We start from the raw sequence: 273,734 nt of genomic DNA, 5'->3' as shown, positions 1-273,734 counted from the left end.
GTCATCGCTGTCGCTAATCAGCACTAGTACTATATAGTATCTGTAAGTGATCAAGACTGATCGCAATCAGATCTATATCAGTACATTAGGGTCACCTTAGGCTCTACAAAAAACGCAGTGTTCGCCCGATCAGGCGTGATCTTGTGCGCACACTTACGTTCAGTCCGCCCCACCGCAGTGACAGAATATTTATTTTTCTGATCACTGCTAAAACACCGTAAAATCTTTTGAGCTTTTAGGATTTCACAGGGCATTTTTACGCATTTGGATTCCAAACTACTTCTCACACTTTAGGGCCCCTAAAATGCCAGGGCAGTATAAATACCCCACAAGTGACCCCATTTTAGAAAGAAGACACCCCAAGGTATTCCGTGAGGGGCATGGCGAGTTCATGTAAAATTGTATTTTTTGTCACAAGTTAGTGGAATATGAGACTTTGTAAGAAAAAAAAAATATCAATTTCCGCTAACTTGTGCCAAAAAAAAAAATCTTCTATGAACTTGCCATGCCCCTCACGGAATACCTTGGGGTGTCTTCTTTCCAAAATGGGGTCACTTGTGGGGTATTTATACTGCCCTGGCATTTTAGGGGCCCTAAAGCGTGAGAAGTAGTTTGGAATCCAAATGCGTAAAAATGCCCTGTGAAATCCTAAAGGTACTCATTGGAATTTGGGCCCCTTTGTGCACCTAGGCTGCAAAAAAGTGTCACTCATGTGGTATCGCCATATTCAGAAGAAGTAGGGCAATGTGTTTTGGGGTGTCTTTTTACATATACCCATGCTGGGTGAGAGAAATATCTCTGTAAATGACAACTTTTAAATTTCTTTTATACAAAGTTGTCAATTTACAGAGATATTTCTCTCACCCAGCATGGGTATATGTAAAAATACACCCCAAAACACATTTCCTTACTTCTTCTGAGTACGGCGATACCACATGTGTGACACTTTTTTGCAGCCTAGGTGCGTAAAGGGTCCGAAAGTCCAACGAGTACCTTTAGGCTTTACAAGGTTGCTCACAATTTAGCCCCGCCCAAAATGCCAGAACAGTAAACACACCCCACAAATGACCCCATTTCGGAAAGTAGACACCCCAAGGTATTCACTGAGGGGCATAGTGAGTCCATGGGAGATTTTTTATTTTTTTGCCAGAAGTTAGCAGAAATGGAAACTTAATTTTTTTATTTTTTCCTCAGAAAGTGTCATTTTCCGTTAACTTGTGAAAAAAAATTAAATCATACATAAACTCACCATGCCCCTCCGCGAATACTTTGGGGTGTCTTCTTTCTAAAATGGGGTCATTTGGGGGGTATTTATACTATCCTGGCATTCTAGCACCTCAAGAAACATGACAGGTGCTCAGAAAGTCAGAGCTGCTTCAAAATGCGGAAATTCACATTTTTGTACCATAGTTTGTAAACGCTATAACTTTTGCGCAAACCAATAAATATACACTTATTGGATTTTTTTTATCAAAGACATGTAGCACAATAAATTCTGACACAAACTTGTATAGAAATGTAATTATATTTGAACAATTTAACCAGAGAAAGTTAAAAATACACTTTATTTGAGAAAATTGCGGTCTATTTTGATTAATATCAGAAAAACGAAAAATCTCAGCAGCAATCAAATACCACCAAAAGAAAGCTGTATTTGTGAGAAGAAAAGGAGGTAAAATTCATTTGGGTGCCAAGTTGCATGACCGAGCAATAAACCGTTAAAGTTGTGAAGTGCCGATTTGTAAAAAAGGGCCTGGTCACTAGGGGGGTATAAACCTGTGGTCCTTAAGTGGTTAAAGGGGTTGTCCCACAAAAAATATTCTGCAGTTTTCAAACCAGCACCTGGATCTGAATACTTTTGTAACTGCATGTAATTAAAAATGTTGTATAGCTACTGAGTTATTCAGTAAAATGTATCTTTATAGTGCCACTTAATTTCTAATTTCTTTGACCTGCTCACTGACATGGACACACATGCTCAGTTTCATCCTTCAACTGCCTCCTGAGATGTGATAGGGAGAGCTGAGACACGCCTCCTGAGATGTGATAGGGAGAGCTGAGACACGCCTCCTGAGATGTGATAGGGAGAGCTGAGACACGCCTCCTGAGATGTGATAGGGAGAGCTGAGACACGCCTCCTGAGATGTGATAGGGAGAGCTGAGACACGCCTCCTGAGCTGTGATAGGGAGAGCTGAGACACGCCCCCTGAGCTGTGATAGGGAGAGCTGAGACACGCCTCCTGAGATGTGATAGGGAGAGCTGAGACACGCCCCCTGAGCTGTGATAGGGAGAGCTGAGACACGCCTCCTGAGATGTGATAGGGAGAGCATGGACACGCCCTGCGGAAAAGACACTCGTCTTCAGCTGCCAGCTGGATATAAATCTAGCAGAGCAATGAATGGGGAGATCTCTGGATCCATGTGAGGTCACTCTGCTCAGATTAGTGTAGGGAGAGGCTGCAGCTGCTGTGAGGGAGAGATCAGGGAGAAATCTTATCAAGAACTGTTTTTTTTACTCAGTAGTGATGCACCGGCGCTTGCACTTGGTTAAGCTGACGCAGCGGTACCGCAACGGTATCGCCACCGTTGGATATCAAATAAATGATGTATGCAATATATGTATAGGTACTGCGCGACTTGTACTCCCTATTACTTTCTCAATCAGGATGGCACCATGAAGATACGCAGTGGATATAACAGGAACTTACAGTTCAGTTGTGATGTCTTAATCCTAGATGTTCCTCTGTGGGCACTGTTCTTCTGCGTCTTTCCGGTTCTCTTCTTTTTTCTTTTTTCTTTTGTTTTTGGTGCCGTCCGGGATGAGGGAAGGTTGAGGGAGCTGGGCCCTAATAGTAACAAATGTTTTAAATAGAATTGTTTCTTGAGCTTGCCCCGGCCGGTGGCACAGCTCGTGGTTTTAAAAAAGCCGCTTATTCGCGCTCGCTCGGAGCGCTGCGTGACGTCACGGCAGTGGCTACGGTGGACCAGGAGGACCAAAGTTTTCTCCAACGCGTTTCGATTAGTTCGCTAATCTTGTTTTTTTTACTCAGTGATCTACAGCAAATGCGTTTTGTGGGTGCAGTGCACAATTTTTTTAAGCCTGCCCTGAGCCAACTACTGCTGAAAACAAACTTAGTTAGTCAATATCAATACATGATCGGCAGCCATTTTATGCAACGATAGTGCACCAGCACAGGATATCTGCATGTCTGCAAGTCCAGAAATACAGCTTTTTGCTTACTGGGGTTAAAAAAAAACTTTTTTTCATATACTGCACATCTGGGATTAGACGTGCATAAGTGACTGTCACATTTAGGCCAGAAATACATCTTTTTGGTTACTGGGGTGAAAAAACCCTCTAATATACTGCACATCTGGGATTAGACTTGCATAAGTGACTGTCACATTTAGGCCAGAAATACCGCTGTCATATAGAGTGCAATACCCTACATCAGGGTTTTTATTGGCGGTTAATTATTTTTAACAGACTTAACCACTTTTTACTTTGCTTTGTGAACGCTAACTATGAGGCAAACATCTAATAAGGGACGCGGTCGTGGTGGTGGTGTTGGTGGAGTCTCTGGTGCAGGGAGAGGACTAGTGTTGATCACAAATATTCGAATTTCGAATTTTTATCACGAATATATGTACTTTGAAAATTCGCGAATATTTTGAATATAGTGATATATATTCGTAATTTCGAATATTCGATTTTTTTTTTTTTTTTTATATTCGATTTTTATTTTTTTAATTAGTACACATGATCCCTCCCTGCTTCTAGCTTGTGGGCCAATAAGAAGGCTGCAATATACTTGACTTTAGGAGTAGTGTTGTTTGCGAATTTTGCTCTATATTCTTTTTTTTTTCGAATATTCGCTATATTGCTATATATTCTTGTTTTAGCAATATAGCGAATATTCGAAAAAAAACGAATATAGAGCAATTTAGTTAATATAGTGCTATAATATTCTTTGTCTAAAAGTTGAAAAATTTGCAATAAAAATTCGAAAATTTGAATACGCATATTACACGATCATTACCTTGCCGTTTTTTGTTGTAAAAAAGAATATAACGAATATTCGAATTTGCGAATATTCGACTAATATTCTACAAAATATTCGCGAAATATCGCGAATTCGAATATGACCCCTGCCGCTCATCACTAGAGAGGACGTGGCCGTTCTGCCACAGCTACGCGTCCTACTGAACCTACTACCTCAGGTCCCAGTAGCCGCCAGAATCTACAGAGATATTTGGTCGGGCCTAATGCCGTTCTAAGTATGGTAAGGCCTGAGCAAGTACAGGTGCGAGTCAATTGGGTGGCCGACAGTGGATCCAGCACATTCACATTATCTCCCACCCAGTCTTCTGCAGAAAGCGCACAGGTGGCGCCTGAAACCCATGCCCATCAGTCTGTCACATCACCCCCATGCATATCGGGGAACCTGTCTGAGCCTCAAGTCATGCGGCAGTCTCTTATGCTGTTTGAAGACTCTGCTGGCAGGGTTTCCCAAGGGCATCCACCTAGCCCTTCCCCAGGGGTGGAAGACATAGAATGCACTGACGCACAACCACTTATGGTTCCTGATGAGGACATGGGAATACCACCTCAGCACGTCTCTGATGATGACGAAACACAGGTGCCAACTGCTGCGTCTTCCTGCAGTGTGCAGACCGAAAAGGAGGTCAGGGAGGAAGACTGGGTGGAAGACGATGCAGGGGACGATGAGGTCCTAGACCCCACATGGAATGAAGGTAGTGCCACTGACTTTCAGAGTTCGGAGGAAGAGGCAGTGGTGAGACCGAGCCAACAGCGTAGTAAAAGCGGGAGCAGGGTGCAAAAGCAGAGCAGCCATTGCCAAAACAGTTCGCCTGCTACTGGCCACCGTCACCAGGGACCGAGCACACCAAAGGCAGCTTCAAGGAGTTCCCTGGCATGGCACTTCTTCACACAATGTGCTGACGACAAGACCCGAGTGGTTTGCACGCTGTGCCATCAGAGCCTGAAGCGAGGCATTAACCTTCTGAACCTTAGCACAACCTGCATGACCAGGCATCTACATGCGAGACACGGGCTGCAGTGGAGTAAGCACCTTCAAAACCAAGAAAGGGCTCAGGCCCCTCCTGCTCCCTCTTCTGCTGCTGCCTCGGCCTCTTCCTCCGCCTCTGGAGGAACCTTGGCACCTGCCGCCCAGCAAACAGAGGATGTGCCACCAACAACACCACCTCTGTCACCAAGCATCTCCACCATGTCACACGGAAGCGTTCAGCTCTCCATCTCACAAACCTTTGAGAGAAAGCGTAAATTCCCACCTAGCCACCCTCGATCCCTGGCCCTGAATGCCAGCATTTCTAAACTACTGGCCTTTGAAATGCTGTCATTCAGGCTGGTGGAGACGGACAGCTTCAAACAGCTGATGTCGCTTCCTGTCCCACAGTACGTCGTTCCCAGCCGCCACTACTTCTCCAGGAGAGCCGTGCCTTCCCTGCACAACCAAGTATCGGATAAAATCAAGTGTGCACTCCGCAACGCCATCTGTGGCAAGGTCCATCTAACCACAGATACGTGGACCAGTTAGCACGGCCAGGGACGCTATATCTCCCTAACTGCACACTGGGTAAATGTAGTGGCGGCTGGGCCCCAGGCGGAGAGCTGTTTGGCGCACTTCCTTCCGCCGCCAAGGATCGCAGGGCATCATTCTTTGCCTCCTGTTTCCTCCTCTTCCTACTCGGCTTCCTCCTCCTCTTCTACTACCTCCTCATCCGGTCAGCGACAGACGTTCACCACCAACTTCAGCACAGCCCGGGGTAAACGTCAGCAGGCCATTCTGAAACTGATGTGTTTGGGGGACAGGCCCCACACCGCGCAGGAAATGTGGCGGGGTATAGAACAACAGACCGACGAGTGGTTGCTGCCAGTTGGCCTCAAGCTCGGCCTGGTGGTGTGCGATAATGGGCGAAATCTCGTTGCAGCTCTGGGACTAGCCGGTTTGACGCACATCCCTTGCCTGGCGCATGTGCTGAATTTGGTGGTGCAGAAATTAATTCACAACTACCCCGACATGTCAGAGCTGCTGCGTAAAGTGCGGGCCGTCTGTGCAGGCTTCCGGCGTTCTCATCCTGCCGCCGCTGGGCTGTCTGCTCTACAGCGTAACCTCGGCCTTCCCGCTCACCGCCTCATATGCGACGTGCCCACCGGGTAGAACTTCACCTTGCACATGCTGGAGAGACTGTGCGAGCAGCAGCAGGCCATAGTGGAGTTTCAGCTGCAGCACGCACGGGTGAGTCGCACTGCGGAACAGCACCACTTCACCACCAATGACTAGGCCTCCATGCGAGACCTGTGTGCCCTGTTGCGCTGTTTCGAGTACTCCACCAACATGGCCAGTGGCGATGACGCCGTTTTCAGCGTTACAATATAACTTCTATGTCTCCTTGAGAAAACACTTAGGGCGATGATGGAAGAGGATGTGGCCCAGGAAGAGGAGGAGGAAGAGGGGTCATCTCTAACACTTTCAGGCCAGTCTTTTAGAAGTGGCTCAGAAAGAGTATTTTTGCAACAGCAGAGGCCAGGTACAAATTTGGCCAGCCAGGACGAGGAGGAGGATGGTGATGAAGCATGTTCACAGCGGGGTGGTATCAAACGCAGCTCGGGCCCATCACTGGTGCGTGGCTGGGGGGATACGGAGGACACAGATGATACGCCTCCCACAGAGGACATCTTGTCCTTACCTCTGGGCAGCCTGGCACACATGAGCGACTACATGCTGCAGTGCCTGCGCAACGACAGCAGAGTTGCCCACATTTTAACGTGTGCTGACTACTGGGTGGCCATACTGCTGGATCCCCGTTACAAAGACAATGTGCCGTCCTTAATTCCCTCACTGGAACGTGATCGGAAGATGCGCGACTACAGGCGCATGCTGGTAGATGCGCTCCTGAGAGCATTCCCGACTGACGCCGGGGGACAAGTGGAAGCACAAGGCGAAGGCAGAGAAGGAGGAAGAGGTCGCCAACGCAGCTGTGTCAGCGCCAGCACCTCAGAAGGCAGGGTTAGCATGGCCGACATGTGGAAAAGCTTTGTCACCTCGCTGCAACAACCGACCCCAACTGCTGATATGGAGCGTGTTAGCAGGAGGCAGCATTTGAACAACATGGTGGAATAGTACCTGTACACACGCCTACATGTACTGACTGATGGTTCTGCCCCATTCAACTTCTGGGTCTCCAATTTGTCCACATGGCCAGGGCTTGCCCTGTATGCCTTGGAGGTGCTGGCCTGCCCTGCAGCCAGTGTACTCTCTGAACGTGTATTTATCACGGCAGGAGGCGTCAATACAGACAGACGCAGCCGCCTGTCCACAGCCAACGTGGACAAGCTCACGTTCATTAAAATGAACCAGGCTTGGATCCCTCAGGACTTGTCTGTACCTTGTGCAGAATAGACAGTTCTAACAGCCTCAACCATCCATCCTTGTACTCAAGTGCACTTATTCCTTTTTTTTTTTTTTTTATATGTCCCAATATTTTGGGGGATACCCCTATGTAAAAATGCAAAATAACACACATCTGTGTTGGCTACCTATTCCTCCTTAGCCGCTGCTTCCACCTAGACCGCCACGTGAGCCTACACGGCCACATCCACCCATTCACCGCCTCCTCAACCTCTTCCTCCTACATCATTCCTAATTTTTATTTTTTTAAGGTCTTTTATGTTTTTTTTTATTCATTTCCCTATCCACATTTGTTTGCAGAGCATTTGCCATGCTCTTAAGCACATTTTGCTGCCTTTTGCAGCCCTCTAGCCCTTCCTATGACATTTTTACAGCCATTTTAGTGCTCAAAAGTTCGGGTCCCCATTGACTTCAATGGGGTTCGGGGTCAAGTTCGGGTCAAGTTCGGGTCCCGAACCCGAATTCTTTTTTCAAGTTCGGCCGAACCTGCCGAACCCGAACATCCAGGTGTCCGCTTAGGCTGGGTTCACACTAGGGATCGACCGATATTGAGGATTTTGACCGTTATCGGTATCGGCATCTATTTTGCCGATATTCCGATAACGTATTAGGAACACAGAACGCGCTGCTCTCAGCGCTCTCTGTGTTCCCTCCGCAGCACAGGGGAGAAGGAAGCAGTGTCTCCTCCCCCTGTGCTGCTGCTGCCGCTGCCGCCAATGAGAGGGGAGAAGACAAGAGAAGGGGAGGGGCTGTGGCCGCTGCGCCACCAATGAAGATGAGTCTTTCATTTATTCATATACAGGAGGCGGGAGCTGCAGAATCACATAGCCGGCTTCCCACCTCTATGAACTGTAGCTGCGGTCCGCGATAGTTTACCCCTTAGGTGCCGCGGATCGCAGCTACCGCTCATAGAGGTCGGGAGCCGGCTATGTGATTCTGCAGCCAGCTCCCGCCTCCTGTATATGAATGATTGAGAGACTTAACTTCATTGGTAGCGCAGTGCGCCCCCCCCCCCCCAATATGAATCATTGGTGGCGCAGTGCGCCCCCCACCCCCATCCCAATAGTAAAAACATTGGTGGCGCAGTGCGCCCCCCCCCCCCCCCAGTATTAATCATTGGTGGCAGTGGCCACAGGATCCCCTCTCCCCTCCTCCTCCGATCGGAGCCCCAGCAGTGTAAGCCTGGGGCTCCGATCGGTTACCATGGCAGCCAGGACGCTATTGAAGCCCTGGCTGCCATGATAAGCTCCATGCTGCTGTGTGCACAGAGCACAGAGCAGCAGGGACAGTGTGAGATCCTATTCACCCTGATAGAGATCTATCAGGGTGAATGGGACAAGGGTTCTAGTCCCTAAGGGGGCTAAAAGTTAGTAAAACAAAAACAAACAAAAAACACAAAAATATTAAGTATAAATGAAAAAGATTTACAAAAAAAAAATACACATTAACAATAAACATATTAATTTTCAGCAGATTTGTGTATGAAATTTTTTTTTTCTCAAAAATGAAAATTCCCAGAATATCGGTATAAATTATCGGTTATCGGCCTGAAAGTTCACAAATTATCGGTATCGGCCCTAAAAAATCAATATCGGTCGATCCCTAGTTCACACCTGAGCGTTCCTACGCGCTGTAAAACACTCAACAGGCAAAAACCAATGATCCCCTACGGGCATGGTTCTCACCTGAGCGTTTTACAGCATGTAGGAACGCGCTGTAAAACGCCCTATGCCCCAAGAAGTACAGGAGCTTCTTTGGGGCGTATTAGTCGCGCGTTCCCGCACATAGACTTCCGGGAACGCGCGACAATGGGCGTTTGCTTGTTTCCCTCCCGCGTATGTAAACGCCCGATAAAATCGCGCATACAGAGAGGATACAGAGTACGCTCAGGTGTGAACCCAGCGTCAACTCTAGTCATGACTCATGAGTCCTACTGCTCCATTCCAAAAGCGGGCTCATGTACCCCTCATTCTCAGGATCGCAGGATTCCCAGCAGTCACAACCCTCATCAGGGGTATATGTGATAAATACTTATCCTAATGCAGCATATGTATTTTAAATGGCCACTTAACCGATAAAGTTAGCTAAGACGTAAGACAAACCAACATTTGCCTGCGAAAGTCTGACATCAGTTTTAAGAAGATTACAGATGGAAAAATATTAGAATCAGGTCTGTCTCCATCAAATATCTACAGTTCTTATGGGTCCTCCTTTTCACGTGTTCCCAGCAGCGAGGTCTCGTTATAAGTCAGCTAATACTTTCGTGGCCATTGGGTCTGACAATAAGCAGAACGTACATTGCAGCCGCGTAAAGTGGGAAATCAGGATGGCGAGAGGTAGAAGTAAATTGTCATGTAAAGGTGAATAATGCATGAGGATCTGCACTTAGCAAACATGTGCATTGATGTGAAGCTTTCATTGCCTCGCCAGAATATCCATTATTGTTACATCCTGGCTTTATACACAGGGTTCACACATATACTGGAGCTACTGCCATAAAATGGGGTCCTTGAAGTGCTTGGAGACCAGCAACATAAAGCCTGCAGGGCTCAGCTCATTTAGCAGAGCGCACCATGCCTTTTTCAGCCACTAGGGGGCTGATTTGTATGCGGCTCTTATTTTTTTAATTAAGGAGCGTGCTTTCAACGCCTGTGCAACAAAATCGAGCAGCGTGCCACACAAAAAACGTGCACTAGGTACGGTCTATCGCAGGCCCCCTCCATAAGAGAAGGGCCCCCCATATACCATTCCCAATCCCTAGGGGCCAGAAGGCTCCTGCAAGAGACTGGGGCAAATGGCAACCCTCAGCCAAAGCCAAGGGTACGCCTGTCTGTGCTACCGGCTTTTGCCTAGGCTGCCACCCAGGGCGTCAGCCAGGAGCTTCAGCCAAGGTCTGGACTCTCCCCAGAGGGAGAGCCCAAGGGGTTTGGCAGGGGGGTGCGTAAACGGGATGGCCACACACACACACACCCCCCCCAGACCTCAAGGGGGGGTACCCATGAGGGCGATGTGCCCAAGAAATCCTAGTAAACAAGCAAAACGTGGAAAGTGAACACACGGTGAACAAGTGAAATAAGTGAATGTGTGCCATTACGGCCCGGTCTTTCGACCGGAATCATAAAAATTCCTCATCTTGTCAAGGCTGAAGTCGAGCAAAGAGAGGTGAGTGTGCTCAAAATGTGTGAAAGTGAAGTGCGTACAAATGTGCCATCACTCAGTGGTCACCGCTCCTGGGGCACTTCTGCACCTCGGGCTTTCAAACATTTCATCACCTAGCAAGGGTACCTTTAAACCCAAGCCGTGCACACTATGGACCCACCGTGTGGTTCTCTGCTCTCCTCCTTATCCATCGGACATCCCGCAGGTGCGCCCCTATGGACAGGAGTTCAAACCAGGAGCAAACTCGACCGGAACTGATAAGAACATATACTACACTTGATCTTAGCCAAGAGGGTGTATGCAGCTCTTATTAGTAACCCCTAAGGATATGTCCACATACAGTGCAGCAGAAAATCAGAAAATCTGCATGTTCACCCTTAGGTGAACATCTCAGATACATAACTACTAATCATCTGCTTTGATGCAGATTTAAAACATAAAGATCTGGTTGCTTGCAGCCACCACTAGAGGGAGCTTGTTGCATACTGGTTTAATATTGAGTTCAGAGGGTAACATCAGCTCCCCCTAGTGGTGGCTGCAGAAAATTATAAATTAATGTTTTTAAATCTAGGACTGTGTTGAGTATTTGGAGCTCTGAATCACAAACATGAAGATATAACTGATATGAAGATATATTGAAGGGGTTTTCCAGGATAGGTTATCAATATCTTATCAGTGGAGATTCGCCTCCCGGCACCCTCGCCAATCAGCTGTTTGAATAGGCCGTGGCAGATACATAGTGGTTGTCACTTGATACACTGAAAGGGTGAAACCCACGGTCAAAATCTGTTACTTTTCTGCAAGATTATAAACATGATGTGAATTTGATGCGTTCCTCATGTGCTAATTTTTTCCAGATCTCGTACAGATGTATTGTACAGAATATGACTGAGGATTTCCAAGTGCAAAAGTCACCATGCAAATATGCAGCCATTCCAGCATGTGTGAACGTGGCCTACTACCGTAGGAGGTGGAGGCTCCTGCCTGCAGCAGACATCATGGAGAGATGGTCATTTCTTGAAGAATGATACCAGACTAACGAGTAGACTGCTTTCTGGGGAAGTTTTATGCAAAATATGTAAGCGAGAAGAAGAAACAGATGCATAATTCACATAATTTATGATTACAGCTTCTTTGTCGTTTCAGCTTCAAACTGTAATTAGAACAGGCTGGAGTCCACTGAAATCTGTAATTAGTGCAAACTGTTCATGTGTAAATGCTACCTACGGACAGAACCAGCAATTACATCATTACCAGCCAATCTCTTCTTGCACAAAATTTAAAAAAAAAATAGTGCCCGCTCACTGCAGCAAGCTAAGCCTCATCAGGACTCATTTTGCGATATTCTGAACGCCATAACTATTTTATAGTTATGTCCGCGGAGATGTGTGAGGGCTAATTTTTTGCAGGACAATCTGTCGTTTTTGACAGTACCATTTGGGTTGTGTATGACTTGATCACTTTTTATTCAATTTTCTTGGGAGATGAAGTGATGAAAAAAACTCAAAACGGCCCTTTTTTAAAAAAGTTTCTGTTAGGCTATTCACCATATGGGCTAACTTTTTAAAAATATTTTAATAGTATGGGCGCTTTCGCATGCGGCGATGCCCATAATTCAAATTTATTTATTTTTTGTTTCTTTTTATTTTGGGGAATGGGGGTGATTTTAATTTTTATGTTTTTTTATATTTTCTAAACTTTTTTTTACATTTTTTTTTTCTTTTTGTTAAGTCCCCCAAGTGGACCACAACTTACAATTATCAGATGTAAATTGCTCCATTATTCTGTATAGAAATCACTTTATCACAGTTCAGTGCTGCCATCTAGTGGCCTGAACTGGGATATACTAACAATGAGCCTGGAAGCCTAGTACAGGCTGCAACTCATTTTTAGAACAGGGTGCTTTCTCTGATCTCCTCTGGTGGAAAGCGTGCCTGAAGTGGAATCCCGCGCTTCCGGTTTTTAACACTCTCAGATGCCGTGAGTAAGGGGAACTCATTGCTGTCAGGGGAGGGGGCATGTGGCATATTCTGGAGTTTTACGGGGTGTAAATCTGTGAGGGAGCGACGGAATCGAAAGAATGTAACTGTGTTGTTACATTAGTAGTACATTATTACAAGATTTGGGAGCCCCACTTTTTATTTTGCCCAGGGCCACATTTTGTCTAAAACCGGCCCTGCCACTATGGTAGTTGCGCCCCTGCTGACAATGTTTTAAGGGCACTGCAGCTGGCACCTATTGGATGTCTGTCACTCAGTTGCTGTATTTGAAGGCATTGTCCACTTTGCAGTTAAACACTTTTAGCTTCCATTTTGCTTGCAGAAATCAAGGCCATTTTTATGAGCAGGGTGGTGCAGAAGAAGGGAGTAATCATACTCAGTTCGGATGTTCCCTGGGACACCTTTTCTTCCCTTCAAGGCATACCCTGATCTTTGGGCTCCAGCCTGATGTTAGGTGAGGGTGCCCTTGGTGGTGTAGGGTTTTGAGTTGCAAGACAGGATTCCCTTAAGTGTTGCAGGTGTTGTTGCATGCAATGAGGATACCAAGTTGAGTGCAACGAATCCACTCTACTTTACTGAGGCTATTTTACAGATTGTTCAGACAAAGCCTATACACATTAAATGCAGTCTTTACAGCTGGCATGTCCCAGGGCTTTGTACAGTATGAAAGGTCGGTCTCTCTCTTTTCAGTCAGGCATACATGGTTTTAGAAAATTTTAATAAATGAAAATCTGAAAAATGTGGTGTGCATTTGTAATCAACCTCTCTGTACTCTGATACCCCTAAATAAAATCCAGTGTGACCAATCGTCTTCAGAAGTCACCTAATTAGTAAATAGAGTCCACCTGTGTGTAATGTATTCTCAGTATAACTACAGCTATTCTGTGAAGGCCTCAGAGGTTTATTAGTATATACAAGTGATCAAACAGCATCATGAAAACCAGGGAACACACCAGACAGGTCAGGGATACAGCTGTGGAGATGTGTAAAGCAAGGTTAGGTTATAAAAAAAAATATATCCCAAGCTCTGAACATCTCACAGAGCACTGTTCAATCCATCATTCGAAAATGGAAGTTGTATGGTGCAACTGCAAACCTACCAAGACATGGCTAACAGCCATGACAGCCCAAGCAAGGACAGCACCAATTAGAGAAGCAGCCATGCGGCCCATGGTCACTCTGGAGATGCTGCAGAGATTCACAGCTCTGGTAGGAGAATCTGTCCACAGGACAACTATTAGTCGTGTACTCCACAAATCTGGTCGTTATGGAAGAGTGCCCATTTTTGAAAGCAAGCCATAAGAAGTCGCATTTGCAGGACAAAGTCCTGTCCTGCATAACGGACACCAGATGAATCCGTTATGCTGCCCCTAGACTTCTATTATGATGGAATGCCAAGCGGAATGCCTCTTAAAGGCTTCCGTTTTGCTTTCCGTCATAGAATTATGTTATATTCCGTGCTAACAGAATCCATAACAGAATTCCTCCACCGCCCAAATGCCAAACCTGAATCAGAAATCGTCGGGTTCGCTCCCTCCTATTAATGAAGTTTCTCTAGGATATGCCATCAATGTGAGATAGGTGCAGGTCTCACCTCCTGGACAGAACGGAAATAAACAGAGAGAAGCCATGCATGCATGGCCACACTTTGTTCACTGCTATAGGAGAAGGCTCTCCATTCACCGCAATGGGACTTCTAAAAATAACCGAGAAAGCTCACTCTGCTATTTTCGGAACTTCCATAGTTATGGATGGAGAACATGATGCTCATGTGCAGTGTGCTCTCCTTCACTTCGGGGGCCCATTCTGGAGACAGAAGAGTCCCAGAGGTGGGCCCCTCACCTATCTGACATTAATGCTATAGCCTAGCGATATGCCATCAATGTCTGAGATGAGCCAACTCCTTTAACTAAAATTTGTCAACCGTGAAGAGTGGAGCCCACAGGGGACAAAGTGACCCAGCACCTTTCCTAGACCCACCACCAGTTTGTTCTAGTAATTAGTGGGGGGAAGGAGGGGTGCACACCCTGGCCCATTATATCCTAATGATTTGCCACCAATGCCTATCCTGAGACATGCCCTTTAAGATTTCCTTTTGACAGAAGATTACATCAGTCAACTTCAGCCCCGGACGCATGAGGGAGAAGGCAGCGGGAGTCATAAGCACAAAACATTTTAAGTAGTTCTGCAAGGTTTTAGCGTCTCTTAAATTACAAGAAAATGAAAACATCTTAATGGTGTAAACTGGTGACCAAGCATCTTTTTTTTCCAGTAATCTTTTCAGTTCCACCAAGACACAAGGAAATCATCACGTTAGAACTTTTTTTTTCACATCTGCCATCTTCCTTAGCAGAGATGTTTCATTCAATCATTACAAATAGGTGATGGAGAAAGGAAGCCATGCTACAGAATAAAAGTAACAAAGTCACATTGTAACAAAGCCGAGCACCATTGTCAATATCTAATCCAGAATGCTCCGCACACAATAGAGCTAGGCTGGATATTACTTTCCTCTTTCTTATTTGATTTTTATCCACAAGAGAGAACATCTACAATACGTGAAAATGTAGCTTCGCCTTTACCAGGGCAATAAACGAATGTTGTCTATACAGTCAAAGGTATCTAGATGTTAGGCTCTGTTCACATCTACATCATACGTTTATTATAAAAGAAAAGTATGATGTAGTGTCAGAGCCATCACACGACACCAACGACACCTTTCTCTGTTTTCTTTTTAAACCCTTGAATGCAAATGGCTCATATAGTTGGAATCTAGCATAGTATCAGGAGATCTGCTGAAAAGCCCTTTTCAGGTCAAAGAGTTAATGAGGACAACCGAACTGAGAAAGCCTGCCAAAAGCTAGATTATCGGACTTCAAAGGAGTTCTCTGATTTCATAATGAATTTGGGATATATGGGACTCCATATTTTTGTCCCATATACCTGTTTTTTTATGTCAGAATTTCCCTTTCTCTGTTCTCGGCATCACTGCATTGTGGCAGGATGTTTACATGCAGAACTTCCTGTTTTCCTCAGCTTCAAACCAAACCCAGCATGCTTTGCTTTGTAATATTTCTCAGAGCTTGCCCCACCTGCCACACTCTCTGTGGTAGTCTAACTGTCTACACCTCCTCTCTCCTTGTTATCTAGGTGGAGCAAGTCTTTGAAGCATTACAGAGCAAAGCATGCTGGAATTGGTAAGAAAACCCAACAGGACGTTGATGAAAGCAGAAAGTCCTGCATGTAAACATCCTGCCAGGATGCCGTGATGCCGAGAACAGGGGAAGAAAAATTCTGACAAGAAAAACAGATGTATGGGACAAACATTTGCAATGTTTGTCATTTTCCGGGGGTTGCATCACCCACCAGGTCCCGCTCTCTCCTATCTGGATGCCCAGACTCACTTCTTGTTCCTCTGCTGCTGATAGAAGGTGAGGGTGCTGTGGCTAGGGCATGTGTGTTCCAGCCTATAGCTGACCGCTCGTGTGTATTTAGGGCACCTTCCCCACATGGAAGGTGCCTGAGATTTAGGCTACTTTCACTCTAGCATTAATATTTTCCGGTATTGAGATCCGTAATAGGGTTTGTTTTTTTCCGGAAGCGTTTTTGTCAATGGGGACAAAACGTAACTGAACAGAACAGAATGCTCCAAAATGCATTCCGTTCCATTTGGTTGCGTTCTGATATCGGAGAGCAAATGACTGCATGCTGCGGTTTGCTTTCCGTCCTGGGATGCGGAGCACGATGGAACCGTCATGACCCGCAATGCAAGTCAATGGGGACGGATCAGTTTTCTCTGACACAATCTGACACAATAGAAAACGGATCCGTCCCCCACTGACTTTCAATGGAGTTCATGACGGATCTGTCTTGGCTTTGTTACAGATAATACAACCGGATCTGTTCATAACGGGTGCAGATGGTTGTATTATCAGGAAGCGTTTTTGCTGAGCCCTGCCGGATCCAGCAAAAACGCTACTGTGAAAGTAGCCTTAGGCATTCTTGTGTTTGCTAGTCCTAGTAAAAGTGCTGCCTGTCGTGACTACTGCCTGTTTATCATATTAAACCTTAGCTGCTGCCCTGACTTTGGACTTGTTTATTATATATTCACAAACAGGTCCTGAACCTGACCTGTTTCCTGGCTGCGAATATTGTCTGATCCCTTGGTGCTTTGCACAAGTTTTTCTGACCTCCATGGGTCAGCTGCCAACTACACCTGGACTGTTTCAAGAGGTAGCAATTTTGTGGCTCCCCCGCAGACAAGACCAGATTCCTGTGTAGGGGTTAAATGGGTAAAAACCAGGAGACAGCCAGGGAAATGCCCTCAGAAATAGCCAAAAATCAACAGGTTAGTTGGCAACTATTGTCCATTACAATATCACGAAAACTAACTTCCCTACAAAGTCGGTCTGGCACATACACAGCGAAGACCCTTTTGCTAAATTTTCATTTAACAAAACACAGTAAGGTATCTGTACCCCCATACAGAAGAGATAAGCGGCATGCACAAATTGCAAATGTACTTTTTTACAAGAAAAAAAACTCTTGGCGCTTTCAGCTGAGGTTCATAACAGCTGAACTAATTTGAGAGTCATGTGTTGAGGATTGAAACCAACACATTAGGTAGAAACATGATCTAAAAATTCTATTTGAAGTCAGCACCAATTAAAGCATTGCTTTTTTTTTTTCAGCACAAAAAAATCATCACCACCAAATGTAACGGCCTAAAAAGGACGTATTTCATGAAATGATTGCTGAAATGAACAGCTTTGATATGAAAAAGACTAGTGTGTAACGATAAATGAGAATGACTTGCAGGCTACAATTGGATACTAATTGGAAACAAGGCAATTTAACATGGCATGAAATTGAATCTAAAACAATGGAAATATGTGTTATATTTTAGCAAGACATATACCCACATGCAGTAGTTTATGGAGAAAGTGGTCTACCTAAGGCATTGGTGTACATTAAACAGCAAGGGACCAAAACAATGCCATGATCCTTGGGCCAATCACTTATTGGTTTGCAAACAATGCAGTTCCTCAGGGGAGGGGAGTCCTGTAGAAGTTCTCACCAACCAATAGGAAAGGGGATAGCTGCTGTGTGGCTTGCCACTAGGATACTCTCTTGGCATAGAGCACTAAACTTGCCAAAACACTTAATAAATTTGGCGCTTGTCATGTGCTCCATTTGTTTTGTTAAGTTACCAGGGTGATGGACTTTAGCACACCTGCTGGTTTGAGAGTCTAATCTCACCCGATCTTTATAAATGGTGGAGAGTGCAATCGATCTCTGTAACTATGAGTAACATGTAAAACATTGACTACAGGGGTGTCTCACACAAAACATTGGCATCATGGAGGAGAGTCCCTAGCACCGGATGCCTCTGTATTAGCTACAACAAAATACTGTGATCGGCTGATCACCGGGTTGGTTATAATTCAGAATTTAATTGGTTTCAATTCACATGTAGGTCCTGTGGGGCTAGTTTTTTTAAAATTGATTAAAACTTCATGAAATTTATGTGGTTTTTTTTATGAGCATTATTTGGGTGGTGTTTTTCGGTCACATAACAGCATGTTTTATCATTTCCTATTGATTTATAGCTAATATCTAGGTTCACAGATTATTATTTTATATTCTGGAAAAAAAAAAAAACGCCTCCGGTAAAAAATAGAGTCTATGGGGAGAATATATTAAGACTGGTGTTTCTTAGAGCAAACCCCATTGACGTACAATTCATCTTTGGAATTACTGTGCACCAAAAATTTGCGACATTTGTATGCCAGACAACTGGTGTTGATGGAAGATACATATGCAGGGTGACAGCAAAGGGTTAATTATTGCCAAAAGGGTTAATTTAATGTCACCAAGTTAAATGTTGTGCTTTATTGTTAACGCACTCACTTCTTTATGCACTGAGTGATCCTGAAGGCCATGTATGGGCAACAGATAGTTAATATTGGCAGGCTGTTTAAGTTACCAAGGTGATGGACTTTAGCCCACCCCCTAATCTGAGTCTAATCTGAGCAGAGCTAAAGGAAGGCTGTGTATAAGAGAGTTCTTGCACTCCAGGCCCAAGTCCAGAGAACCTATGAGACTAAAACTGTCAAAGCAGCAACTACTACCAGAGTACACTATAAGGAAAGAGACCATACTTGATAGAAGGGCCAGAACCGTTCAGGCCATGCAAGATAACATCAGTAAGGTATTCGCACATTTATGGCATGATACTTTACTGCTTTGGGAAAACCTCCCTGTCTATCTGTCTGTCTGTCTGTCTGCCTCCAGTACCCACCACACTTTGAGATTGACTAGCTATCCGTGTCTTAGATCTGCAACCCCCAGGCTGGGAATTGCAGAAGCAGCTAACAAGAACCTAATTGCACGCCTGTGGTTATTTTGGACAGACTGCAAAGTGTCCTTTAGAGCAGTGTTTCCCAACCAGTGTGCCTCCAGCTGTTGCAAAACTACAACTCCCAGCATGCCCGCACAGCCAAAGGCTGTCCGGGCATGCTGGGAGTTGTAGTTTTGCAACAGCTGGAGGCACACTGGTTGGGAAACACTGCTTTAGAGAGGGTGAGTCAGGGAGTACTACTACCTCCAACATTGTTACTGCCTATACACTACTATTGGGAGAAAGACTATACTGTCATATACTTTAAAACTGTGCCTTTTTCTGCTTTTTGTACTTCTACTGCTCCTTTCATTGATTCAGCAAAGAAAGATTTTATTCATTACAACCATCAGGCCTGGTTATTTACTCCACCATCCATCTACTGGCCATGGCACCTGCGCTCCTGCCTTGCACCATGCCAACTGTTCGCCATCAATGGCACTCCAACTACCACCAAGCAGGAACTCCAATACCAGGGAGTGCCCTCCAGTCACTGCTTGGCCCTAGGTAACACTAGTGTGGGAATAGCCACTGGGAACTGTGAGCACTACTACCCCTCTCAGGCCCACAAACACCACTCAAACTTTTCTAATCTGCAGCTCCTACAGTACATGCAAGGGTGCACCACCAATGAGGCCAGGTGAGGCGATCTCCTCAGGCAGCACCAGGTAGGGGCGAGAGAGGGGCAGCCAAAGGGCCATGGGCTAAAGGGAAGGGGTTAGGTTAAGAAGTTGGCATTGGGGAGGGAGGGGGCGCTGTTTCAGTTTTTCGCCTCAGGCAGCAGAAAGGCTAGGTGCGCCCATGAGTACATGGCCTTTTATCCTCAAGGATTTTGGCACATATTCTGTGCTAAACTCCACATTTAAAGGGGTTGTCCGGGTTCAGAGCTGAACCCGGACATACCTCCATTTTCACCCCAGCAGCCCCCCTAACTTGAGCATCGGAGCAGTTCATGCTCCGATGCTCTCCTTTGCCCTGCGCTAAATCTCAAAGGCATTTTCATCCTGAGGAGTGGGGAAAGCCAGGAGCTCATGAATATTCGGGACTCATCATTATGGGCTGGAGCTGTTCAATACAATATTTTGGCAAAACGACTGGGTCAATTAAAGAATGCCACCCAGCATTTTACTAAGGAGACCTGTCACTAGTTTATATTTCCCTTAGTTAGGACACCATAATACTGGTGACACATTCCCTTTAATCGTAGAGCAGCTTAGACTACAATATACAGTATATTCTACCCTCCCCCCATTATTTTTAACATTAGCTGTGTATTTTCTTTCTGTTCTCTTTTTGTGATGTGATTGGCACGGCACAAGAGAAGATCCATGCCAGCTGACATGAAGGGTGTGATATTACCTGCCTCATCGGGCTTTATCAGGGAAACGTACTGTACGTCCGCTGCGCGCTTTTCTTCCTTTGTGTTCACACAAAATTCTGATTATTTATGTCGAGTAATTCATTCGGCCTTCTTTCTGTCAGCGATCCAGACACCTAGGAATGACGAGCGTTACACTGGAATATCTCATGAATTATTAACATGACCCAGAAAACATTAGAATCAAATGCTAAAAAAGTAGTCACTTGACGGTATTTGTGCATATTTCATATGTCCTCTTCTCCAGATATTGTATACGGTATATCCAGAAAAGTCTAAAAAATCCATGTGTCAGGAGATTTAAACAGTGGATGAGATAGATAGATAGATAGATAGATAGATAGATAGATAGATAGATAGATAATGGATAGATAGATAGATAGATAGAGAAGAGGAGAACACAGCGGCCACAGCAGCACAATATATTACTGCCTGCCATGGACTGAGAGGAGCCTGATATACCATGGACACCCCACCCTGGATGTGTCCCCATCCCCCAAACTTCCCCTACACCCCCACCATGGACGTGTCCCCATCCCCCAACCCTACCCAATTATTTCCCACTAGCTTTGCCAATTCAAAAATGTATTTAGTCCTGCCAATAAAGCTTATTTGATTTGATTTGATAGGAGATAGATAGATAGATAGATAGATAGATAGATAGATAGATAGACATATGAGAGAGAGAGAGAGAGAGATTAGATTTTAGATAATAGATAGATAGATACATAGATACATAGATAGATAGGTAATAGATAGATAGATAGATAGATAGATAGATAATAGATAGATAGATAGATAGATAGATAGATAGATAGATAGATAGATAATAGATAGATAGATAGATAGATAGATAGATAGATAGATAGATAGATGTAGATAGATTAGATATGAGACAGATAGATAGATAGATAGATAGATAGATAGATAGATAGATAGATAGATAGATAGATAGATAGATAGATAGATATCAAACAACAAAAGAAGCAGCAGCACAGTCAGACCAAAAAGGAAGTTGGATGCAAAATCCTCCGGGATGTCCGGCATACACATCCACTGATGAATATCTCCAAAAAATGAGGCAGCACTCCAAAATGGTCAAAAATGGTGACCCAGTTTATTCCCAAAGTTTGACAAAGGCCTCATTGTGTGGGCTGAAGCGTTTCCTTGGGAATAAACTGGGTCACCATTTTTCACCATTTTGGAGTGTTGCCTAATTTTTTGGAGATATAGATAGACATCCAGTCTGACAACCCGCACCCTCAGTGACCGGCTGTGCTGCAGTACCTCTGGCACCAAGTTTCCACTCAGACAGTTCTGTCCATTTGGCAGTGGATGAAATGGTAGCAGAGCGGCGGTAACCTGCTCTGTCCTCTGCACAATGTGTAGTTCCGCACCCTGCAGAACAGCTGATCGGGAGGTTAGTAGGGTGTCAGATCAGATAGGGATGGTCTATCCCAAGGGTAAGACACCACTGGTGAAGGGTTAGAAAACCCCTTTAATCCTTACTACAACTTTCTAGTGATTCCTTCCTCTGATGCATCAGATTGAGCAGTAATTCTGAGCCAAGGGAACCCTGGTGCCCCTTTCTTATGGTGATATGGCCCACCCTTACCTATAGGTTCCCTGTCCACCAATGGAATGTCTACCCCTGGATTTCTCCATAAGGATGTCTATTCTTCCATAAGCCGTGGTTTCAGAAGGAGGTATTCTCCTTTAAGTATTGGATTTTCTCACTAGGTTCACACCTGGGACCTGGCGACATGTTATTACCATCAATAGGAAGACAAGAAAATCCATTCACATGAGTAACAACGTGTCTGATGTAGTTCGAAATAGGTAGCCAGTCTTACGAGATTACAAGTGACAGCAACTATAAATTTCTATCCAATCAGGTCTGAATTCTCGCTTTTAAATTCGAAAGTAAATTATGAATGGTCATATTTTATTAATCAGCCTTTCTGAAAACACCCTCCATTAAAACGGCAAATGATCTCCTTGGAGATTGAATATTTAAGCCATGAAAGCTTCTATCTCCATATGCGTTCCATAAGAAGAGCATGGCCTTGAAGACTCACGAGCCACATTTTACATAGAAACTTTTCAATGTCTTTGGTGCCCTAGAGGATAAGCAGCTTTGGTGAGCCAAGTAGAGTCTAGCCCGTCCCGGAGGTCATTTGAGGCTTAAGATCTAAAAGACCATCATGGGTAAAGAAGACCTCAAAGCAGCAACCATTTTGTATCTACCAGGCTTGTGTCCAATGTGGTTGGTTGAACAATCTGCTGTTCATCTACATTAAAGGGTTGTTTCACAAAAAAAAAATTAATTTTATTTCCATGGGTCCAACACCCACTCCCGTATCCAACCTCACCATGTATGGAAGACCTAGGTTCACCATATCAGTATATACACTTAAAGAATGACTTTCTGTTTTGGTTCGTAGGGTGGATTTCCAAGTGTGGAATGTTCCCCCCTAAGACATCTTCTATATGCCCATATGGGAAGGTTTTGTCTTTATGAGACATATTTCCAAGCATCTTTATGAGACATTGCCTTTAAGGTTCCACCTCTACTTCAGCTGAAGATCCCATATAAACATTCAGAGATTCTAAAAAAAATGTAAATAAATATTGGCTTCGGAGGACTTGGTGCGTCAGCTCATCGAAATCAGTGGGGACAATTTAATGTTTCATTTCCCCATTTGGTATGACTCTGTGGCATGCCCAGGGTATTTGGCAACCAGGGCGGATCCTTTCTATGGCATCCCCCCTCCCCACCAATACAAAAAAGATAAAAAATGTTTACATTTACATGTCCCCCTGTGGCCCCCACACGGTATAATGACTCCTAGTGTACCCAACACAGTATAATGATCCCCAGTGCTACCAATACAGTATAATGACCGCCAGTGGTCCCACACACAGTATAATGTCCCCCAGTGATCCCACACACAGTATAATGATCCCCAGTGCCCCCCATACAGTATAATGATCCCCAGTGGTCACACACACAGTATAATGACCCCCAGTGCCCCCCATACAGTATAATGACCCCCAGTGGTCCCACCCACAGTATAATGATCCCCAGTGGTCCCCCACACAGTATGACCCCCAGTGACCCCATACAGTATAATGACCCCCAGTGCCCCCATACAGTATAATGACCCCCCAGTGGTCCCACAGAAAGTATAATGATCCCCAGTGGTCCCACACACAGTATAATAAACCCCCTGTGCCCCCATACAGTATAATAGCCCTTAGTGCCCCCCATACAGTATAATAACCCTTAGTGCCTCCCATACAGTATAATGACCCCCTGTGTCCTCCTAACAAAGTACAATGACCCACAGGGGGTCATTATATTGAATGGGGGCACTGGGACACTCACACAGTATAATAACCACCCAGTGCCCCCCTTACACAGTATAATGACCTTCAGTGGTCCCACAGACAGTATAATCCCCCCCCCCCCCAGTGCCCCCATGCAGTATAATAGCCCTTAGTGCCTCCCATACAGTATAATGACCCCCTGTGCCCTCCTAACAAAGTACAATGACCCACAGGGTGTCATTATATTGAATGGGGGCACTGGGACACTCACACAGTATAATAACCACCCAGTGCCCCCCTTACACAGTATAATGACCTTCAGTGGTCCCACAGACAGTATAATCCCCCCCCCCCAGTGCCCCCATGCAGTATAATAGCCCTTAGTGCCTCCCATACAGTATAATGACCCCCTGTGCCCTCCTCACAAAGTACAATGACCCACAGGGGGGCATTATATTGAATGGGGGAACTGGCCCCCTCACACAGTGTAATGACCCCCCAGTGGCCCCCTCTCCTACCTATCATTGCTGGTGCACAGGGGAGTGGACGGTCCTTTCATTCACTAACACAGCTCATCTCCCCAGGCCTGGAGTAGAGAAGAAGCACAGGAAGATGAGCTGTCTCAGTGAATGAAAGGACCACCGGCTCCCCTGCCCTCCAGCAATGGAAGCATAGCAAGCGGCTCGACTTCCCTGACAGCTGGCTCCCGGGGCGGACTGCCCCTTCTTGGTACTCCACTAATGGCACTATATTGGGATGGACTATTGCTGATGGGTTCCCCATAGTTTACCATTAACCGCTGGAGGTTCCAGTATGAAAGCAGACAGCAAACATTTTATTTTTAAAGGGGTTTTCTGACATCCTCAGGTCAATATCAGATTAGTGGGGGGGGTCCAACTCTAGGCACCTCCTCAGATCAGCTGTTTGAAGCGGCTAGTGATGTCCCCTTCATTGGACACATGGACCTGGACTGCAAGCATGAGCGCAATCTGTGAGCAGGCCGTGGTGCTCAACGGAGCATGGCAGCCACTTCAAACTGCTCGGCGGGGGTGCCGAGCATCAAACTCTGCCAGTCAGATATTAATGAGGATAGGTCATCAGTAATAAACACTCAGACAACATCTTTAACCTACAGGAACCTTACTGGTATCTGAGGTCGGCAATGAATCATGGATTCGAACCCCTTGCGTCCATCCCTATTGTGGGCTTCATTACCTTCACAATTATGTCTCTAGGGTGAGTCATAAGTGTAATGTTCATTAGGCTAACGATTTCTGTCTAATCATATTGTTCTTAGATGTAACTGTGGAGACTTCCACCTACAAAGGACTTCTTTCATTTTGCTTATTAATAACCAATTAAATTAACTTTCTAACTAGGTCATCTCAGGAAGACACATGGGTGGCATAATGAATACAGTATGTTACTTGCAGTGCCCTTGACAGGGACTTGCTTGTTTTATTTATAAGAGCGGAAGAAGTCAATGAAGATGAAATATACATAGTCAAGTATATAGGAGAAGCATTTACCGGGGTTTAGTTATAGGGGCACAGAGGTAGCAGCCACCCCTGGGTTCTGGTGCCTGAGGGTGCCTTAAAGCCCCACTGATACGTGAGAACACAACAGTAATAGGCCTCATGCACACGACCGTTGTTTGGGTCCGCATCCGAGACGCCGTTTTGGCGGCTCAGATCGGACCCATTCACTTCAATACCGAAGTGTCCGCATCCGTTGCTCCGTTCCGCGGCCCCGTTAAAAAAATATAACATGTCCTATTCTTGTCTGCGCTTTGCGGACAAGAATAGGCATTTACATTGCCAGCGCCCGTTCCGTTCCGCAAATTGCGGAAGGCAACACGGGCGGCTTCCATTTTTTGCGGATCCGCGGTTTGCGGACCGCAAAAAACGGCACGGCCGTGTGCATGAGGCCTTAAAATGGCACATAGTAGCTAGGGGGGGGGGGGGGCTTTTATGGATTCTGATTTTGGGGTCTGAGAGTTAGAAATGTGGCCACCGTTGTATCATTGCATAGAAATGCAGCCACTACTGTATCCAGTAGGCACTTCCGTATGAGCAGTATACTGTATATCAGAAACATAGCCCTTGCAAAATTCTAAATTAGAAACTCCCCCATATTAAAGGGGTTGTACCATGATATTAACTTTTCCCCTGCCTAAAGGATAGGGGTGTTACATTAGTGGTCCATGCCCACCGTCCCCTAGGCAGGCACAAGTGCCGCTCCAAGTTCCAGTGCTCTGGCAGTGGGCTTGGGCACCTGTGTTCTGCGTATCTATTAGGGAAATTCTTTATTGAATCTCACCTCATTCTGCAGTTCTACAAGGGTTAAACCCTTATTTGGCTCTGTGTGTGCAGCTCCTAGGCTGTTTCTAATGTGCTAATCAGCCTCTGCTATATATGCTGTGCTGTTTGTCTCATTCATTGCCTCAGCAAAACGTTTCCTAGCTTGCTAGATCCTGCAAAGGTGCGCTATTTCAGTTCATCTGACCATGTACCAACTGCTGCCTGATTTCTGGATTCTGTCCCTCTTCCACCTGACCTGAACTGAGCCTAATCACTGTATTGACCCTTCACTGCCTGCCCCGATCTCGGACCAGTTTCACATATTCACACAAACTCTGCCTGCCCTGTCCTGACCCCTGCCTGTTTCTGACCACAAGTTTTAATCCCTTGATGCTACACATGCTATGACACCCATGGGTCAGCTGTCAACCACACAAGGATTACTTCAAGAGGTAGCAGCCTGGTGGCTCCCCTTCAGCAAAGTTTAGATCCCTGTATAGGGTTTAAAGGATGAATACAAGGGGACTGCCAGGATAACACCCAGGGGTGTAGCTATAGGGGGTGCAGAGTTAGCAGTTGCTACTGGGCCCAGGAGCCTGAGGGGGCCCAAAGAAACTTGTGCCACATAAGAAGACATCGGTATTATAAAAAGTGCATTTCCTGCAGCATCAAAATAAAACATGAATCAAGATCCTCTAAAAGGAGAAGCCAAAAATGTGCCAAACATGCAATTTTTTGGATATATTTTTCTAGCAACAAATATATTATGTCCCAGGCAAAATTGTGTAAAATTTATTGCAAGTTGCACCATTTTCAAAGCTCTTACGATGCTATTAATAACTCTCCTCCAATAGAAAAAGAGGGCCTGGCACTGAACTATTTTCCCTATTTCATGACTAGTGTTTTCCTCTGGCTGCCACTAGAGGGAACTCATTACATAAAGATATTTAGAACTCCAAGTAAGCTCAGTACTAGCTATATAACCAAATATACATTGAGCTCCCCCTACTGGTGGCTGCAGGTAGATCAAATTTATTCATTGAATTCCAGGGAAGCAGAGGATTTTAAAGTCTGTAAAAAAGCAATAAAGATACTGTAGATTAAATTATGGTGGATATTAGTTTTTATTAGATCTGCTTAGGACCCAACCCACTAGTATCCCTGCTGTAAAATGTTAATTCACGAAGAGCGCATAATATTATTGTAATGTGAGAAAGAAATCATCTCACACTTCATTTATGCTAGAACAGGTCAATGGCTTCTCCTCTGTCTGCATGGATGATATTCTTAAAATGCAATTTTATGTGTCTATTTCTACAGGAATAAACAGTTATTAATCTCTGCGTTCTGTATCTTTCTGGCAGACAGAGTGAAATAGGTCTGCCGGCAAATATAACAAGCTCCACGGGACTTGACGAGAAAGGACAATAAAGAAATACGGGTGGTGGTCACCTGTGGCTCTCAGCTGGTACTAGAACGTTGCATCCTAATATATGATGCAGAGATCTGCAGCTTTTATAACATTTCACAGCTTAAACCTAATCCATAAAAAGCTTGCATGACTTTGCTTTGCCCATTTAGTACCAATTCTGACTTATGTTTTCATCTCCAATCACCACCAAAGCTCAAACTCTGAAGGCTCCTGTTTTGACTATGACATGTTTGTGGATACCTCCCTGCCCCGCCATACAATACGCCAGGCTGCCGGTACTTCAGGCCTGTAGCCTACAAGTTGTCAGAAGGGATTGCCCCAGGTCAGAAATTGATGCCCTATCGCTAAGATATGCCATGAATGTCCCACCTCTGCGACCTGCTCCTGTATCTAGCGGTCACCTCTCCATTCACCGCTATGGGTGACAGTGAATGGAGGGTGGCCGCACTTGCACTGTGTGCTCGCTTTCATTTTGGGGGCTCCATTCTGGAGAAGTGGAACCGGCACCTACCACTAGGATATGCCATCAATGTCTGAAAGTGAATACCCCTTTAAGGCAGGTTGGGGTGATACAGTGAAGGTCTGACAGCAGACATACCACAGGCTGGAAGGGACCTTCTACTTAAGCAGCTCTGTTCATCGTGAAAATGGGGTTAGGCTAGTATTCAATTAAGGTCTTTTTCAGGAGCGAGGACTTTTACAATGTGGAGACATTAGAACAGCACTTTGACTCTGTGAGGGCGCCATACTATTTTGTTGGGGAGCACTATTACTGTGTGGGGACATAAGGGTGGGCCCTGACATCTCAGCGGACAACTCTGCAGAGGCAAGCCATGGCTGGAAGAACTCATCATGATGGTTTGGGTCAGATGGAGAAGGAATGGGAAACAGGACAATTCTAATCACAGAAGACATCAAAACCTTTTCCTTTAATCTGTCTATAAATGGGTCTAAATGAATAAAACATTTAAAAGGTTTGACATCTTTTGGGATGACTTTGGTTATTATTACAGATTTGCTCATGTAGTTTCTTACCTCATGTATGCCTTTTTCCATGTTTTTTTTCCAATTTAGACTCTCTTGACCCATTCACACCATGTAGCCCAATCCCTCGGATTTGTTTCCCTCCTGTATGTAGCACTTCCGGTTGCTGTATCCAACCAAACCCATGATGCCCTTCTCCTTCCTCTGCCACAGCTCCAGCACCGCCCCTAACAACAGCTAGTTTATAGCTCCTCCCACCCAGCTAGTTACATGGACACTCCCCTATCACTGCCCCTAACAATGACCAGCTAGTTTATAGCTCCTCCCACCCAGCTAGTTACATAGACACTCCCCTATCACTGCCCCTAACACCCAGATAGTTTATAGCTCCTCCCACCCAGCTAGTTACATAGACACTCCCCTATCACTGCCCCTAACACCCAGCTAGTTTATAGCTCCTCCCACCCAGCTAGTTACATAGACACTCCCCTATCACTGCCCCTAACACCCAGCTAGTTTATAGCTCCTCCCACCCAGCTAGTTACATAGACACTCCCCTATCACTGCCCCTAACACCCAGCTAGTTTATAGCTCCTCCCACCCAGCTAGTTACATAGACACTCCCCTATCACTGCCCCTAACACCCAGCTAGTTTATAGCTCCTCCCACCCAGCTAGTTACATAGACACTCCCCTATCACTGCCCCTAACACCCAGCTAGTTTATAGCTCCTCCCACCAGCTAGTTACATAGACACTCCCCTATCACTGCCCCTAACACCCAGCTAGTTTATAGCTCCTCCCACCCAGCTAGTTACATAGACACTCCCCCATCACTGCCCCTAACACCCAGCTAGTTTATAGCTCCTCCCACCCAGCTAGTTACATAGACACTCCCCTATCACTGCCCCTAACACCCAGCTAGTTTATAGCTCCTCCCACCCAGCTAGTTACATAGACACTCCCCTATCACTGCCTCTAACCACACCCAGCTAGTCTATAGCCCCTCCCACCCAGTTACATAGACACTCCCCTATTGCTGCCCCTAACAACCCCCAGCCAGTTTATAGCTCCTCCCACCCAGTTACATAGACACTCCCCCTATCACTGCCCCTAACAACCCCCAGCCAGTTTATAGCTCCTCCCACCCAGTTACATAGACACTCCCCTATCACTGCCCCGCCCATGGACATAACATCACAGGGAATAGGAAACAGCTGCATGGACATAGTCATGTGACCACAGCCCAAAACGGGAGACGGGAGCAAGAGAGGTAAAAGAAATACATTACAAAATGACAGCAACCTTCATAAATTTGTATTTTAGAGGGTGTCACTGTCACTGAGGGTAGCCCATTCATAAAACCTTTGCACTAGATCCTTTAATGTGTTGCAGGCATCCTCAAACTGCGGCCCTCCAGCTGTTGCAAAACTACAACTCCCAGCATACTCCCCGAACAGCCTACAGGTATCGGCCTACAGCAGGGCATTGTGGGAGTTGTAGTTTTACAACAGCTGGAGGGCCGCAGTTTGAGGATGCCTGTATAAAGCATCCCTGCCTCAGATAAATCCGTTCCCCCAGTGGGTTTTGCATCTGTCACACATACACGTTTCATAGACCAACTGTATAGGAAGCCCGTTAACCTATCGGGAAGTTTTTGGAGTGCGGGAGGAAACTGGAGAACTCATAGGAAACCTGTGAAAAGAACAGGGAGAACATATAAAGCGTCATGCCAACACTGACCTAAAGAGAAAGAGGGAAAAAAAGATGCCTTTCTATCACACAAAGGATCACGTTATTATTCTATCGGCCTGGAGATTGACCATTTTTTTTAACTGTACTTGGATTTCCGAATAGATCCAGTGAGAATTGGAGGTGATCGTAGGAGTGAGACATAATGTCATTTTATGAGCCTGACCTAAATTTACCCCGATCTAGACTTTATGTTTGGGTTGCAGATTGTAATGCACAGAGATATAAGTAAGAGCGATCTTCTGCCGACATCATCATTAAGCAGGATGATAAAAGCCCTCCGTAAATGACAGCAGCCTTGTTATCCTTTCATCTGTCTCGTATCGCTGTAGACCATTTGTCATTCTTAGGCCTGTCCTGTGGCGGGCCCTGCAGATAGGCCTCATATATTTCCCTTATAAGATACTTCCAGCTTATTGCACTCTCCTACTCCTGCCATGACGTCCGTACTTCATTAATTTATTTTCTTTCCTCAATGCATAAGATAATAAGACTCAGCCTAGACGTCATTTATTTCCTGCTTTTCACAATCGCCATCTGTTCTAATACCTCGTCTGTCATGAGCATCATTACATCTGCTTAAGAGCCCCACTGATATCTCAGACTAACGGGCACTATATAAAGCATAATAGAATGATGCAGCACTATATTGCAGAGTTTTCCGAGTTGTTCTTCAAAGGGATGTTCACTTTGGACAATGCTTACTTAGGCCGTAATGCACGCGGTCGTGGAACACGGACGTGAGCGGTCCGTGGTATCCCGGCCTGGCATCCCACTGACAGCAGGAGCGCACGGCGTCATTGGTTGCTATGACGCCGTGCGCTTCATGCCGCCGCTGCACTACAGTAATACACTTGTATAGATCATATACCAGTGTATTACTGTAGTGCAGCGGCGGCATGAAGCGCACGGCGTCATAGCAACCAATGACGCCGTGCGCTCCTGCTGTCAGCAGGATGCCAGGCCCGGGATATCACGGACTGCTCACGACCGTGTTCCACGGCCGTGTGCATTCGGCCTTATTAGAAGAGTGCTTGATGACATGGTCACCCATTGTAGGAACCTTCAGAAATCAGTTTTGTGAGGGATCCTAAGGCCTCCTGCACACGACCGTATGGTTTTGCGGTCCATTTTAAACTGATCCGTTTTTCTGTTTTTTTGTTTCAGTAGTGTTTCCGTTTCACTTACGTTCCGTTTTGCCGTTTGGTTTCCGTTGGATCCATCGGATCGCAAACGGAAACAGAAGCATACAATAATGTTTAAACAGTAAGTACATAAAAAAATTGGGCTGGGCATAAATTTTTCAATAGATGGTTCCACAAAAAACGGAACGGATATGGAAGACATACGGATGCATTCCATATGCATTCCGTTTTTTTTTGCGGAACTATTGACTTGGGCCTCTTGCACAATAACTTTTTTTTGTTCCGTTTCTTGAGTTCCATATACGGACCGTATACGGAACCATTCAATTCAATGGATCCGCAAAAAAAACTGAAGGTACTCCGTATGCGTTACGTTTCCGTATTTCCGTTCTGTTGAAACATAGAACATGTCCTATTATTGTCCGCATAACGGACAAGGATACCACTGTTCGATTAGGGGTCAGATGTTCCGTTTCGCAAAAAACTGAATGCACACAGGTGTCATCCGTATTTTTTGTGTATCCTTTTTTTGCGGACCGCAAAATACTGAAAAAGACATATGGTCATGTGCAAGAGGCCTTGAATGGAACGTGATTTGCAGCCAATAACAGTACATGTTCTATGTTTGAACGGAAATGCGGAAATACGGAAACGGAAGGCATACGGAAGGCATACAAGTTTTTTGCGGATCCATTGAAATGAATGGTTCCGTATACGGAACGCAAAAAAACAGAACGTAAACGGGGAAAAAAATGTTCGTGTGCAGGAGGCCTAAGTGTTCAGTAACCTATAGCTCCTCCACAGGTGAAATGAAGCATTACACAATTCCCATTGAAATCAGTTGTCTATGTTATGCTTCGGTGTGCCAGGTCCTCCAGAAAGAGGAACACCCTTTGAAGCTATTTTCCACTGTAGTTAATATTATGGAGAGGTCCCTCTCACATGTCCCACAACAATTAGCCAGCCATAGAGTGGTCTACTGCTGTGATACTCAGCAATCGGATGTAATCTGTGAGGGAACCTGGCAGTAAGTGTTCAGTAGCCTACAGCACCTCCGCAGGTAAAATGAAGCATTACACAATTCCCATTGAAATGAGTTGTCTATGTCATGGGTGTTTAAGGTCCTCCAGCAAGAGGTACACCCTTTGAAGCAGCTCTTTGCTGTAGTTAATTTTATGGAGGACCCTCTCATATGTCCCTCTAACAATTAGCCAACCACTAGGTGACCTGCTGCTGGGACCCTCAGCAATCTGCTGTTATCTGTGATGGCACATCTGTAGGTAAAATTAAGCATTACACAATTCCCACTGAATGGGTGTGTCAGGACCTCCACAAAGGCGGGCACCCTTTCAAGCTGCTCTCTGCTGTAGTTAATTTTATAAAAATCCCTCTCACATGTCCCACAACATGTAGCCAACCATAGGGTGACCTCCTGCTGGGACCCTCAGCAATCTGTTGTCATCTGTGATGGCACCTTTGCTGGTGAAATTAAGCACTACACAATTCCCACTGAAATCATTTGTCTATGCCATGCATGGGTGTGCCAGGTCTTCCTGAAAGAGGGACTCCCTTTCGAAGCTGCCCTCCGCTGTAGTTAATTTTATGAAAATCCCTCTCATATGTCCTACAACAGGGTAACCTGCTACTGGGACCCTGTGGCAATCTGTTGACATCTGTGACAGCACCTCCGCAGGTGAAATTAAGCATTACACAATTCCCACTCAAATTAGTGGTCTATGTCAGGGATGCTCAACCTCCAGTTTTTGCAAAACTACAACTGCCAGCATGCCCTAATAGCTGTAGGATGTCCAGACATACTGGTGTTGTAGTTTTGCAACAGCTGGAAAGCCGATGGTTGGGCATCCCTGGTCTATGTCATGCATAAGTGTGCCAGTTTCTCCAGAAAGAGGGACACCCTTTGAAGCTGTTCTCCACTGTAGTTAATTTTATGGAAGTCCCTCTCACATGTCCCACAACAATTAGGCAACCACAGGGTGACCTGCTGCTGGGGCCCTCAGCAATCTGCTGTCATCTGTGAGGGAACCTGTCAGTAAGTGCTCAGTTGCCTACAGCACCTCCGCAGGTGAAATGAGGCATTGCACAATTCTCTGTGAAATTAGTTGTCTGTCTATTTTATGCATAGGTGTGCCAGGTCCTCCAGAAAGAGGGACAGGCCCTTTTAAGCTGCTCTCTGCTGTAGTTTTTTTTTAATGGAGGTGCTGAACAAAGGGGCACCACTCTAGTAGCTGAGAATGCTCTAGCAATGTGTAAAGCATCAGTAGGCTTGAGCTGAGTCCTCAAAGGCGATTGTCTAGTTTTGACAACAGCTTTTTGTTTCAAGGGTCTCCTAAAAATAGGTCAACCACAAGGTCATCTGCTGCTGGGACCCTCATTGATCAGCTGTAGTCTGTATTGGCTGAGATTGGCTCCTGTGTTCTATTCTATTTTAGCGCCCCCACAGGAGAAATAAAATATTACATGAAGACCATAAAAATCGGTGGTGTAATGGACGGACCACCTGGCCAATTAATGGAGGCGATGAATGGGGGATTACCCTCTGTTTACTGGGAATAGTCCTAACAGGGTAGTTGAGATTGGGTTTACTAAATCAGACAATCCCTTTTTTGTAAAACTTTAATAATTCCGTCCATTGTCGCTCTTTTAAGCCATCACATTTAATTCATTTTATTTTCTCTTGCTAATTATGGAATTTAATTAGCATGAGATTAATTTTCTAAAAAAAAAAAATCTTTCATTCAGTATTCAGAACCGACTACCCTAATGCTAATTTCATTCTCTAGATGAATGCAGGCAAACAGAGGTGGAATCGAACAATGAATTTTTTGTGATAAATCTGGGTCAAGAGGAAATTTAGCCAGAATATTTATGGACTGTTGAAACCAATCCCTGCCAGCTATGCCCCTGGGCGGGTGGTTATACTTCTAGAGATATAGGCTTTTTCATTTTGCAGGTACAATATTTTGCAGGGTGCCTACTACTTTCCTCATCATCCCCATCAAATGGCCCTTACTATCTGAAAAATTGCTATTGGCTGCTTATTTCTCCTGTAGCGGCCACTACTGGGTAGACGCGGTATTGCATGTGGTCATTTAAAGGGGTATTCCACTTATTACAAGTTACCACTATCAGATCAGTGGGGACCCTGACTCATACGACTGGGAACCCCACTAATCACGAGAACGGGGGCCCCCCCTACCTTGTGGAGTGGTGGGTCAGAAATGCGCGTCGCTGCCCCATTCATTTTTTATGGGAGCGCTGGAGATGGAGCGCTGTACTCAGCTATTTCCGGCGATTACGGAATGGAGTGGCGGCACGCATTTCTGATCAGCCACTTCGTCCATTTCAGAGGGGCCCCCCCAGAAAGGGGTTGTTGAGACTTAAAGGAGTTTTTGACTGATCACCTTTAATCTGGATAGGTCATCAATATGGTGGGGTGGGTCCACCGCCGATCAGCTGTTTGAGAAGGCACTCGCAGCTTTCCCTAGGCCATGTGATGTCACGTTCATCGGTCACATGACCTAGGCGCAGCTCAGCCCCATAGAAGTGAACGGGGCTGAGCTGTAATACCAAGCACAGCCACTATACGATGGATGGCGCTGTGCTTGGTGAGCAGGGAGAAGGTCGCTGAGCTTACAGGAGGGCAGGTGCCTTCTCAAACAGCTGATCAGCAGAGGTCCCGGATGTCAGACCCCCACCGATCAGATACTGATGACCTACCACCGGTCGTTTCCACAACAGGAAGCAGTGACGCACCAGTCACCATTACAGTGGGTAAGACTGGCCTCTAATAGCACTGTATTTATTGGTATCCTAACTGGGTCTATATCCTAAGTGGGAACCATTCATTTCAATAGGTCCGCAAAAATGGAAGTTGTTCCATGTGCATTTTATTTCCGTATGTCCGCATGTCCGTTCCGCCAAAAAATAGAACATGTCCTATTATTGTCCGCATAACGGACGAGGATAGGACCGTTCTATTAGGGGCCGGCTGTTTCGTTCCGCAAACTATGGAATGCACACGGACGTCATCCGTATTTTTTACGGATCTGTGTTTTGCGGACTGCAAAATACATACGGTCGTGTGCATGAGCCCTTAGGCTGGGGCTACGCAGCAACTTTGGACAGCCCATGCATCTTGCAACCAAATATTGCAATGTAGCACATTCCGCGCTGCAAGTAACGACACTCGATAGGCTCGCTTTGCAAATGCGACCCTTCCTGGTTCAATGTCTTGTGACTGTCGGATTCTGGTGGCAGCAGCTTGCAGGTCACATCACAACCGTATTCACTTTCATTTCTCACGATCTAAACAGCGATACACTGCGACATTTGGTTGCGAGACACATGTAGCCACAGACAGTTGGATAAATTAGCAATTTAAGTCAGATTAGGAAATTCTACAATAAATTGCATTTTTTTTTTCCCTGTCCATCGATACTGAAACCTCCTCTAACCAGTGTTCCTAAGGATAAGCACATAATTACCCTGAACTTTTCTAATCATGAATTTAAATATTCATTTGCTTGGGGAAAGCAAAGTGTGTCTGGACTAGCAGATTGCTGGTTACATAAGGCTAACATTTGCAGGAAAGAAAAACGTGCAAAGCATTTTTCAGAGTCTTGCATGTGTGTCCTTAATCTCACATCAGCCTCCTGACTACTGCCCCATATAACGCACCCTCCGAGGATGAATAATACATGGCTGTAAGAACATGTGTAACGCTGCTCTACATTCATGGACTATGAGCCAGACATTTACAGGTGAAACTCGAGAAATTAGAATATCGTGCAAAAGTCCATTTATTTCAGTAATGCAGCTTAAAATTAGAATTTTGTGAAAAGGTTCAATATTCTAGGCTCAAAGTGTCGCACTCTAGTCAGATAATTAATCCATACCCCCTGAGCAAAGGGGACCTCAAAATTGTGACTTTGGGGTTTCATAAGCTGTAAGCCAAAATCATCCAAATTATACCAAATAAAGGCTTGAAATATCTCGCTTTGCCTGTAATGAGTCTCATATGTTAGTTTCACCTTTAAAGTTGCATTACTGAAATAAATGAACTTTGCACGATATTCAAATTTTTCGAGTTTCACCTGTACACATTCCTCCATATAGAAGCCAGAACTGAAAACATATAGAAATATAATAATATAAATAAATATAAAGTATAATCTTCCAAAAATGCCATATAACTCATAATCTGCTGCATTAACATGGATATTTATTACTATTCACCACAATCTATGCTGTTTGCATCAGGGGCGGACTGATCGGATTAGGCTATTTTCACATCAGCGTTTTTCCTTTCTGCTTATTGAGTTCCGTCATAGGATCTCAAAAGCGGAGGAAAAAGCTTCAGTTTTGTCCCCATTCATTGTCAATGGGGACAAAACTGAACGGAGCGGAGTGCACCAGAATGCATTTCGCTTTGTTGCGTTCCCATGAAGCACACAAAAGCGCTGCAAGCAGCGTTTTTGAGTGCATCATGGGTTTACTGATTAAGACACGCAAAAAAAACGTATCCGGCGCCCATTGACTTACAATGGATTTATTGACGTCTTGTTCATTTGGGATATAATACAACCGGATCAATTCTGAACAGATGCAGATGGTTGTATTATATACCAGATGCGTTTTTGCTGAACCCATGACGGATCCAGCAAAAACGCAGATGTGAAAGTAGCCTTAGTGACATTGCAGTGAGCCCCTGAGGCTGAGTTCACACGGGCGAGATTTCCGCGCGGGTGCAATGCGTGAGGTGAACGCATTGCACCCGCACTGAATCCGGACCCATTCATTTCTATGGGGCTGTGCACATGAGCAGTGATTTTCACGCTCGTGAAAATCGCAGCATGCTCTATATTGTGCGTTTATCACGCAACGCAGGCCCCATAGAAGTGAATGAGGCTGAGTGAAAATCGCAAGCATCCGCAAGCAAGTGCGGATACGGTGCGATTTTCACGCATGGTTGCTAAGATGACAGTCTATTCACTGTATTTATTTTCCCTTATAACATGGTTATAAGGGAAAATAATAGCATTCTTTAATACAGAATGCTTAGTAGGTGGTCAATTGAGGGTTAAAAAATAAAAAATAAATAACTCACCTCCTCCTCTTGATCACGTATCTGCTGGTCTCTTCCTACTTCTTTAATCATGAGCTGCCGGCTAAAGGACCTGTGGTGACGTCAGATCACATGGTCCAATCACATGGTCCATCACCAAGGAGACGATGCAGAGGATGGGAGTAGTAGTGGCCCTGATGAGGTGGTGTGGCACAGTGTATTCCCTCAGGCCGTTGGTCCCTGGAGATCGGTGCAGTGGAAAGAGAGTTTAAAGAATCAGGCCAGAAGTGAAAGAATAAAGATCTCTTTACACTCAATGCAAAATATAACTTGTGGTACATGCAGCAGTAATTGGTACAAAGTGCAATTTCTGTCCCCAGATGATGAGGTATGGTGGCTGGCAAAGTGGCAATGTAGGACACTTCAGGTAGGTTATCTTGCACATGTATCTCCCTTGCACTTCTGGCTAACAGCTGCGAGCTTCCACCTGGTGATATAGGTGTCCACTGTGTAAGGCTCCATTCACACGTCCACAATTTCGTTCCACATTTTGCGGAACGGAATTGCGGACCCATTCATTTCTATGGACCCACACTTCCGGGTCTGCATTTCCGTTCCCCAAAATAATAGAACATGTCCTATTCTTGTCCGCAATTGCAGACAAGAATAGGCATATTCTATTAGTGCCGGCAATGTGCGGTCCGCAAAATGCGGAACGCATATTGCCGCTGTCTGTGTTTTGCGGATCCGCGGATATGTGGATCCGCAAAACACGTTACGAACGTGTGAATGGAGTCTAATGCAGGATGTTATCTAGGTGATGGGTGTCTGAATCGTATTCCCTCATCTGCAGCAGGGTCTGTAAAACTGAGGCCTGCTGGTCACCCTGTTGACCAATGCTGTACATTTTTGGAAAGCTGTATCTTTTAAGGCTTACTGGTGTTCTTGCAGTCTCTCTGGAGTAGTGTTCTCGCAGTAGAATAGACTTAAGACTTGGAATAGGAGTAATTGGATATGCTTCCTTCCTCCTCCCTGTCCTAGCTAGAACTCCCCCTCCTGGCAGGAAGCAGGACCAGCCTACTCGTACCAGGAGGGGGGGTAACAAGGTGGTTAACCCTATCCCTGCCAACATGCATCATCTGCTGGTGTACATGACAATACAATACAACACCATACATATCATAACATTTGCAGACACCCCAAGGTCTGGCATGACGACATCACTTACCTGCTTGCTTTCATAAACAGTGCTATTCTTTCCTATAGTCTGTGTGTAGTATTGCATCTCATTCAATTTATGGGGACCAAGCTGCAATACCAGGAACAGACTCGTGATAAGAGGGGCACGGTTTCTAAAAGCAGCCATGTTTTTTCTGATTTCATAAAACTCCAAAGACCCCGCCCCAGGATTAAAACTGACCATGTGATTGAAACCGTCCACACGGTTCCATTTTTTGTAATAGGCAAGCAAAGTAGCTATCTTCCAGGAGGAAGGAAAACTGTCTCTCTAGAGGCACCATCTAGTAGCCTTTGTTAGCCCAGCAACTCATGGTCACTAGCTTGCCTAGTTCCAAGTGTGAAGGTGGTTTTTAAGTTCTGCTTTGCTGAGTACCGGACCTTGCTATTGGAATTATCGGATTTTGCCTGTTTACTGCCTGCCTCTGACCTCGGACTTTGTTTACGGACCTTGCTTGTTTGCCGCCTGCCTCTGACCTCGGACTTTGTTTACGGACCTTGCTTGTTTGCCGCCTGCCTCTTGACCTCGGACTTCGTTTACGGACCTTGCTTGTTTGCCGCCTGCCTCTTGACCTCGGACTTCATTTACGGACCTTGCTTGATTGCCGCCTGCCTCTTGACCTCGGACTTAGTTTACGGACCTTGCTTGTTTGCCGCCTGCCTCTTGACCTCGGACTTCGTTTACGGACATTGCTTGTTTGCCGCCTGCCTCTTGACGTCGGACTTCGTTTACGGACCTTGCTTGATTGCCGCCTGCCTCTTGACCTCGGACTTCGTTTACGGACCTTGCTTGTTTGCCGCTTGCCTCTGACCTCGGACTTCGTTTACGGACCTTGCTTGTTTGCCGCTTGCCTCTGAGCTCGGACTTCGTTTATGGACCTTGCTTGTTTGCCGCCTGCCTCTGACCTCGGACTTTGTTTACTGACCTTGCCTAATCTCTGCCTACCCTGACCACGTACTTCCCCTTGGTGCTTGCACCGGAATCTCTGACCCCCTGGTCAGCTGCCACTGACTCAGGGACTGCTCTGGAGTAGCACCTGGCAACTACCACCATCAGAGGCTCTAGTGAAGACCAGGTAGTTGCTTAGTCACGCCCCTCCAGAGTATAGCCGGTCAGTGGCGCAGTGGGTCCACACCCAATTGCATAACAGCCTTCCTATCAGTTTGTCTTGCATCCTCAGTCATGTTGCAAGGCCTGTGACACGGTCAACGGACACTGACTTATACGTAAGCTACAGCCAATAGGTGACACTAGAGAGCCAATTTTCCTATTTACTGGGGATCTAATTTGCATATCATTTTCCCAGGATGCATTGCCTGGCCTATAACACTCCCTATACTCACTTGGAGGTCTCCACAAGGGGAGCCATTACCGCCACAGACCATTGCAATAAGCACAAAAAGTCCTATAAGTTGAAAATTGGGGAACTGAAATAATAATAATATATTATTGACGCACTTCTAGCAATAAGCCATTGTCCAAAGCGGAGAACCCCTTTTTAAACACCACCAATAGCGCTGTGGAATATGTAGTTGCTATGAAAGCAAGGAGAAAAAGAAACACATCAGCCTTGATTTATGACAAGCGGTGACCATTGAGACCATCATTGCTTGAAGATACCAGAGGCTGAAAAATACACAAGGGGTAAGAAAGAAAATCCTACTTGTTAAACCCTACCATGCATAGAGGATCGATGCTCGCTGATGGCCGAGCAGGATGACTATCTCTGCGCTCATGCTGCGCCATTGACAAGCAGCGCTAATGAAGTTACAAAATAACAAGGCAGATCCACCATGCAATCCGATAAACTCCTGCAAACCTCTCCATCTGCTCGTTAGACACCTCTCCTGGCGCACAATGACAAATTGCTTATTGATTTACATTTTTAATTGACGGTATGGAAACATCAGACGTACATATGGAACGGCACAAGAGTGCAGCAACGGTTATATCTCGCCCTGGTGTGATTACCCCAAATAATGAGGCCCATCTCAATCATTGACGGCATATCCCTAGGAGACACCATCAATGTCAGATAGCTGCAGGTCCCACCTCTGGGATCCACTCCTATCTACAGAAAGGAGACCCTAAAGTGAAGGAGAGCACGCTGCGCAAGCGTGGCTTGCTCTTCATTTATCGCTAGGAGTTCTGAAAATAACCAAGCGAGGCTGTTTTCAGAAGTCCCATGGAGGTGAATGGAGAGCACACGGTGCAAGCGCAGCCATTGCTCCATTCACCGATATGGAAATGCTGGTGCGCGCCTATTTTTGGAACTTCTAATGACTGGTTTCCATTAATTTCAGGGACACTGTTCTGAATGTAGGAATAGTCCTAGACATGGGAACCGTTTCTATCTGGCATCTCCTGCTGATTTACCATCAGTGTATGAGAGAGGCCAACCCCTTTAAAGGGGTGGTCTGGGTTAGAAAACCCATTGTCCAATACCCTATTAGGGAATTCTGAGTTAGTAGAATGGTGTCCATCATTTAGGGCTTCCATGGATAAACTGGAGTCAATGGTCATCCCAATTGGGCATCTTGTAATGCAGTGTTTCCCATCATGGGTTTCCAAGACTCTTGAAGGCTATTATTATTTATTATTGAAGCGCCATTTATTCCATAGCGCTGTACATATGAAAAGGGGTATACATACATAATATAGACAATTTCACTAATCATAAACAAGACGAGTTACAAACTGGTACAGGAGGAGAGAGGGCCCTGCCCGTGAGGGCTTACAATCTACATGGTATGGGAGAAGGACACAGTAGGTGCGGGTGAAGTTTGTCATGGCGGTATAGAGGCAGCAGGGTCACTGGTTGTAGGCTTGTCTGAAGAGGTGGGTTTTCAGGTTTCTTTTGAAGGATTTATCACGGTCGGCGTGGCTATCACATACGTGACACAGAGGGAGGGAACGAGGAAGGCCCTGCCCAAGTGAGAGGGAAGATGGTGACCCCTGACTCACCTGGCGGCTGGCACCTGGCAGCCCTGACGTCCCTAGACGGGTTCCTCACCCGTACGCCGATCACGTGCCTAAAGCCCTGGCTTTCCCTGAGCTGAGCCCTAGGTAGTGAACAGGGCGATGGGAACACTAGTCCGCACCACTAACTCTAAGGGAAAACACCAAGGGGAGGACAGACAACACAGACTCAACATATATTCCCAGGTGGGCGACAACAGGAGACAACAATAAGCCCAACAGGGATCCGGAGGGTAGCACACAGGAAAAACAACCAGGATAAACCACTCCAGTGGGTCAGTATAGATGTCCAGGCAGGAAGTGCAGCGTACTCAAGTTGTGTGTAATGGTGTTCCTGGGTGTAGTAGTGCAATAGACACTAACCTGAGACGGCTGACTCTCTGCAAGGGCAGGTGATTGTAGAAAATGTTCGTGACGCCAGTGCCAAGTAAACGGTGGCACGCCGTTTGCGGATAGCAGGAATAAATGAGGAACCACGTGATGTTAAAACAGAACTCCAACTTTAGTAGTCATAAATATAGAGACATTCACGGAAGCGCAGTTCCTTTGCATACAGTCGATTTTTCAATACGGTTGATGCAGGCAATACAGATTGAGCAAGGTGACTACAGAGTGTTAAACACACAGGACTTGCAGTACAGGAGCTTGCACTCTATCTCTGACTGATCCTGGAATATAGCAAATCTTCTCTAAGGCCCAATAACCTAGCTCTGGCTTATATCCTTGGTTTTAGCTTTATAAAGTACCTCCTCTGTTATCTTGAGTACCTCTTGCTTTCTTGATCTTTGCCTCTGTCTCTCTCCCTCTTTCCTCAGACTCCAGAAGCTTCTGAACAGTGGTCTTCCTGCTTCTGCATATATATACATTCAGGAGGGGAACCTTCTCCTTGGATTTGGAACCCGGTTACAGGGACTGCAATACCCTCTCCTGGTCCGCAGGCTTCAGGCCTGGACTTGTCTCTGACATAGTCTAAGCTCCAACTTCAGACTGCAGGCTGCAGCTTTAGACAGACACTTAGACTAGACTCTCTTAGACTGACTTTCCTTTCCCTTCCCTGACTGGGCCTTATATAAACTAGGGCTCTCTAGCTCCCTCTAGTGACTAGAAGCTGGAATGACACCCCTAGCAGGCCTGTACATGCAAGTGTCATAGTAACAGGGAAATACATGCATTACATTATATGACAATTTATAAAACTGACATATACCAACTTCCCATGATTAAGGAGGGACGACAGCACACCAAGTGACACTTTTGTAGTGACGGGCATTACAGTCCCCGTACACTACATACCCCACTGCTTTAAGCTGAGTACGACCTCGTACTCCATCAGGGCTCTCCCAACTGGAATCTCTACCTGAAACAGAAAAAAGAGACATGCAGGCATACATACATGTAATTCATCTGCATTTACATTCATATCAGGTCCAATTGGCAAAAGTGAAGTGTGGTGACAAGGGGCGTCGTTCTCTTCTCTCAGGATAGTGAATGGAACTGGGGCGCTGACCTGGCACAGCGTAAAATTATAACCAGGATAGTCCATGACAATGAATAAGTCCATAATAGAACAGCAAAATAGATAAAACAGTATAAAAGTTCTTGGAGGCTCAAAGAACAAACATGAGTCCGTACCCAGGTTATTTTCCTATTAAATCACAGAGGCTCTCATGCGGTGGAGTCCATCTCTGGGCACATTTCCTTTAAAAGAGCAAAAATCTCAGAGGCTCAGGTTCTTTTGAGTCTGTCTCCGGGCACGGTTCCTTAGTATCAAGTTGCACAATAAAATTGTAGAATATAAAACAAGTGCTGTAATACCCCTGATCAACCTGAAAAGGGGGTGAAGGGTAAAAGGTGCAACTAAGGAACAGGCACAACTTGGCGTGGGGTAGCAAAAGCAGGCAGGAGGTCCTGGAAACAAACGTGGCCTTGTTGACTTTGTGATTTCAGTGGTCAACACCTACTGTACCACTGAGCCGTGGATGAACTGGCAGCCGCAACAAAGGACCAGGAAACATAGGACTCCTGTCCTGGAAGGGTTAACACCATATTTCTTCGGTGAAATAAATCAAAGGCCTAGCAGGCTGATTTACAGAGGCATATCATAATCACTTGACCCTGCTGGCAAATATGGCCTGTAGTAGTCCTCTACAGGAGGATGGGCCCACATAACGGTGTTAGGGGGCAGCTGCAGAGTAAAGGGGCCCCTAATAGGTATTGGCCCCATGGGCCTAGGGGTAAACCCTTGGGTGGACCGTACTGGTCCCGGCATGATAATTGTGGGATGTAAGGCATTTGGTACCGCCGCCGCAAGCGGTCCGGTGGGCTCGGTGCAGCAACTCACAGGAATAACAGGTCTTCCTTGGGTCCTTGACGGAGCAACATTAGCAGACGGTGGTTTACGGGTGGTGACAGGCACCCTTACCTCGTCCTTCTTTGGCGGCGTCTGGATCCTGGCGGTCGCGATCTTGCGCAGCTCCCGCAACTTCTCCTCCAGCCGGACAATCTGTTCATCGATGCTCCCTGTGTCGGAGTCGCTGTCCTCTGCTGGCGCCGCCGGCGCAGGTACAGTCAACGATGGCGCGGACTCGGCCTCTGCAGGTTCTGGTGATGCATCGGGTCTCCGACCCCTCCGGATGTTCTTAAAGGTATTTTGAAGTCCTTTTAAATTCTCCATCTCTTGTATGGTCTTCTCCCGACGAGGCAGCTCGGGGGAAGGGTAAGGGCTCACCCATTTTTCCAACACGGTTGGCTGCCAGAAGACGTTGGGCCCAATGAAGGAGCTCCGCTCCTGGAAGGCGTGATGGGCCGGCTCTGGAGAGCGTTCCGGTTCCCGCTCGCAGCCAGAGTAGTCTTCTTCTTCTGCCTCCCAGTCCTCAGGTACTCGCTTGGGACGGGTCACGACAGTGGCATAAGGGCCTCTCAGGCTCTCGGCAGGGGTGAACTCCACTTCCTCTCCCTCGCGGAGACTGTGCTGATAGGAAGGGAGGTAGTCTCTCTTGACAGACCTTCTATTAACGTATAGGTCTCTGCCAGTCAGATAGTCTTGGATGAACCCATAGCCACGGGTTTTGTCAAAGGACACCACCACTCCCTTTCTCCTTTCCAGGCGGGGTTGGGTGTCGGTGTGTCTTTCATGGATAGTCTTAGTCAACTCTTCATAGTAGATCTTGGTCTTGGTATTCCGCTTTATAGCGGCCTCCCGGGTCTCCGCCATTAGTGAGGACCATTTGAAAGAGGGCTGAAAGAAGTCTCTCCACGAGCCATAGCAGGGCTCTGGTTCTTTCTCCCTTGGGCGGCAGGCGGGTTTCTCCGGTCCCGGAGAGTAGGCCGGTGGAGCCTCCTCTGGCTCTACACCAATATCAGACATCTTTGTAATCTCAGGTGCGGACGTTGCAGCAACGCTCTGTTCACTTTCCAACATGCTCGATCCTTCTCTGGAGAGCGATAGGGTCGCGTCAATTAAAGCAGCCAGCTCCTCCCATTGCACTGGGAGGCCGCCCCCCCAGGTATTCCAGTATGGGGAAGGCGGAGTCTATGCTGGCCGACATGCAAATGTCCAGATAAGCAGTGGCGCCTGACCTTGAACTCCTTCCCACTTTTTCCTCAGAAAGGCGCCAATTTTTCCCGCCTTTTCGGGATGAAGATGACGCAGCAGCTATTTCAGCAGCCTCAGCGGCCATCTTTGGGTATAAACGCTGTCTATTCACTGACAGCAAGCAGGATCATAAAAAGTCCATAAAACCACACTCCAATGTGGCGATTTTCTTCCTCTTGGTAGCGCAATACTGCACAGCGCTTTTTAGAGGTTTTGGGTACACTTTGGGTAGGATTTTCAGTCCACAAAGTCCACTTTCAATAAACAGGTAATTTGTCACTTTGGTCACAGGGCAACTGTATAAGGCACAAAGTTCACGCTTCTTGCACTAGAAAGCGTGCGTATCCTGTTCGTGATGCCAAAAGAGAGGTGCAGCGTACTCAAGTTGTGTGTAATGGTGTTCCTGGGTGTAGTAGTGCAATAGACACTAACCTGAGACGGCTGACTCTCTGCAAGGGCAGGTGATTGTAGAAAATGTTCGTGACGCCAGTGCCAAGTAAACGGTGGCACGCCGTTTGCGGATAGCAGGAATAAATGAGGAACCACGTGATGTTAAAACAGAACTCCAACTTTAGTAGTCATAAATATAGAGACATTCACGGAAGCGCAGTTCCTTTGCATACAGTCGATTTTTCAATACGGTTGATGCAGGCAATACAGATTGAGCAAGGTGACTACAGAGTGTTAAACACACAGGACTTGCAGTACAGGAGCTTGCACTCTATTCCTGACTGATCCTGGAACATAGCAAATCTTCTCCAAGGCCCAATAACCTAGCTCTGGCTTATATCCTTGGTTTTAGCTTTATAAAGTACCTCCTCTGTTATCTTGAGTACCTCTTGCTTTCTTGATCTTTGCCTCTGTCTCTCTGTCTCTCTTTCCTCAGACTCCAGAAGCTTCTGAACAGTGGTCTTCCTGCTTCTGCATATATATATTCAGGAGGGAAACCTTCTCCTTGGATTTGGAACCCGGTTACAGGGACTGCAATACCCTCTCCTGGTCCGCAGGCTTCAGGCCTGGACTTGTCTCTGACATAGTCTAAGCTCCAGCTTCAGACTGCAGGCTGCAGCTTTAGACAGACACTTAGACTAGACTCTCTTAGACTGACTTTCCTTTCCCTTCCCTGACTGGGCCTTATATAAACTAGGGCTCTCTAGCTCCCTCTAGTGACTAGAAGCTGGAATGACACCCCTAGCAGGCCTGTACATGCAAGTGTCATAGTAACAGGGAAATACATAACATTACATTACATGACAATTTATAAAACTGACATATACCAACTTCCCATGATTAAGGAGGGACGACAGCACACCAAGTGACACTTTTGTAGTGACGGGTATTACAGTCCCCGTACACTACAGAAGCTCTATAACTGGCAACTAGAGAAGTGTGAGGGGAGAATATAAGGAGGTAGGGAGTGGCAGACACGAAACAGCTGAGGAGGAGAAGCTACGGATCCCTGAGAGAGACAAAAAGGATAGCAAGGCAAACACAGAAAACAATAACTAAGAAACACCATGATCTTTAGATATAGAGCGCGCAGCCACCCGCTGCGACTTCCTGACCCCGGGTATAACGGAGTCAGACGTGGCTCTTGATACCCTCGTGACAGGATTCCACTGTAGGTGAGAGTCTGATATGTTGGGGTAGCGAGTTACAGAGTGTGGGGGATGAGCGGGAGAAATCTTGGAGGCGATTGTGGGAAGAGGTGATAAGAGGAGAGGAGAGAAGGAGGTCTTGTGAGGATCGGAGAGTGCGTGTGGGGGTGTATTGGGAAAGTAGCTCAGAGATGTAGGGAGGGGACAGGTTATGGACAACCTTGTATGTATTTGTTAGTACTTTGAAGTGAATTCACTGGGCAATGGGGAGCCAGTGAAGGGATTGGCAGAGAGGAGAGACAGAGGAGTAATAGGGTGAGAGGTGAATTAGTCGGGCAGCAGAGTTGAGGATAGATTGAAGGGGTGCGAGAGTGCTAGATGGAAGGCCACAGAGGAGAGTGTTGCAGTAGTCTAGGCGGGAGATGATGAGGGCATGTACAAGCATTTTCGCAGATTCAAAGTTAAGGAAAGCACGGATGCAGTAGATGTTTTTGAGTTGGAGGCGGCAGGTGGTGGAAAGGGCTTGGATGTGCGGTCGGAAGGAAAGGGCAGAATCCAAGGTCACTCCAAGGCAGCGAACTTGGTTGACCGGGGATAGTGTGCAGCCATTGATCGTAATAGATAGGTCTGTTGGGGGGGTTGAGCAAGATGAGGGAAAGATGATGAATTCTGTTTTATCCATGTTAAGTTTTGGAAAGCGAAAGGCGAAGAAGGATGATATAGAAGATAGACATTGTGGGATTCTAGATAGTAAGGTGGTGATGTCTGGACCAGAGAGGTAGATCTGTGTGTCGTCAGCATAAGAGTGATACTGAAAGCCATGGGACCCTTTGAGATGACCCAGGCCAAAACCGTAGATAGAGAAGAGCAGGGGTCCTAGGACAGAGCCTTGCGGGATACCAACAGAGAGGGAATGAGACAAGGAGGTGGTGAGGGAGTGGGAGACACAAAATGTCCATTCTGTGAGGTATGATGTGATCCAGGAGACGGCCAGGTCAGTGATGCCAAGAGATAAGAGAGTTTGTAACAGAAGGGAGTGGTCAACAGTGTCGAAGGCAGAGGATAGGTCAAGGAGAAGGAGGACAGAGTATTGTTTCTTGGTTTTGGCTGTTAGTAGGTCATTGGTGACTTTGGTAAGGGCAGTCTCAGTCGAGTGGTGGGGTCGGAAGCCAGATTGTAGGCGGTCAAAGAGGGAGCAGGAGGAGAGGTGAGAGGACAGTTCTGAATGGACATGTTGTTCAAGTAGCTTTGAGGCATACGGAAGAAGTGATATGGGGCGATAATTGGACAAAGCAGATGGGTCAAGTGAAGGCTTTTTGAGGATGGGTGTAATGGTAGCATGTTTAAAAGCAGAGGGGAAGACACCAGAGGTTAGTGATAGGTTGAAGAGATGAGTTAGGGCTGGGATAAACACTGTGGTGAGGTTAGGGATGAGGTGGGATGGGATTGAGTCAAGTGCACAGGTGGTGAGATGAGATCTGGAGAGTAGAGTGGAGAGTTTTTCTTCTGTAATGGTGGAGAAGCGGGTTTTGGGAGAAGTTCAGGGTAGAGGACCGAGCAGTTGTGTAGAGGGTCCGTGGGGACTGTGTACTGAAGCTTTCTCTATGTATACTTTCAAAGGCAATTTTTGTTTATGATTGCATTTTACTAGTTTTTGGCTAAAAATCATATTTTCAATTGTCCTTTATTAAAAATATTTAGCCATTCTGTCACAAAGGGTTAACTGTTTTTCTAACTGTGTGACTGGTACGTTTACTTTGTGCCGGTCATCTAATAAACCTTATCTCTAAACGACTGAGAGGTCATAAACACTTATTTAAGCCACATTCTTATCAGAACTGAGTTATAATGGGTGTTTATAATGTCAGAGAGCAGAGATAAGGAGCCCGTCAGCTCCCCAACTGACGGAAAAGAGAGAAAATCCACAGGAAGCTACTACAGCATCTCGGCTCTGTACACAAAATAGGATTCCATAGTTTTTATAAAGAACAATTGAAAAAATTATTTTAGCTCAGAATAAGTACAATTCAATAATTAAAAAAAAAATTGCAAGAGAGATCTGATCAGGGATTTTTCAGTACACAGCATTTAATCATATCTGAGTCAAATTCTGGCACTGGACAAGAATAACTGAATGCCATATCTGCTTCTACGCCAAGCTTTTTTTTAAAGGGGTTGTCCGGGTTCAGAGCTGAACCTGGACATACCCTTATTAACACCCAGGCAGCCTCCCTGAGGCTATGCGCTCCCTTGCCCTGCGCTAAATTTTGTTTATCATAACACACTGCTGGGCAGAAGCTTCCGCCCGGTAGTGTGTTCGGTGACGTCATCGGCTCTGATGGGCGGGGTTTAGCTCTGTCCTAGCCGGTTCATTGGCTTGTGCAGTGCTAAATCCCGCCCATCAGTGCCGGTGACGTCACCGGGCTGCCTGGCAGCCCCATGGAGAGCCCAGTACGTCACTGAAATCCCGCGCAGGCGCAGTATCGCTAAGTGCTTGCGCCTGTACGATACTCCTGCTCCTGAGGGCAACAGCCTCAATAGTGTCACTGGGCATGCGCCGAGCCCAGTGACGTAATCAGAGCGCTGTTGCCCTCTGGAGCAGGAGTATCGTACAGGCGCAGGCACTCAGCGATACTGCGCCTGCGCAGGATTTCGGAGGCCAAGAGAGGAGGAAGCAAGGACGGTGCAGTGAATAAATTAAATGACGTAGTGGAGGGGGGCGGCGCCGTTCGGCTCCGATGTGGGAGTACATTTATTTCTTAGGAGGCGTGCTGGGCTTGGAAGAAAGGCGGGCTAGGCACTGCAGGGGGGGCGTTAGTGGGCACTAGAGCAGAGTTACAACGCCCTGCTGGGCACCTTCAGACTTAATTTGCATATCAGAAAAATCACTTTTTCATCTGAATGAAAAGTTGAATAAAAGAAAGAGGACACATACAGGAATGAAGGTACTTTATTGCACATTGCTATGTTAACAGTAGGTGACAGATTCCCTTTAAGGGAAGGAATGGCAGTAGGAATGGGAAAAATTTTCAGGGGTTCCCCTGCAGTAATAAGGTTGGGAATCACTATTGTAATTCTTCATTTCCCCTGCAGAGGCGCTGAAGGAGAACTGAATAGTTGCTCTAAGTATGGCATCCTCGTGCTTTCTATATTTCTTGCAAACCCATTCACTTCAGTAAATGACTCTTGCTTGTAAATCGGAGCTGGATGGTGCCTGCTGTGACATTGTGGGCACAGACCTATGATTCACGCGGAAAATCGCTTCTGTGAATTCAGCCATTATCTTTTATAGGTCACTGTTCAGTCCAGGTTATCTTTGTTCTACATTCGGCAGCGCCCAGACGTGAATCCCAAGCCGTCCAGTGCATCATTGACCCTATATTTTCATGCCACCAACACGGGAATATATCACTGTTTCATGGAATAGGAAGTTTATTTTGAAGGCTAATTCTATCCTGATGCTCTCCTGAAAACCAAGTGTAGAAAGAGCACACAGCCGAGGGACCACCTGCACCGCTGTCTACAATAGGCCACTTCCTTACCACAGAGTGGTTGTCTTCTCCACACACAGGCCGGAGACATGTTTTCTTTCTAATAAGCAGCTGCTTAATTAATAAGACATTCCTTGAGGAAAGTGCTACCTGCTTTGATAATCACTTTTTAAATCAAAAGTGTCTACTGAGAAAGAGCTCAGCTTCAGGGACAGCGACCTTCAAGTGTTCAATTTCCCTGCAGCACCTCCACTGGAGAAAGGGGGTATTACACTGTTCTCACTGCAGATACTAGCAGACTTACAGGAATGAGAAAAAGTCTCCAAACATATACACCGATGAACATGACTCATATGGTCATAATAACCATAAAAGTAACAATAAGTAACTGGGTTATCCCACAATTAATGTTCAGTATCCCTAAGGGTACCTGAATTATTTTTTTGTTATTTCATGTTGTCATTTTATGCCATGTGCATACCCATTATGGTTATGTATGGAAGTGACTGAGTTAACCAACTGTGACACAGCCCCTGCAGGAAGTTGGGTGTGGATCTGGGTCCGCCCCTATGTCAGTCTAGAGTGTAGTCAGTTCTAGTGAGTCTAGAGTTATCAGAGGAAGAGAGATGAAGATGAAGAGAGATGTTCTCCATTCCTCACAGGACTAGACCAAAGGTCCAGCAAATCATCTTCTCGGAGGACATAGGCATCGCTACAGGGGGGCAAGGGTGGGCAATTGTCCCCTCTAGGTTATTCCTTGCCCCCCCCCCCACCGACAGTGGCGTAGCGTGGGGGGGGGGGGCAGCGGGCAGTGTTCCCTGAAAGCTGTGCGGCCGCGCAGCTTACTTACTGCCTCCGCTCAGGGCCTCTGCAGACCCGCTCACCGCCGCAGCCCGGACATCATGTAATGGTGTGTGCCTGTTCCGTAAAGCCCATCCTGGAAATGCACACCATTTTCGCTGTGTGCATTGATGTGGTGGGCTCGGAACAGGCACCCACCATACTGCCCACAGCGTCCTGACGTTACCCAGTGTCAGGACGTTCCTGTGCGGCGCTCCCGTTGGCCCCTCCTCCTTCCTCATGCCGCGCTGCTACTGGAAGAGGAGAACATGTGCAGCGCGGCAAAAGAGGAGAAAAGAAGAGGGGAAGGCATCTTCTTGGACCTAGCCCCCCAGCCCCCTCCAAAGTGTTGAAGTGGCGTGTGAGATCCCCAAAGGCCAAGCCAAGTAATTGTAAGTTTTCATGGGGAGCATGTATATAGACTGTGCCGCACAATATACAGTATACCTCTACACTGTGCCGCACATTATACAGTATGCCTCTACACTGTGCCCCACAATATACAGTATACCACTACACTGTGCCGCACAATATACAGTATACCTCTACACTGTGCCCCACAATATACAGTATACCGCTACACTGTGCCGCACAATATACAGTATACCTCTACACTGTGCCACACAATATACAGTATACCGCTACACTGTGCCACACAATATACAGTATACCTCTACACTGTGCCCCACAATATACAGTATACCACTACACTGTGCCGCACAATATACAGTATACCTCTACACTGTGCCCCACAATATACAGTATACCGCTACACTGTGCCGCACAATATACAGTATACCTCTACACTGTGCCACACAATATACAGTATACCGCTACACTGTGCCACACAATATACAGTATACCTCTACACTGTGCCCCACAATATACAGTATACCGCTACACTGTGCCGCACAATATACAGTATACCTCTACACTGTGCCCCACAATATACAGTATACCGCTACACTGTGCCACACAATATACAGTATACCTCTACACTGTGCCGCACAATATACAGTATACCTCTACACTGTGTCGCACAATATACAGTATACCTCTACACTGTGCCACACAATATACAGTATACCGCTACACTGTGCCACACAATGTACAGTACACCTCTACACTGTGCCACACAATATACAGTATACCTCTACACTGTGCCCCACAATGCACAGTATACCGCTACACTGTGCCACACAATATACAGTATACCGCTACACTGTGCCCCACAATATACAGTATACCTCTACACTGTGCCCCACAATATACAGTATACCTCTACACTGTGCCCCACAATATACAGTATACCTCTACACTGTGCCCCACAATATACAGTATACCTCTACACTGTGCCCCACAATATACAGTATACCGCTACACTGTGCCACACAATATACAGTATACCTCTACACTGTGCCCCACAATATACAGTATACCTCTACACTGTGCCCCACAATATACAGTATACCGCTACACTGTGCCACACAATATACAGTATACCGCTACACTGTGCCCCACAATATACAGTATACCTCTACACTGTGTAGGGGTTATACTGTATATTGTACAGCATGGCACAGAGGTTATATTGTCTAGCATGGTATAACTTCCATGCATTTGCTGTACAATATTTATTATATTTCATACACCATGTCATACAATATACATTATAATCCCAGTACCATGCTGTACAGTATACATTATATTTCATGCACCATGCCGTACAATATACAGTATAACACCTACACCATGCTGTACAGTATACATTATAATCCCTGTACCATGCCGTACAATATATAGCATAACCCCACAGTGTATGAAATATAATGTACATTATATAGCATGGTGCAGGGATTATAATGTACATTATATAGCATGGTGCAGGGATTATAATGTACATTATATAGCATGGTGCAGGGATTATAATGTACATTATATAGCATGGTGCAGGGATTATAATGTACATTATATAGCATGGTGCAGGGATTATAATGTACATTATATAGCATGGTGCAGGGATTATAATGTACATTATTATAAAAGGAGGCAATCATATATGGAAAGGATGGGGGCCATGGACTGGGGGTACTATGGGGGTGGGGGACATTATACAAAGGAGGCAATCATATATGGAAAGGATGGGGTCCATTATTACAATAATAATACAGAGGGGCCATTATATATTAGAATAATACAGAGGGCATTATACATATGGGCACTACAGGGGGAGGTTAGGTCTTTTATCAAGTGACACTACAGAGGGTCATTGTAACTACATGGGGCACTGCAGCGGGTCTTTATAAATATTTGAACCACTATAGGATGTATTATAACTACTGCAGACAGTATAGGGGACTTTATTACTACTGCATGCTCTTATAGGGGTATTTTATAGAGGGGTCTTGTTACTTCTGGGGACATTATTATTGAGCACATATTAATGGGGATACTATTGGAGGTACTGTGGGGCAGTGTTCCTCAACTCCAGTCCTCAGGGCCTACCTGCCGGTCAGGATTTGAGAGTATCCCTCCCACAGAATGAAATCCTGGGGCAGAGCTATAGAAAGCAGCATTGACACTAGGGCTTCGGTGCCTGAAGAGACCCGTGGATCCATTTGGCACCTGAGGAGACACCAGTATTGGGGGGGGGGGGGGGGGGGGGGGGGGGGCACTGTTACAGATTTTGCATAGGGGCCAGCAGCTTCAGGTTACACCCCAAGATGATAGCATGGCTGAAATGTTAAAATACAGCTCTGAAATAGTTACTTATTCACCAGCATTAATCCAGATCACCAGGAAACTTTCGATTTCAATTTCTTCATTATACAGTAGTTACACTTACAACTATTATGCCTTTTTCCCTGTAATGAAACATGTGAAACTTATATAAGACATCTTATTAAGTACACAAAGTTATGTAGCTCTGGATGCATTGGCATTATTGTTCTTGTAATTTTCCCAGCTCCTCTTTAATATTTTAGTTTGCCCTAGTTTTCATTCCTTGACGCTCTCCAGGGAAATGTTAGGTATTAGTAGTTTGAATTTGCTGCCACCTGCTGGTGGCACAAGAAATTGCATGTAGAGTGTACAGCAAAAACTCTGCCAAAAGACCACCTCATTGAGATCAGCTCTTTATCCACACCAGATTCCCTGTGACAGATTTTAACCTCCAACATATATTATGCAAACTGTCATCTTTAAGTTGACCACTACTTTTCAGTGCAATTTTGGGTCTTAGTCTCAAAGATGTGTCTTGCCTTCGTGTGTTGGGGGTTTGTGGTTAAACCATGCATGCACAAATTGGTGCAAAATGAAGCATTACAAAAAAAATAAAAAATAAAGCTGACAGTACAGTATGCAGACGTAGCAGAGCTGAATTCGTCATTTGATTATTAGTTCCTACATTGCTTTTGAGTCATGGTAGCACACACTGAGATAAGAGGTGGGTGAATTTGCAGTGCTATGTAGAACCACAGATATGATGAGATGTGCCAAATCACACACTTAGCTCTGCTACATTCAGTACTTTATTTATTTATTTTAATTTATTTGTTTATTTTGGAGGTTCAGTAAACCACCAGCATGCCATTATGCAGCTGAGGGTTCCATCCTGCCCAAAACAAACTCCTCCCTCTCCCACCCCAAGAACAGTAAATATAAATTTAAGCTGCATTGACTCTATGGTTCACTGCCAAAGGGGTTAATGTAACTTGATTATGCACTTTGCATCCCAATGCAAAGGATAAATGACCAGCCCTTAGAGTCAGTTGCCAGAGGTGGGCAGGTTCCACCCCTCCTGTGGTGTGCTGGAGCTAAGTTGGTGTATGGTCTGTGTCCAGAGAAGTGAGAGTTGCAAGGAGAAGAAGCAGACAGGGATACACCAGCCCTGTGATCTGAGAGCAGCCCTACAAGTGTCTGTAACAAGTGCCAACCTCTGAGGGTGAGAAGAATTGGACCTAACAGAAGATTTAGTGGCCATTTCAAGGGACAAAAAAGCTAGTGAAGGTAAAACATGTATTTTGGCTATGGAGTTCACTGCATTTGGTTGGGGTTAGAAGATTCAGGTTCCCCTGCCATACTTAAGAGACAGATTGGTTGTGTGTTAAATAAGGACTGCACCCTCTAGCTGGGCACTGTAGAAATAATAAGCACAAGAGTGAGGACTGCCACCACGAGTACTACTACACCATCATTGCCACTACTGCCACTTTGGTCCTCCTGCTCTACCCTCTCGGGCTCGCTGCAAAGCTACTGAGAGAAGAGTCTAGGACTGTGCAGATGAAGCCGAGGACAGTACTCCTCTCTACATGAGCAGAGAAGCTAGGTGTACCACCCGCAGCTTCATTATAAGGGATTGGTGGTAGATTTCTAGGCACAGTTTACATCCTATCAATGGCATCCATTTGTGCGCACACTGGGAAAATCTCTCAACATACATATCCGACGCAGTCTGGTGACAAATGCTACACTGTAGTGTCCATCACCCATAGATCCCCTAATAAAAAGGCTTTTTGTGAAAAATCTCCTAAAATGTAGGTATGCTTTTGTATATATAAGCAATAATGTAATAATAATAATAATGTAGGTATACATTATGTATATATGTTGTGTTTTAGGCGCAGGTATGACTTGGTATCTGCACGAGGAGTGGAGTGATTGTGATATTAATAGCTGTTATGTAAGAGTTCTGTAAGCATGACTGATATTACATGGGAAAGACAGTGATGGATAGTGAAAGTGCCGTGGCCCGGGAGGACAGTGAACGGAGGATGGGAGTGGTAGTGGCTCTGGCTGCAATATTCATTCACAGTGACAAACTTCACACCGATGCTCCCTAGGGCCAGGGAAGTGGTAAGAGGGTGCACCCTTTCTTCCCTCATGGCACACCCTAATGTTGAGGCCCTTCCCCAGGGGCGCAGCTAAAGACTCATGGACCCTGGTGCAAGAGTTCAGCTTCCCTCAGTGCTTTGTGGACAGGGAAAGGGGTGCAGCCTGAGGTACAAAATTGAAACAACACCCCCCCCCCCCTATGCCAAATTCTCAATCTAACCCCTTCCCTACAGTCCAACTATTACATCCAATATACTTGGAAAACATTACATACAGCACTACAGAACATACAGAGTAATACAGCGCACATACTTCTTACATCCAGTGATGTCTCCTCTGATGTAGACGTTCACTTTCTTTATCTCCTCCATTCAGACCAGACCACCATGATGATTTCTTTCAGCCATGTCTCGTCTTTGCAGTTTGACAGATATCTTAGTTTCCTACTTTTCTATCATCCTTCCCACCTCATTCTGCCACCTCCAATACTGTGCCCGCTGTGCTCCCCAATACTATGCTGCAGAAACAGTACACCTGAAAATACTAATACCACACATGTAATTATTGGCACACAGTGCCCTACAAAATACATGCGCCCAGCAAATAGTGTCCCTGATACTAACAGTGTAAACATAATGTCACCCAAAAATAATAGTGCTAAGCTGATACTGTGCCAATGTCCCCCCCCCCCCCCCCCCGCAATAATAGTGGTCCGAAAAGTCAATAATAGAAATAATTTTGTCCCATAGTGTTAACAGTGTCCCCAACAATAATAATTTTTCCATTGTGCCCATACTAGTAATAATGTTCCTCATAGCCCCCCAGTACTAAGACTACAAAAAATAACCCCTTATAATGTGCTCTAGTACAGAAAATACCCCTTTATAATGTGCAGCACTACAAAAAAATACCCTCTTATATACCACCTTACCTTTCAGATCAGACCCCCGAATCCGACCTCAAATTAGACCTCCACACCAGATCCTCAGATCAAACCCCCATATCAGTTTAGACCCCAATATCAGATCCTCAGGTCAGACCCTCATATCACACCTCAAATTAGACCCCCATATCAGACCTCAGACCAGACCCCCATATCAGAACTCAAATTAAACCACCATATCAGACCCCAATATTAGACCCCAAATTAGACCCCATATCAGATCTTCAGATAAGACCCCCATATCAGACTTCAAATCAGAACCCTATATCAGACTTTAAATCAGACCCCCATATCAGATCCTCAGATCAGACCTCCATAACAGATCCTAGGATCAGGCCCCCATATCAAACCTCAGATGAGACCCCCATCAGACCTTCATGTTCATAACCGCCATATCAGACCTCATATCATATCCCCATTAGATCTCCATGTCAGACCCCTTCATATCATACCTCAGATCAGACCCCTTTTAGACCTTCATGTCAGACCCACCCCATATCAGAGCTCAGATCAGACCCCCATCAGACCTCCATGTTAGACCCAGATCTTCCAGACCTCAGATCAAACCTTAAAATAAATAAGTTAACTTACCTCTCCTGCTCGGCCACCACTCTCTAGGTCTAGCATTGGAATCGCTGGGCTTAGGGGCCCAGTTGTAATTGCGACTACTGCGACCCCTATAGCTACGTCACTGCTCTTACCTGATGGTAGTTGAGGTGCTCTTGGTGTCATGGTTGTTGTATAGGTGCAAGGCAGGAGATGTAGGTCCTGTAGCCGGCGAATGGTGCTGGAATCTGTAACCAGGCCCGTTGTAGAAAATTAACATGTCTCTCTTTACTAAAGTGCAGAATGGGAGTTGTAGTACTAACAGATACTAACAGTATCAAAAACACAGTTCTAAACAATTCACAGTGCAAATCTTTCCAGATATCGATGTGTGGACTGTGGTTGTAGTACTCCATTTCTCTATCTTTCCAAAGTCTCTCTCTCTCAGGACCATTGCCAAGTATGAAGGGTGTATTAGCAATGGCCCTCTCACCGCAATAAAGTCTCTATGAGCCTTAAACAATGAATACCTTCCAGTGCACAGCCATGCAAATTCTGGTTTTGGTTCTTTCCTTTCTCTTTCTTCCTGGAGTACTATGAAGTAGAGATGGTTTTCTCTCTGTGGATCTCTCAGAGATTGTGATCCTCTGGGATGTAGGCCCAGCCCTCTAAGGAGTGAGCACATGTAGCCTCCTTCACTTCCTCAGCTAACACACAACACACTGAACTAGGGGGTGGACTTAAGTTCATCTTCTAGCTACCTACAGGGGCAGAGTCAGGTTTGTTAACCCCAAGTGATCCATACAAAGTTATACAGTACATTAAATAGCATTAAATAACAATACCAACTTGCAAGTACCCTATTCTGGGTTATTGTTCAAGCGAGTGTGACTGTAAGAGACAACTATGTATAAGTGTGGTGGCTCAGAGGTTAATACTGTTGCACTGTGGCTTACATCTGACCAAGAACAGGATCTGCATGGAGTCTGTATTTTCTCCCACCCACGCTACAAAACATACTGGTAAGTTAATTGGCTTCCCATAAAGCTGGGCTCTGTGCATGTCTCAAATAGGGAAATGAGATTCAGAGCCCAATATAAAGGGGTTATCCCATGAGAAGCATCATTATGCAATGAGCATGGCATTTCAAATGAAGTATTATTGCAATATGAATACAATAAAAATATTGGTATATTTTTTTTAATGTACATTACATTTTCCTCTCTGCTGTTTCTCATGTGGCTGAAATTCTAATCCACCTACTCCTGCATTCAGTGGTGGACAGACATTTACAGTAGGTTCCCTGCTCCCTTCCTCCTCTCAATGCAGGTGTACTGATCTCATAGTGAAGCAGCCCAGACGCCTTTCACCTTTCATTTATTCATCCCTACTCTTAAAGTCACTGTATGGACATTGTATGGGGTTGTGTGTGAAAGATTCATTCTAATGCAGTGGAGGAAAAGGTTAGCAGGGACTCATGCAATGCACTCCTGGGAGATGCAGGTGCTTGATGGTCATAAGTGAGGAGTTGCAAAAAGAGAAGATGAGACCAGAGTTGCAGAGAGGTGAGTAAAGAAGATCATAAAAGTAAAACATGTTTCATATAATTAAAATAAAGTACGTTACTCCAGATATATTGATTTTCTTTTTTAATTTGGGGGATTGATACAGTATATAAAATTGGCTTTCCATGGAGCTGTCCAGATAAAATAGTGGTATCCGAACACTATCTTATCAGACATGCTTCATGGATTCTCACTTACACAGACTCCGGACTTACTTTCCTCCCTTTCACATCATCTTTGCTTACAAGGCTTGTTTGCCTGTTATTCTAAATAGAGCAGAAAGGAAGCCATTTTCATGGGGGATGTTATCATTGAGGGTTATTATCATGTTGACAAGTTAACCAGATGGAATAATGAAGTGGAAGTTTCTTTTCCTGCATGATGGAGCAGACGTGCTTCCAAGTATTTGCATTCTTCTAGGACGCGTAGCATTTTATGTCTAACAATACCCCCTGTCGTTCCTCTATAAAGTGCACTTAAATCCCATTTCTTCCCATTCAAATGCAAATCCCAAAACAGCTTATATAATGGATTAGGAGGCATGAGGTGTAGATTTTTTTCTATTGTTATTTCAAAGAAAAGTAAAGACAGTGGAGACAGAATCACTAAAGGTATTATCTTCCTTTTCGTTAAAAGTGTCCCCTAAATAATACGCTTAGAGCTCCAGCAATCAGCTGGAATCTGCAAGGGAGCCTGGAAGCAAGTGCTCAATGTCTCTACAGCGCCCCCACAGGGAAACTGAAATATTACACAAACGGGTGTCTGTTTGGAGATGCTGGCGCCTCTACAAAGAGACATGCTCTTTGTAACTGGCCACACTGGTCAAAGGTCCTTTTACACTGGCCGATAATCTGTTCGGAAATTAATGTTTTAATAATCTCTCGTTTGGCTGAGCATTGGCCTTTGTAAATAGGTCATTAGATAAAGGTCCTGAATGGAGGACCTCTCCCTTCTATTAAAAGGGTATTGTCACGGATGGTGTTGCAGATAGCTGGAACTTATAAATAAACATCCGACTGGCTTGATCCCAAACTAAGGAGCATATGGGTGAGCCCTATAAAACCCCTAGAGCTCTCCCTGACTGCTATGCCCATACAAAGGTCTTTATGGTAGACGATTGCATGCCCGTGTACCTCATACTGTCTGACACCTGAAAACCCTATAACAGTGAGGGGACACGACCACCGGCTCCCTGCACTTAATACGGACAGAGTCAGGGTCACCTAGAATCAAGCCAGCAAGGAAACACAAATAAAGGAAAAACACTTATCTGAGGAATCAGCAGTAGCAGCCTCCAACAGTGAACAACTCACCCAGGAAGAAGTATAAACCGCAAAGTGAGGCAGTATGGGAGGGAATATAAAGGGAGACAATTAGTGTAAATAGGTGACAGCTGGGAGAAGGAAAGGAGATGACAAAGTGAAACCAAAACAAAGAACGTCATGCAAGAGGTAGAGAAGAACGTCTAACAGACCTTCTCACAGGACTGGCGGTGACAGGTATTCCTATCACCAGCGTTTATGACATAACCATATATCCACCTCTGGGACCTGAACCTATGTCAAGAATAGGGTTCCCATGACTTTCCTGTCTGGTGAGTTGGCCACCGGGTGCAAGTGGCGAATGAATGAAGAGGTGACCACTCTCTAATCAATTCCATGGGAGGTACAGAAACATCTGAGCCCACTTGCCTGAAATACCCTATTTAACTCAGAATCCCCTAATATATTTGAAAGTGGGTTTTCCTGACCAAGACATCCCTAAAAGGGATGTCCTACAGAGGCAGGTTCCTCACTCTAGAACCCACCTCTCTCTCAATAATGGAGCCCCACTGGGAACGGCGAGCACAAAGCACATGCGCGACCACCCCTCCTTTCACTATTATGGGACTTCCAAAAAATAGAGCGTGCTCTGAAATTTTTAGAACTCCTATAAGGGTGGTCGCACATGCGTGGCTTTCTCTCCACTCACTTCGTGGCCCCAATTTTTGAGAAAGCTGCAGGTCCCAGAGTTGGGACCTACACCTATTAAACATTTATGGCACATCCTATCAATATGCCATATATGTCCTAGATGGAAATATCCCTTTAAGGTATTGCTCATTTGGGTCATTTATTAAATATTTTTAATATTTGACCTGAGCAGTTACTGCTTTACTTTGCAGAATCTGGAGCTGATTGACCATGTATGTTACTGCTCACAGTCTCACTGATATTAGATAATCACAGTGATATAAGAATATTATACATTATACATATAGTACATTCAGATTGCTTTTCCATGGAGCTGACCAGTTAAATGGTGGTTCCTGAAAAATATGTTATCACGAATTCTGTGTGGTACTATTTTGCCTTGTGGAGAGCACTTAGTAGGTGTAAGGAGTCTAAGGCCTATTTCACATGGGCACTGCGGGAAAAGATGCGGGTGCGTTGTGGGAAAATGCACGATTTTTCAGCGCGAATGCAAAGCGTTTTAATGCGTTTTGCACGCGCGTGAGAAAAATTGGCATGTTTTGTACCCAGACCCGAAACCGGACTTCTTCACAGAAGTTCGGGTTTGGGATCTGTGTTGTGTAGATTTTAGTATTTTCCCTTATAACATGATTATAAGGGAAAATAATAGTTTTCTTAATACAGAATGCTAAGTAAATTAGGGATGGAGGGGTTAAAAAAAAAAATTATAATAATTAAACTCACCTCATCCACTTGTTCGTGCAGCCCGGCTCGTCTTCTTTCTTCTTCTTTGAGGACCTGTGAGGAAAAGGACCTTTGGTGACATCACTGCGCTCATCACCATGGTGGACCATGTGATGGACCATGTGATGAGCGCAGTGACGTCACCAAAGGTCCTTTTCCTCCCAGGTCCTCGAAGAAGAAGAAAGAAGACGAGCCGGGCTGCACGAACAAGTGGATGAGGTGAGTTTAATTTTTAACCCCTCCATCCCTAATTTACCATGTTATAAGGGAAAATAATAATGATCAGGTCGCTATCCCGATCGTCACCTAGCAACCGTGCGTAAAAAATCTCACCGCATCCGCACTTGCTTGCGATTTTCACACATCCCCATTCACTTGCGTTGCATGAAAAAAACGCACAATATAGAGCATGCTGTGATTTTTCACCCAACGCACAAGTGATGCGCGAAAATCGCCGCTCGTCTGCACAGCCCCATTGAAGTGAATGGGTCTGAATTCAGTGCGTGTGCAATGCGTTCACCTCACGCCTTGCACCCGCGCAGAATTCTCGCCCCGTGTGAAAGGGGCCTAACAGATCCGAAAAAGGTATGCATACGAGGCCTCTTTCTGGCACCACCTGTTAGGAGGCAGCTATCCTATAACTCTTATATTCGATATCCTATCCTCCGGTAGTCCATACTCCGTGCATGCTGTCCTGCCCAGCTGTTCTCAGAACTCCCATAGAAATGAATGGAGCATGCTGGGAGTTGACCAGTCCCGTTCCTATTGCCAACCACTGCCAGCCGTACCCCATCTGCTAGTGTACAGTGCATACATGAACATGGAAAAAACATTACCTAACAATCCAAAAACTTCAGATACCCCCAGGTCTGGGGGTACTGCCATAGAGGCGTATATATAGATTGGGGCTGTCGAGATGAGACAACCCCTTCCATACTCATCCCACCTCCCTACAATGCACCCCAGATAGACACTGGAGATGCCTAGTCCTCTGGTCAAGCTTGGCCGAGTGCTCCTGTAACAGAACCCCCTTTGTTTAGTCCTTTCTCCACCAACAACGAGACACAGCACAACTTTCTTCCAGGTTGCAGATGTGAAGAACTTGACTCACGTTGGAACAGATGGATCTAATCACCGCATTTGGCCGCCCCTAGGAGAAAGAATTCGTATCAGACGTTGTTAGTGTTGGAGAAGAGGCCGCGAGAAGCTTTTGTGAATCCTGACGCCCCTCTTAAAGAGTCCATACATGAGACGAGAGCGCACCTCCTCGGCATCAGAGTCTTAAAGGACCTCGATATGGATTATTATTACGTGCAGATCCTATCTGTGCTCCTGCTCATCGCTCGCCCAGTCCCTCCATGTGCCGCCCAACATGAAACCGTGATACGATACATTGAGAAACGTATCTTAGCCCTTGAGGTGAGTGATATGATCATTTTCATCTAGGTCGCTTTTGTTACGTCTGGCAGGGACGCTTTAAGACTTAAAGGGCAACGTACGTATCCAGATTATGTATTGTATGGAAGTACTTGGCTTCACATAGGTCTTACAGTTAGTAAATGTAAAACCTGGCATCACTAATGAACCCTAGCATACTGCCTGGTAGGGCTGATCCTGCTGATTAAAATGATACCTGTCTTGTGAAAATCGGTTGTGGTGTTTTTTTTTAATTCGTTATGCAAATTAGAGCTTCAGTATAGCAAGGGGCATGGCCAGCGCTAGCCGGGGCGCACCACCAATGAGGCCAGGTGAGGCGATCGCCTCAGGCAGCACTAGGTAAGGGGCAAGAGCGGGGGGCATGTCCTTTCTGCTGTAGCTTTCTCCCTATCACAGCTTAGGAGGTGTCCTCTCTTCTGTAGCTCTTTTCCTGTAACTGACACAGTTTCTAACAGAATATAGGGCTGGTGACAGTTGAAGATTTAAACTGAGCGCGTGCGACCACCTCAGTGAAGTGGACAAGACATAAAGAAAAGAACAAACAGCAGGTGGCGCTATACAGATACATTTTATTGAACAGCTTAGTGGCGATACCAAATTTTTCATTACACGCAATTACCAAAATATTCAGATCCAGGTGCTGGTTTGAAAAATGTAAAATATGTTTTGTGGCACAACCCCCTTAGGGCTCATGCACACAAACGTTCTTTTTTTTGTTCTTGTCCGTTCCGTTTTTTTTGCAGGCCGTGTGCAGAACCCTCCATTTTAACCTGTATGCATTCCGTGTCCATTTGTCCGAATGTCTGTTCCACAAAAAAATTTCTTATTCTTGTCTGTTTTGCGGACAGGGACAGGCATTGTTACAATGGATCCGCAACAACAAAAAACGGATGCAAAAAGGACGTCACGCAGATGTCAATACATACGGTCGAGTGCATGAGCCCTTAACTTCAAGATGAGGATTGCTACCTCTGTATACTAGAGATTAGACTGTAAGACTCGGGGGGACTGATGAATAGTTTTAATATTAACCATAGAAACATTAAGAACATATTTTCCTATTTTCGATCTCATCCATGGACCCAGTTAAAGGGGTATTCCGCTAGGATATGCCCCCATTGTCTGATAGGTGCGGGTCCCACCTCTGGGACCTGCACCTACAACAAGAACAGAGCGAGAACAGCTGTGGCTGGAGGACACCAGATTTCCCGGGGTCCGTACACCACAAAGCGCTGCTCCCCGCTGCTCCCATAGAAGTGAATGGGAACGCACCACGCACGAGTGGCCCCTGCTCCCATTCATTTTTAAGGGACAGAGACGGAATTAGCTGAGCCAGCGCTTGCCCCATAGAAATTAAAGAAGGGCGGCTGTGCATGCGCATGCGCAGTGCGCCCTCCGTTCCTTTCCCCACTCCGTTCTCATTGTAGGTGTGGGTCCCAGAGGTGGGACCCGCACCTATCAGACAAGCGATATGTCCCCATTGTCTGTGATGGGAATACCCCTTTAAGTGATGGTTTATCCGCTGTTATGTTGTTTTTCATGCTCAGCTGGCGTTGAGAATCTGCTGAAGACAGCTCGTTGCTGCTGCTAAACCCAGGAGATTAATTAGACACGCTTTTAGCACTTTTACACTGTTCTATCCTAAAGTGTTTCCATCTAATATCACATATAAGGGAACGCACACAGACCGGGTCCGGGAAGAATTCATTTGAGACCTCAAGAGTTATTGTTTTATATTTTTTATTTTTTCGTTTTATTTTTTAACTCTGTTCAGACTGTATCTGATGCATACATACAGAGGTGTCATTCCATGTATATTATTACAGTATATTAGATGACAGATACAGTAGGTTGTACAGGATTAGAAAAACATGGCTGCTCACCTGCAAAATAAAAAGTGCCCCACTTGCCCACAGGTCTTGTCTGGTATTGCATTGCAGCCCAATTCACTTCAGTGGAGCTCAGCTACCAGACACAACTAGTGTTGGGGCGAACTTGCGATCTGCAAGTTCGGCGTTCAGGTTATCTAAGAATTCCGTAATGGACCATAACAGAATTCTATGATGGAAAGCACCACAAAAGCCTATAAGAGGCATTCCGATAGAGGTCTATGGCCAGCATAGACTTCTATTATGACGGAATGCGATACGGAATGCCTCTTATAGGCTGGTGCATTCCATCATAGAATTCCGTTATGGTCTGTGATAATGGAATCCAGTACGGAATTCTGAAATAACCCGAACGTCGAACTTGCAAATCGCAAGTTCGCTCAACACTAGACACAACCCATGGATAGGTGTGGGGCTATTACTCTACCAGTCTGTTGATAGTTTCTTGTTTATTGTATTTTTATATTTGTGTAACCCATCTAAAAGTACAGCTCTTTAAAATAAATAACAATAACAACAATAATAATAATAAAGAGATACTATAAAATATAGAAAACACACAAAATATCCTCCACTCCTATGGTTCCTTATGTGAGTGAAGCTTTGTTCACGTCACCGTTCAGCCTTTCCGTTCTCCGTCTCCGTTTAGGAGCAGGAGAACGGAAAGGACGGAGAAGGCACAGAACTGAGCCAAACTGAGCCCTTAGGACCCCATAGACTATAATGGGGTCCGTTATGTTTCCGCTCAGAAGATGATTTTGAAGCGGAAACAATAGTCAAAATTACTAGGGTCTCCGTCTTGTCTTTGTACTTGCAGGCTTACTCCACATTGTTTTCTACAGAAGCTGTCAGATTCCCGTATTAGACTCATAAAGTGTCTTCTAACATTTTACCCCGATGTCAGCTTCTGTAGAAAATGCTAGCTAACTCATTCCCCGTGTATATATTATGAAGGTTGAGTTTGGCTGATAACCACTCACATCTCAGACTACTAGGCTACAGATGTTCTAGATTGAATATGAATCTCTACACTGCGCATGCACTTATAGTGCAATTAAAATGATGCAAGGAATAAAAAAGTCTTGCTTCTATGTGTGCAACAACCAGGTCACAGGGGCTGGAAGGGTGTGGAAGCAGTTGTACGCTGTAGTAGTTATGGCGCTTCCTGGGCTCGCACAGTAATGGGAAGGGCACATCTTTCTTCACACTCCAGGTTCTCCTGCCTGGTGAAGGTGCCCTTGCTGTTGCAGGTTGGGAGGTGCAAGGCAGGGTCCCGGTTGTCGTGACGTCAGCACTTTGCAGTTTAGTAGTGCAGGAAGCAATGAGGAGGCAGCTGTGTGGCAGAACAGTTCTTTACTGAAGAATTCAAATGCCAACAGATCAGGACAGTTCTTATCATGCGATGGACCGGCAGTTGTTCACACAATGTACTTTCCCACAGAGGTTACACATCTCGCAGCTGGTAGATAATAGGCCAAGATGTCTCTTAAAAGTAATTTCCCTTACTCTGCACTTCACTAGCTGATTCTGACATAAGCATCCAAATTTGAGGTGTAGATTATGTTAGATAATACAATGCAACCACAGGGCAGTCCATTCATTGCATTCACAGCAGGCAAACTCTTCTGCACCATTGTTTGAACAGGTTGCTGTACTTACAGTACATTTCCACCTTGGGATGTGGAGATTCTCCCTGTGAGCCAAACTGTGCTTTGGTGTGCTCAGGTGCTGGAGGCAACTCCTGAACACGGGTGCTGTAGCGTCAATAAGTCCTTGTCAGATGGGTTATCTCTACTGGACTTTCTCTTTTACATCTGGTCTGCTTCTGTAGATCTTCTGGCTCAGCTCTGAACAGATCTGGGTCCAGGCTGGCTAAACTGTCAGCATTACATCTTTGCATGACTCAATGACTAGCTAGAATAAACTCTCTCTGTAATAACCTGACCCCTCTTCTACATATATAGATGGTGACACCAGCCCCATCTAGTGGTGGCTATGAATATGGCTTTTTATTAACATGTGCATACAAGAAATAAAATGTATGCGTACATTACACAGAAAGATATTTTCTTTGTAGTTTACAGTATCCTGAGCCTTTTTGAGCAGGATACTGCTTGTGTCCCAGAAGATTAGTCATCTCCCACTTCCTATGTCTGGCTGTAAGACAACTGGATGCAGAAGGAGCCTCCCCCACTGCTCTGTCTGCAATAGAATACCAAAAATGTTAGGTTCCACCAATTGGTTTTACACCACCCCATCAGTTGTTTTTTGGGCACAAAATGGAAGAGTTTGATAAGAAATTAAAGAGGTGTTCTGGGTTTATATATTTTTATATAGCCATTCTATCAATAAAAGGGATTGTCTGGCTGCATCAGTCATAGGACCAAGAACAAAGGACTTTTTAATTACAATAAGAGAACTTTTGAAATACAATCAACACAAAAATGTCCTTCCTCCCTTCCTATGGCGCCCACTGAACTGTAATCGTTGCAGTAGTGCTCAAGTCTGTACATAGCCCCCATGTTCATAACAGCTAGACCTCAGATGCATTTAGATTTTAACCTTTATTTCAATCAATAAAACCATTTCTTCCACCGTTTCAGGATAGACTCTACAAATGTGAACAAGATATTCAGCAATACGTACAAGAATTCAAAGAACTGGTACACAAGATGGTGTCACGGCTGGATAATCTCAGCAATCATAAAGCTGAAGTGAGGAATGAAATGGAGAATCTATGGGCAAGAGTAGAAAGAGCCGAATGGGACATTGACTACCTTGAGAGCACGGTGTCCTCAAACACCCATATAGAGGTTGATGAACATCTAGTAGAGAAGCAGGTGGTGGAAAAAGCAAAGGAGAAGAAAAAATTGCTGCTCAAATCAAGTACGAGTAAGTAGTAGCTTTACACAGGATTAATTGTAGTGGATATTTTAGGAGTACAGATGAGCAAATCTAATCGATTCATCTCATTGGCAACAGTTCTTTACCTGTAAGGGGCTGTCCCCACAGATGAAGAAGAAGCACCCACCTACCTGTTGATTGACAGGGCCAGGCAAGATGTCCGGGCAGTCTGGTGCCTGTACTGCTGCTCCAAGTAGCGGTCAAGGCACCGAGGCTCTGCTTTCGCTACTGGAGCTGCGACTGTGCACGTGCCACTATACTTCCAGATAGCAGCACATGAACAGATGTTGCCTGTGAAGCGGAGGCAGAGCCTCTGCCCTTGTGCTGCTCCTCAGAGCAATGGAGCAGGTGTCAGATTGTCAGGGCCAGGCGAGATGTCCGACCCTGTCTATCAATAGCCTGCCTAATTAGGAACCTTGTTTCTGAGGCCCTGATACAAAATCTATCCCTGGGTCACCAAGCATCAGACACTATTCATACTACTATCTTCTTCTGTGGTAGAGAGGCTTTTGATCACTCTCAGATACCAGGGCCCGGATATAACATTTCATCTACCATATGGGTGGGTGGGTCATTGGTGGTCTTGATAGCCAACAAAAGTTGAAGTTGCAAAAAGTTGCAGTCAACATCCAACATTGTTGAAGGACAAGGAAACATGGCACCATGACCAAAGGACTACACAGAACTGATGGAGCTTTGTTGTAAAAATCAAAATGGGGCCTCATTCAAACGATTGAACCCTACATCTTAGTCAAGAGGCAAAGAACTAGATGCTTCTAATTCCCACCTCTGTAGCATTTTGTTCGCTAATATTGAATGGTTGAGGTGTGGAGGCCCTGTACAGGTTCACAAAGGCCTAAGGAGAGGGGTATCGGGCTAACATGAGCTGGACACCCTTTTCTTATAGGCCGCATAGCAGTTTCACGGGCTCCCACAAGGTTATGTAATACTTGCCAACTCTTCCAGAACATCTGGGAGGATTCTGGAAAAAGGGGAGACCTCTCAGATTAGCTGTAGAGGAGGCAAATCTCCAGAGTGCTGCAGAAACTTCAGGAAGAACATCCCTGATTGTGTGGCGTCAGGATGTGACATCATCAGACACAACCCCAGCGCCCCCAAAACAGTCATTGAGGAAGATAAACTGCAACACTTAAAGGGACAGGGCATAACTGTGATGTGGTTTGCAAAAAAGGGGGCATACTGAAAACATTTCAGCAATGCACTTGGCACAGTGTAATATTCAATCTTCCAGAATCCTTCTCCTAAACGTCAGCAAATATGTGTTATGTACACCAATGACTCCAAAACAGCTGACCGCCCATGAGATACTGGCTTGGCTATAGTCCTAAGTTATGTCTCAAGGCCTGGTTAAAAGGTTGACTGTTTACTTGTAGGATAGCTGCCTTCCAACTGATGGCATCAGAGGCCCAATTTTCTGTTCGTTATTATACAGAGAGCTAATTTGGACACACCCTTGACCGTAACAGCCACCCAAGATTTCTACTGAGTTCAGTAAGGGACAAAATAAGTTGACACTCGAGACACGTCAAACTGTGGTAGACAGCATCATGCGGTACTATTTACTGTTTATATAGTAAATCAGCTGCAAGAAACCGAACAGGAGGTGTGTTGGTTTGTTGCAGCGCCACCAGCAGGAAATTCAACATTGCACAATGGGTAATCTGTATAGTGTAGGACATGACAGGTCCCCTTGAGTGAAATAAGCTATTGTAACTGCTCTCCACTCTGGTCAAGAGATGGGGATCCTGAACATGGGTCCCTACCCCAAAATTAATTGAGAATTTCCTACTAGGTCTTATGGAAACAACATTATTACGTTCCTCTATTTCAGGTTGCACAACAATGCTGGCTCAAATCAAATCTCAGAAGACGGTGAAGAAGGCTGGAGGTACCATTGGTGCTTGGATGAAGAATACTGGTGACAACGTGGACAATATCTATTTCTTTACTGATTCCATTAACAACGTACTTCTAGAATTTGCCAACACCGAAGAATTCACAAGTCGGGACTACCTGCAAAAAGCTGAGAATGTAGTCTTACCTTTCTTCTGGCAGGGAACAGGTCTCCAGGTCTACAACGACCATGTCTTTTTCCATAGAAATGGCACAGTCAATGAAATTATAAAATACAACATTCAAACCAATGTGACACAGTCCATGAATATAGAAGGAGCTGGAGACATCCCACCTTATGAGCTTCTACCATACACAAAAATCGATCTTGCCATGGACGAACAAGGTCTTTGGGCCATTCATGGAAATTCGACCAATGGTGGGAACATTGAGCTTACCAAGATAGACCACAACAAGATGGTGGCTGAACATATGTGGAGCACCACCTGTAACAGCCATAATGCAGAAGCTGCGTTTGTTATATGTGGAACGCTGTATGTCATGTATAATAGTCCAAGTGGGGGAAGATCCCACATTGACTGTATTTATGACACCTCAGATCTCATCGATAGTCATGAAATCCCTACACTGTACTTCCCAAAGAGATACAGCAGCCATTCTTCTGTACATTACAACCCAAGAGACCAAAACATCTATGCCTGGGATGATGGATACCAAATTGTGTATAAGTATGAATCTAGGAAAAAACTTGAACATATGTAAGGTACATAGAAAAATGAAAGAGTTATGAAAATAGCTTAGCTAAAAATAAATCAAAAATGTGCTGCTTGGGCTGCAGTACAATTTACGTCAGTTTTTATAAAGATCATCATCAAATAGAATTAGTTCACTTTACTGCACAGCCTAGCTTTATCTAAAAAATGTGTATTTTTAAATATCCTATTAGTGAATTTTGAGTTAATACAAGGTGGTCGCCAATCGGGACCTTTACTTACTAGCCAGAGTCAAGTGCAGCTACAGATAAGGTCTCTTGCTCTGGAGGACCCAACATGTACATTAGACCATTGATTACAAATAGAAGAATGTAATGCTTTATATCTACTGTGATGGCATTGCAGAGAAATTTAAAGAGCCTTTTGGACAGACCCCTCCCCGGCGTGATTGGACCTGCAGAGAGAATCATACTTACCTGATCCCCATTTGTGGGTTCCAGTTCCTTCGCTTTCTCTGCCGCAGATTTCCAGTCTCCCTGTATTAACATCTGGTTTGACCCGGGTCATAAGGCCACTGCAGTCAATAACTGGCTGCAGTGTGGAAATGTCCTGACATGTATCATATTACTAGGTCACATGATGCATTGGGAACACATTACCACTGTGGCCAGTCATTGGAATCAGTGGCCACATGACCTGGGTCAAACCAGATGTTGAAGCAGGAAGACCTGAGATCTACAGCAAAGGAGCTGGTAAGGTAGCAAAGGAGCCAGTACCCAGTGGCGGGGATCAGGTAAGTAAGATTCCCTCCGTGGGTCCAGCCACACTGGGAGGGAGTCTGCACGAAAGGCCCACGGAGGTCAGCAACCACTTTAATAAATTTTTTCCCATTGACATGCATTAATGCCGGATCCGGCCACGAGTGTTCCGGCAAAACGGATCCGGCATCATCGATGGTCAGCTTTCCAATCAAACAAGCTGCTTTAGGGTCTGTAAGTTGACACAGCTTCACTGTTAGGCCTCTTGCACACGAACGTTTTTTATTCTGTTTCCGTTCCGTTTTTTGCGTTCCGTATATGGACCGTATACGAAATCATGAATTTCAATGGATCCGCAAAAAAAACAAAAGGTACTCCTTATGCCTTCCGTTTCCGTATTTCCGTTCCGTTCAAAGATAGAACATGTCCTATTATTGTCCGCATAACGGACAAGGATAGTACTGTTCTATCAGCGGCCAGCTGTTCCATTCCGCAAAAAAACACAATGCACACGGACGTCATCCGTATTTTTTGCGGACCGCAAAATACTGAAAAAGCCATACGGTCATGTGCAAGAGGCCTTAGTGGTTAGTATGGTGAACAATTGCTGGAAACCTCCCAGCTGCTGGGGGTGGCCAAAACATGAAGAGGCTCCATTTCAAGTTTAACCCATTCATTCTGGACATGTGGCCAACTGACATGTCAGATTTCCAAGTTAGATGATCCGGTCATGTGTAGGACCTGTCAGCTATCTTAAAAGGTATGCTTTAGTAAATGCTGGTTTTCCCGTGAAATAACAATGTTCCGGTTATCCCTCCTGAAAATGCATGAATAAATGGACAACTGGGCACAGGCTCAGACTACACCACAGGGGAGCAGGTGGATTCCCTGGTGGGCCCCTGAGCAAGGGTGAGTCCCCCCCAGCACTCCATCCCTTGCACAAGTGGCACATGGCACAGTAGATTGGCGCACTACATATAAATAAGCAGTTTAAACAATCTCAACCAGCCTATGCATCCATATAAAAAAAACTGGGTAGATTATTTAAGAGACTACCCAGTTTATTAAAATAGATGCATTGGGTTGCAGAGAAGATATGTAGGCACATAGGAATGCCAGCCATAGGAATGCAGGGGCTCCATAATCAATCATCTTGGGCATCTTGCTGCTGTCTGCCTCTGTATGAGCAGGTAGCAATTGCTTGCAGCTATGCATTGGGCCACCAGACTGAATTTTACTGCCTCTGACTGGGTGTTACCATTCTTCTTGTTCCCACACCGTCTGATACTGTCATTGCTGAGTGTGCAGTGAAACAACCTACCGAAAAACGGAATGGTGAGTTGTCAATTTTTTCGTGCATTTCCAGGAATAACAACAGAAAGCAGAATTGTAAAAGCAAGAAATGCTCCAAAAATGTTATTTCATAGAGAATGCAAGCATTTAGTAAACAGAGATGTAAGGAAAGTTTGAGATGTTACAATGTATCTAATGTTGGTCAATGTGACAATACTCAAGTGATACAATGGATGGGAGAAGCAGAACCTTCAATACAGAACGTGGAAACTGTAATATACTGTAATTATAAACATAACTTTAACTCATTCTCGGTATGTCTCGGGTCTGATCAGTTCTTGCAGAATTTTGTTAGGATACTTTCACACTAGTGTTAAAGTTTTCCGGTATTGAGTTCCGTCCTAGGAGCTCAATACCGGAAAAAAATCCTTCCATTTTGTCCTAATGCATTCTGAATGGAGAGCAATCCGTTCAGTGTGCATCAGGATGTCTTCCGTTCAGTCACTTTTTCAGTATTTGGCCAGAGAAAATACCGCAGCATGCTGCTGTATTTTCTCCAGCCAACATTCTGGAACACTTGCCGGAATGCTGGATCCCACATTATTTTCCATAGAAATGTATTATTGCTGGATCCAGTACCAAGTGTTCTGGAAAAACAGATCCGGTTTTCCAGTCTGCACATGCGCAGACCCTTAAAAATGTAAAAAAAAATCTGGTATTTCAATGCATTTGTCAAACGGATCCACATCCGGATCCAGAAACAAATGCCATCCGTTTGCACATGGATTTCCGGATCCGACAGGCAGTTTCAGCAACGGAACTGCCTGCCGGATTCCTCTAACGCTAGTGTGAAAGTACCCTTACTTTGCTGTATATTTGCACCCATTAAAATACATAACATCAGCCACGGGAAATAGACTTCTATCAGATTTGATCAGATTAAAGCTGCTGTTGTTCATACTTTATTGTCAAAATGTAGAGGAAGAAATCTGTTGATGGATCCTACTCATTATTATTTCATTCCAGTGTTCACTTCGGCATCATCTAGTGCAGAATAAAAATGATCTATTAAGATTCATCTGTCAATAAGGTCAATGGAACATGGGTGACTTTTTGTGATTGTGTTCAGCTGGTCTATGGGCAAACTGCGGCTCTCCAGATTGTTGTAAAACTACAAAACCCAGTATGCCCAGTCTGCCTACAGCTATCAGCCTACAGCAGGGCATGATGGGATTTGTAGTTTTACAACAGCTGGAGAGCCGCAGTTTGCCCGTCACTGGGATAGCCCATCAATTTGTGACTGGCAGTGGACTGATGTGTGAGAGAAGCCAAATAATAAGTTGTAAACACCTTTTGTCAAATTTTGTAAGTTGCAATTCCAACATACACCACAAGGTGGCACAAAAGACCAAAACGATCACTGGATTTTCTACAATATTTATCACTAGTAGGTAAAGCATAAAGCAGCATAAATCATGACTTTATTACCCTCTATATTTAGTGTATTGCACACGGTCATCAGAAAAAGCTATGGCAACATAAGCGTTCACATTTCTTCGACCAGGACTGGGATACTTCCTATTATTTGCTTTGGCTGTAAGCAGCTGTGGATTTTAAAATGTAGTTTCCTTATGGATTTATACGTAGTACATTATAGAATTGCTGAAGTAGCAATCGCACAATATAACAATGGCAGTGTTACACTAGGTGCACGTCCAGGACTGACGATCTGATTACAGTAGATTACTGGCTGCTGTTTATGACAGCCTGTACTTTGCCCATGTGCTGCTCCCACCAGGCTGCCCTACAACAATCCATGTCTCTGCTGGATCTAAATAGCTATAGGGAGCTCTGAACGTCCTGTACATTATAACAAGGCGACAGCAGACTAGGATAGGTCATCAATGTCCAACTAGTGGGGCTAAGCCCCCTACTGATCACAGCAGTGCTAGGACAGCATCGAGCCAGGACAGTGTCAGCTGAGGACCCGGCGGTCAGACCACTACTGATTGAACATTGATGGCATGTCCCAATAATACCGTATGTTGTTAAAGGTGTCGTCTCAGTATCACAGCTTATCTGCTATTGACAGGATAGGGGATAAGTGTCTGATCCGTGGGGGTGTGATCATTGGGGCCCCTGCCAATGACTAGAACAGGGGCCCATGTTCCCTATTTGAATGGAGTGGCAGTACGCACGCATGACCGCTGCTCCATTCAAACAGGGGAACACAAGCAATAACCCCTTTAATGCTTTTAGTTAAATTACCCCTTTAAGAAATTCCCTTACATTCTTAAATTTGGATTCCATTTCCTTCCATTTAAGTGAGGAACCTGGCAATTTGCAGACATAATGCACTCTCCAAGACCCCGTTCACATAGAGTTTTTTGCCGGCGGAATTTGGCGCAGACTCTGTGCCATAAGGCCTCCGGGAGTCATGCTGAATCTGCCTCCCATTGTTTTCAATGGGCAGCCGTGCTGCAGTTCATGCGGCCTTAGACCTGTCCGTTGTAGGCGCGCGTGGTGTCCCGTCAGCGAACCGCAGAGGGGGTCTTCTCATGGTTTAGCCCCATTCTAGAGATGAGTGACGTAATCAAAAATTTGATTCCGCTGCTTCGAAAAATTTCCCCAAAAAAATTTGATCCGTAACGAATTAATTTGTCACAAATCGCATTCCATCGCCGCGGTCCCCCGTCATTGAACCCCTCAGACGCGCGTTCATTGCTGATTGTGGCATATGACAATAACGTTGAGGTCTTTCAGGGGTTAAAAAAAATAAAAAAATACATACTCACCTCATCCGTTTGCTGGGGGAGAGGTCGTCGCAGCCATCTTGTGATGACGTCACCGCGCACAGCCAGCGTGATGACGTGGCAATGTCATCACGTCACCGCCCGCAAGGTTTTGCGCAGTTTCTTCAATCAAGATAGCCACGACGGCCTCTCCACGAGCAAAGGAATTAAGTGAGCATGGTTTGATTGATTTGTTACCACGAAGCAGGTGGAAATTCGGCTTCGTAGCGAATCAAATTTTTCCTGAAATTCGGATCGAAGTCAATTCATTTATTTCACTTCAATTCGCTCAACACTTCTCCATTGGATGGGGCTAAAGCACAAGCAGGTCCACGGCGTTCACACTGGCGAAACCTACTGATTTTGGAGGGCCAGCCGACCATCGCATGTTCCAAATCCAATTCATCGCCAATGGCAGATGTTGGGGGATGAAAAAAGAATTTGGCTGTTGGATTTCAACATGTCTGATCTTCTGTGCTTACGCCAGTTGGCAGTGGCTTGATATCCTCTTCCAATCAAGAACGCGTGTATGCTCAGCCGAGACGATCATGCATGTGTATGGGAGGTCAGCAGAACGAGAGGTGTGCGACCGCCTAAAGATGCACTGAAGGAGGCTGCTGCTGACCCGGTAACAAGAACCAGCCGTACTCCGGGTTACTGGATACCGAATGACCTACTTGCGTTATCGTACAGTAAGTGCGTAGTCCTGTGTCTGACTCACTTCTAATGCAATGAGCAGTGAAGAGCGGCAGGGGCAATATTCGAATTTGCGATATTTCACGAATATTTGGGCGAATATTCGTCACATTCGCAAATTCGTGATCTCATCATTATTTTCTTGATTGCTAAAATCGTAAAATTTGCAATAAAAATTTGCGAGCAACACTAAAGATATTGCAGCCTTCATGTTGTCCCACAAGCAAGAAGCAGTGAGGGATCATGGGTACTGATGGAAAAAAAAAATCTAGAATATTCGCGATTCCGAAGATAGAGCACTATATTCTAGATATTCGCAAATTCTCCAAGTGCCAATATCCGCGCTAAAAATTCACGATTAGAATATTCGCGATCAACACTAGCAATGAGCTACATATAGCCTGTCCTGCACTGATATCTGTCCTAGAGGGTTCTGAAGGCACAGCATGTACTGTGGTTACGTTCTCAATGGGTTATGCCATCCCTAAAATGCATTTCCCACCAGGCCGGTATCACTGCCAGTGGATAGGTCAGTGGCATAGTTGGGGGGCTAGCAGGACATGCTAGCTGTAAGGGATGCTCTCTGTTAAGAATGATCACAAAACAATCCTTCCACAAAGGCACAAGCACTTGATGATTACAAGTCACTCTAAAGAGGTTATGCCATAATTGATGTGCAAAATAAAAATCAGAGATCATATAGTACATGACAACCTCTTTCTAACAAAGCTAGAACCAGCCCTGTACCTCACATGGATCCAGAGATCTCCACATTCATTGCTTCAATTACTCTACTAGATTATCCTGTGCAGACAGTGGTGTACCTTCAATAAAGACAGACCACGTAACTGCTACAGGGCCCAGGGGGACCCAGTAATGATCTCCCTCCCCTCCTTCCGCTTGAAGGTGAAAACACTGCAGTTTTATGCAGCTGCCAATAAAGGGAAGCTCAGTGCAAACATATTATTGTAGCTTCCATTGCACTGTATAAACTCCTATACACGGAGCTCCCCCTAGTGTTGGCTGCAGATATACATCTTTGTAATATGTGAAAAGGAAGCTGAGAATTCATCCGTGTATTTATGTCATTTGTCTGGTGTAAATACATTGAGAAATTTGCTGTTCAAGAAGAGCTCCATATTTTTGAGGCACCCAGGGTCACACGGGGGTTCCTTGGGCCCAAAATATTCTCAAGGCTCTACCCCCATATTATCAATAATATGAAATAGGTTTTGAATCAAAGAAATAGAGCAGAATAGTAAATGATTGGCTCCAAAGGCAGCCAAATGTTTGTTTATTTTTCCCTCCTGGACCTTCGGGGCCCACCGGAGGATCCTCTGATGGACCACTCCAACCCTGGACACACCACTCCACTATTTCCTACACAGAAGTCGAATAAAGTGGTTGAGGCCTAGGGAAACTTTTTTATTATATTTTTTTAAATTAAAATTTATTTTGCTTATTTAAAAAAACATTCATTTGTCAGGAATCTTGGGAGTTGTGCTTTGCTTTCTACATTGCCCGGGAGTGATTGCCACACACGTAATTGTGAATTGGTGGCAAATGCGGTCCCATATCAAGTTTTGCAATGGGGATTTATGAGATCTATGTACGCACCGGCTTGCAGGGCCGCACCAGCCACTTCAAATATATTGCTGCATGGTACCACCTCTGGATAGCCATCTCCACTTCATGTCCCAAAAACTAAAAATCTGTGCAGCTTCCACTCAGGCTCACTTGTTCACATTGACTTATGCTTTAAAGGCCTACTACACACTCAGGACAATGACAGTTCCTAAGGCACCTGATGAGGTTTCTCCACCCGCCCACCTTCTGCTGCCAACCCACTGCTGAATCTCATGGTGCCCACAATCAGGCCTCCCAACGAAGTTCACCTTCAGCAGACCCCTTAGGCCAGTGATGGCTAACCTCCGGCACTCCAGCTGTGGTGAAACTACGACTCCCAGCATCAGGGGCGCACCACCAATGAGGCCAGGTGAGGCGATCGCCTCAGGCAGCACCAGGAAGGGGCAAGAGGGGGGCAGCAGAAGGTCAATGGGCAAAAAGGGCTTTCATTGTGGCAAAGGGGTTAGGTTAAGAAATTGGCATGGGGGGGGGGCTAGGTGCACCCCTGCCCAGCATGCTCCATTCATTTCTATGGAGTTCTGAGAACAGCCAAGCAAGTGTGCATCTTGGGAGTCGTAGTTTTACCACAGCTGGAGAGCCGGAGGTTAGCCATCACAGCCTTAGGTGTTAAACACTGATACACCACATCTCCTATGGGAACGGGGTTTCCGAAGAAGAAATACTTGTTAACCCGCCATATGGCTAAAGTCTTTTGCAACCCGACTAATGAGGTGTAGCAGTCTGTCTGGCCTGATGTCGCCTCAGGCTCAGGTGTATCTCGCATGAGCTTTTCGGGGATCTGCTGCAACCAATTCCCTGGTTCCATGTCTAACAAACTCATCTCGGGTTCTCCTTTGGTCAAGCCCCTTCTATGAGGGATGCCCCAAGTTTTAGGCTTTCCTACCACATATCGGGGACACCACTGTCTCACACATGGCTTCAGTGTCGGACTGAAGTCTTTTGCGCCCTCCAGAGGAAATGATTCTGAGGGCCCACCCAATGTATATATAGGACCTTAAGGGCCCTGTTTTAATAGGGGTCCCTTATTGTCTGAGCTTGGACCCTTGATCCTCTGGTACTCTGGAGGACCAGTCCGACCATGCGTGGCTTGACGATATCAGATATTGATGACCTATCCTAGTTAAAATTACAACTGGATCGGAGAACCGTGTTACCGGCTGAGTCCCGATCCGGTGCTCTGGCGGCGGCAGGGCAGCTGGAGATGTTCGCTTTCATTGCTTTACACGCCGCTGATAGTTAGCTCCTTAGTTGGGTGGTATATGTGTATAGTGTATATATGGTGTACTTATGTATGTGTACCATGTATATGGTGTATTTATGTGCATGTGTGTTGCATATATATGGTGTATGTGTATGCAAACATGTGTTGTGACGCTGAATAGGAAACCTGTTGTTAAAAATGTAAATCCCACCCCTGGTCCCAGGTGCTGGGGGAGAGGGGTGCACTGGTGCCAGCAGTAAATGCCTCTATAATTCCCATAAACAGAACTGGGTTAGCCAACTTCAACTTTGAATTTAATGGGCTAAAGCGCCCAAACGGGCTCCTGATGGGCAAGTATCTCAAATAGGTGGCATATCCTTAGCTACTTTTGCATGGGATTTACATGCTGATTACCTGTGCATTTTGTGCTTCTTCCCACAGCCAGTGTCTCAGGTGGCAGTTTTCAAAGTAAGGCTACATGCATACGACCGTGCCGTTTTTTGCGGTCCGCAATCCGCGGATCCACAAAAAACGGAAGCTGCCCATGTGCCTTCCGCAATTTGTAGAACGGAACAAGCGGCCCATTGTAGAAATGCCTATTCTTGTCCGCAAAACGGACAAGAATAGGACATGCTATATATTTTTGGCGGGGCCTCGGAACGGAGCACACGGAGTGCTGTCTGCATCTTTTGCGGCCCCATTGAAGTGAATGGGTCCGCACCCGAGCTGAAAAAACTGCGGCTCGAATGCGGACCCGAAAAACGGTTGTGTGCATGAGGCCTAATACTAAAAATGCACAGTGTGTGCACCTGACCCTAATTTAATGGCTTACTTCAAAATTTACAGGGGACCCCTCTGTCTCCCCCAATGCCCACTTTAGCTTCACTAAACTTTCACACTAGCGTTTTTCTTTTCCGGCATTGAGTTCCGTCACAGGGGCTCTATACCAGAAAAGAACTGATCAGGCATATCCCCATGCATTCTGAATGGAGAGCAATCCGTTCAGGATGCATCAGGATGTCTTCAGTTCAGTCGTTTTGACTGATCAGGCAAAAGATAAAACCGCAGCATGCTACGGTTTTATCTCCGGCGGAAAAAACTGAAGACTTGCCTGAATGCCGGATCCGGCATTTTTCCCCATAGGAATGTATTAGTGCCAGATCTGGCATTCAAAATACCGGAATTCCGAATCCGTCCTTCGCAGACCGGTAAAAATATAAAAAAAAAAATCGAAACGGATTCGTTTGTCCATATGACAAACGGACAGATGGATCCGTTCCTGCAATGCATTTTTAAGACAGATCAGTATCCTGATCAGTCTTAAAATGCAATCAGTTTGCGTGCGTTGTGCCGGATTCCTCTGCCGCAAGTGTGAAAGTAGCCTAAGAAGAGGAAAGAGGATAGAACCCATTTGACCAGACACAAATGACAACAGCGCCCCTGCAGGCTGATCTATGTCAATGTCAACTGCCAAAAAAATAGCATGTGCCAGGACTGTGATACTGGAGAAGGGGAGGGAAGAGCCGGGCACTGAGGGGAGACGAGGTGAGGCACAGAGCAGCAGCCGCCTGGCACGACTGGTGACTTCAGGGGAAGCTGCAGAGGGAGGGCACCGGCCGGGCTCCAGTACCTGGCACCTGTAGAGCGGTGACGTCACTGGTAAGTTCATGGAACGCTGAGAAGCTGAACGTTCTATCCGGATGTCAGGTGACCTCAGTGATACATTGTAACGGATCTGCGGCTGAGGGAGCCTGAGGGCAATAGCCTGTCACTAGAGAGCAGCAGAGCGTTCTGTGACCATAGGTCGGGCATGAATAGGACATACCTTCACCTCTCTGAGATGTGTGTCAGCAACAGTATATATCTTATATATTAGGCTACTTTCACACTGGCGTTTTGGCTTTCCGTTTGTGAGATGCGTTCAGGGCGCGGTCCAAAACGGATCAGTTTTGCCCTAATGCATTTTGAATGGAAAAGGATCCGCTCAGAATGCATCAGTTTGCCTCCGTTCCGTCTCCCTTCCGCTTTGGAGACGGACACAAACGCTGCCCGCTTGATGAAACTGAGCCAAACGGATCCGTCCTGACACACAATGTAAGTCAATGAGGACGGATCCGTTTTCTCTGGCACAATAGAAAACCGATCCGTCTCCCATTGACTTTCAATGGTGTTCAAGACAGATCCGTCTTGGCTATGTTAAAGATAAGACAAACGGATCCGTTCTGAACGGATGCAGACGGTTGTATTATCTGAACGGATCCGTCTCTGAAGATCCATGACGGATCCGCACCAAACGCGAGTGTGAAAGTAGCCTAAACCAAACTTGTCAGGTCTGAGGAAAGAATGAATGTACTGAATAGAGGCTTATTCATTGTGGGCAGTTATGTATGTTGTAGAAAAAAAGTGTTATAAATGTTCCTGAAAGTTAAAAATAAATAAAAAAAAAAGTGATATAAATCCTTGTATGTATACAGATATGGTGCGACCACAGCACCTCTCCGGAAGAGAGTTCCCAAATGTTTCCAGGCTCTGCATTTGGTTGGGTTCACATGGGACTGAATAGCTGCGGATTTGCCATCAATGATTTTCATGCAGCAAATCGGCAGCGTTTTACAATAACCAGCAAAGTGGATAAGATTTTAAAGGGCATCTGTCAGCAGTTTTATACCTGTGACACTGGCTGACCTGTTACATGTGCGCTTGGCAGCTGAAGGCATCTGTGTTGGTCCCATGTTCCTATGTGCCCGCATTGCTGAGAAAAATGATGTTTGATTATATGCAAATGAGCCTCTAGGAGCAACGGGGGCGTTTCCCTTTACACTTAGGGGCTCTGCTCTCTCTGCAACTGCCTCGCCCTCTGCACTTTGATTGACAGGGCCAGGCAGGTGTGATGATGTTTACACTGCCTGGTCTTCTCAATCAAAGTGCAGAGAGAGCAGAGCCCCTAAGTGTAAAGGCAACGCCCCCGTTGCTCCTAAAGGCTCATTTGCATATATTAAAACATCATATTTCTCAGCAATGCGGGCACATAGGAACATGGAACCAACACAGATGTCTTCAGCTGCCAAGTGCACATGTAACAGGTCAGCCAGTGTCATAGGTACAAATCAATTCCCTCCTCTCCAGTACTGCTGTTCCAGTGTTCCCTGGTCCATGCACAGGTGACTGCTGCAGCCAATCGCTGCCCTCAGTGGTCCTGGGGCACATTCACAAGACAAAAACAACCATTAAAAACTGATATTTTTCATGGACACTTTGCATCCATTTTCTGTCCGTTTATCCCCTTTGAATGGTCGTTTTGCATCAGTATTTAACGGCCTCTTAAAAACGGATGAATTACATTGGCTTTTTTTTTATCCCAACTCCTTCAGTGCCCTCAGTATGCATAATGCCCCCCATAGTGCCCCCTGGACATCTAATGGCCCTTGTAGTGACCTTGTAGTGACCCCTGGGCATTCAGTGCACCCCAGTATAAAGAATGGCCCCCTTTGTGCCCCCAGTGCCCTCAATAATTATAGTGTTGACCCCAAACCCCAGTTGTGTCAACAGTAAAAAATAAATAAAAATACCTCATCCAGGGAACACTTGCTCCATACTGGAGGCAGCAGGACCTGACGCTGCCACGGTGATCATGTGACATCACCGCACTGGGAACGACAGGTCCTACTGCCTCCAGTGCGGAACTCTCGCTGTTGCAAGTGGATGAGACGAGTATTCTTTTTTTTTTTAACCCCTGAAAGGCTTTTTTTTTACAGTGTACCTGTTTTTAATGACCATTAGGCCTCCTGCACACGACCGTATGGCTTTTTCAGTATTTTGCGGTCCATTTGAAACGGATCCGTTGCTCCGTTTTTTGTTTCCGTTGTGTTTCCGTTTCCGTTCCGTTTTTCCGTATGCCATATACAGTATACAGTAATTACATAGAAAAAATTGGGCTGGGCGTAAAATTTTCAATAGATGGTTCCGCAAAAACAGAACAGATACGGAAGATGCGGACCCATTGACTCGAATGGAGCCACGGAACGTGATTTGCGGGCAATAATAGGACATGTTCTGTTGTGTGAATTAGCCCTTACACTGTACGTGGCGGTATCAATATACTGGGGATTGGCCTCCGTGGTACTGTGTGCACGTACGGTATTGCTGCAGGGGAGTAAACAGAGACCAGCAGGTGCTGGAGCAGCGGGGGATTGAACAAGTTTAATCTACTTTAATCTATCACATTCACTGCTCTCTGCCACCTGTTTATGTGTAAATACTGAAAACCCATTTTAATGTAAAAAAAAAAAAACTCCCTCCGTGTTTCTAGAGAGCTGAGAAATGCTACATTAAAGGGGTTGTTCAGGTTCAGAGCTGATCCCTGACATATCCCTGTTTTTACCCAGGCAGCCCCTCTGACATGAGCATTGGAGCATTTCATGCTCCGATGCTCTCCTTTTGCCCTGCGCTGAATCGCGCAGGACAAAGGCTTTTTTTGGAGATCCGAAGACTTCGCTAAAGCCGGCCTATCAGCGTCGGTGACATCACCAGGGGCAGTGCTGGGCAGAAGCCTCCTCCTAGCAGTGTTAAAAATGTAAACAAACAGCCCTTTACCTGCACGATACAGCACAGGGCAAGGGAGAGCATCGAAGCATGAAATGCTCATATCAGGGGGGCAGCCAAGGTGAAAATGGGGATATTAAGCAATGGTCTGTCCTCGTAATAGTCCATCACTAGGGATTAAGCACCCTGTACCCCAGCCAATCAGCTCTTACGGTCAGTGCCAAGACTACACAGCACCGTCAACTGCGTAGTGGAGGGAGCTCATTACCTTGAAGTCAGTGGGAGCAGCGAACTCTGTCCACCCTCTCCCTGAAAAACCTTTAACCACTTAAGGACCACAGGTTTATACCCCCCTAAAGACCAGGCCCTTTTTTACAAATCGGCACTACACAACTTTCACCGTTTATTGCTCGGTCATGCAACTTACCACCCAAATGAATTTTACCTCCTTTTCTTCTCACTAATAGAGCTTTCATTTGGTGGTATTTCATTGCTGCTGACATTTTTAATTTTTTTGTTATTAATCGAAATTTAACGATTTTTTTGCAAAAAAATGACATTTTTCACTTTCAGTTGTAAAATTTTGCAAAAAAAACGAGATCCATATAGAAATTTTGCTCTAAATTTATAGTTCTACATGTCTTTGATAAAAAAAAATGTTTGGGTAAAAAAAAAATGGTTTGGGTAAAAGTTATAGCGTTTACAAACTATGGTACAAAAATGTGAATTTCCGCTTTTTGAAGCAGCTCTGACTTTCTGAGCACCTGTCATGTTTCCTGAGGTTCTACAATGGCCAGACAGTACAAACACCCCACAAATGACCCCCTTTCGGAAAGTACACACCCTAAGGTATTCGCTGATGGGCATAGTGAGTTCATAGAACTTTTTATTTTTTGTCACAAGTTAGCGGAAAATTATGATTTTTTTTTTTTTTTTTTTCTTACAAAGTCTCATATTCCACTAACTTGTGACAAAAAATAAAAACTTCTATGAACTCACTATGCCCATCACGAAATACCTTGGGGTGTCTTCTTTCCAAAATGGGGTCACTTGTGGGGTAGTTATACTGCCCTGGCATTCTAGGGGCCCAAATGTGTGGTAAGGAGTTTGAAATCAAATTCTGTAAAAAATGACCTGTGAAATCCGAAAGGTGCTCTTTGGAATGTGGGCCCCTTTGCCCACCTAGGCTGCAAAAAAGTGTCACACATCTGGTATCTCCGTACTCAAGAGAAGTTGAGGAATGTGTTTTGGGGTGTCTTTTTACATATACCCATGCTGGGTGAGATAAATATCTTGGTCAAATGCCAACTTTGTATAAAAAAAATTAGAAAAGTTGTATTTTGCCAAGATATTTCTCTCACACAGCATGGGTATATGTAAAATGACACCCCAAAACACATTCCCCACCTTCTCCTGAGTACGGGGATACCAGATGTGTGACACTTTTTTGCAGCCGAGGTGGGCAAAGGGACCCATATTCCAAAGAGCACCTTTCGGATTTCACAGGTCATTTTTTACAGAATTTGATTTCAAACTCCTTACCACACATTTGGGCCCCTAGAATGCCAGGGCAGTATAACTACCCCACAAGTGACCCCATTTTGGAAAGAAGAGACCCCAAGGTATTCGCTGATGGGCATAGTGAGTTCATGGAAGTTTTTATTTTTTGTCTAAAGTTAGTGGAATATGAGACTTTGTATGAAAAAAAAAAAAAATCAGCATTTTCCACTAACTTGTGACAAAAAATAAAAAATTCTAGGAACTCGCCATGCCCCTCACGGAATACCTTGGGGTGTCTTCTTTCCAAAATGGGGTCACTTGTGGGGTAGTTATACTGCCCTGGCATTTTCCAGGGGCCCTAATGTGTGGTAAGTAGGTAAATGACCTGTGAAATCCTAAAGGTGCTCTTTGGAATATGGGCCCCTTTGCCCACCTAGGCTGCAAAAAAGTGTCACACATGTGGTATCGCCGTATTCAGGAGAAGTTGGGGAATGTGTTTTGGGGTGTCATTTTACATATACCCATGCTGGGTGAGAGAAATATCTTGGCAAAAGACAACTTTTCCCATTTTTTTATACAAAGTTGGCATTTGACCAAGATATTTCTCTCACCCAGCATGGGTATATGTAAAATGACACCCCAAAACACATTCCCCAACTTCTCCTGAGTACGGCGATACCAGATGTGTGACACTTTTTTGCAGCCTAGATGCGCAAAGGTGCCCAAATTCCTTTTAGGAGGGCATTTTTAGACATTTGGATACCAGACTTCTTCTCACGCTTTGGGGCCCCTAGAATGCCAGGGCAGTATAAATACCCCACATGTGACCCCATTTTGGAAAGAAGACACCCCAAGGTATTCAATGAGGGGCATGGCGAGTTCATAGAAAAATTTTTTTTTTGGCACAAGTTAGCGGAAATTGATATTTTTAATTTTTTTCTCACAAAGTCTCCCGTTCCGCTAACTTGGGACAAAAATTTCAATCTTTCATGGACTCAATATGCCCCTCACGGAATACCTGGGGGTGTCTTCTTTCCGAAATGGGGTCACATGTGGGGTATTTATACTGCCCTGGCATTCTAGGGGCCCTAAAGCGTGAGAAGAAGTCTGGAATCTAAATGTCTAAAAAATTTTACGCATTTGGTTTCCGTGAGGGGTATGGTGAGTTCATGTGAGATTTTATTTTTTGACACAAGTTAGTGGAATATGAGACTTTGTAAGAAAAAAATAATAATAATTCCGCTAACTTGGGCCAAAAAAATGTCTGAATGGAGCCTTACAGGGGTGTGATCAATGACAGGGGGGTGATCAATGACAGGGGGGGTGATCAATGACAGGGGGGGGTGATCAATGACAGGGGGGTGATCAGGGAGTCTATATGGGGTGATCACCACAGTCATTGATCATGCCCCTGTAAGGCTTCATTCAGACGTCCGTATGCGTTTTGCGGATCCGATCCATCTATCAGTGCATCCGTAAAAATCATGCGGACATCTGAATGGAGCTTTACAGGGGGGTAATCAATGACAGGGGGGTGATCAGGGAGTCTATATGGGGTGATCACCACAGTCATTGATCATGCCCCTGTAAGGCTTCATTCAGACGTCCGGATGCGTTTTGCGGATCCGATCCATCTATCAGTGCATCCGTAAAAATCATGCGGACATCTGAATGGAGCTTTACAGGGGGGTAATCAATGACAGGGGGGTGATCAGGGAGTCTATATGGGGTGATCACCACAGTCATTGATCATGCCCCTGTAAGGCTTCATTCAGACGTCCGGATGCGTTTTGCGGATCCGATCCATCTATCAGTGGATCCGTAAAAATCATGCGGACGTCTGAATGGAGCTTTACAGGGAGGTAATCAATGACAGGGGGGTGATCAGGGAGTCTATATGGGGTGATCACCACAGTCATTGATCACGCCCCTGTAAGGCTTCATTCAGACGTCCGGATGCGTTTTGCGGATCCGATCCATCTATCAGTGCATCCGTAAAAATCATGCGGACATCTGAATGGAGCTTTACAGGGGGGTGATCAGGGAGTCTATATGGGGTGATCACCACAGTCATTGATCATGCCCCTGTAAGGCTTCATTCAGACGTCCGGATGCGTTTTGCGGATCCGATCCATCTATCAGTGGATCTGTAAAAATCATGCGGACGTCTGAATGGAGCTTTACAGGGGGGTAATCAATGACAGGGGGGTAATCAATGACAGGGGGGTGATCAGGGAGTCTATATGGGGTGATCAGGGGTGATCAGGGGCTAATAAGGGGTTAATAAGTGACAGGGGGGGGGTGTAGTGTAGTGTGGTGCTTGGTGCTACTTTACTGAGCTACCTGTGTCCTCTGGTGGTCGATCCAAACAAAGGGGACCACCAGAGGACCAGGTAGCAGGTATATTAGACGCTGTTATCAAAACAGCGTCTAATATACCTGTTAGGGGTTAAAAAAAACACATCTCCAGCCTGCCAGTGAACGATCGCCGCAGGCAGGCTGGAGATCCACTCTCTTACCTTCCGTTCCTGTGAGCGCGTGCGCCTGTGTGCGCGCGTTCACAGGAAATCTCGGCTCACGCGAGATGACGCCTATTGGCGTTAGTGTGACCTGGGAGCGCCGCAGAAATGACGCCTTTCGGCGTTAGCGTGGCGGCAAGCGGTTAAAGGGAACCTGTCATCAACGTTATGCTGACCTCACTGACGGCGGCATAAAATAGTGACTGACATGTTGATCTCAGCGGTGTGTCACTCATGAGCTAAAAGTAAGCGGTTGCTGAGAACCAGCATCATAATCATTGCAGCCCAGGCCTGGAAAAGAGTCACATCTACCTGAGAAGAGTCCTGGTTATTATAATCTCCTGCTCTCCTCGCCCGTCTGCTGATGATTGGCAGTTCTCTCCTAGACAGAAAGGGAGAAAACTAGGTATTAGGCCTCTTTCACACGAGCGTGTCCGGATAAGGTGCGGATGCGTTGCGGCAAACCCGCGCGAGTAGGTACCCAATTGCAGTCAGTTTTGACTGCGATTGCGTTCCGTTGTTCAGTTTTTATCGCGCGGGTGCAATGTGTTTTGCACACGCGTGATAAAAAACTGAATGTGGTACCCAGACCCGAACTTCTTCACAGAAGTTCAGGTTTGGGTTCAAGGTTGTGTAGATTTTATTATTTCCCTTTATAACATGGTTATAAGGAAAATAATAGCATTCTGAATACAGAATGCATAGTACAATAGCGCTGGAGGGGTTAAAAAAATAATAAATATTTTAACTCACCTTAATCCACTTGTTTGCGAACAGCCCGCATCTCTTCTGTCTTCTTTGAGGAATAGGACCTTTGATGACGTCACTGCGCTCATCACATGGTCCATCACATGGTCTTTTACCATGGTGATGGATCATGTGAAGGACCATGTGATGATCGCAGTGACGTCATCAAAGGTCCTATTCCTCAAAGGAGACAGAAGAGATGCCGGCTGCGCGAACAAGTGGATTAAGGTGAGTTAAATTATTTTTGATTTTTTTAAACCCCTCCGGCGCTATTTTACTATGCATTCTGTATTCAGAATGCTATTATTTTCCCTTATAACCATGATCGGGTCCCCATCCCGATCGTCTCCTAGCAACCGTGCGTGAAAATCGCACCGCATCCGCACTTGCTTGTGGATGCTTGCGATTTTCACGCAGCCCCATTCACTTCTATGGGGCCTGCGTTGCGTGAAAAATGCAGAATATAGAGCATGCTGCGATTTTCACGCAACGCAGAAGTGATGCGTGAAGATCACCGCTCATGTGAACAGCCCCATAGAAATGAATGGGTCCTGATTCAGTGCGGGTGCAATGCGTTCAACTCACGCATCGCACCCGCGCGGAACATAGGCGTGCGCACGGGGTGTGCCGGGTGTGCCTGGGCACACCCTAATCACACCCCTGTGCTCCTGCACTGCCGCCTGCCGCAGCTGCCTAGCCTCTTGAGCCCCGGCTGCCGGCCCCAGCCGCACAGCTGCTCGACTGATGAGTACGGCTGCTCCTGTGCTCCGTGGCCCGGCGGCCGGTCGCGTAACGTCACTCACTCCGACGTCACGCGCCTGCTCCGCCTGCTTCATTAATAAAGTGGGAGGAGCAGGAGCGTGCGACGTGACGGAGTGGGTGACGTCACATTACGCTGCCGCCGGCCTGGTTTGAATGTTTGAGAGCCCGCCTGCCCGCCCGCCCAAGGCGCCCAGCGATTGTGTCTGTGAAAAAGAAAAAGTGTGAATACTAGCTGGAGTCCCAGTAAGTTAGTAATAGAGATAGTAGTACAACTTGGTAAAAGTTGTGGGTCACTCACTGTCAAGGACATTGTTATGGGGGGCTAGGGGGAATCTGTGGATGATGACACATATATAGCACAAGATGCTGCTATATATGTGTCATCCACAGATCCCCCCTAGCCCCCCATAACAGTGTCATCCACAGATCCCCCCGCATATGTGTTAGCTTCCACACAGATGCCCTTATAACAGTGCCATCCACAGATATCCCATTAATAGACTCTTAAGGGGATATCTGTGGATGACACTGTTATGGGGGGATCTGTGGATGACACTGTTATGGGGGGATCTGTGGATGACACTGTTATGGGGGGGGTCTGTGGATGATACTGTTATGGGGGGGTCTGTGGATGATACTGTTATGGGGGGGTCTGTGGATGATACTGTTATGGGGGGGTCTGTGGATGATACTGTTATGGGGGGTCTGTGGATGACACTGTTATGGGGGGGTCTGTGGATTATACTGTTATGGGGGGGGGATCTGTGGATAACGCACTGTTAATAACAGTGCGTCATCTACAGATGCCCCCATAACAGTATCATCCACAGATGCCCCTATAACAGTGTCATCCACTGATGCCCATAACAGTGTGTCATCCACAGATTCCCCCTTAACAGTGTCATCCACAGATCCCCCTTAACAGTGTCATCCACAGATCCCCCATAACAGTGCCACCCACAGATCCCCCATAACAGTGTCATCCACAGATCCCCCATAACAGTGTCTGTCATCCACAGATCCCCCATAACAGTGTCTGTCATCCACAGATCCCCCATAACAGTGTCTGTCATCCACAGATCCCCCATAACAGTGTCTGTCATCCACAGATCCCCCATAACAGTGCCTGTCATCCACAGATCCCCCATAACAGCGTGTCATCCACAGATCCCCCATAACAGTGTGTCATCCACAGATCCCCCATAACAGTGTGTCATCCACAGATCTCCCATAACAGTGTGTCATCCACAGATCTCCCATAACAGTGTGTCATCCACAGATCCCCCATAACACTGTGTCATCCACAGATCTCCCATAACAGTGCACCTGCGCACTATGGAGAGACTGAAAAGAGGGGAAGATCCGCGGAAGCAAGCAGAGGACAGCACAGCAGACGACTGAATAGCTTTTTTTGTAAGTAAATTATTTTATTATAGTGCTGAAACTGCTTTAAACTCTAAAGAAAAGTTTTGGAGAGTGTTTCTCTCTTTCTCAGGTCTAAAGCAATACCGAGGAAGAAAGGAAAACTCTTGAAAGCTTGTCTTTTAAGTATTAGGATAGTACAATAAAAAGGTATCCCTGCATACCGCAATACTCTCCTATTTTGTAATCTTCTTTATATATACTTATTTTGCTTTTTTCAGTGGTATAATTAAGTGGTGAAAATTATTAGTGCCCCCCATTTTCACTGTGATATCTTATGTGCCCCCCTATATATTGTTCCTAGAGTCGCCACTGCGCAGAGTCACGTCAACACTAGGGTTAGGCCCGGCCTGTGTGTGTATGTATATAATATATACAGATACAGATATATATATATATATATATATAGATACATACAGTGGCGGAAATAATTATTTGACCCCTCACTGATTTTGTAAGTTTGTCCAATGACAAAGAAATGAAAAGTCTCAGAACAGTATCATTTCAATGGTAGGTTTATTGTAACAGTGGCAGATAGCACATCAAAAGGAAAATCGAAAAAATAACTTTAAATAAAAGATAGCAACTGATTTGCATTTCATTGAGTGAAATAAGTATTTGAACCCTCTAACAAAAAAAGACTTAATACTTGGTGGAAAAACCCTTGTTTGCAAGCACAGAGGTCAAACGTTTCTTGTAATTGATGACCAAGTTTGCGCACATTTTAGGAGGAATGTTGGTCCACTCCTCTTTGCAGATCATCTCTAAATCCCTAAGGTTTCGAGGCTGTCTCTGTGCAACTCTGAGCTTGAGCTCCCTCCATAGGTTTTCGATTGGATTAAGGTCCGGAGACTGACTAGGCCACTCCATGACCTTAATGTGCTTCTTCTTGAGCCACTCCTTTGTTGCCTTTGCTGTATGTTTTGGGTCATTGTCGTGCTGGAACACCCATCCACGACCCATTTTCAGTTTCCTGGCAGAGGGAAGGAGGTTGTCGCTCAGGATTTCACGATACATGGCTCCGTCCATTTTCCCGTTTATGCGAATAAGTTGTCCTGTGCCCTTAGCAGAAAAACACCCCCAAAGCAAAATGTTTCCACCCCCATGCTTGACGGTGGGGACGGTGTTTTGGGGGTCATAGGCAGCATTTTTCTTCCTCCAAACACAGCGAGTTGAGTTAATGCCAAAGAGCTCTATTTTGGTCTCATCAGACCACAGCACCTTCTCCCAGTCACTCTCTGAATCATTCAGGTGTTCATTGGCAAACTTCAGACGGGCCTGCACATGTGCCTTCCTGAGCAGGGGGACCTTGCGAGCCCTGCAGGATTTTAATCCATTGCGGTGTAATGTGTTTCCAATGGTTTTCTTGGTGACTGTGGTCCCTGCTAATTTGAGGTCATTAACTAACTCCTCCCGTGTAGTTCTAGGATGCTTTTTCACCTTTCTCAGAACCATTGACACCCCACGAGGTGAGATCTTGCGTGGAGCCCCAGAGCGAGGTCGATTGATGGTCATTTTGTGCTCCTTCCATTTTCGAACAATCGCACCAACAGTTGTCACCTTCTCTCCCAGCTTCTTGCTAATGGTTTTGTAGCCCATTCCAGCCTTGTGCAGGTCTACAATTTTGTCTCTGACATCCTTGGACAGCTCTTTGGTCTTTCCCATGTTGGAGAGTTTGGAGTCTGCTTGATTGATTGATTCTGTGGACAGGTGTCTTTTATACAGGTGACTAGTTAAGACAGGTGTCCTTAATGAGGGTGACTAATTGAGTAGAAGTGTCTAACCACTCTGTGGGAGCCAGAACTCTTAATGGTTGGTAGGGGTTCAAATACTTATTTCACTCAATGAAATGCAAATCAGTTGCTATCTTTTATTTAAAGTTATTTTTTCGATTTTCCTTTTGATGTGCTATCTGCCACTGTTACAATAAACCTACCATTGAAATGATACTGTTCTGAGACTTTTCATTTCTTTGTCATTGGACAAACTTACAAAATCAGTGAGGGGTCAAATAATTATTTCCCCCACTGTACATACACAAGTGCGGGGGGCGTGTGTGTTTGTACTTTAGGGTGCACACCCTAATGCAATAGGCTGCGCACGCCTATGGCGCGGAATACTCGCCCGTGTGAAAGGGGCCTTAGACTGTCAGCCATCAGCAGGTGGGCAGGGAGAGCAGGAATCCATGAATAACCAGGACTCTTCTCAGGTGGCCATGACTCTTTTCCAGGCCCAGTCTGCAATGATTGTGATGCTGGTTCTTGGCAACCACTTACTTTTAACTTATAAATGACAGACCGCTGACATCATCTCACCTGTCTATACTTTATCCTGCCGTTAGTATGGGCAGCAGAAAGGTGATGACAGGTTCCCTTTAAACATTGTAGTTTCGCTCAGCCCCTACTTTGACCCCTTCCTCCGATTCAGCCTCATTCAGCCTATGTATTGTACAGGACACCCAGTCATCATACCAGAAATGGTGACCCCCGTGGTGGTCATTTAAAAAGGTTAGGATTCTTTTGCTTCCAGTCTGTGATATATCTTTCTATATATATAAAGAAGGACGTATATATGTCTGTCTGTATGTTCCGCGATCACTCAAAAACGCAACCATCGATTTCAACGAAACTTGGCCTACACATCCCTTGCTACCTGGAAAGACATCTTGTGGGGGTCATCCGCCCCTACACAGCAGCTGCATGCAGTTTGTATGCTCCGACTGTTTTTGCTGCACACATATTGCTCTGCAACTCAAAAACTCTATCAATTTCTACTAAACGTGGTGCACATATCACTTACTATCTGGCAGGGGCGTCGCTAGGTCAAAACATTCGGGGCCTGGGCCCCTGATGTTTTGTCCCCGGCCCCGAATGTCCTGCCTGCCATATAGATCCAACTGTATTGCCACTTGATGTCCATTGATGTCGCACCAATGTCTCGCAACAATTTTTGATAATGATAGTCTATGGTGTCGCACTGCGACATGTGACATGTAGCCCTAGCATTAAAAGGGCAGGGCGCTGTGGAGGTCACTGTTAAAGGGGCGGGCACTGTGGAGGTCACTGTTAAAGGGGCGGACACTGTGGAGGTCACTGTTAAGGGGGCAGGCCGCTGTGGAGGTCACTGTTAAAGGGGCGGATACTGTGGAGGTCACTGTTAAAGGGACGGGCACTGTGGAGGTCACTGTTAAAGGGGCGGACACTGTGGAGGTCACTGTTAAGGGGGCAGGGGCCACTATTAAAGGGGCAACTGCTGTGGAGGTCACTGTTAAGGCAGCAGGGTACTGTGAGGTCACTGTCAAGGGAGTGGGGTGCTGTGAAACTCGCTGTTAAAGGGGGGGCTGCTGTGATTTTAAAGTGGCGGGGCACTGTGGGGGGGGTCAGTGTTAAGGGGTGGGGGACTGTGGAGTTCACTGTTAAAGGGGCAGGGCGCTGTAGAGGTCACTGTTAAGGGGGGATACTGTCGATATCTTTTAACGACACACAAACATTAAATGAAATAGATTAAATATACCCGTGCGAAGCCGGGTCCTTCTGCTAGTGTTTATACTAAAGGAATTGTACAGGATTAGCATGGCATAGTCGCTTTCTTCCAGTAACAGCACCACGCCTGTCCATAGGCTGTGTCTGGTATTGCAGGTCAGATTCGGTGACATGAATGATGCTGGGTTGCAATACAGCAGGCAACCTGTGAACAGGTGTGGCACTATTTTAGAAGTAGGCAGTCATGTTTTATTCCTGGGCAACCTTTTTAAAGGGGTTGTGCACCTTTAGGGAAAGGTGTTGGCAACCCCCTCCCCCTTTTTGAGCACACCTGCGAAGAGACGTATACTTACCTGCTTCGTGGTGCTGGCTATCAGATCTTTCATTCCTCTGCTGCTCCATTCGGCTTCCTACTTGTAAAATTCATGTTTAACGCCGCCGTAGCCAATCGCTGGCCGCAGTAGTGACCTGTTCCCCTTGCATCACATGACCATTTAGATGGTTTACACAGGTATTGGTCATATATTTAAGGGGTTTTCCAGGACTTTTATACTGATGACCTATCCACCCAGGACCCCCGCCGATCAGCTGTTCGCAGTAGCGCCGCGGCCTTCTCTTACTTTAGCCTAGGCTGGTGATGTCACATTTATCAGTCACATGGCCTAGGCGCAGCTCAGCCCCATTGGGAATGGGGCTGGAGTGCGATACCAAGCACAGCCACTATACAGTGTACGGCGCTGTGCTTGGTGAGCTGAGAGAAGGCCTCGGCACTACTGCGAAAGTCAGTATCTTCTGAAATAGCTGACCGGCTGATGTCCTCGGTGTCGGACCTCCAACAATCAGATACTGATGACCTATCTTGGATAAAAGTCTCATAAAGCCCCTTTAAGCGCCGCGTTTGCAGATGGCATATGGAATTTCCCAAGGCTGTGTATGGGAGCCTGGTTTCTCTCTCTTTTCAGTCAGGATGTACAATCTTTCATTTTTTAGCGCACGGGGTACAACTTTCTCTAGCTACAGATGTCATAGTACACGGATAATGCCCACAGTGATGTCATAGTCCAGGGAAAATAAACACAGTGATGTCATAGTCCAGGGAAAATAAACACAGTGATGTCACAGTACAGAGATAATAAACGCAGTGATGTCACAGTACAGAGATAATAAACACAGTGATGTCACAGTACAGAGATAATAAACACAGTGATGTCACAGTACAGGGATAATAGACACAGTGATGTCACAGCACAGGGATAATAAACACAGTGATGTCACAGTACAGGGATAATACACACAGTGATGTCACAGTACAGGGATAATAAACACAGTGATGTCACAGTACAGAGATAATAAACGCAGTGATGTCACAGTACAGAGATAATAAACACAGTGATGTCACAGTACAGGGATAATAAACACAGTGATGTCACAGTACAGAGATAATAAACACAGTGATGTCACAGTACAGGGATAATAAACACAGTGATGTCACAGTACAGGGATAATAAACACAGTGATATTACAGTACAGGGATAATAAACACAGTGATGTCACAGTACAGAGATAATAAACACAGTGATGTCACAGTACAGGGATAATAAACACAGTGATGTCACAGTACAGGAATAATAAACACAGTGATGTCACAGTACAGGAATAATAAACACAGTGATGTCACAGTACAGAGATAATAAACACGGTGATGTCACAGTGCAGGGATAATAAACACAGTGATGTCACAGTACAGGGATAATAAACACAGTGATGTCACAGTACAGAGATAATAAACACAGCGATGTCACAGTACAGGGATAATAAACACAGTGATGTCACAGTACATAGATAATAAACACAGTGATGTCACAGTACAGGGATAATAAACACAGTGATGTCACAGTACAGGGATAATAAACACAGTGATGTCACAGTACAGGGATAATAAACACAGTGATGTCACAGTACAGAGATAATAAACACAGTGATGTCACAGTACAGGGATAGTGATTAATATGATGTCAAGACAATGCATATAGCGACATTCTTAAGAGCAGAACTGGGGTTCTTCAAAGGGAACAGCCTCTTTAGTTAATGCTATGGGCCCCCCTCTTCTGTTCCTCTGCAGTCAGTCCTATAAATAATCCCTGTGCGTCATGTGAGAATACAGTGATAGCCCACAAACTGAGATGTGCCGATAACATGGCCGTGTTGACAGACGTGCAGGTAATAACATATCAGAGACCTGATGACAGAGGCCGCTCCAGTGTATCACAGGGACATGCAGGGACAGGTCACAGGCTCGGTGGGACATACAGTGCCGCCATCTAGTTATACCATATGACAAACCTAGTGATAGCTCAGCCTAGGTGGAAACATTCACCGCCATCTGTTGAAACAGAATGCCGCCTGCCTCGTCACAATACCCTGTACTGCCCTGGACGGAGATAAGAGGAGGCTTGCAGTAGCCGATGAGTGACGGGCACCTCTGAATCTTGCTCATACTTTGCTAATTATGGATTGACTTCCAAGAGAAAATAATAATCATAAACCTGCTAATTGCTTTCATAGACTGGCTGATATTTTTGTATGTGTCCTAATACAATTCCATGTGCACAGTTTAAAGGGCATCTGTCAGCAGTTTTGTACCTATGACACTGGCTGACCTGTTACATGTGCGGTTGGCAGCTGAAGACATCTGTGTTGGTCCCATGTTCATATGTGCCCGCATTGCTGAGAAAAATGATGTTTTAAAATATACAAATGAGCCTCTAGGAGCAACGGGGGCGTTACCATTACACCTAGAGGCTCTGCTCTCTCTGCAACTGCCGTGCGCTCTGCACTTTGATTGATAGGACCAGGTGTGATGACGTTTACACTGCCTGGCCTGTCAATCAACTTGCAGAGGGCGCAGAAGTTGCAGAGAGAGCAGAGCCTCTAGGTGTAATGGCAACGCCCCGGTTGCTCCTAGAAGCTAATTTGCATATATTAAAACATAATTTTTCTCAGCAATGCGGGCACATATGAAGATGGGACCAACACAGACGCCTTCAGCTGCCAAGTGCACATGTAACAGGTCAGCCAGTGTCATAGGTGCAAAACTGCTGACAGGTGCCCTTTAAGGGATACCATTGTTAGGGTACTTTCACACTAGCGGTATTCCTTTCCGACATTGAGTTTCGTCCTAGGGGCTCTATACCGGAAAAGAACTGATCAGGTATATCCCATGCTTTCTGAATGGAGAGCAATCCGTTCAGGATGCATCAGGATGTCTTCAGTTCAGTCTTTTTGCCTTTTCAGGACAGAGATAATACCGCAGCATGCTGCGGTTTTATCTCTGTCCAAAATTCCGAAACACTTGCCGGATCCCTGGATCTGGCATTTTTTCCCATTGATATGCATTAATGCCAGATCCGGCCCTGAGTGTTCCGGCAAAACAGATCCGTTTTTGCGGTCTGCGCATGCTCAGACTGCAAAAAATGTGAAAAAAATTTATGCCGGATCTGTTTTTCCGGATGACACCGGAGAGACGGATCCGGCATTTCAATGCATTTGTGATCCGTATGACAAATGCCATCAGTTTGCATACGTTTTGACGGATCCAGCAGGCAATTCCGGCGACGCAAGTGTGAAAGTACCCTTATTCCTCATGTTTTTGTTTCATGAATGGAATGGTAGAGTTGAAGTAAAGACTGACACAAAGTTGGAGAAGAGGAGAAAGAGATTGTGAAGTGGAAAGTTAATGCATCTTTGTGCTTGACGACAGATTTATATGGCGCCCAGGGTGTGTGGAAAGATGGCCACTGTAATAGAGAGCCTTCGATGGTCATTATACAGTTTAGTTAGAGGTCAACATTTGGGCCAAAAAAGCTGAATAAAATATTAGATGATTTGACACTTTCTATTACATTGTTTATTATGACCAGAAGATCAGATTCTTCAATGGCCACATTTGTGTGTAATATATTCACAGGAGCCCTTTGCACTTGGCACTGCTTGGGTACTGCCCATATACACAGCAGTGCCCCGCCATCCCAGACAACACATAATTGTGTGACCGCTGTGGCCAGCGTGGGCAGCAGTCATAGTACTGATGAATGACAAGTGAAACATTATACATTCAGCAAGGACGGCTTCTTTTTCTGTCTGTCTCTCTCTAGGGGCCAACAATTAAGCCTTAATAGACAGCAGCTATGTTGATTGAAAAGTATGAGCAGTAATTCAAGAAAAGAATGATCTGGAGAGCGGCTCGGTCCCGGTCTAAACGGGTCGTCCCATCAGGAAAACCTCTGCTCATATGTGACAATATAGCATATGGACTTTGGAGAATCAAAGCTATTAGCAAAGGCCCCTGGTGGACACCATGAAATGCCAAGTTCCTCCTGTAGTGGCCGCTATTAGAGAAATGTACAACTTATCTGCAGTGATCAGATGATCGTCTGCTGCCTTCATTTAAGAAGTGGTTGTCCAGAAAAAAATGAGAGATACAAAATCCCATGTGTGCGAGAACTCAAGTCACTGTTTTTCTCAAGATGGAGGTCGTGCCCCTTGTCTTTTGAGGGGGTTGTCACATCACGAAAATCTCTGCCCATGTACGACAATAGGGCATATGGACTTTGGAGACTCAGGGCCCCCTTCTATTCGCAAAGAGCTCTGGAGGACACCATGAAATACCAAGTTTCTCCTGTAGTGGCCGCCTTAAGAGACATAAGAGAGCGATCTGCAGTGATCAGATGATTCCCAGCAGCCTTCATTTGAAAAGTGGTTGCCCAGAAATAAGTGAGAGATACATAAATCCACATGTGAGAAAACTAATGTCACCCTTTTTCTTCAGATGGAGGGAGTGCCCCCTTGTTATTTGAGGTTAGTTGTCACTTCAGGAAAATCTCTGCCCATATTCAACAATAGAGCATATGGAGTCAGGAGACTCAAGTGTCGCCTTCTATTAACAAAGAGTTCTGGTGGACACCATGCAATACCCTATTTTTCCTGTAGTGGCCGCTTTTAGAGATATGCATGACTTACAGTGACCTACAGCAGACCTGCAGTGATCAGGTGATCACCATCAGATGGAGGAAGTGCACATTGCCTCTTCAGGGTGGTCAAAGAAACAAGCCCTAGGGGCAAGGGATGAGCTCTGAATGTTTTTTAGTTTTTTTTTACTTTCACCTTTACGGCCAACTATGGCTTCAGAGACTGGGCCCAATGGAGGATCCTCCTATAATACATGATAATATCCTACTGGTTTTACGAGCAGCTGTGGTTACATAGCTTGAAGGGGTTCTCCAGGAATTAAGAAAATGAAAATAGTTAAATATTACTTTATGATAAATATATTCCCTAATATCTTTCATTAGTTGTAATGGCTCGTTTTCGCTAGGGAGCAATCAATAGGAGAAAGAAAATGGCCACAGTCCTGTTAGTACACACAAAGCCTTTCCTAATTACACAGCAGGACAAGTTACTTCAGAGCACTGAGCTAAAGAGCAGCCTCATCCTCCTCTCTGCTCTGCTTGTCAGGGATTATAATCCTAAATACAATTGATAACATCTTCAGTTGAATCTCTGTAGGAATGGAGCTCATGAGGAGACATAATATGCAGAGAGGAAGGACAGGACAGACTGTGGCAATGTGGGGCTGTGGTAAGGGAGACTGCCTACAAGTGCTGCTGCTCATCAGCCACATCCCCACCTCCTCTCTACTTCATGTCTCCTCATGAACTCCATTCCTACAGAGATTCAGCTGAAGATCTTATCAGCTGTATTCAGAATCATAATCCCTGACAAGCAGAGGGGAGGATGAGGCAGCTCTTTAGCTCAGTGTTGTGAAATAACTTGTCCTCCTGTGTGATTAGGACAGGTTTTGTGTGTACTAATAGGACGGCGGCCATTTTATTTCTCCTAATGATTTCTCCCCAGACAAAATGAGCAATTATCACTAATGAAAGGTTTTTGGGAATATATTTATAGTAAAGTAATACTTCATTAATATTATTTTTTTAATTCTCGGACAACTCCTTTTTAAAGGGGTTTTCCAAGATTTTAATATTGATGATCTATCATCAGGATCGGTCATCAATTTCAGCTCAGCAGCGGCTCGATACCCGGACCCCCACCGATCTGCTGTTTGAGGAGGCTGCAGCGCTCAGGGAAGCTTATGAAGCACACGGTGCCATCCATTGAATAGCGGCTGTGCTTTGTATAGCAGCTCAGCCCCATCACTTGAATGGCACTGAGCCGCACCTAGGCCACCTCGCAGCTCACCAAGCACAGTGCCGTACATTGTATAGCGGTTGTGCTTGGTATCACGCTCAGCTCCATTCACTGATATGCGGCTGAGCTGCTCCTAGGCTACGTGACCAATGTATGTGACGTCACTGGCCTAGGAAGAGCTGGCCGGGAGGGGGGGGGGGGTAGGATGGAGATGGACGTTGATCTCGGACGTTGATCCCTTTAAGGGTTAAATCTACAAGAGTAAATAAGCTATTTCCAGGTCTTCTATCTACCTTGGTTATGGTGCCAGTTATAGGTCATGCGTGGCCCCTAAGGGTTGGGATTGTGAAAGACCAAATACTGCCAGTGTATAACAATAGAGTCATGAATAAAAAATGTCACTGTGATAGATGAGTACAGGGCTTGACAAACTGCAATAATCCTACGCAGGGCAATGCCTAGTCGAGGCTGCCACCAAAAAGAACCGGCTGCTATTTACCTGTAGATAAAATCTGAAGGCAAATATTCCATTTATCTGGACAGCTTCAGGCCTCACAGACATTTCTTTCCAAAGAATCCCATCTCTTGTTTTGTTTGTAGATACAGTATATTTTTTACAAATTACATATCAAGGAACACAAATCTGTCCACAAGCCACAGTATCACTTAGGGGTAAGGAACTGTTATATGTGACAGTTGACGGAATGTTCTGCAGGACACCCGATGCTTCTTCGTTACACTCCTTAAATACACTGCATAAGGAATTTGTGGAAAGGAAATGCGGTGGGGCATTGCCAAAACCTGGGCTCTGTCAACAGTTTCTGTGAAGCAAAGTAAACCGCGCTCCTGCAAGAGAAATTTCTAATTATAACCACGGGACCGGTACAAATTTCGGACATAAATTAAAGGGCTTGTTCCATGATGACATCCGTATGCTCGAGTGGGTCATATGGATATTATTCAGGAAGCCCCCAGGACCCCATGAGCTAGAATAGAGTGCCTCTCTAGGAGGGTGCTTCCACACTGGTTGCTGCTGGTTTTTCTGCATTTTGGGGTATTGTTGTGATTTTTGAATTTTTCTTTTTCTTTACTGTATAGTTGTTGTTTTTTGCTCCTGCCGTTTTTGCTTATTAGGTCGCGTTTTTTGTCTTTCTGGCTTCTTTTAATATGCAAATAAATATCTCACAAGGAAAGAGAACCATCTCACTAGCGCATCTTGTGGAAGGGGCTCCCTATGAGTCAAAATCCGACTTTATAAGTGAGCCTTGGGATATGGCAAGGGAATATAGCCAGACCGGATATCCATCTGTAGACAACTGTTTCATGGTATAGGAGTGGGATTCTGATTGGCTGGCTGCGATGCCAAGGATGCATCTTAGGCAGGGTGCTGGTAGACTTACTGGAACTCCATGGTATGGAGATTTATTGGCAGAGCTCCATAGGAAAACTATATGCAAAGAGGTACCTCCCAAAGAAATAGAAACGTCTCTCTAGATATTTGGCTTGGCAATACTCTCGTGTCATATTCCAAGATTTACTGTAGTTTAAAAAGTAGAATTTTGACTCATAGGGAACCACTTACACAAGTTGGCGCTAGCGAGATGTTTCACTTACTTGGGAGATACCTCTTTGCATATTCGTTTCCCATGGCGCATTACCAGTAAGTCTCCATACTGTGGATTACTTCCAGTGAGTCTCCATACAGGACTGGTCTCTTTAAAGGGGTTCTTCAGGAATAAAAAAAAAATGAAAATACCTAAATAATATTTTATAATAAATATATTCACAAATGCCTTTCATTACTTAGAATGGTTTGTTTTGTCTAGGGAGCAAACATTAGGAGAAATAAAATGGCCGCCGTCCTATCAGTACACACAAAACCTGTCCTAATCACACAGGAGGACAAGTTACTTCACCACAATGAGCCATAGTGCTGCCTCATCCTCCTCTCTGCTCTGCCTGTCAGTAATCATGATCCTGAATACAGGTGAATCTCTGTGGGAATGGAGATGATGAGGAGACATGAGAGGAGGGTGAGGTGTGGCCAATGAGCAGCAGCACTTGTATGCAGTCTCCATTACCACAGCCTGTCCTGTCCGTTCTCTCTGTACTTCATGTCTCCTCATGAACTAAATTCCCCAGAGATTCAGGTAAAGTTCTTACCATCTGTATTCAGGATCATAATCTCTGACAAGTAGAGAGGAGGAGGAGGCAGCTCTTTACCTCAGTGTTGTAAAGTAACTTGTCCTCATGTGATCAGGACAGGTTTTGTGTAAACAATTGGGACAGCGGCCATTTTATTTCCCCTGATGTTTACTCCCCAGACAAAACAAGCCATTATAAATAATGAAAGGTATTTGAAAATATATTTATAATAAAGTAATATTTAAGTATTTTCATTTTCTTAATTCCCGGAGAACCCCTTTAAGGAGATTCAGCACCCTGCCTAAGATGGCTTCTTTTAAATAACACGCTGGAGCTCTTGACTTTTTCATGCATTTTCCTATCACCTTCTCTATATACACTGCTCAAAAAAATAAAGGGAACACAAAAATAACACATCCTAGATCTGAATTAATTAAATATTCTTCTGAAATACTTTGGTCTTTACATAGTTGAATGTGCTGACAACAAAATCACACAAAAATTAAAAAATGGAAATCAAATTTTTCAACCCATGGAGGTCTAGATTTGGAGTCACACTCAAAATTAAAGTGGAAAAACACACTACAGGCTGATCCAACTTTGATGTAATGTCCTTAAAACAAGTCAAAATGAGGCTCAGTAGTGTGTGTGGCCTCCACGTGCCTGTATGACCTCCCTACAATGCCTGTGCATGCTCCTGATGAGGTGGCGGACGGTCTCCTGAGGGATCTCCTCCCAGATCTGGACTAAAGCATCTGCCAACTCCTGGACAGTCTGTGGTGAAACGTGATGTTGGTGGATAGAGCGAGACATGATGTCCCAGATGTGCTCAATTGGATTCAGGTCTGGGGAACGGGCGGGCCAGTCCATAGCATCAATGCCTTTGTCTTGCAGGAACTGCTGACACACTTCAGCCACATGAGGTCTAGCATTGTCTTGCATTAGGAGGAACCCAGGGCCAACTGCACCAGCATATGGTCTCACAAGGGGTCTGAGGATCTCATCTCGGTACCTAATGGCAGTCAGGCTACCTCTGGCGAGCACATGGAGGGCTGTGCGGCCCTCCAAAGAAATGCCACCCCACACCATTACTGACCCAATGCAAAACCGGTCATGCTGTAGGATGTTGCAGGCAGCAGAACGTTCTCCACGGCGTCTCCAGACTCTGTCACGTCTGTCACATGTACTCAGTGTGAACCTGCTTTCATCTGTGAAGAGCACAGGGCGCCAGTGGCAAATTTGCCAATCTTGGTGGTCTCTGACAAATGCCAAACGTCCTGCACGGTGTTGGGCTGTAAGCCCAACCCCCACCTGTGGACGTCGGGCCCTCATATCACCCTCATGGAGTCTGTTTCTGACCGTTTGAGCAGACACATGCACATTTTTGGCCTGCTGGAGGTCATTTTGCAGGGCTCTGGCAGTGCTCCTCCTGTTCCTCCTTGCACAAAGGCGGAGGTAGCGGTCCTGCTGTTGGGTTGTTGCCCTCCTATGGCCTCCTCCACGTCTCCTGATGTACTGGCCTGTCTCCTGGTAGCGCCTCCATGCTCTGGACACTACGCTGACAGACACAGCAAACCTTCTTGCCACAGCTCGCATTGATGTGCCATCCTGGATAAGCTGCACTACCTGAGCCACTTGTGTGGGTTGTAGACTCCGTCTCATGCTACCACTAGAGTGAAAGCACCGCCAGCATTCAAAAGTGACCAAAACATCAGCCAGGAAGCATAGGAACTGAGAAGTGGTCTGTGGTCTCCACCTGCAGAACCACTCCTTTATTGGGGGTGTCTTGCTAATTGCCTATAATTTCCACCTGTTGTCTATCCCATTTGCACAACAGCATGTGAAAATTGATTGTCACTCAGTGTTGCTTCCTAAGTGGACAGTTTGATTTCACAGAAGTGTGATTGACTTGGAGTTACATTGTGTTGTTTAAGTGTTCCCTTTATTTTTTTGAGCAGTGTACTTTGCTATAGCAATGATGTGCCGTACACCCATGTGATTGCTGAAACCAGTCACTGGCCACAGCAGTCTTGTGCTATACATGCAGGCATTAACGGTGAGTCCAGTAATTGGCTTCAGTGGTCACGTGGGTTTTATAGCACATCATCGTAGAGTCCTACTGCAGAAAGGGCATAGCAGGGAAGCTCCTGCTCCTGCAAGTTGTCCTATAGCCATGACAATGAGGTGGAGAAGGAGAGGGGACCAGGGGTGCACCACCAATGAGGCCAGGTGAGGAGATAGCTGTGATTGTGGCAAAGGGGTTAAGTTAAGAAATTGGCATTCGGAAAGGAGGGGCGCCGTTTCAGTTTTCGCCTCAGGCAGCAGAAAGGCTAGGTGCACCCCTGGAGGGCACATGGCTGAGCTCCTGGGACACCTAGAAATTATTTCTCTTTTTAGTTTTAATACTAGGAAACAACATAGGAAAAGGTAATAGAAAGGTCCTATTTGGTCACTTTGTAAAGCATACCTTTAGGCAAAGATAAAGATTTCAGGGACCACTAGTGATCACGAGAACAGTGGGTCCACAAGTGCTGCCGAACTGCCCCATCAGAATGGAGCGGTGATGCGAATTCACATCCACCACACCATTCACTTTTATGGGACTTTCCGAGTACAGCGCTTGCAGCAGTCCCATAAAAGTGAATGGAGAGGAGGATGCACATGCACACCACCCTCCATTCTCATCGGGCAGTTGGGGCAGCACTTATGGACCCTCTGTTCTCATGATCAAAACAACCAAACAATTTATCCCTTATCCCATGGTAAGTGTCCTTAGTGGTACAACCCCTTTAAGATCAGAGGTGTCTCATAGATCGGTAGCCTGATCTCCTTTCTCATGCTACAAGCCAGTGTGATTACATCAGTTTAATACCTGAGCACTACATCCCAATCAGTGTTGAGCGAATCGAAGTCTAAGTGGACAAAGTGGACTTCGATCCGAATTTCAGGATATAAATTCAATTCACTGCAAATCTGGATTTCCTCGTGCTTCGTGGTAGCGAATCGATTTAACCTGAAATAATGTAAAAACGCAACAACAAAAAACATACTTGCCTGATGCATTGGCTCGCGATAGGCTGGCCGCTACCATCTTGCTTGAAGATCTCGCAAAAAAAAACCTGTGCGCGGTGATGTATGATGTCGCCACGCCGCCTGGCGTGACAGCGTCATCATGGGCCACACAAGATGGCGGTGGCCGGCCCGTCACCAGCAACTGGATCAGGTAAGTGTGTTTTTTTTATTTTTATTTTTTTTTATTTTACACTGTGTTATTTATATCAGTTGCCACGATCAGGAATGAATGCAGCATCTGAGAGGTACAATGACGGGGAGCAGCGTAATAGCCGCTCCTTGTTATTGCACTCTCTACTTCCAAAGAAATGCGCACGTGACAAAGTAATTGGTCACAAAGCGAATTTATTAGTAAAATTCGGCAAAGCAGACGAATTGAATTTTTGAATAATTCGCTCGTCTCTATTCCCAATTTCTGTTTCTGTCAGCCAGTGTTCTCCTGCGCCCCTGTGTAAGAATCTCTTGGCTCCGCACACCATGGAGTGCAGGAAACAGTCATTGAGTAGGAAGGTCCTGGCAGGGCCGTGCCTTGATGCCTCCTATTATAATGTCTGCAAACTCCACGGAGCAGACAGACAGGAACGAGTCCTTAAAAACACAGGTTAAATATTTTCTAAAACAACACAGCCCTCTTATTGTACGCCCTGTGACACATCATTTTATTTATTTAATTTTTTTTTTGTGTTCGATGATCGCTGGAAATCAGCTTTAATTATTAATAATGTATTCACATGGCGAAGAGACAGAAGAGACGCAGCTGCATGAAATAGATGTCCATTGTTGTGCTGCGCTGCGCTGTGACATTTAGGCTCTAAAAATAAACCAGTAACTGTAATCCCTTTTTTCTTACTGGTTTGGGACACTGCCCAAAGCCTTACAACATGATTGTTACTAGTGAACTACACACTGAGTACATGTTACAGGCAATGTATGAAATCAGGCATTTTATAAAATGTCTAAACTGTTCAGGCAAAGTATGAAACACTTAAAGAGGACCCGTCCCCGCTCCTGACAGGCCTGTTTTAATAGCTTCATGCATTCCCCATGTAACAACGATCTACATCTACTGGAACATCTATTCTTATCTCTGTGCCATGCCTTTATTATTTCTACTAGAAGTTATGAATGAATTGCTAGCAGTCTGCAGTAAGGGTACAGAGGGGAGGTAACCAGTTGGGGGTGTGTCCCTGCGCAGACTGGCTCTATCCAATCAGTGCTGCCATTTTCAGAATGTGCAGGGACACACCCCCAACTGGTTACCTCCCCTCTGTACCCTTACTGCAGACTGCTAGCAATTCATTCATGACTTCTAGTAGAAATAATAGAGGAATGGCAGAACATATAGTTATAAGAGTGTTCCAGAATTGTTACTACATGGAGAATGCATGAAGCTATTAAAACAGGCATGTTGGAAGAGGTGAAAGGTCCTCTTTTTAAGGCTATGACCACCTTTGGGGGCAATTTTGTATTATTGCATTGTACTCATTTTGAGCTAAAATCATTTTTAAATTGGTCTTTATTATAGATATGGAGCTCTTTTTTCCCTACAGGGCTGAGATTCTCCGATAGAGGGATCTGAATTTTCTCTCTGCTCCATAAGCCAGCTAATCTGATGGGCTCCTTATCTCTGCTCTCTGGCACTATAAATACTCATTATAGCTCAGTTCTTATCTTACTAATAAGAATGTGGCTTTAAATAGGTGTTTATGAACTCTTTGTCAATCAGAGATAAGGTTTATGAGATGACCAGCACAAAGTGAAAGTAAAGGGTATATTAGACACCCCGATGCTGCAAGCGATTGCTGGGAGGGAAGCGTCCTCTCCCAGCAATCGCCAAGATAGCTAGCAGAGGACACCGCAGCTATTACATGCAGCGTTGTCCTCCACAGCATAGGGAGGAATGATCGCTATGCCATCGCTCGTCCCCACGCAGGGCAGCGGTGTGCCGGGGGCAGATTGTAATTAGACAGCACGATATGCCGCCGACACATCCTGATCTCTCAACATGCTGAAAGATCTGAATTGCCCGATGCTCGTTCATCGGGCAATCGGAGGCAATATTAGTATTATCAGGCAGAAAATCAATTCACACATCTAGGTAAACAGTTAATCATTTGTGACAAAACGGCTCAACATTTTTAATAAAGACCAATAGAAAAAATTATTTTTGGCCCAAAATGAGTAAAATGCTATCAATTTGATAACGTTTCATACTTTGCCTACTCGTCATTCTATATATTGCCTATACATTATATACTGTACAATACCTAGGCCTGAATTACAGTAACGCAGACATTTCATGTTTTTTTCTAACATACTTTAGGTATTCTATAGAATGCCTAGGCATTTAATACAATGCCTTCATTTCATACATTTCCTGTATTATATATACTTTCTATATTACATAGGTTGGGGGTAGAGTATGTATATTATAGGTATTCTTCTCAGCACTGATGCACATTTATTGTATAAACAGAATCTTCTTTTTTATTTATTATGGCCGGGGGGTCCAAAAATAACCGCAAGGCCAAGTTCACATCACCGTTTAGCTTTCCATTGTTCTGATCCGTCAGAAGAACAGAAAAAAAATTGATCCGCTATTGTAAGCATCAATTATGATCATTTTGCATCAGTTTGTGTCACTTCCATAGAGATCCGTTATTTTTGAGGGGAGAAGAAGTACCTTTTGTAGGACTTTTTCTCCCATCAAAAATGGCTGATCATAACTGATGCTTGAAATAACGGATCCTTTTTTTCTTTTTCTTGTCCTTCTGACTGATCAGAAGAACGGAAAACTAAACAGTGATGTGAACTTGGCCTTAAAGCCTTTTTTTTTTAAAAAAAAGCCACTTCAGTATTTCTTGCTGTTTTCGAGCCAAAGCCAAGATTGGATCCAGTAGAAAGGAAAAGTAGAAGTCATTTCTTTATATTTTCCCCGCCATTCTGAATCTACTTCCACAACAAGTTGCAACTTTTTTTAAATTTATTTTTTACAAAAAAAAAAACATGTGTGAAACCAACCTGATTATGTATCTGTATAAGCATTAGGAAATACAATGTAACAGTTATGACATAAATACTAAGGGTGATATGGGTCACTTTAGACATAGAAAATAGAGGGGTCCCTGTATAAAATATTGCAATGGGTCCCCCTTATGGTGACGGTTTTGCCATCCAGGAGAAGAGGGACTGATGTTTCTTTCACCTCTGCGCCCTCTCCAGAAGGTAGTCCTGCCCATATTCTTGCCTCCGCTCTATGTGTTCCCTCTATGGTAGGGATGCTCAACCTGCGGCCCTCCAGCTGTTGCAAAACTACAACTCCCAGCATGCCCTAATAGCTGTAGGCTGTCCAGGCATGCTGGGAATTGTAGTTTTGCAACAGCTGGAGGGCCGCAGGTTGGGCATCCCTGCTCTATGGTATGTAAACCCTTGATGTGGGTCCTTGAGAAGAATTAAAAGGGTTTTCTAGGACTTAGATGTTGATGAATTGTCTTCAGGATAGGTCATCAATATCAGATCAGTGAGGATCTGGCACCACCACCAATCAGCTGTAGGCACTGGAAACTGTACAGTAGACATGTCCATGGATATCTGCAGTATTACAAACTGAAGGATTTAGAACATAGATTCCTTGACAAATGCACATCAAATTAAAACCGTATTTTAGCCATGTGAACATGGTCTACGTGTTCAATTTCCCTGCAGCTCCCCCAAAGGAGAATGGGAGCATTACACAGTTCCCATTGAAACCAATGGGCTTTCCATGTGATGTACAGAAATGCTGGGTCCTTCAGAGGTCTATCTAACCGATGAAGTTTGTGAATGAATTCAGGACCTGTATAAGGTGTTTAATATTAAATATTGCATACCCCGTCCCTACCACAAATAGATTGATTTCCTTCCAAAACGATTTTCTGAATTGTGAGCCCTCTCCAGTCTTGGCCACTTTCAACGTAAAGGATGAATGCTGAGCTGGACATTTACCATGAAAAGGGGAGGAATATTAGATTACTAGAAAATTATTGACCATTCTGCTTTTTCAATGGCTTTTATCTACACGCGGGTTTTAGAATTAGCGTTAATGCACTTATAAGTGGCTAATTAAATCTAAGTGGAGATCAGTCAGACCCCAGACTATACGGGGAAATATTCCTGCTGGTAATGAGATCGTGGAAGATGCTATGTGTTACGGTTCTTGAAAAAGTGCCAGCTTGTTTTATAATCTATGTATATGAAAGATGGGTTTTGACTTGCTGAATTATATAGTGTTCTATATATATATATAAAACTGATGTAAAAATAAAGGCTTCTTTTACTGTATATAAGGAGGTTGTTCACAATGGATAATTGTAGTGCCCTGGAGCAAGGGTGCTTTAGACATTTGTGGCCCTTATTGCTACTATGCAAAGCCATAGTGTTCCCCAGGTCGGTGCTGCCTCAATGCAGCAGCGGCGTCCAGCCGCCAGGGGAAACGACATTGTGATGCAGTCCTCTCAGCCTGGGGCCAATGAAGCAGCACGTCAGAGCATTAGGGCCTCAACTCGTTCAGCTCTGCCCAACATTTAGGGAAGCCAGCTGGAGATCATTCCCAGCTCTCTATATAAGTCTGGCTCCTGTGGGTGTAGGTGTCGGTGAATTTCTGTTCATCTGGCTCCCCCTGCTGTTCCTTGGTGGCATTGCGTTTACTTTGGCTGTGACTTCTGGATCTGGTATTGTGACTACAAGTTCTGGCAATCTAGTCTTGTATTGCTCTCCTAGTTTTTGGCTTCTGGCTTGTCTGGCTTTCTCGTTTGCATCCGGCGTTCTTGGCACTTCTTTGACCGACTGGCTTTAGATGCTGGCTGCTCTTATTGTGTCTGTTTATGTGTCGCTCCAACACATACGTAGTATAGAGACTGTCGACCAGCTGTGGGGTCACCACATAGGGTGACCATTCAAGTAGGCAGGAATAGTGGGTCTGCAACGTTTTAGGGCTACACTATCCCTGTGTGCGTGTGTGTGTGTGCTACATTTCCTTCATATTTTGACACCTACTTTATTGCACGTTGAAGGGTTAACTTGCACTGTGATATATGGTGTTGTGTGCTCTTATACTGTTTCATATTGTTGAACTGCATTTATCTTTATTGTAATATATCCTGTTCATTTGCACTGTTATTACACTATACCGGCTCAGCACTGTGGAAACAGTTAATGCACAGCCAGTGAACTTATGACTTTCTAACTATGCAAAGTACTATGCAAAACAGACACTGACCTTACATTCTGACTGTCTGGTTTAGCTCTGTTTATGTCTGGAAAAACTGCTTATTCAGTCCCATAGACTTGCATTGAAGCTTGTAACATTGTTTCTGTTTAGGCTGTGATTCTCCACTCCACCCCTCCAACTAGAAGGCTCTAAGTTCAGCTAGAAACTGTATAAGGCTACTTTAACACTCGTGTTTTGGCTTTCCATTTGGGAGATCCGTCTTGGGCTCTCACAAGCTGTCCAAAACGGATCAGTTTTGCCCTGATGCATTCTGAATGGAAAAGGATCCTCTCAGAATGCATCAGTTTGCCTCCGATCGGTCACCGTTCCGCTCTGGAGGCGGACACCAAAACGGTGCCTGCAGCGCTTTTCTGTCCCCCTGACAAAGCGGAGCCAAACGGATCCGTCCTGGCACACAATGTAAGTCAATGGGGACGGATCCGTTTTCTATGACACAATCTGGCACAATAGAAAACGGATCCGTCCCCCCATTTACTTTTAATGCTGTTCAAGACGGATCCCTCTTGGCTATTGTAAAGATAAAACAAACGGATCAGTTCATGACGGATGCATGCGGTTGTATTATTGTAACAAAACCGTTTTTGCAGTCATTGTTTTGCAATTGAGTTCCTCTAGTAAAGAAGCACACTGGTTTACTACAGACATTGACTCTCTTGACTTATTTCCCATTGAGGTGCACCACGCTTTACCAACCCTTATGGAGAGCAGCAACACGTGGTGACACCTGAACGGTGTCCGGAATAGTATTGGAGCCACCCCAAACTAGCCTGTAGGAAAAGCCAGCAGAAAATGTTCAATCTATCTGCACCACCACCACCACAGAAGAAATTAAGTATTGCACCTTTTCTATTGAAATCAATGGGCTGACCAAGTAGAGTATTGGCAAGCCAGGTCCTTCAGCCCAAGAAATGCTGTTGGTACCTGTACAAGAGAGTCCTAAATGGTTGACCCCCTCTATTAACTGAGATATCCCGTAGGATTAGGGAAAAGCCTGACGTAGAAGAGTACTATTTGAGGAACAGGAGAAAGGCGAAGTCCAGACCTCTAACCTATTTTAGTTTTTTTGCAAAAGCTTCTGATCCCCCTCCCCGTTTTTCCCCATGCAAAATCAGTAATTGGGCATCCCAGCTACTGTGTGCCATTTATACTGGTGTCTTCTTATGTACCAACCTTTGGGTCCTATCATGGAACGGAGGGGAAGGGGGGGGGGTTGTTGCCACCTCTTCATCCCCTTATATTTGCTAAAATAATTCTGAATGTACAGTGCATTACAGGATTAAATATCATATAAATCTGTTCCAGAGTGAGTAGACCTTGCTGTCTCCAAAAAGCCACCTCATGTTCTTGTCTTGATTTGCCCCTTGATCCTTATGCACTCTCTAAATGTCTTAAATAGGGTTTTCCACTTTTATGAAACAAATGTTGACTTTATAATTGGAAGAGTTGTCCTGAATTCTTCTCTTGAGAATGTGATTTGTAGAAGATCAAAGCCTAGTTAGATGTAAGGTGGAATTCCAGTTACTTCTGCCGTGTCTATAAACCTTGGTACATCTAAGTGCAACTCAGGATTTACCTTTGTCATCAGAAGATGGTTTCAGATGAGCTAAGATTAGATGTATCCAGATCCATGACGAAAATGTAAAGGCTATGGACACCTTCGTGCTTTTTACTCCTTGTGGGCTAAAATTGATTTTTTTTCAAATGGTCTTTGATAAAAAAACTAAGTTTGAGTCGTTTTTGTGATACGTCTAGTTAAAAATCTTTCTATTTGCAGACTGCCCCTCCCTCCTGAGTTCCATCAGCTGACAGCTCATGTGAAGCCTTAAACCATATTCTTTTCAGTTTGATAAGATTTTAGCCATAGTGAGTGTTTATGAGGTCAGGAGATCAGAGATTGTCTTTATGAGACAACCCTGTAGGAGAACCCGTAATGAGGTTCTCCTCAAAAATGTAGAATCTTAATACTGCAACATGAAATGGAGAATGCCATGATTGCCCCAAGTTTCCTTTACTGCGGTCAGCATGGTGCCTATTCAGCTGAAAAGCTGATTGATGTGAATCAGACTGGTTACTAGCGATACGCCTGACAACCCCATTACTTCAGTATGTCCATAGCATGTCCATAGCAGCCATTCTGCCTAGAATTTGCTACTGATCTAAGGACAGAGATGGGCCAGAGGCTTGGCTTTACTTACAATACCCTTTTCTCTGTCCATACTAAGATCTCACCCCCCACACCACCTAGGACATCCCCAACATACCCATATATGTCATATACAGTTGCAAGAAAAAGTATGTGAACCCTTTGGAATGATATGGATTTCTGCACAAATTGGTCATAAAATGTGATCTGATCTTCATCTAAGTCACAACAATAGACAATCACAGTCTGCTTAAACTAATAACACACAAAGAATTAAATGTTACCATGTTTTTATTGAACACACCATGTAAACATTCACAGTGTGCCATCCTCTATAGAGATGGCCCGAACTATCCGACGGCGAACAGTTCCCGGCGAACATAGCTTGTTCGCGTTCGCCTCTGCCGGGCGAACACATGCGATGTTCGGTCCGCCCCCTATACATCATCATTGAGCAAACTTTGACCCTGTACCTCACAGTCAGCAGACACATTCCAGCCAATCAGCAGCATACCCTCCCTCCCAGACCCTCCCACCTCCTGCACAGCATCCATTTTAGATTCATTCTGAAGCTGCAGTCTTAGTGAGAGGAGGGAGACTGTAACTGCTGCTGATTTAATTGGGAAATCGATAGCTAGGCTAGTGAATTCAGTGTCCACTCCAGTCCTGAAAGACTCATCTGATCTCTGCTGTAAGGACAGCGTCCTGACAGCACCCCAAAAAGCCCTTTTTAGGGCTGCAACATTAGTCTGCTTTTTTTTTTTCCTTTATATACATATTGCAGTTGCCTGGCCTGCCTGTGTGTGAGGAGCTGCAGGCCCACAGACTGTAGTGTGCCCACTGCCAGTGCTCACCCCTGTCATTCCGTGTGGCACAGGACTTTGCTTAAAAAAAGGCACTTAATTTTTACACTTTAATCTAAGGTTAGTTGCCTGCCAGTGTGTGTCAGGCTGACTTCCACTGACTGTAGTGTGCCCACTGCCAGTGCCCACCACTCATACCGGCTGGCACAGGACTTTGCATAAAAAAGGCATTTAATTTTTACACTTTAGTGTAATTTCAGCTGCTTGCCTGCTGCTAGTGTGTGTCAGGCCGACTTCAACTGACTGTAGTGTGCCCACTGCCAGTGCCCACCCCTGTCATCCCGTGTGGCACAGGACTTTGCTTAAAAAAAAGGCACTTCATTTTTACACTTTAATCTAAGGTTAGTTGCCTGCCAGTGTGTGTCAGGCCGACTTCAACTGACTGTAGTGTGCCCACTGCCAGTGCCCACCCCTGTCATCCCGAGTGGCACAGGACTTTGCTTAAAAAATAGGCACTTAATTTTTACACTTTAATCTAAGGTTAGTTGCCTGCCAGTGTGTGTCAGGCTGACTTCCACTGACTGTAGTGTGCCCACTGCCAGTGCCCACCACTCATACCGGCTGGCACAGGACTTTGCTTAAAAAAGGCATTTAATTTTTACACTTTAATGTAATTTCAGCTGCTTGCCTGCTGCTAGTGTGTGTCAGGCCGACTTCAACTGACTGTAGTGTGCCCACTGCCAGTGCCCACCCCTGTCATACCGAGTGGCACAGGACTTTGCTTAAAAAATAGGCACTTAATTTTTACACTTTAATCTAAGGTTAGTTGCCTGCCAGTGTGTGTCAGGCTGACTTCCACTGACTGTAGTGTGCCCACTGCCAGTGCCCACCACTCATACCGGCTGGCACAGGACTTTGCTTAAAAAAGGCATTTAATTTTTACACTTTAATGTAATTTCAGCTGCTTGCCTGCTGCTAGTGTGTGTCAGGCCGACTTCAACTGACTGTAGTGTGCCCACTGCCAGTGCCCACCCCTGTCATACCGAGTGGCACAGGACTTTGCTTAAAAAATAGGCACTTAATTTTTACACTTTAATCTAAGGTTAGTTGCCTGCCAGTGTGTGTCAGGCTGACTTCCACTGACTGTAGTGTGCCCACTGCCAGTGCCCACCACTCATACCGGCTGGCACAGGACTTTGCATAAAAAAGGCATTTAATTTTTACACTTTAGTGTAATTTCAGCTGCTTGCCTGCTGCTAGTGTGTGTCAGGCCGACTTCAACTGACTGTAGTGTGCCCACTGCCAGTGCCCACCCCTGTCATACCGAGTGGCACAGGACTTTGCTTAAAAAATAGGCACTTAATTTTTACACTTTAATCTAAGGTTAGTTGCCTGCCAGTGTGTGTCAGGCTGACTTCCACTGACTGTAGTGTGCCCACTGCCAGTGCCCACCACTCATACCGGCTGGCACAGGACTTTGCTTAAAAAAGGCATTTAATTTTTACACTTTAATGTAATTTCAGCTGCTTGCCTGCTGCTAGTGTGTGTCAGGCCGACTTCAACTGACTGTAGTGTGCCCACTGCCAGTGCCCACCCCTGTCATACCGAGTGGCACAGGACTTTGCTTAAAAAATAGGCACTTAATTTTTACACTTTAATCTAAGGTTAGTTGCCTGCCAGTGTGTGTCAGGCTGACTTCCACTGACTGTAGTGTGCCCACTGCCAGTGCCCACCACTCATACCGGCTGGCACAGGACTTTGCATAAAAAAGGCATTTAATTTTTACACTTTAGTGTAATTTCAGCTGCTTGCCTGCTGCTAGTGTGTGTCAGGCCGACTTCAACTGACTGTAGTGTGCCCACTGCCAGTGCCAACCACTGATACCGGGTGGCACAGTAGCTTGCCGATAAATAAGGCATTTAATTTTTAGACAGTAGTCTAAATTCAGTTGCTTGCCTGCTGCCAGTGTGTGTCAGGCCCGCTTCCACTGACTGTAGTGTGCCCACTGCCAGTGCCAACCACTGATACCGGGTGGCACAGTAGCTTGCCGATAAATAAGGCATTTAATTTTTACACTTTAGTGTAATTTCAGCTGCTTGCCTGCTGCTAGTGTGTGTCAGGCCGACTTCAACTGACTGTAGTGTGCCCACTGCCAGTGCCAACCACTGATACCGGGTGGCACAGTAGCTTGCCGATAAATAAGGCATTTAATTTTTACACTTTAGTGTAATTTCAGTTGCTTGCCTGCTGCCAGTGTGTGTCAGGCCCGCTTCCACTGACTGTAGTGTGCCCACTGCCAGTGCCAACCACTGATACCGGGTGGCACAGTAGCTTGCCGATAAATAAGGCATTTAATTTTTACACTTTAGTGTAATTTCAGTTGCTTGCCTGCTGCCAGTGTGTGTCAGGCCCGCTTCTACTGACTGTAGTGTGCCCACTGCCAGTGCCAACCACTCATACCGGGTGGCACAGTAGCTTGCCGATAAATAAGGCATTTAATTTTTACACTTTAGTGTAATTTCAGTTGCTTGCCTGCTGCCAGTGTGTGTCAGGCCCGCTTCTACTGACTGTAGTGTGCCCACTGCCAGTGCCAACCACTGATACCGGGTGGCACAGTAGCTTGCCGATAAATAAGGCATTTAATTTTTAGACAGTAGTCTAAATTCAGTTGCTTGCCTGCTGCCAGTGTGTGTCAGGCCCGCTTCCACTGACTGTAGTGTGCCCACTGCCAGTGCCAACCACTGATACCGGGTGGCACAGTAGCTTGTCGATAAATAAGGCATTTAATTTTTAGACAGTAGTCTAAATTCAGTTGCTTGCCTGCTGCCAGTCAGTGTGTCAGGCCCTCTTCCACTGACTGTAGTGTGCCCACTGCCAGTGCCAACCACTCATACCGGGTGGCACAGTAGCTTGCCGATAAATAAGGCATTTAATTTTTACACTTTAGTGTAATTTCAGTTGCTTGCCTGCTGCCAGTGTGTGTCAGGCCCGCTTCTACTGACTGTAGTGTGCCCACTGCCAGTGCCAACCACTGATACCGGGTGGCACAGTAGCTTGCCGATAAATAAGGCATTTAATTTTTACACTTTAGTGTAATTTCAGTTGCTTGCCTGCTGCCAGTGTGTGTCAGGCCCGCTTCCACTGACTGTAGTGTGCCCACTGCCAGTGCCAACCACTGATACCGGGTGGCACAGTAGCTTGCCGATAAATAAGGCATTTAATTTTTAGACAGTAGTCTAAATTCAGTTGCTTGCCTGCTGCCAGTCAGTGTGTCAGGCCCTCTTCCACTGACTGTAGTGTGCCCACTGCCAGTGCCAACCACTCATACCGGGTGGCACAGTAGCTTGCCGATAAATAAGGCATTTAATTTTTACACTTTAGTGTAATTTCAGTTGCTTGCCTGCTGCCAGTGTGTGTCAGGCCCGCTTCTACTGACTGTAGTGTGCCCACTGCCAGTGCCAACCACTCATACCGGGTGGCACAGTAGCTTGCCGATAAATAAGGCATTTAATTTTTACACTTTAGTGTAATTTCAGTTGCTTGCCTGCTGCCAGTGTGTGTCAGGCCCGCTTCTACTGACTGTAGTGTGCCCACTGCCAGTGCCAACCACTGATACCGGGTGGCACAGTAGCTTGCCGATAAATAAGGCATTTAATTTTTAGACAGTAGTCTAAATTCAGTTGCTTGCCTGCTGCCAGTGTGTGTCAGGCCCGCTTCCACTGACTGTAGTGTGCCCACTGCCAGTGCCAACCACTGATACCGGGTGGCACAGTAGCTTGTCGATAAATAAGGCATTTAATTTTTACACTTTAGTGTAATTTCAGTTGCTTGCCTGCTGCCAGTGTGTGTCAGGCCCGCTTCCACTGACTGTAGTGTGCCCACTGCCAGTGCCAACCACTGATACCGGGTGGCACAGTAGCTTGCCGATAAATAAGGCATTTAATTTTTAGACAGTAGTCTAAATTCAGTTGCTTGCCTGCTGCCAGTGTGTGTCAGGCCCTCTTCCACTGACTGTAGTGTGCCCACTGCCAGTGCCAACCATTCATACCGGGTGGCACAGTAGCTTGCCGATAAATAAGGCATTTAATTTTTACACTTTAGTGTAATTTCAGTTGCTTGCCTGCTGCCAGTGTGTGTCAGGCCCTCTTCCACTGACTGTAGTGTGCCCACTGCCAGTGCCAACCACTGATACCGGGTGGCACAGTAGCTTGCCGATAAATAAGGCATTTAATTTTTAGACAGTAGTCTAAATTCAGTTGCTTGCCTGCTGCCAGTGTGTGTCAGGCCCACTTCCACAGACTGTAGTGTGCCCACTGCCAGTGCCAACCACTCATACCGGGTGGCACAGTACCTAGCACGCGTAGTACCACTTATCTAAAAAAAAAATGACAGGCAGAGGCAGGCCACCCCGCAGGGGCCGTCGTGGTCGTGGTGCTGTGATTTCCACTGTCCCTGGAATAATGCCCAGTTTTCAGAGGCCACGTACCCTGAACCCGAAAAATTCAGAGGACGTAGTTGACTGGCTTAGACAGGACACCCAATCTTCAACAGCTTCCGCTAAGAACCTTGACGCACCATCCTCCTCCAACTCAGCTTCGGTCACCTGCTCTCAAGTTACCACGCACCCGCCCGTCGCCACTACCACCACAGCCACCACAGCCGCTTCACTTGATCCGTCAGAGGAGTTATTTACACATCAGTTGGATGCAATTAGTGATGCGCAACCATTATTGCCAGATGATGTAGATTACGGGGATATGTCTCAGTCAGGCAGGATTACACACATGGACGTACAGTGTGATGATGATGATGTTGTACCCGCTGCTGCTTCCTTTGCTGAGGTGTCAGATACAAGTGAAGCGGTTGATGATGACGATGTGTCCACGGATGCCACGTGGGTGCCTGCTCGAAGAGAAGAAGAGGGGGAAAGTTCTGAAGGGGAGACAGAGAGAATGAGGAGACGAGTTGGAAGCAGGGGGAGGTCGTCGCAAGGAGTTAGTGGCACAGTCAGACAGCATGTATCGGCACCTGGGGTCAGCCAGACAGCACGCCAGTCAACGCATGCTGTTGCCACCACTAGAATGCCGTCATTGCAAAGCTCAGCAGTGTGGCATTTTTTTTGTGTGTCTGCCTCTGATAAAAGCAATGCCATTTGCAACCTGTGCCAAAAGAAACTGAGTCGTGGGAAGTCCAACACCCACCTTGGTACAACTGCTTTGCGAAGGCACATGATCTCACATCACAAACGCCTATGGGATCAACACATGAGTACAAGCAGCACACAAACTCAAAGCCACCATGCTCCTCCTGGTCCTGCATCTTCAGCCACGTCAACCACTGCTGTCCTCCCTGCCCCCTCTCAACCACCCGCCACTCCATCTCTCACCTTCAGCAGTTCCTGCTCATCTGCCCACAGTCAGGTGTCTGTCAAGGACATGTTTGAGCATAAGAAGCCAATGTCACAAAGTCACCCCCTTGCCCGGCGACTGACAGCTGGCTTGACGGAACTCTTAGCCCGCCAGCTTTTACCATACCAGCTGGTAGAGTCTGAGGCCTTCAAAAAATTTGTCGCTATTGGGACACCACAGTGGAAGGTACCCGGACGAAATTTTTTTTCAAAAAAGGCAATCCCAAACCTCTACCATGTCATTGAAAAGGAAGTCATGGCATCTCTGGCATACAGTGTTGGGGCAAGGGTCCATCTGACCACTGATACCTGGTCTGCAAAGCACGGTCAGGGCAGGTATATCACGTATACTGCGCATTGGGTCAACCTGCTGACGGCTGACAAGCATGGAATGCGTGGCTCTGCAGCGGAGTTGGTGACACCACCACGACTTGCAGGCAGACCTACTGCCACCTCCTCTACTCCTACTCCATCCTCTTTAATTTCCTCCTCGGCTGAGTCCTCTTCTGCTGCGGCGTCTGGCTGCACATCAACTGATTCCCCCCAGCTCCCCAGGGGCTATTGCACATCCCGGATACGACAGTGTAACGCTATCTTGGGGTTGACTTGCCTGAAAGCAGAGAGCCACACAGGACCAGCACTCCTGTCCGCCCTGAACGCACAGGTGGATCAGTGGCTGACCCCGCACCAACTGGAGATCGGCAAAGTGGTGTGTGACAATGGAAGCAATCTGTTGGCGGCATTAAATTTGGGCAAGTTGTCACATGTGCCGTGCATGGCACATGTGTTGAATCTCATCGTACAACGTTTTGTGTCTAAGTACCCAGGCTTACAGGACGTCCTCAAGCAGGCCAGGAAGGTGTGTGGCCATTTCAGGCGTTCCTACACGGCCATGGCGCACTTTTCCGATATTCAGCGGCGAAACAACATGCCAGTGAGGCGCTTGATATGCGACAGCCCGACACGTTGGAATTCAACACTCCTAATGTTCGACCGCCTGCTCCAACAAGAAAAAGCCGTCAACGAGTATTTGTATGACCGGGGTGCTAGGACAGCCTCTGCGGAGCTGGGAATCTTTTTGCCACGTTACTGGACACTCATGCGCAATGCCTGTAGGCTTATGCGTCCTTTTGAGGAGGTGACAAACCTAGTCAGTCGCACCGAAGCCACCATCAGCGACCTCATCCCATTTGTTTTCTTCCTGGAGCGTGCCCTGCGAAGAGTTCTGGATCAGGCTGTAGATGAGCGTGAAGAGGAAGAGGAAGAGTTGTGGTCACCATCACCACCAGAAACAGCCTTGTCATCATCGCTTGCCGGACCTGCAGCAACGCTGGAAGAGGAGTATGAGGAAGAGGAGTCAGAGGAGGAATGTGGCGGCTTTGAGGAGGAGGAAGACCAACCACAGCAGGCACCCCAGGGTGCTCGTTGTTGTCACCTATCTGGGACCCATGGTGTTGTACGTGGCTGGGGGGAAGAACAGACCGTCAATGACATCAGTGAGGACGAGGAACGGGAAATGAGAAGCTCTGCATCCAACCTTGTTCAAATGGGGTCTTTCATGCTGTCATGTCTGTTGAGGGACCCACGTATAAAAAGGATAAAGGAGAACGATCTGTACTGGGTGACCACGCTACTAGACCCCCGGTATAAGCAGAAAGTGGCAGAAATGTTACAAAATTACCGAAAGTCGGAAAGGATGCAGCAGTTCAAAACCAAACTAAAAAATATGCTTTACACAGCTTATAAGGGAGATGTCACAGCACAACGGGAATCTAACAGGGGAAGAGGTGAGTGTAATCCTCCTCCTACCACGGCGGCAAGGACTGGACGATTTACAGATGTGTTGTTGATGGAGGACATGCGGAGCTTTTTCAGTCCTACTCATCGCCACAGCCCTTCGGGATCCAGCCTTAGAGAACGACTCGACCGACAGGTAGCAGACTACCTCGCCTTAACAGCAGATATCGACACTCTGAGGAGCAATGAACCCCTTCACTACTGGGTGTGCAGGCTTGACCTGTGGCCTGAGCTATCCCAGTTTGCGATAGAACTTCTGGCCTGCCCTGCTTCAAGTGTCCTGTCAGAAAGGAGCTTCAGTGCAGCAGGAGGCATTGTCACTGACAAGAGAAGTCGCCTCGGTCAAAAAAGTGTTGATTACCTCACCTTCATAAAGATGAATGAGGCATGGATCCCGAAGGGACTGACAGTGGGGGATACGTTTGACTAACAAAAGGCCTGATTACATGCCTTGGCCTCAAAATGGTCCCCACGCTGCTGTATTTAATGTCTGCATACCGGATGACTTTCGTGAATTCTCCACCACCAACTAGGGTTCAAGCCGTAATGTTTTAGTCACTTTTCTGCCTGGAAAACATAAATTTTTCCGGCCGCTGCTACAATAGCGTCTGCAACAGTGCCATTATTTTTCAGGCATGTGTACATGCCTAATTTTTCTGTCCTATGGTGCAGCACTGTGGCTGCAAAAACAAACCAAAAAAAAAAGGCACATACAAGTGTCAATTCCCCTTCGTGATCGTTACCTTGTTGTGGTGAAGGGGCTTGCGTATCACAATGAAGCAATCATCATCACCTCTATAAAAGTGTGTTGGCAATGTTGCCACACCCCAGATGATAAGGCCGTTGCTTCATTATGGTCAGACCAAAAGCGATCGGGTGGCCACGCTACTAGACCCCCGGTATAAGCAGAAAGTGGCAGAAATGTTACCAAATTACCAAAAGTCGGAAAGGATGCAGCAGTTCAAAACCAAACTAAAAAATATGCTTTACACAGCTTATAAGGGGGATGTCAATGGGGGATTCGACAATGGTTAATCAATTCGACCGGATAGGGTCCGTAACAGGGATTAAACTGATAGCAATAGTACTAGTTAAGACACCACTCATATAGGGTGTCACAGCACATTGCTCTGTGCACGCGCAGTGCCCCAATTTGGGAGTAAGAGGACCGACCAAGCTGCTTTTTCCATCTCCCGGTTCCTGAAATCAATTCAGTTTAGTGTATGAGAGTTTGGTCTGTCACTGTGAAGGCAGTCGAAGGTACCCGGCCTAAATTTTTTTTCATAAAAGGCAATTCCTGATATGGGACGTAACAGGGATTAAACTGATGAGAATAATACTACAGAAAATACCACTCATATCGGTGGAGGGAGCCAGCGTTTTTTTAACCATCTCCCCGTTCAAAAAATCTATTTAATAAATGGCCCCCAGATTGGGGATGTTAGAGGGATTAAACTGATGAGAATAGTACTACAGAAAATACCACTCATATCGGGTGTGACAGTAAATTGCACGGCGCAGATGCAGTCACCGTGGTTTAAAACAGAGTGGAGGGAGCCAGCGTTTTTTTAACCATCTCCCCGTTCGAAAAATCTATTCAATAAATGGCACCCAGATTGGGGACGTTAGAGGGATTAAACTGATGAGAATAGTACTACAGAAAATACCACTCATATCGGGTGTGACAGTAAATTGCACGGCGCAGACGCAGTCACCGTGGTTTAAAACAGAGTGGAGGGAGCCAGGTTTTTTTTAACCATCTCCCCGTTCGAAAAATCTATTCAATAAATGGCACCCAGATTGGGGACGTTAGAGGGATTAAACTGATGAGAATAGTACTACAGAAAATACCACTCATATCGGGTGTGACAGTAAATTGCACGGCGCAGACGCAGTCACCGTGGATTAAAACAGAGTGGAGGGAGCCAGCGTTTTTTTAACCATCTCCCCGTCCGAAAAATCTGTTTAATAAATGGCCCCCAGATTGGGGAGTCGGGGACGTTAGAGGGATTAAACTGATGAGAATAGTACTACAGAAAATACCACTCATATCGGGTGTGACAGTAAATTGCACGGCGCAGACGCAGTCACCGTGGATAAAAACAAAGGGGAGGGAGCCAGCGTTTTTTTAACCATCTCCCCGTTCGAAAAATCAATTCAATTGACCTTTCGGGGACCCTTGGTGTTGTACGTGGCTGGGTGGAGGAAGAAACCTTCAATGACATCACCGGGACGTGGCTAGCTTGGTATCCAACCTTGTGCAAATGGGGAGTTTGCGGTTGTGCAAATGAACTGTTTGCGGTGCATTAAAAGGGGAGTTTGGTCTGTCAATGTCTGTGATGCGGGCGTAACCCTTACACTACCTGATCGATACAACATCATACCTGATCGTATACACACACTGGATGTTTTAAAGCACGTTATTCCAAACAATTTAGGAATGTTAGTTGATTTATGCCCTTTATGGATTAAAACCCGACTCTGCGTCCACTACGTAATTTTCCATGGGAGTTTTGCCATAGATCCCCCTCCGGCATGCCACAGTCCAGGTGTTAGACCCCTTGAAACAACTTTCTCATCACTATTGTGGCCAGAAAGAGTCCCTGTGGGTTTTAAAATTCGCCTGTCTATTGAAGTCTATGGCGGTTCGCCCGGTTCGCCAGTTCGCGAACATTTGCGGAAGTTCGCGTTCGCTGTTCGCGAACTGAAAATTTTATGTTCGCGACATCACTAATCCTCTACTTCTTGCCAGCAAAGCCTCTGCCCCCCATAGGTCTTGCGCATGCTTCGTCCAGCTCTTAGACGGCCAAAGCTTGCTTACCAGAATCTTCACCAGCCAATGGCTGGCAACCCTGGGGTATTTCAGGCACCTTCCCCTGTGGAAGGTACCTGAGCAATAGGTAGTTTTGTTTGCTAGTATCCTGCATATGTGTGTTTCATTGTCTGCCTGTGTACTGATTCTTCCCGTTTCCTGGATTCTGACCCTCTGCTGCCTGCCCTGATCATGGACCATTTACCATATTGCTTGTATTCTGCCTGCCTTGACCTCAGCCTGTCCCTGACTACAATTTTGGCAGATCCCTTGTTACCCTGCACTGGTCTCTAAGACCACCTTGGGTCATCTGTAAATCACACAGAAACTACTCCAGGAGGTAACAGACTGGTGGTTTACCTGCAGCGAAGTCCAGATCCCTGTATTGGGGTTAATGGTTGAAAACCAGGGGAGTGCCAGGATAATGACTTTAGGATTAGCCCAATGTGAAATCTGTTGATTGACACAGTGGTTCCACACCCACTGCCATAACAGAAAGCCAGTGATTTGAGCCCTTCAATCCCAGGATCTGTAAGGTTATACCAGTCAGTAGTTGGTACATCTTTAGCCAAAGTGTCCAGCAATTCATCAGATTTATCACCCAGAAATAACCCCCTGCGATATATCTGACGCAGGTCTAGACAGTCTGTCTAAGTGTATGCCCTCTACAGGATTAGTAAATCTGCACCGTTGTCTAGACCTGAGAATGACATTGTCAGCAAAGAATAGAAGACATCTGTTTTACAGAAATACAAAGCTGCTGAGGTGTGTAACTGGAAATTATGGAGAATAATTGCCCAGTGCTGCTCAGACAACAATTATAGCCGAGCGCCTCGTAGCCGGGTTTTGGAATGCCATTGACCAGACAATAAAGCATCTTAGATGTCAGGGCCACATCTTGGAAGAGCAGTCAGACTTGAATTCCTTATCTGTTGCACTGATGAGAAGTTGTGCAGGACGTGATCTGCGACCTATCCAAGGAATAGAGATTTATGACATGTGACATGATGGGCGGATCTCGTAAATTATCTGCAACCGCTATGTCAGCTGGGTTCATCTTTGTCTATGAAGCCATAATACCAGAACACATGCAGCTCTTGAAATGCAAGCAGGCATAGAGACCATTTTATGTGCATTTCTTGGGATATCAAATAGAATTCCCGTAATCCATCGTCCTATCATCCAGAAAGTGTGATAATTTGGAAAAATGGAAGCCATTCTTTACATGCTTTTTTTTGTCTTTCCAAAAAGAAATCAGAAAGTCAGGCCAAGACTCTGGAAGGATTGAATGATTGCCTTGGAGGTGCTATTTGTGATGGTCTCCAGCTAGACGCACGCGGTGCCTCCACTGAATCACACATTACTTTATAGGCTGTCTCCTGTTTCTTTACACCTCTCATAAATAACTTTTCACGCTACCGTGAATAAAGGAAGTTCCTATCCGTCCCTCTAATAAACACATCAACAGTCTTATATAGAATATAACCACATAGTGCCAAGATAATACAGGATATATATATATATATATATATATATACACCAAAATAATACAGCCCACCTAATACCACCCTATAGTGTCCAAATAATATGCAGTAACCAAACACTCCCTTAAAGAGGACCTTTCACCTGTATAAACTATGGTAACTGAGTATGCTGCCATATAGAGCGGCACCCGAGGATCTCACTGCACTTACTATTATCCCCGGGCGCCGCTCCGTTCTCCCGTTATAGGCTCCTGTACCTTTGCTTTTTAAGTTATAGTAGGCGGGTCTTCCCTTGTCCTGTGGGCGTCTCCTTCTCCTAGGCTGTAGAGCTGGCCAATCGCAGCGCACAGCTCACAGCTCACAGCCTGGGAGGTTTTTTTCTCCCAGGCTGTGAGCTGTGAGCTGTGATTGGCCAGCGCTGCAGCCTAGGAGAAGGAGACGCCCACAGGACAAGGGAAGACCCGCCTACTATAACTTAAAAAGCAAAGGTACAGGAGCCTATAACGGGAGAACGGAGCGGCGCCCGGGGATAATAGTAAGTGCAGTGAGATCCTCGGGTGCCGCTCTCCATGTCAGCATACTCAGTTACCATAGTTTATACAGGTGAAAGGTCCTCTTTAAAGAGCCCATATAAAACTGCAATAGTTCCCAAATAATACACCTTTAAACAGTTCTAAAGTAATGTAGCCCACATAATACTTCTAAAGAGAACCAAGATAATACCTTCCATATGTAATACCATCATATAGTGCCAACATAATACAGGCCACATACAACTGTAAATAATATCAGGTAACCAAATAATACTTCCTTAAAGAAGCTGCATAATACCACAATTCAATACACCGTTAACTAGTATGATCATGCAGCTCACATAATACCAGTAAATAGCATCAAGGTAATAATATTGGGTGGTTGTATTTTGCTATTGGGACTTTTATTCTCTTGGGACCTCTACTTGTCACCACCCCAAAAATTGGACTTGAACTTCGCCTTTAGATTTCATTTGGGTGAGACGTTGAGAATTTCAAGGCACAAGCTTCACAGAAAATATTTTAATGCCTTGTAGACTCTGGGTCTGTCAGATGTTGAGATAATGCAAACTTCCGAAGTAGAAAAGAAATCAGCGAAGCGTTTCAGACAAGATCTGTAAAGATTTGATTGAAGAAGTAACATGGATTTGTTCTTGTCAGTCCCGGGGAGTCAGTGGCTGAAGGACCTCTATAGCCTGTGGTGTTCCCTTGTGCATTTACAAGGGGTCTCCATGATCCTATGTTAAAACTCAGTCCCAAGTAGTGATGAGCGGCAGGAGTCATATTTGAATTCGCGATATTTCGCGAATATTTTGTAGAATATTCGTAGAATATTCGTTATATTCTACATTCTCTTTTTTTTTTTTACTCGAAAATCAGCAAGGTAATGATTGCGTAATATGCAAATACTACACGATCAATACAGGCATGGGTCAAAAACGAATATATAGCACTGTAGAATATAGTGCTATATATTAGTTTTTTAGAATATTCGTCATTTTTTACCATCTGAAGTTATGATTCCTCCCTGCTTAAGTTGCTTGTCAAGCAACTTAAAGGGAACCTGTCACCAGGATTTTGTGTATAGAGCTGAGGACATGGGTTGCTAGATGGCCGCTAGTACATCCGCAATATCCAGTCCCCATAGCTCTGTGTGCTTTTATTGTGTCGAAAAAACGATTTGATACATGTGTTAAGGCTGGCCGCAGGCTAGCCTGGATTTGTGGGAGGGGCCGGTACCTGTCTTAAGCAGTCTGGCTCTCCCAGGCAGCCTGGATTTGTGGGAGGGGCCGGTACCTGTCTTAAGCAGTCTGGCTCTCCCAGGCAGCACGTCGGCATTCGGACGTCTGCTACTTCCGGGTGTGACGTCATCAGCAAGCGTCCTGCACGAGTCGGATCTCAGAGAAGCGGGTGTACCTTTCACTTCAGTCTGCAAGCTGTTCAGGTCGTTTTCCATGATAACTGCTTTGTTTGGGGAGCGTGGCAACGTGGAGGAGGGTAGGAGGGTGTGTAGAGAGGGGGAAGTGTGCCGGAGGATCGCTTCTCCTCACTGCGTTCAGGCACATGCAATTCAAGTTTTGGCGCCAATGGGCAGCATTGTTACATAGTCTCAGCATAACCTGTATCTAAGTTCATACAGGGGCTGCGAGTCATCTGGGCTCAGCAGGTTAAACTCTGGCAGCTGGGCTGGTGCCATTACTGAGTTGATTACTTACAAGGTTGCTGCTTGTGCACATGTTTGACACTCATCACATACACTACATACATACCTTAGACACATAGTTCGCACATCAGGCAGTTTGACGAAAAAAAAAAAAAAAAAAGGTACAAGTGGATTGTTAAATAAAGTAAAAAAAAAAAAAAAAAAGTGGGTTGTTCAAATAAAAAAAAAAAAAAAAACTTTATCCACCAAGCTGCATCCATACACCTCTAGCACAGGTTCATCCACCAATACAGCTACACGCTCGCACGACATACACACCCCGTTTCATCTCGTAGACTAGTGTCATACGTCATACGGTCTGTTTTCCACAAATCCTATACTTACATACATCACCTACCACGTCTGTAGGTTCTTTAGCCCGCAGTATTCGTTTTTAATTAATCTGCCACGTCACAGATTCACACAAACTCGGGCTCGCTTCATACGTCAGTGGAAACGACTATCATACTCCCTGTCAGCCTCGAAGGCTTTTCGTTCAATCGTTTCACGCTGCTGGGGGGGGGAAGGGGAGGGGCTTAGATTCCGTCATCTTGTTTGTCAGCTTACGGGCAGCAGGTCGTAGGGTTAACAGGTTGTTTTTTTTTTTCCCTTTTCTTTTTTCTTTCCCCTCTTCTTTCTTTCCACGTTTTTTTTTTATTTTATTTGTTGTTTGTTTGTTTGGTGTTTTCTTTCTTTTGTTGTGTCTTTAGTCATGGGCACACATTGACTTCACGTACATATACCACCTACTTACCCCATACAGGTAGTCTGCACATATGACAGCGGCGTAAAAAAAAAAAAAAAAAAAATGAAATGAAGGTTCTTCCTTTAGGGGGCGTGGTTACTATTAATTAAAGAAAAAAAAAAAAAAAAAAAAGAAGGGGGCTTTCTAAAGGAGGGATTTTCATGTTGTCCTGGTGGTAATCTTTCCACTAGCCTTTTGCATACACCACTAGCATAGATACATTCACCAACCACTGTCACACTCTCGCACGACAGTCAGAGACACTTCGTTTCATCTCGTAGTATAGTGTCATACGTCATACGGTCTGTTTTCCACGACTCCTATTCTTACATACATTCACCTACCACGTCTGTAGGTTCGTTAGCCCGCAGTATTCGTTTTTAATCAGTCTGCCACGCCACAGATTCAGTTAAACTCGGGCTCGCTTCATCCGTCAGTGGAAACGACTATCATACTTCACGTGAGCCTCATCGACCGCTCCTCATACGTTCATACTGTCGGGGGAGGGGGGTTGGCTTCTGTCAGTTGTCTGTCGGCTTAAACGGGCTGCCCTGTCACGGTCTGCACCGTGAAGCCGGCATGACTGAGCCGGGTGAATGTCGAGGTCCTTGACCGCCTGCTGCGGCTTCATCCCGTTCAGCCGTTCCGCGCTTTTCTGGTGGAAGGTTTCCTACGGGGATTCCACACTGGGCTCATAGCCTTGCCTCAGCAGACACACGAGTGCCCCAATCAAATCAGGTGTCCGTTCCTTGCTCATGTCTCAGGTTTGCACCAAGAGAGAATTGCAGTCTCTGTTGGGCATGTTATACTTTGCCATGAGGATCATTCCTCAGGGTAGATCATTCATTTCAAGATTGCTAGTCTTATTACAACAGACCAGTGATTTGGACGCATCAGTGCATCTTAATGCTAACGCCCGAGAAGATCTGTTCATGTGGGACAGATTTCTCAGTGGGTGGAACGGCATTTCCATGTTTATTCCGAGGGCCACTTCTGATTCTCCACACGTATTTTCAGACGCAGCTGCCTCGGTAGGTTTCGCGGCCATATCTGCTCACATTGGTTCGCCGGCTCATGGCCCACACACGTGCTACAGTTGCCAGGGTTTTCTCAGATGTCGGCATTGTTCGAGATCTATCCTATCGTGGCAGCTGCTATAGTCTGGGGGCATAGGTGGTCGGGTCACACGGTGGTTTCCACACTGACAACATGGCGACCGCAGAGACCATTAACAAGGGCAGATCTAAATCGTTACTTATCATGTCTTTCATGCGTAGATTGACCTGGATAGCTCTGGAACAGGGGTTTCATTTTCATGCCCGGTTTTTGGACGGGGTCAGCAACGTTGCAGCTGATGCTTTATCTCGTTTTGATTTTTTCTCGCTTTTTCTTACAGAACCCAGAAGCAGACTCAGTGGGCACCCCGGTACCGGACTGGCGGCTGCTGGTCTTGGATTAGACTCTCTGATGGTGGTCGCCAGTTCACTCATTACCAAGTCTTTGTCGGCCAGTACGTTGCGGTCGTACCGCCGAGCGTGGGTGTTTTTTTTTCGAACTTTAAGTTGGCATATCCTAGAGGTGACACAGGTCAGGTCAAGTATATGGTGGCTTTCGTGCCTTATTGTCATTCGGTATTGGCTTTATCCTACAACACCATTAGGCTATATTTGGCTGGGGTGCTGCATTTTTTGGCACTTCAAGAGCCAGACAGACCCTCTATATTTTCAGCTCACCCGATCAAGGCCATCCTCAGAGGCATTCAAAAGAGCCAGGTCACGGTCAAGTCGGTCCGTCGACCTATTAAGGGGGACACGTTTCTTAGCCTGTCGGAAGTTCTCACATTCTCACCGTTCAGAGTCCTTCCCAGCCTGGTGATCAAGGCGGCGATGTACTTGGCATTTTACGGGTTTTAAGACCAGGTGAAGTGACACAGGCCAGACAAGGGGCGGTGGCTCTCCGCAAGGGAGATTTAGTCAGGATGGGCAGTAACTCATTGCAGTTGCCTCACAACAAAACAAGGCAGGTAGGTCCCGGCCATGTAGTTAAGTTCTTCCAGACCACAAACGCATGGTGTCCAGTGACAGTCTTGGACAACCTCTTGCTGGCCCTTAGTCTTCACAGCCCCACCGACCCATTACTTCCATTCCCTGTTGGTCCACTGACGTCCAGCCAGTTCATCAAACATATTCGCATCCTGTTGACCAGTGTAGGATTGAATCTGGCTCAATTCTCGGGGCATTCTTTCCGCATCGGTGCGGCATCCGCAGCGTCCAAGCATGGAGTCCCTGTGCATATCATTAAACACTTGGGGCGCTGGCGCTCGGGGTGCTTTGTACGGTATATCCCGGAGCCACAAGCGGAGCTGGTCCAAGCATTCAGCACCTAGCACCTCAGGCCTATCCTTCCCTCACTGGTGGGTTTTGCCCCCTTTTTCAGGCATACCGACCTAGTGAGGCCAAGGCACACCTCAGGCCAATTAGGTAGGGGGGTGGTGGTTGGGCATCTTCCACTCGTTTAGGTCCTGACCACAAGTGTTAAGGCTGGCCGCAGGCTAGCCTGGATTTGTGGGAGGGGCCGGTACCTGTCTTAAGCAGTCTGGCTCTCCCAGGCAGCCTGGATTTGTGGGAGGGGCCGGTACCTGTCTTAAGCAGTCTGGCTCTCCCAGGCAGCACGTCGGCATTCGGACGTCCCCTGCCCACCCATTCCCATTCTTCATTCAGTCATTCAACCATCACATTCAGGGTATGCCCCCTTTTTCAGGCATACCGACCTAGTGAGGCCAAGGCACACCTCAGGCCAATTAGGTAGGGGGGTGGTGGTTGGGCATCTTCCACTCGTTTAGGTCCTGACCACAAATGCAAATTAACCATAGGTTAGTCCTGTACAGGAGATGAGTCAGGGACAGGACTCATCTCAGGTTAATTTGCATATGTATAAAATAAAAAAAATTACACAATAAAAGCACACAGAGCTATAGGGACTGGGTATTGCGGATGTGCTAGCGGCCATCTAGCAACCCATGTCCTCTCCTCAGCTCTATACACAAAATCCCGGTGACAGGTTCCCTTTAAGCAGGGAGGAATCATGACTTCAGATGGAAAAAAAATGACGAATATTCTAAAAAACAAATATATAGCGCTAAATTGAATATAGTGCTATATATTCTTTTTTTCAAATATTCGTAATTTTTTTCCATCTGAAGTCATGATTCCTCCCTGTTTAAGTTTCTTGTGGGCCAATGACTCATTGACCCACAACAAGAAGCAGGGAGGAATCATGTGTTCAGATGGAAAAAATGATAAATATTGTAAAAACGAATATATAGCACTATATTCGAAATATTCGCGAATTCTCGAAGTTGCGATATTCACAATAAATATTCGTAATTCGAATATTCCCGTTCAACACTAGTCCCAAGTTTCGATCCTAGGAGTACAGTATTTATGTCCTTCATATACCTTACCATTGACCAGCGCTCGGAGACCCTGCACATTTTAATCACCCCTTCTCTAAAGAAGGTCGCCCGCCGATTAGCCGATCACTGCCGTTCCAGACACAACGATCAGCTGACATTGCCAGGAGCAAATATGTAATCATTTATTTATTTTTTGAATGGCTAACCATGTAATATACCAGAGCAGGCTCCTCTCTCTTTATCTCTTTATTAATAGTTGGGGGGGGGGGGGGGGTCCTGAATGGCGTGGTACCCCCTCTATATCATCCATATGCCCTAACAGTTTATATAGACAGGTGTTTTTGTGAGACAACCCCTTTAATTCCCGAATATGGTTTCGATGTGAAATCCTGAGTGACAACCACTAGTGTTTTTATGACTGTGCCCATAACAGCTTTTCGCAGACTCATCACACCTTCTAGTACTCTATGTACAGGGTTGGACTGACCCACCAGAGTACCAAAGGATCCTTCGGTGGGCCCAGGCTCTAATGCCATAAGGGGCCCCAAATTTCCAGGGAATAAAAAACATTTGGCTGCCTTTGTAGCCAATCACTTGCCTCTAGAGCAGTGATGGTGAACCTTTTAGAGACCGAGTGCCCAAACTGCAACCAAATACCCACTTATTTATCGCAAAGTGCCAACACAGCAATTTAACCTGAATACCAACACAGTATATCTTCCATGTACTTTATCATTTAGCTATAATAGCTTAATAGCCTACATTCAGTGTGCTGCCTGTGCTGTTCATAGTACATCCTGTGCTGATGAATGGCAGGAAAAGTCTAAGCATATTAGTACGCCATAGACTTTTTCCAAGGCGCAGGTGCCCACAGAGAGGGCTCTGAGTGCCGCCTCTGGCACCCGTGCCATAGGTTCGCCATCACTGCTCTAGAGTCTATTTATTTGATTAAAAACCTTTATCGATGGAGGATATAGGGGATGGGCCTCAAGAATAATTTCCTCCGGTGGGCTCCAGGTACCCCAGTCCGACACTGTCTGTGTATGTTTATTGGCATTTACACATGAACTACTCATGAACCAGGAGGATCAGGGTGGACCTATTTCAGCAGGATAGATCAAAGAAGCCTTCACAATACACCTGAATCATCCATTACACAGATCAGATAAAAAGATGGATCCTGTATCAACCCGCAACATTTGTATTATTTCTTGAAACATTGCTGAGTGCTGATATATAAACCCTGTAAGCGGAGCCTGGCTGCTTCCATTAATGGAGAAAGCCAAGCACATGCATACACCTGTCTATTCAGTCTACCTCAGCATGCAATGGCCAGAGACCACCTCACCAGGCGAGATGGGATTCCCAGTTCTGGAGACGGGTGTGGGTCCCAGTGGGGAATAAATGTCTAAGATTTGCTTCCAGGAACGTACACATTGTGCCATAAATGTTCACTAGGTTCCACCTCTGGGACCAGCTCCTATCTCAAGGTGCGTACCAGCTAGAATGGAGTAGTGACCATGCATGCACCATTGTCTCCTTTCAGTTTAATAGGACTGCTGAAAATAGCCAACGAGCATGTGAGTCCCAGAGATGAGACCTGTACCTACTGGACATTTATGAGATATCCTTTGTATATGCCAGAAATGTCCAGGTCAGGGGTGCACCTAGCCTTTCTGCTGCCTGAGGCAAAAACCGAAGTGGTGCCCCAACCCCCCAATGCCAATTTCTTAACCTAACCCCCTACCTCCAGCCCTACTGTTAAAGACATACTTGGAAAACATTACATACAGAGCTACAAAACATACAGGGTAATGCAGCGACACATACTGTGCTCATTGTACTTCCCAGTACTATACTGTAGAAATAGATTATTCCCCTTCCACTGCCCCCTTCTTACCCCTACCTGGTGTTGCCTGCACCTCGCCTCATTGGTGGTGCACCCCTGGTCCAGGTGGCACAATTGCTTAAATAATATTCCATTAAAGGGGTTTTCCAGCAGTATGCTCTATCCTTAGGATAGGTCATCATTATCTAATAGGTGGTGGTCTGACTCCTGTCACCCCCACAATCAGCTCTTTGGAGATACTGCAGACAGAGCGCCACAACCTCTTCACATAGCTGATCGGTAGCGGTGCTGGGTGTCAGACCCCCACCGATCAGATATTGATGACCTATCCTGAGGATAAGTCATCAGCACTCTACTCCTGACAAACTATTTAATACCAGAATATCCATTTGCCCCTTAAATTTGAAGATTTTCAGAATAATGGATGCGAGCTGACTTGATGTGATGTATGTTGTCAGAACATTTTATAATCTGTGGTTATTCGTTTTTTGCAGCAGTTGAGCCGAACAGAATTTGTCCGCACGGTTGTGTACACTCAGTTTATCAGTGGCCTCCTAAGAATGTCATTAGCCTCTTTTGTAGCAGTGATAAGGCCTTGGTTTGCCTTTGTATGACACTGTCCAGCCTGCATTCCTGGACTAATCTACTCACAGTAACCTCACTGACTTTGATAGTCCTCTAGCTGGGGGGCAACTATGGACTCCTGGGATTGCTCAAATCAGGAAACCCAGAAACTCAGAAAAACATTTCTTTGTAATGAATACCCAAGCACCTATTGAAGATGTTCTGCATATTACTGGTCTATGTTTGGTGTAATTATTCCCCTTAAATTGAAATTTGGAGAACCCCCCCAAACAGGAGAACCAAATAATACAAGAATAGGCCTGTTTGGAAGTGACTTTGGAGTCATTCACTTCAAGGATCTCATGGTGGTGAGGCACCTACAGTAGTGGTAGATCCATCCTACGAGGGATACAGCGGCATCTGAGAGACCCTGTATTGATTCTGAAGGAGAGGATATCTCTTAGGCTGGTTTCAAACGCATTGAACTTGCTCGTGTGAAACCAGCCTTAAAGAATTTGCACCAATGTGGCAGAGCCTGACCCCCAGCATGACTTCATTCGGTTATGTAGGTCCATGGGCTCATCACATCTGAGTATTTCTTAATGTATACCCTGAACATATATATAAATAGCCATACAGTTGCATACATCGCTCATAGCCCCAATGGTAAAAAAAAACATATTCCATACACTTTTTTGTGGTGGCCGTCTACTGCGCTTTTCCATGCAGTTAGAAAAAGGATATGCCAATACATACCAACCTGATGAAGGCCAAAAAGACACCATAAATGGACGCCTACAAATACATTTGTCATACGCAGGTTTTATGGCACATACAGTGAAAGTAAGCCTAATATGTTGTCAGCACGTGTGCTGGATTCTCTTCTGGTGGGCTCAAGCTCAAATCTACTGGTGGTCCAGAGGTCTAGCAGTAGACAAGCCCTGCGGAATCCAATGCTCTTGTACAATCTTCTATACTTCTTCTTGCGTGCATTTGTGCTCTGATATGGACTCTTCATGTTCAAGGATGGATTTGTCAACATTGCTGGCATTCCTCAGTAGATCATCAAATGTATATGAAGGGAATGATTGGTGCAGCTCATCTAATAAACGTCATTAGAGACAATTTCAGATACTGAAGTTGGTAACATTTTGAATAACTAACTATAGCCAGGCTTAGGTGAAGCATCATCCAGGATGTAATGAAGAGGCTTTTATGTATTTATCTTCTAAATCTGACAGAATTAACCTGTTTAAGATGACATGTCCTTTGGGGAAGCTGAGTATAAAAATAAGAAGATTCCTAAGTGTCTACCTAAAACATTGGACACAGAGCCAAGGCCATAGATACTCCATGGGTACTCCAATTTCAGCAAACCAATTTTATTCTTTGTATAATGGAGACAGATACAACATTGTACTATGCTTTTTTTTGTATCTGTACGTTTTTTTATGCATGAAATCAGAAGTGTAATGATTAATATAATTGATTCTCATGTAATCTTCTAGGCTTCTAAGCTAATAGTTTTTTATACACATTTATATTAATAAATAATAATAATAATATAATATATTAATCTAATAATATTAATAAATGCCCCCCATTCATATAATGTGAATATAAGTTGTAATAAACTCCCACATCTCACCTTTCCAAATAGAAAACTGAATTTTCTACCATTACTTCTGATGTGATGTTGTGATGGGCAGTGGTCGTGGAACCACTGTATCAACCAAACGGCTTGACTTTGGTCTAATCCTAATGGCATTATCCTTGCAGTCCCCTGGCATTCCCCAGTTAACCTCTATATGAGGATCTGGCCTTTGCTTCAGGGGACCACCAGGCTGCTACCTCCTGGAGTAGTCCTGGTGTGGTTGACAGCTGACCCACAGTGGTCAGAGACAATGGTGTGGTGCATGGAGGGATCAGGCAAAACTCATAGTCAGTAATAGGCTGAGTTTAGGGCAGGCAGAGTTCAGGACAGGCAGCAAATGGTCAATAAGGTAGTCAGGCACAGGTCAAGCAATGGAAAGTCAGAGTCAGGAATCAGGCAGAAGTCAGTACACGGGCACACAAATGGAAAAGCACACTTTACGCAGGGACTAGCAAGCTAGATCAACCTATTACTCAGTCATCCTCCCATAGGGGAAGGTGCCTTTAATACCCTGGAGTAGCCAGCTATAGGCTGGGGAAGAATTAGAGTACACGCAGACTGGCCGTCTATAATATCACCCACTAAAGTTGTCTTGTTACCAAGATAAAGTATATATCAATCGTTGCTTAAAGGGGCATAGGTCTGAAGAAGCTTTGATTATTTTGCTGATCAAGTGAAGGAGGGAGGGGCGGTATTTATCAAAACTAGTTCAAGGGAAAAGTGGGGCAGTTTCCCACAGCAACCAATCAGATTCCAGTTCTTATTCTTATATAAAGGGCGACCTCCACTCTTTCATTGCGCTAGTTTTCCCCAATGAGTTAAATATCTTAAAAGGTAAAGGGCAATAAAAGCAATCTGTATTACAATTTAGCAAATATCATTTGTATGTCGATGTTCCCCAAAGTTCTAACACCAGCAGATATTCAAGATAAATTAGGGCCATGGAGCAGTCACAGTATTTTTTTTACTTCATGTCAGTATTCTCTTTGCCTAACGCCAAAGTCTATATATTACAACAAAAATGGGTGACCTTGTAAAAGTTTAACTTTTAATCAACACTAGATATAAAATAATAGCCCACAAGTACAATAATAGACAAGACTATGTGCCCAAATTACCAGTGCTCAGTAAAAGAGGAATAGTCTTACCCCAGTCTTTCAAAGTGGTGCCACCACTGGGGTCTCCATGATTCCAGTGCTGGGTCTCTGACCCTTATCTTACCCTACTGGACCTGGGCTTATACCTGTCAGAGGAGCACCACGATCACCCTATTGAGGGTGACCCCAGTGGATAAATAAAACTCTATCCAATACCCTACCAATTCCCCTATGCAGCCTAGTGACTGCCCAGCTTCGTCAATAGAGGTGTCGGACCTGTGCGTCCCTACGCGTTTCACTGGCCGTCGCCAGATCATCAGGGGAAAGCAAGTGGTATGCTGCCTGCATCTTTTGCAGGCTAATTGAAATGAATGGGTCACAGACCAAACATACGCTCATGTACATTTGCATATTTTTTTACCATTGCCTGTAAGTCTCCATACATCAACTGGATCTCTTCCATGAGACATCTAAGTATTAGGGCTAAAACAAAAAAAAAACAAAAAAAAACTTTCCTTCTCAAGGTGCCTATACACAATAGGTGAAAGTTGGTCAAACCACTAAAGTGTATGGGGGGGGGGGGGGGGTGTCCTGACCCCCCATCCCCCACAGCAGATGTTGTGGTGAAGCCGGGTCAAACATGCTGAATGGATATTGATAGGAGATAAGTTTTTTATCAGCAGGGGCCCGACTACTGTCGATCACGGGAATGGGGGTCTGTGCTCCCCCAATTAAAGGGAGGGGTGACGAATGGGGGTCAGTGCTCCCCCAGTTAAAGGGAGGTGTGACGAATGGGGGTCGGTGCTCCCCCAGTTGAACGGAACGGCGACCAAGCGTGCACGCTGACACTGGGGCACCCGAAGATAGTCAAGCGCTTGTACTTAGGCTACTTTCACAGTGACGTTTTGGTTTCCGTTTGTGAGATCCGTTCAGGGCTCTCACAAGCGGTCCAAAACAGATCAGTTTTGCCCTTAATGCATTCTGAATGGATAAGGATCCGCTCAGAATGGAATCAGTTTGCCTCCGTTTCGTCTCCATTCCGCTTTGGAGGCGGACACCAAAACGCTGCCTGCCTGACGAAGCGGAGCCAAACGGATCCGTCCTGGCACACAATGTAAGTCAATGGGGACGGATCCGTTTTCTCTGACACCATAGGGCACAATAGAAAAAGGATCCGTTTTAGGCATGTTAAAGATGATACGTAAACGGATCCGTTCTGAACGGATGCAGGCGGTTGTATTATCTGAACGGATGCGTTTGTGCAGATCCATGGCGGATCCGTGTGAAAGTAGCCTTATAGCTCTATCCAGCAGTCCCACAGAGTTGAATGGAGCAGCAGACATCCATGCATGGGCTCCTGATCTTGTGATTGGCAAATGCGCCATAGGTTGGAACCCCGCCAATCAGGCATATCCTGTGGATAGGCGATAAGTTGTTGCAATGGGACAACCCCTTTAATTTCCTCCTTGCGCGAATTGAGCATAGAGGAATATAATGAAGTCAAGAAGAAGTAGCGTACGGCCAGCTAAGGTTACTTTCACACTAGCGGGCAGGACGGATCCGACAGGCTGTTCACCCTGTCGGATCTGTACACGTCTATAGTCATTCGTCCACCCGTTCCGGTTTAGGTATACTGTTACATAATGTAGTCGATTCTTCATAAGGAACACCAACAACCTGCTCATGAAATACAATACGTCATCTCACCCCGCAAAGAAAAAAAAAAACAGCGCGCCCCCTTTAAAATAACTCTTTGAACTTGGAATTGCTGAAGATGGAGCTCAGCACAGGAGATGTCTCCCTGCACTTCCTTGTTAGTCAGCAGAGAAGAGAAGAGGCTGAACTTGAAAATTTGTAGTAATCAAATTGTGGACGTTCTTGTTTTTCCTGGGCAGTGTTCAGCATTATTGCCAGCATGTGCTTTTGGTGTGGTGTTCCCTCTTGCAAGGCTTGTCATTAGCTTCAAAGTAAAGCAGTGTGATGTGATTACAGGGGACGACTTTCACAGATTAAGGAGCCAAGGGGAGAGATCTGTAGCCCTCGGAATACAGAAAGAGCAGAAAAATAAGGTAGGTTGCCTGGATAACTTTTTAATGTTCTACGTAAGGATGTAGCAGAGCCGAACTTGTCATTTAACCCTTTGGTACTGCATTTATTCTGCCGGGGTATAGCCCTTACCCTAAAAGGTACGACGACCACAGTAAATGCCTCAACATGATATCACTGTAGACACCGTCAGCTCTGCTACATAATATGTGTTACCTTTAGGTTTACTCCTCCTAGGCATTCACATATCCCCCTCTACCACAGGTTGTAATCTACAGAATACACTGAACTTGTTACAAAGTATACACTTCAGAAGTTTCAGACATCATTTTGCAACATTGTTGCCAGAAGTTACTGGTGCAGGTTTTTAAATTGTTCCTTGGTTATAGCGCAGTCCCCAGCAGGTAGAAGAGGGTTCTTTGTATGTCTACCTATTAAATATGTGTTTAACCCATGTTTGCAAAATTGTGAGGTGTGCCAAAGAATTAAGCAGGGCTTAAACTGGTAGAACTGGTAGGACAAGGTGAGGAGTTGGGCCGGTACCACGTCTTGTAAGGAACGCTGTCAACTACACCCATGCTGTGCACAGTGAATCACTTATAATTTCTTCATATAGATTCATTAGCTGGAGGCATTATCTGATGATGAAAGCAAGGCTTACAGCGAGGATAACTTTTTCCACGATGGATTAGAGCCATGAGAGCACGTTGTGTTGTCTGCCCAACCTCAACGTGACATTATTTATGGGAACTAAATCACTCCTTGTGGTTGGATGTGAATAAGTTTTCCTATGGGGCGCCCCCTATATCAGCAGTCTGGATGTGTAGTCTGGAGAGCCCCCTATAACAGCAGTCTGGATGTGTAGTCTGGAGCGCCCCCTATAACAGCAGTCTGGATGTGTAGTGTGGAGCGCCCCCTATAACAGCAGTCTGGATGTGTAGTCTGGAGCGCCCCCTATAACAGCAGTCTGGATGTGTAGTCTGGAGCGCCCCCTATAACAGCAGTCTGGATGTGTAGTGTGGAGCGCCCCCTATAACAGCAGTCTAGATGTGGAGTCTGGAACCCCTTATAACAGCAGTCTGGATGTGTATTCTGGAGCGCCCCCTATAACAGCAGTCTGGATGTGGAGTCTGGAACCCCTTATAACAGCAGTTTGGAAGTGTATTCTGGAGCGCCCCCTATAACAGCATTCTGGAAGTGTAGTCTGGGGCGCCCCCTATAACAGCAGTTTAGATATGGAGTCTGGAGCGCCCCCTATATCAGCAGTCTGGAAGTGTAGTCTGGAGCGCCCCCTCTAACAGCAGTCTGGATGTGGAGTCTGGAGCGCCCCCTGTAACAGCGGTCTGGATGTGGAGTCTGGGGCGCCCCCTATAACAGCAGTTTAGATATGGAGTCTGGAGCGCCCCCTATAACAGCAGTCTGGAAGTGTAGTCTGGAGCGCCCCCTCTAACAGCAGTCTGGATGTGGAGTCTGGAGCCCCCTTTATAACAGCAGTTTGGAAGTGTATTCTGGAGCGCCCCCTATAACAGCATTCTGGAAGTGTAGTCTGGGGCGCCCCCTATAACAGCAGTTTAGATATGGAGTCTGGAGCGCCCCCTATAACAGCAGTCTGGAAGTGTAGTCTGGCGCGCCCCCTCTAACAGCAGTCTGGATGTGGAGTCTGGAGCCCCCCTATAACAGCAGTTTGGATATGAAGTCTGGAGTGCCCCCTAAAAGAGCAGTCTGGATGTGTAGTCTGGAGAGGTCCCTATATTAGCAGTCTGAATGTATAGTCTGGAGCGCCCCCTATAACAGCAGTCTGGATGTGTAGTCTTGAGCGCCCCCTATAACAGCAGTCTGGATGTGTAGTCTGCAGGGCCCCCTATAACAACAGTCTGGATGTGTAGTCTCGAGCGCCCCCTATAACAACAGTCTGAATGTGTAGGTGGAGTGCCCCCTATAACAGCAGTCTGGATGTGTAGTCTGGAGCGCCCCCTATAACAGCAGTCTGGATGATTAGTCTGGAGCGCCCCCTATAACAGCAGTCTGGATGATTAGTCTGGAGCACCCCCTATAACAGCTGTCTGGATGTGTAGTGTGGAGCGCCCCCTATAAAAGCAGTCTGGAAGTGTAGTCTGGAGCGCTCCCTATAACAGCAGTCTGGATGTGTAGTCTGCAGGGCCCCCTATAACAACAGTCTGAATGTGTAGGTGGAGCGCCCCCTATAACAGCAGTCTGGATGATTAGTCTGGAGCGCCCCCTATAACAACAGTCTGGAAGTGTAGTCTGGAGTGCCCCCTATAACAGCAGTCTGGATGATTAGTCTGGAGCGCCCCCTATAACAGCAGTCTGGATGTGTAGTCTGGAGCGCCCCCTATAACAGCAATCTGGATGATTCGTCTGGAGTGCCCCCCTATAACAGCAGTCTGGATGATTAGTCTGGAGTGCCCCCCTATAACAGCAGTCTGGATGATTAGTCTGGAGCGCCCCCTATAACAACAGTCTGGAAGTGAAGTTTGGAGCGCCCCCTCTAACAGCAGTCTGGCTGTGTAGTCTGGAGCGCCCCCTATAACAGCAGTCTGGATGTGTAGTCTGGAGCGCCCCTATAACAGCAGTCTGGATGATTAGTCTGGAGCTCCCCCTATAACAGCAGTCTGGATGTGTAGTCTGGAGCGCCCCTATAACAGCAGTCTGGATGTGTAGTCTGGAGCGCCCCTATAACAGCAGTCTGGATGATTCGTCTGGAGTGCCCCCCTATAACAGCAGTCTGGATGATTAGTCTGGAGTGCCCCCCTATAACAGCAGTCTGGATGATTAGTCTGGAGCGCCCCCTATAACAGCAGTCTGGATGTGTAGTCTGGAGCGCCCCCTATAACAACAGTCTGGAAGTGTAGTTTGGAGCGCTCCCTATAACAGCAGTCTGGATGTGTAGTCTGGAGCGCCCCCTATAACAACAGTCTGGAAGTGTAGTTTGGAGCGCTCCCTATAACAGCAGTCTGGCTGTGTAGTCTGGAATGCCGCCTTTAACAGTATTCTGGATGTGTAGTCTGGAGCGCCCCCTATAACAGCAGTCTGGATGTGTAGTTTGGAGCGCCCCCTATAACAGCAGTCTGGATGTGTAGTCTGGAGCGCCCCCTATAACAGCAGTCTGGATGTGTAGTCTGGAGCGCCCCCTATAACAGCAGTCTGGATGTGTAGTCTGGAGCGCCCCCTAAAATGAAAGAATGTTAAAGCATTAATACGCAATGGCTGAAAACCAAGACGCTAGAAGCCGGTCACATGTCCTGAATATTCCATGCAGTGTTACATTCTGATAATATTTACAGTATACAAAGGAGACAACAATGCATAGTAATAACACCTCCTTGTACATTCCTGCATACAAGGCTGCAGGCTGCAGGGCCGAAACACGTGTCAGACACTGCACCTGGTCTTATGACTCGGGTTTGTAACTACCTGCATAATGTGCAGATTTTTCTCCTGTGTTTACGCCACATCACTTACCTCTGATACCTAAGTAACCCCATGCTCAGATAGTGCACTGGAACTAGCTTTGGCTCTATGAGTAATAAATCATGGATTACTCTGTTACATGGGCCATTTGTAAGCTGTATAAAAGGCGCCAATGGAGATAGCCCTGCCGGCCTCCTCCAGCCTGAGGGCTCTAGACCCTTCTGTAGTTACGTGCTCGTTCTAGGTCACAGAGATCTGTGACATCATGGAGATGATATTCACCTAATTGTTTCCAACCTTAAAAGGGTTTTCCAAGGCTGATGATGAGCTTTCACCAACACCTATCTCTAGAACTGAGCTCCCAAAGTGGACAAAAGCACCCGCCCATGCGCAGCCGCCCTCCATTCATTTTGATGGAAGTGCTAAAAGTAGCCAAGCTGGCCTGGCTATTTCCAGCAGTCCCATAGAAGTAAATTGAGCGGTAGGCGCACTTGCACGGTGTGCTCTCCACCCTCAGTCCTCATGCACACGGCCGTTGTGCGGCTGTTCTGTGCATTGAGGACCGCAATTTACGGTCCCCAATGCATGGGCAACGTCCGTGCGGCGGCCGGGACGGATCGAAGCCCATTTGACTTGAATGGGTCCGTGATCCTTCCGCGGTGCGGAGGCACGGACAGAGACACCACGGAAGCACTCTGTAGTGCTACTGTGGGGTTTCGTGCCTCCGTTCCGCACCGCAGCTCCGGACTGCGGACCTATTCAAGTTAATGGGCCCCCATCCATGATGCGGGGAGCACGCGGCCGGTTCCCGCATATTGGCAATGGCTGTGTCCATGAGGCCTTAGGGGACTTCCAAAGATAGCCGAGCACGCCCCTTGGCTATTTTCAGAACTCCCATAGAAATGAATGGAGGGCGGCCACTCGTGCGCGGTGTGCTCTCCTTCACTTCGTTCTGTAGATAACTGCGGGGCAGAGTGTCCCTGCCACTGATGGGATAGTGTCAGATTGGGCAGGGACACACTCCCAACTGGTAACACCCGGTTGGACCTTTATTGCAGACTGCTGTCAGTTCGTTTATAAACTTATAATAGGAATAACAGAGGAATAGCACAACATAGAGTCATAAGAATAGATGCTCCAGAGTTGTTATTACATGGGGAAAGCAAGTGGTCACTAAAACGGACATGTCAGGAGAGGTGACAGCTAGGGGTGAGCGAATCGACTTCGAATGAAACATCCGAAGTCGAATCGCATAAAACTTCGTTCTAATACTGTACGAAGCAGGAGCTCCGTACAGTATTAGAATGTATTGGCTCCAATGAGCATAATAACTTCATAAATTAATTTGTACTGTAAAAAAACATTTGCCGAACTCGGGTTCGGTTCCAAGGTACCACTTGTGTGTTTCATCCGAAGTGTCGATTCTTTCATCCCCAGTGATAGCTCCTCTCTAAAATGGATCTCCCGATACCCTTTGGAGTCATTTACCTTATTTTCCCCCATAATCCTTTTCTCACTGCTGGACTGATTGCTTATCCATCTATCTATCCCTGGAGGACTCAGCGCAGCCATGTTTGACCCGATCTCCCATTCAGTTTAATGAGTGACATGTAATACCACATTTCTCCTGCAGTGGCCGCTGTGTAAAATCGTGCTCAGCTGCAAGCACTGTTGCAGTGCAGCATTGAGTTCCTGAGTTTGAATCCAACCTCCAAAAAAAACCAAAAAAACATTTCCATAGGTTAACTGACCTTGGTTCTTGTCAGTGTTCAGATTGTGAGCCCCAGAGGGAAGAGAAACCGCTGTGAAGCAGAGCAGAATATGTTGGCTCTATATCAAAAACACAAATCCGATTCTCAGAGCAGACGCAGGGAGTTTGACATTTCTGGTGCCCCCATTGGTTATTCCTAACACCACAACCCTCAAGAGTCGTTTTTAGGGCTCATACACACGACCGTATGTATTTTGCGGTCCGCAAAACACGGATCCGCAAAAAATACGGATGACGTCCGTGTTACACCTGTTGTTTTTTGCGGATCCATTGTAACAATGCCTGTCCTTTTATGCAAAACGGCCAATAATAGGACTATTTTTTTTGCGGAGCGGACTTGCAGACATAAGGAGCCATTTGCGTTTTTTTGCTGCCCCGTTGAAATGAATGGTTCTGCATACGAGCGGAACAGACATGGACAAAAAAAATACGTTCGCATGCATGAGCTTTTAGGTCGGAGGACTGATAAAGACGTCCTCGTGCTTCAGTAGTTCACGGTGTCCGTATCCATCATTAATCATCTAGAACCTTTCACCAAAGCATGGCGTATAATTACCGCCAACCACTAAGATCGCAGCTCGTCCCTTCTAATGACATAAGCTATATATAAAACCTTGCCACCTGTATCCTCATCAATGCTCAGAGCTAATTGTGCAGATGAGCTACGTTCTCTTGCCTGCGCGCTTACAATTAAAAGTCCATCTGCTTTGTGCTTTTTTTGGAGCAGGTTCATGTAAGGATCGGATCATCCAGGAGACAGGACTTAAGCCGGCAGGCCCCATTCATGATCTCACCGCCTTTCACTGACTGTCTTCATTTTATAATTACGGTTTCACTATTTTAGCATTAGCCTCATAATCACTGCTCTTAAAGGGGTTGTCCAAGAATCTTTTATTGATGACCTATCCTTAGGATAGGCCATCAGTGCCTGATTGATTGGGGTCCGACACCAATCAGCTGTTTGAGGAGACCATGGACTTCCGGTGAGTGCCGCGGCCTTCTCGCAGCTTGCCGACTACAGCTCCATCCATTGTATAGTGGCAGCGCTTGGTATTACAGCTCAGCTTCATTCACTTGAATAAGACTGAGGTGCGCAAAGGCCACGTGACCGATGAATGTTACATCGGACCCCCGCCAATCTGATATTGAAGACCTATCCTGACGATAGGCCATCATTCTGGACCACCCCTTTAAATGGTTTTGGCATGGGCCTGAGACAATACGCTCTATGTACAGATCTACCTTCTTGGCTTTTGGGGTCACTCTATAAATATCAGGCGATCTGTAGTAATGTACTGGCGAAATGGCCCGCAGCACTTACTACGATATTCCCATGACCACTTTGCATATGTCACACATTGCCTTTCAGCTGACACCCCGCTGTGAGGTCCAGGATACAGACATCCTGTTATAATATTAGTTGGGGGGTTAAAAATACCATGTTGCCCGGAGTTTCCCTTTAACAGGAGAACACAGTAATATTAACCTGGAAACACATGTCATTCCTGCTTAATGTCCGCATAGCAGTAAGAGTCCAGCGTGACATAATCGGGTTATGAAATCATATCTCTTGGCTTACGGGCTTAGGGCTAACTTCAGTAACGTCGATGGACATCACTAGAGCGCAACGTCTGATCATTTGCTGGGACCGTCTGTATGTGCTTTCATCACGTCCACGTAGAAACCGCATAGGGAAAGTATGAGACCTCCGAAAATAGTATGGTGGTCTCCAACCTATGCTATAGACTCCCAGTCTGTATGGTGTGCAGATTGTGCGCAGTGTATTTTGTGACACAACATGAATGTAGTGATCACAGAATTCTTTTTATCTTTACAGAAATCTTTTTTGTCGCACAGAATGTTATCTTGCGACACACAATTCATAATGTGACACAAAATCCATTCACATCATTTTGTCGCACGGAATGGTATTTTGTGACAGAACTGATTTTGTTACATGTAATTCATTCTGTGACACAGAATTCATTTTGTATCATAAAATTTATTTTGTGACACAACACTCATTTTGTCCCACAGGATGGATTTTGTCGCAAAGAATGTTACTTTGTAACACAGAATCACAGAATAAATCTGCACACAAAATTAAATGTTTTAACAATTTCCCATTGTGAACAGAAATCAATTTCTCCGAAGTTTATTTCAAAAATTTTTATTTTGTGACACAGAATTTTATTTTGTTGCACAGAATGTCACTGTGTCGCACAGGATTTCATTTTGTCACACAGAATGTCATTTTGTGACACAGAGAATTCATTTTGTCACACAGAACTCTACATAGAACTCTACAAAATGCATTTTCTGTCACAAAATGCACTGTGAGCAAATGGCTCCCCAGAAGTTCGAGGCTGCCAGGGCCAACTGCGAGGTGCAATTTCCAACAGCTCGGGAGCGCCAGAAGAACTATTGGCCAGTGTAAAGTGTGGGACCCGTTTATCGGGTGATCGTATCATTGATGTGGCACCCAAAATGAGTGTTTGTCGACAAGGCATCATCATTGTTCTGCAGACAGTATGCAGATTGAATGGGGGATGAATGATCGTAATAACGATCGTTTGTCCCCTTTTCACATTGCATTGTTGCCACTCATTATCATAGAGTAGGGCTAGAAAAAGGCATAACTGCTAACTGAGTTTTCTTTTCCATTCTGCAGGTGACAGACTACATCGAACATGGCTTCGGACGCCAGTCATATGCTTGAGGCGGCCTTAGAGCAAATGGATGACATCATAGCAGGTATTGTACTGCAGACTTTTACTAGCTAACCAGGCATTGTATTCCAAAGTGCAGGTCCCAGGCTCAGGACTGGAAGATCCTCCAGACAGTCCTGGCAAATTCAGCAGTCTTGGGCCAAAACGGGAGGGTCTTATATAAGCCCCACCAATAAGTGGGCCTTCCTGCCCTGGGAGGGACTTACATGCCACGAACTTATCAAAGTATGTATGTTCTATGTGTGCAGTGATGATCCCAAAGATCCTCAGGCAGCACCAGGTAGGGGCATAAGGCGGGCAGCAGGAGGGTCATGGGCAATGAGCGCTTTCATTGTTCATTGTCTCTACATATTCAACGGCATTGCTTTACTCAGGACAGCAATACAGTTGAATGCTATGACGGCAGTGATGTCTTCCTGGCCCACCGTTTCCTCTAATAGGCTTTAGTCCTAGTTCCTATAGCCTATCAGAGGCCAGTGTCATCATTATGGTGCTGCCCGAGCCGGGCGTTTCAGTTTTCGCCTCAAGCAGAATAAAGGCTAGGTGCACCCCTGGGTCCAACATTCGGAACCTTGAGGATTAAGCTATACAGTAGGTGAGATGTATCAGGACTAGTACAAAGGAAAAGTGGAGAAGTTTGAAATTCTTTTTTTTTTTTATTTTAGAGCGGCAGCTCGGCAATCTCCTGATCGGCAGGAGTTCAGTTCTAGAAAACCTCTGGCGATCAGCTGCATCTGGTCCGCCTGCAGGTGAAGTGTGGTATTACATGCCGGTTATTCAAAAGAACAGCTGACCATGTAATACATTTTTGGTTAGGGGCTGCCAACGCAAGTGTGCTTCTTGTAAGCTGTCTGGGGTGGGGTACTTCTGAGAGTAGAGCTCTATGATGTCCATAATGTCCTAAAGGGGTGGAACTCTATGGTGACTGTATGAAATTTTGCATTATAAAACCGTAGGCCTGAGCATGCCCTAACATTTACTGGAAGGACATGCAAAAACTTCGACAATGATGGGAGCAAAATGACTTCAAGAGTTTTTACCAAAAGTATCACGTTTTTCGAGATATTGTCACATTATTACTGGAAGCAGGAACCCTATTGAATTCGTCCCTTTTAGCCACTTTTCATATAACCTAATGAAGGGTTTTGTAGGATTTTGAAAAAGGTCTTTTCAGGATTTTTTTTGCGTTTGAACCCTTTTTTAATAGGCCCCCTAGCGCGTGGTATACTTAAAGGGCATCTGTCATCAGATTTGTACCTATGACACTGGCTGACCTGTTACATGTGTGCTTGGCAGCTGACAGCATCTGTGTTGGTCCCATGTTCATATGTGTCCGTATTGCTGCGAAAAATTATGTTTTATATGCAAATGAGCCTCTAGGAGCAACGGGGGGCGTTGTCGTTACACCTAGAGGCTCTGCTCTCTCTGCAACTGCTGCACCCTCTGCACTTTAATTGACAGGGCCAGGCGGTATAATCGTCATCACTCCTGGCCCTGTCAATCAAAAGAGTGGAGGACGCGGCATTTGCAGAGAGAGCAGAGCCTCTAGGTGTAACGGCAACGCCCCCGTTGCTCCTAGAGGCTAATTTGCATATATTAAAACATCATTTTTCTGAGCAATGCGGGCACATAGGGACATGGGACCAACACAGATGCCTTCAGCTGCCAAACGCACATGTAACAGGTCAGCCAGTATCATAGGCACAAAACTGCTGACAGATGCCTTTAATAAAATATTTCCAACTGTTTGCTGTAAGCAGTAGCTTTTTCAGATAAGGAAAGAATCCTGGCTACACTCAACGATCTTCCGGTCCCCAGCTTGTTTATTTCCAGTGGGGGAGTAGAGGGAGTATTTTACACCGCTGTAGCCAATGACTGGTCTCAGCAGTCACATTTCCTCAAGTGGCACGTGACCCAGCAGCGTCGTCACTACAAGCCCAGTTATTGGCTGCAGCGGCGCACGTGAACCCTTCCATAGCCTGTCCCGAAGTAAAGAGACCAGGGACCAAAAGATCACAGAATATAGCCAGGGGACCGGACCGCAGCAGTGGGGATCAGAAGAGTTTGATTCTCTTCTTGAGTACTTCTTGTTAGAGGGCCTACTTAAAAAGAGTGCAAACCCTGGAAAAACCTTATAATAGGTCATATCTTAGCAAGAAATTTCGTAGTGTCAGATATCAATGTGACAATATCTCCATTCACACTTCCGCAATTTTGCGGAACAGGTGCGGACCCATTCATTTTCAATGGGGCCGGAATGTGCTGTCCGCATCCGCAAAAAAATAGAACATGTCCTATTCTTGTCCGCAATTGCATTTTCTATGAGAGTGCCGGCGATGTGCGGTCCGCAAAGTGCCAGTGTCCGTGTTTTTTGGATCTGCAAAACACATACGGACGTGTGAATGGACCCTAGGAGAACATGCTACTATTGGAAATCCCCTTGAAGTCTTATGTTGCCCCACCATTGCAGGTTTTTGCATGTCCTTCCAGTAAATGTTAGGACATGTTCAGGCCCACGGTTTTATAATGCAGAATTTCGATTACCCAGGGATCACATACAAAAGAACATTGCTAAGCCCTGTTTTTTTAAGGACCCGCGGCGTGCAGCTTCATTTGCTGTGGAATTTTACAGGACGCCAGCATGAGGTTAACTAATCGTGACTGGAAGCTCGTTAGGCAGTATTACTTCTACTACATATTAACAAAAATCCAACCTGTCCTGGAAAAGAAACAAAATGTAACCAATCATTATTCCTTTAAACCCGTAACCTTCAAAATCGCCCTGTGCCCCGTGTGATCCCTGGATAAACATTGACACTACTGTGAGCAAACAAGGAGGATAGAAAGTTCTTGTACCTCTTCCCCGGTCGCTGCGTCATCTGACAGAACCGCGCTAGCAGAGAAGAATCGAATTAGACGGAAATTATCATTTAAAGAGATTGTGTCACCCAAGGTCAGGACATCACAGGGACAGGTCCATTCTCCTTCCGGCCCGAACAGCACAAAAATATTACAGGGGAGATTGACTAAGTAAAAGGCATCAGAAGTCTGACACAATTTGCGCCACGGGTCTCTTCCAACAAAGTTATTATGTTTTTAGCCACTTTTGGCACCTCTAGGGAGTGGCTTATAAGAAGGAGGAGTGGTTTAGCAGGAAGGGGCGTTACTTAAAGGGGTTATGCAGGAAATGATAATGAAGCTACGGCACTCACCTAAGTTTCACTGAGCCCGGCGGGCTCACGGAAGCTCGCCAGGCACAGGCCGTACATTGTGTAGTGGCTGTACTCACAGTACAGTTCAGCCCCATTGACTTAAATGGGGCTGAGCTGCACTTAGGCCACATGACCGAGGTATGGTGATGTCACTGGCCTAGAAAGAGGCCACTTCTAACAGCTGATGGGCGGGGGTGTGAGGAGTTGGACCCCCGCCGATCTGATATTGATGACTAGGCTTGAGCGAAGCGGGTTCGGACTGCTCCATCCAAAACCCGATCCGTTTGAAAACTTTGTTTAGAATATGAGTTCCCTACCGCAATAAAATGTATTGGCTCTGCTGAGGCCTTGTTCTTCCCCCCACAAGTAACGTGCCTATGACGGTGCAGTTTGGTTCAGCGCATAAATTACTGTTTCAAGATCTGAAACCAAACTCGGGTTTGTGCCTAAGTTAAGCTTTGAAACTGCTGATCGGAAGGGGTGTTGTTGCCGGACCCCCACTGATTAGATATTGATGGTTTATACATCAAAAATAGATATAAAAAATATATTTAATACATACTAGGGGAAAAAAATATTTAATAAAAAAATGGCAAAAAATGGCATTTTCCTAGATATAGCCATGACTGTTTCCTGGTAACGGAACATCAAAAGAGGAAATATCTAAAAATGTTTCAATGTAACACTGGCAATCAGATCGATTTATAAAGTATCCTACAGAAAAGCAAACAAGTATGTATATTACAAAGTAACAGGCTCCTCTAAGAGCTGCTTTCCTGGACCCAATACACCTAGATACTTGGATTCCCCTTCATTAGAAACCATCTAAATTACAGGGTCTTCAGATCCATCTGACAAATCTTTGCCTGTCCGTTTGGCTTCTTCGCTTTCCCGTTTAAAGTGGTTCCTTCAAGTCAAGACGTATAATTCAAATAATTTGAGTCGTGCAGAGAAGCTGAGCGGATGTGACAGCCCCGGCGTCGCCTGCAGCGCCTTTCATGCTCCTGTTAAAGGCTCCAACTTCCCCCATTAGTAAGAGCCAAGGTGCCGACTTGTCACCTGTCATCCTCTCGCTTGTTAATTGGTACAAAATATTAATCAGCGCTATTTTAATAACTTGATTTTCGGCACATATACATCTTCCAGTCACCACTACCCAGCCGACCGCAGGGAACATAAACCGCCAGATAGTACAACTGCCGCTCATGCCTCCAGCGCTAATAAAAACCCAGAACGCTGTACATTTCTTACTCGGATGGGGGCTGGCTATAGCTTTAATTTAAACGTGTTTTCCAGTTGTAAGGGGGGAATATTAATTACCAATATTTATGCAAATATCAATAATTTAAATTCATAAATAGGAGTCGTCTAGTGATGACTCCGCCTATTTATACCTTAAGTAAAGAATAATACTTTCACCTTGCCTTACGCTAATCACGAAACTAGCTGCAAGCGCCTAACTGAGCTAGCTACCGCTAATAACCACACGTTACACAGTAGGTATAATACAAATAATACAAGATATTTATTATCAACCTACAGTGCACAATACACACAATACAGTACCATAAATACAGCACTAAATACACTATTCAATCCCAAGTTCCACCCACCAAACTATCTATACCATACACTTACACACACACATTAGCAGCCCACCCAACCTGGACTAAAAACTATCCCTACAGGGCAATGAAGGGTTAAATGCAACAGTAGCAGTGGATAGGGGTATATAGCAGAGGGATAATAGGGGTTAATGGTAGGACCGAGCAGGGGTTCAGGTGGCAGGGTTCGGGGTTTATAACAGGGGTTCAGGTGGCAGGGATTGGGGTTTATAACAGGGGTTCAGGTGGCAGGGATAGGGGTATATAGGGGTTAGGCAGGACAGCAGGGATAGGGGTGTATAGGAGCAGGGAATAGCAGGGAGTAATGGTGGGATGGCAGGGCAGGGGTTAATGGAAAGCGTTGGTGGGATAGTGGATACTCAGCACTCCAGGGGTTAACAGCTCGTCGTCCAGGGGATGATTCCCTCTTCTTATGCTCGTTTTGCAGGGGATGATTCTCGAGGGCAGGCTGCTGGCTCCGCTCTTCCAGGGTAGGTGGTTCAGCTCTCTCTTTCTCTAGTGCAGGGGCCGCCGGATATTTATGTCTGGCGGCCCGCACTGCTGCACCGCCCACACTGTGGCACGCGGGCGCTCGCCACCATCAGGGACACGTGGGCCGGCGCAGTGAGAGGACGTCACTGCGCCAGCCCGCGCGTCCCTGCACGAGCGCGTCGGGGCCGCACCACTTCCTGACAGGCGGGAGAAGCCTTTGATCTCCCGCCTGTAACACTTTGCATTCCGGGCAGCGCGATAGTAATCGCGCTGCCGGAATGCACATAATAGAAGGAGGGGAGGGCACATATTCCCCACAGGGGCCACAATGAGCCCCTTGTGGAATACTAAGGGCAGATGTGCGCAGATGTTGGGCATATCTGCGCACATCACCCTATAATGTGCCTATTTATGTATGCATATATATTATACATACACGCACGTGTTCACATGCATATATATATATATGCATATATTTCAACCCTTCCTCAACACCAGTACTAGGATATGGACGGCCTGTCCTCAGGATACGTCATCAATGTCAGATCGTTGTGGGTGCGACTCCCAGCAGCCCCACCGATCAGCACTGGAAACTGTACAGTGGATAGAGCCAGAAGCAGACAGCGCCATACACTGTGTAGTGGCCGTCCCTGGGTACTGCAGCTGTATTCAAAATTCAGATGAATGGGATCTCATCTGAAGTACGCCAATGAGGGAAACTACAGCGTGAACTGAGCCTTTCCTCCACTGTATAGTTCCTGGCTGCTCAAAACAACTGATCAGTGGTAGTGACCGGTATCGGACCCCCACCGATCCAATATTGATGACCGCTCCTGAGGATAGCCCATTAACAGCTAAGTACAGAAAAAAAGGCTTTACGTGTACGTCCACACATTGTATGTTGTTGCGGAAAATCCTCTGTGGATCTGCCAAGGATTTCACTTTTTGCTTTGCTCATCCACACCTCAGGTCCAGTTATGTGCAGATGCCATGAAATCAGTTGACATATATAACTTTAAAGGGGTTGTCCAGGTTTTACTAAGTGATTGCCTATCCACCAGTTGATCAGTGGGGGTGCGACAACCTGCAACCCCGCCGATCAGCTTGTGATGGCCTATCCTGACAACAGGCCATCAGTCATAAAAGCCTGGACAACCCCTTTAAACTGTCCAAGGACCACCAGGTGTTAATTTAAAACATTTTAACAATTTCCTCTGCAGTCTCCGCACCTTTTCACCTGCACCGCAGTCTGCTCTGCCTCCATCAGTGGAGCTGGCAGGTTGCTCTTATCTCTCCATTCCTGGGAGCTTGTAAATACTCATTTAAGCTGAATTTGTTACAAATGAATAAAGCCTCATTCACACATCAGTGTTTTAGCACGGTTCGTGGGTCCGTGTTTTCAGCATGTCCTATCTTGGTCCGTGTTCCCGGATCCCTCACGCCCATTATAGTCTATGGGTCCGTGAAAAACACAGATGCAACACGGATGCCATCCGTGTTGCATCCGTATTTAACGGATCATTAGGAAGAGATGCCTTGAAAATTATTTTTCAGCTGTTCAGTGTCAGTGAAACACGGATGCAACACGGACAGCAAAAAACCGACCCAACACGTATCTGTCACGGGAGAAAACACGGATTGAACACGGTCCGTGTTACCACTGATCCAAAACTGACACGGATGTCTGCATGAGGCATAAGAATTCAGCTTCTATAAGTATTGATGAGCTATTAGGAGTGCAGAGATAAGGGCTACAGACCAAGATGTCTGATGAGCTTCAATGTGAAGGAGGAAAAGAAGCCTGTAGTGTATCTGAAAAAGCTACTGCTTACAGCAAACAGTTGGAAATTTTTAATTAAAGGGCATCTGTCAGCAGTTTTGTACCTATGACACCGGCTGACCTGTTACATGTGCACTTGGCAGCTGAAGGCATCTGTGTTGGTCCCATGTTCATATAAGCCTGTATTGCTGTGAAAAATTATGTTTTAATATATGCAAATGAGCCTCTAGGAGCAACGGGGGCGTTACCATTACACCTAGAGGCTCTGCTCTCTGCAACTGCTGCACTTTCATTGACAGGAACAGGTGTGATCACATTTACACTGCCTGGCCCTGTCAATCAAAGTGGAGAAGGCGCGGCAGTTGCAGAGAGAGCAGAGCCTCTAGGTGTAATGGTAACGCCCCTGTTGCTCCTAGAGGCTCATTTGCATATATTAAAACTTCATTTTTCTCAGCAATGCGGGCACATATGAACATGGGACCAACACAGATGCCTTCAGCTGCCAAGCGCACATGTAACAGGTCAGCTGGTGTCATAGGTACAAAACTGCTGACAGATGCCCTTTAAAGGCTGAGTGGAAACTAGTTTTTTTTTTAGCCCTAAATAAGCACAATATAGTAATAAAAAGTATTACATTCAAAGATGTCCATTAGCCTTTAAGGTCTTCCTTAGCACCTCCCCTGAGGATCATCACCTCTCTATTTTGGGCATTAAAAAAATTCTAATTAGGAAGTGTTCCCTGCCCAAAATCCAGACCAAACCATTTGTTCATAGGACACTTGGAAGTCCTAATAATATACTATATGTATCATAACACCATAGTGTATCTATAAAGTACTGTTCACAAAGCATCAAACCATGTCAGCAAATTTTATGAGCAGCTTTAATATAAAATGTAGTTTCTTTTTTAAACATATCTTTCGTCTCTTAGTGTCCATACTGGCATCCAGCCGTGTTCAGATTCACCTGTAGGACATGCACATTATTTTCCCACAGATCTCAGTGCATATTTGCACTTATTATTTGCAGATTATCTGTCCAATGTTGTGGCGACACCCAGTGGTGAAGAGAGGAAACTAGAAAAATTCCTCATTAAAAAAAACGTCATGTTGTGCAAGGAAGTCATAAAGCAGGGAAGATCTGTAGGTTGTGTCTTCTCTTGGGCAATTTACCATGACAGGCCTAGTCCCAAGAAACCTGGCAGCAATACGTATGACTCACAAAGTATTTCAGCCATGTGACTTATTATGTGAAACTATTGCAACAATGTTACGATTATCCTCTACAAAAGTAACTGTGAGGAATCAAATTGCTACTTTTTTTCACCATTGGCTGAGGTTCAAAATGGAGTTGTCTGCATAGACCATCAGAACCACTTGATGATAACCAGAAGCGTGTACTGAAGCTTCTGGGCCGCAGTCGGAAAATCAGTCCGCCAGCTTCATGTATAATTTATAGTACAGCTGTCCCTTGGGCCCAATCAGGGTCCTGAGGCTGGGTGTGAGTGCAACTTCTGTGCCCCCCAAAACTTTGTCACGGCAAATAATAACTTTTTACTTTAATATCAGTTCTGGATTGATTCTAGACAGAGGACAACGATATATACATGATCTGCAGTTAACCCCTTGAAGACCTGCCCATTTTGCAAAATATACATCCAATATTATTATTATTATTTATTATTAATGCGCCATTCATTCCATAGCGCTGTACATATGAGTACAGCATATATATATATATATACACAATGCAAAAGATGGCAGCACTAGAAAAAAAGAAAAATTGAAAAAAATTGAAAAAAATTTGGGTGCAAAGCCCAATGGGAATAAGCTTACCCAATGTATAGAGTCCAAAAAACGGGCAGCACTCCAAACTTGTAATGAAAAATGTAAAACTTTATTCCCCCATGTGACAAGGCAACGTTTCAAGCTTGAGAAAGGCTCACATTGAGCCGAAACGTTGCCTTGTCACATGGGGGAATAAAGTTTTACATTTTTCATTACAAGTCTGGAGTGCTGCCCGTTTTTTAGACTCTCTCTCTCTCTATATAGATACACATCCAAAAGATACAAAAATCCTGCACGATATGATAGTAAATATGCAGATGTCCATGGCTACATTTATGAAATCACGGAAAATAATGCAGTAAAACAATAGATGCAAGCATAACATATGGGCTAAGCCCTCACTCTAATGATAAAATCTGAGACTCTCATCCAATATATTTTGATCAAAACACATCTGTGCCCGCCTTCTTTTTCTGTAATTTTTCAAGCCAAAAAAGGTGTCCCGTGGCCTGAAATTGGTTAAAAAATAAAATAGTTTATACTCACCTCACCATTTCCCCTGCAGCTTCTGTTCTGACAGTGCCCGACATGACAGAAAATGACTGTGAATGGCGCCCAGTCAGCCGCCATTCCCAGTTATTTCCTGCTGTTTCGGGACATCAGTAGGAAGTGGAGCATAGCAGCGCCCCGGCTCCATAGAAACGAGGTGGTGGAGGACCGGTAAGGTGAGTAATGAACTATTTTTTATTTATTTTTTGACCATTTGAAGGCCATGGAACATGGATGGAATACCCCTTTAAGGATCCAACTTTTTTGTTGTTGTTGTCATTGTTGCTTTACAAGAGCCATAACTTTTTAGTTTTTTTTGTTGATGTAGCTGTTTTCGTTCCTGTGCGCGCACCAAATGATCAGGCATTTACATGGTTACTCGGGCCTCTTTCACACGTCAGTGAATCATAGACAGCACACATACCCATTGATTTTAATGTCTGTATTCACACATCAGTGGTTTTCCATGGACCGCGGGTAGGTGGTGACACCACGGAAGCACACCCTATTTATATCCGTCATTACGGATCCCTCACGCACATTAGTCTATGGGTCCATGAAAACCACGGGCACATCACAGATGCCATCCATGTTTGGTCCGTGGTGTTCACAGATCGTTGCAAGGAGGAGCTCTGTAAACTAATGTTCAGCCTAGTGGTGTCCGTGGAGACATGGAGAGCAAAAAACGGACACATAGATCCTTCTCAGACATCTTCACGGATGAGCCACTAATCGTCTTGTTACTGATGTTATCATAGGCATGTGAACAAGGCCTTCGCCAAAATCAAGTAGAGACCATTGTTCTTTCTATTGCTGATGAGAAGAAGATAAGCTGCACTGAAATCTTCTTTGCAGTTGATATTAAAGGGGTTTTCCAAGAGTTTTTACTGATGATCTATCCTCTGGATAGGTCATAAGTATCTGACCGGTGGGGGTCCGACACCCGGGGCCCCTGCTGATCATCTGTTTGAGAAGGCACCAGCGCTCGCAGTAGCCCTACGCCTTCTCTCTGCTCACCAAGCACAGCGCCGTACATTGTCTAGCGGCTGCGCTTGGTATTGTGCTCGGCTCCATTCACTTCTATGGGGCTGAGCTGCGCCTCGGTCATGTGACCGACGAACGTGTCGTCACTGGCCTAGGGAAAGCTGGATAGGTCGTAGCACTACTGCGAGCGCCGGTGCCTTCTCAGACAGCTGATCGGAAAGGGTCCCGGGTGTCAGACGTCCACCGATTGGATACTAATGATCTATCCAGAGGACAGGTCATTAGTATAAAAATCTCGGAAAACCCCTTTAAGGAATGTAGCAGAGATCTAGTGTTTAATGCTGCTTCTGTTTTTTTTTTTTGGCATTAGGCACCAAGGCAGTCACAGAATTTGCCAACAGAGCCTTTGACGTGGGATCCCCGGTGCCGTCGGAATATTTTGGAACTATAACAATTTTGCATCTAATAGAGGAGTTAAAAATGTCCCTGGAAATGGTGGAAAACCCCGAAGAACGAGAAGCATTGCGGAACCAGATCCCCAACGCGACGGCGTCCTATGTCATCGCGTGGCTAGAGAGTAACCTGGTGAGTCAGTTACCTGTGCGGCGATGATCTCTATGACGTACGCTATTCTATCATGGCCGATAGGAGCACTTTCCTTCTAATGACACATCATGATGATGGGTATTAATGGATGCCCGTATGGACAAGGCCTGGCTTCTCTTTCTGATGCAACGTTCAATCGCTTCCAAATTGTGATATATGAGGCGCTGTTAAGCACAATCAGAAGGAATGGGTCCTTATTTGGCAGGTGGGGGTTAAAAAGCAACCCCAGGAGCCACAGAAAACAGCTGATTTGGGGAAATTTGCCATTAGCTAATCATTTCCACCACCACAGTGGTCATTGCAAGGGCGCCCATTCAGATAAGCCAAGCCTGCTAGTGGCCCTCAGCTCTGGCTCCTAGATGCAGATCCCAAGTAGATGACCCCCTCATAGGACATATAGACAGGTGTTGTCCTACTGGCTATAAACATTACATCAATAGCGACCAACTTGAGGACTTCAGTAGTGTTGATCGGAAAGCTACAGTCTGACAGTTGCCCGACACCTTGAAGGATCTGACATGTTGTATTTCAGTGGACCCATTCCTTCATCCCCCCTTGGGGATAAGCCAGAAGTGTCTGGAAGTGATCTATTATACTCCACTATTGAAACAGAAATGGTGACGTGCACTCCAGCGATGGAGATTTCCGTATCAGCAAGCTGCTTACCAACCACAGACAAAGCAGCTCTTTTCCGTAAATCTCTTTTCCTCAAAAAAATGGCCTCATACTAAAGACAAAAGTGGTCTGATCGAGGGTAAAATCTGTGAAGGCAAAGCCCTGAATGTTCACTTTATGTTACTGGAGGAAACTGGCGGCAAAGGGAGTTCTTCAGCATGAGGAACATGTCTCCTATGTCCCCAAATCTCAGCTTCCTGGACCTTTGTGACTGTGAAATTAAAGGGGAAAGGTAATTTGACTGTAAAGGGGTGTCTGGCCATAAATGATATGTTATAAAATGTCTGATAGGTGGGGAGAAAATATCAAGAACATGGCCAGGGGCGGACACAGACAGCAGAGGTCCCCTGTGCAAAGAATGTGCCTGCCCCCCCCCCCCCCCCCCCCCCCCCTCAAGACAAATTCGCAACCTACCCTATTCCGTCCTAACATTACTTATAGCAATACAAAACATACAGGGTCAGGCTACTTTCACACCTGCTGCACTACGCTCCGGCCACCTGATCCGGCAGAGAATGCAAGGAGTCGGCCGGCCGTGTCCCGCTGATTCTCTGCATTTTTGCCAGATTGTGGCCGGATCTCTGCAGACCCCATTATAGTCAACGGGGCCGGCGGGCATTCTGTCTGCATCCAGCAGAGCTCGAGCAATCCGGCAGGTTGTTCTCTGCTGGAAGAGCCTGCCAGAACCACTAACGCAGATGTGAAGGTAGCCCTAATACAGGTCCACATACCTCGTACATCCAGTGACGTCTCCTTTGATGTATACGTTTTCTGTCCTCATCTTCTCCTTTCAGACCAGACCACCATGATGATTCCTTTCAGCCATCTCTTCTCTCTGCAGAGTTTGACAGACATCTTTGTTTCCTACTTTTCCATCATCCTCCCACCTTCTGAACACCCCATCCTGCCACCCTAAATACTGTGCCCGCTGTGCTCCCTATACAGGTTACACACAGATAGTTTCCACAGTGTCCTAAAAAATATCTGCGCCCAGGAAACAGTGTCCCTGACACTAATAGTGTGAACATAATGTTCCCCAAAACTAATTGTGCTAAGCTGATACCGTGCCAGGGTTCCCCCACAGTAACAGTGCTCCCCAAAGTCCCACCAATAGAAATAATTATCTACCAGACAACACGCAGTAGTAATAATGACCCCACTGTGTCCCAGAAGTAATAATGCTCCCATAGTCCTAATACTAGTATTCATGTTCCTTATAGTCCCTCAACTGTAATAAAGCCCACCATAATGCCCCCGGTAGTAATAATTCTCTTTATAATGTGTTACAGTAAAAATAAAAGTGCCCTGTTGTGTGGCAGTATAAAAAAATACCTCCTCCTAGTGCCCCCTATAGAGCCAATGTCCACATAGTACCCTCATAGTGTGTGACAATGCCTCCTACTGTGTGCCCAAAAAACCTCTTAGTGCCCCCAGTTGAGACAAGGTCCCCATAGTGCCCTATAATTTGCGCCAGTATGAAATACTCCTATATCGTGCCCCAATAGTGCGCCTCCCCTTATCCCCATGGTGCCTGACAATGTGCCAGAATAAAATGCCCCCATAATGTGAGCCAGTATAATTTCCCTATATAATGACCCCAATAGTGCTCCTCTCCTCCCCCATAGTGCCCCCCATGTGTGCCAGTATATAAGATAGGGTCCCCATATTGCTCCCTCCCTTCATAGTGCCCCCCATGTGTGCCAGTATATAAGATAGGGTCCCCAGTAGATGCCCCCATAGTGCTCCCACCTTCTCCATAGTGTCCCCCATGTGTGCTAGTATATAAGATAGGGCCCCAGAAGATGCCCCCAAAGTGCTCATTTCCCGCTTCTCCACAGTGCCCCCCATGTGTGCCAGTATATAAGGTAGGGTCCCCATATTGCTCCCTCCCTTCATAGTGCCCCCCATGTGTGCCAGTATACAAGATAGGGCCTCCCATATTGCTCCTCCCCCTCCATAGTGACCCCCATGTCTGCCAGTATATAAGATAGGGTCCCCATATTGCCCCCCCCATTCATAGTGCCCCCCATGTGTGCCAGTATACAAGATAGGGCCCCCCATAGTGCTCCTCCCCTCCATAGTGACCCCCATGTGTGCCAGTATATAAAACAGTTATTTTGCATATTACAGTATATAAAATAGGCAGGCCCCCCATATTTCACTTGCTCAGATAGGCCCCCCATATCTGTTGCTCAGGACCCCCCCCCCCATCAGATGCCCATTCACGCCCCCATATCAGTTGCTCAGACCCCCCCCCCATATGCCAGTTGCCCAGAACCCCCCATATCAGTTACTCAGGAGGAACCCCCCCAATATTAGTTGTTTATTTATTCAGCCCCCCCCCCCCCATTATCTCAGTTGCCCCCCATATCGATGTGAGAGACCCCCAGGGCCCCATCAGACATCAGATCAGACTAAAAATAAATAATTAAGACTTACCTCTCCTGCTCCGCTGCTCTCCGTGTCCTGATGTGAGTGCCTGCCCTGCTGGTTTTCAACAGCCCGCGCTGCACAGTCACATGACCTGACTGCGTACAGCGTCAGGTCATAGTGCGCGCTGTACGCAGTCAGGCCGGAGGAGTAAGTAATCGCCGATCTCTTGCATACTAGTGAGCGCTTCTGGATGCGCTTACTAGTATGATACTAGTGAGCGCTTCCAGGAGTGCTCACTAGTATGAATGGGCCCCCTCACACGCCGGGCCCCTGTGCAGCTGAACCGGCTTATGTCCGCCCCTGAACATGGCCCGTTTCACACATTGGTGGTATATCGCTAGGATATGTCACCAATGTCAATAGGTGCGGGTCCCACCTCTGAAACCACCAGTCTATTTCTAAAATGGGGTCTCCAAAGTGAAGGAGAGCGCGGCGTCCTCTGCATTCACTTCTATAGGAGTTCGGAAAAGAGCCAAGCAAACGTTGGTCAGCTATTTCGGGTACTTCCATAGAAATAAATGAAGCGCACGCTGTGCAAGCGCGCCCACTGCTCTATCCACCTCTATAGGAGTTCTGGAAATAGCGGAGCCAACGCTCAGCTATTTATGGTACTCTCATAAAAGTGAATGGAGGGTGGGGTGGTCGTTCGCTTTAGGGGCCCCGTTCTAGAAATAGGTGCAGGTCCCAGAGGTGTCATATCCTAGTGACATGCCACTAATGGGTGAGATGGGCCAACCCCTTTAAAAGTGATTCCAGTTAAAGGGGTATTTCTGGCATATCTGTAGTATAAGGCATATGAATGAGTCCGCATCCGTTCCACAATTTTGCGAAATGGGGGTGGACCCATTCATTTTAAAAGATGCGGACAGGACACCGTCTGCTATCCGTATCCGTAGTTCTGTCCCGCGGGCCCACAAAAAAAAGATAGAGCATGTCCTATCCTTGTCCGGACAAAAATAGGCATTTTCTATGGTAGTGGCGCCATGTGCGCTCCACAAATTGCAGAACACAAACGGGCCGGTATCCGTGTTTTGTGGATCCGCAAAACACTACGGTCGTGTGGATGTAGCCTTAGTCCTAAGTGTCTAGTAAATGCAGAATAGATCCCATGGAGAAACGAAGCCCTGACACCATTGTTCAGCAATATTTATACACTGCTCAAAAAAATAAAGGGAACACTTAAACAACACAATGTAACTCCAAGTCAATCACACTTCTGTGAAATCAAACTGTCCACTTAGGCCTCCTGAACACGGCCGTTTTTTTTTTCCGTTTACTGGCCCTTTTTTGTGTTCCGTATACGGAACCATTCATTTCAATGGTCCCGCAAAAAAATACGGAATGTACTCCGTATGCATTCAGTTTCCGTATTTCCGTTTTTCCGTTCCGTTTTAACATAGAACATGTCCTATTATTGCCCGCAAATCACGTTCAGTGGCTCAATTCAAGTCAATGGGTCCGCAAAAAAAAACGGAACACATACGGAAATGCATCCGTTTCCCTTCCGTTTTTTGCTGAACCATCTATTGAAAATGTTATGCCCAGCCCAATTTTATCTATGTAATTACTGTATACTGTATATGCCATACGGAAAAACGGAACGGAAAAACGGAACAGAAACGGAAACACAACGGAAACAAAAAACGGAACAACGGATCTGTGGAAAACGGACCGCAAAACACTGAAAAAGCCATACGGCCGTGTGCAATAGGCCTTAGGAAGCAACACTGAGTGACAATTAATTTCACATGCTGTTGTGCAAATGGGATAGACAACAGGTGGAAATTATAGGCAATTAGCAAGACACCCCCAATAAAGGAGTGGTTCTGCAGGTGGTGACCACAGACCACTTCTCAGTTCCTATGCTTCCTGGCTGATGTTTTGGTCACTTTTGAATGCTGGCGGTGCTTTCACTCTAGTGGTAGCATGAGACGGAGTCTACAACCCACACAAGTGGCTCAGGTAGTGCAGCTTATCCAGGATGGCACATCAATGCGAGCTGTGGCAAGAAGGTTTGCTGTGTCTGTCAGCGTAGTGTCCAGAGCATGGAGGCGCTACCAGGAGACAGGCCAGTCCTTCTGGAGATGTGGAGCAGGCCGTACGAGGGCAACAACCCAGCAGCAGGACCGCTACCTCCGCCTTTGTGCAAGGAGGAACAGGAGGAGCACTGCCAGAGCCTTGCAAAATGACCTCCAGCAGGCCACAAATGTGCATGTGTCTGCTCAAACGGTCAGAAACAGACTCCATGAGGGTGATATGAGGGCCCGACGTCCACAGGTGGGGGTTGTGCTTACAGCCCAACACCGTGCAGGACGTTTGGCATTTGCCAGAGAACACCAAGATTGGCAAATTCGCCACTGGCGCCCTGTGCTCTTCACAGATGAAAGCAGGTTCAGACTGAGCACATGTGACAGACGTGACAGAAGTGACAGAGTCTGGAGACGCCATGGAGAACGTTCTGTTGCCTGCAACATCCTCCAGCATGACCGGTTTGGCATTGGGTCAGTAATGGTGTGTGGTGGCATTTCTTTGGAGGGCCGCACAGCCCTCCATGTGCTCGCCAGAGGTAGCCTGACTGCCATTAGGTACCGAGATGAGATCCTCAGACCCCTTGTGAGACCATATGCTGGTGCGGTTGGCCCTGGGTTCCTCCTAATGCAAGACAATGCTAGACTTCATGTGGCTGGAGTGTGTCAGCAGTTCCTGCAAGACGAAGGCATTGATGCTATGGACTGGCCCGCCCGTTCCCCAGACCTGAATCCAATTGAGCACATCTGGGACATCATGTCTCGCTCTATCCACCAACGTCACGTTGCACCACAGATTGTCCAGGAGTTGGCAGATGCTTTAGTCCAGGTCTGGGAGGAGATCCCTCAGGAGACCGTCCGCCACCTCATCAGGAGCATGCACAGGCGTTGTAGGGAGGTCATACAGGCACGTGGAGGCCACACACACTACTGAGCCTCATTTTGACTTGTTTTAAGGACATTACATCAAAGTTGGATCAGCCTGTAGTGTGTTTTTCCACTTTAATTTTGAGTGTGACTCCAAATCCAGACCTCCATGGGTTGAAAAATTTGATTTCCATTTTTTAATTTTTGTGTGATTTTGTTGTCAGCACATTCAACTATGTAAAGAACAAAGTATTTCAGAAGAATATTTAATTAACTCAGATCTAGGATGTGTTATTTTTGTGTTCCCTTTATTTTTTTTAAAGTGTATATATATATATATATATATATATATATATATATACTGTATACACATGGCAGGTTCTGCTCCTCACAGCGTCACTCAGGTGTTGGCGACAAATAAACCCGGTCTACCTTAGTTCCTCCTTTTGAGATATTTGTGGTCAATGTTCAACAGAACAGACAACAGAAAGGCAGCGGGGGATAGGCTGGAAGGGAGCACATGGCCGGTAAGAATGCCAATGCTCCTGCATGCTGGGTGATAGGACGCTGACTCAGTGCTAGATAGCAGCCACAGGCTTTGCTTGCCTTCTGTTTGCCCGGAGGAATGTCAGTGCTGGGACGCCGTATGCAGAGCAGGAAGTTACCCACATAGTTCACTGCAATTTAAAGAAGATACTAAAAGGTAATAATACAATAATAATAATCTAATACATCCTTTTGGCGAAGGCTACTTTCATCCTAGCATTTTTGCTGGATCCGGCAGGGCTCAGCAAAAACGCTTCAGTTAGGGTGCGTTCACACTAGCGTTAGGGATTCCGTTATGGCTTTCGGAAGCCATAAGACGGAAGGACGGATCCGTTCTTCTGCCCATAGACGTGCATTATGACGGAATGCAAAACGAAAACCTTTAAAAGGCATTCCGTCCTAATAGAAGTCTATGGGAATCAAAACGGATCCGCCTGGGTCCCGTTATGCAAGACGGAAAACAAAGTCCCCTACTTTGTTTTCCGTCTTGCATAACGGGACCTAGACGGATCCGTTATGCTTTCCCATGGACTTCTATTAGGACGGAAAGCCTTTTAAAGGCTTCCGTTTTTGCGTTCTGTCTGGGCTTTCCGTTATAACATAACGGAATCCCTAACGCTGATGTGAGCCCACCCTTGCTGATAATACAACCGTCTGCATCCGTCATGAACGGGTCCGGTTGTATTATCTTTAACATGGCCAGGACGGATCCGTCATGAACTCACTATGACGGATCTCAATACCGGAAAGTATTAACGCTAGTGTGAAAGTAGCCTAAAGCGTGAAGCATTATACTATGTAACTCCTGAAACTACGGTAATGAAAGGGTCTCAAATGTATTGCAACATTCGGCTTTCACATGATTCCAAGACAAACCCCTGTTACAGCTCCTTACTGTCTCCTTCCAAATTAATACTGTGATTATTAGAACTGCGTTGTATATGGATGGTTTATTATACAGTATATATATATATGTGTGTGTATATGTATATATATGTATATATAGATGTGAGGCTCATGCACATGGCTGTATTACTTATCTGTGTAGTATGGATCTGTAACACCAGGATACCTGTAGTTTCCTATGGACTCTTAGGCCTCTTTCACACGACCATTTTTTTCCCCGTTTTTTTTTAGGTCCGTATACGGTACCTTTCATTTCAATAGTTCCGCAAAAAAAAAACTGAATGTACTCCGTATGCATTCCATTTCCGTATTTCCGTTTTTCCGTTCCGTTTAGGCCTCATGCACACGACCGTTGTTTTATTCCGTGTCCGTTGTGCCGTTTTTCGTGATTTTCTGCGGATCTTTTTTTTTACTTTCCTTCATGTCTGGTAATCTTCCAAAAATAAAGGAAGACACACGGAACCAAAAACGGAAACGGATCACGGAACAACGGAACCCCATTTTGCGGAACGGTCGTGTGCATGAGGCCTTAAAGATAGAACATGTCCTATTATTGCCCGCAAATCACGTACCGTGGCTCCATTCAAGTCAATGGGTCCGCAAAAAAAAAAACGGAACACGTACGGAAATGCATACGTATGTCTTCCGTATCGGTTCCGTTTTTGCGGAAACATCTATTGAAAAATTTTATGTTTTTTTCTATGTAATTACTGTATACTGTATATGTCATATGGAAAAACGGAACGGAAAAACGGAACATAAACGGAAACACAAGGGAAACAAAAAACGGAACAATAGATCCGTGAAAAATGGACCGCAAAACACTGAAAAATCCATACGGTCGTGTGAAAGAGGCCAAACTGTCTCTCCACTACATGCTGCGTTCTACAGGTGTGAAGAGAATATAGTGACTTACAGAAGTGCCATATGGCGGTACACTGAGTGCCTACAGGACTGTAATGCTGACGGGTAGGGACTCCATTCTTGCTGTGTGCGTTAACCCTTACACTGGCCATACACACTACACAACTGCTGATTTTGGTGTGGCCGGCCAACCATCTAATATGTATGGGAGTCTGGCAGCAGATGTCAGGGGAAATATGGATTGGGCAGTTCGATGTCAACATGTCCAATCCTTTTTTTTTTGCTCACGGAGGTAGACCACCACCAGAGGTTACTGGCAGCAGCAGCTTACTCCTTTCTCCCCATTCAGAACACATGCAAACTCAGCTAAGCCAAGAATGCATGTCTATGGAAGATCCGAAGAAATGGCTATAGACCAAAGGAGCCCAAAATCTATACTCAGTATATTAGCAGTTACATGTAGTAGTAACCAGAGGGAGTGCATTCATAGCAGAGAGGTAAAACTAGACCCCTGTTTATGTCGCAGCCCGGAACAGGCTGATGTCTATTTCCCTTTGGCCCCCTGCACACGAACGTGTGCTTCCCGTTGCCGTATTGCGGATCGCATTGGCGGATTCCGCAATACACGGGCGCCGTTCTGTGGCCATTCCGTATCACGGACCTATTAAAGTGAATGGGTCCGCGATCCGCTGCGGCTGCCCTACGGACGGCGTTCGTGCAAAATGCGGCTCGCAGCATGACCACGGGGCGCACACGTTCGTGTGCAGGAGGCCTTTCCATGACCCAATTTCCCCACAAGGCAGACATTTTTTTTAAATATATATATTCTTCTTTTTTTTTTTTTTTTGAGAGGTGAGTCCAACACATGTACTTGCCCCTGCAAAAGGGATTAACCAGGACTAAGTAGCCTCGTACACAGAGTCCCATCACTGGTCGTCTGAGAAATCCAAAAGTCACTTAAAATCGTTTGGATAAATTATTTAGAAAACAGAAATCATAGTTAAAGGAGTTTTCCGGGCTTTTTCTATTGATGACCTGTCCTCAGGATAGGCAATCAATATCAGATCGGTCCTGAGGATAGGTCATCAATAGAAAAAGCCCGGACAACCCCCCTTAAGAATTAGCAGTGGGATATATCTTATGCCAGAAGGGGATAAATAGTTTTGTGTTATTTTTTACTTGTTTTTGTGGTTTCGTTTTTTTCTGTAGATCAAAGAATGTTTCGTCACAATGTTACAATTTCCTTGTTCTTCTTTTCTTTTGGAAAATAAGTAACATACTTACCATAAAACTAATCCCCTCCTCAGTCTCTGTACCTGTTTACCAGTCATAAATCCTTTGGAATGCGGGTGAACGACCACCCTGCTTGTGACCTCCTGGTCACCCCCAATGGTCAGCATGTCTGTCAGTCTTGTAGATACTGGGGTGATTTACAACAGCAAATATTTATTGATGAAGGGCAGAGGTGTCTCCCCCACCCCTCCCTATATATACACTGCCCGTCCCCCAAAAATTTGCCACCAAAAAATTTGCCACCAAAAATATTTCGTTGGACCGCCTTTAGCTTTGATTACGGCACGCATTCGCTGTGGCATTGTTTCGATAACCTTCTGCAATGTCACAAGATTTATTTCCATCCAGTGTTGCATTCATTTTTCACCAAGATCTTGCATTGATGATGGTAGAGTCTGACCGCTGCGCAAAGCCTTCTCCAGCACATCCCAAAGATTCTCAATGGGGTTAAGGTCTGGACTCTGTGGTGGCCAATCCATGTGTGACAATGATGTCTCCCTGAACCACTCCTTCACAATTTGAGCCCGATGAATCCTGGCATTGTCATCTTGGAATAAGCCCGTGCCATCAGGGAAGAACAGATCCATTGATGGAATAACCTGGTCCTTCAGTATGTTCAGGTAGTCGGCTGACCTCATTCTTGGAGAACATACTGTTGCTGAACCTAGACCTGACCAACTGCAGCAACCCCAGATCATAGCACTGCCCCCACAGGCTTGTACAGGAGGCACTAGGCATGATGGGTCCTTCATCTGCCTCTCTTCTTACCCTGATGCGCCCATCACTCTGGAACAGGGTAAATCTGGACTCATCAGACCACACAACCTTCCTCCATTGCTCCAGAGTCCAATCTTTATGCTCCCTAGCAAATTGAAGCCTTTTTTTCTGGTTTGCCTCACTGATTAGTGGTTTTCTTACGGCTACGCAGCTGTTCAGTCCCAATCCCTTGAGTTCCCTTCGCATTGTGCGTGTGGAAATGCTCTTACTTTCACTATTAAACATAGCCCTGAGTTCTACTGTTGTTTTTATTCGATTTGATTTCACCAAACGTTTAAGTGATCGCCGATCACGATCATTCAGGATTTTTTTCCTGCCACATTTCTTCCTCCAATACGATGGGTCCCCACTATCCTTCCAGTTTTTAATAATGCGTTGGACAGTTCTTAACCCAATTTTAGTAGCTTCTGCAATCTCCTTAGATGTTTTCTCTGCTTGATGCATGCCAATGATTTGACCCTTCTCAAACAGACTAACATCTTTTCCACGACCACGAGATGTGTCTTTCGACAGGGTTGTTTAAGAAACGAGAAGCAACTCATTGCACCAGTTGAGGTTAAAAAACGTATTGCAGGCTGAAAGATAATTAATTCAAGATCAATGCACCACAAATATTTATTGATGAGGAGTAGAGGTCTCTCTTTCAATATAATATATAGATGGATATATATATATATATATATATATATATATATATAGCGAAGTCTTCGGATTAATACTGTACATCTACAATGTATGGGCTCCAATGATCCGAAGTTAGTTATTCGCGAAGTCGCGCATGACTTCATTGAGCAACTTTGCTAGTTGATTTTTAAAGGGGAAAACCACTTTAAAACTTGAAAGTGAACTCGGCTTCGGTTTCGAAGGTACCAGACGCATCTCTGTACAGTATTAATCCGAAGTTTTGAATGGAGCGACCTCAGATGTAACACCCGAAGCTCGCTTCGCTCATCACAAATCACTGGAAGTTTACATAGTACAATAGGAGCATCGACAATGGCTTCTTGTTCTGCTGCCTGCATTAGCAGATCTGACATCCCATGGAGAAGTGGCTTCTGGTAGCGTTTTACAGAGAGTCTGGCTAATATGTGTCTTTTGTAACAACAAATAGGTCAAAAGAAAACCATTACCGGCTACAAACAGTACTTGCAAAGAATTAGGGTACTTTCACACTTGCGGCAGAGGATTCCGGCAATCCGGACGCAAACGGATGGCATTTGTCAGCCGAACACTTAATGCCGGATCCGGCACTAATACACTTCACTGTAAGTTAATGCCGGATCCGGCATTCCGGCAAGTGTTCAGTATTTTTGGCCCGGAGAGAAAACTGCAGCATGCTGCGGTATTTTCTCCGTCCAAAAAACATAAGAAGGGACTGATCTGATGCATCCTGAACGGATTGCTCTCCATTCAGAATGCATTAGGATAAAAATCAGTTTTTTTCTGGTATTGATCACCTGTGACGGAACTCAACACCGGAAAACAAAAAAACGCTAGTGTGAAAGTCCCCCTTACAGAATTGTATTTTATTCATCATAGTCACCTTAAAGGGGTTGTCGAGGATTTTTATATTGATGGCCTATCCTCGGGATAGGTCATCCGTATGAGATTGGCGGGGGTCTGACTCTAGCTGTATGAGCCTCTTCACGTTCATCGGTCACCTGGCCTAGGCTCAGCTCAGCCCCGTTTGAGTGAATGGGTCTGAGCTGCAGGACGGCGCTGTGTTTGCGGAGCTGCGAGGAGGCTCCAATGCTCACCGACGCTCCGCTGAGTGCCGCAGCTTCCTCAAACAGTCGTTGGGCAGGAGTTCTAGGAGTTGAACCTCCGCAGATCTCATATTGATGACCTGTCCTGAGGACAGGCCATTAATATGAAAATCCAATAAAACCCCTTTAAAGAGGTTTTCCAGGACTTGGTCTATCATCATGATCGGTGGGGGTCGGGTCGGTGGGGGGAAACTAACACTGACCAATAAATGCTGCCAGTGTCAGACAGTGCAGGGACACCCTCCCCCCCCCCCCCCCCCCAACTGGTATCATCCTGTTATATCTTTATTCCTATACTGCTAGAAGGAATAATAGAGGAATGGCACAACAAAGAGTTATAAGAATAGATGTTCCAGAATTGTTATTACATGGGGAATGCAAGTAATTACTGAACGAGACATTCAGGGGAGGGGACGGGTCCTTCTTTCAGCACACCAGAGGAATACTTTAAAGGAGTTTTTTCAACTGAGACATTGGTGGCATATCCCATCAGATAGGTCCAGGTCCCACTTCTGTGACCCACACATCTCCAGAACAGGACCCCCAAAGTGATCGGAGAGCAGCCACATGTGCGCAGCCTCCCTCCATTCATTTTTATTCCGAAAAAAAGCCAAGTGGGCTCACTTGCTCTTTTTGTCGAAATTCCCATACAAATGAACGGAGAGCGCGCTGTTCGTGTGCAGTATCATCCCCTCCATTTTCTGGGGCCCATTTTGGACATAGGTGTGGATCTCAGAGTTAGGACCCACAGATATCTGATTTTGATGGCACCAAAGTCACAGATGCCACAACCCCTTTACTATATTCAGATGATAGATAATAAATTGTTCCAATGAAAAAACAATACTACACACAATAAAGAAAGTTGGGCCGCGCTCGATAGCAAGGAATAGAGAGGATATGCGTTTCGGAGCCTGATTGGATCTTTCATCATGTATAAATAGAGATGACATCATGTTTGTTTATACAACTAAGCTGTGATGTCACCGAGCTTCACCGCCCATGAGGTTCTCGGCATCTGACTTATCATAAAATAGACAAAATAGTGTAAGCTTGCAACAGAAATCTACCGACAATATATACAGAGACGTCCGACATTTCTGTAGATCCGAGATATCAGTGTGGCAGAATAAATCTGAAGACTGGTGAGCATAATTGATGTAACAGAGTTACCAGCATAGCAGGGCAGGTGTAGCAAAGTTATTATGGCGACTGCTGTAGCAGAGTTGATGGAGCAGATTTCCGAAGACTGCTATAGAAGAATTGATGTAGCGGAGTTCTGGAGAATGGTATGGCAGAGTTGATGTGGTGGAGTAATGAAGACCGGAACAGCAGAGTTGGGCAGCTAATGGTATAAAAACCTGGGGGGATTACATCATTATTGAGTGGCGGGTTGTCCTAACCACCTAAAGCACAGGAGAAGACACTGAGCCAGCCAGAAGAGGGCAGCACAGCGGTGCTCAGAGCTGAATCCAGTAGTTGCTCACCAGGCTAGTCGATGCTCTCTAGTCCAGGGATGGCCAACCTGCGGCTCTCCAGCTGTTGTAAAACTACAATTCCCACCATGCCCTGCCATAGGCTGATAGTTGTAGGCTGTCTGGGCATGCTGGGAGTTGTAGTTTTGCAACAGCCCTGCAGTCTAGTGTCTAGTCTATTCCCTGCACAGTGGGGACCGGGAGTATTTTATGTAGGGCAATACTGCACTGCAGCCCTTTGATTCCCAGGGACAATGGGTATCATGGCAGCCTGTCCCCCATCGATCAGTAACTCTTGGCCCATCACTCACAATAATGCGATAATCTCTTTAACGTGGCTCCAAGGTGGAGCTTCCCTTTAAGCTTCTCTTGTTATACTCCACATACATCACGCCAATAATGCAATCACTCAGCGGTGACTTTGGCGGGGTAAACCTCAAACTACTTTACGTACAATGGATCATCAGCCTTAATTATCAGGTCTTGTCTTGTAAAATCCCCATCTGTCTGTTTAAACGTCGATTTACCAGGGCAGGTGATTAAATTTCCGCGTAAGTGACACTTCCCGCAGAAATTAGTATAAATACCCCGGCTGACAGCCGTCCAATGTGACGATGGGAGGAGGTGGAAGCCCGGCGGTTTACGTTACAGGCTGAGCTATCAGACTTCTGTATATAAATGGTCATGAGATGCGGCGGCACAGCTGTGCTGGAAATGTGTGTGTACGAGCTGCGAATCTTTTTCCATCGCTCTATGAGGAAGTATATCATTTACAGCGGATGTAGTGGGGGTCATTTATGGAAAGGTCAGAGTACAGAATGGCACACGTGAGGTTAAAATGGTACTGTGGACATGCTTCCTAGGCTTTGTCCACTTAAGGGCTCATGCACACTGAGATGAGGAGGCTCGTCTCCTCAGCACTCCCTCAGTGCGCCTGCGCCGATGACGTCTTCTCTTTCTGTGATGTCATGACATCACCGAAAGAGAAGACGTCATCGGCGCAGGCGCACTGAGGGAGTTCTGAGGAGACGAGCCTCCTCATCTCAGAGCGCCTGCGCCGAATGACCAGAGGCGCGCGATTTTTGAAATACTGACAGGGCCGGCCGGAGGAGGAGATCATGGCTGGCCCTGTCAATCAACACGGCGAGGGGGCGGTTTTCTGCTGCGGCTACCAGCAAGTAGACGCCCTACTTGCTGGTAGAGACCGGATTTACATATTATAAAACTTCGTTTTCTAAAGAATCGGCCGCATGAAAGTAAGTAAGACCATTATATTTTCCTATATCGCGCTATAAGGAATATAACTATCCAAAAAAAAAAAAAAGAGTTTTGTGGGGTGACAGAAACCCTTTAAGTACCTTCTGTAGGTGCTGGGTGAAGAACAGGAGGGCTGCACCTGAGAGGGGTAGTAGTTAGAGCAAGGTATTCCCACCTGGAACCTGGACCTGCAGCCCGGACCCGGACACTTGTTTGGTCATCAACTCTGTTATTATGACCCTTTGGCCAGTATCCTGATCCATCCTTTGCAATGCCTGTGGAAAAGGGGGCTGTATGCAAATTCTCACAACCCATTAGAAAACAGATTGCAGTTTAGCAGGGCTAGACCCCCTCGTCAGGTGCACCGTGCCCGTGGTGGTGTAACTTGAAGCTCCTGGAGCACAATGGCTTAGAGTAAGGATACATGGATACTTGGTTATGCTTTGCCCTTGCTGAAAGTATGACAGGCTAAAACTTCCTAACAATGGTGCAGGGCATTCCCACCTTTAAGCTGGACCTCAATCTGGGACTCGGGACACTTGAATCTGGACCTGGACACTTTTTCTCTCGCCTGCTCCCTTACTATGACTCTTAGCCCAATATCCTACTCATTTGCGGGGCTTCTGGGATTAGAGGTTCTGTGTAAATTCTCACAACCCATTAGAAAAAAGAATGAGGCCAACAAGGACTAGACCACCTGCTCCAGGAGCCACAGGTATAACTTGAGGCTCCCAATGGCTTAGAGTAGGGATACATGGATACTTGGTTATGCTTTGCCCTTCCTGAAAGTATGACAGGCTAAAACTTCCTAACAATGGTGCAGGGCATTCCCACCTGGAAGCTGGACCTCAATCTGGGACCCGGACACTTGTTTGCTCTCCTATTCCCTGACTATGCACCTTTGGCCAATATCCTACTTCCTTGTTTGAAGTACATTCCCACCAGGAACCTGGACCTGAATCTTGGACCTGGACACTTTTTCTCTCGCCTGCTCCCTTACTATGACTCTTAGCCCAATATCCTACTCGTTTGCGGGGCTTCTGGGATTAGAGGTTCTGTGTAAATTCTCACAACCCATTAGAAAAAAGAATGAGGCCAACAAGGACTAGACCACCTGCTCCAGGAGCCACAGGTATAACTTGAGGCTCCCAATGGCCTGGAGTAAGGATACATGGATACTTTGCCTCACCTGAAAGCATGGCAAGCTGAAACTTCCTAAAATGGTGGCATTTTGATGGTTGGTATTGAAGAAGTCTATTCCCACCCGGAATCTGGACCTGAATTCCAGACCCAGACACTTTTTCTCTTGCCTACTCCCTTTCTCTGACTCTTGGGCCAATATCCTACTCGTTTGCAGTGCTTCTGGGAATGGGTAAATCTGTGCAAATTCTCACAACCCAGTAGAAAGAATAATGAGGCCAACAATGGCTAGCCCCCCTTCTCCGGGAGCCATAGGTGTAACTTGAAGCTCCCTATGGCCTGGAGTAAGGATACATGGATACTTTGTTATACCGTGCCCCACCTGAAAGCATGACAAGCTGAAACTTCCTAACAATGGTGGCATTTTTCCTGGATTTATGTCACACCCTCTAAAGAGGATCTGTCAATGCAGCTGATCCACCTTGTCATCCATGTGAGGAGTCTCAGCCATTATTTAATATTTAATATCTGGCTCAGTGGTTGACATTGGGGTACTGGGATCGAATCCAACTAGGAGCAATCTTTCAGGGGAAATGTAGTATAAGGCCTCATGCACACGACCGTTGGTGTCCCGTTCCCGTATTGCGGATCCGCAATACACGGGCACCGTTCCGTTGTCATTTCGCATCACGGATGCGGACCCATTCATTTCAATGGGTCCGCAAATCCGGAGATGCGGAACGGAAACACGGAACGGAACACTACGGAAGCACTACGGAAAGCTTTCTGGGGTTCCGTTCCGTGCCTCCGCACCGCAAAAAGATAGAACATGCTCTATCTTTTTGCGAAACGGAAGGATCGCGGACCCATTCAAGTGAATGGGTCTGCGATCCCCATGCGCCTGCCCCACGGAAGGTGCCCGCGCATTGCGGACCACAATTTGCGGTTCACGGGCACGGGACACCAACGGTCGTGTGCATGAGCCCTTAGGGTTATAAGCAGACAAAGACAACAGCAGCAGACTGGACCCTAGTAAGGCATGATTATACAAAAATAGCAGAGCTGAGTATGTCAGGTGTCATAGACCTGAATGTATCTAATGTAGCAGAGCTGTTTTTGTTCCATGTAGCAGTGCTGAGTTTATCATTTGGCACATTGTATTGCCTTTTTGTTCTCACTGTGCATTTGCAGCTGAAATGGGCAAAATGGCACAGTTCCATCATTCTTGGTTGAAAAATGCCCACAAAGACGATTTTTTTAAAAACTGAATTGAGAAGTTGTCAGAAAATGAGCATACCCTGTAAAGGGGTTCTCTCTTTCAGACAATGCCATTTGTAAGCCCCCATATGATAAACTGTAAACTGGGGGGCAATCTGGCAGCAAATGTTTAATTCCTTTACAGCGCCACCACTGGAGATATGAAGCATTACACTGTTTTCTAGTTTTTTAGTTCACACGACCGAATGTCTTTTTCAGTGTTTTGCGGTCCGTTTTTCACTGATCCGTTGTTCCGTTTTTGAGTTCCGTTGTGTTTCCGTTTCTGTTCCATTTTTCCGTTCCGTTTTTCCGTATGGCATATACAGTATACAGAAATTACATAGAAAAAATGGGGCTGGGCATAACATTTTCAATAGATGGTTCCACAAAAAACGGAACGGATACGGAAGACATACGGATGCATTTCCGTATGTGTTCCGTTTTTTTTGCGGACCCATTGACTTGAATGGAGCCACGGAACGTGATTTGCGGGCAATAATAGGACATGTTCTATCTTTCAACGGAACGGAAAAAACGGAAATACGGAAAACGGAATGCATACGGAACACATTCCGTTTTTAATGCGGAACCATTGAAATGAATGGTTCCGTATACCGACCGTATACGGAACACAAAAAAACAGCCCGTACACTCGCCCGTACACCGTTTTTTTTTCCGTTAACGGGCCGTTTTTTGCATTCCGTATACGGTCCGTATACGGAACCATTAATTTCAATGGTTCCACAAAAAAAAACGGAATGTACTCCATATGCATTCCGTTTCCGTATTTCCGTTTTTCCGTTCTGTTGAAAGATAGAACAAGTCCTGCTAGGCTCCATTCACACGTCCACAATGTGTTTTGCGGATCCACGGATCCGCAAAACACGGACAGCGGCAATGTGCGTTCCGCATTTTGCGGACCGCACATTGCCGGTACTGATAGAATATGCCTGTTCTTGTCCGCAATTGCGGACAAGAATAAGACATGTTCTATTTTTTGGCGGAACAGAAGTGCGGACCCGGAAGTGCGGGTCCGCAATTCCGTGTCCGGGCAGCACGATGTGCTTCCCCATAGAAATTAATGGGTCCGCAATTCGGACGAAATTGCGGTCGTGTGAATGGAGCCTTATTGGCCGCAAATCACGTTCCGTGGCTCCATTTAAGTCAATGGGTCCGCAAAAAAATGGAACACATACGGAAATGCATCCGTATGTCTTCCGTATCCGTTCCGTTTTTTGCGGAACCATCTATTGAAAATGTTATGCCCAGCCCAATTTTTTCTATGTAATTTCTGTATACTGTATATGCCATACGGAAAAACAGAACCGGAACGGAAACACAACGGAAGCAAAAAACGGAACAACGGATCCAGAAAAAACGGCCCGCAAAACACTGAAAAAGCCATACGGTCGTGTGAAAGTGGCCTTAAAGGGAAGCTGTCACCCCTATTTTGCACTATTATCTACAGTACATACATGAACAGTCCTGCAGATAAGGAGTCCAGAATGCAAAATCGGGGTGACATTTCCTTTAAGGCTGCATACACACGGCACTCAGAAATGGATGCGATTTTCAAAATGTCATGTACACAGTGTGGCCATTTTCCAGAGAGAAATTGACCTGTGGATTTTAAAATCTGCCGAAGGTCAATTGTTTGGGCAGATTTTCAGTGCAAATTTCACCCTTTGCAATGCAAAGAGTGAGATCTGGGGCAATTCCGAGAAAAAAATGTGCAGCCGCCCTCAATTCGATTCTATGGGGCCACCGGCTATTTCCATTAGGCCCATAGAAGTGAATGGGAGCGGTGGCCGGTCATGCGCGGTGCTCTTCCATTCACTTCTTTAGGGAGAGCGCTTGGTGGTGGCCGTACCCGGGGAAACCCGGGGTCCTCCGGACACCAACTTCAGCGCTCCGTTCCCGATATCAGACAATGGGGACAAATCCTACCAATATTCCCCCATTGTCTCAGATGGGAATACCCCTTTAAGATTGTTTAATTTGTCTAAGGGCTCATGCACACGGCCGTTGGTCGGTCGTTCGTGCATTGGAGACCGCAACTTGAATGGGTCCGTGACCCGTCCTCACCGCAAAAAAAATAGAACATGTTCAGAGGCACGGAAAAAAGACTCCGTGATGCTTCCGTGGGGTTCCGTGCCTCCGTTCCACATCGGCCTTCTGGATTGCGGACCCATTCAAGTGATGCGGGGTGCACGCGACCGGTGCCTGTATATTGCTGTTCACTGTCAGGATTGTACACCATGTTTTATACCGCCTTGGAGATGGTATCATTTTTGTCCAAAACATGTGCCAAAAACTAAGACATGTCACGATGAAGGACCTATATTGAGAGTGGTCCGAAACGCGTAACAAGTATATCCGTGTATTGGAAGTTTTGAAACCGCTGGAATAAAGTTTATTTTACCTTGCACACTGAAGCTGGACTTGCAAAGTTTTTTTTTCCGAAAAAACCAAGACAAGGTGCAAAATGGGACTAGATAAAAAGTTGGTGCAGAAGTTAAGTATAAAAAGTTGATGTCTAGCACGTCGTAAAGGAAACAAAATTTTGGCGCGCGTATTTGGAGTCAAAAGCGTGCGCGCTTTCCAGGCGCAGTGACATTGATCTATTTACCCCATTGTGTTTGTAGGGCATTTTATCATTTCCTATCGGTCAACATGTAATCTCTGGTCGCTGCCTTTCTTTTTGTTCTAGAAAGCGCAAATTCAGCTCTGCTACATCTTTTCACACTGTATAATCATGCCCGTTTTAAGAAAAAAAGAAAACTGGTGTAGGTATCAAATATTTTAGACCCATTTCCACCTTGATACATCAACCCTGTTTGGGTTTTTGTTTTTTTTTTGTTTGTTTTTTTACAAGCAAGACCTACAAAATCTTGAGATGTCCAGGTTGATGACCTGGTTTTCTTAGCAGTTTCGGAGAGAGGTGTTTACTCAAACCTCTCTTTGTCCCTGCGCTCGCCCTAGTCTCACACACACTACAACAGGAGGACAGAGGGATCACATTGCAGTATCTGGCAGGAGAGCAGGGCGAGGAGAAGTGACTTTCTAGGCAGCAGGAGAAGCACAGACAGGAAATAGGGGGTCTTGAAGTAATGAGTTCCAGTCACCCACCACTCTGAAACCCAGAGACGGGGCAGGCATCCTTGGAAAATACTTTTCTCCTGACTCCTTGGCAATATTTAGCTTCGGTGCTGGAGGTAACAGGCGGCTCCTCCTTGTCGTCCAACCGGTCGTATGATATTTGCTAGGATTTAATATACACAGCCTTAATGCAGATCATGCAATAGGCACAAGTTAATTTGCTTTGTGAGTAGCGCTCCATAGACAGCCCCAGGGAAGGGGGTCGCAGCCAAAAGACGTCGTAGAATGTGATCTGATTTTTCCAAGTTTGGAAAAAAAGAAAAAAAAAAGGAACGCACGAGACATTGTCATCCCAGAACAAAGGCTATGTCTCCAGCCGACAGAGCGACGAACTTTCCGAAGGGAATTTGATGTGCGAAATGGACGCAGAGAATGGAAGTTGAAATCGATATTTACAAGCACTTCACGTGGCTCCGAAGGGTAAGTGTATTCCACATGCCGAGACCTAGAAGGAGACGGGTCTCCTTAAGTTTTTTTTTTCTTTGTTTTTCTGTTTTCTTTACCAAATCCAGGAGATTTAAGTTCTAAGCGTGCGTCACGCACTTCGCTTTGTTTCTATAGCAGCAGAAGTGTCGATGAAGAGTTAACCCCGAAGAACGCGCGTTACACTCATGTGACCCTAATCACGACTTAGTTCACTGTATTTTGCAATTGGCAAATGCAACGGGTTGTCTTAAAGGGGCTTCATTAAGTAAAGTTCATTGAAACAAGTACGTGAGGTGCTCACGGCGTCTGATAGTTCTTCTGGAAGCAGATCTTGGGGACCACGGCTGCCATGTAGTACCATGTTCATTGTGAATTCAATTTACTGGCATGGGAACTTTTTGCCCTGACACGAGAATTTTATGCACTACTGCTCTCCGCACTGATTTAGGAAAGATCTTGGGGGCCGCGGTTACATTTACCACGCTGTGTGCTGTCAATAAAATTCATTAATACAAGAATTTTATGCACTACTATTCTGCACACTGATTTAGGAAAGATCTTGGGCACAGTGGTTACATGTACCACGCTGGGTGTTGTTAATAAAGTTTGTTGACACAAAAAATTTTTTGCGCTACTGTTTTTGACACTGATTTAGTAAAGATCTTGGGAGCCGTGGTTAGGGTACTTTCACACTTGCGTTGTTTGATTCCGGCAGGCAGTTCCGTTGCCTGAACTGAAACAGTATGCAAACGCATGTCATTTTTTCTGACTGATCAGGCATTTTTCAGACTGATCAGGCATTTTTCAGACTGATCGGGATTGTGATCAGTCAGAAAAATGCCTGACCAGTCAGAAAAATGCATTGCAATACCGGATCTATTTTTCCGGTGTCATCAGGCAAAACGGATCCGGTATTTATTTTTTTCTCATTTTTAAAGGTCTGCGCATGTGCAGACTGGAAGGACGGATCCGGCATTCCGGTATTTTGAATGGCATGATACATTCCTATGGAAAAAAAGGCATTCAGGCAAGTCTTCCGTTTTTTTTCGCCGGAGATAAAACCGTAGCATGCTACGGTGTTTTCTCTTTTGCCTGATCAGTCAAAATGACTGAACTGAAGACATCCTGAACGGATTAGGCTACTTTCACACTTGCGTTGTTCTTTTCCGGCATAGAGTTCCGTCACAGGGGCTCTATACCGGAAAAGAACTGATCGGTTTTATCCCCATGCGTCCTGAATGGAGTCAATCCGTTCAGTTTGCATCAGGATGACTTCAGTTCAGTCGTTTTGACTGATCAGTCAAAAGAGAAAACCGCAGCATGCTACGGTTTTCTCTCCGGCGAAAAAAACGGAAGACTTGCCTGAACGCCGGATCCGGCATTTTTTCCCATTCAGAATACCGGAATGCCGGATCCGTCGTTCCGGAATGCGCATGCGCAGATCGGTAAAAATGTGAAAAAATGTACAAGACGGATCCGTCGGTCCGCATGACAAGCGAAGAGACGGATCCGTCCTTGCAATGCATTTGTGAGACGGATCCGCACCCGGATCCGTCTCACAAATGCTTTCAGTCAGCGGCAGATCGGTGGATCCGGAGGGCATTTCCGACGACGGAACTGCCGGCCGGATCACACTGCCGCAAGTGTGAAAGTAGCCTTACTCTCCATTCAGAATGCATGGGGATATGCCTGATCAGTTCTTTTCCGGTATAGAGCCCCTGTGACGGAACTCTATGCCGGAAAAGAAAAACGCTAATGTGAAAGTAGCCTTACATGTACCACGCAGCCTGTGTGTTGTAAACAGATGCAGACGTTTGTATTATTTGAACGGATCCGTCTGTGCAGATCCATGACAGATCCGCACCAAACGCGAGTGTGAAAGTAGCCTTATGCACTGCGCTACTTTCCACACCGATTTAATAAAGATCTTGGGGACTGTGGTTACATGTACTGTGCTGTGTGTTATAAATAAAGTTTGTTAACACGAGAACTTTATGCACTACTAGTTCTGACACTGATTTAGGAAAGATCTTGGGGACCGTGGTTACATGTACCACGCTGTGTTGTAAATAAAGTTTGTTGACACAAAAATGTTATGCACTACTACTCTCCGCATTGATTTAGGAAAAATCTTGGGGACCGTGGTTACATGTAACACACAGTGGGGGAGATTTATCAAACTGGTGTAAAGTAGAACTGGCTGCGTTCCCCATAGCAACCAATCAGATTCCACCTTCCATTTTCCAAAGGAGCTGTAAAAAATGAAAGGTGGAATCTGATTGGTTGCCATGGGGAACTAAGACAGTTCTACTTTACACCAGTTTGATAAATCTCCCCCTGTGTGTTCTAAATAAAGTTTACGTGAGAATTTTATACGCTACTGCTCTCCCCACTGATTTAGGAAAGATCGTGGGGACCGTGGTTACATGTACCACGCTGTGTGTTGTAATTAAAGTGTGTCGACGTGGGAATTTTGTGCCCTACTAGCTTTGACAATTATTTAGGAAAGATCTTGGGGACCGTGGTTACATCATGTACTCCACTATAAATTGTAAATAAAGTTTGTTGAATCAAGAATTTTATGCACTACTACTCCACACCAATTTAGGAAACACCTTGGGGAATGTGGTTGCAAGTAGTGTGCTGTTTGTTGTAAATAAAGTTTGTTGACAAGAGAATTTTATACGCTGCTACTCACCACACTTTTGTTTAGTTTAGAAGAATTTAATTAGGGCTCATTCACACAACCGTGGTTTGGTTCCGCATCCAAACCGCATTTTTTGCGGCTCGGGTGCGGACCCATTCACTTCAATGCTGTCCGCATCCGTTGCTCCGTTCCGTGGACCCACAAAAATGATAGGTCATGTCCTATTCTTGTCCGTTTTGCGGAAGGCACACAGGCGGCATCCGTGTTTTGTGGATCCGCAATTTGCGGAACGCAAAACACGGCACGTTTGTGTGAACAAGCCCTTACTAGGAGACCATGACTGGGTGTAGTAAATAAAGTTCATTGACAGGAAGTGTCTGCGCTCACTTCGTCAATCTGATGGAATATGGCCACATGTATGAGCAGTCAGAGGGCGGTGTATGCAGTGATTTATGAAGACCTCACCCATCATGGGTGTTTGGTCCTTAACCCCTTCCCGACTGCAATCCGTTTATATACGTGATATTTGCACATGCCCCGTGCAGCTACCACGTGTATAAACGTCAAGCCGGCTCTTTAATCCAAGTGCTGCAAAGCGCTTGGATTAAAGCTTCTGCCCCTGTCCTGCTGCTGTCACGGACAGCATACAGTTCGGTAATGCCTGGTAGGGGGGATCCTGCTGATTAAAATAATACCTGTCTTGTGAAAATCTGTTGTGTCGTTCCTGAGAAAAAAGTATTTTTATTATTTATGCAAATGAGGGTTTCAGTGCACCAAGGGGTGTGGCCTGCACTGGAAAGTGCACTGAATCCGCCATTTGCATAGAGAATAAAAGCCTATCTTCCTCGTGAACCCCACAACTGATTTTTACAAGACAGGTATCATTTTAATCAGCACGATCAACCCTACAAGGGAGTATGCCTGGTTTTACAGGGTTGATCTTGCTGCTAAACCTATAAGGTTTTAATACCCCTTGCACTGGCGGTGGATCGCCAAAGTTATGTAGAAGCGTCGGCCTCTACATAACCAGGGCCGGTGCAAGGATTTTCGCAGGGCAAGATAAAAAAGGCAAGATAAAAAAAGTTAATCCAGCTTCTTGTAGCCATCTCCCTGACAGCCGCTAGAGGCGCTTCCGCGATTCTCACTGTGAAAATTACAGTGGGAAGACGCGCATTCGCAGCTGAGAGGAGGAACGGGGAGAAGAATTCCCAGTGCCGGCGCTGGAGAAAGATAAGTGGCTGAGGGGGTTTTAACCCCTTCAGCCCAGTGGAAGGGGGACACGAGGGTGCCCCACTCCTAACAACTATATAGTGCCTGGCACTATAGTGCTCCTTTACCACCAGTACCGCACAGTGTCTTTTCTCTGCAGGAACAGCCTATAGACACCAGTACCACTACATTAAACTGTACTGGTTCTGGGACTATGGTGTCCTTTTAATGTGAGGTAAATTAGTTTCCAATGTAGTATTAATAACTAAACAATTAAATAATAAGCATATTGCATTGTCTACTTACCACCAGGACAATAAGATGATCTGGTCTCTGGCTGCAGTCTGGCTCTTGGTCTGGCTCTGGGGACTCTGGGGACTGGAGACAAACACCAATGTCGCCCTGGGGAAGAAGAAAGCAGCTGCACTCCAATCCAGGAGCCCACTTCTGTCCCAGAAGGCACTGGGAGGCAGGAAATTGCTGGTGGCTGGCTGCTCAGTGGCCTTCCCTTCCTTCTTCGCTCCACCCCCTCTCTGCGTGCTCAAGGGTGGGAGAGGTCGGGGGGGGGGTAAACGTAGAGATCAGGGCGCGCAGTGCGCGGCTGTGCGCCCTTGAGCTACCCAGCCTTCCATCCAAGTCGGCAGAGCTCCGCCTCCACCCTCAGCCTGAAGGTAAGCTCAGTCAGACAGCGGTGTCGGTCTCTCTGGTCTGCTGCGCCCCCACGGCTTCACTGAGGCTCTGGACTATCTGTACATCATCTCCGGCCGCGGGCTCAGTGCTGTACCGCCTGAGGGATTCTTACTAGAGCGCTCAGGCGGCGCAGCCTGAGGGGCGCCGCCGGCCGCCACTTAACCAACGTTTTTGTTTTTTTTTAACCGCACGGTTCCGGTGCCCCCTGCTAAATTTTTTAGACCTGGCGTGAGCGGGAAAGAAGTCGCTGATTCTGCCGCAACATGGCGTGCGACAGAATCTGCACCAGATATACGCGAACCTCCATAGTTCCTACGACCAAAATTCCTTATATCTACATTGTAGACGGGCAGGATATAGGCAAACAGTGCGGTCAGGAAAGCTGCTGTCCCAGAGATCTGATCTTGAGGACCAGAATAATGCATTTATATATTATACATTATATAATATCATCACACGCTGTACTATAACTTTATCACGAATCACCTGAAAAATGCCTTTCATGTATATGGGTCACGAATGGTTAATTTCTGGCCTTTCAAGGACATAAATAGGGAACAGGGTGGCATTGTGTCTTCTCAATGAAATTATTTTTTTTTCTGCCCAACCTGTTTTCTATTTATACCGCTCCCTATCCATAGCACTCAAGGCCTTATCGTAAAGGGACACCTGGGTCTGCTGCAACTGCACAGCTCATTATCCCCGGAGAAGGCAAGCGTGAAGTCCTAAAGTCGCCTTCTAAAGATTTCTTAGATCTTTATCTTCCTGGGCGTCACCAAACTTTTTGAACACTTGAGGGTGTATTCCAGTGTATCTGGGCGCAGTGCCTATCTGGGTCATCTAGGACTTGAGGAAAACGGGTGACAACCTCAGATGTAATGACGCCCATATTTAGAGGGCGTTATTTAGAGGGGCTGAGAGCGCTCGCGCTCGCGCACAGTCTGTTCTGTCCAAAAAGTTAATCTTGGAAAAGGAAATGACACGTCTGTCACCCGGGAAAGTTTTCTTTAGCATGACCGGGTGCCAAGATGTAACCGGATGATTGAGATTCACTGCAGGTGGTGGTGACCCCTTAGTGAGGATCGCGTAAGCCAAGACTTGGCAGGAAGTCCGGGTCTGGACTGACTTTTTATGTCCGTTTCTATTTACCGATATATAGAATGAAAAGAGATCCTGTTAAATTATGTTATTTAGGACTTTGTTTGAACCCCTGATTGTAAAGCGATGCGGAATATGTTGGTGCTACATAAAGAAAAAGATTGTTATTAGTAAATCCAATGGGATTCTGAATTTAAGAAAAATTGTCTCCAGTAGCTTTCAATATCGTCATAGGGGTAGTTGGCAACAGACTGGAGAACCGTGCAGCCTCTGTGAATTTTTTTTATTTTTTAGATTGAAATCAACAGGGTGGTGGGTGGACAAAAACCTTTAGGGCTTTTTCACACGAGTGGATCCCGTGTGCGTAATCCACTGCGTGAAAGAGAGAAGAGAGCCAAGCCCCGTTCCGGACAGCAGAGACACAGAGCATTAAAGGGGTTATCCAAGTTATATTTATTGATGACCTATCCTCAGAATAGGTCATCAATATCAGATCGGCTGGGGTCCGACACCCGGCACCCCCGCCGATCAGCTGTTTGAGGAGAAGGCGCGCGCCATGCCAGCGCAGCCTCCTCTTCACTGTTTACCTTCTCGCCGTTGCATCTGCAGCAGTGAGCAGGTGTAATTACACCCAAGCCGTCCCATTAATTTCAATGGTACGGATCGCTCCTATACAAGTGTATGGGAACGATCCATACCATTGAAATGAATGGGACGGTAATTACACCTCCTCACTGCTGCAGATGCAAGCGGCGAGAAGGTAAACAGTAAAAAGGAGGCGGCGCTGGCAGGGCGCTCGCCTTCTCTTCAAACAGCTGATCGGCGGGGGTGCCGGGTGTCAGACCCCAGCCGATCTGATATTGATGACCTATCGGTCATCAATAAATATAACTTGGACAACCCCTTTAACATGATTGATAATGCTCCGTGCTTCTCTGTGACCTTTTTGCTACAAAATCACAGTGACAACTTTATCTCACTATACAAAAAACAAATTGACGTCAGCATCTCCAGAAGTGAATTTTATTCACAGTGGGTCCATGAAAAAATGTGCAAATAATGCCAAAAAGTGCAACGTTTCGACTACATAGTAGTCTTTATCAGGCATAATCTGAAGTGAGCTTAATACGCTTATATATCCTACATAGTATCTTCTTTCATTAGCATATACTAATAACAATTCAATATTGCTCTCAATGACACCTGTTCATTAAAACTCCCCAATATGGTGTACTTCTCATATACGTGTCAAAGTGATCAACCAATCTAAAATCAAATGGGATAGCGGCATATGGAGCGGCCACACCATGCACATGTTAATCAGCATCTCATTAGTTCCATTGCTCATGCCCGAACCACAATCCTATTCGCATAGTAGTGCGCAATACTCACGTGACTTAAAGGGGTTGTCCGGGTTCAGAGCTGAACCCGGACATCCCTCTATTTTCACCCCGGCAGCCCCCCTGACTTGAGCATCGGAGCAGTTCATGCTCCGATGCTCTCCTTTGCCCTGCGCTAAATCGCTGCATTTTTTGGAGATCCGGTGATGTACCGGGCTTATCATGGGGATGCCAGGAAGCCCGGCGACGTCACCGGCACTCATGGGCGGGCTTTAGCGCTGCCCTAGCCAGTAAAACAGCCGGTGATGTCACCGAACACACTGCCGGGCGGAAGCTTCCGCCGAGCAGTCTTTGATTGTAAACAAAAGAGCCCTTGCCCTGCGCGATCTAGCGCAGGCAAAGGAGAGCATCGGAGCATGAACTGCTCCGATGCTCAAGTCAGGGGGGCTGCGGGAGTGAAATTATGGGTATATGTCCGTGTTCAACTTGATATAACTGGAATACCCTTTTTAAGTGGTTGTCCCCTATTTAAAAATAGAACTGCTTTTTTCCCCAGAAACAGCGCCACACTTGTCCTCAGGTTGTGTCTGGTATTGCAGCTCATCCCCATTCAAGAAAATGGAGGCTACAATACCAGACACAAACTTCGGACAAGAGTGGCACTGTTTCTGGAAGAAAAAAGGGAGATTCAAAGTCCATGTTTTGGCTTACTGTACCGTAATACACCACCCATAGGAGTCTACAGGACCATACTATACTGCCATATGCTGCTCATTTCATGGGAGTTTTTGGGTTGGATTCATATGGTATTGCTTCTTAAAAAACTTTTAAAACTTTTAAGCCTTAGTATCTCGTCAGAGATAGTTCAGATCTGCAGCTCGCACCTCGTTATGTCATCGAGGGGAGGGCATCTTGAGACAGGGACAATGTCGTATTGTAAGCAAAGGAATGAAGATGAGCAAGATGCTGAAAGCCGAGACGTAAGGTGGAGCAGGACCTGATGTTGGAAGAACTGTTGCATGAAATAGAAGGATCATGGTATTTGTAAGGTCCATCGCACTTGGGCGTATAATAAAGGACTGAGAATGGCCTTCTCATTTCATGTATACAGCCTTCAGGACGAGGGTGATGGATGCAACAACCTATGGTGGTCATGGAAGGTAGAGGAGATGGAGAGCAGATAAGGTGAAGATGGCTGGTGTCAGGTTAACTGCACATTCATACCATCCTATAGGGGGTCCCACAATTGGGACCCCTATTTATAAACCGATGCTGAAGGCCACGTGTAGAACAACCCTCAGCTCTAGGCCTCCATTGCAAACACTTCCCATGCAGATACCAAATAAAAGCAGCAAGTTCTCCTGGATCAGTTGGGTTTCTGTGGGGTCCTAATCGAGAGCCCCTTTAGATAATCAAATATCAAACCGGCTGTTGGGGGAGGGTTTGTCTCAAAGTGGACAACCACAATAGTGTTGGCACCAGGTCTTGGAGGATCCATAAGCGGTAGCCCCGGATTCTATATGTCCCTCGATAGAGATGCTTAACCTGCAGCCCTAAAGCTGTTGCAAAACTACAACTCCCAGCATGCCCGGACAGCCTACAGCAGGGCATGGAGGGAGTTGTAGTTTTACAACAGCTGGAGGGCCACGGGTTGAGCATCCCTGATCTAGGTACTGCAGAAGAGAGTTAGGCCTCATGCACACGGCCGTTCCGTGCATTGGGGACCTCAATTGTGGTCCACAATGCACAGGCAACATCCGTGCAGCGGGCCGGACCCATTCAACTTGAATGGGTCCGTGGTCAGTCCGCACCGCCAAAAAATATGACATGTCATATTTTTTTGCGGTGCGGAACAACGGAAAGAATCACCACGGAAGCACTCGTGTGCATGAGGCCTTACTGTTTATAATCCTCTATTTGAATGCAGTTTCTGGGGCTGATTATCCTAATGCTCTTTGCTGATGAATAGAATGCCAGAATGTCAGTGACTACTGACACACGAGCAAAGCAGTACTAGAAAAGGAAGAAATATAGCAAGCAAATTTACAGTATATGCCATGTACATTGTTGAAGGGCTGCTCATAATGGTTGTCACCCAGGAATTTGTCAATAGACAGTAAAAAGGTTCAGATTTACAATCCAAAAAGTGTGATGTTGTGAGTGGCAGGATTGGCCACAAGGTGGAGCTGTGCTACACGTAGATTGTATAATCCACAGGTAGAGCAGGATTCAGTGCAGCTTGTATTTACTTAGAGAAATTCTTCTACCCAAACTCTGGTTTGATAATATTTCTCACGTCCATTGACCACACATTTCTCCTCACAGGATTCACATGTAGTGCGACCAGTTGCCCATTTAGTTGACCAAGTAATGGTGCCCCATTGGGTCCATAGTAAGCTCCCAGCAGTAAATAATGTGGTGAGGATCAGATACTCATGTACCTGGGCAGCGACCGCACATGCCCTCCTTAATTCAACTGCTGTGGCCCGTACCTCACCTACTAAGGAGGACAGAAAATGGCACTATTGATGGCCGCCGCAGAGGGACAGCTTTTTGGGCAATATGGTGTGCTGCTTTGTGGTATATGGTTATGCTGGGATGGAATTTTGTGCTATGGTATTGCTGACCCGGCCTATTTGTGCTGCCCCGCCTTTGTCAATTTGGACCCCCCACAACATGGGACCAATTTTAGTTTTTTTTCCCAGGGCCACTTTAAATTCCCAGTCCGCCCCTGCACATGCCTACAGGCTGCTGTTCATGCAGTAACGCAGTTGATGTAGTAGTCTCCATGCTTCCTTGCCCCTCTTTTGTTTATCATAACACACTGCCGGCCGGAAGATTCCGCCCTGCAGTATGTTCGGTGACGTCACCAGCTCTGATGGGCGGGCTTTAGCGCTGCCCTAGCCGTTTTACTGGCTAGGGCAGCGCTAAAGCCCGCCCATCAGTGCCGATGACATCACCGGGCTTCCTGGCAGCCCCATGGAGAGCCCGGTACGTAAATGCCTTTGCCCTGCGCGATATAGCGCATGAACTGCTCCGATGCTTAAGTCAGGGGGGCTGCCGGGGGGAAAATGGGGATATGTCCGGGTTCAGCTCTGAACGCGGACAACCCCTTTAAACCTAGGAATGCCTCCCAAATTTGAATAAAAATTGCAATATTCTGCTGGTGCAGTCACTGTGTACATACATTACTTATCCTGTACTGATCCTGAGTTACATCCTGCATTATACTCCAGAGCTGCACTCACTATTCTGCTGGTGCAGTCACTGTGTACATACATTACTTATCCTGTACTGATCCTGAGTTACATCCTGCATTATACTCCAGAGCTGCACTCACTATTCTGCTGGTGCAGTCAATGTGTACATACATTACTTATCCTGTACTGATCCTGAGTTACATCCTGCATTATACTCCAGAGCTGCACTCACTATTCTGCTGGTGCAGTCACTGTGTACATACATTACATTACTTATCCTGTACTGATCCTGAGTTACATCCTGTATTATACTCCAGAGCTGCACTCACTATTCTGCTGGTGCAGTCACTGTGTACATACATTACATTATTTATTCTGTACTGATCCTGAGTTACATCCTGTATTATCCCTCAGAGCTGCACTCACTATTCTGCTGGTGGCTTCACTGTGTGACTGATAGTTTGTTCTTCATCATGCTACTATACATTTGGTGTCAACGTGAAACTTGCCAGAATGCAAATCACCAGAGCAAACTTTGTACAAAAAATTGAACCAACCCAGAATGTTGGCAGATTGCAGCTCTGAAGCTACATACTTGTGAATGCAGCTCTGATTTCTACTACAGCCTGTAACACAAGTTCAGTACATGTTAAGAAAGTTACTTTGTAACCATTGTAGGTTAATTCTATATGTAATCTGTAACAAGGGTGGATTTACTCAGTAAATTCCAGATCCCAGATTGCCCCCAGTGTTGATCTAAACGTACTATCTTTACCTATTCCTGACTGTTCCCTACTGACGTATACAGTATACAGAGTTCTCCTTCCTCCCCTTATAAGGCATCTTGAAAGAAGGCGATCTTAGGAGAGCGAGGTCTGTGATTAGAAGCAGATGACTTATTGTCTTTGTTCTTGTAGTTTTATTAGAATAGTTAACATTTGTCAAAAATGCACAAAAAATTAGATATAAAAAGAAGCGTACTCTGCAAACTTGTGTTTTTATGGTGCAGCTGCTCTTCCTGCGCATGTGAAACCTAAAGACGTAGGGATGTTAGGTTAACCTGCAGTCCTCTGGTATCCACCGCGCAGAAGGAATCTGTCCCTGGCTCTGATTTCAAGGGAGCATATATATGGGAGAGGATGCATTGCAGGTGAGGAGATTGCAGGAGAATGTTCACATTTACCTTTTAGGCCTCTTTCACACGACAGTATGTCTTTTTCAGCGTTTTGCGGTCCGTTTTTCACTGATCCGTTGTTCCGTTTTTTGTTTCCGTTGTGTTTCCGTTTCCGTTCCGTTTTTCCGTTCCGTTTTTCCGTATGGCATATACAGTATACAGTAATTTCATAGAAAAAATTGGGCTGGGCATAACATTTTCAATAGATGGTTCCGCAAAAAACGGAACGGATACGGAAGACATACGGATGCATTTCCGTATGCATTCAGTTTTTTTGCGGCCCCTTTTAGACTTTAATGGAGCCACGGAACGTGATTTGCGGCCAAATATAGGACATGTTCTATCTTTCAACGGAACGGAAATACGGAAACGGAATGCATACGGAGTACATTCCGTTTTTTTTTGCGGAACCATTGAAATGAATGGTTCCGTATACGGACCGTATACGGAACGCAAAAAACGGCCCGCAAAACGGAAAAAAAAAACGGTCGTGTGAAAGAGGCCTTAGTGTCACAAGGCCAGTTTTCTAGGAAATGGTACCCCCTGGACAACAAGCAAATTACATACTTTCTCATTTATACCCAAACATTGCCATACAATGCCAAAAAATACCAACATATAATATCTAAATCATACCGCCATACAAGGCCTAAATGTTTTCTCTATATACTATCCAAATAAAACTACCATATAGTGCTCATATAACACTGCTGTATATTGGCCACATAATGCTTCCATGTAATGCCCAAATACAACTGTTATACAATATCTATATAATTCCGACATAGAATGCCTAAATACTACCACTGTACAGTATCCAAATAAAGCTACCATATAGTGCTCACATAACACTGCTATGTACTGCCCACACAATAATGCCATATAATGGCTAAATAAAACAATTGTTCATCGACATAATATCGCCATACAATGCCTAAATGCAACCACTATGCAGTATCCAAATAAAACTACCATATGGTGCTCACTTAACAATGCTGCCATTTAATGCTCAAATAAAACTATTGTTCAGTGTCTACGTAATACCGCCATACAAAGTCTGAATGCAACCATGATATAGTATCCAAATAAAACTACCATACAGTGCTCTCATAACACTGCTATATATTGTCCATACAATACTGTCATGCAATGCAAAAATAAAACTTCAATGTCTAAATATTACCACCATACTGTGCCCCAAATGCTAGCTCTATACAGTATCTGAATAAAACTATAATATAGTGGACACATAATACCGCTATTCAGTATATTGCCCAACCAATACTGGTGTATAATGTCCAAATACAATGATTGTTCAGTGTCTAAATAACACCGCCAGTACAGTATCCAAATAAAACTACCATATAGTACTCACATAGCACTGCTATACGTTGCCCGCACAAACCTGTCATGTAATGCCCAAATAAAATTGCTATTCATCGTCTAAGTAATACCACCCTACATCCCATGTAGCGTTCAGGTAATACTGCATGTACAGCGCGGATAATGCTACCTTTTAATACTGCCATATACAGTACATCCCAAATAATACAGTTGCTAAATTATATACAGTATCCAAATAATATTTTCTTAAAAAGCCCAAAAACACTTAGGGAAGGAAGGACCAAGCAGGGGGCATCCTCAAATTCAATGCCGCCATGTCTATTATAACAAAAAGGGAGAACTACAGATGAGATCAGATTAAGGAACGGCTCCATATGGCGCCTACAGGGTTATCTGTATATAGCGGTGTTATAAGACAGGTTAAGAGCGCCTTTAAATTCCTCATTTCTAAACTGGCAGTCATGGAAGCAAGTCGACATCCAATAACTCCAGACTATCCATCATGAGTGACCACGCTGGGCGTCCTTTCATCTGCAGATACCATTCATGGCTTTACGGACGGCGGTCACATTTCTGCTCAGCCCGTCACCAGCTATCTTGTCGGATGTTTGTTCGGATTATCTTGTTGATTCAGTTCAATGTGAAATTACTGCGTTTATTTCTTGAGAGATTTAGGGGGGAAACAATAGTTTAATTCAACCATGACAGACAAGATACACTCACCTAAAGAATTATTAGGAACACCTGTTCTATTTCTCATTAATGCAATTATCTAGTCAACCAATCACATGGCAGTTGCTTCAATGCATTTAGGGGGGTGCTCCTGGTCAAGACAATCTCCTGAACTCCAAACTGAATGTCAGAATGGGAAAGAAAGGTGATTTAAGCAATTTTGAGCGTGGCATGGTTGTTGGTGCCAGACGGGCCGGTCTGAGTATTTCACAATCTGCTCAGTTACTGGGATTTTCACGCACAACCATTTCTAGGGTTTACAAAGAATGGTGTGAAAAGGGAAAAACATCCAGTATGCGGCAGTCCTGTGGGCAAAAATGCCTTGTGGATGCTGGAGGTCAGAGGAGAATGGGCCGACTGATTCAAGCTGATAGAAGAGCAACGTTGACTGAAATAACCACTCGTTACAACCGAGGTATGCAGCAAAGCATTTGTGAAGCCACAACACGCACAACCTTGAGGCGGATGGGCTACAACAGCAGAAGACCCCACCGGGTACCACTCATCTCCACTACAAATAGGAAAAAGAGGCTACAATTTGCACGAGCTCACCAAAATTGGACTGTTGAAGACTGGAAAAATGTTGTCTGGTCTGATGAGTCTCGATTTCTGTTGAGACATTCAAATGGTAGAGTCCGAATTTGGCGTAAACAGAATGAGAACATGTATCCATCCTCTGATGGCTACTTCCAGCAGGATAATGCACCATGTCACAAAGCTCGAATCATTTCAAATTGGTTTCTTAAACATGACAATAAGTTCACTGTACTAAAATGGCCCCCACAGTCACCAGATCTCAACCCAATAGAGCATCTTTGGGATGTGGTGGAACGGGAGCTTCGTGCCCTGGATGTGCATCCCTCAAATCTCCATCAACTGCAAGATGCTATCCTATCAATATGGGCCAACATTTCTAAAGAATGCTATCAGCACCTTGTGGAATCAATGCCACGTAGAATTAAGGCAGTTCTGAAGGCAAAAGGGGGTCCAACACCGTATTAGTATGGTGTTCCTAATAATTCTTTAGGTGAGTGTAGTTTAGAGAACTTTGATCCGGCTGCTTTGCCGAATTTCACAAGGAAATGCGCTTTGTGGCGAGTTACTTCATCGTGAAGTGCATTTGCCGATTGCGCCGCTCCCCGTCATTGAACCCCTCAGATGCCGCGTTCATCGCTGATCACGGCATCTGAGATAAAAAATTATGGCTTTTCAGGGCTCAATCAATAATAAAAAAAAAAATACTTACCTTATCCATTTGAGCGCGAAGAGGCCGCTGCGGCCATCCTGATTGAAGATCCCGCGGGAAATCTCGTGTGGCACGTGATGACCTCATCATGCTGGCCGGAGTGGTGATGTCATACGTCACCGCACACGAGATTTTGCGCGGGATCTTCAATCAAGATGGCCGCGTTCGCCTCCTCGCGCCCCCAAATTCGACTTTTCGGCGAATCAAATTTTCTCTGAAATTCGTATTGAAGTCCACTTTGGATACTTCGATTCGCTCATCAATAACCACCACCATCGAGAAAGACCATGGTGCTATGTTATGGGGCTCCTGGAGAGGAAGGCTGCATCCCTTATATTAATGGATGGTGAGAACCTGAGCAGGATCCCCTCTCCACAGGTCCTACAAACGAGGGTCTATAGGAAGGAGAAGTAAGAGCCAAGTCCATTTGCCCCAGGACTTGTCAACCAGCACCATAAAGAAGTACTATTTTAATCTTTGCTATGGGGCCCATTACCTCTCTGTAAATCCCTTCCTGCACCAACGGACTTCAATAAAGCTAGCATTTACTCCAAAAAGGGGTTGTCCCACCATAACAACTTCTCAACTGTCCACAGTATAGGCGACAAGAGTCTTATCGATGGAGATCTAGTGGCTGGAGAGGCATATTGCATGCTTTGTCACCACTCCATTCACTCCGAGGACCTCCATTCTTATCATCGGTGGAGGTCCTCCAAGTGAGTGGAACCGCGACCAAGCATGCAATATGCCTCTCTATTCAAGTCTATGTGAGCGGCTGTAGAGAAGACTAGAACAGCACTCGAATATCTCTGGAAGTCCCATAGAGATGGATATAAAGGTAGCCCACATTTGTAGCAAGCAACTTCTAAAGTGCTGAGTATGGATCACAAGGCTGACTCCACTCTTCCAGTGATCCCTGTCTCTTGATCCAGTTGCATTCAGCTGGTCCTTAGCAACAGGCGACTCACTTCTCCCTACACGCCATTGCAGAACCAAGTGCCCTACACATATCGCCCCATACTTCTATGGTGGCCTAAAGCTATTGCCTTAGAAATGGCCTCTCCAAATACAGTGGCCTCTTTGGTAGGTTACAGGCCCCAAATGCAAAATCTGTAACAGGACTCCATCACCTGCCATGTCCCATTTGTAATACTGGTGCCTTTAGGTCACATCAGGTGCCAGGGCTTGGGTGTGGCTGCTGCCTCTGTACTCGTTGGATGGTGTTGGATCACCGACAACTACGGTATATAGACACTGCTTTGTATTGATGTATAGACTGTTGATTTCTGGAATGTCTCTGTAACTTGATTCCTCAGTGACTGGCCTAAACTATCCTACTATAAATCAACTTCTGCTGTGCCCGAAGACACTTCTTTCATAACTGCTGGGAGGTGCGAAAACCAAAACACGTGGAATTGTCCGCCAACAATTTAATAGATGATAGCCATGTAATGCAAATATCTCAGAAATGTGGTGACATGTGTGTCCATTCTGGGCTAGCCATTACAGGGGCCGAAGGCTACTCCCCTACCCCCTATGAGCAATACTTGAGCTCTTTTGTAGATCCTAGAGAAGACTTTACTCTGAAACATATGTCATGGAAAAATCTCTCAGCAGTCACCAATCTAACATCCCGACCCTTGGAATGCCTTACGGAAATATGAAAACATTAGTCAAGCGCATTTTTTGGTTTCTAAAAAAAGAATTTGCTCCCATGATAGCGTGCATTTTATTTGTGTTGAGATCTTTCCAAGAGCCAAGATTGTTGAATCTGGTTGACGTGTTTCCTGGCTTTGAGGTCATTGGCCTCTGGAGACCAAATCTGAGGAACAGTAGAACAGATCTTCAGATTCGGGACTGATAAGACAGTAGCCCAGCTGGGTCATGGGTCAAAAATAAATTGTTTTGACCATATATGGATGATTAGGGCACATTATAGGCAATCACAGGGGCAGATCAGGTATTTCTACAGTGTGAGAATCCAACCAAACATCTCCCCATATTTCGGCTTCCAAGATTTATGTGAGAGTATCATGGGCATGGGCAGGATGGACAACATAATAAAAAAAAATATTTTTGAATAGAGCGAGATATTGTGAACAAGAGAAAGCCATGAACTTGGAGCCTGTAGGCATATGGAGTCCCTATGGTTGTGTGTAGCAGTATGGTTCCTCTGTGTGGTACCATATACTCCCTAGAGGCACAGTAGAATATGACTCTGATATAGCATGCTGTGGATCATCGGTACAATGGGGGCCCATAGAATTCTATGGTTTATTGAGGGGGCACATATTTCTAATATATTGCTTGAGATGACATTTAACAATATGGTCTCTGTAAGGATATGGCCACACAGAGTTTTTTGGAGGAGGTTTTGAGGCAGATTTGCAGAAGTAGATGTGAAAGGAATCAGAAATATAAAGGAAGGATCCTGGTGGATCCACTTCTGGTTTTGGCTGAAAATCCGCCAGGCAGATCTTCTGCCTCAAAACCTCTTCGAAAAACTCTATGTGAGGCCTGTTCACACAGACAGCCGCGCCAGAATTTTGCCAAAATCCCACCAGCAGCTGCGTCCTTTCTGCTTCCCATTCTCTTCAATGGGAGGCAGAACTGAGGACCGCAGAGCGGAGGTTATAAATCCGCAGCCGCGGAGAACGGACACGTCCCTTCTCGCTGCAGCTATAAGCCGACACTCTGCAATCCACAACGCTGCCTCCCCCATTGAGATGTATGGGAGGCAGAAAGGACACAGGTGCGGACTGGTTTCTGGCGAAATTTCAGGGATGTCCACGCCAAAATTACATTGTGAACCCCACTTGCGTGAACGGGACCTTAGGTTGGCTGCACACAGTGTGGAAAAAACGCAGCGCAAATGATTACCAGCAAAGTGCATGAGATTACACAAATCTCATGTACACTTTGCCTTTTTCCTTTGGTGCAGAAATTGACCTGTTGTGCGGATTTTAAAATCCCCCTGTCAACTGTTGAAAACCGCTCCAAAAACCATATGAAAGACGCACCAAAACCGCAATAAACAGTGTGGATTTATGTACGTTTTTTTCCATATGTTATGTAAGTTTTTTTTCCATATTTTTCGCAATCCGAGCAATTTTGCATGGGAAATATGTGCTTGTGTGCGACCATTTAGCAATAAGGGGAAGATGTTTTTGTCTAAAGCGAAAGTTGCCGATCTCATTTCCTATTGCTTTTCTAGTGAATAAGGCCTGTTTAACATTTTTTCAGGCTGTTCCGGCCGGATCCGTGAATACTGTGCGCTACCGTGATCTGCCGAGATACTGTCCGGCCCCATTCCCTACAATGGGGACCAGTGGAGTTTTGGGCTCTACCCAGCAAATATGGCGAGAAACGGCTGGAGGAAAACTGCTGCATGCAGTAGTATTTGTCCAGCCGTTCCTTGGCATATTTGCTGGGTTGCGGCCATATCTCTGCCGGACGACATAATAGTGAATGGGGCAGGACAGTATCTCGGCAGCGCATGGTAGCTCCTGGTACTCACAGACCCGGCAGGCCAAAAATGTGAAACAGGCCTAACTGTGTCAAAGGAATTTCTCTTTATCGCCCTCTATGTAATGACTGAAAGGGCACTAGAGAAGAAGCTGGACAGGCCTTCATCTTTACTGTATGATAATCAATCAGCATGTTGTACGTTACACGCCATTTCCTGCTATTGAGTGATACGTTTTTTTGCCTTTCTCCAAGGTTAACCATACAGTCGTCAATAATGAGACGTATCAAGAGCGACTGACGCGTCTGGAAGGCGACAAGGAATCTCTTATTTTACAGGTAAGTAGATACTGGAGAGAACATTATAAGGTTTCATGGGTATATTGAGAATTCACGTGTGTAACAGCATTAAAGGGACACTGACAGGCCCTATAAACATATTTAGTTATTCCTATGCAGTCATAGATCTATTAAAGTGGGCATCGGCCTCAAACGAACCATCTGCGCATGCGCCGGAACCCTCCCAAGCCTGTAATTGAATCCAGCGCTCTTCTCTCGGGCGCTGGATTCAATTACAGGCTTGGGAGGCTGCCGGCGCATGCGCAGATGGTCCGATTGAGGCCGATGCCCATAAGTATCTATCGGGCATGCGCGGCAACTGACAGGATCAGGGAATGTAAGAGCCGCCCAGCGCAGTGAATAATAATGAGCTGGGCGGCGCTAGGAAGCGACAGTTGAGGCGCGGCTGGGCACGAAGGTAGGAGAAAAAACGCCCCTTGGGCATAAAGAAATGTGATTGACAGATGAATATAAAGTTGTTTTTACATGGTTTACAATGCGGGCGGGGGGTACTCTTATATCATTGGAATACACTTTTATAGATCTATGACTGCATAGGAATTACTAAATATGTCTATAGGGCCTGTCAGTGTCCCTTTAAAGGGGTTTTCCAGGATTCATATATTGATAACCTATCCTCAGCTTAGGTCAACAACATCAGATCGTCGGGGATCTGACGTGAGCGCTGCGGCCTCCTCTTTGGCCAGCGACGTCATGTTCATCGGTTACACGGCCTAGGTGCCCCTGAGACTCATTCAAGTGAATGGGCCTGGGTTGCAAAAACCAAGCGCAGCCACTGTACAATGTACGGCGCTGTGCTTGGTGAGCTGTGAGGAGGCTGCAGCGCTCACAGGAGGACCACAGCCTCTTCAAACAGCGGATCGTCAGGGATGCGGGGAGAAGAACTCCCCCACAATCAGACAGGGATGACCTATGCTGAGGATAGTTCATCAATATAGGAGTACCAGAAAACCCCTTTAAATTCAATGGCGAACACAGCCAAAAATCCCCTTGAAAGAAGTAAAAACACAACCAGGGGTATGTGCAGGGGTGCACCACCAACGAGGCCAGGTGAGGCTCAGACAGCACCAGGTAGGGGCAAGAGGGGGGGGGGGGCAGCAGAAGGGCCATGGGCAATGAGCACTTTCATTGTGGTAAAGGGGTTAGGTTAAGAAATTGGCATGGGGGGGCGCAGTTTCAGTTTTCGCCTCAGGCAGCAGAAAGGCTTGGTGCACCCCTGGGTATGTGGTTGTGTTTTTATGGGGGTTTTTTTCACCTTGAAGTCATTGGACGGCTCTTCATGGAGGTTAGGTTAGTTTCACACCTGCGGTAAAGCTATCACCGGATTCACCAGATCCGGACTAGCGGGTTAGGGCCGCGCACCACCAGAGCCCATTGACTATAATGGGATCTGGCAGGATTTCAGCCGGTTTCCAGCGTGAGCGCTGGGTTTCACTCAAACAAAAAACCGGTGCGTGCATCAGTTTTTATCCAGCCGAAACCCGGCGCTCATGATGAAAACACTCCAGATCCCATTATAGTCAATGGGATCTGGCGATGAACGGCAGTATATGGCTAGGCTGGTTACGGTAAACTCGGTCAGGCTGTTATTCTGCCAGAAAGGCCTGCCGGATAGCTTTACCGCAGGTAGAACAGAATACAACCAGAGAGATAAGATATTGGGGTACTGTCTGGAAGCCCTCAGAGATGGTCAGATTGCCGGTGGTTCTTGCTGATGTCTCTGGCCAGATTATTGCCGAGTAAAAATAGCCTGAAATAAGAAGAGGATCTCATGTCTCCTCCTACAACCAGGAGGCATCAGAGGAACGTCTCTGGGAAGGCTCCAAATAGTTAATCACCGGCTTAGTCACTGGAGGCCGGACTCCGTGAAGCCGTAGCTCCAGGCTCAGCTGTCAAGTAGGCCTGACTGAGTTTGGCCATGGATCAACTCACATAAAGATGAAATCACTGGAATACCTGTCATGCCGTTCCTTCACGAATTGTTTTAAAGGGGAATCATTGTTATCTGGATATCCTTCACCGCTCGCGGTGGTGCACACTATAGCTTGGTCACAACACTGATGAAATTGCAATGTGCCTGATCCTGTAGTGCGCTAGCAAACCGTCACACGAAGTGAACCTCATGGGAGGGCGACTATGCAAAAGTACCCAAAAATGTTTTTTTCTGGTAGAATTTGTGGCCATTTCTTGGCATATTATGGGGGGTGGTAGGACTCTCAATGTCCCATAAATGAGGATTTTAAAATTTTCGGAATTATGCTTGTAGTAATTATCCTTGACTATGGGCAAATCGATTTGCAGATGCCGACTGTCCATGCACCGCTCACATCTAAATACATCCAAAAGTGCACCTGTTCTGTGTTATTCCGTATTGGTTGAGCCACTGAATACAATTAATATACATTAAAAGTATAGAGGAGCCTGCGCAGTCGCCATCTGATTTGTTCAGGTAGTAGCAGCAGAGCCTTTGCACTTCCTCCACTACTCAGGGCAACGGCGCAGGCGCAAGATTGACAGGGTCAGGCATGATGTCTGGCCCTCTCAATTGAGGGAGAGGGGGAGTCTTTTGAGCAGCAGAGCCAGTTCCTCACTGCTCAAGGAGGCTGATCATTATTTTTTTTTTTACGAGTTCGATTTGTATGCATCAATTAGTTAAACTCTAGTCTGAATGTATTGGACATCAGTGTCCTCAACTAGTAGATGGGGAGCCATATGTGAAGTCCAGGCCCCCCGCATGTGGTTCTCTACTAGGTGGCAACTCTAGATACTGTTGAGCATTAAAGAGGAACTGGCATGTCTGTTTTAGTAAGTACTTGTGAAGCGAGCTCCTGAGGAGCCCATGCAGAGGATGGGAGTGGTAGTAGCCCCGATGTGGTGTTGTGTCACGGTGAACTCCCTCAGGCTGTTGCTCCCAGGGGATCAGTGCAGTGGAAAGGTAGTTTGAAGGATCAGGCCAGAGGTGAAAGTATAAAAGTCTCACTTTACGTGAAAAATATAACTTGTAGTACATCCAACAGTATTAAGTACACGGTGCGGTTCCTGGCACCAGATGAGGAGGTATGGCGGCTGGATACGTGGCAATTAAATGGCACTTGCAAGCATTTGTGGATATAGGTGTCCACTGTGTTATACAGGCCTGGTATGGCCTAGTTGTTCTTCTAGGTAATGGGTGTCTAACCTGTTTTCTCTCACCAGCAGCAGGGTCTGTAATGCTGAGTCTTGCTGGTCACTCTGCTGACTATATAACGCTGTAGCTTCAATGATGGTTCAAGGAAGCTATCTGAAGTTGTGGGTCAGTTTCTGTCCTACAAAAGGTTGTAGATCACACAGTTCTATTGGTTGCTAGGGGGAGTTGACAAATGGAGGTGATGGAAGACGCCAGCCATCTAATGCACTAAGTAGGCAAGTCCATTTACACCATAGCATAGGTTTTCTTTGGTGTGAAGGTGGCCATATACCTTAGATAGCTAGCAGTCTGCAAACAGTTTTTCCTTCCGTTCCTGGCACACTTGGCAGAGCATGCACATGTTCTCAACAGGGAGGAGAGGAAATTGCTTCCAAACACCTCTGGCAGCAGCTTCTCGCATGTGAGAACAAAGGATTAGGCATGTTGAAATCTAACAGATCCTTCTCTCCCCTCACATCTACTCTTGGGTAAAGTCAGAGCATCCACATACACATTAGATTGTTTGCAGGTTTGGCCAATGTTCATTCAGTGTGTATGGGCGCAATACTTGAACATTAAAGGGGTTGTCCGACCCCCCGAGCTAAAATCAATTAAGGCCTGGAAAGCATTTAAAATAAGGGTAAGCAAGCCACTAACCAACACTCCGTTCCAGCACTGAAGGACCCATGTGGACCAGAAGCATGACGTCCCATCCATGATAACGTTCACTGTTGAAGTCATTCACTTGACTTAGTGGTGACTTTTTAGCATGGCCACTGATCCTCTGCGGTCACGTGCCACTCGAGGACCTCACTGCTGAAGCCAGTGAATGGCTGCAGTGGTGACCATGACCACGGATAAAAGATCACATTTCCGGTTCAGGACAAGAACGGGGCACTGGTGAACAGCTGAGGGGCTTTCACGCATTTCAGGCCTTCTTGAAAGGGGTCGGACAAACCCTTTCATTCCAAGAGAACAATAATCTTGTGGACAATCAGAGACAGGGCTCAAACCATCTGCTTTGCCAGTCACTAGAAGGAGCCTATGGTATTTCGAAGCACTAGATGTGCCGAAAGGTTTCTCCAGAACAGCTGTGCCACCCAATACAACCTGTCTCTACGCATAGAGGGGTATCTGTCAAAACAGCATTCCTGCTCTAGTACGGTGATAGTACTACCAAGTGTAACACACCGGAAGCACGATCGAGAATTGCGGTATATCAGCCGATACAACTGCTATGGCTTATTAGCGGCCTCTTGGCCTTGATGTGCAGACTTGTTGCTTCGAAGCCTTTATCTATTTAGTTGACTATTTCATTTGCCTCGGTGAATCTTTTTACTCCCCTCTTGGGTTTTCTTTACGCTCGTGTAGTAACTTGCTAAGTTAGGAAACGTCTCCGGCTTCGCTCAGTAAGTGCTTAAACATGCCCTGCACACACATGACGCGCGCTGCCACCGGGGCTGTTTATGGATAGGTAAGGCTCTCCGCTCCCACTTGTCAGAAGTAAAACAATTTGCTCCGCTCCGAGAAGAAAGATTTTATCGTTTTTCCACATAAAGCGGAGAGTCGAACGAGCCCAAGCCATTATTTCTCTCGCCCCCGAGATTGCTTCAGCGTTGCAAGAAACTGAGTTGTGAAACCGAAGGCAGCAGAAGGAAGCTGCGCCTCGTCTTCTTCTTCTTGCACACGAAATCTCAGAATCAGGAGGTAAGAGCGACCTCGCTGCTAGTTTACGATATGTCTGCTTAGAAGGGGAAGTGTCTTGTCTTCTGCTTTTGCTTTCAACGGTTTGACGAGGATTGAGTCTCACATTGTTTTCCTTCGTGTCCTTGCTCTTGTAGGTGAGCGTCCTCACCGATCAGGTGGAGGCCCAAGGCGACAAGATCCGGGATCTGGAATCCTGCGTAGAGGAGCATCATTTAAAACTTAATGCTACCGAGGAAATGCTCCAGCAGGTAAGATTGCACCTAGTCAATGCTGTTTGCCTGGAGTCTTCTGTCCCTAAAGGAGTTGTTACCCCATGAAAAATGTAAAAATGGAACAAAAATGGAAATCAGGCATCATATAGTATGTGATACTTTTTTTTTTAAACAAAGCTAGAACCAGCTCTGTACCTCACATGAATCCAGAGCAGTGGCGTAGCGTGGGTTGCCAGCACCCGGGGCAAGCCAAGTATGGCGTGCCCACCCCTACCTGTGGTCAAGCCCCTTTTTTACAGATAATGTAGTAGATATCACCTGCAGTCCTATGTAACACCACAGATTACACGGTGATAACTCTCTGTGTACAGATAATGTAGTAGATATCACCTGCAGTCCTATGTAACACCACAGATTACACGGTGATAACTCTCTGTGTACAGATAATGTAGTAGATGGGTGTGAGGCCCCAGATTTCAGAACACGCACAGTGTGACCTGAAATCTGGGGCCGGGCTGCTACAGTGTGGGCCAAATTCTATATACCCCCTCCCATCACTACAGAACACACAGGGTAATACAGCGCCCCATACCTCTTACATCCAGTGACGTCTACTTTGATGTAGATGTTCTCTTTCCTCATCTTCTCCTTTCAGACCTTCAGACCAGACCAACATTTTTCAGCCATTTCTCATCTCTGCAGTTTGACAAAAAAAAAATCTTAGTTTACTACTTTTCCATCATCCTCCCATCTTCTGGACAAATCATCCTACCACCCCCAATACTGTGCCACTGTGCCGCTGTGTTCCCCAATACTATACTGCAGAAACAGATAAACCCCCTGATAATACTAGTACCACACAGATAATGCCCCCTTCAATAATTATTAGCACACAGTGCCCTAAAATAACTGTGCCCAGCAAAGTGCCCCTGGCACTAATAGTGTAACCATAACGTCCCCCAAAAATAATTGTGGTAAGCTGATACTGTGCCAAGGTGCCCCCACAGTAATAGTGCTCCCAAAAGTCCCACCAATAGTAATAATTCTCTGCTTGAGCACACATGGTAGTAATAGTGGTCCTACAGTGCCCCCAACATGTCCCCACTGTGCCCCAGAAGTAATAATACCCCCATAGTGCCCATACTAGTAATCATGTTCTCCATAGACCCCCAGTAGTAATAAAGCCCATCATAATGCCCCCAGTTGTAATAATTCTCCTTATAATGTGCCGGTGCAATAAATACCCCCTTTTAATGCCCCCAGTTGAGCTAATGTCCCCATAGTGCCCCCATAATGTGCCAGTATAAAATACCCTTATATAGTGCCCACAGTAAATGCCCCCATAGTGCTCCTCTGCCCCCTTCCTCCTATCGCCCCCATAATGTACCAGTATAAAATGCCCCATGTATAGTGCTCCAGTAGATGCCCTCAGTGTCCCCCATAATTTGCAAGTATAAAATGCTCCTTGTTAGTGCCCCCTGTAGATGACCCCATAGTACTCCTCTTCCCCCTTCCCAATAGTCCCCACCATAATGTGTCCCAGTATAAAATTCCCCTATACAGAGCCCCCCGTATAAAATACCCCTTCTTTGTGGCCTCAGTAGATGCCCCAATAGTGCCCCCAATAATGTGCCAGTAAGAAGTGTCCCCATAGATGCCCCCCAATAATGTACCAGTAAGAAGTGCCCCCCATAGATGCCCCCCCAATCATGTGCCAGTAAGAAGTGCCCCCCTATATATGCCCCCCCAATCATGTGACAGTAACAAGTGCCCCCACAGCGCTCCTCTTCTGTATTGTACCATATAAAAAAAATAAACTTGCATACTTACCTCCATCAGGCTGGCAGCGATGCAGGCCTCTTGGCCTGGGTCCCGCCCTGTACGGCTCAGGCGGCGCGATGATGTCACCAGCATCTAGTGCCTGCAACCTATCAGAGGAACGTGGAAGGGAGACGCCTCTCCCCCGCCTCCCCCTCCCCTGCCCCGCAGCATCCATCTGTATCGCTGTCCTGAGGACGGTGATACAGATGACTATGGAGATGAGCTCTTCCACAATAGAAGCTCACCTCCCTGTGCCCTACCGCGGCCCCCCACTTGTCACCAGGGCCACGCCGCCTGCGGCGATTGCCTGACTTCGCCTAATAGGCCGTGCGGCCCTGCTGGCGCCCACTGCAATTTTGCCGCCATGGGCAATGGCCCCCACGCTATGCCACTGATCACGAGATCTCCCCATTCATTACTCCAGTTGCTCTGCTAGAACTGGCAGCTCAGGGGCGTGTCCTTTCTCAGGGAGACGTGTCCTTTCTGCTGCAGCTCTCTCCCTATCACAGCTCAGAGGCAGTTTTTTCTGCTGCAGCTCCCTTATTGTCACTATCACAGCTTTTAACAGTAGGTATAGCTGGTGGCAGTGGATGGATGGAACTCAGCGTGTGCCACCACCTCAGCAAGGTGGACAGAGAAATAAGGAAAAGAACAAACAGACATATAATATTGAATAGCTCAGTGGCTATGCTACATTTTTAGTTTTGTGCAATTACAAAAGTTTAGGTCCAGGTGCTGGTTTGAAAATGTAAAATATTTTTATAGGACAACCCCTTTAAAGGGACACTTCCTTGAGAAAAGGGAATTTTTTTTAAAAAACAACAACAATATTTTTAGAATTTTTGGGTTGTTTTTCTGTTTCATTTCACCACTGAAAATGAAATGCTAAATCTTCTCCTGTATGAGTCAGCACAGAGAGATAAATCTCCCAGGTAGACAGGTAATCCATTGTCACATTACTGCTGCTGTGAAGGGAAGATGTTATCTGCAAGGCAATCCTCATAATAGTAGGTGTAGAATTGGGATGACAGTATGACAGCTCTGTTGTTCTCTTGATAGGCCCAGATAAAGATGCCCACAGAAGAGCATTGCATTAATTAGAGAAATGTGTGAGTCTCTAGGGGAGTCTCTACAGGGGGACTTTCTCTGGCCTCAGTGATGGTCTGACAAGACTGTCTGCCGTTCTAAAAGTCCATAAAAAGAGGATGTTAAAGAGACAGGACAGGAATACATGGAGTGACCTTACAATATTATATCCGGAAGACCATCCACCTATTTGTTATTTAAAAGAATAAATGCATAGAATATTCACATACAGGCTGTTAATATGTAATTTTTTTTATTTTATCTTTTTGCTGGAAGTGGTAGACGTTCATTAGAATTGTCATCATTGTGACCAATGTGTTGCACACTACAGGTCTTGTTCTCATACGCTGCACTGGTGTCTCATGACCCCTATGGGTCAGCTGTCACTTAAACAGAGACTACTCCAAGAGGTAGCAGCCTGGTGGTTCTCCTGCAGCGGAGTCAAGATCCCAGTAGAGGTGTTAAAGTGTGAATACCAGGGGGGCCACTTAGATGACACCCGTAGGAGTAGCCCCAAGCCAAATCTGTTCACGTTACACAGCAGATTCATATCTACTTTGTAACAATTAATATACTCTGTGTTATAATTGAGAACCAAAACAACAATTCGAGTGACTATAGAGAAGCAATCCCTAAAAGAAGTATGTGTGCAGGTCTTTCATTGATTGTGCACTTATGCACCAGAGCCTGAGAATAAGCTATGACTAGAGCCTCCAGGGTCTTACCGGCAGCAGAGATCTGGGTTGCTGTTTGCAGCATCCTTGCACTTGCGCAGGATTCCAGCAGTCCGTACCATAGTTATGAGGACTCCTTTGGAGTCTGCTGGAGAAAGGGTGTTATCCCAACAAGTTATCCAATTGGAAAATCACTATAGACCTGTTAGGACAAGATGCACTGCAGGGTCTTACCGGCAGCAGAGATCTGGGTTGCTGTTTGCAGCATCCTTGCACTTGCGCAGGATTCCAGCAGTCCGTCCCATAGTTATGAGGACTCCATTGGAGTCTGCTGGAGAAAGGGTGTTATCCCAACAAGTTATCCAATTGGAAAATCACTATAGACCTGTTAGGACAAGATGCTTAGCACCCTAGGGAAAGGTTGCAGTCAGCTTTTACCTGTCTAGACCATCACGTATAAAGCTTATTTCTGGCCCATGTAATTACAGCATCTAGGAACAGAATGTATTAGATTGGAGGTGCTGACCTAAGCTGCATCTCAGTCATTTTCCTTCCAGCCAAGTCTATGGTCCAGCCCTGCAGAGTATGACTGTACATAACTGATACAAGCAGATGACAGTATTACACAACCGGTGGTTGGTATTACATTGGCTTGACTTGTTAGCTTGTATGGAGCTGCTTAACCCTTGTGGTTAACATAAATGACAGCAGTGCCGGATCTATAAACCCTACTGACCTATAGCGGGGTGCATCAGGTTCCACTGCAGAAAACCTCATTTTGACAAAAAGGAATTGAGCTTCACTGTATACTGTACATCTGCACAGCACACATCAGGATCCATCTGGAAAAAAAAAGACAAAATATTCTTCTCCTCCCCTACAAGTCCTTGCAGATCTGTGTTATTTGGAGCAAAAATGTGGCACTGATAGAAACCTATGGGCCCTACTGCACCTACACTTCCAAATGGCGCCATTTCCCATCACTTGGTGCATTGCAGAGGTATTCTCTCCTAGCTTATATGAGCAGAGCTGTAACCCACTTAAAGGGGTTGTCCAGCATGGAAGAATTGGGCTCATTGTGGGCTAAAATAAAAGAAGCGACACTCACCTCACTGATCCTCGGCCGCTTCTGTTCTAGCACTTACCTTGTCCCCATTGGTCTCTCCTTCCTGATCCCATCTCGATACACAAGAAATGCCAGAAAATACCCTCTCAGCCAATAGCTTTTATTCACATTGTGGTGTATCATACGACGGACCACCTGGGGTGGGGTCCTGATGAGGTGTGTGCCGTTTTGCTGGAAAATCTGTACTTTTTGCAGCGCCAATTTTTTTTCAGCACTATTGTAGTTACTTTACTCGGGACAAAAAATAATATTGCTGCCCTGGTCAAAGAAGAGTGACCCAGGGTATATGACCCACCAGCCCTCCTCAGCTACACCCCTGTGTATAGAGGCTCCATATCCATACAGAACAGGATACCATGTCCTGCGGTACAGGCTCCTCGGGCTCATGAAGCTTTAAAGAGGACCCGTCCCCTCTCCTGACATGTCTGGTTTGGTAACTACTTGCATGCCTCACGTAATAACTCTTCTGGAGCATCTATTCGTATAACTCTGTGGTGTGCTATTCCTTTATTATTCCTTCTAGAAGTTATGAATGAATTGCTAGTGCAGTGCCGGGGTATCTGCAATTGTTTATTGCTTTATATGTATTGTTATGTAGTTTGTGTTCTGGCCATAAGTTCCAGTAAGAGGAGGAGTGGATGGCAAAGGGATAGCAGGAACAAGGCTAACCACCCTGTTCTTCCCCTCTTGGTAGGAGTGGGTTGGCCCTCCTTCCTGCCAGGAGGGGGAGTTGCTGTGTAGATTTGCAAGGGAGAGGAAGCACATGGTGGAACTCCTGTCCTTGTAAAGTTTCTCCAGAGAGTCCAACTTAATCCCGCCTCAAGAAAACAATTGAGAGAAAAAACAGCAGTGTGATCAAAAAAATCCTGTATTTCGGACACTGCTGCAAGGTGATGGACTATAGCTCAGACACCCATCACCCATAACCACCACTAATCCAGTTAAACTTCAAGTCTGAACTTGACAGTGGGCACCTATGCCCACAAGGTGCCATTTGAAGCTGTCCACTTGGCTGCAAATTGGACTTGGAATCTGCTGCTATTGGACCCTAAGTTATACTTTGCAGCCTTATTCTTTAAACTGCATTTCCACTGCGCCGATCTCCAGCGAACAACAGCCTGAGAGAGTACACCGTGATTAGGGATGAGCAAATTGACTTCGGATGCTTCACCTGAAGTCGATTCGCATAAAACTTTTTAATACTGTACGGAGCGGGAGTTCCGTACAGTATTAGAATGTATTGGCTCCGATGAGCCAAAGTTTGACTTTGTGTAATAATTAATTTCTACTGTAAAAACCCTTGATACAAGACTCAGGTTCGGTTCCAAAGTGGTACCTTGGACAGTGTATTGGATAGTGTCAGACTGTGGAGAAATACCGTACAACCCCAACTGGTAACGCCCATCTGAACCTTTATTCCAGACTGCTAGCAACCTATTTATCTTCAACTTCTAGTAAAAATAATAGAGGAATTGTACAATCTAGAGTTATAGGAGAAGATGCTCCAGAACTGTTAGGACATGGGGAATGCAAGTAGGTGCTAAAACAGACGTTTCAGGAGAGGCGACGGGTCCTCTCGAAACAAACACCTCAATCAATACTTGGGATGGACTTGCTCAACAGGTTACACATGCTCCAGGTCTTTCTTCATATCCAAAAAGCTCTCACAGATGAGTGCAGACAGTGTCTATGCTCATCCAAGCCTAACCAGACAGCTATTTTGTACATTTCCTCATATGCATAATGCAAGGAGTCCCATCTTCCACATTTTTCTACCCTATGGTCCCAATTGTACTTCTCGGATCTTTTCAGAAAAAAAAATAAAAATAAAGCTTAGGAAAACATGTTGCTTTCTCAGTAATTATCATGGCTGCCTCGGGCAACCAGTGAATTGTGGTTGTTGCTCCCTTTTGAAAGGATTCCATTGTACACCATGTAAAAGGATGATTGAACTCGCTGTCATTGTACGCGCCAGAAAATGAGTCTTTTAACGTAATCCCTTGGAGAATTATTTATGCGTTTATTGCTGCCGGTCTGTTTTGAGCGTGTAAGTCTTTTAAGCGTGACAATGACGGGCTTTGTTACAGAGTCGTTGGACGGCGCTGACTGTTTGATACTTACAGCTCCATCAAGTCTGATCGCTGTTCTTCCAGAAAGCGCCGAAATCCTTAACGAATATGACAGGATTTGTGGTTGTAAAAGCCGTAAGCAGAAGATGGTTAGTAAAAACCTAAGCGACGCTTATAGGCTTGGAACAAGATGGTTAAAGTTGCAGTGTTCAACATTTTACAGCTCTTCTAATGCCTCGTAGATAACGATAAGAGACTATAAATACGTAGGAAAGCGGAAAAACCCAAAAGACGTTCTTGTGGTGGAACCGACTCTAAGTGAACGCTATAAACTCACATGGGATCAGGAGTGGGAGATGATGAAGGCAATATGGCTCCCATCAATGAAGTGCATGGAACCACTAGATGACCCAATAGTGGAGAAGAACTCAAGCTTGATAGCTTCCAACAAGATACATTATGCCCAACTTGTACCACCAGGGTGAGAGTGGTCCACCAGAGCGGAGGCATAAGAAATAACCATGGGGCCCCATAGCAAGACCCAGTAAGGGCCCCCTTTTACCAAGATCGCCTTTAGCGGAAAGTTCAGAACAATAATAGGACATGTTCTATCTTTGAACGGAACGGAAAAACGGAAATATGGAAACGGAAGACATACCGAGTACCTTCCGTTTTTTTTCTGCGGATCCATTGAAATGAATGGTTCCGTATATGGAACGCAAAAAAACGGAATGTAAACGGAAAAAAAAAAAACGTTCGTGTGTAAGAGGCCTGAACGGAACGGAAATACGGAAAGGCATACGGAATACCTTCCTGTTTTTTTTGCGGATCTATTGAAATGAATGGAAACAGAAGTAAACGGAAAAATAAAAGTTTGTGTGCAAGAGGCCTAAGGGCTTGTTCACATGACCGTTTGCTGCCCGTGCTGTGGACCGCAAATTGCGGTCCACAATGCACGGGCTCCGACCGTGGGGCAGCCACATGCGGATCACGGACCCATTAACTTGAATGCGTCCGCGATCCGTCCGTTCCACAAAAAGATAGAGCGATGCGGAGGCACGGAACGGAACCCAAGAAAGAATTCCATAGGGTTCCGTTCTGTGGTTCCGTTCTGCACCGCATCTCCGGATTTGCGGACCCATTCAAGTGCCCCGCAAAAAAATAGAACATGTCCTATTCTTGTCCGTTTTGCAGACAAGGACAGGACAGTTCTACAGAAGTATAAAAAAAAAAAATGGCGGCATACACTTAGCCGGGATCTATGCTTTGAAGATCCGCGGTTTGCGGACCGCAAAACACTTATGGCCGTGCGCATGAGCCCTAATAGGGAGGAAAGTCGAGAAAGCCAAAAGGTTGCAAATTTTGACTCGAAACTGGACACGCAAGCTTAAAGGGCTTCTGTCAGCCCACTAAACCGTTTTTTTTTTTTTTTTTTACTAATAATCCCTATACTGCGATCTCTGCATACATAAGTTAAATAATCATTTTGGTTCAGTAGAATTTGATAAAAAGCCATTTTTAAAATATGCTGTTAGCAGCCGCATCCTCCGATCCTAATGACGCCCCCTCCGCTTTGTGATTGACAGAGCCAGGGAACGGAATCGTTCTCTGCTGGCCCTGCCTGTTAGCATTTAAAATCTGGCGCCTGCGCCGCGGCCGTACCTATCTTCAATCTGCGCAGGCGCACTGAGAGGCGGCCGCTCGCTTGGCCGCTCCATCCTCAATGTGCCTGCGCCGATGACGTCACATCTACACCCGGCGCAGGCGCATTGAGGAGCGAGCGGCCGCCTCTCAGTGCGCCTGCGCAGATTGAAGATAGGTACGGCCGCGGCGCAGGCGCCAGATTTTTTCTTGCGGACCCATTGAAATGAATGGTTCCGTATACGGTCCGCAAAAAAAAAAACGGTAACGGAATGAAAATACGTTCGTGTGCAAGAGGCCTTATTACACCTCATCTCTGTGTAGGCTTCACTACTGGTTTTTTAGCTCACAATCACTGATAGAAATAACTGATCCAGATAACTGAAGTGTGAACTAGGCCTAATGCATTACACCATCGTTTATTTGTTTGTTTGTTTGTTTTTTGCAGGGGAAAAAAAACTTTTTTATTTCTTTAATTTTTTGTTTGTGTCTTTTTGTGTGTTCGTAGCTTTTTTTTTTTTTTTAATTCAGCATGTTCTTGCAATGTTGTTTTAACCAAGTGGTTTTCAATACCCTTCTCTATAGTAAAAAAAAAAAATGAATTTTTTTTTTTTTTTTTAAAAGCACGTGACAATGCAAAACAATGCGGCCGGGTGATGGCTGTATGATACGTGTATGGAGCAGTCTGACTGCAGGCACTGCATACACCGCGGGCACATGGGTTAGAGGGATATACACTGCTCAAAAAAATAAAGGGAACACAAAAATAACACATCCTAGATCTGAATTAATTAAATATTCTTCTGAAATACTTTGTTCTTTACATAGTTGAATGTGCTGACAACAAAATCACACCAAAAAAAAAATGGAAATCAAATTTTTTAACCCATGGAGGTCTGGATTTGGAGTCACCCTCAAAATTAAAGTGGAAAAACACACTACAGGCTGATCCAACTTTGATGTAATGTCCTTAAAACAAGTCAAAATGAGGCTCAGTAGTGTGTGTGGCCTCCACGTGCCTGTGTGACCTCCTTACAACACCTGTGCATGCTCCTGATGAGGTGGCGGACGGTCTCCTGAGGGATCTCCTCCCAGACCTGGACTAAAGCATCTGCCAACTCCTGGACAGTCTGTGGTGCAACGTGACGTTGGGGGATAGAGCGAGACGTGATGTCCCAGATGTGCTCAATTGGATTCAGGTCTGGGGAACGGGCGGGCCAGTCCATAGCATCAATGCCTTCGTCTTGCAGGAACTGCTGACACACTCCAGCCACATGAGGTCTAGCATTGTCTTGCATTAGGAGGAACCTAGGGCCAACCGCACCAGCATATGGTCTCACAAGGGGTCTGAGGATCTTATCTCGGTACCTAATGGCAGTCAGGCTACCTCTGGCGAGCACATGGAGGGCTGTGCGGCCCTCCAAAGAAATGCCACCCCACACCATTACTGACCTAATGCCAAACCGGTCATGCTGGAGGATGTTGCAGGCAGCAGAACGTTCTCCACGGCGTCTCCAGACTCTGTCACGTCTGTCACATGTGCTCAGTGTGAACCTGCTTTCATCTGTGAAGAGCACAGGGCGCCAGTGGCGAATTTGCCAATCTTGGTGTTTTCTGGCAAATGCCAAATGTCCTGCACGGTGTTGGGCTGTAAGCACAACCCCCACCTGTGGACGTCGGGCCCTTATATCACCCTCATGGAGTCTGTTTCTGACTGTTTGAGCAGACACATGCACATTTGTGGCCTGCTGGAGGTCATTTTGCAGGGCTCTGGCAGTGCTCCTCCTGTTCCTCCTTGCACAAAGGCGGAGGTAGCGGTCCTGCTGCTGGGTTGTTGCCCTCCTACGGCCTCCTCCACGTCTCCTGATGTACTGGCCTGTCTCCTGGTAGCGCCTCCATGCTCTGGACACTACGCTGACAGACACAGCAAACCTTCTTGCCACAGCTCACATTGATGTGCCATCCTGGATAAGCTGCACTACCTGAGCCACTTGTGTGGGTTGTAGACTCCGTCTCATGCTACCACTAGAGTGAAAGCACCGCCAGCATTCAAAAGTGACCAAAAAATCAGCCAGGAAGCATAGGAACTGAGAAGTGGTCTGTGGTCACCACCTGCAGAACCACTCCTTTATTGGGGGTGTCTTGCTAATTGCCTATAATTTCCACCTGTTTTCTATCCCATTTGCACAACAGCATGTGAAATTGATTGTCACTCAGTGTTGCTTACTAAGTGGACAGTTTGATTTCACAGAAGTGTGATAGACTTGGAGTTACATTGTGTTGTTTAAGTGTTCCCTTAATTTTTTTGAGCAGTGTATATATATCTAGAGTGTGTGTGTGTATATATATATATATATATATAGGCATTTCTCTTTGATGAGAGGGGTTGTTTTTGCAATATTTCTCCACCGTTGTGTCCTGTGATGTGGTGTGAACTTCACCCTATAAATACATCTGGAATTAATTAGGAAAGGACTGAGACAATTGGACATGTGAAGAACACATTGGGAGCGTCTTTGATCTCAGGAGAATGAATTCGTTATTGGATCAAGTGCTGCCTACGCCGGGGGTCAGCAACCTGCCGCACTCCGGCTGCTGTGAAACCACAACTCTCAGCATACTTGCCCTGCTGTTCTCGGAACTGGAACATAATGGGAGTTGTAGTTTCACACGACCGTTGTTGTGTTCCGTTCCGCAAAATGGGGTTCCGTTGTTCCGTGATCCGTTTCCGTTTCCGTGTGTCTGCCTTTTTTTTTTTGGAGGACCACCAGACATAAAGGAATGTAAAAAAAAAAGTCTAAGACAGGTTTGCCATGCAAATGATAGGAATAAAACGGACGCAGATGACAATCTTGTGTGCCTCCGTGTTTTTTAGCGGTCCCATTGACTTGAATTGGTCCGCGAACCGTTTTCCGCGGAAATAATAGGACAGGTTATATTTTTTGGACGGACTGGAACCACGGATCACGGACGCGGATGGCAGACGGTGCACTATCCGCATTTTCAACGGCTCCATAGAAATGAATGGGTCGGCACCTGAAACGCTAGAATCGGCGGAACGGACGCGGAAGCAAACAACGGTCTTGTGCATGAGGCCTTACTAACCCCTAACCCCCTGCTGTTCTAAGAGCTGGAGCACGATAGGAGTTGTAGTTTCACAAGAGCGGGAGTGCTGCATATTACTGACCCCCGGCCTATGCGGTCATACTGACTGGAGAAAAAGCTGCAAAATAAAAATAATTTTTTTTTTTCGGAAGCATGTTTTCTTACAACTCTGTATTGTACCTTTCCTCTGTTAGGCTCCATTCACACATCCGTCACTTAATAAAAAATGCGGACAAGAATAGGACATGTTCTATTTTTTTCGGGATTGGAATTGCGGACCCGGAAGTGCGGGACCGCATTTCCGGATCCGGGCAGCACATCGTGCGGCCCCATAGAAATGAATGGGTCCGCAATTCCGTTCCGCAAAATGCGGAACAGAATTGTGGACTTGTGAATGAAGCCTTAGGCCTCTTGCACACGACCGTATGGCTTTTTTAGTATTTTGCGGTCCGCAAAAAATACGGATGACGTCCGTGTGCATTCCGTTTTTTACGGAACAGCTGGCCCCTGATAGAACAGTACTATCCTTGTCCGTTATGTAGACAAATAGGACATGTTCTATCTTTGAACGGAACAGAAAAACAGAAATACGGAAACAGAAGGCATACGGAGTACCTTCAGTTTTTTTTCGCGGATCCATTGAAATTAATGGGTCCGTATACAGAACGCAAAAAAACTGAAACGAAGGCCTCTTTCACACGAACGTGTGTGCTCCGTGGCATTTGCGGATCCGCAAAACACGGGCACCGTTCCGTGGGCATTCCCATTCACTTGAATGGGTCCGCAAATCCGGAGATGCGGAACGGAAGCACAGAACAGAACCTTACGGAAGCACTACGGAGTGCTTCTGTGGGGTTTCGTCCTGTACTTCTGTTCCGCAAAAAGATAGAAGATGTTCTATCTTTTTGCGGAATGGCCGGATCGCGGACCCATTTAAGTGAATGGGTCCACGATCCGCTGCGTCTGCCCCACGGTTGGTGTTCGTGCATTGCGGCCCGCAGCACGGCCACGGGGCGCACACGTTCGTGTGCAGGAGGCCTTATTCCTGCTCGAATAGACAACTAGGGTGGTATCTCCCTACACACTCTCAGGCCTCTTGCACGGGCACCGACCGTGGGGCAGCCACAAGCGGGTCGCGACCCCATTCACTTGAATGGGGTCCGCGATCTATCCGTCCCGCAAAAAGATAGGACAAGTTCTATCTTTTTGCGGAACGGAACCACACGAAAGCACTCCGTAGTGCTTCCGTAGGGTTCTGTTCCGTGCTTCCATTCCGCATCTCCGGATTTACGGACCCATTCAAGTAAATGGGTCTGCATCCGTGATGCGGAATGCACACGGCCGGTGCCCCGTGTATTGAGGACCCGCCGTATGCGGCCACGGTCGCGTGCAAGAGGCCTCACACTGACTAATCGGTGCTGATGGTGTCAGATTCTGTAAGGGCACAACCATTCAACAGCAGTGCCAGTTGTTTCATTTATGTGTCCAGGAGGAATAACAGAGGAACGGTACACAGAGTTCTAAGAAACAATGCTATTTCAAGTGGAATGCAAGTATGGAGTCGTGACCGGTCTTTGCTACACTTGTAGGAGCGGAAAACCACTTCTGGGGAGGAGCAAAGGCACTACTGTTTCTCATGTTTCAAGAATATAATGCCAGAACTGTAGTAAAGACTGACACAAAGGGAGAGCAGTAAAAAAAAAAAAAAGAAGGAGAAGAGTGGCATATAATAATCCTAATTTATTTGCCTGGATGCTGGGGAGTGAAGTGGCGCCCCCTAGGGGGTGCTGTTTTTGCTTCGGTTACAGTCATGGCAGAGAATAGAACAATCGTGCACCATGTAATCTCTCCTGTCACTCGGACGTCTATACTTGGCTCCCGACGATACAACTGTTCACAGGGAATGTTAATCCCACCCGGTATTCTTTGATTGCAGCCGTTGAGCCCCCCTCTCTATGTACAGGAGATTTGAGGCCTCCTTTTATTATCTTGGGTTCAAATACATTTTGGGTCCCTTTTCTTTATTGCTAGCGGATCCTGTTACCTGAGCTGACATCAGGACGCGGTGAGCGGCATAGTAGCGCTGTACTTTGATGTTGGCGCTGCGTCCCCGCATGTGCCCCGTCGGTGTTAGGGCTCATGCACACGGACATATTTTCTTTCTGTGTCCGTTCCGTTTTTTTGCAGACTGACCGTATATGGGTCCGCAAAAAAAACTGAAGTTACTCTGTGTGCATTCCGTTTCCGTATGTCCGTATTTCCGTTCCACCCAAAAAATAGAACATGTCCTATTATTGTCAGCATTACGGACAAGGATAGGACTGTTCTATTAGGGGCCGGCTGTTCCGTTCCGCAAAATACGAAATGCACGCGGACGTCATCCGTATTTTTTGCGGATCCTTTTTTTTTTGCAGACCGCTAAATACATACGGTCGTGTGCATGAGAACTTTTATAAGGCAGGGATCAGCAACCCTCTGGCACTCCAGCTGTTGTCAAACTACAATTCCCAGCATGCTCCATTCATTTCTATGTGAGTTCTTAGAAGAGCAGAGCCAGTATGCATGCTGGGAGTTGTAGTTTCGCAACTACTTCGGTAGCTGATTCTTAAAGTGGAAAACCAGTTTAAAACTTGAAAACGCACTCGGCTTCGGTTCCAAGGTACCAGTCGGAACTTACTTCGGCTCATCGGAGCCCATACATTCTAATACTGTACGGAGACGAATCTCCGTACAGTGCGCATCCGAAGCTTGCTTCGCTCATCACTAGTTGTCATCTGCGCTCTATTACTAATGAGCGCTTCCATTGAGGAGCGCTCATTAGTACAGTCTTTGCCCCTCCCCCTCATCTATTTAATCGCGCAGAGGTGAACTCTCCCGCGCTCCCCGGCTGCGCAAGCGCTGATGACGTTTCGCAGCATTGAGTGGAAGGAGCAGGACCTGCGAAACGTCATCACGATAGAGCGCAGGTCTTGTCTTGCGCATTTGGGGAGCAGCGAGTGTTCGCCGCTGCGTGATCGAATGGATGAGGTGAGTTTTATTAATTTTTTTGCACAATATCTGGATAGGTCATCATCGGTATCTGGTCGGTGAGAGTCTGACTGCTGGGAACCCCCGCCGATCAGCTGTTTGAGAAGGCAGCGGCGCTCGCAGTAGCGCCGCGGCCTTCTCTCTGCTTTTCCTAGGCGGTGTGACTTCCTATTCATTGGTCACGTGTAGTGTTGAGCGAACTTCTGTTTTAAGTTCGGCGTCTAAAGTTCGGCATTCGGAATCCATATCGGGATTCTCCGCTAACCGGAAGCCGAACTTTAGACGCCGAACTTAAAACAAAAGTTCGCTCAACACTAGTCACGTGGTCTAGGTGCAGCTCAGCCCCATAGAAGTGAATGAGGCTGAGCTGCAATACCAAGCACAACCACTATGTAATGTGTGGCGCTGTACTTGCTCACAGGAACGTCGTTGCCTTCTCAAACAACTGATCTGCGGGGCCCCAGGTGTCGGACCCGCACCGATCAGATACTGATGACGTCATCGGTAGTAAAAAAAAAATAAAAAAAATCTTGGAAAACTCTTTTAAAGCTTTGGGTCCCACACACCACGGGAGCGCCTTCATCTTATATTTCTCCATGACAGATGAAGGCGGTCCTGCATGTAAACTGCCGCTTATCACACACCCAGGGCCCACACAATCAGTGCAGCCCAACTAGTAACCTGGATCCACCTGTGAGCCCCAGAGAAGACACATGCTGCCGACTAAAAAAAAAAAAAATACCCCTGCCTCATGTCAGTGAATTGCAACCTGTGTGCGTTCCATCTGGCAGGCTGAAAAGGGTTACATGTGCAGGCAGCGTTCCCATTGTTCCCGGCTCCACATTTGTTTCTCATTTGCTGAGCAGCTCCGCGCTGCCTGTGTTATCCCCTCTGTCTTCTCCTATGGTCGGGAAGGCAAACCTAAGATTAGCCTCAGATCCTGGCTTCTAATTATCTCCTGAGGGCCGTCCACGGCCGGCGCTCTCCACATTGCTGGCAGCCTCCGAGCGTAGCAGTTGCTATAAAAGTTTTTCGAAGCTCCACGTGGAAGTTTCCGTCACTGTCTGGAGGGTTTTCCCAGCTGCAGCATTTCTCTTCGTCCTCTGGCCGGGGGTTGACCGTCTCTACCTGCGGCAGGTGGTGTCTGTAGACCTAGGCCGGACGCAGATGGAGTAGACTTTAGGAGGAGACGGATGGACGTCCGCAGAATGTGAGTTCCTTATTTTGTCGATTTATCTGTTTTAGTCATAGACCTCATGGATTGAAAACTGTCAACCTTATTCTGAGTCGATGGGTGGCTGCTTGTTATTTCTGGCACCGCTTATCTTGAGGGAAACCATAGGCTCTGTGAGGAGAAAATCCAACTCGGTGGATGGGGACCTGAGGTTGTCTGGTTACCGTGTATAATGGACCACATACATAAGGCGGTCTGGGGGACTTATCAAAACTGGTGTAAGGGAAAACTGGCTTAGTTGCCCATAGCAACCAACCAGATCCCACCTTATATCTTCCAAAGGAGCTCTGAAAAATGAAAGGTGAAATCTGATTGGTTGCTATGGGCAGTTTTGATAAATCTCCCCCCAGTGGGGCCCATTTACTACAGCGTCTGTGCCTGTTTTCATGAGTAAAAAGTCTTATTCTTTATTACGTCTCATTTACCAACTGTTTTTGCGCCTGTTGTGCCTATTTTGAGTATTCAGACATTGAGAATTTTTTTTTTTTTTTTTTTACTTTTTGCACCTAATTTCCGTCCTATTTATGTAGGTCCGCCTTATTTTATGCCAGATTTTGTTGTAAAGACAGTCTAATTTCTACGCCACCCCAGGGCTGGGGTACTTTTCTGTCTCTGTTTTGAGTGGTGAGTTGCCACAATTTGCCTATTTTCACGGAGATGAGCGCCAAAATTCCGCACGCTTCCGCCACATATTCATGTGCATACTAATTACACCAGTTTAGTGAATTTGAACCTGTCGTACAAGAAAACGACCACTAGAGGTCAGACTGGAGCTAAAAAAGAAAAACCTGATTTATTAAGGGATAATAAATGAGGCGCAAATTGAAGACAGACTTCGCCTGTTTTTTTTTGTTTTTGGTTTTTTTTACCGCAAAAGAAGACCAGCTTAGTAAACGTGCCCAAGTGTTGACTGCCTATTTACCACATGGGAAGCTGCAATGGCATATCTGCAGGATACCCGCCCCATGTGGGCTTACCCTTAGGTCACCATTCGTGTTGAGCGAACTTGTGTTTTAAGTTCGGTGTACAAAGTTTGTGTTATGGAAGAATCCCGTTATGGATTCCGCTACCACGGACCAGAATTCTATGACGACATGCACCACGGAAACCTGTAAGAGGCATTCCCTCCTAATAAAAGTCTATGCTGCCCATAGATTTCTATTATGATGGAATGCAATACAGAATTCCTCTTCTAGGCTTCTGTGGTGCATGTTGTCATAGAACTCTGGTCCGTGGTAGCGGAATCCATAACTGGATTCTTCGATAACCCGACTTCAAACTTAAAACGCAGGTTCGCCCAACACTAGTCCCCATACTTGCCAATGTTTTTGTTGGTAAAATTGGGACCTTTTAAGCTCCTCCCCCTGGGACTGTCCACTTTTGGGCAGAGTTTACGGCAGCCTCACCCATTTTCAGTCCTGTACAGCGGAAATTTGCTGGGACTGTCTCTGAGAAACGGGGACAGTTAACAATTATGGGCCACATGCACATGGTGCGTGTTAAGCTAGGTTCACACATGGAACTGGTAGAGAACAGCCTGTTCTCTGGATCCGGTATTATGCGAGTACAATTCAGTACAGTCCAGGTCGGGCAGTAATTCACACATCATAATGATGCTGTGGGCTTATTTTACAGGAGCAGCTTTCAGTCCGGGAAATGCTGCCCTCGCACGGAGCGTATTTCCCGCATTGAATGCGTTCTAGTGAAATTGCCCGTTGGCATTGTTCAGCGTCCGGCCTGTATTCAGGGAGCACCTACTGAATTATATACCAAGGTGTCCATAGACCAGCATATGCCAAAAAAGCAACCAATTGGCATTACCTTAGCGCAGTCATGCTCAACCTGCGGCCCTCTAGCTGTTGCAAAACTACAACTCCCAGCATGCCCGAACAGCCTACAGCTATCAGCCTACAGCAGGGCATTGTGGGAGTTGTAGTTTTGCAACAGCTGGAGGGCCGCAGGTTGAGCATGCCTGCCTTAGCATGTACCGTATGAAACCGTATAGCTGTAGAGTTGCATACATTCAAACGGCCATACGAAGCGCATGTCCCACCATCCTAGGAGTAGAACAGATGTTGGCTATCTTCTCCAAGTTGGCCATCTATATACAGTTGCAAGAAAAAGTATGTGAACCCTTTGGAATGATATGGATTTCTGCACAAATTGGTCATAAAATGTGATCTGATCTTCATCTAAGTCACAACAATAGACAATCACAGTCTGCTTAAACTAATAACACACAAAGAATTAAATGTTACCATGTTTTTATTCAACACACCATGTAAACATTCACAGTGCAGGTGGAAAAAGTATGTGAACCCTGTGATTTAATAACTGGTTGAACCTCCTTTGGCAGCAATAACTTCAACCAAACGTTTTCTGTAGTTCCAGATCAGACGTGCACAACGGTCAGGAGTAATTCTTGACCATTCCTCTTTACAGAACTGTTTCAGTTCAGCAATATTCTTGGGATGTCTGGTGTGAATTGCTTTCTTGAGGTCATGCCACAGCATCTCAATCGGGTTGAGGCCAGGACTCTGACTGGGCCACTCCAGAAGGCGTATTTTCTTCTGTTTAAGCCATTCTGTGGTTGATTTACTTCTATGCTTTGGGTCGTTGTCCTGTTGCAACACCCATCTTCAGTTGAGCTTCAGCTGGTGGACGGATGGCCTTAAGTTCTCCTGCAAAATGTCTTGATAAACTTGGGAATTCATTTTTCCTTTGATGATAGCAATCCGTCCAGGCCGTGACGCAGCAAAGCAGCCCCAAACCATGATGCCCCCACCACCATACTTCACAGTTGGGATGAGGTTTTGATGTTGGTGTGCTGTGCCTCTTTTTCTCCACACATAGTGTTGTGTGTTTCTTCCAAACAACTCACCTTTGGTTTCTTCTGTCCACAGAATATTTTGCCAGTACTGCTGTGGAACATCCAGGTGCTCTTGTGCAAACTGTAAATGTGCAGCAATGTTTTTTTTGGACAGCAGCGGCTTCCTCTGTGATATCCTCCCATGAAATCCATTCTTGTTTAGTGTTTTACGTATCGTAGATTCACTAACAGGGATGTTAGCATATGCCAGAGACTTTTGTAAGTCTTTAGCTGACACTCTAGGATTCTTCTTCACCTCATTGAGCAGTCTGCACTGTGCTCCTGCAGTCATCTTTACAGGACGGCCACTCCTAGGGAGAGTAGCAGCAGTGCTGAACTTTCTCCATCTATAGACAATTTGTCTTACCGTGGACTGATGAACAGCAAGGCTTTTGGAGATACTTTTATAACCCTTTCCAGCTTTATGCAAGTCAACAATTCTTAATCGTAGGTCTTCTGAGAGCTCTTTTGTGCGAGGCATCATTCACATCAGGCAATGGTTCTTGTGAAAAGCAAACCCAGAACTGGTGTGTGTTTTTTATAGGGCAGGGCAGCTGTAACCAACACCTCCAATCTCATCTCATTGATTGGACTACAGTTGGCTGACGCCTCACTCCAATTAGCTCTTGCAGATGTCATTAGTCTAGGGGTTCACATACTTTTTTCCACCTGCACTGTGAGTGTTTACATGGTGTGTTCAATAAAAACATGGTAACATTTAATTCTTTGTTATTAGTTTAAGCAGACTGTGATTGTCTATTGTTGCGACTTAGATGAAGATCAGATCACATTTTATGACCAATTTGTGCAGAAATCCATATCATTCCAAAGGGTTCACATACTTTTTCTTGCTACTGTAACTGTACAAGCTGTCATTTCCATATGAGCAGGCGATCAGCGGCCAACAGTCAGTGACACCACTTTTCTTGTGGAGAAAAAAATAATCAGATGGATTAAAATCCAACAAATCTGACCCTGGGAGAGATCCGGAAACAGTCGGGCTGTTTTTATATGCATTAGACTGTCAGCAGATGCCATCAAAACAGTTGCTGACATTGGGGCACATTTATCGCGCTCCCCTGTTTTTATGTGTAAGGGTCCATTCACACGTCCGCAACGTGTTTTGCAGATCCGCAAAACACGGACGGCGGCAATGTGCGTTCTGCATTTTGCAGACCGCACGTTGCCGGCACTAATAGAATAGGACATGTTCTATTTTGTTCGGGAACGGAATTGCGGACCCGGAAGTGGGGGTCCGCAGTTCCGTGTCCGGGCAACACATTGTGCTGCCTCATAGAAATTAATGGGTCCGCAATTCCGTTCCGGAAAATGCGGAACGAAATTGCGGATGTGTGAATGGACCCTAACATTAGACTGGCGTATTTGCTTTGCATTGTCTTTTGCCGACTATTTTATTATAGGTCACACAGCAGTTGATGAATTAGGCGTATTGCTAAGTCTGGCCTCTGGTGGTTCTTTTTCACTACAACAGGTTCATATTTACTGAGACTGGTCTAATTAATGTGCATGAAAAAAGGCACAAATGAGCTGTGAAAAGTTGCACATCTCCCTGAACGTGTGACATTTAATGCAAAAAAACTCACACTTCACCACTCAAAACTGACAAAGAAAAGCACGCCAGCCCGGTGGAGTTGATATAGGATTGTTTTTGTGATAAATCCAGGCGTAAAAAGGCGCACCTACATATAGGTTAAAAACAAGTCATAAAAGTAAAAAAAAAACTTCTGAATTAGTCAAAAACGTCAAAATAGACAAACAAGACACAAAAGCCTCCAAAACAATTTCAGTAGTAAATGCGACAAAAAAAAATTAGACTTAAAACTAGTCTAAAACAGCATTTTTATGCCTAAAGAAAAAAAAATAAGAGCAAACATTATAGTAAATGTGTCCCACTAACTTTAATTAGAAACGTAGAAACATAGAATGTGTCGGCAGATAAGAACCATTTGGCCCATCTAGTCTGCCCAATATACTAAATACTATGGATAGCCCTTGACATTGGGGTAATTGGGGTTTTTGATGACGAGAACCGTTCTGCACACACCCTTACCATCTAATATACCAGGAATGTTGACCAGAACCCTCAAAACAAAGATGTGGAGAGTTGTCACAGGTGACGCAGGTTGTACATGGCGCTAGAGCTGAAGAATCTGCCCATCATGTAAAAATTGGCCCGGTCCACGGTCGTTTCCTCTCTCCGGCTTCTGGAGAAAGTATTATACTAAAGTTTCGGAATAAATGAAGCCTGATTTATGGATGTTCTCAGTTCATGAAACCTAATCCTCATTGACTTCTACATCACCTAGAACACAACATGCCCCGCTGACTCCAAAACCTCAAGCAATTCCTGCTCTAGTAGATGTAGGTCAGAGTCTGATGGAATTGACGTATAAGAGCAAGTTGTTAACTGTATAAACAGAAAAACAGGGCGCACCATAGGGTAAAAACGTTTAGGAATTTTGAGTAAACTCCAATTTTGGAGGCTCACCTTTATAGGGTTGTGCAAATGTAGGCACAAGGCTATTGAAGACGTGTCGGAGATATATTCAATCCCCAATTTGAGAGGTAGGTATGCAGCCACGGATGCAGGTGTCCTCAGATGAGCGTGCCAAGGCCCACATAGAGGATTTGTATAAAGTAGAAGAGAGGAGCATCCCTCAGGCGCAAGGAACCAACCAGATGCGGATGTTGAATCTTCAGATATATTTATTGCAACCACACAACGCGTTTCGGGGATAGAGTCCCCTTCATCAGGTGAAGTATTGCAATACTTTTCACCTGATGAAGGGGACTCTATCCCCGAAACGCGTTGTGTGGTTGCAATAAATATATCTAAAGATTCAACATCCAGAGTCTGATGGAATGACTTTTATATTCCTTCCCCCTGTACGTCCGGAATAGTGGAAATTCCTATATAGTGTATATACAATATAATACTGTAGAATCGGGATTGCTGCAGGAGCCGGACGCCTGTACAGATGGTACAGTCAGATTAGAAAATGCACATTTTTAAAGCCTCCTAAATTGGGTCCCACGTCTCCTATACTCCATCTTGTAGTCCATAATATAAACTTATAGGCCATGGCAGAGCTTCCGGATAGTACACTGCTGGCCATGGGTTTTCCAAGTTCATGCACATGAACGTATTTTCTTTCCGTGTCCGTTCCATTTTTTTGCGGACTGTAAGCGTAACCATTCATTTCAATGGGTTCGCTAAAAAAAAACGGAAGTTACACCGTGTGCATTCCATTTCCGTATGTCCGTTCCGCATAAGAATAGAACATGTCCTGTTATTGTCCGCATTAAGGACAAGGATAGGACTGTTCTATTAGGGGCCTGCTACAATACGGAATGCACACTGGCGTCATCCGTATTTTTTGCGGATCCGTGTTTTGCGAAACGCAAAATACATACGGTCGTGGGCAGAACCCTTATTGTAACATAACAAATTTTTAAAAATGACCTTACCTCCCCATCCAGTGTCACTCTCTGTCTCTTCCCCTGGCCGCAGCTGTGACATCCCATACACTGCTGCAGCCAATCGCTGGCCTCAGCGATGAATGACCCCAGACCACTGAGGCTAGCGATTGGCTACAGCAGTATTCAGGACGTCAGCGCAGCAACCAAAACAATACATCATGACTGTAGCCTGGGGGAAAAGGACATAGTGGTGGTGCTAGATCGGAAAAGTAATGTGTTGTGTGTTTTTTTTTTTTGTTTTTTTTTGTTTTTTTTTATATTATTATTATTATTAATAATAATAATAAAAATAATAATTTTATTATTATTATTTTCATAAACCCTTTAGGGATTTAGGCCCCTGATCAGGACGGTGACTACTTCACAATGATGTCCTTATATATTATTATACAGTTTATGCGGCCGAGGATTTTTGTTACAGGGTCTTCCAGACTGCTGCAAAAATGTACAAGTCCATTTTTGGCATGGTTACCGCACGGACCCCTCGCAAAGCCAGAGCCTGGTCATGGTTTAGCTCTATTCAGTGGAGCTAAACTAAGGGGTTAATTTATGAAATCAGATATGTCAGTTTTGTGGCGTAAAAAAGTCACAAGTAATGGCAACTGCGAAAATCTTTGCGGCATTTTGTGATCCTCACCACTACTCGCATCATTTCTGTTTAAGAACTAAGTGAGATTAGACCTGGATTAGGGCTCATTTACTATGTGCAACTTTTGCAAAAGTCGCAACCCATGCCAGGCAACCCCCTGGTCCACTTTTACATCTAAGGGCTCATGCACACAGCCGTAGCCATTTTTGCGGCTTAAAAACTGCAGAACCGCAAAACACCTTGTATGGTGGTACTTGCACTACTACTTGGGTACTGTGAAGTATATAATTTCTGCAGTGTGTGATGGTGGCACATTGTTACCCAGGGATTGTATGGATGTAATAGGTGTCCAGTGTACGGCGCTGTGCACACTATGTTTTAGGGATCTATTCACCCAACAGAAGCCGAAAGAGTATTTGGCCTCATTTTGGGTGGTGTGAATCTGCATACCTTTTAGTCAACTGTATAGAAAGGCATTGCCGTTTTTTAGGAGCCAATGCAAAAAAAAAAAAAGTATACCGTGTGGTATTGTCTCTTCATATTAGGACCTTGTGGGCAACGTAGGCCACCTGAGCACCTGTATAAGCAGTGTCAGACTGGGTTTCCTTGAGCCCTTCAGAGGGCATTATTCATGAGGCCCAACTCCTATATCATCAATAAAGCCTGGTAGATTGTGATTCAAGAAAACAGACCCTAATGGCTGCAAAGACAGTCCAGACAAATGTTTTTTTTTTTTCCCCTGGACCTTTGGGGCTCACTCTTGTATCAGAGGCTGGGCCCACCGGAGAATTCTTTAGTACTCTGGTGGGCCAGTCCAACCCTGTGTATGTGTCGCATAGCTACTTAAACACACCATATCGAGAAAGGGATGCCAAAACGATCTACAGCCCAGGGCTCCACGTGAGGCCATCTAACGCTCAAACCTTTGTCTGTATCTTATCTTTGTAGGAGCTTCTGAGCCGGACCTCTCTAGAAACCCAAAAGTTGGACCTAATGGATGACATTTCGAACCTAAAGATCAAGCTGGTCGGTTTGGAAAAAGAGAAGAACGACTGCGAAGACTCTCACAACAAGGCAGAGGTTAGTCAGCCTCCTAATGTTATCATTCATTGATGTATAGTTTTTTTTATATAATATATCTCCACATCTGCTGGACTTCAGATGATTAGAGCTTTCAGAGATTGACATCCAACTTCTGCTGCACTTCATCCTGTCCGGTGCTGCCTCTTTCATGAGTGCCCGATCATATCTATTCTCCGAATTTTCCCTCAGCTACATTAACTACATTCTGCCTTTTATATCTGACCTCTTTTTATTAGATATTTGATTTTGCTTTCCCTCCAAATCCCTAAAGGGTGACACAAATATAGAAATACAGTATTAGAGGCCTGACAACCTTCTGGGTTATCCACAAGATGGTTTCCTTTTATACACGATAAAACATTTCTCTAGCATATACGTGTGATCTTTTTTACAGTGTTGTTTTTTTGTTTTGTTTTGTTTTTTTATATTCTTCTTACTGATCATATTTACAATGAACTGTGGTATCCATGCTTGGAAACTGTCAACAAGCAGACCTGCTGCTGTTTACAGATCTGATTTTGGTTTTCCTTTTTATTTATGACAATTTGCTTGTAAACAATTGTATTTGTATTGAGAAGGGCTACAAGCCATTTATACTAGGAGACTATTATCCATTTAGATCAGTCAACAGTAGCTTGTTGATATTTTTCATATTATCCCAGACGATGCGTATACGGAACGCAAAATATGGAACGCAAAAAACGTAAGCGAAATGCGGGCCGCAATGCACGAACACTGTCTGTGGGGCAGCCGCAGGGGATTGCAGACCCATTCACTTTAATGGGTCTGCGATCCGGCCGTTCCGCAAAAAGATAGGACATGTTTTATCTTTTTGTGGAACGGAAGTACGGGACGAAACCCCCTACCTCCGTAGTGCTTCCGTAGGGTTCCGTTCCGTGCTTCCGTTCCTCATCTCTGGATTTGTGGACCCATTGAAGTGCATGGGTCCGCATACGTGATGCAGAATGCATACGGAACAGTGCCCGTGTATTGCAGATCCGCAAATTCGGTCCGCAATACGGCAAAGGGACACCTACGTTTGTGTGCAGGAGGCCTAAGGCAGAGGGGAAACCTTCCCTAAGAAATTGTATGTACGTGTCTCCTATTGAGTCATGATCTAATCCTCTTTTGGTCAGAAAAGATTTACTGGAGAGGAAATCTGAAAGGTGGAAGGACCTTTACCTGGACCCTGTTGGGTTGGGGGTCTCCTGTGGAAGGATAGTCCAGGATCAGAAAAACAAAGCTGCTTTCTCCCTCATCGTGCCACTGGGATGTGTGGATCTCTCCATTCACTGCTATGGGACTGGTCAAAATCGCCAAGAATGGAAGTCCCATAGTGAATGGATAATGCTGCGCCCCATACTCCCCTTTCCCCGCACCACACTGGGTCCCGTTCTTGAGATAGGAGCAGGTCCCAGAGGTTGGACCCATACCTATTGTACAATTACTGTATATGGTATATCCTGTGGCTATGTCCTAAACAACCAGATAAGAATAACCCTGCAATACAGCAAACAACCTGTGGATATGTAGAGCACTGTTGTTGGAAACCCTTAAGGGCATCTGTCAGCAGATTTGTACCTATGACACTGGCTGACCTGTTACATGTGCACTTGGCAGCTGAAGGGATCTGTGTTGGTCCCATGTTCATATGTTCCCTTCATTGCTGGGAAAAATGAGGTTATAATATATGCAACTGAGCCTCTAGGAGCAACGGGGGCGTTGTAACAGGTCAGCCAGTTTCATAGGTGCAAATCTGCTGACAGATGCCCCTTAAGATACGCCCACACCAAGGGATATGCTGCAGATTTTTGGACTGAATTTTGTGGGCGCAAAATCTCTGCAGCCTAGTGCACAAGATTTTACCAAATCTCATCCACATCTTGAAGAAAGTATTGGTATGAAATCCATGTGCAAATTGTACTGCAGTTCAGATTTCAAATCTCTGGCTTGAAAAATTTATGGTGCGTATTTTCTAATTTCCTGCATTGCTGTATGTAATTCATGCAAATTTTGCTGCAAAATTGTTTTCACTTATTTGACGTCCCACGTAAATAGGACCCTTAAAGGAGCGGTGGTCACACATGTGCACTAGAACTCCATTCTCATAGGGGACTTTGCGGCCTCCTTTAATGGCTGGGATTGCAAGCAAGGTTGTCCCATGAAGATAACATATTATCTGTCCACAGGATAGGAAGTAAGTGTCTGATCGTCGGGGGTCTGAATGCTGGACCACAAGAATGGGGGCTTGTTCTCCCCATCTGAATGGAGTAGCTGACACGTGAGTGATTCCACTCCATTCAGCGCTATGTCGCCGCCGGAGCCAAAAGTCCCATAGATTTGAATGGAACGGAAGACGTGTCTGTGTGTCTCACTCCATTCAAACTGGGAGCATGGGCCCCAATTCTCGTGATCGTCAGGGGCCCCAGAAGTCAGACCTCCTGTGCATAGGTGATAAGCTATTTCATGGGACAACCCCTTTAACCATTCACATGGTATGATGTGCAGTAAATTTCAGGAATTCCAGACCATTAGGAAAGCATTCACCAAAACAAGGAGGTCTCCAACCTGCGACTCGCCAGCAGAACTATAACTCCCAGTATGCTATCAGGATATGCTCAGAATCTTAGTTTGCAACAGCTGAAGAGTTGCAGGTTGGCGTCTCATGCCCTAGAAGTTTTACTGCCCTCTTGCCAATGGCCATCATCTCGTTGAGCAGTCTGTTGTGTTTCCATCTGATTCCTCTCCGTAGACTTTGGCTTCTCCAGGCACGCCAACCACTTAGCAGCTGTTATAGGTCTTATATGTGCTAGCAACAAACACTCGAGTCTATAAAATCTCCAAGATATTGATTTCACTTCCACTTGTCATCAGCACGCCACAAGTGGAAATGATATCCTTCACCGCTCTTCTGACACCTGTATAACGTGGGATTAGATCATATCTTTAAGGAAAGGTATCAGAACGACTTTGGTTATTGGTATGTTTTTTTATTTTTTGTTAATTGAGGAGTTTTCGGACCTAGTTAAACCTTCTGGGTTTTTTAGATTCTTATGAATATATTCTGCCAATTTTGTTAGCGTACGTGATGATTTTAATGTGTACCCCAAATGGAGGGGGAAGCCTGGGGACATTGCTCTGTGACAGGTGGGTGACTGAAGGCGGTGTGGTTTTGACAACTGCTGGGCGACTTTAGAACTGTTTTTTTCAGGGTCTGTCTGTATTCTGGGATAAAACCTCTAGGAAACAAGTATTCTGCATCATCTAAGTGCCAAGTGGAGATCCAATCCTTCAAGAGGGGGATAAAACATGTCTGAGTCAAAAATTCTTCATAGGTCCCCCTTAGCCCTTTGGAGGCTAATAGCGTGTACTCTTGGCCTCCCTAAGACTGGAAAGCGTCAGCATACAGTTTTTTTTAAAAATTGTATATCTGCTATGCTTTCCTATTCAACGGACCAATTGCAATGGGCGCCTCCCCCCCAGGCCCTTTTAAGAGGGGGGAAAAAAGTACTTGTTTTTGTGACTCCAGTTGCAGTGAAGCAATAAGGGCACAGGGCCCCTTTTAATGATACTGTGGATGGTACCCAGGTGTAGGAATTCCAGAGTGGTGTAGGGTGGCCTAAATGTCCCTTAATGTTGGTGCACGTGTCACGGTGCTCCTACCTGGATACGCTGGACCCTAGGTGTTGGCTCCGAAGCAATGAAAAGGGGGGGTTGTTGATGAAGGGGATGAAGAAATAAATTGAGTCCAGACCTTGTGATGAAGTTGATAACAGTTTTACTTTCATTAAACATTTCTCCAAACAGTCTCAGGCTTTGTCTTGGTTCCCAGCAGGCTTTAGCATGAACAAAACTGTGGCAGGCAAACTTCTTTCTGCTACATCTGTCGCTCTCTGGCTCTGCTGTGCTAACAGGCTTAAATAGAATCTCTCTGCTTCTGCAGGATGCTGAAACTTCTCTCTTGTAGTCCGACTCTAGGTTTGTCCAGGGAACTATACTTCCTGGCTTCAGAGGCTTCAAGCTGTGGCCTCCACATCCAGCAGAGCTGAAGGTGCTCTAAGCCATCTAGAGCACCTTCAGCTCTGCTGGATGTGGAGGCCACAGCTTGAAGCCTCTGAAGCCAGGAAGTATAGTTCCCTGGACAAACCTAGAGTCGGACTACAAGAGAGAAGTTTCAGCATCCTGCAGAAGCAGAGATTCTATTTAAGCCTGTTAGCACAGCAGAGCCAGAGAGCTGCTCTAGCTGGCTTAGACAAGGCTTGGCATGGGCACATGAAACGGCGACGTGCCCAGCCCTTGCTTCCTTCCCCTAGCAGGGGGTAAGCTGGACCTTCCCCCCAGCAGGGGGTAAGCTGAACTGACTGACTGGTCCCCACCCTTCCTGTAGGAAATGGGACTCTCCCACTCATCCGCAGAGGGGGGTTAGAATGGAATGGAAAGCTCCATTCTAACTAACTGTAGCTCTGCCGTGTTTGCTGCCATCTGCTGTTGAACCAGGCACATTACATGTTAACAAACAGTTTTAAACACAGGAATGCACATTGTTTGGACCTGCAATAATTACACAAGATGACACTAGGTTAACCATAGAAGACAATAGCAGGGTGCATAAGTGGTAATGGCACTTTGGGTCATTACACAATACAAAATGCATTATTTTAACATCGGGGACTCTGAGTGAAGTATGGCATACGTCAGGCATTTACATTCGTATGCCATACGTTAGGAAACACAATGCAAACATAGTTGGCCGTACATTTTAGATGCTAATTTTGTTTGTATTCCTCCCAACTTCCACCACCTTCACCAACCCAATATGCATTTATGTTCAGTTGGGACGAGTGCGCATATGTTCTGAAAAGGAAGAGGGACATAAGTTGCTGCCAGACACCCATGACGATAGTATATCTTCCAAGAGAACTAAAGGAGCAGGCATGTTGAAATCCAACAGCCCAATCTTTCTTTCCTCCAACATCTGCCAAAGGAGAGTCAGGAGACCCTATGCCCATTAGATGGTCAGCCAGGTACCTTTTCTGTTTATTGCTCCCCTTGACTCTCCCCGTTAAGTGCCGCACGCCCGGTTTGTTTATGTCCTTGACTTCCGGCTCAGGCAGTTTTTTTGCTTCCAAGGTCCTTCAGGGGTACAGTGGAGAGATGCTCCTGTTCATGCACTAGAGCTCAATGAACACTTTCCATCAGGTTAGTCCGTTCCCCTCCGGCGACAATAGCTATGATGTGACGTTCTCTGTGCTGCTTAGAAGTGAAGGGTTCAGCGCCACAACCATATGTCACAGGAACTTGAGAAACTCCTGTTCCGCGGGTGAGAATCTAGATTGCGGACATGGTGCACTTTCAGGGAAAGGTATATTTTGAAATAAGTCAATTAGAGAGTACTTAGGTATTTGGAGTATAGAACTGTAGCCCTGGAAAAACCCTTTAAAGTAGAACTCCCACAAAAATGTGCTTTTTCTGACCTGTTAGAACGGTACATGATGTAAACTGTAGTAAAGTTAATCTTCTTACCAGTGACTGTATGTTAGTTATAACCTCCCTTCTGATCCTCAACTGTGTCACGTGACCAACACTCTGACTTTCCAAATAACACAGCATCTTATCTGTGGACAGGAAGTCAGTTTCTCTATATATTCGTATGGGAGCCTCAATGTCAGTCTCATCGAAATGAATGGAGAAGTAACTAACTTCCTGTCCTGTGTCAGTTGGAGATCAGAGTGTTGGTCACATGACACAGCTGAGGATCAGAAGGGAGGTTATAACAGTCACCAGCAACTACAGTGTACATCATGTACCTTTCTAACAGGTCAGAGAATAAAACATTTTGTGGGTGCACTTTTTTAATCTAATGAGTGTGGCTACCTTGACATCTAAAAAAACTTACAGTATTTGGAGCTAGCTATACTTTTCCTTCGATGGCTCTTGATACCTCAAACTGTTGAGCATTAGCTCAGTGTTTGGCTGCTGCTGATAATATAGCTTTTCCAAACAAAAAATAAATCTAATATAAAAACCAGGAAAATTTTAAACCGCAGAACACCTCTGACCCCAAAAAGTTAACTCTGAAATCACAGTCCTCAACCAGGCTATATTCCCAGAGATCCATGAAGCTGAGCTATGAGGAGGAGTTTGATGGAGTCTTCACACAGTTGCTTTAGCTTTTCCTTGTGCTTGGTGAACTGACAACAAGCAAACAAAGAGGTCAATGGAAAATTTCAATCCCAGCCTAACTAAATAAAGGCTCTGCAGGGGTCTGAAACCTTTGCATTTATAAACCCTTTTCCTACATGTTAGAGAGGAAATTCTGTAGTGGCCACTTTTGTTTTCTGTCACTCATGGAGATCTACAGCAGCTCTATAGTGTTAGGACCCCTCTAGACAACTCCCCGTCCCTCAGCTCTTCCATGCTCTTTGATTACATGTAGGTTTACTGCAGAATTTCCTATTGTGTAGGAAAATACAAGGTCATATGGTTACCAGGACCACAAGTTGGCATGTCAAGGTGAACTATAGGACCCTAGGAAGCATGCAAAGTAGGACTTGTCCTCAAGAATACCCAAGGAATTTCTGGTGTGTATAGGCTTTGACATTCTCCTGGGCCCAAAGGTTCAACAGAAGATCACATTTGAGGTTGATTTTTGGCACCAAACATTTACCACAAAGTTTTATCACAGATAACCTACCATATCCTGTATGTTCCGTGATTTTAATGTAGCTGAAAGTGGATGTACAGAATTGGCCTTCTGGTGGGCCCAAGAATCCCCAACCCAACACTGGAAGCATGAAAAACTATCATTGTTTTTAATTTATTTCATTTTTTATTTTTAACATTTGTATTTCTGTGATTTAGTTCTATTGGTTTCAGGTCTTTTTTCTTTTCTTTTTTTTTCTTTTCTTGCCTTTTTGCAGTCTGTAGTCAATCTGATCAATGAGCTCCAAGAGCAGATGTGCAAATTTCAGCTGGAGATCAATACTAAAATCCAAGAGAGGGAGACCAAGGCTAGCATAACTGACCTAATCGAGTCTGTCCACAACACCACAGCTTGTGACCCCCCACAACCGGTGAAGTGCTCTGGTTGTGAGGGGAAGGATGTATGAGAAGTATTCTGAACATTGCATGGGGTATGGTTGGGTGATGTACTAAAGCGATTCTTCCATGGTCCTGCATTGGCACATGTTGCACGCAATTAATGTGTACCAGGTTTTAGTTACTAGCATATTTATAGGCATCCGTGGCAGCTATGCAAGAAAATCCCAATTTCTGCAAAGTGTATTGTTGAGTAATACTTTGAAGAAATTTAAAAATGTTAGAGCTTTTTGGTAACTTTTGAAAATTACTGCAAAGAGGCATTGTGGAGTCAACAGGAAATTCATGGATATCCATGCGCAATGTGTTGTAGGGCTAGCTCGGCTGAATGTATTGATATCTTTCACTTCTTGATCCCTTGCTTCATTCTGGAGAAAGAAAGTACTTTTAAGGCATATGCAAATAATCACATCCGTGCACCAAGGGTGGGCCCAACCTTGCTGCTCCTGTTTCCTCTACCAGTTCCTCCTTGATTGTCAAGGTCAGATGAGATGACTATGCAGGAACCTGACCCTTTCAATCAAGGAGAGGTGGGCAGAGGAAGTAGGAGGAGCAAGGGTGCACAGAGTGGCTTGGGACCACCCAGGTGTGCACTTAACTGCTCATTTGCATATGGATTGAAAGTACTTTTCCTCCAGAATGAAGCAACCGATCCCTAAGTGAAAGTGATCATTTACATTGAGCTGAGCTAGCCCTACAAGGCACCATGCCTGGTTTATAAGTGAATTTTTGGTGACAGATACTCTCTCTTATTATTATTATTATTATTATTATTATTATTATTATTTTATTTTTTTTAACATTATATTTTGCCACTTGGGAGTGTAGACCATAATGATGGAGCCCCTTAACAAAAATTTAAAATTCTTTACTGTATCCTGTTCCACAATTGTCCTTGTCTACTTGGTTGTAATGCTAGTAGAGAATGACAATTGGAGGTTTATGTTCCTAGTGCTGTGTGTGCGCTATTGCTTGCGGTGAGATGTTTCAGATCTTCAGACTTGCGCCTTGTTGTTTTTTGCTGTGACTTTACAATTTTTATTTTTATTTACTTGACTATTGATTTGAGTATTTGCATGGTTGTAGACATTGATGGAAATTCTAACAAATCGTAAGGGAGCCGTATTTCCTATCACAAACTCCACATTGCTCATCTAGGGCATGTGTCCTCTAAATGTCAGTATGAAGGGGATTAACTAGTCTGGGAATTGGGGCGCTTTTACACAGGCCGATAAAGACCCCTCGTTCCAAATGATTGCCCACGGTAAAAATGCCGTCAATCGCCCAACAAATCCATTCCATGCGTGTAAATGGAGTTGTGTCTATAAGCATGGGCCAGTTGTGGCAGACTTGCTGTATACATTTCTTCATCTGAACGTTCCCATGTTCATAGTCTGTAAGCCTGACCCATCAATTTTGAATAGAGGGAAGACCATTAATGGTCAGAGCTGAACCCATAGATGCAACTTTGCAAGGCAACCATGTTTCCTTTCGTGCCATCGACTTGCTGTAAGTTGTGAAGGAGTAAGTATTCAGTAAAAATATTCAGGTTTGCCCTTCAAGGTGAAATTTTTACTACTTTGGAAGCGGCAAATAAAATGTTAGTTGCCTGGAGCTACACAAGGACTTGCTGAGACACTTAGTTTCCACAACTGGTTCACGTGCTTTCATGACACAGGTGGGAGGGTTACTAATCGCTGAAGAACATCAGACTCAAGTGTGGACAGGCCAGGGGAGTGATTACGTCTTCCCTGCTGACTTGGTGTGGATTGCATGATCTGTCCGTTTTGTCAGTGAGGAGTTTGGATATTCTGCCTGAACCGTGTAGACGTGCGCCTCTCACCTGGTGCTCATGGAGTATGTTTCTTGGTCTCATTCACAGATGCTAATACAAGAACTTAAAAGCCTCAAAATTAAAGTGGAGGAACTGGAAAATGAGAGAGTGCAGTATGAGTGGATACTCAAGGCAACAAAGGTGAGCTACCGTTCAGATTACCCTTCTCCAGCAGTACCTAATCTGGCTTGTATCTGCTGTGTGATGCCTTAATACAGATCTGCACAGCCTCCGTGTGCTGCCGCACAGCCTATGTCTTGTGCAGAGCTTTTCTTCCCTGGAAGCAACGCTTGTAGGGGACAGTATCACCATGCACGGGCATAGTTAAAGGCTCTGGGTCCTGGTGCAAGAGTTTAGCTTGGGCTCCCCTTCCCTTAGTACATTGTAGCCTTTCTGCTGCCTGAGGCAAAAATTGAAACGGCACCAACCCATGCCAAATTCTCAACCTAACCCCTTCCCTCCAGCCCTACTGTTAAAAACCTACTTGGAAAACATTACATACAGCGTTACAAAACATACAGGGTAATACAGCACCTCTTTCCTCATCTTCTTTCAGACCTTCGTCTATGCAGAGTGTGACAAAAAGACACCTTCGTTTCCTACTTTTCCATCATCTCCCACCTTCTCAACATCCCAATACTGTGGCCACTGTGCTCCCCAATACTATACTGCAGAAACAGATAACCCATCTGAAAATACTAGTACCATGCAAAAAGTGCCCTCTTCAATAATTAACACACTGTGCCCAGAAAAATAACTGTGCCCAGCAAACGGTGTCCCTGACACTAATAGTGTAAACATAATGTCCCCCAAAAATACTTATGCTAAGCTGAGTCAGTGTGCCCCCCCCCCCACAGTAATAGTGCTCCCCAAAGTCCTAGAAATAATCTTCCAGAGTGCACTTAGTGTTAAGTGACCCCAATAGTAATAATGCCCCATTGTGCCCATACTAGTAATCATGTTCCTCATAGTCCCCTAGTAGTAATAATTCTCCTTATAATGTGTGCAAGTAAAAAAAAAAAAAAAAAAAAATTATAATGTGCACCAGTACGAAAAATACCACCTTATACAAAAATCTTATTTTTCGGCTCAGGCGCCCATATCAGATCCTCGGCTCAGGCGCCCATATCAGATCCTCGGCTCAGGCGCCCATATCAGATCCTCGGCTCAGGCGCCCATATCAGATCCTCGGCTCAGGCGCCCATATCAGATCCTCGGCTCAGGCGCCCATATCAGATCCTCGGCTCAGGCGCCCATATCAGATCCTCGGCTCAGGCGCCCATATCAGATCCTCGGCTTTGACCCTATCCTGCTTCTCTGCTGCTCTCCACGTCTAGCATCCTCTCCTACAGTCACGCTCCTTTGTCTTCTCCGGGCCTGCACTGCACTGTGACCTGTCTGGGTGCAGAGTCAGGTCATAGTGCGTGCCTACGTCAGGACAGTGCAGCACAGGCCTGGAGATGACCAGGGAGGAGGGGTGAGTACAGCGCTTCATTCCCTTCCTCCTGCAGACTAGTGAGCGTCTCCAAAATGGCGCACTGTGCCTTATAAAGGAAACAATACTGTAATTGGCAGTGCGCCACTGGCGAGGAGGGCCCTATTGGCCCCCCTGGCTTATGGGCCTGGTCGCAATTGGGACCGCTGCAACCCCTGTAGCTATGCCACTGCCACCCTGCATATGGCATCCTGTGTAGTATACAACGATTATGCTGTCAGATTCATACGGTATCAGAAGGCTCTGTATGAAATCGGAGGCATACAGGGATACAGTAGATGTTCAATGCAAGTTTCATAGCAAACAGAGCGTAATACAATTGTGTTCATGAGGCCTAGAGATGGGCTGTCCCTGGCTGAATGGATGGGGCTTATGTAAGCCCTGCCAATAAATGGGTGGCCCAGCCTGATTCGTGGGCTTTCGCAGGGCGGGTTTTATTTGTCCCAGATTTACCAACTGCAATGTTGGTAAGTATGTTAGAATATGTACCTAGGGTGGCATTTGGAGGAAGAATGGAGAGATATATAAAAGATAAGCTTTGCTGGGAGACATTGGGCATTATTTATTAAAACTAGTGGAGACCTTGCACATGAAGACCAGTTGTATCCCAGATGTAATTTTTCAAAGGGTCTCTAAAAAATTGCAGCTGAAACTTTTATTGATTTGTTATGGTAAATATTTGTATTTCTTCCTATTCCTTCTGGAATGTATGAATACAATGACAACTGGATGATACCGACCCTCTTGTCAATAGCGTCAGGAGAAAGAACAGATCCTGCTTCTGCCAAAGAAATCGCGCTTAAAAGGCACTTGAAGCTCCACAAGTAAAATGTCCTCTAGGGTTACCAACCAATGCTCTTTCCCTAGAATTACCCTGTAGATTTTAACTTTTTTCTGCATTTTCTTTTCTTTCTATTATTTTAAGGCTGAAATTGCTCAACTCCAGGAGCAGCTGGCACTGAAAGATGCAGAAATTGAGCGCTTACAGAGCCAGATATCTTCAAGGACAGTTGCACAAAATGAATCTTCGGAAAGAGGTAAATAGGGATATTCTTTGCCTAATCCAAAGTAATATCAAAAAGTCAAAGACCAAGAAATACAAAAACTCTTGAATATGAATCCAATTGTTTTGTGTATGCATCTCCATTCTCCATGGTTACAGACTACAAACAAACCACATGTAGTCTGATCTTGAAGACATGCTCCCAACTTCTTGGTAACCTATGGAATGTACAGTACAGACCAAAAGTTTGGACACACCTTCTCATTCAAAGAGTTTTCTTTATTTTCATGACTATGAAAATTGTAGATTCACACTGAAGGCATCAAAACTATGAATTAACACATGTGGAATTATATACATAACAAACAAGTGTGAAACAACTGAAAATATGTCACATTCTAGGTTCTTCAAAGTAGCCACCTTTTGCTTTGATTACTGCTTTGCACACTCTTGGCATTCTCTTGATGAGCTTCAAGAGGCAGTCCCCTGAAATGGTTTTCACTTCACAGGTGTGCCCTGTCAGGTTTAATAAGTGGGATTTCTTGCCTTATAAATGGGGTTGGGACCATCAGTTGCGTTGAGGAGACGTCAGGTGGATACACAGCTGATAGTCCTACTGAATAGACTGTTAGAATTTGTATTATGGCAAGAAAAAAGCAGCTAAGTAAAGAAAAACGAGTGGCCATCTTTACTTTAAGAAATAAAGGTCAGTCAGTCAGCTGAAAAATTGGGAAAACTTTGAAAGTAAGGGCTATTTGACCATGAAGGAGAGTGATGGGGTGCTGCGCCAGATGACCTGGCCTCCACAGTCACCGGACCTGAACCCAATCGAGATGGTTTGGGGTGAGCTGGACCGAGTGAAGGCAAAAGGGCCAACAAGTGCTAAGCATCTCTGGGAACTCCTTCAAGACTGTTGGAAGACCATTTCAGGGGACTACCTCTTGAAGCTCATCAAGAGAATGCCAAGAGTGTGCAAAGCAGTAATCAAAGCAAAAGGTGGCTACTTTGAAGAACCTAGAATATGAAATATTTTCAGTTGTTTCACACTTGTTTGTTATGTATATAATTACACATGTGTTAATTCATAGTTTTGATGCCTTCATAGTCCTGAAAATAAAGAAAACTCTTTGAATGAGAAGGTGTGTCCAAACTTTTGGTCTGTACTGTATATATACAAAAAGTTGGAGGAAAAAGGAAGGGATTTAGACTGTTGGGTTCAGTCTAGACAGAGTTTACTTAGCAAACACCTAGATCTGCACGGGAGCTGTAGACTCAAAATGATAGAAGTTTACTCTAGATTATATTCGTAGCTGCTTCATTTTCTATTTTAGATGCATTGAAGAAATAATGCTGGTTGCTGTAGTGCACACACCCTTTCATACAGTGCAATCTTAGCATGAAACTCTCCATTTGGCAAGAATTAGCAATGCATATCTTACATGCAATGTAACTTTTTGCATTATTTTGCTTTTTTTTTTTTTTTTTACTTCTTCCCATCCAATAGAAGAAGTATTTAAGAGGAGGATAAAAGAGAAACGTAAGCCATTGTTCCTTTGTCGTTCTTGTCCACCACTGTTGTCTATAATGCTACATTGTTGCAATAATCTTTGTGCCACATCACAGCAAACAGACAGCTAACATTGTGTCAGCGCTTCCTCCACTTTAGCTTCTCCCTGAATCTGTGAAATCACTTTAATTGTTGGTCACGGTAACATCACAGGCTCCAAAATCCAGAATGGGCAGGCTGTCTGGTTGCTCTATGTGTTGCCTGCAGTGTTGGTGAAATCTGAGTTAATCGACTTCTGCTATTTTTATTGTATTTGATTTGCCATATAAAAAATACAAAATGGAGGGATTGGGGGGGGGTTAAAAAATTGTGTGTTGTGATTCCACCCTCCCACTGTACAGAACAGGCATACGTCCATTTTTAATTGCATCGTAGACTTTCTTGCTATCGTTGCACACATTGAACTTTTATTATGACCTAATAGGTTATTTGTAAGCCATCCAATAAGAAATAGATGCTATTGACAAGAGATGGGTTCCAAACTGGGGTTGTCTTCTCCTGGACCATTGAGTTCCATTATTGTATCAGAGCCTGGGACCACTAAAGCATCCTGACCTATAGTACTGTGGTAGGCCAGTCTGACCTTCATTATTACTTTTTGGCCACATATCAAGTAATATAATCTAAAAACGAGCGTAGGGTTGGCTACGTGATCCATATCAAGCTGGTAAGCTATGGGTAGTGTTGGGATCTGTACACATGGACAGGGTTGGCTATAACACACTGCACAGGCTTCAAGCTTAAAATCCAAAGTCCAAATCGGGTTTTATTTCTCCCCAACAAATATAACAGAAGGCAAATTTAAGTCTTCACTTTGAGCAGATCATAAACCTAAAGAAAATACCTGCCCGTCTGGGCACTAACTAAACAGCAGTTTTCTCATCTATAATCAGCATTAGAGCAGGCTTTGTAGCTCCCAGGCTCTGACATTGAAGGCGTTTCTGAGCTCTGTATTTATTCCTTCCAGTAATAAGCCCAGCAGCTACACCTAGCTTGCCTCAGGCTAGTGGAAAGTGTAGTACTGGAGTGGGGAAGGAATGGCAAGTCCCACTATCAACCTATCTGCCATTTCATAAAAATCCAGGTCATTAAACACATTTGAACAAGTACCTCAGCAAACTACACTTTGCTGAAGTAACCCAGCTGTCCTGGATTTTTTTTACCTCACCCACCTAAGCAATCTGGGTGAGATATATAGATATATATATATATATATATATATATATATATATATATATATATATAATATACCCCCTTCAGTTTTTTAAAAGACACTGTTACAGTAGTTCAGATCAATTCCTACATGCTTCGCTCATGATTTCAGTTTACTTGCCTCATCGTAGTGCCTTGAGAGCTGCTCAGCAGTACCTTTTTTAAAGGGGTCTTATTGAGGACTATTAGAATCGCCATATTGTTTAATGGTAATCCTATTGTTCTTTACCCTTCCACATGCATGCTAACATGGATGCTATTGTGTAAGCTTAAAGACTTTGCCTCTGACAGCCAACAGCTGTTTTAGTGTGTGTGTGGGGGGGAAAGGGTTACAGGAATTACCCTCAACTGCTCATTTTTCCTGCAGCGGCCATCCATATGATAAACATGTATGGACAGGATCTACTAGCACAAGCACCACTGCTTTTTAGCCATCTCATCTAATAGGGCAAAATGAGACAAAAAAAAAAAAAAAGGTCCTACCCTCCTGTGTCTCCCATGACTCGTATCAGATGTGGTGATAGGACTATTTTGACCTACCCTCACATTGTTATGGTCCAGTCCAACCTTCGATGGCCCTGCATAGCACCAGCTATGGACACCGCTTTCTTATAGTGCCCAAATAAATGTTCCATACAGTGCCCAAATAACACTGCCCAATTAATCAACTTGGGAATGTCACTGCCTACCGTGCAACTAGAGACAATTAATTTTTGTATGCCGGTTTCTACTTATCCTTGACCGTTTTCTTGTTTCGGATATTCCAAACGGAGTACTTTGTAAATGATGACACTTCGTTATATTGATTTAAAAAATTCACGGCTTTGTTTCTTAACACCACATGTGCTTTGCATTGGAAATCTGTGCTTTCAGCAAATCTAATCCCATCACCAGGTTTTTAATTCCGTCCATAATTTTTAGCATTCACACTCCTAAAAAAAAATAACGTAAATAACAAATGTCATTTTCTGACCCACAGATCAAGAAGTTCAGAGGCTAAAATTGGGGATGGAGACATTACTAGCGGCAAACGAAGAAAAAGTAAGCGTGCACTGTGTATACTATAGGCTGAGCAGCGTTCTTCATGAGTGGCTTGTAGTGTTTTGTGTGTTCTGTTAGGTTGTTTATAAAAAAAAAATTACACTTAAGTTTGGAATTTAAAACTGTTCTCCAAGATTTTTGAACTGATGACTAGTGATGAGCGAATCTTCTTGTGCTTCGCGGTAGCGAATCAATTTAAGCTGAAATAGTGTAAAAAAAAACTAAATAAATAATACTTGCCTGATCCATTTACTTGCGACGGGCCGGCCGCCCCCATCTTGATTGAGCATCTTGGCCAAAATCCCGTGTGGGGTGACGTATGACATCACCACGGCGACCGGAGCAATGCCGTCATCTCGGGCCGCTCGAGATTTCGGGCCAGACCTTCAAGCAAGATGGCGGCGTCCGGCCTGTCGTAAGCAAATGGGTCCGTTTTTAGTTTTTTTTAAAATTTAACACCGGATTATTACTATAAGATGCCGCAATCATGTGTGAACGCAGCATCTGAGGGGTACAATGACGGGCGGGGCACAATAGCTCCCTGTCATTGCACTCACGCAGAAATTTGTCACAAAGTGAATTCTATTTTTATTTTTTTTTAATTGGCGAAGCAGCCAAATCAAATTTTGTAAAAGTTCGTTCATCTCTACTGATGACCTATCCTCCGGATAGGTCCTTCGTATCTGATTGGTAGGGGTCTGACACCTTGGACCGCCGCCGATCAGCTGTTTGAGAAGGCACCTGCACTTGCCGCGACCGTCTCACTGCTTTGCCTTGTGATGTCACCTTCATCGGTCACATGGCCTAGGCACAGCTGAGTCCCATAGAAGTGAATGGGGCCGAGCTGTGATACCAAGCACAACCGCTATACAATGTACGGCTCTGTGCTTGGTGAGCAGAAAAAGGCTGCAGCCCTACTGCAAGCCCCGGCGCCTTCTTGGCTGAGCGGCAGATACTGATGACCTATCCTCCAGATAGATCATCAGTTCAAAAATCTCGGAAAACCCCTTTAATGTTAATTTCCACCTTCTACTGCTGTGTATTTTGTGCTGATTAGTTTCTTAAGATGGCTTTATAGCACTTGGAGCGCTGTTTTCTGATAGAGCTCCAAATCCCCTGAATAGTTCTTCTATTATATTTTTATTACAAGAAAATTGTGATTTTGGGTGTATGGCGGTTTAACGGCCATTAACATTTCTATTTTTTATTTTTTTGGACTACCAAACTCTTTTTTGCATTTTTTTTTTTATTTTCTGGTCCCATATAGGGCTGTGTTTTTATTACTTTTTATCAAATGTTTTTATTTTTAATTTTTATTTTTTTTGTGTACAAAAAGGGAAAAAAATTAGTTTTTCCTTTTTATTTAAGGTACACAAAAGTAAGACGCCAGTTCTGCAGACCACAATGCACAGGCACTAGCAGTGTGAATTCCGTATCGCGGCGGGGACCCATTTATTTGAATGGGTCCGTGATCCGCAAAAGATAGGACATGATGGGACCAAAAAACCCACAGAAGCGCTTACGGCGCTGAGCGGAGGCACAGATCAGATCATGAGGATTGCGGACCCATTCAAGTCAATGATGTGGCATTCACATCCTTTCAGAGCCATAGTCGATTGAAATTTTCGAAATGATTGGCTTAGATGTTGGTTCAGGCATAGCGACACTAGTGATGGTGCATAACTATGTACCTCATGCCGCACAAGTTCCTTACTGTGTCGTCTTCTCCAGTGACTGGGTCACTTTTATTACCGTGCGTGACTTCACTCTGTTCTTCTATGGACTTGGCAGTCACGCAGTAAGGAAAGACGTGGCGTCTGCTCTGGCACAAGTTGTCCCATGGAAACATTTAAGCAATAAGCTGTCAGGTCTTAGTTCTGGAGTCTGTTTTCTGCACATGGTTTAATGCTTATGTCTGCATCTGATATTCTATATCTAGAAGATGCTGTTCTACAGTAATGGACATTTGCAGTGGCATTAAACCCAATATGTTATGTATATAGCTAACCATTTTCAAACCCTTAGAGATAAAGGTCCTTTAGGGACATTTGGCTTGTATTCATCTGGCTATGCCATTCTTATGTATTTTTAATGTACCATTTTAGGACTTTCGAATCGAGGAACTTACAATGCTTCTAAACCAATACAGACGAGTAAAGAACTTTGTGATGGCAACACATGGTGAGTTGTGGTATGTAGTCTAGATGGCTCAGTGCCACCCAACTGGCATCAGAGGGCAGTCCTAGTGACATATGGCTTTACTGCCTATCTCTGGATAATGATGAGATAGGAGCTCCTCTGTGTTCTCCCCTGTTGTAGGAGCACTGGGGTATCTTTCCCATCACCATCAGTTGTGTTGTATGCATCTACGTATGGGCTTCTTATATGTCTGTACATAGAAATGAGAACAGATGGAGGGAGCAGTTGTGTCAAAGGGAACCTGTCATCAACTTTATTCTGACCTCACTGAGGATAGCATAAAATAATGACAGAAATGCCGATCTCAACGATGTGTCACTCATGAGCTAAAAGTAAGTGGTTGCCGAGAACCAGCATCATAACCATTGCAGCACAGGCCTTGAAAAGAGTCAAATCTACCTGAGAAGAGTCCTGGTTATTATAATCTCCTGCTCTCTCCCCATCTGCTGATGATTGGCAGTTCTCTCCTAGAGAGAAAAGGAGAAAACTAGGTAGAAGACTGTCAGTCATCAGCAGGTGGGCGGGAGAGCAGGACTTCATGAATAACCAGGACTCTTCTCAGGTGGCCGGGACTCTTTTCCAGGCCCAGTCTGCAATGATTGTGATGTTGGTTCTCGACAACCACTTATTTTTACCTTGTAAATGACAGACCGCTGAAATCAACTCGCCTGTCTCTACTTTATCCTGCCGTTAGTATGGGCAGCATAAAGTTGATGACGGGTTCCCTTTTAAATGTCATGATTGGGTGTGCCAACCCCTTGACCGGACCTGCACATTCGAAGCCTCCACTTTGGCATTTGGATCTTGCAGTTTTACAAGTAGTGGAGGGCCAGATTGGTGGGCAATGTAGAAGGTGCAGATGGGCCTGCAAATACGCCACTAGAGCATTATACAGATGCTCCAGTTGAAATGAATTGCTTATGAAATGTTTTATTGGCTGGTGTCTCAGAAATGTCAACTGTTAGTTCTTCACTTCATGATCTACTGTGTTCACACTGCATCAAAATCTGTGATAAATTTTTTTTTTTTGTCAAATCTGTTTTTATTGAAAATTACTGTTAATCCAGGGGTGGATTTTGTGGCAGGCCAATCTGCAAACCACAGCAGAAAACAAAAGGTCAACCTTGAACTTCTGATGCAGGTCCCATGGCAAAAATACATGTTGGACACAACAATGCAGTGGTCCATAGATGGTATTCTTTGTTTACTTAAACTCAAGGAGTATGGGGTCCTGATCGCCCTACTTAGCTTGACCCAGAATGTGTGTGTTCTCAGTAGGAAGATGGGAGGAGGCCAGGCATCTCTGGCAGTGGCTTAGCTCCTTGAGAACAGAAGGATCTGGCAGTTGAAGTCCAGCATGTCCCGTCTTAACTCTCGCAACATTTACCATCAGGGAAGATTATGGAAGCCTCCATACACATTAGGGTTGGTAGATCCCGCCAAAGTTGGCAGGTTCTGCCAACCTACATCTAGGGTCTATGAGGGCTTCCTGATGGTAGATGTCAGAGAAGACCAGTTCAATCCATTTTGGAAAAGGAGGTTGAATTTCTAGTCAAGAGTGGGCTGTACAGGGTTAAAGAAAAATGGCTTCTTTATTCCAGCAGCACCGCCACTGTTTGCTAATTCATTCTACAACTTCTGAGCCTTACAGTAAACATCTCGTAACTCCTCGAATAGTTTCCAGATTGCTTTCCAGCTCTACTTGTTTTCTTATGTAGAATTCCAGACCCTGGCGGCATTTTTCACCATTTGCTTCTATCTGAAAGGAATGCGAAGTTTAAAGGGGTTGGCCATTTTCTAGGACCATGTGCACATGAGCTAGTAATAAGCATTATGAAAATTTCAGGAGTGATGACTTGTTGACATGCAGGTCCTCTGACCTGCGTGCCGGAGCTCACTGGGAACATGGCCGCTGATGGAGGAACCTGTCCGTCGGAGGCCTCCATTCACTTGTACAGGAGAACTAGCACATGCGCAGTCCGTCCCCAGTATAGGTTAATGGAGGCTGCTGATGGACAGAATCCTACATTAGCAACCATGTCCCCACCGCAGCGCTGGCACGCAGGTCAGAGGATCTACGTGTCAGCATTAAACTATTGGACGCCAATGATAATTTAAATGCTTATTACTAGCTCCATGCATGTGCTGTTACTAGCTAGTAATAGAAACTGGCCAATCCCTTTTAAAGGAGAGCCAACCTTATAAAATGCCCCTTTATTGCATGTGGATGCTGCAAAAACTTTAACAACCTCATCATTATTGTGGGGAGATCATAATGATTGAGTTTTAGGAGGCGGAATATTGGTAGCTGCTCTGCCCTAGTGTCCGAATTATAACGCCTTCTATCATATGTTTCATAGGCGTATAGCGTGGATCCAAATCGCCAACCACATCAATGCCACAAGACTATTAATATTTAAAGGGGTTCTCTAGGAATGATTTAAAATTCAACCTGTACTAGAACGTGAACTGGACTGGTTGCCTTCACCTTCAGAGCTGCCTAGGGTAGTGAGGAGACAGGGCTTCACTACACATTACACTCGTATGCGTATGCTACATATTGGTGATTGTTCCTGTCAGGCTGCTCAGCCATGATGGCATATCATGAGCAGGATCACACCATTACCATCCATTATAGAGCAATGTAGTCAGACCCTGCCCCTCACTCCCCAAAGCAGCTCCACAAGCAGTGGCAACCAATCCTTCTCACATTCTAGTACAGGCTGCTAGCGGCCATTTTAAATCATTCTCAGAGGACCCCCTTAAATGAGTTGTCCTAGAATGATAACATTTCACCTATCGACAGGATCATATTTATGAGTGTCTGACTGCTGGAACCCCTACCAGTCACAAGGAATGGGGGTCTATCCAAATGAGTTAAAGGGGTTTCCCAGCCTGGGGATCTTAATGGCCTGTCCTCATCAATATCAGATTTGTGGGGGGTCCAGCACCCCCATCAATCAGCTGTTTTGGGCAGTCACTGGACTCTACACAGTGGACTGAGCCTTTCATCTACTATATGGATAGCTGCTGCCTGACCCCCACCGATCTAACATTGATGACCTGTCGTGAGGACATTGTTGCCAACAGTCCTGAATTTCCAGGGACTGTCCCTAATTTTCAGAGACAGTCCCTGCAAATTTGGGCTGTCCGAGGCCGAAAGTGGGCAGGCCACATGTAAACCCTGCTAATAAATGGGCAGCCCTACACGGTTTGGGGTGTTCCCAGGGCGTTCACTATTTGTCCCAAATTTATCAACTGCAAAGTTGGTAAGCATGTGAGGAGAGGTCATCAATATCTGGATACCCCCTTTAACCCAATAATCTATTTTGGTGCCCAGCAAAAAATCTGTAAAAATCTCCATGATTATAGTGTGAGGATGTGATTATTTTCTTTATTATTTTTAGGCTCTTCTGAAAGAATACTTTCTGCCTGCAGTGAAGATGAGGTGGAATCTACCAAAAAATTGATTCCAAAAAATAACCAGACTATGGAGTTACTGAATTCTGAGGTAACGTAACCCCATTTTGTTTCATTTCTAGATATTTGGCCCAGCGACTTGAAATGGTCCAGATGCTTGGGATGAACTTACACTCAAGATTTCTATGGGTTTCAGCTTCTATGACAGGCAGCCATAAGGCAGCTACTTCCTGTCAGCCATATTGGTTCTTATGAAGCCAGTATCTTGGTCATCCCATCATCCATAGAGTCTTCTCCCACACCCCTGTCATTGGCAGTCCATCACAGTACTTTGTATTGAGAGATTGAGGGTCAGGTCTCTATAACTCTGTGTACCTACCTCTTGCGTAGGATTTATAGACTTGGCGCTGCGGTCTGTACTTACCTGTTGCTCTCACTGGAAAAATGTATTTTCAGAAGAGCGTGACCAGACTTGTCAGAACTGACTTTCCATTATTTACTTGCGTAGCTCCCACCTAAAAGCTTGTACCTACCTTGTCTCCTACAGGTGTGTTCCATCGCGTCTTCTCCAACTGCTCCAACCTCCCCTCCTCAAAACATCCTGGAAAATGGGTAAGAGCAAAGGACTAAAGACCATTCCATATCAATGCATCTCTGAGTGACTGTGTATTCTTCAGAGTTCAGTGAGCCTCATGGATGTCCTCATGGATGTAGTCATATGCTGTATACACTTAAAGGGGTTGTCCAGGATAAGAAAAACATGGCTGTTTTTTCTTCCCAAAATAGTGCCACACTTGTTCGCAGGTGGTGTGTGGTATTGCCGCTTAGATTCATTCATGTAAAGCGGTTTTCTGGTAAAAATGAATTTTTATCAAGTTCCTGCAGCACGGCCCCTCTTCATTTTCCATGGTGACCTGCCCCGGTCCAGCCAATGACTGGCATGACCACAAGCTGCTGAACCCAGTTATTGTCTGCAGTAACGGCACAACATAGAGTCATAAGAATAGAGGCTCCAGAATGGTTATTACATGGGGAATGCAAGTAGTTACTAAAACAGACATGTCAGGAGAAGTGACGGGTCCTCTTTAGGTGGCCAGACTAGCTGCTGGGAATGGCCAGCATCAGATCATGTTATACCACTGGCAAGAAATGCACAGCTCTCTGGGGAGGGTGCTGCCAGTATGTTTGCATTGCAGTTTTGCTAAGTATCTTGACAAAAAGCCATGTGTTTTTACTTTGGAGTTAATTAAAACAGGATTTGTGTGGTGTGTTGCATAATGCATCGGCTGAATACGAAATGTTAAGCACAGTGGCTGCCAACCTTGTGCCAGGCTATACATAGCACTCTAAGCAGGCTGATGACTGATACATAAGGCACCAGCTTTTGTGTCAACCATGCAACATACTTTTGTATTACCAAGAAGTAAAACCTTTTCGAAAAATAGCATTTTTTAATGTATTTTTTTATATACACTCACCTAAAGAATTATTAGGAACACCATACTAATACGGCGTTGGACCCCCTTTTGCCTTCAGAACTGCCTTAATTCTACGTGGCATTGATTCAACAAGGTGCTGATAGCATTCTTTAGAAATGTTGGCCCATATTGATAGGATAGCATCTTGCAGTTGATGGAGATTTGAGGGATGCACATCCAGGGCACGAAGCTCCCGTTCCACCACATCCCAAAGATGCTCTATTGGGTTGAGATCTGGTGACTGTGGGGCCATTTTAGTACAGTGAACTCATTGTCCTGTTCAAGAAACCAATTTGAAATGATTGGAGCTTTGTGACATGGTGCATTATCCTGCTGGAAGTAGCCATCAGAGGATGGGTACATGGTGGTCATGAAGGGATGGACATGGTCAGAAACAATGCTCAGGTAGCCCGTGGCATTTAAACGATGCCCAATTGGCACTAAGGGGCCTAAAGTGTGCCCAGAAAACATCCCCCACACCATTACACCACCACCACCAGCCTGCACAGTGGTAACAAGGCATGATGGATACCGGTTCTCATTCTGTTTACCCCAAATTCGGACTCTACCATTTGAATGTCTCAACAGAAATCGAGACTCATCAGACCAGGCAACATTTTTCCAGTCTTCAACAGTCCAATTTTGGTGAGCTCGTGCAAATTGTAGCCTCTTTTTCCTATTTGTAGTGGAGATGAGTGGTACCCGGTGGGGTCTTTTGCTGTTGTAGCCCATCCGCCTCAAGGTTGTGCGTGTTGTGGCTTCACAAATGCTTTGCTGCAGACCTCGGTTGTAACGAGTGGTTATTTCAGTCAACGTTGCTCTTCTATCAGCTTGAATCAGTCGGCCCATTCTCCTCTGACCTCTAGCATCCACAAGGCATCTTCGCCCACAGGACTGCCGCACACTGGATATTTTTCCCTTTTCACACCATTCTTTGTTAACCCTAGAATCGGTTGTGCGTGAAAATCCCAGTAACTGAGCAGATTGTGAAATACTCAGACCGGCCCGTCTGGCACCAACAACCATGCCACGCTCAAAATTGCTTAAATCACCTTTCTTTCCCATTCTGACATTCAGTTTGGAGTTCAGGAGATTGTCTTGACCAGGACCACAACCCTAAATGCATTGAAGAAACTGCCATGTGATTGGTTGACTAGATGATTGCATTAATGAGAAATAGAACAGGTGTTCCTAATAATTCTTTAGGTGAGTGTATATCTATATAGCAGTAGAAACTTTTTTTTAACATTCTCCAAATCTGGTGCAGTGCCCTAAATTATAATAAAATATAAAAAAATAATAATATAGGAAAAATTCTGGCTACCCACAGTCTCCACTAGAGGGAGCTTTATGGGCTCACTGTATTATTAAGTTTAATGTATAACCACATACGGTAAGCTCCCTCTAGTGGTGGTTACAGGTAGCAAAAACTTTATGCACTTCAATTCCTTTTCTTTACAGAGGATTTAAAGCTCTGTGAGAAAAAAAATACCTCCAACTATTAAGAAATCAATTCAATTCTTAAAGGTATTTCTATCAGACAGGGATTTTTTTTAAAACTACATATTCAGAGAACTTTTTGTTATCGAATTTTTGACTTTTTAATTTCAGAAGTGCCATGCCATTAAAAATTAAGTGAAAAATATTGCTTTTATGTAATCTCAGAGAGAGAGACATTCTTAATAGGAGAACAAAGTAATCACAGTTTGTGATGCAAAAGTTTATCTGTAAGATCTTTATTACTATAGTAGGTGGAGGATTGTAATGAATGACGTTCCCTTGATGGGCCTAGATAAACATGGAAAAGGAGGAGCAGGACATTATAGTAATCAATGTCAGAAGCCCTGACCAGCCACACTACTGAGATGTAATTGGGCCAGTATGGTGCTCTTATACAATCGCCACCCCTCACTCCTCCCTGACCGCTGGTCTGACAAATACTGTTAAGTGAGCCTCTGTCTTTCTAAAAGTCCAGACCATGCATAAGCTAAAGACTCTAGAAAAGAACTAGTATACATAAAGTGGTTTCTGAATGGATTGGCTTTACCAGACGAGAACATTGTCTTATATTAAGACCCTTAAGTATAGCCATACCGAGAGTTGCCTATCTAAAGTACAAACAACTGAACATTGTTTGCCATATTTTTTTTGACAGGATCAGCACGCCTAGTCCTTCAGAAAATCTTAACTCGCCACAAGAAGAAAACTTAGACCACAGGAATAGGTGATTAGGTTATAAGTAACCAAATCTGTGAAATGATATGATATTACTGTTCATCAAGACTCTAGAAAAACTTGAACGTTTTTGGCTGCGTTTTCTTTGAATAGAGTCCAACCCCGACAACTATCCACCAGCTTGGAAGATTTGCAAAGCGCATCTACGGAAAAGGTACAATAACATTCACATAAACCCATGTTGGGCAGGGTGTAAATTTACATAAGTCGTCCAATTCTGTGTAATATACATATTACAGAAAATATTCTAGAACCTGTGTTACTCAAATAAAAGGTATATTGAAAACCCCAAATGTAATACAAACTGTTGAATTGGGAGCTTTCTTTCCTATGACCAACTTGTAAAGGACACTTTTTTTTCTATCAATAAACAAAATTAATGAGGGGTGAACATATGACAGGCATGGTGTCGGACCCCATGGCAGTCCCTAATTGTTGGGACATGATACGTTTACAGTCATTGGCACAAGAGATGCAACATCATAAGGTCAGGTACATTTCATTTGCCACTTAAATCTTGCCATTTCATTTGCCACTTAAAGTTGTGATCCTAAAGGGTAAAAATTGAGATTGGCAAGGGCTAGAAGGGTGTTATATAGTACATGGCAATATCTTCCTAAAAAAGCTGGAACCAGCCCTGTACCTCACATAGATCGGAGATCTCCCCATTCATTGTGCCAGTTGCTCTACTAGATTTATTTCAAGCTGGCAGCTCACAGGCATGTTCTTTCTGCTGCTGCTCCCTTCCTGTAACTGTCAGCTTCTAACAGAAGATATGGTTGGTGGCAGTTAAAGAATGGAGTAAAGCATGCGTGTCCACCTCAGGGAGGTGGACAGACGTGAGAAAAAGAGCACACAGCAGGTGGTGCTATACAAATACATTTTATTGAATAACTCAGTGGCTTTGCTAATTTTCAATTACAAAAATATTCATATCCAGGTGTTTGAAAAATTATGAAGAATATTTTTTTATTCCTAAATATTAAAATACGGTGTGTTCTGAGAGCGGTGTTATCTAGTGAAGCAGAATAACTTGTGAAAGAATATAAGGTTATGACTAAGGAGTTTGCACAATCCAGATAATGGCACATTGTATATTACCCCTACAGATTCTTATATTTAATATATTCAGTAAGCAGTATGCATGTCTTCTAATACATGTCTTCATTACTGGTGGGGGCACAGACTTTCCTGCATGTTCACGGTTTGCAATATGCATCATTTACTTGTCCAGGTCCCATGTTTTTAAAAGCAATTTTCGACCAATTTCCTTTTCTTTTTTTTTTAAAGAAGATTTACTACAGTTTGTTTTAAGGGAATCAAGGCAGAAAGTTCTTTCTAGTTGTCTCAACTAGAACCATCCCCGTTCGTTTGCCCTGTTAGGACACATGGACTTCATGGAGGGAAATCCTCCTCTATTACCCAGAGTGGAGAGCTGATGACGAAGAGCAGTGGTGTGCTCAGCCCCACCATGAATTACATGGTCAGTCTTTAATTTCCTATGCTGACATAAGAATCCCCCCAGAGATATCAGCTGTTCACCCCAGTTGCCACTTGGGGCAGCATTATTATTACAAAAAAAGGAGTTGTCCCTTTCAAGGAGCAGTCTATGGTGTGGTGCCGTGATGCAAAGATCTTCCTCGATTCCTCAGGTTTATGACGCCCTCATCATCCTCATAAATAATTATTTCCCTGTATTTCCTAGTTTGGGAAGTAGTTATGCAGAGAAAAGGTTGGAGCATGACACTTCTTTATGAAGATCATAAGGTTGACATGAACCAAGGGGAGGAAGACTGGAAGAAAACCTGTTCTTCAAGATTTTATTTTTTTCTCCTCCAGTTCTTGACGTGACTCTGCATGGACTGGCTATTGGATTTTACATGTCTATTATTTTAATCACCACCCCTGCTGGATCCTGTAATATGTAGTCGAAAGGGGTTTTCATACAGATACCATGTTGGATCATGAACCTTCTCCATGCAGACAATAAAGTTGATTATCCAGAAGACGATAGGAGAGCAACCTTTTTATTTTCTGCAAATTTTTCCACCGTAAATCTTCTCCCACTTGATTTGAAATGGGCTTTCTCTCCAGACCCTTAGGAATATTTTATATTTAATCCCTATTAAAGGTTGATGTACGTCACTTTAATGGTGAGCTACTCTTCGTAGGAGAACCCTTGAAGGACACATTAACTGCTCTGTGTCCAGTCAACAGTAGTTTTAAGAATAACTCTTTTGACTGAGAATTGTCTAGTGTTCCTCATCATCCAGAATATTCTTGTAGTCTTGCACTGTTTAATCAGTAGGGAAATGTGGTGTCAAATGGTCAACTGGACCATGTGTCTTGTGACTAGCAGCATGTGATGTTCACTATCATTGAGGTGGTTTTGTCACTGTAGATATGTGTGTATGGCATTACTCCAACCCATTTACTCCTGACCACAATCGATCCAGCTCAATGGCTCTCTTATACAACAGTCCTTAAAGGGAACCCTTTACCTTGAACACGTGGTTCGATCTGTGGGCAGCAGGTTATTGAGCAGAAGGAACTGAGCAGATCGGAATATAGTTTTCTGGGAAAAGATTTAGTAGAACTTGTAATTCCTTTGTCTTAATTTCTGCTCATTTTGGGCTTATCAGTGAGTGACAGTCTTCTTTGTGTCAGTGTGTCTATAGATACAGGTGTCAATCACTGAGCAGGACCGCCCACCGGACTCCTAAGCCCAAAATGAGAAGGATTTTAAACAAATGAATTATGCCTAAAACTATATATCTACTGTATAACCCGCTGCCCACAGTTCAGACTGCCGGTTCAACGTGACGGCTTCCCTTTTGAACCAGAATTCTTATGACGGGTTTGATTTTGTGTGTGTATAGAATGTTCTAAGTCAATACAATAATTTAGCCTTAATTCGCGTTGATTATTTATAATTTATTTATTATATATAATTTTAAGAGAAGGCATTATGATTCTGGTAAGGCTACTTTCACACTCGCGTTAAGCTTTTCTTGCAGGCTGTTCCTGCAGAGGAACAGCCTGCCAGATCTGTACTACCGTTTGCACACGTGCACTGTCGGAAGTCCGCCCAGCCCTATTCACTATAATGGGGACTGGCCGGAGATCCGGCTGCAGCACGGCGAACGGACAAAAAAAATGGAGCCTAATCCAGACCCAAGATGTGCTGGTTGTAAAGCATTGAGCACAAATATTCCAATGCCAAATTGCCAGGAACTTAATGATGGTCCACAAGCCATCTGATGTCTGCAAAGCCTGCTCCGAGAACCCATGTAGGAGAATACGGGAGGTGGGGGTATGGGAGCTGAAGATCAGCATGAAGACAGAGCGGAGAGATCTCAAGGGAGTATTTTTCTGCTCTGTCTTTAGGTCCTGCTCTTCAGCCCCAATATTCTTCTCCAGGTCGATCCTGATGGCCTGGCATGTTAGGGATTCTGCTGTGGGACATGTCGCCTTCCCTGACTTGGTTGTTTTAGTAACTACTTGCATTCCCCATGTAATAACAATTCTGGAACATCTATTCTTATGACTCTGCCATTCCTTTAGTACTCCTGCTAGAAGTTTTGAATGAATCGCTAGCAGTTTGCAATGAAGGTCCAGATGGTTGTTACTAGTTAAGGGTGTGTTCCTGCATAGGCTTACACCATCCAATCAGTGCTGCCAGTGTCAGACTTTGCAAGGACACACGCCCAACTGGTAACACCTATCTGGACCTTCATTGAAAAGCTGCTAGCAATTAATTCGTACATTTTAGAAGGAATAATAAAGGAACGGTACAACATAGTCATAAAAATAGAGGCTCCAAAATTGTCATTACATGGGGAATGCAAGTAGTTACTAAAACGGGCATGTCAGGACGGGGGACGGGTTCTCTGTAAGCGCAATAGATGAATGTATATTACTGTTTTCTAGAGCCTAAGGAGTAAAGGGGTTAAATGCCATTGACGTTGGTGCGATCCTTACTCTAACCATTCACTGCGTTGTATTTGCACACAATACTAACCGTTTGGTCTTGTTGTCACTTTTTTCTTCACGTCTTGACACTGTGTAGCATGCTGATGGGGAAATCTCAGAGCCTGTTGTAACAGAACCTGTTGTAACGTCTGAGGTATATTAACTTTCTTACAACTACTCGTCTTATTAATGAAACTTTTGTCTCATGTTTTCTTAGTTTTCAAAAATAACTAATTGTCATCACATTTGCCTGTTTGTGCGGTTGGACACCTTCATCATACTAATAATTCCACCCCTGTTATAATACAGTATAGTCATTTCTACAGCAGGATATGGTCACAACTGGTGTAAAAAGAGGCTGAGGTCTCTTTATGAAATCACAGTCCCTCAGTTCTAAATCCAAGAATCAGCGCTACACCCTAGCCATGGCGAGGCCTACATCTGTGACCATGACAGAACCGGCAACCCCCTATTTGATACAGAGTTTGTCAGTTTTTATGCGATATGAACATGTTGACCTTCTTAGCTTTTATGATCCCCAAACTTAAAGGGAACTTCCAGCAATTTTCTTTTGTCACAAATTAACAGCCTACATGTGACTTTTTAATATATATTAAAAAAAAAAACGACATCTAGAAAACCATCCACCCATTTTTTTTTTTTTTAAGTCACTCCATGTATTCTACTTCCTGTCTCGGCTGTTTAATCGTTTGGACATTTCTGCTAGCCATACACTTCGGACAATGATCGGCCACGGATCAGTCGTCTGTGGGATCGTTCATACTTGCGATCCCACCAGCAACATGCCAGGCTAAATTAACTGACCAGGGAGTCAGTTTAAAAAACAAAACAAAAAAATCACTCCCTGGCCCTTGAGTACAACTGCTTATGATCGGCCAAATTCAGCCAATTAAGCCATAAACATGCATTTTTCCAGCATGGCCGATTATGTTTTCGACAGAAAAGATTCTGCCGTCAACCCTCATGTTTTTTTAAACGACAGTTACCTGAAATTGGCCATTCCGGACAATTTTTATCTCATGTATGGTCAGCATTAGCACGGCAGATGGTCTTGCTTAAACCCTTTGTCAGACCATCACTGCGGCCAGAGAAAGTCCTCCCCCCATATAGTGACTCAACAAAAGCATCAGAACATAACACAGATATGGACATCTGTTTTGCCAGGAGGCGTTACTTTCCAACTGACCTCTTTTCCCGTCCCCACGTCTTCCTTAGCTGGTGTCCCCAACTTCCAAGATTGGGCCAATGTATTGCAAGGCTACCAAACTATATGCCTTCTGCAGGTATAGTTGTAAGTCAGACCATACCTCCTGACCAGAAACTGGAGACTCTTGGTAAGGAAGATAAGGATGGTCAGTTTGTCTCCAACCAAAACTGAGTTGTTGTTTTTTAAACGGGTTAGCTTTAAGGCTATCTGGTACCATCTCTGTTGACTAGCAGGTTCTGTGTACCAACCAAGTAACCAGGTCAGTGCTCTTTTGGCAGCAGACCTGCCTGGGACAAGACTTGTCTTTTTAGACTTTTCTGATTATCTGCCATTATTATTAGAAATGTAATTCTTGAAACTGCATTGTCATAGATTGTTCTGTACATGATCTAACCAAATCGTCTTCTAAATGACCTCTACATTTGTCCATGGCAGAGTAAAGCAGATCCTAGGTACCAGACTTTACCGGGAAAACTGTCTCGCGCCACTCCAAATGGGTCACATGATGCCTACAGAAAACCTGCTTCCCAGAATGCTTTGCACATAAACAGCGAAGTGAATGGAATTCAGAGCTTGTGTAAGTGATGGCCTTCAATATGTAATCTTTGCTATATTATCTGTAAGACTGACCAGGTTTTATCATCCGGCACCATGTAAAGTTCCATCTCTTCAGGTACCTATAAATCCATTCCAACTGATTATGGATAATTGTCGTGTCCAATGATGATCCTTATAGAACCCAATCTAGATGGCTGTTATGGGGGTAGGGAAGCTTACTGCTGCTTGGTCACACTTGGTCTAAAGGTCCCTCTTAAAGATGTCCTGTGTTGCAGTACAAGTGGTCAAGGAGATCCTTTGGTAGGCTACACTGCTCATGAGGATATAGAAACCTGAGAAGGCCAACCTGTTCTTGGGCTCCATAGAGGACAATTCTACAGCAGTATGGTTCCAACTTGCCATTAACCTAAGGAGCGTCTTGCTGATCTTTTTAGATCTTCACACGTCTGTGGAGATCTGGATGTAGCACCTCTTAGCTTTACTTTCTCTTTCTGGTTGCATAGGGAGAGTTATTCCAGGTCCAATGCTGGAGGTTGCTGGTAAATATATTATTATTATTTTTTTTTTTTTTTTAAGGATCAGAAAGGTGTTTAATCAATTTCTTCTTCCACTCTAATTATATAAATGTGCTCCTCTGATAAACTAGGGCAATAAATAATAGCATCTTCAGGTCATTTACAGTTTCTTATTGCTAGACTTGAGAAAGCCCATAATCCATATCTTTCAGCTTTATTTCCCCAGATTCCATCTTCCTTCAGATTATGAAATGTAACATATTTTTTTTTTTATTATTTTTTTTATTTTTTTTTTATTGGGTCTTGCGGGTTGATTTGAAGATATCAACAGAAGTGTTAGTGCCCCAGTAATAGGTATTGTACCACTGCATGCGCGTGAGATATTTCCTACCTCAAGGGGCATCATTGGTTTTCATAGATGCAAACTTCAGTAGAGTGTTCTCTGAGGCTGGCCATACACATCTGGATATCTACCAACCCCTGCATGTGTCCTGGGTAGGGAGTTCGCCTATCCTTATCTTCCCCAACATGCTGGGGAAGAGTCGGGAGTAGCCCCCCACCACCCCGCCGTCCACATTAAATTGGTGGTTTGCTCGAAATTTATCTAATGTGTATGGCCAGGTTAAATTTTAAACATGTGCTTTTAAAGCCGAGTATCATTTATATTTACAACTGGTTGGTTTTGTTATGGATAGGTTCAACTAGTGGCTCTTGGACTGGAGTGCCTTGGGCCCACCAGAGGCAATGTTTCTGCGAGCCTACCCTGCATGTGTACAGAACCTGCACATCCATTTTTAATTGCATGGTTGTTCTCTTTGTACACATAAAACATATCATCTATAGGGTCTAATAGGTCATAGTAAAAGGTGATGGCCTTCAGGTCAACTCCAAATGGGGTTGTCTTCTGGTGGACTTTAATTCAATTGTTGCATCAGATCTTCTGGTACTATAGAGGGCCAGTCGGACCCCAGCGAGTAGACCCTACTCATCTGAAACTCTCCTAGCCATTTCACTAATATGGGATTTTGGCTACAATGATGAAGTCTTAGGACTAGACCTTCTATGCCGTGTGAGCATGCTTCGTTATAAACAATTTTGCAATTAATTGTGGATTTTAAAAGGGCAATGTGCATGGATATCTGCTCGGTGTGCATTGGTGGGCATGGGAACCTGTGAAATATATTGCAAATGGTACTTGTACAGCTCAGAGTCCTTGAGAATGGATGAGGGGGGGGGGGGTCTAAAAGATTGTCTAATATATAGGATCCTAGTGTTTATTCTCAGGAGATAAGACCATAAGACCACCCCTGCCCCTTACTTTAAGAAGGTGGGCACAATAAATGATAACAATTTGCTTTACCCACATCAAGCCATGCTAGACTTCAGACGTTTCCAGAGCTGCATTCACAATTCTGCTAGTTGACATTGGAAACGGTCTACAAGCATGTTGACAGATACACCCCTAACAGCTTAGGCCTGTTTCACACTTGCGTTGTTAATTCCGTTATTGAGATCCAACAGAATCTTAATACCGGAATTACACGGACTTGTTTTGATTTGGCAGATCAGCATGCATCTGTTCCGTTAGGATGCAGTTGTGTGAAACCAAAAGGGAACAAACTGGATCCGTCACAAAATACATTGAAATTCAATGGGTGACAGATCCGTGGTTTTTTTTTTGTTGTGGTTTTTTAGGATCCTAAAAAAGCGGATCAGTCACCATTGACATAAATAGTTTTTGGTGACTGATCCGGTTTGTTCCGTTTCTATGACCGGACACAAAACCACAGCTTGCCTCCTGAAGGGATCTCTTTCCATTCAGAATGCGTGAGGACTAAACCGAAAAGTTTGTTTATGGTTTTGAGATCCTCTGCCGGATCTCCATACTGGAAAACAACAACGCAAGTGCGAAACGGGCCTTAGTTGAGCTCCTGTGAGCGATGGCAAAGAAATTTTTAACATTAGATTACTGTACACCGCCTGGTATAAAAATGACACTTCCCAGAGTGCAGATCACTAAAACAAACTCTCTATAGACATCAATCCAGCAAGGAAAGATGTTGGATTTCAGCTCTGAAGCCTGAAGAATTGTGATTATACAGGACAGGATCAGTGCAACAACATAAGTCATGCATTTTTTTCGCAGAGTCATTAACTTTTTATCTAGAATATTCATAAAACAATTCTTTGCATGCCCCAGTGTGAACAGGCTCATGCCCCCGTTTTTATATAGTGCCATATGTAGCCCCCCGTGACCTCATTGACTAGCTACATTTCTAGTACTCCCATCTAATGGGAGAATACATGAAAGATATATGCAAGTAGCCACAAGACATAGACATACATGTCTGTTACCAGATGGTTGGGGACCGCACAGAATGGTATCGAGGGCCGGCTGTGGCCCCCGGGCCGCAGGTTGTGCACCCCTGCTTTAGAGGAAGTTTTCACCCCCAGTAGAAGAGGAGATAATCCCAAATAAGAATGGGCCCCCCCTTGCCCTGGGCCCCCTAGCAGTCGCATGGTCTGCCGCTATGGTAGCTACGCCTCGGGTTACTATTATATTATACATGTTAGATTACTATTATATACTAGTACACATGTCGAATTTTTCCGCTGCAGAATTTTCGGCAAAAAATGAATTTTACAATGGATTTTGCAGTAGATTTTATACTTTTTCATTGTAAAATCCTGTAAAGAGAAAAAAAATCCAGATGTTGTCTGTAACATACAGAGTTCTCTGTGGGGAGAGGAGTAAGCCACTGCCAGGTGCTTCTGGTGGCAGAACAGAGGATCAGGCATGTTAAAATTCAATCTACCTGATCCTTTTTTTTTTCTCCTGACATCATCATCATCATCTCTCGGGTGAGATTTCGAGGTTCCTAATACACATAAGATAGTCAGCTACTCCCACCGCCTTTACTTAAAGCGCACCTGTCAGAAAAACCTATTATACGAGGCATACTGTCTGGTGGGGTTGATCCTGCTGATTAATAGGATACCTGTCTTGTGAAAATTGGTTGCAGCGTTTCCAAGAAAAAAAAAAATTATCCAGTTAGTTTTGGTAGGCTACCATAGTTATCCACTATGCAAATGAAGGCTTCAGTGCACTGGAAAACAGTGGTGCACCGAGTGGCTAGGCCCCCTCCCTTCAGTGCAGTTAATTTTCGCACGATATGTATCGGCTTAATCAGCAGGATCAACCCCACCAGGCAGTATACCTGGCTTAATAGGATTGATCCTGTTGACAGTTGCTCTTTATCCAAATACTGCTGCTCGTGTCAGACTAGGCAGGGACACACACCCAAGTAATAACACCCAATTGGACCTTCATTGCAAACGGCTAGTAATTCATTCTTAATTTCTAGCAGGAATAATAGAGGAACTGCACAACATAGAGTCCTAACAATAGATGTTATTACATGGAGGATGCAATTAGTTACTAAAACGGACACGTCAGGAGAGGGGACAAGGCCTAAATGTTATAGCTGCCTCCAGGGGCGTACTATGCCGCCATATAGTGTTGTTCTTGGCACAGTATGGCGCTCATCACTGGGCAGACTGAGGTTCAGCGACTTGAGCATGCAATTTTGAATACAAAGGACTAATGCAAAATCTTATACCACTCAATATCTGTAACTACAGACAGTAGTGCCATATACTCCCATCTAATGGCGGCATGCTCGGGTCCGGGTCCTTCTTGGTGCTGGACTGTATGATCGACATGCACGAGCTGCCATTAGCCTGTTCCTCCTATAGGACCATCCACTTCATAGGGGGACTATATGTAACCTCGTATAACATACATTGTAACCATGTACTTCCTCATACAGGTGAAACGGAAAACAACCTGGACATCACCTTTAATGACCTGTCTTCTGGGGGAAGTGAATCCGGCCCACAGTCACCGCTGTCTCCCGAGGGCAAGAAGAGCCCAAAAGGCATCAAAAAGTTTTGGGGAAAGTAAGGTCCCATTTCTATTTTGTGCTGTGCATCTATAGACACAGGTTACAGGCTATAGTAAGATATGTCGTGTTCATGTCTTCTCCATTGCAGATTAAGGAGAACGCCCTCAGGAAACTTCCATACAGATGAATTAGGATTGTCTGAATTCAAAAGAGGGGGAATGAGAGCTACAGCAGGACCGAGGCTCTCGAGAACCAATGATCCCCGCAGCAAAAATAGGTAATCTGTATGTTGTATACTTTGGAGGGTCGCCTAAGCTGATCAAAGCATGTCACAGTGCTTGGACCCCCACCAGTGGATGGGCAAACCTGACCAGCAAGTGTTTAGTTAACCTACAGCACCCCCACAGGAGAAATAAAGCATTACAATCTTCCCTCTGAAATCAGTGGGATGTCCATGTAATGCACGGACATATTGGGTCCTCCAAAGCGCGTGACTCGTTTTAGCCACTTTGGCCAAGTAGAAAGAAGTAAATGGAAACTGTATACATTCCTAGATCTATGAAGCAACTGTTCCACTTTTTCCGACGTTGGACAAAGTGGGTGAGGTGGAGGGCAATTTTTTTTTTTTTTTTTTTAATCAAAATTTCACATTCTTAATAAATAAATAAAAAACTAAACAAAATTTGTCATAAATATGGATAGGAGTGATCGCAGTGATGGCCTAGTGGGAAACTGGGTGCGGCAGGCGGACCCCTGGTTGCCTACAGGCTTTGCTAACCTAGTTGTCCCTGTGAAGAGGACACCCCCTTTTAGGTTCTCAGTAGTGTTGAGCTTCTTCAATCCGAATTTCAGGGAAAATCCAATTCGCTGCAAAACCGAATTTCCTTGTGCTTCGATTTTCCCTGAACAGCAGTAAAAAATAAAATCATCCGTTTGAGAGCGAAGAACTGGACGCCGCCGTCTTGATTGAAAATCTCGCATGAAATCCAGTGCACGGTGACGTATGATGTCACCGCTGGCCGCGTAAGATCTCGCACTAGATCTTCAATCAAGATGGCAGCGGCCGACTCTTCGCGCTCAAATGGATGAGGCAAGGGCTCTGGCCAGTCTACGATGCAGAACGCCTATTATCTGAAAAAGATGCATTCCAGTGATATTGTACGTTACGCTTTCTTTTTTTTTCTTGCAGTGATTATAACGCCCCTTTTGCTCAGTGGAGTAACGAGCAGGTCTGTAACTGGTTGGAGGACTTTGGCTTGGGACAATACGTCATCTTTGCCCGGCAGTGGGTGACCTCGGGTCAAACCTTGCTAACGGCCACACCTCAGAGCCTGGAGAAGGTGAGATATCATCGTGGCACCCCAGGGTTGGCTCGGGCTATCCTAGACCCAAAAAACTGAATTTTTTATTTTTTTTTTGCCCTAAAATAAAGGAACTTGGCATAAAACATCCACTGCACAGAAAGAAGTTGCAGCTGGCCATCAGCGCCATCAGCTCCAAAAAAGATGAAAAATCGGGGCAGCTAGATCACATGTGGGTGACACGTAAGTGTATTTAGCTTTCTAGATATAAAGGGCGTAAAAAACCGTTGCAATTATTTTTGCTATTGGTCTCCTACTGTTTTTGGCATTATGCTCTAATGCAGGCCTTAGCTTTTATACATCTTTCCATCAAGTCGTATCTCATGGAAGGGATTATGACTGCAGGATTGGACCAGACAAGGTTTGTAGTCTGTAGTCATGACTACACATAGGTCTGCGTAGGTGCTGTGGCTACAAAACGGTAGGAAATTTCTAATGTGAACTGTTAAAAAAAAATATATAAATTGGTTGCAACTACTTTTCCAGCAAATTCCTAATCTGCATGCTTGATACTTCTTAAAGGGGATGTGTCACCCCTTTAAAAAAAAAAGTGGTGGTGGGGGGTCCGTCTGTTATTACCAAGGGAAGCCACAGGCAGCCACACATTTCCAGCAGCGGACACGGCAGGGGAAATGTAGCATTACATGGAGACTAGAGATGAGCCAACTTCATATTTTGAAATTCGTTCACACTTCGTTTACTGGTAAAAGCAGAATTGCGTTATGGATTCCGTTACAGCGGACCAAAACGCAATTCTATGACTGAGTGCCTTTGGAAAAATTTAGTTATTCATTCTGCCATAATAGAAGTCTATGCGCTGCAAAACGGATCCGTCCTGTTTCTGTTATGCAGGGGAGTAGTCCTCTCCTGATCCGGAGTCCTCCCCTGCATAACGGAAACTGGGCGGATCCGTTTTGCAGCGCATAGACTTCTATTATAGAATGTGTCGGCAGATAAGAACCATTTGGCCCATCTAGTCTGCCCAATTAAGGCGGAATGAATAAAGTTGTGACGTGGTCTCGTGTAAACTAATAAGACCGCACTGTTTAGTTGCTCTGCATTGTCAATGGCCACGTGGTATTGTGGGTGCCGCTCGGCCATTAACCATGCAGAACGACTAAACCGTGCGGTCTCATTGGTTTAACTGTACTCCACCACGACACGACCGCGCTACGTGGTCAGACCCATACAGAGCAGATCACCGTCCTGACGCAAAGACGTGCCATCCCCAAACGGGGACCTCCTCGCTCGGCCTGAATAGCGATATGGCTAGAGGTTGTTAAATTGCGTATATCCACATATAGTGGATGAATTAAAAGCGGACTACAGACTGCCGGCCTCAGATGACAGGCTGCAGAAAGCTGTTAGAGCTCCACCTAGAGGCTGCTATAAGATCAGCATAGTCCTTAATACCAATGCTTTGGGTAGCTGTGGGCATTGCCTTCCTGACCATACCTGATCACTGGATGCACGTATATGTCAGGGATTTGCTGTACAGGCAGTTTCCTAATGACATGAAAGGCGGAGTGCCACTTTACAAATGGTTATTCTCCAGTCTAACACAGTCCCTTCTTATTAGGATGGCTAGACGACATCGGCCTGCCGCAGTACAAGGACCAGTTCCACGAAGCCCGTGTTGATGGGAGAATGCTTCAATACTTAACTGTGGTAAGAAGTCCTGGGGAACCTTTGACCTTATTTTTGCAGGGGACCTCAGCGGGGGTCAGTAGATTGGACATGCTCCCATGCTGGCCGCCTCTGAACCCTGCTTACTCTAAAGTGTAGCTTTTCCTTTAATGCATCGGTAAGAATGAGTTTGGCAATTGCCCAGATAGCAATTCCCTAATTTAGTATTATTTTCTTGATAGTGCTGCTCAGCCGACATGGCCTGGGCCCCGGATCAAGTTACCAGGGAGATTGCAGATACACCCTGACAGAGCGCCCACCCATAGTCAATATGCTGCAGAATCGCATGCAGAAGGTTTGCAGTATTTACTGCAGCATCAATGTTTTTAAAAATGTCATGCACAAGCAGTGGAAAATTAGCGTCGTGGTATCCGCTCTTAGCTTGACCTGCAGTGCGTGTTTTGAATCTGCAGCATGTCCGTTTAAACTGAAGATCTCCAGCCCGGATTCACCCTTTGCAATGCACAGAGTGAAATCTGTTGCCGCAGTATGAAGTCTGTACCGCTATGTCGGACGCAGAAAATCTGCAGCAGAACCGTCCCATGTGGCTGCAAAAGGAAGCAATTCCAATAAAGAAAATACCAAAAGCTCTTTAACTTTATCAGTTCATCACCTCTTTCAAGATCTCTGCTTGCTGTTAGTGTGAGATTGCAACTGGAAAAATACTGACAGGCTAAACATTGGTGACCCCTGCTGGAACCTGGGCTTTTAAATGGAGCACAGCGACCCCTGGTGGAACCTAGGCTTTTAGATGGAGCACAGCGACCCCTGCTGGAACCTGGGCTTTTAGATGGAGCACAGCGACCCCTGCTGGAACCTGGGCTTTTAGATGGAGCACAGCGACCCCTGCTGGAACCTGGGCTTTTAAATGGAGCACAGCGACCCCTGCTGGAACCTAGGCTTTTAGATGGAGCACAGCGACCCCTGCTGGAACCTGGTCACCACTTTCAAGATCTCTGCTTGCTGTTAGTGTGAGATTGCAACTGGAAAAACACCGACAGGCTAAACATTGGTGATCCCAGGAACACAGTGACCCCTGCTGGAACCTAGGCTTTTAGATGGAGCACAGCGACCCCTGCTGGAACCCAGGTTTTTAGATGGAGCACAGTGGGGCAGACTTACTAAGACCAGATTTTTATGGCGGTCTTAGTTGCCCCCTTGCGCTACCATTAGATTAATCTCATGTGCATGGTCATAAATGAGGTGCCTCTGTGGTAGTCCTTGTGCCTGGCGTAAAAACGACGGCAGGCATAGTTTTTCGCTAACCTTTACACCTGTTTCCAAGGCCTGTTAAAAAAGGGGGACTTGCAACTATTTTACTTCTAAAATAGTCGTAAGTCCCTTAGTAAATGTGCCCCAGTGACTTCTGCTGGAACCTAGGCTTTTAGGTGGAGCACAGTGACCCCTGCTGGCCATATTTAGGATTGCATTACAACTCTTGTTTTCTTCATAACTCCTTTTGCTAAATTTTTTTTTTTTTTATTCAACAAAAGTAGCAGAAATTCCTAATGCGGCTGCCTATCCACTAACCAGGTAGTTAGTTCTCCAGCTAGTTGCAAAACCACAACTCTCAGCATTCACGACAGCCTGCGGCCGATTGCGCTGTACCGTTTGCACCATGTGAAGGTCTCTTATTGCAGTGTAAATATTTTGCCTGGCAACGTGAACAGTAACTGGGATACGGAGCCATAGGCAAAATGTGATCCTTTCCTCAGGGGGTCCAGAAACAGGTGCTCCAACGAGGCCCATAAAGAGCCAATCCGGGAGCGGAGGAAGCAAAGGCTTAGAGCGTCGGTGCTAAAAAAGGGATGTGGTAATCCAGCCGCCGGCCTGGGAGAGGGGAGAAAATGTGCAGCAGGAAGTGAGAACCCTTCCCTGAGCGCTCGGAGAACAAACATTACTATGTGCCAATAAGATTTAAAGGGAAATCGCCCCATTTTTTATGGAATATCGCGGTAAATTTGTGCAATGAAAAGTTGTACAATTTTATAATATACTTTCTGTATCGATTCCTCAAGCATTTTAAGATCTCTGCTTGCTGTCATTCAATAGGAACTTTTATTGTTTACTTGCAGGGGTTAATTCTGTCCTGGTCATGTGAGGGACACACAGATGCAGGGCTCCTTTCCAGTACAGTTATCAGAGATGGGTCTTGTAAGAAGCCCTCACATGACCGGCACAGAATTTTAACCCCTGGAAGCAAACCTTGGAGATTGAAGGACAGCAAGCAGAGATCCTGAAAGCCTTGAGAAGTTCAAGCAGAAAGTGTTTTGCAGCACTGTATAATTATGTTCTACAGATAATAGTCCCCTGACATTTTGAATATCTGTGCTTGCTGTCAGTCAATGAAACCGAAGGCTCCATTCATACGTCCGCATCCGTTCCACAATTTTGCGGAACGGGTGCGGACCCATTCATTCTCTATGGGGAAAGAAAAGATGCGGAGATCACAGTGTGCTATCCGCATTTCCATGCCGCGGCCCCGAACTTCCAGGGCCGCAGCTCCGCAAAAAATAGAACCTGCCCTATTCTTGTCCGCAGTTCTATGGGGGGGGGTGCCAGCCGGGTGTATTACGTGTGAATGGACCATAAAATGGGTTCTCTCACTTCAGTAAGTGGCATTTATCATGTAGAGAAAGTTAATACAAGACACTTACTAATGTATTGGGATTGTCCATATTGCTTCCTTTGCTGGCTGGATTCATTTTTCCATCACATTTATACACTGCTCATTTCCATGGTTACGACCACCCTGCAATCCAGCAGTGGTCGTGCTTGCACACTATGGTAAAAAGCGCCGGCCTCTCTGATGGCCCGGGACAGCGGGAGCGCACATAGGCCGACACTTTTTTTTCCTATAGTGTGCAAGCGCGACCACCGATGCGGGATTGCAGGGTGGTCGTAACCATGGAAACGAGCAGTGTATAATGTGATGGAGAAATAATAAATGGAGGCAATATGGAAAATCGCAATACATTAGGAAGTGCCTTGTGTAGGGGGTTAATATATTTTATAGGCACTGTGCACACAGAATACCTTCTCTAGGTATACCTCTGCCCGCACATACTTTAGGTGTAATCCCCCTTTAAGTGGAGACTGACTTTTAATTAGGAGCGGTGACAGCTGTGGGGTGTCCCATGTATAGGTCCCGCTGACCCCTCCTCCTGCGCTACTGTCTCTGGAAGGCTAATTACCGTTTTTAACCCATGTAACTGTGCATGGCGGACATTTTTTAACAATTTTTTTGAGGGGCATTAACAGGCCATAGGGTCAGTTAACATGGGTTACGGATAAAATTAATCTTTTTCTAGCGTATTTTCACAGATCCGTACAAACGTGTGAAATGCGGCCTCCCCTGTGAGCGATGTGTCGCACTCTTCCTCCCCTGTGAGCGATGTGTCGCACTCTTCCTCCACTTTTTTTTTGGCTTTGGCACACTTTGATACGGCACCATAATGAATAAAACTATCATGAGACCCGCTATTTGGGGTCCCGGCTGTCCTCAGCCTCTTCTTCATGGAGGCCTAGACCTAGAAGCAGCGCACCGCCAACCAAACCTAAAGCTCCCAGTCCCCATTGCAAAAAAAAAATTTGGGAAAAAGGCCCATCGCCTACTATGTGACAATGACGGGCATCTCATGTGGCAGAGGGGCCTTTCGGACCCCTTGAGCACCGAGGTCGGGTTGTGCTTCCTACTATGGCTACGCGCCCAAACCTTCTACTAAATGTGTGCGACGCCACGTCTTAAAAAGAGCATCCAGATTTAGTTGTTAAAACGGACAAAATGGCAAACTCCTCTCTGCTACATTGTTATGTAAGCAACCTCGGTGTGCAACTATACTTGTAAGAAAACTTTACAGTAAAACTTTCTATATCTTTGGTGCACTTTTCTGGGACAGAGTGCACTTAGCCCCCTGCTTCCCTTGACACCACCATAAATTAGAACACTGACTGCCTGCAGCTGCCTCATATAATCCTTAGCAAACTCCCCCTAGTGGCCGCTACCTGTAGCTGCAAGACTTGCATGCTCAGCCAGTTTTTGAGGAGACTGCAGTGTAAGCGCAGACGGTTTAATGTTTGCTCTGATCTATTCATCTCATGTGATCTGAACTCTCTTCTTTTTTTTTCAGAATGATCTCCTGTTCCTGAAGGTCACGAGTCAGCTGCACCATCTCAGTATTAAATGTGCCATCCATGTACTACATGCAAACAAGTTCAACGCCAACTGCCTGCGCAGGAGACCCGCCGACGAGGTAAGTCATTACAAGTAAAGCGTGATCTATACATTGACCGTTAGTGATGGTGTACCTAATCTGTTCTTCCTGATAGAATAACATCTCCCCATCAGAAGTGGTGCAGTGGTCCAACCACCGAGTCATGGAGTGGCTGAGATCTGCAGATCTGGCCGAATACGCGCCGAATCTGCGCGGAAGTGGAGTTCACGGCGGCCTTATTGTAAGACATGCATATTATCATCATATATTCCTAAACAATGGTGGAAGAGCAGGCGAATTCTATGTGCCCAGGGTGTCCCTGTTTGCCATAACGCTGTTATCTTCAGTCACCACTAGAGGGAGTTGCTGCATACAGATGTATACAGCTCCCATTCAGTTTAAAGGAGTTATGCCATGATTAATGTAAAAAAAATCATCCTATACATGACAATCTTTAGGGCTCTTTCACACCTGCGTTCTTTTCTTCCGGCATAGAGTTCCGTCGTCGGGGCTCTATGCCGGAAGAATCCTGATCAGGATTATCCTAATGCATTCTGAATGGAGAGTAATCCGTTCAGGATGCATCAGGATGTCTTCAGTTCCGGTACGGAACGTTTGTTGGCCGGAGAAAATACCGCAGCATGCTGCGCTTTTTGCTCCGGCCAAAAATCCGGAACACTTGCCGCAAGGCCGGATCCGGAATTAATGCCCATTGGAAGGCATTGATCCGGATCCGGCCTTAAGCTAAACGTCGTTTCGGCGCATTGCCGGAGCCGACATTTAGCTTTTTCAGAGTGGTTACCATGGCTGCCGGGACGCTAAAGTCCTGACAGCCATGGTAAGTGTAGTGGGGAGCGGGGGAGCAGTGTACTTACCGTCCGTGCGGCTCCCGGGGCGCTCCAGAGTGACGTCAGGGCGCCCCAAGCGCATGGATCACGTGATCCATGCGCTTGGGGCGCTCTGACGTCATTCTGGAGCGCCCCGGGAGCCGCACGGACTGTAAGTATACCGCTCCCCCGCTCCCCGCTCCTACTATGGCAACCAGGACCTTAATAGCGTCCTGGGTGCCATAGTAACACTGAAAGCATTTGGAAGACGGTTCCGTCTTCAAATGCTTTCAGTACACTTGCGTTTTTCCGGATCCGGCAGGCACCTCCGGCAACGGAAGTGCATGCCGGATCCCAACAACGCAAGTGTGAAAGAGGCCTAACAAAGCTGGAACCGGCCCTGTACCTCGCATGGATCCAGAGATCTCCCCATTCATTGCCCTTCTAGATTTATTTCAAGCTGGCATCACAGGGAGGGGGTGCGTCCTTTCTGCTGCAGCTGGTGAAAGTGAGCATTTGCGTCCACCTCAGTGAGCAGGACAGAGAAATTGGAAAACGAGCAAACAGCAGGTGGCGCCATACAGATAGATTTCATTGAATAACTCTAGCCTCTAGAGAAGTATATTACAAAAAATTTTAAAAATCCCCATCCCTAAAAAATATTAAAAATAAACTGAAATGACGGTTACAATTTTAACTTGAGCACATGTGACCACCTGAGTGGAATAGAACAAACACCAGGTGGCGCTATACAGATAGACTGAATAACTCAGCGGCTATACAAAATTTTTTATTACATGCAATGACGAAAATATTAAGATCCAGGAGCTGGTTGGAAATATGTAGAATATTTCCAACCTTTTAATACTGGTGGTTTTAAATCCAGTTAGCTCCCTCTAGTGGTGGCTGCATGCAGGCAGAAAGAAATATTTCAGAGCTCCCGTGCTCTGTCTGTGTAATTCTCATGCCCCATGCTCATTAGAATGAAGGGTGCTATAAGCCCCATCTGAAGATATTGTGCTGCAGAGCGTGTCCTTGTAGGAGAACCTACCTGTGATTTTGGGAGCCTCTTTGTTATGGATATGTCTTTGTTTGAACAGATCCTTGAACCGCGGTTTAACTCCGATACCCTCGCCATGCTCTTAAACATTCCACCCCAGAAGACCCTACTGAGGAGACATTTAGCTACAAACTTCAGCCTGCTGATTGGTCCAGAAGCTCAACAGGAGAAACGGGAGATTATGGACTCTACCACTTACACAGCCCTGTCTACCACTGCCAAAGTCCGGGTATGTCCACGAATGCTCCTATTGGGGGGGGGGGGGGGGGGGGGGGGAGGGTAGTTGGCTTGCAGAACCCCAGATCTTGTTGAAAGTTGATTGAAAATGTCAGTGCATGGAAACATTCTTGGTTGCAACAGAGGCTACTGAAAGGGGTTATCCCATAAATCATTTTGATAGCAAAAGTTGTTTTTAGTGTACAAAAAATTCATTTTTCATCATTTTCTGCATCTATGTTGTCCCCTTTGTGCTGCTGGGGTTTAGCTCTTGACAGAATCCATCTCCTTCTCCCTCTGGCAGCTGACAATATAATCCCTTCTTGCTTTCCAGTGCAGAAGGAGTCTTCTCGGGAGACCAAAACAACGGCTGTGCGGATGAGGCCTTAGTCACATTGAATAGCCGATTCATTTATAGCAATCTGTTTTCTGCGGTTTTACATAGGACTGCAGAACTAGATATTATTTGATGAGGAGCAGTGTCTAGATTTTTGGCTAATTTTTCTGGACCAGAGAAAAGATCCTGTTCCATCCTGCACAATAGCATCCTTTCATTCATAGGGTATACAACAACACTTACACATTGCCACTATATTTCCTATAAGGACTAGAAGTCCAGGAGGCGGAGCTATCAGTGATTGACAGCTCTCTCTGTATACAGAGTCCTAGAGGGAAGGCTGTCAATCACTGATAGCTCCGCCTCCTGGACTTCAAAGCCCAGAATGAGCAGGAATGTAAATGAATAAAAAAAACAAGATCTACTGAATCTTTTCCCATAAAAGATTTAAAGTGGTTTTCCATTTTAAAAGTTATTCACCAAAGATTTGCGAGACTTTGCGAAAAACTGACCGCCTCATTGGAGGCCGTACGTTTTAATGCTGTACGGAGACGGTTCTCCGTGCAGCATTAATCCGAAGTTTTAAGCAAAGCGACTTTGGGTCTAGAATCCGAAGCTCGCTTTGCTCATCACATCTGACCCTGACTTCTCCTAAAGTCAATCGAAGTACAGAGGGGGCGGCAGTTGCAGAGAGAGCAGAGCCTCTAGGTGTAATGGCAACGCCCCCGTTGCTCCTAGAGGCTCATTTGTATATAGTAAAACATCATTATTTCTCAGCAATGCGGCCACATATGAACATGGGACCAACACAGATGTCTTCAGCTGCCGAGCGCACATGTAACGGGTCAGCCAGTGTCATTGGATAAGATTTTAAAGGGCATCTGTCAGCAGTTTTGTACCTCTTTGCTGCTGCTGCTGTAAACACTATGGATTTCATGCCCGTAATCCCGCGGTGGAAAATCCCTCCTGAATCCCCCTTCCTCCTCCTTTTTGTTATTGCAGCCAAAGAAACTCGGACTCTCTCACTTTGGTAACCTGCGCAAGAAGAAGCTGGACGACTCCACAGACTACGTATGTCCTGTGGACGCCAGCCCCCCGAAGAGCGACTTCAAGACCCCCAACAACAGTTCCATCAAAGAGGCAGACAAACTGGACCAGGTGGGCAGACTAATCTGAGGGCATCTGCACCTTCCTCACCCCTCATTGTCGTCTGTGTGTCTAACCACGCATCGCCTCGTACCCTGTCACTACCAGCATGGCGTCACCCAGGACACAGACTCTGCCCTCTAACCTCTATCTGTATTACCAAGCATGGCCTGGACCGGGAGTTGCCTGTAATCACTGACACTTTACAGATTTTATACAGAATTTTAATTTATCCAGAAATATTTAACTAGAGATAAGATTATACATGGTGTAAATACTCGCTGCACAGAGCTTCTATTTTTTTGTGCTATATAATGTAAGGAAATGAGCGTCCGTGTAAGAATGTTACGTTGTGAGGAGGACTGACCCCCCCCAACCGATCAGATCTGAGAAAATAAATGAACCTAATTATTACTTTGTGGACGTTCATCTCATCAGAAAGGTTATTTTCTTATCAATGCCATTTGTGAGACTGGTATGTACATATGCATCCACTAGGGGGAGCTCACTAGTTCGGTGGGAGCTGCCTAAATCTCAATGCAGTGAGCTCCCTCTAGTGGTAGCTGCAGGCAGATTCAATTTTCAAGATTTTGAGCTCCGAAGAATTGTGAGCATATTAAGATTAAATATGAAGATGCTCTTTGTAGCCGCTCTCCACCCTAGTTAAGAAACGAGGGTAACGGCTCTATTAACTTAGAATTTCCAAATATAGTCTTGAAAATGGGTATTTATAAACCAGACAACCCCTTTAAACGGACCTTTGGCCAAATGAATGTATAAAATGATAGGTCCAACTTCAAAATGCATATGAAATGACTATTACAAACACGTCTGCTTCCCCCCCCCCCCAGAAACGGCTACAGTTGTGTGTGGTACTGCAGCTCATCCTTGTGTACTTCAGTGGAGCTGAGCTGCAGTACCACAGGCAAACTGTGGACAGGTGTCGTGCTGTTTTCTAAATAAAGCAGCCACGTTTTTTCTAATCTCAACAACTGTTTTTAACCCTTTGTAGGATGAGATATTAATCCTACTCTTGTCCATGGGATGTGTATAGTATTGCAATACCAAACAAAACCTTGGAAAAGAGTGTCTCTGTTTCTGGGGGGAAATGCCCCTTTTTGGAATTCTTGTGTAATCCCTTTAAAAAACAATTGATGACCTGTCCCTAGGTTAGGTCATCAATATCAGCTTGTCAGGGATCCGACACCCAGCACCCCCGACGATCAGCTGATCTGAAGCAGCTCCAGCTACCGTGTAGTGGACCTTGCTGGTTACTGCAGCACTTCTTCCACTGAAGTGAATGGGAGCAGCACAGCCGTAACCAAGGATCGGTAGTGGGTTGGGTTTCGGACCCCCTGCTTATCCACATGCTGTAGTTCAGGGGTTTTGCAACCTCTGGCTCTCCAGGTACTGTAGATCTACAACTCCCAACATGCGCCATTCACTTCTATAGGATTTCCAAAGCCAAGCAAGTGTGCATGCTGGGAGGTGTAGTTCCACAGCAGCTAGAGTGCCACAGGTTGCTGACCCCTTTAGTTTAGACTTGCTGTGCAGTGTTCTAATTTTTCAGCTGAACTCCCAGGATCCTCTGCAAAGAAAAAACTACTTTTTATACAGAAAATATTTGGCGCGTCACAGACTGCATGTCTCTGGATCGTGGGCTGCAGTTTCCATTTCACGCCCTTCACCCCCTTCGTTTCCATGTGCGTCATCTGTCCTGTAACTTACAAGGTGGCTGTTCTGTCCGGGTGAAGCTAACACTCCTTTTTTTTTTTTTTTGTAATGTAACCAACAATAATTCACACCCTCTGGAGGTAACTATGCCTAATCCAGCCTAATGTATATGTAAACTTCATGCTGGTGCAGTACCACACTTTGCCACTAGGTGGCACTGCAGAAGTATGGAAAATGCACATGAAAAAAGGGGTTTCTTTCCATGGCTCAGAGATCAATGAATGGAGTGTGTGTGTGTGTGTGTGTGTGTGTGTGTGTGTGTGTGTGTATGTGTGTATATATATATATATATATATATATATATATATATATATATATATATATATATATATATATATATATATATACTGCTCAAAAAAATAAAGGGAACACAAAAATAACACATCCTAGATCTGAATTAATTAAATATTCTTTTGAAATACTTTGTTCTTTACATAGTTGAATGTGCTGACAACAAAAATTAAAAAATGGAAATCAAATTTTTTAACCCATGGAGGTCTG

General features: G+C 45.3%; 2 protein-coding genes and 1 long non-coding RNA gene across 10 annotated transcripts; 2 read left to right on the top strand and 1 right to left on the bottom strand.

Annotated features, from left to right (window-relative positions):
• The first annotated feature begins 62,839 nt into the window (after positions 1-62,839).
• On the top strand, positions 62,840-71,499 carry OLFML1 (olfactomedin like 1). Of its 2 annotated transcripts, none has more exons than XM_040409264.1 (3): positions 62,840-63,159; positions 67,670-67,952; positions 69,823-71,499. In XM_040409264.1, the coding sequence occupies exons 1-3, from the start codon at positions 63,037-63,039 to the stop codon at positions 70,605-70,607; spliced, it is 1,191 nt and encodes a 396-aa protein (XP_040265198.1). In that variant the 5' UTR covers positions 62,840-63,036; the 3' UTR covers positions 70,608-71,499. The 2 variants fall into 2 exon arrangements, with proteins under 2 accessions (XP_040265198.1, XP_040265197.1); XM_040409263.1 differs by having other exon boundaries at positions 67,670-67,958.
• An 8,986-nt stretch (positions 71,500-80,485) lies between these two features.
• On the top strand, positions 80,486-271,913 carry PPFIBP2 (PPFIA binding protein 2). 7 transcript variants are annotated; one of them, XM_040409255.1, is made up of 26 exons: positions 80,486-80,604; positions 146,538-146,620; positions 157,374-157,588; positions 196,878-196,961; positions 201,990-202,103; positions 225,758-225,889; positions 234,873-234,965; positions 237,245-237,356; positions 238,827-238,859; positions 241,081-241,142; positions 243,248-243,323; positions 246,749-246,852; positions 247,309-247,373; positions 250,395-250,463; positions 250,568-250,628; positions 254,544-254,600; positions 256,110-256,251; positions 260,578-260,707; positions 260,801-260,929; positions 261,842-261,992; positions 262,085-262,196; positions 263,593-263,681; positions 267,830-267,952; positions 268,029-268,154; positions 269,841-270,029; positions 271,356-271,913. In XM_040409255.1, the coding sequence occupies exons 2-26, from the start codon at positions 146,557-146,559 to the stop codon at positions 271,527-271,529; spliced, it is 2,706 nt and encodes a 901-aa protein (XP_040265189.1). In that variant the 5' UTR covers positions 80,486-80,604; positions 146,538-146,556; the 3' UTR covers positions 271,530-271,913. The 7 variants fall into 7 exon arrangements, with proteins under 7 accessions (XP_040265189.1, XP_040265188.1, XP_040265190.1 ...); XM_040409254.1 differs by lacking the exon at positions 80,486-80,604 and adding an exon at positions 138,136-138,686; XM_040409256.1 differs by lacking the exons at positions 80,486-80,604; positions 238,827-238,859 and adding an exon at positions 138,136-138,686.
• Positions 221,965-236,275, bottom strand: LOC120980262. The gene is made up of 3 exons (XR_005774495.1): positions 236,265-236,275; positions 222,284-222,289; positions 221,965-222,093 (listed from the first exon to the last, which is right to left on the bottom strand). It is a non-coding gene; the product is annotated as an uncharacterized LOC120980262 (long non-coding RNA).
• Positions 271,914-273,734: the final 1,821 nt, after the last annotated feature.

Source organism: Bufo bufo, chromosome 10 (assembly GCF_905171765.1).
Source record: "Bufo bufo chromosome 10, aBufBuf1.1, whole genome shotgun sequence".
Classification (NCBI taxonomy): Eukaryota; Metazoa; Chordata; class Amphibia; order Anura; family Bufonidae; genus Bufo; species Bufo bufo.
Note: the sequence above shows the minus strand (reverse complement) of the source record. Positions and strands in the feature narration are given on the sequence as shown.

Coding starts and splice junctions, on each gene's coding strand:
- OLFML1 (XM_040409263.1), top strand. CDS start 63,037: ATGGATTATTATTACGTGCAGATCCTATCTGTGCTCCTGCTCATCGCT. Junction 63,160..67,669: donor AACGTATCTTAGCCCTTGAG/GTGAGTGATATG, acceptor CCACCGTTTCAG/GATAGACTCTACAAATGTGA. Junction 67,959..69,822: donor GCTGCTCAAATCAAGTACGA/GTAAGTAGTAGC, acceptor CCTCTATTTCAG/GTTGCACAACAATGCTGGCT.
- PPFIBP2 (XM_040409255.1), top strand. CDS start 146,557: ATGGCTTCGGACGCCAGTCATATGCTTGAGGCGGCCTTAGAGCAAATG. Junction 241,143..243,247: donor TAGCGGCAAACGAAGAAAAA/GTAAGCGTGCAC, acceptor GTACCATTTTAG/GACTTTCGAATCGAGGAACT. Junction 260,708..260,800: donor ATCAAAAAGTTTTGGGGAAA/GTAAGGTCCCAT, acceptor TCTCCATTGCAG/ATTAAGGAGAACGCCCTCAG.